Source organism: Biomphalaria glabrata, chromosome 2, assembly GCF_947242115.1.
Source record: "Biomphalaria glabrata chromosome 2, xgBioGlab47.1, whole genome shotgun sequence".
Lineage (NCBI taxonomy): Eukaryota > Metazoa > Mollusca > Gastropoda > Planorbidae > Biomphalaria > Biomphalaria glabrata.
This window is the reverse complement of record NC_074712.1, coordinates 54,493,518-54,715,142: the sequence shown is the minus strand read 5'-3', so window position 1 is coordinate 54,715,142 and position 221,625 is coordinate 54,493,518. Positions and strand designations below refer to the sequence as shown.

At 36.7% G+C, this 221,625-nt stretch overlaps 3 protein-coding genes and 1 long non-coding RNA gene across 4 annotated transcripts; 3 read left to right on the top strand and 1 right to left on the bottom strand.

Annotated features, from left to right (window-relative positions):
• The first annotated feature begins 30,064 nt into the window (after positions 1–30,064).
• On the top strand, positions 30,065–175,181 carry LOC106058466 (organic cation/carnitine transporter 2-like). Its single transcript, XM_056021473.1, has 10 exons — positions 30,065–31,305; positions 114,849–114,975; positions 121,496–122,332; positions 144,172–144,400; positions 153,743–153,935; positions 155,401–155,634; positions 167,344–167,478; positions 168,774–168,977; positions 173,585–173,657; positions 174,758–175,181. Exons 2-10 carry the CDS (start codon positions 114,871–114,873, stop codon positions 174,950–174,952), a joined length of 2,205 nt encoding a protein of 734 aa, XP_055877448.1. The 5' UTR covers positions 30,065–31,305; positions 114,849–114,870; the 3' UTR covers positions 174,953–175,181.
• On the top strand, positions 66,632–95,162 carry LOC129924725 (uncharacterized). Its single transcript, XM_056021226.1, has 2 exons — positions 66,632–66,710; positions 92,281–95,162. Exons 1-2 carry the CDS (start codon positions 66,632–66,634, stop codon positions 95,160–95,162), a joined length of 2,961 nt encoding a protein of 986 aa, XP_055877201.1.
• A 12,280-nt stretch (positions 175,182–187,461) lies between the features above and the next one.
• LOC129924772 (uncharacterized) lies at positions 187,462–189,918 on the top strand. The gene is made up of 2 exons (XR_008776693.1): positions 187,462–187,558; positions 189,653–189,918. It is a non-coding gene; the product is annotated as an uncharacterized LOC129924772 (long non-coding RNA).
• An 859-nt stretch (positions 189,919–190,777) lies between these two features.
• LOC106058464 (receptor-type guanylate cyclase Gyc76C-like) lies at positions 190,778–214,735 on the bottom strand. The gene is made up of 13 exons (XM_056021471.1): positions 214,625–214,735; positions 212,366–212,515; positions 208,471–208,575; positions 207,029–207,100; positions 205,143–205,308; positions 204,534–204,683; positions 200,130–200,310; positions 199,442–199,582; positions 197,553–197,676; positions 195,015–195,258; positions 193,897–193,995; positions 193,131–193,222; positions 190,778–192,384 (listed from the first exon to the last, which is right to left on the bottom strand). Exons 1-13 carry the CDS (start codon positions 214,688–214,690, stop codon positions 191,176–191,178), a joined length of 2,799 nt encoding a protein of 932 aa, XP_055877446.1. The 5' UTR covers positions 214,691–214,735; the 3' UTR covers positions 190,778–191,175.
• Between the last annotated feature and the right edge of the window lie 6,890 nt (positions 214,736–221,625).

Here is a 221,625-nt window from a genome sequence, read left to right as displayed (position 1 = left end):
TGCTGGCCTATTTAAAAATGTTGTCTGTTTACTTAAGCATTTCTAACTAAATTGATGGAGTTTGTTTACTTTGGCATTTCTAACTAAATTGATGGAGTATGTTTACTTTGGTATTTCTAACTAAATTGATGGAGTATGTTTACTTTGGCATTTCTAACTAAATTGGTGGAGTATGTTTACTTTGGCATTTCTAACTAAATTGGTGGAGTTTGTTTACTTTGGTATTTCTAACTAAATTGATGGAGTATGTTTACTTTGGCATTTCTAACTAAATTGGTGGAGTATGTTTACTTTGGCATTTCTAACTAAATTGATGGAGTATGTTTACTTTGGCATTTCTAAATAAATTGATGGACTTTGTTTACTTTGGCATTTCTAACTAAATTGGTGGAGTATGTTTACTTTGGCATTTCTAACTTAATTGGTGGAGTATGTTTACTTTGGCATTTCTAACTAAATTGGTGGAGTATGTTTACTTTGGCATTTCTAACTAAATTGGTGGAGTATGTTTACTTTGGCATTTCTAACTAAATTGGTGGAGTATGTTTACTTTGGCATTTCTAACTAGATTGATGGAGTTTGTTTACTTTGGCATTTCTAACTACATTGATGGAGTATGTTTACTTTGGCATTTCTAACTAAATTGATGGAGTATGTTTACTTTGGCATTTCTAACTAAATTGGTGGAATGTAATGTTTCCTTGTATTTGAAGGCACTTGTATTTGAAGGCAATGTTTACTTGTATTTGAAGGCAGTGTTTACTTGTATTTGAAGGCAGTGTTTACTTGTATTTGAAGGCAGTGTTTACTTGTATTTGAAGCCAGTGTTTACTTGTATTTGAAGGCAGTGTTTACTTGTATTTGAAGGCAGTGTTTACTTGTATTTGAAGGCAGTGTTTACTTGTATTTGAAGGCAGTGTTTACTTGTATTTGAAGGCAGTGTTTACTTGTATTTGAAGGCAGTGTTTACTTGTATTTGAAGGCAATGTTTCCTTGTATTTGAAGGCAGTGTTTACTTGTATTTGAAGGCAGTGTTTACTTGTATTTGAAGGCAGTGTTTACTTGTATTTGAAGGCAGTGTTTACTTGTATTTGAAGGCAGTGTTTCCTTGTATTTGAAGGCAGTGTTTACTTGTATTTGAAGGCAATGTTTCCTTGTATTTGAAGGCAGTGTTTACTTGTATTTGAAGGTAGTGTTTACTTGTATTTGAAGGCAGTGTTTACTTGTATTTGAAGGCAGTGTTTACTTGTATTTGAAGGCAGTGTTTACTTGTATTTGAAGGCAATGTTTCCTTGTATTTGAGGGCAGTGTTTTCTTGTTGGCAACGTCTTACTCATGACGACGCTTTGAATAATAAGATCAGTCTCTAGTCCACTCTTGGTTAGCCTCGAGTCAGTGAACTCATCAGACCAGACACAATTTGGTGCCAACATTTATTCAACCTTTCTTTCATTTTTCTTTCTTTAACTACCTCGTTCCTTCCTAATGTCAATACCCTCACACTCTCACACCCTCTCACACACTCAGCTACAATCACACTCAAACACGTTTATGTTTTTAAAAGTGGAAACTCAAACATGTTATATCTAAATAAAAACCAAACTATAACACTCTAACGACACACATAGACACACATCTAAAACACACACACACACACACACACATACGAAACACTCACATCGCCACCCACATACACACACTCACTAAATAAAACAAAAACATGGAATGACAAAAAAAAAATTAAAATACTTTAAAAAAAAAACAAGCAAAGCTTCTATTAATTGTAATTGTATAAATTTGTTTACATTCCTTTCATAATTGTGAAATCCTATATCCTAGATTAGAAATATTTTTACCAATTGTTTTTGGTTAGCTTTTAGCTTTCTCAATGCGCTGTGATCCTACCACCTGTCTGGACCAGTTCAGAAAGGTGGGTGGGGCATAACGGGGGTATCTTGGTGAATGTTTACATGATAGTTTTTAAATGCATAAAAATGTTCACTCATGGTTCTAGCGTCCTCAAGGGACTAATTCAACTACTACCACCAAATGTCAATTACGATTTCTTTCCCTTGTTCAAGATAGAAAAATACTTAATTACCAATAGTTAATTGTTGTTGTTGTTGTCAGGTAAAAGGAATAATTTAAAACTCGGCTCCCGTCTTTTAGAAGGGCTTTCCTCTGAGCCTCAAATTATAAAGGTCAACTGAGGCGCCATTTTGCCCTCACTGGCATAGAGGAAAATAGCTGGCAGCAGCCGAACTCTAACATAGACAATTGGAAAGTTGTCACGAAGGCCGCGTAGAACACATCAATGTATTAACCAGAGACATATGGTATTAATTCTCTTATATTAATGCTAGTTAGTTGCCCAGATATATAGTTGTTGTTTTTTCTGTACTGTATATTTATATTGCTTTTATATAGCGCTACTTTCATGCTTAAGCATGCTTATAGCGCTATGGTCCAATCTCATTTGTGGACCAGTGGGGGTGAGCCGTATCTGGGAGAAGGTTTTCCGTGCAGCCTTTAGGCGCTCAGTAAACAACTCTGTACTAGTCGGCTCTCGAACCTCGAGCCCCCTTTATAGCCAAGTTCAAACGTACTTAGCCTCTCGACCACGCATCCCACTGTAATAGAAATCTATCTATTTACAGATATTCATTCATTGTATATTCTTATACGGGCATGAACTTTGGCACGTAACCTGGTGTGTAGTATACTAAATAAAGAATAAGTTAAAATGTATATTTATTTTTATACTTTCTGACTAAGCCTCGTGTTCACCTTCTGCACTGACATTTCGATCTTCGGAAACTCCCGGAGTCCTTTCGTCATCACTTCTTAAAATAATCTCCCTCATCTCGCACTGAGACAACTGTAACACTTCCCCTCACATAAGCCTCTTTCATGTTAGGTTCAGGATCCACCTCATAGCGTACCACTCTTCCTGCCCGATGCCAGAGCTATAATCTGTCTGAACTAGATTTGAAAACCTTGGGTGCTTTGACTTGCTGAGACGACTGCCCTCCTAACACAAACACACTTTCCATTTCGGCGTGTCACTCGAAAGGGGAAACAACTGCGACTAAGCCGTAAGCTGCATCGAACAGGGGCACCTAACTCTTGAGAACGTAGAGTTGTGTATTAGAGGATAGAAGCAATTGAAATCACATTGATTTTCAATAAGCACACTAGGTCTGTGAGGTCTATTTGAACCATCTCTCTCTCTCTCTCTATTCTCACTTGGGCTATTTCCTCTTGAATAAAAAAGAAATTGGGACAAGAAATCGCCATCACTCTAAGTGTGTGTGTGTGTGGGGGGGGGGAAATGCAGAGAGAAAGAAGAAAGAAAATCCGAATCATTATTGAAGAGAGAGAGAGAGACAGCGAGAGAAACAGAGAGAGAGAGAGAGAGAGCGAGTCAGAGAGAGAGAGACAGAGAGAGACACAGAGAGAGAGACACATAGAGAGACAGAGAGAAAGACACAGAGAGAGACAGAGAGAGAGAAAGAAAAAAAATGAGGTGAGTAAATACAGTGAGTTTGACACACATTACCAGCCCCCCCCTTTTTTTTTTCCCCAAAAAAATAAAATAATTCACCTTTACTCTCAGATATTTTAAGATGCATTGAATTAAATACATGTCATAATTAAAGAGTTTGTGTTAAGTTTCTATAAGGTCATTCAGATGATATTTATATCGAGCCTATTTTTACAATATCTCTATTCTAGTCAGAACTTCATAGAACCTGGAGGGTAAAAGGTCGAGGGGGAAACCTGGACATGGATCTTAAAAAAAGGCTCTAACGATTTTTCTAAAACATTTAACAGTGTATGTAATTAGTTAAAAAAGAATACCTATCACTTGTCTAGACCAGTTGGGAAATGGGTTTGAAGAAAGAAGGAGTATCTCTTTAAATGTTACCGTGATCGCTTTATATATTTATATAAAAAATAGGTTTAAAGACCTAAATTCGAAATCGAGGACTAATGCCTCCTCAAGCCTACTCATTTCTTCTAAAGCCTACTCATTTCTTCTAAAGCCTACTCATTTCTTCTAAAGCCTAAAATTGCCTTCTAAAGCCTACTCATCCTTCTAAAGCCTCCTCATGCATTCTCATACCTTCTAAAGCCTCCTCATACCTTCTAAAGCCTCCTCATGCCTTCTAAAGCCTACTCATCCTTCTAAAGCCTCCTCATGCATTCTCATACCTTCTAAAGCCTCCTCATACCTTCTAAAGCCTCCTCATGCCTTCTAAAGCCTACTCATCCTTCTAAAGCCTCCTCATGCATTCTCATACCTTCTAAAGCCTCCTCATGCATTCTCATACCTTCTAAAGCCTCCTCATGCCTTCTAAAGCCTACTCATGCCTTCTAAAGCCTAAAATTGCCTTCTAAAGCCTACTCATCCTTCTAAAGCCTCCTCATGCATTCTCATACCTTCTAAAGCCTCCTCATGCCTTCTAAAGCCTCCTCATGCCTTCTAAAGCCTCCTCAAGCCTACTCATGCCTCCTCAAGCCTACTCATGCCTTCTAAAGCCTACTCATTCCTTCTAAAGCCTCCTCATGCCCTCTAAAGCCTACTCATCCTTCTAAAGCCTCCTCATGCATTCTCATACCTTCTAAAGCCTCCTCATGCCTTCTAAAGCCTCCTCATGCCTTCTAAAGCCTCCTCATGCCCTCTAAAGCCTACTCATGCCTTCTAAAGCCTCCTCAAGCCTTCTAAAGCCTCCTCAAGCCTTCTCATGCCTTCTAAAGCCTACTCATGCCTTCTAAAGCCTACTCATGCCTCAAGCCTACTCATGCCTCCAAAAGCCTACTCATGCCTTCTGAAGCCAACATACTAACCACTATGCCATTGGATAGTGTATGAAAATAAAAGATTTTTTAGCTATCTATTTATTGCTTCAAACTTTAAAGCGGTGACCTACAAAGTATAAAGGGGGCTAATTGCCTTCTAAAGCCTACTCATCCTTCTAAAGCCTCCTCATGCATTCTCATACCTTCTAAAGCCTCCTCATGCCTTCTAAAGCCTCCTCATGCCTTCTAAAGCCTCCTCAAGCCTACTCATGCCTCCTCAAGCCTACTCATACCTTCAAAAGCCTCCTCATGCCTTCTAAAGCCTCCTCATGCTTTCTAAAGCCTACTCATTCCTTCTAAAGCCTACTCATGTCTTCTAAAGCCTACTCATGCCCTCTAAAGCCTACTCATGCCTTCTAAAGCCTCCTCAAGCCTTCTAAAGCCTCCTCAAGCCTTCTCATGCCTTCTAAAGCCTACTCATGCCTTCTAAAGCCTACTCATGCCTCAAGCCTACTCATGCCTCCAAAAGCCTACTCATGCCTTCTGAAGCCAACATACTAACCACTATGCCATTGGATAGTGTATGAAAATAAAAGATTTTTTAGCTATCTATTTATTGCTTCAAACTTTAAAGCGGTGACCTACAAAGTATAAAGGGGGCTAATTGCCTTCTAAAGCCTACTCATCCTTCTAAAGCCTCCTCATGCATTCTCATACCTTCTAAAGCCTCCTCATGCCTTCTAAAGCCTCCTCATGCCTTCTAAAGCCTCCTCAAGCCTACTCATGCCTCCTCAAGCCTACTCATACCTTCAAAAGCCTCCTCATGCCTTCTAAAGCCTCCTCATGCTTTCTAAAGCCTACTCATTCCTTCTAAAGCCTACTCATGTCTTCTAAAGCCTACTCATGCCCTCTAAAGCCTACTCATGCCTTCTAAAGCCTCCTCAAGCCTTCTAAAGCCTCCTCAAGACTTCTCATGCCTTCTAAAGCCTTTTCATGCCTTCTAAAGCCTACTCATGTCTCAAGCCTACTCATGCCTCCAAAAGCCTACTCATGCCTTCTGAAGCCAACATACTAACCACTATGCCATTGGATCGTGTATGAAAATAAAAGATTTTTTAGCTATCTATTTATAGCTTCAAACTTTAAAGCGGTGACCTACAAAGTATAAAGGGGGCTAATTCAACTTGTGCTACTAAATTCAGTCAGGTACAATTTCTTGCCCTTGTTCGATATCCAACAAAAGATGTAATTATCAATAGCTAATTAGCTAATTGTTTTTTTTTTGTATTCTTGTATTGTCAGGTAAAAGAAATAATTTTGCAAAATTTCAGCTTGATCCGAGATTGGGTGTGGGAGAAATAACGTGTACAAACTTTTATCAGAGTGAGTTATTATAAGCTTTATAAAAAGAATGCAATGACACAATGTAGCTCTGGCTAAATGTGTAGTGTCGTTGGGACGTCATAGCATAGAACGATTTCGATACTAGGATTGATCAAAATTGTTTTTATTAATTGTTTTTTTTTTATTTTATTTTGAGATGTATAATAGAGGTATTGTCTTTTTAAGAAATGTATTTTTTAAAAATGTTATTCTTGTTTATTTTGAGAGTATTTCAATCCAGACTTATTTTTATTTTGAAGGTTTTTGAATCCAGCATTCTGGCTGTTTATTAAAAGTGGAATAGAAACAAGACTTTTTTTTTTTTCATTTTCAGACACATTGAAGTCATGCTCTAGTGAAAATGTGATATTGTAATATACAGTGTGTGTGTGTATGTGTGTGTGTGTATGTGTGTGTGTGTGTGAGAGAGAGAGAGAGAGTGAGAGAGAGGGCATGTAAGAAAGTCATCAAGATGAAGATGAAGACAAAATAGCAAGACAGAAACAAAATGTACGAAGGAGTGAGAGAGATTGAACAAAAAGAGAATGGGAGGTACAGTCAGTGAGCGAAAGAGACAAATACAGACAGAGAGAAAGAAAGAGATACAGAAAGAGAGAGAGAGAGAGAGATTGCGGTATATTGCCAGGGGAAATGAAAGATATTATAAAATCTAAGAATGCGATAAAAGGAGCAGAGAGAGAGAGAGAGAGAAGAGAAAGAGAGAGAAAGAAAGGAGAGAAGAGAAAGAGAGGAGAGATGAAGAAATTTTTTGGTGAAAAAAATGTAATACCGATTAAAATAGTTCTCTTACAAAGTGTATTTGTGAGATAAAACAAGAGATTTCTGCTACCGATAAACGAAGACAGGCACAGTTCACATTTTAGATGTTTAAACTATTCCTATGAGCACACTAACTCTACTCATCTCTTCTCCAGGCACTTCTTATAAACACAGGGCCATTACAGCATTCCAGTTTTTTTCCTTCAGCTTCTAAGCGTTTCGTTTGAAATCTTTGAAACTTCAATATATATATAATTCATTTATCAGTATTTCAAGACACATATGTTAGACCTATATCTCAGTCGACGTTTAAAATATTTACATTGACTTATAATTCAATCCACTTATATGTTCATATTCAAATCAAGTAGTGCATGTGTCAAGCATCATGTGCATGTTTGTCACATTTTTAAACTTGTCCTTTACTACACACAGCCTTTCGGGGGTAGCCGACTCTATCAAGTAAGAAAGTAGGTCACTGTGGTCATCACTTACATTTTTTTTTCTTACGGTTCAAACAGAATCAGGTCTCAATTAGTGCTTAAAAGTACCTAACCTCCCCCTTTTATTTAGTTTAATCTAAGGAAGATCAGTAGTACAGCTCTCGTCTGTGTCCCCTCTGTGACGTCATATTGGGCTATGTTGTAAGTCGAAATGGAAACTTTCCTCCCCTGGCTAGATCCTCAATCATTGTGTAACCTTGTTATGGTGTAACGAAGTGCCTGGTAAACACTTAAAAGGAAAGATCTAAGACAAAGACGTTCCTAACATTCTTCAAAATGCAGTTACCTCGTATAGTGGGCTCACTCTGTCTGCCTGGTCAAACGTTTGTACATGTTATTTCTCCCACACCTGATCTCGGAACCAGTTGAAATTTCGCATAATTATTTCTTTTACCTCACAGAACAAGAATCAATTTAAAAATAAACCAATTAATTATTTAACTATTGGTAATTAATTTTTTTTGTTTGGTATCGAACAAGGGAAAGAAATTGTTCTTGAGTAATATGGTGGTATAAAATGAATTAGTCCCCTTGATTGGGGCTTGAGCCTTGAGCTCGAATTCAGGTTGTACAAACTTTTAAAGCGATCACGTGACATTGACCGATATCCCAAACTTCCCACCCACCCCACCCCCTTTCCCAACGTGTCCAGACATGTGATTGGATCAGAGCGCATTGCGAAAGCTAAAAGCGTGGAAGTGCCCTAGACAAAAACAATTGGTAACAATATTTCTAATCGCACAAATGTATTGTTGTTAGTCTAGCTCTAGTACAAATGTAATCACATGACTGAGTTTTGAGATCTAAGCGTGAAATAAGGGACAGTCAGACAGACCATGTGAAACTGATTGCTGCTTTTCCCTTTTCGGGAGCCGTGAAAAAGACGAGATGGCATCTAGAATCGACATCTCAAAATTACCAAACCAGCCAAAAATAATAATAATAATAATGCAGCTTGTCTTCGAGTCCGAAGATTACCGAGGAATACAGTATTTTCCGTAGCTACGCAGCCCCAGCTGTGAACAGCATATTTTGCCACATCCAGGGCAAGCATAACCATTTTTGGTCTCAAATGTCTATCCCGCGACCTTTGTCTCCATTTGTCTCGTTCTGAGGCCGCATGCAACCAGGTGCTCTCTTTAATGTCATCTAAGCCAAGTTGGCAGCTAAAATATGCTCAAATTCCAATCAATGGCATATACCCCAGATACACATTGTAACACAGGGCTTTCTAGAACGGACATATCAAAGTCATAGGTACTACGTAATGATGGGCATATCAAGGTGGGTTTTTTTTCATCTAAATTGACAAACCGTGTCATATATGCAGTTTTAAAACGGAATATGATAAGGTAGAGCAGGACTGACTTCCGGTGGCTTACGTGCGCGTGATGTGATAGTGAGACAAAACATTACAATAAGAAACTCGGCTTTCTTCGGAAACTGTAAGAAGTTATGTCCCTTTGTCGAGATTGTCTGAACCAATAAGTTAATGGGCTGGAAGACACACACGCAGACTGATATCAAAGAGCGGGTAAGTGGGATAAATGGATGGCCAAAAGACTGGCTGACCGCTCTGGACACGTCCTAAACAGGTTATTGGCCTTTTGCAGACAATAAATAGCCAGGGGTGGGATTAAGAGGTGGAGAAGAAAGGGGGTGGGGGAGAAATCGGGTGAGGTCGGTGTCCAGTCGCTGGAATACAAGAGTAAGGAGATTTCCCGAGAGGCACAATGTTGAGGGAGGAGGGGGGGGGAGAGGAAGGAGTGAAAAAAGTGAGAGAAAGTGAGGGAGAGATTGAGCTAAAGAGAAAGAGAGACAGAGAGACAGAGACAGTGAGAAAGAAAAAAAAAGAGAGAATAATGAGAGAGAAAAAGAAAGAGAAGAAAAACAACACGAGAGACGGAATTATGTTTTATTTTTTTCTATTTTTATTTACATTTTAATTTTTTTTTAAATTTGTGCTTTGAGGTCAAGAGAGGAATTCCTCAAAATCTCCCATCTTTCATAAGGTACCTACATCTAGCATTAACTTTCTTGATGTGTTTATTTTCTTACTAACCACACACATTAATCCCAGGAAAACCTCACACAATTTATTACAACGTCACATTCTGAACAATAATTGAATTTAGTCCCCCCAAATAATGTTTGCAAGCTGATAAGAGGAATTGTAAAAAAAAAAGGGTCTGTATTGAAACTTGAGAAAAGCCTGGACCGAAATATTCTCCAACATGAAATAGAAAAAAGAATATTTTTATAAAAAAACAAAGCTTATCTAAGGGAAGGAACCGCTAAGTACTGCCATCAATCTGAAAATTACGGGAGTCTTTCTAGTGTATAAAACAAAATTAATCAATTTAGTAATTAATGATTAATAGATTAGTTATTTTATGGATTGATTCTTGTGTTGTTATCGACTATGAATAATTATGTAAAATTTCAAAATAATCCGAAAATGGGAAGTGGGATAAAAACGTGTCCAAAGTCATAAGGGGACTAAATCCACATTAAGTAGCATTCATTCCCTTTATTTCGAAACGAAACAATATAATTAATCACCAACAATTAATTAACTCATTGTATAATTTTTTAATTGATACTATATGAATAATTGTGCAAAGTTTGAACTTGGTCCGAGAATGAAAAATGGGAGACAAACAACATGTTCAAACTTTATACCAAACAGACAGACCAGACAGACAGACAGAGTTGATATAGGCTTTGTAAAAAAAAACCTGTCTTACTGTGTGAAAAATGTTAAGGTTAAAATGAAATCTAATGTACGGTGACTATGTTTCTTTAACATGTAAACACTAGATGCTTAATAAGTAATTGCAATGCCTTCGATTCCAAGGTCAAGGATGTAGAACAAGACATTACACAACATTTAACTGATGTTATTTTTAAATGTCACTTACTTGGTTTTTGGTTCAAACGTTAGGTCAAGACCTCGGGGTAAATGACCTCTCTCTGAACATTTCAAAACAAATGGATTGGAGGGAAGTCTAGACCCACTGGTCTAAATACTACTTGAGTATTTAAAAACATCAAGGAAAGCTAAAACCCAGCTGAAAGTTTCACTGTTGGCACCAAAGTCGTACTGACTATTTGGTGAACAAAAAAAAATAGACTAAATCCTCGTAAGGGGAAGCAACTACTCCCTCAAGTCTGATTGAATAATCTACTACGACCAGTTCTTGAATTAATGTTTTGTTTTTTTTTAAACTTCAGCCTAAATATTGTGGCTCAAGTAATTATGAAGTAAATCGTCTTGGACCCTCTTTGGAAAGTCAGACAGGGACGATAATAAAAAAAAAATAGGTTACGATCTTGGCTTCTGTTCTTTCTCCTGTCTGTACCAGTGCGTGTATGTACTTCTCAGAGTGCGTCTTTTAATATGTATGCGTCACAGACCTGGGGATCAATACATTTGCACGTCTAGCGTGGTCTCCCTTCGAATTCCTTACAGCTCTGACAAATTGACAAGCATCCATTCCCAGACTGTTGACAATCACTCCATTCTCAGATGCAAGGCATGGTAGCACACACTCACACAGGTTCTCTGCTCTCCTCACACCTTGCTTCACACAATCACACAATCAAAGTACACTTGCTACAATCACACAATCAATCTCCTCTTCTTACAATCACACATGCCTCTTCTATCAATCATACAATCAAACTACTCTTGTTACTCTCAATTAATTAACTCTTTCTCTCCTAACTGACGATACCATCGTTGATTTGACCAGAATGTGGTAAATAATTACGGAGAGAAAGAGTTAATCTCCTATTTTTCAAATAATTCAATCAATCCCCTCTTCTAATAATTACACAATCAAACTCCTCTTGTTACAATCACCTAATCAATATCCTCTTTTTACCATCAAACAATCATTATTTTCTTCTTACAATCACACAATCAAACTCCTCATCACATAATCACACACAAAAATCTATCATTCACATTTTGCATCACGCAATCATACAAGCATCGTAGCATAAGTATCAATAATTTTTAAGATGCAGTGTTTGCATACATTTTGAAGTTTAAACATAAATATTCTGAGATTGTCTCTGTCCTAATGTTTTTCAATTAAATTTTAACACACTGGTACAATTTATAAACCATGGCATTAAAATGTTCTTAAAAAGTTTATTTCAATAGCATATCATTGTGAACACCGTGTTCAACGTAACTGTGGAGTGTTGTGTTTAGATAATATATCTCTTGCGGCAACTGAACACTTTAATACAGAGCTTGAAATTATTGTCCTGGAGATACTACTCGAAATGTATTAATACAAGAAATGGATTACAAACATTATCACTTGAACTGAAAACGCCTGATTCTTGACAGTTCCAATTCAAATATATAGCTTTGCAGGAACTGATTAGTTTTGACAAGGAAGTTGGATTCCCCTCATGTTGACAAGTCCATGGCTCGGTAAAGAATTCTGACCGGTATGAGAGATGCAGAGAGCAGACAACTTTGTGCGTTACTTTCACGAACTGGTCTAGGTGGTCTGGTGGTAAGTGCTTCACTTAAAAAACGGTGAGTTTTTATGACTTTGACCCATTTTGAAGGCGCACTTAACAAAATAATGTAATGTTACACAATGGGCTATAACATCCGCAGGAGGAAATTCTATGCTCTATAACCACACAAAAAAGTTATACACGCCAAATCTTAAGTTTTATTAGTATCTTGACCGCTTTTAAACTTACTGGTAAGAGTGATCATTCCTGTTAGTTTCGCGGCTAGGAGGTATATAGGTTATAGACATTGGTATAGGTGGAGAGTATGAGGTCTTAATGAAACGTCACAAAGAGACTTTACTTACTATTAGTCACTTTGTCATAGATTTGTTGAATATTATCTGAGTGGAAATGTGCGGGTGTCGTGTTCTTGAGTTCATTCACAGCAAACGTTAAAAGATATGAAGATGAAATGTGATGGGTTTCTTCAGTCGTGAAACAGTTTGAATCATCTCATGGAAAGGAAAGCCTGGGCATTATGTAATGGCCGGAACGATGTCGCACACTCTCCACGGAGCTGATGTGTCCGAATAGCTGCAAATGTCCACTACAGTTCGGGATGAGTTATAACGTAAGCACTGCCAGTGTGTAGCCTAGTTCACTACAAGGAACCTAAGTAAGAGTGTAGCCTAGTGTACTACAAGGAACCTAAGTAAGAGTGTAGCCTAGTGTACTACAAGGAACCTAAGTAAGAGTGTAGCCTAGTGTACTACAAGGAACCTAAGTAAGAGTGTAGCCTAGTTCACTACAAGGAACCTAAGTAAGAGTGTAGCCTAGTGTACTACAAGGAACCTAAGTAAGAGTGTAGCCTAGTTCACTACAAGGAACCTAAGTAAGAGTGTAGCCTAGTGTACTACAAGGAACCTAAGTAAGAGTGTAGCCTAGTGTACTACAAGGAACCTAAGTAAGAGTGTAGCCTAGTGTACTACAAGGAACCTAAGTAAGAGTGTAGCCTAGTGTACTACAAGGAACCTAAGTAAGAGTGTAGCCTAGTGTACTACAAGGAACCTAAGTAAGAGTGTAGCCTAGTTCACTACAAGGAACCTAAGTAAGAGTGTAGCCTAGTGTACTACAAGGAACCTAAGTAAGAGTGTAGCCTAGTGTACTTCAAGGAACCTAAGTAAGAGTGTAGCCTAGTTCACTACAAGGAACCTAAGTAAGAGTGTAGCCTAGTTCACTACAAGGAACCTAAGTAAGAGTGTAGCCTAGTGTACTACAAGGAACCTAAGTAAGAGTGTAGCCTAGTTCACTACAAGGAACCTAAGTAAGAGTGTAGCCTAGTGTACTACAAGGAACCTAAGTAAGAGTGTAGCCTAGTTCACTACAAGGAACCTAAGTCAGAGTGTAGCCTAGTTCACTACAAGGAACCTAAGTAAGAGTGTAGCCTAGTGTACTACAAGGAACCTAAGTCAGAGTGTAGCCTAGTTCACTACAAGGAACCTAAGTAAGAGTGTAGCCTAGTTCACTACAAGGAACCTAAGTAAGAGTGTAGCCTAGTTCACTACAAGGAACCTAAGTCAGAGTGTAGCCTAGAGTACTACAAGGAACCTAAGTCAGAGTGTAGCCTAGTTCACTACAAGGAACCTAAGTCAGAGTGTAGCCTAGTTCACTACAAGGAACCTAAGTCAGAGTGTAGCCTAGTGTACTACAAGGAACCTAAGTAAGAGTGTAGCCTAGTTCACTACAAGGAACCTAAGTAAGAGTGTAGCCTAGTTCACTACAAGGAACCTAAGTAAGAGTGTAGCCTAGTGTACTACAAGGAACCTAAGTAAGAGTGTAGCCTAGTTCACTACAAGGAACCTAAGTCAGAGTGTAGCCTAGTTCACTACAAGGAACCTAAGTAAGAGTGTAGCCTAGTTCACTACAAGGAACCTAAGTAAGAGTGTAGCCTAGTTCACTACAAGGAACCTAAGTCAGAGTGTAGCCTAGAGTACTACAAGGAACCTAAGTCAGAGTGTAGCCTAGTTCACTACAAGGAACCTAAGTCAGAGTGTAGCCTAGTGTACTACAAGGAACCTAAGTAAGAGTGTAGCCTAGTTCACTACAAGGAACCTAAGTAAGAGTGTAGCCTAGTTCACTACAAGGAACCTAAGTAAGAGTGTAGCCTAGTTCACTACAAGGAACCTAAGTCAGAGTGTAGCCTAGTTCACTACAAGGAACCTAAGTAAGAGTGTAGCCTAGTTCACTACAAGGAACCTAAGTCAGAGTGTAGCCTAGAGTACTACAAGGAACCTAAGTCAGAGTGTAGCCTAGTTCACTACAAGGAACCTAAGTCAGAGTGTAGCCTAGTTCACTACAAGGAACCTAAGTCAGAGTGTAGCCTAGTGTACTACAAGGAACCTAAGTGTTACATACTCCATTTTCCTCAGTAACTCAAATTAATGAACATAAGAACAGCATGAGGTTAAATAAAATTGAGACTCCAACAGGATCAAGTCATTGTCTCCTGTCCGTAGCTAGATCTCAATAGTGTTAGTTCTTGGCGGTAACTTTCAGCTTATTCTATGTTTCTCGATGTTTCTCTATGTTTCTCTAGTTCCCTTTTCTAATCACTCCACATTTTCTGTCGCGCTCAAAATCTGTTCTTGTTGGTGCGTCGCCAAATTTTAATCACACTAAAACTTAAAAATCTATCTTTGTAATGAAAGTTGGAAACTAGATTCTTATTCTGCTTAACAATTTTCAAGTTTATAACCTTTTAAGTGTGCCAGATTGTTTTGTGTGGACACCTAGAGTGTTTAAGAGATAAGATAGATTATTTTGACATATTGTTTGAAATTTAAACAAACAAACCAAAAAAAAACATTTAAGAATTTCTTTTCGGTATACACTGACAGTCATGTGGTCATAAAAGAACATACCCCCTGTGGAGAACATTTTTTGTTCCAAGATCAGATAATGGTCCAAGATGTGTCAAAAGGATTTGTCAAGATAGCGTGTCAGGATGATATGTCAATATAATTTATCAAGATGATGTGCCAAGACGATGTGTCAAGATAATGCTCCTAGATGATGTTTCAAGATGTTTAGTAAAAATGGTTTGTCAAGATAATGTGTCAAGATAGTTTGTCGAGATGATGTTTCAAGATGGTTTGTCCAAATGATTTATCAAGATGATGTGTAAAGACGGTTTTCCAATAAGATTTGTCAATATGATTAATCAAGATGATATGACCAGATGATGTGTCAAGATGTGTGTCAAGAGAATCTGTCCAGATGTGTTTAAAATGCTCAATTCCATTTCACACATTATGTTCAGATTATGTTCAGGTTATTTTCAGTTCGACTGGCAGAGCTCGTGCTGTTTTATTCAGCAATCCAAACCCTGAGACAACACACGAGCTCACTATGAGATATAAATTAGTATCCTCATTGAGATCTTAATGATGTTTTTCTTGTCTGCCCCATTTATTTAACTCATTGGCCAAACTTAATAAAGGATCATAGTGACCTCGAGTTCATTATGAACTGGATCCATTGACTCCATTCATGTCATTTACATTAACGATAAAATGGAACCCAACTTGCAGAAGATAAATGTGTAAGTATATATGTATCTACGTATTAGAATAATATTGAATTCAAAAAAAAATTCTTCACAGTAAAAAAAAATACGTTTGAAAAATATCTTTCTGTTTGCCTATACATTTACATATACAATAAGACATATGTTGAGAAATGTTGAGAAATGTGAAGGAATTTTATGCAATTTCTCTTTTAAAATAAGTAAGATAAAAAAAAAGACCAACCCAAATACTCAGACGCAGACAACTTTAATCTTATAATCCATATCTGTTGATCATCAAATACCGCGCGCCGCCCGAAATCTGTCTCTATGGTCTCCCTTCAGGTTTTCAACCAGACATACATGAACATGTTAGAATTACGAATTTTTAAAGTTGATATTTGTTGCGTAGAATTATGGTTATAGTTTTTGAATCGGTTAATAATAAATAAGATACTATTATACCTAGATTCTCTAAATTTGATCGCTCTACTCGTGATGTTTTTAGATTTTTTCTTTTTATAAAAGTTAAAAAAACTAAAGTTCCTTCACATGTGACATCAAATATCAACCTACTGTGTACACATTTTACAATAGTTATCATATGTAAATCCCCACTGACAGTACAGGATTTACATGTAGACTATACAATATAAAAAACACATGTGTGAGTCTGATATGAATATAAATTATTTTAGCTAAAGATTCATCTCATCCAAATCACAGAAAGATGACGCTTACTATAAGCTATCCCGACAAGATCAACGTCTAATCATTCGACTCAGGACCGGACACAACAGAATGCGACAACACATGTGCCGGAAGCTCAAAATTGGAACCAGTGAAATCTGCCCATGTGGAGTGTCACCAGAGAATGCCGACCTCGTCCTCCTAAACTGCTCTCTTTACCAAGAGGCCCGTACAAGACACTGGCCACAAAACACCCAAAAAGAAAGAAAACTATATGGAGAGCTCCCTGATTTGGAAACCACTGCGCAGTTCATCTCATATATTGGTCTAGTCATCTGAACACTCCAACATAACAATGAGAACGAAGAAGAAGAAGAAGCTAACGATATACCATTTCACTATTTCTGTTTGCTTCTAAATATACATATATACTGAACATTTGTTAAACTCTTTAGACACTGACATTGCGAAAAAAAATTTTAAAGGGCCATATATCTAAGGGACGTTTCAAGCTTAAATCTGGCCCTGCCGACTGGTTGTGATTCGCTTACTCCAGTTAAATATTAGCGCTAAAATATATCAATTCTGATTCTCTAGAAACGTTTTATTTAAAAGGTTCTCTTTTCAAAGTTCACGTGGAAAGTCACAGCATATGTGGTGTAGTGTAGACTAGCAGATCTATCCAATCAAACCAGTTTTTTTCCTGTCGATCCAGAACTCTGACAAATGCTTGAAAACTTTTTTTTCCCCTCGGCCTCGCATGAAACCAGGGAGAGACGAAGATCTGCACGTCATCAGAAATGTGTCGCTGCACATGTGCAGACGTGATTGACGCGCAAGGCCTGGAGGCAAGGTTTTCTAATGAGTAAGAAAGTTTCTGACGGGAGTCGAGACCAAAAAAAAAAAAATTGCTGAGTTATTCGTGAGATTAATTCAAAATGAGATTTTTTAAAAAATATTATTTTTTATTTTGAAGAACTTCCAAATAGGGGCTATAACCTAGTTTTTATCACATGAGTTTTTTGTGTGTGAACATATCTATATATGGATATAATGGGTTGTCGCTTTTGATGTAGAGTAATAGCGAGTCAAATGTTTGGTTGGTTTTAAAAAAAGACTTGATCCTTTACCGCTCTGCATTTCTTAACGTTACATCGCCAGTAGCAATATATCATTTCACATTGACCGGCCAATACAATATATTTATGACAAGCTTAAAAGTCCAATGCTTTAACAAGCGCATCAAAATATAGAAACATTTCCAATTTAAAAAAAGCGAATATAAGGGAAAAAACTGCAAATACTAACCATATATCTCAGTACTGTAAGATTTATTTCATCTTTTCAATATCAAAGAAAATTAATTAATTACCGCTAATTAATTGATTGGTTACTTGATATATATGACTGTTACAAAGAGCAGGGTGCCAGGACATCCGCTCTGTTATCAGCAGCACACGCCTTGACTGGCTCGGCCACGTTCGTAGAATGCCAGTAGGTCGACTTCCACAGGACATCCTGTCTTGCGATCTAACAGAAGGCAGGAGAGCCGCCGATGGCCCACTTTTACGTTATACGGATGTATGCAAACGCGACATGAAGCTCTTCAAAATCGACACTGGCAACTGGGAAGAGGTGGCACTGGACAGATCCACATGGAGAGAGAACATAAAGGAAGGGTCACAGATTGCAGACGTCACACACAACAGAAGCAGAAAGAAGGGTGAAAATGCAACGGCGCCTGGTGATTATATATGCCTAACCTGCGATCGCAGCTGTGTATCAAGGATTGGCCTCTTTAGTCACACTAGAAGTTGCAAAGGGAAAAGATCGTCTCTCGAGACGTAAAATTACACAGAATGACTGTAAATGTGCAGTTTTTTCCCTTATATAAGCTTTTTAAAAACTTTTTTTTATATTTTGCTTTTTTTATTTGTCTAGTTATTTCAACATGGTTCGCCTTTATCTTTTTAGCGGCCCCCGAAAGGGCAATAGACGCTTAATTTTGTGTGGTCCGTCCGTCCGTCCTTCCATCCCGTTTAGATCTCGTCAACTAGAAAAGATAGGGAAAATCCGACATCATAATATTTTAGACCTTTCAAAGTTCATATGCAACGGTTTACTTTTTTCTTTCCTGAAAGAAAAATTTAAATTTTCAAATCAACTATGCAAGCAGTTTTTTCATAAAAAATACAACATTTCTATAACTATTCACTATTAAAGGTAACAAACAAGGGATGCTATTTAGTATAGGGAGATGGCTATTTACCATATTTATAACATATTTGTGCAAACGGTTTTAGATTTTTTGGCAAAAAAAAAATATGTACGAAAATAAATGCATTTTAAAGTAAGTTCTGCTATACTAACTACTACATTTACAAAAAATGTTTACTTTTTTTAAAAAAAAAAGAGAAACATTGTATTTAATATGCATATAAGTGGAACATAATTTAAAACAACAATTAATAAGACGTTTTCAATATTACTGCGCGAACTGCAGCGAGGCTAAACACAGATAATACACTTAACTACAGGAATTATTTTTTTTAACGGAAATGTTTTTTTTTCCTTGAGGCTTGGAATAAGAGATTGACCCTTTACAAAACAATGAGATAATCATTATTTGAAATCAGTTAGGCCAGGCTAACATCTAACTTCACCTTCACTTTCACCTATCCCTTGGTCTGCTGGACCGTTGGGTCACCACACAAGATCTGTCAACATTCTTTCTCCATTCTTCTCTCATGTCATTTGCCTTTGAAAGAATTTCCTTCTGATATTAAAAATATTGAAACCTGCTTTTTTACCTGCCTGGGTTGACCACTTCTGGGGCCGATTTTGAGTTTGTGTTTCAACACAAACTCACTTTGTAACCTTGTTCATTGTGTTTTACGTCTACAACTTTATTAGCAAAACAGAACGTAGAATAGGCATTAACAGGGTCATTAATAATACTGTTGTAAACCTGTTCCCCCCGACTGACCATAATTTCCCACGTAAGAACTTTTTGAATTTTGTTTATGTTTTGGAGGCAAAACTGACCTGAGCGAGTGTGTTGAGGTGTAAAGTAACTGGAGTTATGATCGCGGATTTTTTCAACGGAGGATTGTTTTTCTTGAGTCGGTTTTTGTGAATAGTTGTATGTACATTTAATTAGGAGAACTCTGAAATTATTTCTATTACTTGGATTATTGACTGTTCGTAGTGGATTGTGCTTCTGCAACCAGAAGGATATCGGCGACCTGACAATCGGTGAGTTAACTTTCTTTAGTCTACTTCAAAGTCGTAACAACAATAATAATAATAATAATCTTTATTATCCATCAGGGAATTCGTCTTAAAATTTGTACATCACACCAAACTGAAAACTGAAATATACATTCACACCAGCCTCACTTATAATTTACATGAGAAAAGTTTATATCAGATAGTTTCTATTTAAAGATTTCATTGCCATCGGAACAAAAGAGTTTTTTTCTTTGTTGTCGGTGTCTTGTATCTCTTTTGTGATGGTAAAATCACAGAATCCAGACCCAGTGATTTTCTTATTTTTAGAATCTTTTTAGGCATCCGGTCAAATGCTGGAGGGCTGGTATTCAAATGGGCCGGTGGGGTCAACGAATGGGCCTGTGGCGTAATCAAATGGGCCACTTTGAATGAATATAAGTACCGTAAATACACATACTCTCGTAATAATGGAATCATCTAGATCTATATCCATATACCATGCTAGTGGTGGTTTACAATTATCTCTACTCTATATACACTGATAAATAAAAAAAACAACAAAGTAAGACTTTGCGATTGTGTGAGAATTAGACTTTAAATAGATGATAAGTTATAAATTAGTAAAGAATTTCCCATTATAATGATGTAGTATTGTAAACAGTATCTTTAGTATCCTCTGTTACTAAAATTTTCTCGAAGAAAGCGTGTTCTGTAAGGGATGTGCATAAGATTATTCAGTTTGTTCGTCGCAAGATCCCAGGATTTCCATGCTATGAATTTTACGTAGTGAAGGAAAGAGAAAGGTGTGGAAGAGAAGGTGTGGAAGAGAAGGTGTGGATGAATTGACACAGATACAAATCACAAACTGCTGGAAACCTTGCTGAGAAATGCAGCAAAATTTCTGTTTCCTCATCAAGAACCTTAATGAATCTCATAATTAATGATAAGTAACAATAGATGTACGTCAATTTGTGGCACTGACGAATCGGGGGGGGGGGGCGGTATAGACGATCACCCCCCCCCGCTTGGCCGACCCCTCAAGGGAAAGGGGGGGGGGAAGAATTTTAGTAGAAATCACACAATTTGTATACGAATTTATTAGAAATGTTAATAATATATACTAATTATTTATATTTCAACCTATTTTTAGATTTTTTCGCGCACCCCCCCCCCCGGCAAGAATGTTGGCCGATTTGGTGGGATGGGAGGTGGCGATGACATCAATTCTGCATCCCCCACCATAAACTTTCGAGTGGGGAGGAGCGGTCCAATTTATTTCTAGAAATCACAGCTTGTCTAAAGAATCAATTAAATATCTATATGATTAAAACTTGTTATTGTATATGTTAGGAGAATGCGTTTCTGCAGTGAATAATGCAGGAAAACGCATTTGGCGTCTGGCCCACTGATGCAGCTTACAGCGCTCCCCCAGACCCACTAGCTGTTTTTTTTTTTTGTGTGTTCTTTTTTTTCGCCGAAGGTTTAGAAACACTGTTGTTTTTTTTTACAGCTTATATATATATATATATATATATACTCGCGTTCTCGCGTTTTTGCTTAGGGGTTAAGGTTTAAAGGGCGTTAGGGTAAGGGTTTGGAAAAAAATCAAACCCTCACTCCAAAGTTCTGGATCCGATAGTGATTTGTGGGCCGGATTGTATTGTAAAGTCAGGGCCGATTTTGACACCCAGTCCGCCACTGGTTGTACGTAAGTTTTACAGATGAAATATTACGTCAAGTAATGTATAGTTTGACTTTTAAATATCTAGAAATAGAGTTGTATTACCCATGCAACAATAAACTGCTCTTTCAAAAAAAGGTTGAGCTAATAATTTAATGGTAACAGTGGTACTATGAGACAAAATTCATAAAAAAAACAACAATAACAATAATAGGACATATTTATTTAGTCTTATCAACGTCGCCATGTTATAGATTACTTGTTACCAAATGGATATCTACCTTTCTTTACACGATAGGACGTTTCCTTCGACTCACCTGACGTGAGACTGTGTACTTTTGCAGAGATTTGTTGTGAAAACAAAACTGTCGGAAGTCTCCAGGTTTCCCAACAGATTGATATCATCTCTGACATATCTGGTTTCCTGCTCTCTCTAACGACATGCTTGACATGCTGGCAAGAGAAAGAAGCAAGTTTATTTTTTTGTCAGCGAGTTGATGTGTTCAGACATTGCCACACATTTATGTCAAGCTCAAAAGTAGTATAAATGATTAAACTGCAGTGTCACGTGATGTCAAACACCATAACAAGTGTCTACATCATTTTTAAAAACATCTTTGATAAAAAAAATAAATTATTCCATACAAATAGGGCAATGTTATGTCATTTTGTATAACTTAAAGTGAAGTTTCTTATGCACAACACTCTTTTATTCTGTAAAGTACAAGTTTTGCACAAGTTATTTCTCCCACACCCGATTTCGGATCAAGCTGAAAATGATTTCTTTTACCTGACAACACAGGAATCAATTTTTAAAAAACTATTAGTTTATTAATGATTGGCAATTAATTATTTTGTTTGATATCTAACGAGGGAGATGATGCAGAATAAGTTGAATTAGTCCCGTTTTATACTTTGTGTAGAGAATTAGCTCGTTGCTTAAAAGTTTCAAACTAACAACAGATCGCTATGAAACTTTAATTTTCATAAGCACTTCGCTAGCACAGTGGTTTGTGTGTGGGCTTGTGGAGGCTTGATCCCTCGAGTTCAAATTCAATTCGTCCAACTTTAAAAAAAATAAATACATTTAAAAAGCGATCACGGTAACATTGGCACAGATACTCCCCTTCTTTCTCCACCCCCCTTTCCCAACTTGTCCAGACAAGTGATAGACACATTGCGCATTGAGAAAGTTAAAAGTATGAAGTAGCAAAAACAAATGGTAAATTTATTATTGTTAGTTTAGATCTAGTGCACATTTTATTACATGACTGTTCCAAACTAATTGATACAATTACACGTCACATAAGCTTTGTTTCTGTAAAAAAAAAATAATAATTATCTTGTTAAGATTGGAGTCCGATAGCATAAAGGTCTATATAAATTTTTAGCCCGTCATGTGTTTTTTATTGTTCGTGTTTAGGATGTTCCTCCGGAACTGAAGATTATAACATCCTAGCACAAACCTTCCCAAGGATGGCAGCGGGCAATGTTTGAACCCTGGACAATCGAGATAATATTGTAGAACGCATACCACACGACCAGACATTCATGTTCTGAATTACTAATTGATCAGACTATAATTACATCCGGAAGTGATCACGTGACGAGGTTGGAAGGATGCACTTCTCTTGTTCCAGACGACGTCTGATTCAATCCCTGAGGTCGTACGCTAACCTACGCTGCTAGCACCTGACGTATTTACCTTGAAGTGTATCTAGCGTTGTTACCTGCTCGACTGTACAAGTGTCACAATGACATCTCGAGTACCTGTCATGAATTGCAACTATTCCCACTGCTATCTCTTCCCCCGGACAGATGGCGCTGTGTTTGACATTATGTGCGTTTTAAAAAAGTAACTTAATGGGTTAGGGTTAATTACACTTAACACTTGATGTTTTTCAAATGTATTTAACATCACATTGGATCTACGTCACAGCATGCCAGGGGCGCTGCCACTTAACTGTATTCTATAGTCTCGATGTTTAACACACACAATTTGGTGTATTGGAAATTTGTTACTTATTGTAACTTGAAACATATTCATTGGAAATAGTAGAGACTAATCCTATCAGATTCTGCGTTGCCATTACAATAACTAACACAGAATAGTTTCACACTGAATTAGGATTAGGGTTATTGAATTTGTTTTCCTGTCAAAATGATTTAGATTTGCGCTAATACAATTTGGAAAAATGTTCGGACATGTTGTGTACAAACTTGATCTGTGTCCAGTGTGTAGCGATTTAAGTATTTAGAGTGTTTTGCGAGTAATGTGTTTAGAGTGTGTCTACTGTTTGTATCACAAGTCTGTACGACATGGTAACGAGCTATTGGTCTAAACTGCCCATAGGCTGTGACGTTGCAGTTCAGTGTTCAGGCCTTCTATATGGTTGGTCTCGGAGTATGTCAGATGTTAATACTGTAATCCAGGATATGTTTACTACTGAATTAAGTATGAATAGTGTGTACATAAAATATTTTTTTAAAGCGTTCCACATCACATCTGTCTGTTGATAGTTAGATCTAGATCTACATCTTTTATGTGCAATTTAAAATGTAACTATCATTACACACATGTTAAGATACATCAAGGTGTATTGTGCAAATGTGCTATATAATCTTCCAAAATGCATTTCAGTGCACTAAAGATTCGTGCGTAATGAGTCATAGTGTGTAATTCTGTAATGAGTCATAGTGTGTAATTCTGTAATGAGTCATAGTGTGTAATTCTGTAATGGCGTTATTGTCCATTTAAGTCCACCCGTGAAACAAAGCATGAATTGATATAAATATAAATTGTGTTTAACATGCGATAGTATTTAGTTCAGTTGAAGGCTATTTGTATAGAGCTGGGGAAATGTTAGGTGTCTTAATGATAATTTGGTTTGAGGCTATTAGCCAATAAATTAGTTTCAGACTATTTGTCTATATATTATTTGGTTTAGGGCTATTTTACTGTATATTATATAGTTAGAGGCTATTTGTCTATAGAGTATTTGGTTAAATCCTATTTCTATATGACATTTTGGTTTGAGGATATTTGTATATAGGTGTTTTGCTTTGAGGTTATTTATCTATAGATTACTTGGTTTAAGGCTTTTTGTGTACAGATCTTTTGGTTTGAGGAAACACATCGACATATTTCCAATCTCGTTTATTCCTAGAAATTTTTTTTATTCGCTTGGTGTTTAAACCGATAAGAATTCACGCTAATTTTTTTTTTTCCATGCTTAGTTCTTCTTTCCTCTTTCAGTGTAACTTTTTTTTATATTCGAATAGCGTCATTGAGAGAATGATGAATGGGACATAACTCTTGTGAATGGGAGCACAACGCAGTGAATGGGACGTAACTCACTTAAGCGCTCCATTTGTTCCAGCGTTTCACGTGACGGACAAAAGAAACAGTAAAAGTTTTATCATTTCGTACCGACCTATGAGATTAAAGTGCATGTACTCTGTACTGAACTCGAGTGTACTCACTGATCTTGGGCCTGCGTACGTGTGTTAACAGAACATAATTATTTGTCAGTGTGATCGAGTATATACGTGTGTGTGTTTACATAGATATATATACGCTTGTGATTGTCATAGCTAACGCGCTCAGACAGCGTTCACTCCCTGCTAGAGATGCTATCAGTCTGATGGGCAAGGAATGTGGGAAGCTGACACTGAATGATGTTGCCCCAGCAAATAGAGCGAGGTGCCCTAGACAAATGAGAGATAAGTACACAAAGAAGTCAGGGGATAACACTCAAGCAGACCTGAAGGATATGTTGTTGTGTAATGGATATATCGAGAACGTCAAGAGAAACAAGAAATTATTTCAGATAAAAAAGTAGCGCGACACCGAATGATTGGCCTGAATACTATACAAATATACCTATTGATAGTATATGTGCATTAGTGTATGTGTGTGTATGTGGAGAAGGTGAGATTGAAGCAGTGCTGGATTTAGTAAGTAAAAGTAAAGTTCCCCTTTCAGACCTTGCAATTTATAGGGCAATTGATGTAATTGTAAAGGCCATCTGTTTCTGCAGCCCACCCACCTTTACCTTTCCCAACTAGTGTCAAGTATCCATTAGAGCTGGGTGGACTCAGAGGCGCCAAAAAATCCTGAAATTAAAAATCCCAGTCGTCACCAGGTTTCGAACCCGGGAGCCTCGGTTCGGAAGCCAATTGCGTTACCGTTCATCCACCTGGATTTACTTAAAGGCAGTATATCTCGGGGTAGCCCATAAAATGGCTACAGTGATCTATTTAATAATATTTTGTAAGAAAGAGCAAACTAAAAAATCTAGCGTTATGTTGATTCCAAGGGTTTCATACCAAAAAAGTTTACAACAATTCCGTCCCTGGGTTGAAAGATGAGAGCGTGTGCGACGTCAAACTATACATAAGCGTTGAATTGTTCGATTTTGTCGTGCCTTGAGCCTGCATTACGTTTGTTAACAGCGCTATATTAAATATATCATTAGTTATTGCCCTTTTTATAACCTCCCGGAGTTTAGAAATGGGCTGACAACTAATGAGGAGAATTTCAAGGGACAGTTTTGCTCGAGACCATTCGTCCTAGAAGGCCTGAGCACTGACCTACAACGTCACAAACCGGTGGATAGATTAGACCAATTTCTCCTTGCCACTTCAAAGGTATGTACGACGTGGCAACGCGCTATTGCTCCCCACTGCCCACAGGTTGTGTGACGTTGCAGGTCAGTCTTGAGGCCTTCTAGGACGAATGGTCTCAGTTTGCGTGAGGTAGATACTAACGTATAGATACTTCGGCCAGGACACTCTTTGTTTAGATCCATTGCATGACGTTGTATCTTATCCAGAACTAGGAAGACTTAAACGTTTTCATTATTCATACCGCCCCGAGTGGGTTTCGAGCCTAATACTTCAGTCTATGCAACATTTTAATCTAGCATCAAACTGAAATAAATATCTGCATTGTATTTCACGCTATATTTATGCTGTTCCAATTTCTATTTCTCTGATTCAACATTTTCACGATCAACTCAACAATGTCAAGGACACTAGATAGAACTTAAATATTGCTAACTAAATAAACGCTCCGCTTATAAAATGTTAATTATAGAGCTTAGAAAAAAGAATTGCTTCTCAACACTGCCATTATTCTGTACACCGAATACACCAAAAAAGTTGCTATTTATAGTTTTTTTTCCCGCCATGTATAAAAATCTCCAATTGACTGCTTTTAAAAATGGACTATAAGATATTCAATTCTGGGGTGAATATAGTATTTTAACAATTATTTTGTAATGTGATAATATAAAATAAGACCAGTGAAGGTGTAACTAACAATAAATCTGCTCACAAAAGAGAACTGCTCTGTTTGCGTAATTAAAAGACGTAATGGGCTCACTAAATGATTACAAACACGCTTGAATGCTAAGCTCATTTGTTAAAAGACATTCATACATAAACATGTATTTGTAAACGCACACAAAACACGCACATGAATTGACAACAACTAATTCTCACACACTGACAGACATGAACACATATACAAACTGAAAAGAAGCATCAAGAAAGCCACTTCCTGTAAACATTCTCCTAACTGTCCTTGACATTGGTAGGGAAGCTGACTTGAGAGTCGGTGATTTCTGTCAAAACCTATTGTCTTTGACACACGCCAACACACAAACAAACAGTATAGTTTTTAGGTTAGGCATACGTCACTTCCATCAACAATACTGAAAAGGAAACTAGATTTAACCAATCGTATCGCTTCATTCTTACAGGATCTTGGGCTTAGTGACGGTCTATTCCAAAGCTATGGTTCAGTTATATATACATTATACATGTATAGGTAGATCTAAAAGCATTAGGATAACCGACTCAAGAAAAAAAGTAACATTTTCATCTAAGCCTCTCCCTTTCCCAAGAAGTAAATAGATCGTGTGTCTGACTGATTCGAAAAAAACTGGTCAGTGTAAGGCTTGTCTAGACTACGTATAGTCGGTCATGACAAGACAACCAAGCGATAGTGTTTGTTGTGTATTGAATGGTCTGGCGAGAAAATACAGACTGCCGTGGTTAGTCAAGCATGTAAATCTACTTTTAATACGCATTTTTTCTTTGCTTACAAGATCCTAGATCTAACTGCATAGACAAAGATATATTTCTTTTACGAGAATGTAAACTTTGCTGTATGGTCTCCTGTTATATAATTAGTCAATAGATTAAATTAGTAGGCTAGTGTGACGTCACATGGAAACCCGGTGAATGTCTGACTGTTTTGGATGCGCAGGAAAATTACGTCAGAAAAACATCAATTACTAAGTTATTATTGCAAATTAAAAAAAGAAGAATATATTCATTATATGTAAATCAAAACACATATTATATCAAAAATTGTCAAAACCATCGAAGTTTCCCTTTAAGACCTGTTGGGGGTCTGAGGATCTGTTAGGGCCTGTGGATCAGTTAGGTTGTGGGGAATTTTGGGGTCTGCGGATCAGGTAGGTTGTGGGGAATTTTGGGGTCTGCGGATCAGGTAGGTTGTGGGGATCTGTTATGGCTTAGTATCTGTGGATCTTTTAGGTTGTGGGGTTCTGTTAAGGTCTGTGAACCAGTTAGATTGTGGGGATATGTAAAGGTCTGTGGATCAGTTTTATGTCGATCAGATTATTCCATTAAATTCATGTGTGACATGGTCCACTCTTGTTTCAATGTTAAGTTTAAAGAGCCTTGATGCATGTTCTTGTGATATTTCGAGGGCATAGTCATCGAGTTTATTTTCAGTCAACTATTTATGGCCACACTCGATCTTGAATATGTCAAGAAAAAGTAAAAAAAAAATCTGATTTAAGAGGTATTCGGTAATACATTTTTAGCACATTTACATTACCAGGAATCATCATCATCATCATCATTGGCCTCCTTCAGTCGTAGAACGACTATGGTTCATCTCAGAGCACACTTCCTCATGTGGCTGTGAAGCCCTATTTTGGAGAGACACTCCCGTCCACAGATAGCGCAGGTTAAGGTGCCTTTTGCTTCAGTGGTAGAGGAGCTGGCCGTTTTTCGGATTGTACGTTTTTCTTCCTGAGCTGAGACCCATGTACTTTCACTGTCCATTGAGTGTCCATATAGCTTTCTTGGTCACTGTCTCTCTCCATCTGGTGCGGTCTAGCGCTATGTCTTCCCAATTGTCAGTATTGATGTTCACTGATTTGAGGTCACGTTTTATTACATCTATGTAACGGAGGTGGGGGCGACCAGTTTTTCTTGTGCCAGTCGCAAGTTGACCATAGAGGATGAGTTTCGGGATGCGCTTGTCCTCCATCCGGCGAACATGCCCAAGCCAGCGCAACACGGCGTTGTCTGAGGGCTGTAAAGATGCTGGGAATACCTGATCGCGCAAGGATCTCAGTATTGCACACTTTTTCTTTCCATGTGACATTCAAGATCCTACGGAGACATCTCAAATGGAATGAGTTCAGTTTTCTCTCTTGCTTTGCGTAGGTGGTCCATGATTCACTGCCATACAGCAGTGTACTCATAACGCATGCCTTGTAGACTTCCATTTTGGTCACCGTAGTTAGCTTATGGTTTTCCCAAACTCTTGGTCTGAGTCAAGCGAAGGTCGGGGCAGCCTTCCCTAAGCGTTTTTTTTTATCTCCTCTTCTAGAGACAGGTCATATTTAATTGTGGATCCCAGATAGCCGAATTCGTTTATGGCGTCCAGCTTGTTATCGTCTATGAGGATGGAGGGTGGTGCTGTAGCAGGTGGTCCTATAACATTTGTTGTACCAGGAATACAGAAAGCTAAATGACTGTATGAAAAAAAAACATGAAAAAAGTAGCCATTACTGTTTAAACAAGATTTTACTAATATTTACTAGATTCTATTACAAAGACCTTCCTTCAGTACCTAGAAAAAGAAGAAAAGACAGACAGAAAATGCGATGAAAGAAAGAATGGACAGACCTGTAGAAGAATTTCTCTCACCAAATGAACGAAACGTTTCTGTCTTTGTGTCCACTTGTTCGTCGAGCAAAACTCTTGTGATGAGATCTATGTCATTAAATTCAACAACTGAAAGCCGGACATTGTCACATTTTAGGGCAATGTCTGCTAGATGGAGAACACTACTCCAAAAGGGCGGACATGCCCTCTTCTTTTGTCGGACGATTAAAATTACTAAATGAAAGCGTACGTTTCAATAGTGGCTGAATCTCAATGTATTCGATTTGACGTCAGCTCTGAAATCAGTTCCCCCCCCCCCCCCACCTCCCCTCAAGCCATTTAAAAAAAAATCTTTTGATTACCATCAGTGCGAACACTGAAAGATCTTTCCCAATTAAACTACAGACTCCACATAAGTCTTTACGCCCAGACAATCCTCAGAAGTGTAGAGCTTCAGTCTTGACAGACTTGGTACAGGAAGTTAAAAGCGCAGAGAAACTGTACAGTTCTTGATTTCCGAAACAATGCAACTTTGAAAAATGTCTCATTTGCCCTGAGGAAATAAGCAAAAGTTAAAGGCTTAAATCGCAAGAAACATTAGAGGAAAAAGTCTTTGTTCAATCTCATTTCCAGAGCTGAATCAGAACTCAACTAGTGATTTTAGGATTGAACGATTGTTTTCAACTTCATTTAGCTGGAATTGAGCTAGCGGTGATTCTATTACTTCCCTTTGAACTCTTAAAAGCTGTTCAAATGTATTTTTGACTTCACTTGCTATCAGAGTCCTGTCCTCAACCATCTACCTCAGCCACCTCCAGAGTAACCCCCCCTCCTCCCCCTCTCATGGAGACTTCCATGACGTCCTTTTTTTTTTCTCCCTCAGCCTCGTTTTCGACTCACAAACCCAGAATTCGCCCCAGCGAGTGTGTGTATGTAATGGGAGTAATGGGCAGCTGGTGAGTCTGGCGCTAGGGTGCATACCTCCACCAAGCAGGCGGGCGAGGAGAGCCCCGCGCTATTCACATCTTCCCTTATTAAAGACAAAAAAAAAAAAGATGCTGTAAAGATGCTGTGAAGGGGAAGAAAGGTGGGGTTTTGATACCATACAGAAAAAGAAAGAGTGAACATTAGGAAAAAACAAACAAACAAGCTACTGTACAGTTTACTGTAGACAAATCTCCGAGGATAGTAGAAATAATGGGACACCAAATATAAGATTTATCGTAAAAATCGCATACAATTGTTAAAGGAGAATATTCTAGAATTATGACTGTGCATTTAAAAAGTTCACACATTTTCTCCCTGTTGGACACTTATTTCAAAGGGAAGAACGATACATTTTTGTGGATTCTTGAAGTTTTGTAATTAATGTTCTTTTATTCTGCGGTGGATATCATCGATTCGTATTTTGTTCTGTAATTTTATTTTTTGAACATTTTTTGTTTACCCTAATTAAGTTATAACTTTGCATAACTAAAACTTTTGGAATCTAGCACTCATAAGTTGGATAATTCCAGTGTTTTCTACACCTAATAACCTTTGCTGATCAGATGTGTTGATTTTTTTTTCTGTAACAATTGAATTCCAAACCGATTACTCTCCCTTACAATAATCAGCGTCTTGAACACGTTGCCATGGAAACTAATAATGAACAAGACTGACAAATTTATTTCAATATTCGTTTCCTCTTTTTTTCCCCTTCGATTTTTATAATTCAAGCAAAATGTCTATTGACCTGTCCTTACCTTGATTTCTGCCAGTGGCCAGTTATCTCCCCTTCTCTTCGTCTGTATAGCCTGCTGCGTTTTGGTCTGTATAGCCTGCTGCGTTTTGAATCATCGCAGAAATGAATATTTAATCATTATGACCTGGTCATGAAGGTATGACATGAATGCTTAGTGTCCTAGATTTTGTTAGACATAGAGAAATTGTGAGGATAATAGATTCAGGAGAAATAGCTGACCTAAAGTTCTTAAAGAAAATATTTTTTGAAGGAGTAGAATTCTCAAAGTGTTTTGTTATTGATTATTTGACTGATAACTCGGTCGTACACTTATATTTGTACACATTTGCTTAGTGATCAAGTTTGTGTGACGACCTGGTGATTGAAAAGTTACGGATATTCTTACTTCTGCTGAAACTGAATTGACCTTGAATAAAATAAATTATGTGAGCTGGAGTTTGATGTAATAGATATTTGGAACTTTTTGGAGGAGACTTTTTGTTTTATTCATTCACTTTATTGCTAAGAGGTAAGTACAACATGTGTAGATATAATAATAATACAATTAAGAAGTTAATTACATTTAATTTGTATAGTGCTTAAAAAAATGTAAATTCAAAGTGCTGTGTCAGTATATTAGACTTAAACACGAGATAACATGATAAACAAATGTACACACAAGTGTGAAACATGTTTTAATGCTCCTGAATGTAGTGAAGCGTGTCGATTGTCTGCGATTAACGGGGAGTGAGAATATCCATTAAAATTTTTTAATGGCATTAGACAATGATTTATCACATGCTTCATACCAGAATACCAGACTATATTCATACCAGACTATGCTTCAAACCAGACTATGTTTCATACTAGACTATGTTTCATACCAGACTGTGTTTCATATCAGATTGTGTGTGTCATTGCTAGGGTATGAGATCTACTCGACTATGTGCTGTGAGCATACCCAATAACCATAAGTATAGGGCTATTTGACTATGTGATGTGAACATACCCAATAACCATAAGTATAGGGCTATTTGACTATGTGATGTGAACATACCCAATAACCATAAGTATAGGGCTATTTGACTATGTGATGTGAACATACCCAATAACCATAAGTATAGGGCTATTTGACTATGTGATGTGAACATACCCAATAACCATAAGTATAGGGCTATTTGACTATGTGATGTGAACATACCCAATAACCATAAGTATAGGGCTATTTGACTATGTGATGTGAACATACCCAATAACCATAAGTATAGGGCTATTTGACTATGTGATGTGAACATACCCAATAACCATAAGTATAGGGCTATTTGACTATGTGATGTGAACATACCCAATAACCATAAGTATAGGGCTATTTGACTATGTGATGTGAACATACCCAATAACCATAAGTATAGGGCTATTTGACTCTGTGATGTGAACATACCCAATAACCATAAGTATAGGGCTATTTGACTCTGTGATGTGAACATACCCAATAACCATAAGTATAGGGCTATTTGACTCTGTGATGTAAACATACCCAATAACCATAAGTATAGGGCTATTTGACTCTGTGATGTGAACATACCCAATAACCATAAGTATAGGGCTATTTGACTATGTGATGTGAACATACTCAATAAATATATATAGTATAATAAGTATAGATCTATTACTAAGAGATGGTATTTCTACTATTCTAATCTTTTTAAACGAATTGCACATGAAACAGAGCTAAAACGATGCAGCTCTAGTGACCCTGTGACCTCATCGCGTTGAGTATATCATAATAATTCACTCACTACTATTTGTGTCAGTCAAGATGACAATAATTAGAAAATTGAAATAAATCTAATAATTAATACACAGAAATATGCAAATAGAGACCACCATCAAAACACCATTCTTTCACATATAAATTTAATCCATGGTGAGAATTGCATATCGGCGCAAATTTTGCACTAGAAGATCCAATGCAAGGCAGTTATTACAATAAAATTGAAAACAAAGAACGTGTAAAGAGTATTTAAAGATGTCCTAATTCCATTGTTAGTGTCGATGAAAGCGAAAATTTAAGCAACATTTTAAATATTCAAACTCTTAAAAATCAACAGTCTTCTATTTATTTAAAAATAATTAAATGGCAAAATTTGTCATTACATTGGAGATTTTATACATGACTTTGAAGCTATAAATAGTAAGCCCTTTGGTGCATCCGGTTTACTAAAAGGAAGTGTTGGTAAGCTATATTTTTTTAAGAGGCATATTTCATTTTAGTGGGCATTTTAGTGGACATTTTTGTGGACATTTAAGTGCACATTTTAGTACACACTTTAGTGGATATTTTTAGAACTGCAGATTCAAAATTTATTAGCTCCTCGGTTTGTAGTAGAAAAAAAAATTAATATGGAGGAAATATTTGTCTTTCACGTTGACTTAAGAACTTATGCAAAAATAGAAAAGATAACTACTGTCAATTTAAGGAAGAGAACTAGATAAAAGCCAATGGCCCAATTTATCAAAAAGCGAAGATTGAGCTGGATAGGACACACCTAGCTACCAATGTTGCAAGGCAGGCACTTGATTAGAATCGTCGATGAAAGAAGAAAGTGGGCAGACCCAAGCAAATCTTGAAGAGGTCAGTCATCAGTGAAGCTGGGTATACTGGAATGACATGATAGCTGATGAAGAAAGCTGCTCAGAACCGAGTTCGGTGGAGAGGTGTGGTTGAGACCCTATGCCCCCTGGCAGTGCACAGGATTAAGTCAAGTCAACAACAAATAGTGTTAATATTCTAGCTCAATACTTTTTGTAAAACTTTAGTTGGCAACAAGGAAGTTCAAATAAGCGTCCTTGACATTGTGAACATCTCCAATCAAAACTGAAAAGCATTGAGGAGCGTTTTTATCGATATTTTTTTATTTTTTGAATCCCATGACAACAAACATTTATTGAGTAGTGGCTGAGTGACATACACTGTTTCTCTACCTGAGTGCCCTTAAGTTCGATTCCCGATGGAGCTTTTTTTTTATTTCGACATTAACATTGTGCTTGACCGCCTGAAGGCAGCAATGAAACCTTAGTGCAGTGTTACCAAACTGTGCTCCGCGGAACACTATTGTTCCGCGAGGTCTCAATAGCTGTTCCGCGAACTACTCGAATAATTAACTAGTAGGCCACCAAGTGTATTAATCTCTCTAAAAAAAATCAAGGTTACAAAGACAGTTACAAAGACAACATTTAATAAAAATTGTAAACCACAGAGTTAATACTTCTTAGTTATATTTTGTTATTCATATGTCTTAGTTATATTTCTTTATTAAAACAAACAAAAACCAACTCTAATAAAATACTCAGTAAGACACAAAGATAAAGGCACACTCCTCGTTCCATATGCTAGGACAAATTTGTACAAATACTCCTTCTTCCCTAGTGCTATTAGAGCACGGAATGGGTTGCCTGAACTAGCCAGGAAAACCAGTGACTTGTCAGAATTTAAGTCATTGGTTAACATGCATGACTAGATGTTTTTATTTTGAAGTAACGTATGTATTATATAAGATAAGATAATACAAAAGTACACTTTGTTTTTTTCGCTTTAAAGAAGGGTGATAATCACGTTTATATTTAACACATAAAAGGTTTAAACATTATATACATATATTTGCTCAAACACTTTTGCTCGGATATTTTCGCTCTACTGGATTGCTCGTCTATCTTCTACACCAAAAATAATGTGATAACAAGATTGTTAGATTTTCGCGCCTAAACGTGACATGTTCTTCGCTTTTGCCAAAACTCCATTTCTATGCATGAATTTTTGGGTGGTCAATTTATTCTGCGTCACTTACTTTCGGCCATGACGATGACTTGCCACGTTGGAATATCTTTCCATATTGATGAAATAGACCTTAAGCATATCTCGACTTCGAGTACCTGGCTAGTTATTACAGAGGCGACATCTTGCAAAATGGTTGCTGGTTATTGTGCCTTTTCTCTGTTTATGCCTAAGCCAGCAATGTTTTTACTAACATAATATATTATTATTATTATACCAACACTTCAACAAGACAACAAGAAGAAAAATCATGCCAGAATAACAATTAGCAAGTAGAACTATCATACAATAACAGCATAATAAAAACTATAGGTAAAGAAAAACATTCATACAATAATGGCAATCAAACACGAAGAAATATTATAAAATATGAGCTACAATACAAGAAGAAAAATCATACACGAAGAACTATTTTTGACTAACACATTGGGACTACTTTTTTCTCATGCAACCATCTCCCACGTGTCTATCTCCAGCCAATAGTTTCTCTTAGTTACTGCTAACGGAAGTAAACTGCCAGCAGACGAGATAACACGTCGGTTCGGACTTGTGTTAGCGCTAATCTGAAAGTTCTCTCCAGGGTTCTGTCCTTAAAGTGGTCCCTGGGCTGCTGTCTAGCAGTTCCAGGCTACTGACCGGAAGTGGTCAATTACGATGACCACAGGTTTGGTCGTAGTGAAGTGGAGAGCTCTCCGGAAATTTGACTGTGCTCTCGGAAATCACATTAATTGTGAGAGAGAAGCATCGTAAAGCTGACCATTAGATGACCATGTATCAATTTGCTGTCTCGTGATGGCCACGAGACGTTAAAGACTTGTTTTTATGTATAATAATCGATGCGATGTAAAAATGTTTGAAAATAGTTTTAACGTATCATTTTTTAACACATAATAGTAAAACAAAGCCACAATAGTCAGTATTGTTTATAACAATGTAACCATAGTCAGTATAGTTTATAACAATGTTACTATAGTCAGTAAAGTTTATAATAATGCTGCTATAGTCAGTATAATTTATAACAATGTTACTATAGTCAGTATAGTTCATGACACTATTAATATTGTCAGTATAGTTTAAATTAAAAGCAAACCTTTCAGAGTCCTAAAAGAGAGAAATTGAAATATGTTTTTTTGCATGATTGTTTTCAACAGGCTAAAGTACTCACAAATTGAAATATATTGTCATTAGTAGAACTCGGAAGATTAGGATACAATAAACTTGTTTAGAGTTATTTTTCTTAAAACATTGAAATTAAATAGAAATAGTTTCATTACAGAAGAGCAATTATTTTTGTTGGTTAGAATTACTGTAGAGTCGGTAGAGCAATTTGTTTCTGACATATTTTGCACTGCTTTCTAGCCTTACAAACTTAACTCAGTCTACGATGACTCAATTAAAAAAAAATGCATTATTGAAAGGGGAATAAATGCAAAATAAATAGATAGGCAGATACAATTGAAAAATAGCTAGTGCAAAGAAAAATAATTAAATTCAAATATAGATATTATATTAAAGTCTGTATGTATCAATTAAAAAAAAAAATTGTAATACATTCAGTAATAAACATTGTCTTATTCACCATTTTAATGTATTACTTTACCTTTTAAAAAAATCTAATTAATTAGATACTACACAAAGGATACACGCATAGAATTACAGGTCTACAGATGATCATAAACGGTGTTATTTTAAGTACAAAATAATGTTATAAAACATTGAATGACTAACTTTTATATTTTCTGTCCTACTCATACAAGTTTCTTTCATTTGAAATCAATTGTTTACTTTTATTGAAGAAAAGAAAGAATGCATCTAGTATGTATATAAGTCAAATAGAATCTGAAACAACATTTAATAAGCATCATGTAATAAAAGTAATGTGTAATTCTGCACTTATAATAAAAGGGAAAAGCTTCTAACTTGAGGCCCTGAATGAGAGATTGACCCTTTACTAAGCTAATAATCATTCAATAACATTAGTTAGGCCAGGTTCACATTGAACTATATTTAGATAAATATCATTTTATTGAATACATATGAATACTGACAATGTAATCATAATGACGTAAATAAATATCCATTCCCTTTGGTATCATGTTATGCTATTCGTGCTAAACAATACAATAGTATCGGCAACACTTTCGATTAGTACACGTCTTTTCTTATTCTATTGGTGAACATACACTGAGGTTGTTGATAGTTTGTAGTTCATAGTCTCTGATATTCTTGCTAAAAATATTGAGACCTGCCCTTTTACCTCCCTGAGTGGATCCCTTCTGTGCTTCCATATGTAATATTAAAGTAATATTGTTTTTATTTTTATTTTTTGCTAGTTTTTTTTTATTGTTTTGTTGTTTTGTTTTTAGTTGGTACTTCTTGTTTTTAAGTTCTAAGGCCTATGTGAAGTTGTAATAAAAACAAATTTGAGCTCCTCTCATTGGTTGGTTGCTGCGTCGTCTGCTTGAGCTTCAAGAACGGCCACTCGGTCTTTAAGTGATTTATCTTCCCTTGGCTCCACAATTCCGAAAAAGTCGATAGAAAATAAAATTGCCAGAAACTTAAGAATGTGTTTGTTTACTGAAACACTTTACACAAATTGTGTTTAAATAGTCCTTAGGTTGTTAAACACAAACTTTCTTTTCCTGGAAATAGACTACCTAGATCCACATTAGTTGTGTAGTGAAACATTATGTTTTTGAAACTTGAAGTATGTGTAATATTGGAGCTAAAACAAAAAGTCCGGACGAGTAGAATCTTCTAATATTATACTGAAGTGGCACTACAACTGATCAAGGTCGCGACCTCGACCTCCACCCGATAAGCATCTAGAACGCAATTCGTATCTTTTCTGACCCAATCAATCTGATTCCTGGACTCAATGTGCAGTCAAGCGTGACAGATCTCTCTCAATACAGTGGCAAACGTGTGTGTACATATTGCGAAAGCTCACAACTTCTGTGCACAAGATGGCGTGCTTAAGTCTTAGTATTAGATGACGTGCTCAGGTCTTGGTATTAGATGACGTGCTCAAGTCTTGGTATTAGATGACGTGCTCAAGTCTTGGTATTAGATGACCTGCTCAAGTCTTGGTATTAGATGACCTGCTCAAGTCTTGGTATTAGATGAACTGCTTAAGTCTTGGTATTAGATGAACTGCTCAAGTCTTGGTATTAGATGACCTGCTCAAGTCTTGGTATTAGATGACCTGCTCAAGTCTTGGTATTAGATGACCTGCTCAAGTCTTGGTATTAGATGACCTGCTCAAGTCTTGGTATTAGATGACCTGCTCAAGTCTTGGTATTAGAAGACGTGCTCAAGTCTTGGTATTAGATGACCTGCTCAAGTCTTGGTATTAGATGACCTGCTCAAGTCTTGGTATTAGATGACCTGCTCAAGTCTTGGTATTAGATGACCTGCTCAAGTCTTGGTATTAGATGACCTGCTCAAGTCTTGGTATTAGATGACCTGCTCAAGTCTTAGTATTACATGACCTGCTCAAGTCTTAGTATTAGATGACCTGCTCAAGTCTTGGTATTAGATGACCTGCTCAAGTCATTGTATTAGATGACCTGCTCAAGTCTTGGTATTAGATGACCTGCTCAAGTCTTATTATTAGATAAAGTAATGTCTGGAGTATTAAGTTTGTAAGAAGGATTACTAAATATTATCCAAGAGAGTTTTTTTTTTTTAACCAAGCTAAAAGTTTTTATCTCCCTTCCCAAGCCTTTATTTAGCTGTGTCTATAATGGTTTGTGTCTACGATGGTTTGTGTGTCTACAATGGTTTGTGTCTACAATGGTTTATGTGTCTACAATGGTTTGTGTCTACAATGGTTTGTGTGTCTACAATGGTTTGAGTCTACAATGGTTTGTGTCTACAATGGTTTGTGTCTACAATGGTTTGTGTCTACAATGGTTTGTAGTCTACAATGGTTTGTGTCTACAAGGTTTTGTGTGCCTACAATGGTTTGTGTCTACAATGGTTTGTGTCTAGATTGGTTTGTGTCTACAATGGTTTGTGTGTCTACAATGGTTTGTCTACAATGGTTTGTGTGTCTACTATGGTTTGTGTGTTTTTACGATGGTTTGTGTGTCTACAATGGTTTGTGTGTCTACGATGGTTTGTGTGTCTACAATGGTTTGTGTGTCTACGATGGTTTGTGTGTCTACGATGGTTTGTGTCTACGATGGTTTGTGTCTACGATAATTTGTGTCTACGATGGTTTGTGTGTCTACGATGGTTTGTGTGTCTACGATGGTTTGTGTGTCTACGATGGTATGTGTGTCTACGATGGTTTGTGTCTACAATGGTTTGTGTCTGCAATGGTTTGTGTCTACAATGGTTTGTGTGTCTACAATGGTTTGTGTGTCTACAATGGTTTGTGTCTACAATGGTTTGTGTCTACAATGGTTTGTGTCTACAATGGTTTGTAGTCTACAACGGTTTGTGTCTACAAGGTTTTGTGTGCCTACAATGGTTTGTGTCTACAATGGTTTGTGTCTAGATTGGTTTGTGTCTACAATGGTTTGTGTGTCTACAATGGTTTGTCTACAATGGTTTGTGTGTCTACTATGGTTTGTGTGTTTTTACGATGGTTTGTGTGTCTACAATGGTTTGTGTGTCTTTAATGGTTTGTGTGTCTACAATGGTTTGTGCGTCTACGATGGTTTGTGTGTCTACGATGGTTTGTGTCTACGATGGTTTGTGTCTACGATGGTTTGTGTCTACGATGGTTTGTGTGTCTACGATGGTGTCTACAATGGTTTGTGTCTACAATGGTTTGTGTCTTCAATTGTTTGTGTCAACAATGGTTTGTGTCTTCAATGGTTTGTGTCTTCAATGGTTTGTGTCTTCAATTGTTTGTGTCAACAAAAAAAAACTGACAAAAAGATACGTCTCTAAACAGAATAGACATCCTTTTCTAATCAAATTTAAACATCGGTAAAAAGCTGATTAACAATGTTTCGCAGTCCGAATTTTGTTGAAGTCACAATGTCGTCTGCTCGAGTCAACGGCAGAGAATGAATGTTCGTTCGTTACAAACATAATAATAAGAAAAAAAAATATGGGAACCTAAGCTCGGAGATTAAGCGTTTATGGAAGTTATGCAAAATAACAATATACTCCAATGTTATATCAACCGAGGGGATAATGACAACTGACCTCATAGATACCTTCAAGGCCCTTAACATTCCTAGGAACATTCGCGTTGCCCGTCAGAGGGCGGTACTGCTGTAGACCTGCCACATCACCAGAAAATTCCTCAGTGGAAAGTGATTATGGGACTACATTGAATTGTATTTCTCTTTAACAAAACTTGACCCTGGCAGCGCCACAGAATGAATACTCGTTCGTTTCTAACATAATAATAATAATAATCTTTATTATCCACGAGAAAATTTGTTTTACAATTGTGCATTATAAAAACAATGCATGATTAAAGCAAACAATTTATACGACAGCAGACAAAATATACGTCCGTACCCCACTTTCTCTTCAACATTACAGGCGCCATTTACAACAGTGAGTTACAGTTTGTTCAACGATGTAATTGCCAAAGAAACAAAAGAGTTCTTGTCTGTATTTGTTTTTGTGATCGGTGTCTTGTATCTTATGTTAAATTCATGGAAGAAGAGAGTGAATTTTTATACCTAAAATCTTTATAGCTTTCTTAGCAATGTTTTTCTCAAACAGGTGGCCAAGTTGCAGTTTGTTTAAATGCTGCTAGTAAGACAATAGGCTATTTTTTTTTTTATTTTTATGTTCAGATTGCCATACCAGGCAGTGATGTTGATACTTAAAATACTGCATATATGATTTAGTACTCTAAAGATCGAGTATAGATCTAGATCAGCTTCTAGGTCAAGACTCTAGATGTAATCTATATTAGATTTACATAAAAATCGCTTTACCCGGTTTCTCGTTGATTCTGTTCTCTACCATTTTCTTCCTTAGTCCGAATAGAGAGAAATGTTCGATTGTTTGTTCATTCTGCCATTCTTTAAGCAGCGTATCTGTATTTTCATTGCCTTCTAATTCAATGTGTGATACGATCCATTGAAGAACAGTTTCCTTGCTGTCATTGTTGAGGTTTTACTAGAGATGTCTTGAGTCGTTTGATATTGGAAGCATCGAAGTTTTCCAGGCTTTGAACAACAATCAACTTCAACATGACAATAATTAAATGAAGTTTTTGAAAAAAAATCATATATCTATATCTATCTCTATCTATCTATCTATCTATCTATCTATCTATCTATATATATATATATATATATATATATATATATATATATATATATATTTATATATATTCCTACACCATAATACGATAATGGCCACTTTTGTCATTCTGATGTACTGATAGTTATGCACTGCGGTTTTCTGCCTCCCCTTGTGACTAGTTAGACCTATATGTTCCGCTGCAAACTGGACGTGTTATCCCACCATGACATTGTGTGCATTTTGTTTCTTCATACTGTATATCACTGTGCTCTAAAATTGTTCCCTTTAATGTTTGTACCAGTTCTGAAACTATTTTATAGTTTTAAACAACATAGAGCATGTTAGAACAAATTATCTCCATTCTACAGCTAGTCTTCTCTCCGAGTTGACCACATGTTGTATCACTTGTTCAATGTACCCTATATGTTAACCTAAGTACCCTACATGACCTACGTCCCTTGATCAAAATACCCTACATGACCTATGTCTCTTAGCAAATAACCTACATGACCTATGTCACTTGATCAAAGTACCCTACATGACCTATGTCACTTGATCAAAGTACCCTACATGACCTATGTCACTTGATCAAAGTATTGTAAGGACTTAAATCACTTGATCAAAGTACCTTTCATGGCCTTACCAATTGATCAAAGTACCCTACATGACCTATATCGCTTGATCAAAGTATTCCTCGTGACCTGCTTCAGTTGATCAAATTATGATACATAACCCTATATCAAAGCATTCAGTGTATTCCAATGTTGAAGAATTGATGAGAAGACCCTGTCCTTAACATTCACCTTATACCTTATTTTTCTGTTTAGCCGTTGGTCCACCACACATGTTCTGTCGACCATCTTTCTAAGACAGTGAGGCTTACAATATAGAGTTATAGATTGTCCTTAGGATAAAATATGTATACCAGGTAGATGGCTTCGTGCTCTGTTAGAACTCAATGTAAATCATCTAATGAACGATAACTCCACTTATCAGAATCACATGCAGATACAATCATCTGCTGCATTATCTAAATAATGTCAGGTACCCATTATAGCTGGTTGGACTCAGTGGCGCCCAAAGATCCCGAAATTAAAAATCGCAGTCTTTACCATGATTCAAACCCAGGACCCCCGGTTTAGAAGCCAAGCGTTTTACAGCTCTGCCACCGATGGTATTTGATTAATAATTTTAGATATTTTAACACTAAAGATTATTATTTACAGTAATCTGGTATTTATTTACGTAAAAATGTTTAATTTTATCCAACAGTCTAAACTAGTGTACCCCAATTACTAGGCCACATATTTTAAAATAGTAATTGTATAATTTTACAAGAATTCTCATCACCGCATGCATCAATACAGATTTTATTTCATTATTTGCTTCCATGTTATGAACATCTTTAACAGATGAAACAGAGTTGATATCAGGAATACAAGCAAAACTATTTGAAATATTTAGTTCCAATGAAAGAAGAGAGTATCTTGTACAGTCAACTAGATCTGGGTCATGTTCAGCTGTCATGAAATAATACAGCAGATCTAGAGACTCCAAAGCAGAAGTTGTTCTGGAACAGACAAGGGAGATAATTGGTGTAATGAGAAATTAAGAGATAACTCGCTGCCCATTAGGTTGTAAGAGTCTGTCATGAAATAATAATAATAATAATCTTTTATTGTCCGTACGGAAATTAGTGCATTACACCAAACAAAAAACATTATAATTTAGAACTATAACAAACCAAAATGTACATTCACACCAGACTCATGGTTTACATGCGAAGAGCTTATAACAGTACATATACTCTCGTTAATACGAGGGCAATATAATTGATAAAGTGTAGAGCTCTAATACATATTTTCAATCGATAACTTGTATCTCTTTTGTGATGATAAAAATCACAAAATCTTGATCCAAAGGGTGATTTTCATCCCTAGAATCTTTTTAGCTTTATTATAGATGCTTGTCTCAAACAGCTGCCCAAATGATTTTTATTTTATTTTTATTATTTTTTATTAACAGAAATTTTGGATTGTTTTCTTGTCGCAAGTAATAAATATCATTTTTCACAACTTTACCAATGGTATCTGCAGAGAATAAATTAAAAAAATAAATCAATGTGGGAAATTAAAACAAATGTATTTGTAGAACTCATTTACGCTATTGTGAAGATAGATTACTACTACTACATTTATGTGCATCATGGACACGCCATTATATATTCCTTGTACGTGACTTGCTATTCTTTTTCAGTACTTTCTCTCTTTTTCCTTCTCTCCATCCCTAGCTATACCTCTTTCCCCTCTATCAGTTCAACTACATTCCTCTACCTCTCTTCATTCCTTCATCTCCTTTCCTCTTCCTCTCACCGCCTCTCTCACCTCTATTCTCCTCCCTCCATCTCCTCTATTACTCCCCCCACAAAAAAATAAAATTTAGGAAGTTCAAGAAATTTCTAGATCTGGGAATTTTTGGACAAAGTACATTGTATGCATACAACGCGGATAGTTATATACCACTTTTAAGAAGAACATTAAGACCTACTTGTTTAAAACTTTTTTAGATTTGGTTACTATTCGGATAAATATACTCGTGTTTGTAATGTTATTACAGCGCCTTGAGCCTACATTTTGTTTGTTAACAGCGCTTTATAAATAAAATTATTATTATTATTATTATTATAAAAAAATCGATTCTCTAGAATGGAGTTTGAAGGTTTACTGGTAACATATATGGAACATGATTTATTTTGATTAGAACTAGATTGAGAAATCCAGTCGTGAGAGCCTGGAAATTTAGCCATGTGATTTATGACCAACAAGTCAGCATGGATACAGGCTTAAACTTCCATTAGGAGAGTGAGATGAGAAGGATGCGTCCAATCCGCCTGATCTTCTGATGACGACATCTTGATTGAGAGAAGGAATGGGTGAAAACAGAAAGATGGACAGAATTGTATTAATAGGAAAGAGAAACTTCTCAAGAGAAGATAATTCGTAGTCTAGGATTGAGATCTAAATATAGTCAGTGGTCGGACATGACGTCACGGTTTCCCGCGTTGATGGGTTGATAAAATAACTTGTTTTCAAGGGAAACAACCATTCACATTCATAACCACCTAAGGTAGATGCCCTTGTTGTTATGCAATAGTTCCTTTAAAAAAAAACGTGGCACACTAAGAAAATATTTTAAAAACAAGATCTATGTCTTTGTAAATAAAAATAATCCTTCATTCTTAGGTACATATATCTTAAAGGTACCCACTCCACGTAATGTATTCATATCTTTTTATAATTATATAAAAAAAAAAAGGGAAAGCCAAGAAGAAATCTCCGACAATGCAGCCATTGTCTCATTTTTTCCCCCCTATTATACAGCAAAGATTGTATCTAATCATCGTGTTGCAAATATTCCGGAAACTCAGATGACGACATCATCAGAGAAGAAAATATCTTCACAAAAGCTGTGATAAATGGTCCATTCTTTCCACTCTGTTTACACGATTACTTTTGTCACCCGTGAAAAAAAAGTTCTTTTTTTTTTTACTTGGAGATGTCAGTAAATAATTCTACTGAAGACTTCTCTCGCCAATGCACTCAGTCGACTTAATTTACTCAGTCGACTTAATTTACTCAGTCGACTTAATTTACTCAGTCGACTTAATTTACTCAGTCGACTTAATTTATTCAGTCGACTTAATATACTCAGTCGACTTAATTTACTCAGTCGACTTAATTTACTCAGTCGACTTAATGCACTCAGTCGACTTAATGCACTCAGTCGACTTAATTTACTCAGTCGACTTAATTTACTCAGTCGACTTAATATACTCAGTCGACTTAATTTACTCAGTCGACTTAATGCACTCAGTCGACTTAATTTACTCAGTCGACTTAATGCACTCAGTCGACTTAATGCACTCAGTCGACTTAATTTACTCAGTCGACTTAATTTACTCAGTCGACTTAATATACTCAGTCGACTTAATTTACTCAGTCGACTTAATGCACTCAGTCGACTTAATTTACTCAGTCGACTTAATGCACTCAGTCGACTTAATTTACTCAGTCGACTTAATGCACTCAGTCGACTTAATTTACTCAGTCGACTTAATATACTCAGTCGACTTAATTTACTCAGTCGACTTAATTTACTCAGTCGACTTAATGCACTCAGTCGACTTAATTTACTCAGTCGACTTAATTTACTCAGTCGACTTAATGCACTCAGTCGACTTAATTTACTCAGTCGACTTAATTTACTCAGTCGACTTAATATACTCAGTCGACTTAATTTACTCAGTCGACTTAATTTACTCAGTCGACTTAATTTACTCAGTCGACTTAATTTACTCAGTCGACTTAATTTACTCAGTCGACTTAATTTACTCAGTCGACTTAATTTACTCAGTCGACTTAATGCACTCAGTCGACTTAATTTACTCAGTCGACTTAATATACTCAGTCGACTTAATTTACTCAGTCGACTTAATTTACTCAGTCGACTTAATTTACTCAGTCGACTTAATTTACTCAGTCGACTTAATTTACTCAGTCGACTTAATGCACTCAGTCGACTTAATGCACTCAGTCGACTTAATGCACTCTGGGCGTTCTATCAACGTCATAAATGCATTCTCCTCCTTTCATTCTCTGTCTCCATGTGCTCTTTTTTTCTCCGTAGCCCCCCCCCCTTCTCCTTCTCTCTGTCTCTGAAACACTTTGCTGACCTGTCTGGGATCAAGTATGAAATAGCCTGCATGCAGTGACGACGATATTTGGATAAAGTGACTATAAAACGTTTTAAAACTATAGACTTTGTCTATAATTATTGTGTTTATGTAAGGTTTCTTCACAGGATAGCATTTCTAAACACTTTTCTTTTGGTAATATTATGAACATGGAGGCATTATATATCTCTTTGCCGGTTGCACTTACAATGAAACTAGACACTAGCAACATTATGTGCTATTAAATTGAAAAACAGTAACATCCCCAATACTTCAAAACAGAGGAAATACGCTTTTAGTGCTATGTACAATATGCGACCGCATTTTTCATCTAAAAAGACTGGTTTTAACCACTCTTTAAGTGAAGAAACTATAGATCTTTACTAACAGGCTGAACCTTGGATTTTAGGCCTACATCCTACTTGGATGGGCATATTTCGACCTCCTGACCAGCTCTACACATGCCAGCTGAACTCTGGTCTCTAGATATACACTTTCCAGACCAGAAGCAATATGATTCCAGAATTCGACCACTAATTAAGAGTCTACATAATCCAGACCAGGAATAGGAATAGGATAACTTTTCAGAAAATGTGTATATTTTCATGTATTGAGGGGTCCCAAACAGAGGATGCATATTCTAATATTGGCCAAACTAAAAAAATGATATTTTAGATTTATGTTCTAATTTGATTTGTACAAATTTCGTTTAATAAACCCTAGACAGACAGACAGACCGACAGAGGAAGTTGATAAAAGCGCTGTAATAAAGTAAGACGGGGAGTAATATTGTAAGATTTCAACCATTAGCACTAACTGTATTCTTTACAACCGGATACACCACAAAACAAAAGTTATTCCTAATTATTCATTTATTATCAATGAAACTCTCCAATAGACAAATGAAAACTCTCCAATAGACAAATGAAATCTCTCCAATAGACAAATGAAATCTCTCCAATAGACAAATGAAATCTCTCCAATAGACAAATGAAATCTCTCCAATAGACAAATGAAATCTCTCCAATAGACAAATGAAATCTCTCCAATGGACAAATGAAATCTCTCCAATGGAAAACAAATGTTACAAAACATTTCGATGAAACAAATTAATGTCCGTTGAAATTCCCTAATGTGTGTACCCTCCATTGTGTAGGACCGGCTCAATGATATGTAACAGATTACGATTTGTAGCCACTTGAATTTTAGTGGCCCTTCAAGATAAAATACTTTGGTTTTGCTACACCTATCCGGGCCGCCTTTAGACAATGTATCCAGCTTATCTAAACACACACACACACCTGTAGCCGATAAAATATCTTCATTTCATCCTGTAGAACACTCTGTGAGGGAAACACACACACTCACACACACACCACAATTAGACCCATACAAATAAACACCTTTGATTTTCTGATTTGGAAACTTCATTGCCTCCCCTTTAACGTACTTTGTCGTTTGTTTAAGGATGGAAAAATTTTTTGATTTTCTTTATGTAATAGAGGAGTTACAGAGGACTAAAATGTTATTCAAAAAACCTCACAGGATTCTGCAAGATGACTTTTCACACACACCAAAACAAACACACACACACATATACATACATAGATAGAGATATAGTTATAGATATAGATAGATAGATAGATAGATAGATAGATAGATAGATAGATAGATAGATAGATAGATAGATAGATAGATAGATAGATTGAGACAGACAGACGGATATATTGATCGACACATAAGAGAGACAGAGAAATGTAGATGCAGGTTACTCTCGTAGAAATGTTTGGTTTCCTGGGAGATTTTCTCCAGCCAGTCAATATGATTACATGGGTCAAGTCTCGTCTGCTGATCACTAGATCTATACATTGACCAATCACTCCCTTTGGACTATCACCTCCTGACATCACCGGTCCTCGTTGGCTACACCACTGTACAATTTACTTAAGCAATAGGTCAAGTTAATGTCAACCACTTTAGTAGTCATGTTGCTACCAGAGGCATCGGTAGGGATGGTGTTACCTGGTGTGATGAGTTATTGGTGTCAGCCCCATATCCTATTCATTCTTACAATAGGTCAGTGATCTTGTGAATGTCAAATTCTTGAATAAAATGCTTGAAATGTGCATGGTCCATAATGGTGTCTTCAACACGTCTCACCCACTGTGCACCCTGGTGAGTCCATTAGTTGCAAGCTTACGGCAGATTGAAATATATTATATATAAAATGATGCTCTGCTATAAAACAAATAATGTCTAGATATATATAGCACTTGAAGCTAGACTTCAGTGCCTGAACAGGAAGCGTCACTAAGATCATCACTTCTAAGTGTCTGCGTCCAAGTTTGTAACCATGAATAAAAGAGAAGAATATATTTCATTCCAGATTGAGTTTATTAATTTAAAAATCAATTTTTCTCTATCTAGATGGTCAGTTTGTTTATTTTTGTAAATATCATATAAATTGCCTTAGAAAATAGAAGATGTAATAATAAAGCTTGATGTTCTCTTCTTATGGTTTACATGATTCTTTACACGAAAGATTAACTGCACATTCTAATGAGAACAATATAAATAAATAGGCTATTCATTTCGAAACAAGAAAACACTTTACCACCTGTAAGTTGCTTGACGTTTATATTTATGAGAGTATCAGTTTACGAGAATTGGTGCAGATTTTGCACACATGGAATTGTGTGTATTGGATACCATTTCAATTTATATTAATGTATTGTTATGTTTATGTTTTTCTCTATCATAAAATTGACAAACACAACAATTAATAAAATTATAATAATGATGCAGTACTCTGTTATTGTTTGTTAATACGTCACAGCCCACGGATACGACTATCAACATTTTAATTCAAGTTTCTTTTCCTTTTCTGAATATTTTTTAAGTATTAGAACTTAAACTGTATCTCTGTAGTGACTGCTTAAGCCACTCTGTAACCTCTCTCAACCCATGACATGTCACTACCTATGAGAAATAGTCTGAACGAGAAAGTGAGCCAAGCGAATCAACCATTGCCTATCCCAGTGGAGCCTTCCAGTGATGTAGGGCGCCGACCTGCGTGATAACCTCCTTCTACTTTGGGGCCTGTCTGGGGGATACTTGGCCACCACACGTTGACCCTGAGCTGTCTGAGCTTGGCCATCATATCGTCCATCAATCTCAGTTTACGCAGAGTTCCGTGCCACTAAAGATTCCCTCGTGTACACTGTCTATGTCGTTCAGTGATTCGTCATTCCCTTGGTACGGGGGCGAGTGCATATTCCCTTTGTACTTTTTGTTTTACCGTATCTTTGATTTTGGTCTTCTTCGGGATGGCTGACAGGCTCGTGATTGGTGGTAATTTGTAATCTGTCTTGTTATGTTCTCAGTGTTTACTAAGTTAAGTACTTTGGTCATTGTACTCTTGGAAGACCCTTGAACCGACGAGTTCCAAATTGCAAATCTGTCTATATTTCGTTCATTTTATTTGACAAGAATGGTTTTTGGTCTGAAGTTTTTTTTAAAAATGGCTTTGCTTTAAACTGTTACTGTGTTTTATTTCAAACATTATTTGTTACTGAATATCCAGAATCCAGAATATCGAATTTTATAAATTGCTATGAATCTAAACAAAAAACCAAAGAGGTATCATTGTATAAACTCCTTCTTCCCTAGTGTTATTAGAGCTTGCCTGAATCAGACCGGAAAACCAATAAGCTTAAGTCACTGATTCACATGCATGAATATTTGAACGCATGAATACGTGTAGGAAATAATTACCTTCTCTTTTGAAGTAACTGTAATTTATAATACAAGATAAATATAAGATTTCAAAACAAAATCGAATTTTCCCGTAATCATTAATGATCAAATCCAATAAGAATTCAAGTGCTGAATGTGCCATATGTCTATAAAACCACCTGAATAATGAATGTACATATCTCGACTCATCAGTCTTGCCTTTAAGCAAATATTGACCATCAAAATAATGAGGGAGAGTCGCTATGAGTTGCGCTATAAATATTTTATGATCTTGTAGCTAAATCTATATTTACCAAATATGTCTTCCAGCACCGCTTTGAACTAGGCCGCGATGTAAACTTAATTAAATAATAAGGACATTGGCTAACAGGTAGCTCTCTGAGAACGTCTTAATGAGATAGGATTATTCTGTTGCTTGAACATTCTTTGAATAAGCCCAAGTCTTAACTTAGTAGTTCTCCAACTGTATATCTTAAGGGATCCTAGAATTTAAATGTCCGAGAACTGCATTGTTAAAAAAGCCTGTTTTTTTTTTGTTCAGAGTGTAAATCCCTAAAAACACATGGAATCATTTGATATGAACCACAAAACAATAAAACAAATGAAAATAAACACCAGAACGCTTTTAGTTTGGGGAAGCTTCATTTTGATATTAGAGACTTAGCAAGACACAGACTTATTAGTCGAGTCATCCCCTCTAATACTTATTTAAAATGAATTTAAAAAGTTTATAGACTCTAATGTACTTTCAAACCATCATAATGTACTTCAGATCATTGGTGGGTGTCATGTGTTTTAAAATTTTGATAGAATCTAGTGAGAATGAATTAAGATACTCGTTGCAAGTCTGGTCATAATTCATGACTAGATGTTTTGAAGGGATGTTAGCACTAAGATATATAGCAGGTCCGGCCTTAGGCAAAGGCAAAACTAGGAAGCCGCCTTGGACTTCCGATTGGTGGGGGCCTCGCACAGGATTCAAAACACTTTTATTAGAGAAGAAATAGCAACACTTGTACTCAAAGTATTGTGGGAGTACACTCTGTATATTTGCAAATTACGTAATTTTAGTTTGTTCGCTGTTTATTATTTAATAATAATAATAATAATCTTTATTGTCCGTATGGAAATTTGTCTTACAATTTGTGCATTACACCAAACAAAATACATTATTTGTCTACATTGAAGAGAGCACCTGGTTACACGTGGATTCAGAACGAAACAGCTGGAGGTCACTCACAAAGGCGCAGGGTACTTATTTGAGATCAAAAGAAAATCAGCTGCCGTGGACAGACGCAGACGACGAAAAGAAAATCTTAATCGACCACCGGCGGACAATGGTTATGCTTGCCCTGGAAGTGGCAAAATATGTATGCCACAGAAAGAAAAAGAGAAACCAACAAAAACTGTTTTATAAAATTACGTCAGACGAATTTCGCAATGCAACACTAAACACTTGGTTTTGAGATGCCGGATGAATATGTTGGTATTGATACAAATAATTTACAATTTAAATCTCTCAAGCTTGATATATAAGTGTAACAAAGCACACAAAAATTGTACATCAGAAACTATTAATATAATTGATTTAAACCAATCGTGTAAGAACATTACAAGTGAGTTTATGCGTGCAGTGAAGATATTGATCTAGTATCATTCTAAACGGCTATTCATGAGAACATGTAAAACACATTCAGTTTTGTGAATAACTTCAGTAAACGTGTAAATGGAAGGTTACAGCCAAGCCTATCTAATGCTAATGTCTCTCTTATCTAGAGTTGTAGATTGAAGAGTTGTAAGAATGTTTAACAAGACTCTCTACGTTATTATTTTGGAAACTCTAAAAGTTTCCATCCCCCCCCCCTCCTTATCATTGTCAGAAGTAATGGAATTTAGATCTATAGTCCGTCTTGCTCACTTTGATTCGCTAACTGTTTTTGTATTTCTGTCTGTCTCTCTGTCTATATCTCGTTGTCTGTCTGTATCTTGCTGACTGTCTTGTTGTCTGTCTGTATCTTGCTGACTGTCTCGTTGTTTGTCTGTATCTTGCTGACTGTCTTGTTGTCTGTCTGTATCTTGCTGACTGTCTCGTTGTCTGTCTGTATCTTGCTGACTGTCTTGTTGTCTGTCTGCATCTTGCTGACTGTCTCGTTGTCTGTCTGTATCTTGCTGACTGTCTCGTTGTTTGTCTGTATCTTGCTGACTGTCTTGTTGTCTGTCTGTATCTTGCTGACTGTCTCGTTGTCTGTCTGTATCTTGCTGACTGTCTCGTTGTCTGTCTGTATCTTGCTGACTGTCTCGTTGTCTGTCTGCATCTTGCTGACTGTCTTTATCTCTTTGTCGTTATCTCTCTGCCTCTGTATTTATTTCGCTATATTTATTTATCTTCTTCTGTCTATATATCTCTCTCTGTATTTATCTCTCTGTATTTATCTCTCTGACTGTCTTGGCCTCTCTGTCTTTATCTCTGTGTCTTTATCTCTGTGTCTTTATCTCTGCTTCTATTTCTGTCTCTCTATAAGTTTTTGTTTTGTTCTATTTATGTTTCTATTTCTTCCTTCTCTTTATAGTTCAAGTTTTTTTTTCTGTTCTCGCTTGTAACTTTATTGATATTCAGGCAATACACAGTTCTTGTTTCTCTTATATTACACGTTTATCATCTAATCTGTCAAAGTTCTTTTTAGATTTATAAACATCATCTTGAGCATCAGCTCGAGCTCTCCAAAATCAATTACATTTTTGTTACTTCCATTTGCTACATCATTTGATTTTAGTGTCACGTTGAATTTAAAAAAAGCATAAAATCAACTGGATATGAAAATAACTGGATACGCCCCCTTCTCTTTTTTCATTTATGTTTCTTTCCGATACTAGATCTAGATCTAGATCTATTTTAGTATCTAGGACAATGTTTGAACTTATATAGTTGGTCAAAGCATTTGTTGGAACTCTTTTTCTTCTTCCATTCATATTTGAACTATCTTTATTTAATCAGTGAGGAAATAATGTCCACTTGTAACATTGGGTCAAATAGACTTATATTTACTATATCTAGACTGGCCATGGAGACTTTTTAAAACTACAAAAAATGTCGTGAAAATTTTTTAGAAAGTTGGATCAAGGCGTTGTTTTGTAAACTAGTAAAAAGAAGTAGTCTTTTTTTTTTCAACCCTAACCTATGTAACATATAATTTAATTTTTAGATCTAGATCTAGTAATTGAACATCCAAAATAAGAGTACTCTCGTCTCATAATTATTATTTTGCAATTTTAGATACATAATCTAGAAAGATATAGGTAATACATATATTTAAATGTACATAAGAAGATTTAAATTTACATGAATTATTTCGATCTAGGATTTTTGAAACATTATCTCAATGGAAACAAACAGGAAATGGCTTTGTTTCATATATTTGCGTGAATATCCGAGAAATGATTTTGCATTATTTCTAAACTTTGAAAACTAAAGATCATTACTTTTCTAAGATTGATTGGAGCGACTCCCATTAGCGCTTAAAAAAGAGTTAACGTACATAAAAATATCGCTCTATATATATATAGGTCTGTGAATAGATCAGTCGCGGATAAGGATTTATTTCCGGTTTCCAGTCTAGATATAATATATAAGTCTATGGTCAAAATGTTTTCTCCAAATGCTATTTCTTCTTTCGTTAAATTTAGAACATCCGACTTTTATAACTGACATGTGACTTTGATTACGAAGCATTTCATTGGTTGGCGTGTTATCACCTTTCTGCCCTTGGCCAGTTCAACTTATCAATGGCTTTCAGTGACATTCTGTAGAGTATCTTCCTCTCCCCTCCCTCCTCCAGTTCAACTTATCAATGGCTTTCAGTGACATTCTGTAGAGTATCTTCCTCTCCCCTCCCTCCTCCAGTTCAACTTATCAATGGCTTTCAGTTACATTCTGTAGAGTATCTTCCTCTCCCCTCCCTTCACCCGTTCAATTATTGTTGTTTATAGATTTTCCCCCCTTTTGTTACATTACAAAACTAATCTTGGCTGTCTTTGTTGACTCTGTGTTGACTCTGAGAGATTTGTATACAATCTACAAGTATTTTTTTTTCTTGCTACTCACAAAAAAATATTTCTTTTTCATTATTCTATAGTTTTTTGGGAAATTGTTTATGTTGAAAAAAAATCAACATTTCTTTGAAGGGGAATGCATAATAACATTTATGTTCATTATCAAATAAAGTCAATGATTTAGAAGGAATGGCAACTCTGGGCTACACTTACAGAGTTAAGCCCCTTCAATGGACTCTAACAGAAACTTTCATTGAAGCGTTAAATGTTTATCAACAAAAATGTTTGCTGTCCTGTCTCGTATTGTTTTTGTCAATCAGTTGTCAATATTATCAAAGATTAAAATCAATGCTGTACAAGAATATAAACACAGCCAGAATCCAGTGATACAGATCTAGACATGTTTTTTTTTTTTTTTTTTTTCATTTTTTTTTGGCATTGACTGGTTTTCAGATTTGATTTTCCCATCTCGCTGGAACATCCCCAGAAAATATTTGCACACACCGCCATGTTTCATTGGGTGTTATGTAAATAGTAAGAACCTAAACAGAAACTGTTTTCTGTGTTACACGTGCGTAAAAATAGAAGATTGGGGACAGGGAGTTTGGAAAGAAAGAAATTTAAAAAAATAGATGAGAATAGAGGTCTGAGTGAAAGAGTAGGAGAGAGAGAAAGAGAGAGAGAGAGAGAGAGAAAGAGAGAAAGAAAGAGAGAGAGAGTCTGTCAAAAAAGTGAGTTATCCATTACTTTCATTTTTTACGAGATTTACATACATGGGATCAAACCCCAAAAAATGGCAAACTTTAGGGTGTATCTGGTGTACTGATTACAGACGTATCAATAAGCGAAGTATTCTAATAAATCATATAATAATTTATTTTTTCTAATTTCCAAATTGTAAGCTCTTTCCCTGGCATTTGGTCGACAACAGGGATCTTTCAACGTGGAGTCCTTGACATTGTAAATGAATGTTTATTTGGTCTATTCATTTCAAAATCGCTCCCAATTTTGTTCTTTTCACTTTTTTTAGGTCACCACCCCATTTCTTCATATTGCTTCCTCTTCTTTTTCTCTTTTACTGAATTTTATTTCTCAAAAGAATCTTAAAACGGGATCTTAAATATCAAAGTGTAAAACAAGAGCTAATTACTGTGATAAGGTTTAAGTGTTCAAGTCCTCAAATCCAACACAGGAAGTAACTCTAGGACACTCACATTTCTCCTCTTCGCTCTAGGTGTCTTATATCTAAATGTTAAATAAAAGACTTTCACAAAAACATGTTTCAGTCCATAACACCAAGCACCTTAGAAAAACAAACTATTTTACTTAAGAGATCCCTGTGGTATTCTTTTCTTCGCCCTGCCTCCTAAGTATCCCCACTCCTTCCCACCCCCACCCCCTTTTCCACAGTGCTCTCTATCACGTTCTTAGACTTTCTCTCTTCCTTCTTCCCCTGAACATTGACCAGCACCAAGTCCAGTCACCAACAGATTCAGTTACGTCCCGTGTTTCTCGACCCGTGCTGCCACGTTCTTCAACTTATTGCCCCATCGACTGGTCGGCTAACGGGCTTTAATCCACCGTGCTGGGAAGAACTCACCCCCCCCAGCTCTCTACCTCCATCCTTCATCCTTGTTCACACTCCTGAGAGAGGGTAGATATCTCCCCCCCCCCCTTCCCACGCCTCACTCCACATCAACTCTCGCCCCCCCCCCCCAGGGAGTGCTGAGGAGTTGTGCGCGAGCATGAGCTTCCATGGCTGTAGCACCAATTCAAACTACGACCTGGTCAGCAGATTTTAAAAAGTCTCACAGGAAATCTACGAGCAAAGTTTAATGACTAAATGTTTATCAACGTGTTAAAAGAAAAATGTTAACTAATAACCTACTTTTTATAACTTGCACAAACACTGTCACACACACACACACTGTCACACAAGTTCACAAGTGTGTTAATGTGCAGAAAGTCAAAACAATGTTCTTGCATTTCGTAAAAAGCAGTTTTACGATTTCTGGATATTTCTTCGGGTATTGGGTTGATTTCCGTTGTATATTTTCACTATGAAAAAAGGCATTCAAATATTCTGGTAAATTGAGAAAAAAAGTCCATTCTATAAGACAGGTGAAGTCCACGTTGTTTACCAAGCTGGGGTACTCTTGGAACCTCATTGTATTTCGTCAATTTAGTAAGTGGCATTGGCGATTGATTACTCAAAATAGTGTAATGTTTTTGTGTGGAGTTTATGAAAATAAATCTCAGTACACATAGAATAGGAAAATCAAACGTCACCCGTTGAAGTCTTCTGGTAATACTGTGACTCTTCTCCAACATCTGAATAATGTCATTTCTATTACAATTACGTCAGCGAGGCATTGTTTAAACTATCGCGCAGTTCAGATCTGGTGAATAGAAGAATTACATCAATAAGGCTTTAGATTAACATAACACACCAACTGAGGTCCTTCTGGGACTAAAGCGCCTTTATACATTGTATCTATTTCAACAATGTTTTTTTACTATAAAGTTCCCCTTTCAGGCCTTTTGATCGTCCGTTTCATTGGTCCAACGACCAACCGCCTTTACTTTCCTCAACTTAATTCAAGTACCCATTAGAGCTGGGTAGACTCAGGGGTGCCTTAAAAATCCAAGTATTCAACCGAGATTCGAACCCAGGACCCCAGGTTCGGAAGCCAAGCGCCTAACCACTCAGCCAAAGCGCCAACTTTTGTAGCTGTGATTGAGATTAAGTTAATACGGGACAAATACAAAAATCAAAAGAAAATTAGTTCTTAAGGTTAGAACAGGATTATCCTTTGGTATGTTAACATAGGGATACACTTTGTGGATTTTCCTAAAACGGAGCGCCTATTCCTCTACTGCAATATTTTTTGTTTTTGTATCCCGTGTAGAGAATTTGAACGTCTTGATTTTAGAATCATGTAGAGTTCGATTAAAAAATCAAAATGTAAACAAGGGTAGATTATTGTGAATAAACTTTAGAATTGAAATCACCGATACTTTGTCTGACATTGGAAGACAATTATCTATTTTCATTCAACAAACATATACAATGCAAGCTTTTATTTCGGTAGATAGTGAAGGCGTCAGAGGTTAAATGTGATGAAAAAGATAAGAAATATTTTAGTTCTTAAAATCTCGAAGCTAACAAACAATCCAGGCTACAGAGAAGCGCTCAACACACACAAACACCCACACCCATTCACACACTTACATCCACACACTTCTGGATTCCAAATGAAGTTATTAGCCCAATATATCAATCTGAAATTGCTCGCAGACATGCAGCTACACCTGATCCAGTCTAGATTAGATCTGGACTAGAGTTGTTCTACAACTTACCTGTTTCAACAAACTTCTTGTTCAGTTTCATCGTTGTTAGCATGTCTCAGTAGATTTGAACGAGTTTCTTCTACACTGTCTTCATTTCTCTCTCTCTCTCTCTCTCTGTCCGTTTTTATTTTCTTCTTTCTTCTCTCTTTCTCTCTCTCTCTTTCTCTCTATTTCCCTTTCATCTATTATAGCTACCCTGTTTAATCAGACTACGAAGACTTATCCACTTCAGTGATGTAGTGGAAACTAATTTATGAAAGACTTAAGTGGAGTATAATGTTCGACGTTTTAATTAACATTCTTTAATTATGTAGTTAAGCAATAATAAAACAGTTTTATAGTAAGCACATCTATATTTCTTGGAATTTTTTGGGGGTCAGAATCCGAAATTAAAAGGTGCTATTGTAAGATAATACATAAAACTACACACAAAAAATCATGCAATAGAACAAATGACGTCATCATTCCCAGCATCTCTTAACACCAGCGATAAAATCAAGAGAGTTTGAAATAAAGGATTCAACCAATCGTATCCGTCTTGTGTAATTAAAACATTCACAAATAAAAAGTACTCAAATGGACACCTTTAATATTAACAAATAAAATTGTGAAATTACTATTGCTGCCTATAAATACTCTAAATCAGTGTTTCCCAAACCTTTTCCTTAACGGAACACTTTGCTTATTCTGAGTATTTAGCGGAACACTTTGATAATTTTTTGTTTAAGAGATTCATTTACAATAAATTTACATGGTGGCCTACTACTTAATTATTCCAGTAGTTCGTGGAACACCTATCCTGGTCTCGAGGACACTAGGGTTCCACGGAACACAGTTTTGGAAACACAGCTCTAAATGAAATGCTAAGTACTTTGAGAAACAGACGAGACTGGTCAGATAATCAGAGTCGGAATCTTAACGATCCTTAATACTTCAGAACATATATTTGACCTACTCAATATTCTTGTCTTTGACCTACTCTATATTTTTGCATTTGACCTACTCTATATTCTTGCATTTGACCTACTCTATATTCTTGTCTTTGACCTACTCTATATTCTCGTATTTGACCTACTCGATATTCTTGCATTTGACCTATTTAATGTTCTTGTCGTTGACCTACTCTATATTCTTGTCTTTGACCTACTCTATATTCTTGTATTTGACCTACTCGATATTCTTGCATTTGACCTATTTAATATTCTTGTCGTTGACCTACTACATCCGTTCTTTCATATTAACTAATTAACTTTGATGAAATAACAAGAAAAACAGTAAAAATACTTTTTAAAATAGATAATAACTCCTTTTTGCAACTTATTGAGAGATTGTTTTTCTCCTTAAAATTAATAAATGTTTGATTTAAAAACATTTTGTTACCCCACCCCCTTCTCCCGAAAAGAATCCTGGTGAAGTGAATGTCTAGATCTAGTACACCATTTAATATTCCAATGATGAAGACAATGCACATTAATTTATTAAACTCTTTGAATCTATAAAATCTTACATTCGGAAAATCCCAAATGCGACAGGACTTACAAGAATGCGATAGTCCTCTCAAAAGTGATGCTGGATCTACACCTAGATTTAGTCTCCAGACAAATTTACTTTTATTAATTTTTTACTTTGAAAAAATTATAACGGTCAAACTAGATTTTTCCTGGTGTGACCAACGAGCTAGCAAATCTTTTCTCCGCGATATACATCAGCTATTAAATTTCTAGGAAAATCGTTGGAGCTATTTTTCAGATAAACTGTCTGCCCACCCACCTAGGTTCCTCCAAGGAGTGACTTCAATCGAGAAATAAAAACAAAAAGTTTTACGCTTTACAGCTGTAGAATACATTGTTTCTAGCGAATGATATACACCTATACATATAAGTACAAGGAATACTAGATCTTAGGACTTAACTTTTTACTATTATAAATTGTATTTTAGAAGCTTACATTGATTTTGTTAGTATTAGAACTACTGTAGCAAGAAACATTGGACTGATGTAATGGACTGATGTAATGGACTGATGTAATGGACTGATGTAATGGACTGATGTATTGGACTGATGTAATGGACTGATGTAATGGGCTGATGTAATGGACTGATGTAATGGACTGATGTAATTTACTCTAAGTCTAAACTATTGTTTTTGTTTTTTAAAATTCTTTTTGTAATGACTAAAGATTTAATAATAAAATAGATCAGAGACGTCATTTCAAAAGAAGAGAGAGGCCAATTACGTCATCTGCATTTAAGATAAGATAGATAAGATAATTTTTATTGATCCTATCAAATGGAAATTCAGTTTGACTACAATTGACAACCTCAGCGTATTTACTGTACAATAACAATTTATATGAAAAATTCGAACAACATTCACACACGAAACACATACACATTCACATTTCATGTGTCAATCTAATCATGTATCTTAATAAGTGACTAAAACTCTGCTAAGTCTTTGATTTTCTGGCTGATTCAGGCAACCCATTCCATTCTCTAATTGTACAAGGGAAAAAGTCGCACTTGTATGAATTTGTCCTAGAATATGGATTAAGAAATGAGCCTCTGTCTTTGTGTCTTTCTAAGTTTTTGTATAAGGTTTAGTATTTCTAATTTTAATTATTGTTCAGTGTCTTATGTATTATTGCTGCTTAACCTTTTATTCATCTGTCCTTAAGTGTCTCTAAATTTACTGAATTTACTAAAGATGTTAACTCTAATCAAATACTCTATTTCGCGTTCTTGTTTCTTTATATTTTCTTGAGTTGAAGGGTCCCAAACCTAGGTTGCATATACTAATAAAGACCTAACTAAGGCTAAATGACATTTTAGACTTTAAAGTCTTTCATCATTGATTTTGTCTGCAGGAAGTTTCACATTTGATACAGTAGTTTATCATCCCACACAACGAACTTCAGCCATAGTTTTTAGTAGAAGTTTCGTTCAATCAATACTGTAAGAACTTTCAGACGTGTTCTCCCAGAAATAATTCATTTTCTTAATAGTTGTTCATCAGATGAAGACCTCCATATTTTTCCTTCTGGAAATTTAAATTAATGTCCAAGAAAAAAAAATGTCTTGATCTCCATCTCCGCTACTTCCCCCGGTCATTGATTTCTCGTTGACTTCTGTTGTCGGATTTACCGGACTTCAGTCTTGTCAACGCCGGCCACACTTGACCTGTAATTACCCCATTGTGACGTCATTTGCATTTTAATCCGGCCTGGCCCAGCTCAGGTCGATAACACTGTGCTCAGTATCTACAGGAGGATGAGGTTAGCATGACATAATGACCGAGAATCTCTACTGGGCACACATCGCAAAATAAAACGCTAAAATTGTTAGGTAGGCAATAAGGTTTCCTGTATTTTATTTTCAATGCTATATTTTTTTGTAATATATTTTATTAGTTTATTTAACTAGTGTGTTTAGCGGCTCCCGAAGTAAGGGTGGGGATTATATCCTTATAACAAATATGCAAACAGTTTCTCAATATCTATGGCGCGGGGGGGGGGATGAGATTGCGGCTGTGGATTGGTACTTCGTTCGTGCTGAAAATGTCATGCAATGATGACCAAACAGTTGACCTCGAGTGGACCTTCGTAATCCTGTATTATAGGCTGCAAGTTAGGGCGCAATGTTTTGTAAGCCCATTACTACATTTTTTTTCTATTAGGGAGAACATAGTGCAATCGACATGTAATGTCACAAACAGAGGCGTAGTGAGGGAGGATTGCAAGGGGTATACGATGCCCCTAGCGCTTCCACCAGGGGGGCGCTACACGCATCCTATATTTCTATGTGATGTTCTTGAAAAATGCGGTGGGGGGGGTGCAATAATAGAGTACACGTTTGGCTCGCTACGCTTCTGGTCACCAATAAAGTACACTTTTGGCTCGCTACGCCTCTGGTCACCAAGAAAGTACACGTTTGGCTCGCTACGCCTCTGGTCACCAATAAAGTACACGTTTGGCTCGCTACGCCTCTGGTCACCAATAAGGTGCACTTTTGTCTCGCTACGCCTCTGGTCACCAATAAAGTACACTTTTGGCTCGCTACACCTCTGGTCACCAATAAGGTACACGTTTGGCTCGCTACGCCTCTGGTCACCAATAAGGTACACGTTTGGCTCGCTACGCCTCTGGTCACCAATAAAGTGCACTTTTGGCTCGCTACGCCTCTGGTCACCAATAAAGTACACGTTTGGCTCGCTACGCCTCTGGTCACCAATAAGTTGCACTTTTGGCTCGCTACGCCTCTGGTCACCAATAAGGTACACTTTTGGCTCGCTACCCCTCTGGTCACCAATAAAGTACACTTTTGGCTCGCTACGCCTCTGGTCACCAATAAGGTACACGTTTGGCTCGCTACGCCTCTGGTCACCAATAAGGTACACGTTTGGCTCGCTACGCCTCTGGTCACCAATAAGGTACACGTTTGGCTCGCTACGCCTCTGGTCACCAATAAGGTACACTTTCGGCTCGCTACGCCTCTGGTCACCAATAAAGTACACGTTTGGCTCGCTACGCCTCTGGTTACCAATAAGGTGCACTTTTGGCTCGCTACGCCTCTGGTCACCAATAAAGTACACTTTTGGCTCGCTACGCCTCTGGTCACCAATAAAGTACACTTTTGGCTTGCTACGCCTCTGGTCACAAATAAAGTACACTTTTGGCTCGCTACGCCTCTGGTCACCAATAAGGTACACTTTTGGCTCGCTACGCCTCTGGTCACCAATAAAGTACACTTTTGGCTCGCTACGCCTCTGGTCACCAATAAGGTACACTTTTGGCTCGCTACGCCTCTGGTCCCTATAAAGTACACTTTTGGCTCGCTACGCCTCTGGTCACCAATAAGGTACACGTTTGGCTCGCTACGCCTCTGGTCACCAATAAGGTACACGTTTGGCTCGCTACGCCTCTGGTCACCAATAAAGTACACTTTTGGCTCGCTACGCCTCTGGTCACCAATAGAGTACACGTTTGGCTCGCTACGCCTCTGGTCACCAATAATATTGTGTTCATAAAATATGCCACACATGTCGGCTTTTGAAACTATCTAATATTGTCCATTATTATCATTATTATAAATAAATAAATATTTATAAAAAAAAAGAATATAACTAACTGGTGATTAGAATATCAGCTATATCTTATGTTACCTATCACAAAAATTTAAGTTTTTTTTAGTGTCTAAATAATCGTAATTTTTAAATTTTATTCTTGAAAACTGAACATGTTAAATTTTTTAAATGTTTTCACATTTTTTGTTTGTTTCTGAACTGAAGAGCTTCCTACCCTTCGTTACCACCTCACCTGTAAATGTTTTTATTATCTGGCTGCGTTCAGTTTTTATTATCTGGCTGCCTTCAGTTTTTATTATCTAGCTGCCTTCAGTTTTTATTATCTGGCTGCCTTCAGTTTTTATTATCTGGCTGCGTTCAGTTTTTATTATCTAGCTGCGTTCAGTTTTTATTATCTAGCTGCCTTCAGTTTTTATTATCTGGTTGCGTTCAGTTTTTATTATCTAGCTGCGTTCAGTTTTTATTATCTAGCTGCCTTCAGTTTTTATTATCTGGTTGCGTTCAGTTTTTATTATCTGGCTGCGTTCAGTTTTTATTATCTGGCTGCGTTCAGTTTTTATTCTCTCGCTGTGGTCAGTTTTTATTCTGTTAATTTTTTTTTCAATCCTTAGTTATGTAGAAGGTGCGGTAGATGAGTAGTAAAGCACTTAGCTTCCCAACCGGAGGTCCTGGGTTCGAATCCTGAAGAAATCAGGATTTTTAATTTTGGGATCTTTGGGCACCCCTGATTCCACCAGCTCTACCTGATATTTGTTGGGGAAAAGGCGGTTCGTCGTTGTGCTTGCCACGTGACACCCTGGTTAACTATGAGACGTAGACACATGGCAAGGTCTGAAAGGGGAACTTTAACTTTTACTCTACTTAATTATAGGTCAAAGGTTATAAAAACGTTCTCGAACTACATTTAATCAAGTAATACATTCTTTAAACCTAACTTTTTTGGCAGCAAATGATGACCCGAAATGTCCAATCCTTAGGCATTACCAATTTCACGCCAGTCAATCATTAAACGTACGCGATAATCATCTCTAAAAAAAAATATCAGGCAGGCCTAATTAATTGTATAAACACCGTCAGTCGTAGTGACGTAAATTCATCAAGACTTTGTTATGACAAGCTTTCACCGATTGGTGGCGTTCAGGACAACTGCTCTTGTACCACTTAACTTGCGTGTCAAGACTTTGTTCCTATTAGTACACAAATGATTGATACATTCACTTCAATCCTGACAATGACATGTAAACGTATTCATTCAGTCAGGTTTTTTTTTGTTGCTTTTTTTTTTTGTTTAGCGCAACGAACTCTCCTTGGCTAGAGTCCCGAAGAGAAATGAGGAAATGAGTTTTGTTGAGCTCAGCGTTATGTAGAGCGATGTGAATGTATTGAGTTTTTTAATCAAGAGACTGACTGATAACATTTTAGATTTTCTTGCATACAATCACATAGAAAAAACAAATAGAAAGAATGATGATAGTATTTAAAAAATATATGTTCTTTGATTTAACAACAAAAAAAAAAAAGATTAAAATGCACCAGGACATAAGTAACTGGAATTTCGTGCTGGCATTTAAATTATTAGCAGTCACTGGTTATAAATGTACGTTCATATTACAGCGCCAAAACACATGTCTACATTAATTATGCAATGTCATGTCAGGCTAATTTCTTTTTAAACTCTAAGCTGTACGACATTGCTTTCAACTAAATTTAAGTCATCCATTCTCCACATTAGACTTAATATGAGACTTCGTTAAGCATCAGACTTGGTTAAACATCAGACTATATTAAACATCAGACTATGTTAAACATCAGACTATGTTAAAGTCAGACAAGGTTAAACATCAGACTAGGTTAAACATCAGACTATGTTAAAGTCAGACAAGGTTAAACATCAGACTAGGTTAAACAACTGACTAGTTTAAACATCAGACTAGGTTAAACATCAGACAAGACTTAACATCGGACTAGACATAACATCAGTCATCTATCTTAGTCTGATGTATAGTCTAGACACACTAGTCTGATGTTTTTTACAATGGTATTGCTTTGAACATTAAAAGAAACATAAGTGATTCTCTTCCATCCTATATCAACCTTCTCCTGCACCTGAGTTATTCAGCCTTCAGATATTATGGTCTGTCCCTCAGCTTGACAAAGAAATACGTTTGAAAAGTTTGTTGAATTGATTTCGTCCAAGTTTACACAAAGGTGCAGTATGACTACCCAAACCTTTCTGGAGCTTGTATTTACTAATAGTCTAGTCATCATAGTCAAAAGGTCGCGCCGACCTGGTGAGAAGCACTTCATCATCACTATAACGTTTCAAGTCTGCCGTGACGTCACTGACCTTTTTTTTTTACATAAATTTTCTTTGCAGACAAAAATAGGAAATACTTAATAACAGGTGGGTTTGTGTTGGACGTAAAAATCTTCCTTCCTTATAAAAAAAAAACGTCTGTGAAAAATAAGATAAGAAGATAAGGCTAATGTAAATCAGTAGAACTTTTGTCTACTGTTTTGTTTATTCCGTGAAGCTGTTTGTTAGGCTATTTGTTTGATCTAGTGTCCCTCTGGTGGCCAAAACTGACATGAATGTATGTAAAGAATTTGAACCAGACGATAGAAAAACTGAAAGTCCTTGATGATAGCATTAAATTTATACAACCACTTCAATGGAGTTAATGTCTGTAAAAGGGAGATAAGGTGAGTCAGCACAATAACTGTGATAGTGAGGAGTGATGAAAGGGCGGGAAATGATAGAAGCAAACAAAATATAAAGTAGGTCAACGTATGTTACATACGGTTACACCGTTACATACATGTACATTTGTATATTACCTGTTCATTCTAAAGAATTAGATTAAAAAATCTGCTATATACGTTTTTAGTGCCAGCAGAACAAGAGAGTCGATGAGTCCCATTTTGAGTAGGCCTATTGCTTATTCTAGTTCTATACTGTTCCACTTTATTTCCGTAGACACCCTGTAGCTCTTGTGTTTGCTATAACTAAAAACTAATATCTCCCAATGAAGCCAAATTCTTAAATGACCACTCCGTCCCCTTCTATTATCCATTAGAACACGTTTTTAGCGAACACAGTTAAAGGGAAAAGCCGCTATTACTTACCGCTATTATGTCCGTCCGTCCGTCCGTCAGACCGCCTCGTTTAGATCACAAAAACTAGTAATGTTATTAAAGTTCCAACATCCAACTTTAGAGCCTGTAAAGTTCTGATGCAACAACTTGTTGTTTTCTGAAAGCGTAACGTTTTGGTTTTTAAATTAATATGTAAGCATTTATTTTTAGGGGAGGTAAATCATTAAAATAGGCTATTTATCATGAGGTCCAGAGCTCCAACTCCGACTTAAGCAGAAATAGTTTTGTTATTTTTAATTATAATTTTAAATTGATTTGTAAAGACATCAGTTTCACGTTTCCCTCAATGGTCCACAAAAAGAAAAAAAAGAAAGCTCGGACCATAACGCATTGAGCGTGCTATAAGCATGAAAGTTGCGCTAAACTAAATCAGTTCAAAACTTAACTGACTTACACAGACTCCAACTGTATAATGAGTTTATTAATAAAAAAAAAAAAAGGAGACACTGACCAGTAGCGGTTGAAAGTCTATTACAGAGAGGTTCGTGTAGTGGCGTGGCTATCTCCCTAAAAAGACTAAAGATTTTTTTTTTAAGGCCTCTATGAAAGGGAAAGCCGTTATTAGTCTTGCGTTGTCTATCGGTCAGTCAGGTTTAGATAAAAAAAAACTAGAAAAGCTATTGAAAAACTTATAGATTGCTCCTCTGACCTACCTTATTTTTAACCTCCTAGCCAAAATATCCAGAAGTCTTGTTATTGATAATAGATTGTTCAGTTTGTTTTCAAGAGAAAAAACAAAATCCTAAGATTCCTTGAACTTTTATAACATTAATATCTTTCTGAGTGACCCTGTATCTAGTTTATGTATGATCTCCTTTATTTTTCCACGCACACATAATGTGACCTAATAATTCTGACTGTTGACTTCCTGCAGGTCAGTCGTAATTGTGTGCTGTCAAGCGTAACGTTACAAACACACACACGCGTGAGAGCTAATAAGTGAAATAGCTCTGTGGTGTTTGCAGTGTAATGGCCAGGCATAGGCGTAGCTAGAAATTTGGGGCTGGGGGGGGCCTTGACCTCTTTCGGGGCTCCTGGATTTTGCGTAATACTTAATATTTAATGTAAAAAAAAATTCGAACACTCATTTTGGGGCCTCAAGTGGGGGCCCGGGGGGAATTTCAAAAATCTCCACCTCCCCCTCTCTCCACCATAGTTACGCCACTGATCTTTGCTTCGATTTTTTTCTTTGTCTGATTGGAAAGAAACACTCACACCCAGACACAATAACTGACTATTTGTAGTACTGAAAGCTTGCTAATAGTTCATGTTTGCTGATACCAGTGGCGTATCTCGATGGAAAGAAAAGTCGAGTAACTTGAAACCAACAGAGAGTGTTGTAGCAAAGTTAATGGACATCCGAACTAAAATAGCCTTGTCATTGCTTTCTTCAAACATCTGAATCCTCACGGAGTCACGGTGACTCTGACATCTCACGTCAGCAGCACAGACACCAGGGCTCGGAGACTTAGTCTGGCGGATGTTAGATGATGTGACATCACATGTTGAACAGACAGATAACAAACCTTCTTGTTACGCCGGGCGTTGGAACTTAGACCATTTGTTAAGTATCGAAAAAGCTTTGATTCGAACACCATTTGTATGTAAAACTAAGAGGTAACTGAAGAGAAATAAGATGAATGCCTGGGCATTAGCAAAGGTCGGAAAGATGTCACCCACGCATCAGTTCCACCCGCTCCAAGCAGTTGAAGTATCCAGAGGAATGGCAAGTGCCTATACACTTTGGGGTCAGCGGCTTTGCAGGCACTGACAGGGTGTACCACTGGGTGCTGCAAACTGCCTTAGGGTAGCCGTCTCCTGATTTTTCTCAGGGTTAACTCTGGAAGCCTTACCCATGTTTGTGTAAAGCTGCATTGTAGCACAGGTTTGAATTCAGTGTTTTCTTGCCCCTAGGTGGGTAGCCATCCTGGCCAACGAGTCCCTTAAGCCAGAAGCCTACTGGTTTAGACGCTAGTTTCTCGCCTTCGCCCCTTCTCCTGTTAGTGAAAACAGTTCCTCTGGACTCTGAGCCACACGTAAAGGCCAGGAGTTGGACTGATAGTCAGAGGCTATTTGAGATGCATGCCATTAGGAAGCATTTTATAGGTAGTGGAGTGCTTATATCCATTACCACTTCCGGCAACGACAACCTTGCGAAACATACCTTCATTATGAGTAGATATGTGTCCATTCTTTTGGCTAATGTCTATCGCATATTTAAATTTTGATAAGACAAAGTTTCTATATCTCCGTAAGTCGTGTAAACATGCCAGGCTGACCTATTTACTTTGATCACTTCTGAAACTTGAACTACAGTCACACCAAGGTTGCTTCCAACTAAAGGAGAAAGTCTTTAGAAGAAACTCGATCTTTGGATTTCTATCTGAATGAAATGTTAATATAAGATTAAAATCTTGCTCTGCTAATAAACTAAACTGTATAATGTTGCGTCAGATATTTTAGGGATGTGTATAAATAATGTCTATAATAGACGCCGTTCTATAAACAAAAACAAGTTGATCTTAAACTATTAGATTTGTAATTAACAGTGACCCTATTTACCTACTACATACTAAACGCAATTCACATTTCTAATAGTGAAAGTATACTTCTATGAAGATTCTAGTATTGCAGTCAACAAATGTCTCCCTTATCATATCAATCTTCAAAAAATAAAATCTGTCAAAAGAAAAAAAATTACTTTTAAGAATAAATTTTGAACAAAGTCTTATTATATGTATGTATATATATATGTTGTAAACTGTATCACTATATTGTCCATGAACGGAACAATAGATCAGAATATAGCGTGCGTCCAGACCGTTATACAATACAGGCAAGTGAGCCTCCAAGTGTTTCTTCCCTAGTAGATCATATCTAATTAATTATGGTTTTATTTTAAGAACTCTGACCTTGCGCTTAACTAATTCCGGGTCATCTGTTTAATTTATCGAACGTGTCACGTGACGAAATAAATCACCGCAACACTTTGAGGTGACAGACAATTTGTCAAGAGTAACAACTGACTAGTCCCTGGGCGTGTAGTCATTAAAGTTGAGGGAGTGAGGGGGGGTGGGGGCAGATACTTTCTTGGAGGGCGAGAAGTTCGTTCTCCTGGTCGAGAGACTTTCCGAAATGTTCTGGCTCCTGTAGCATTTATCTTGTCATAACGAATAAGTGACAGCAGAAAGGGTCAAGCATTTAGTGGGTTCTGTATAAATATAGTTACAGCACTGGTGTGTGTGAGTGTGTGTGTGTAAGTGTAAGTCTGTGTGTGTATGTGAGTGTGTGTGAGTTTTAAAAAAGCATAATGAGACCGAACGGAGGTTTAACTAGTAAACGAAAATGTGTGTGTATGAGTGTTTTGTGAGTGAGAGAAACTGGGATGCGAAGACATGGACTTAGTTACCCTTTCGTACGGTACGTTTTTATGGGGAGGGGAAGCCGAGTAGTAAAGCACTTAGCTTTCGAAATGAGGAGTGGCTGGTTCGAATCTTGGTGAAGACTGGAATTTTGAACTTCGGATATTTCACGATGTCCAACTCAAATGGGTCTAAAAATAAGTAAAACTATGAAACTAATATTGATTTTTTACACTAAATTGATATCAATTTCTTTAAATAATGCATATATAAAGTACTAGCCAGGCATTACCCGCGGCCTGCGGGACTAAGTTTGTGTTTACTAATTTAGTGGATTGGATTTAGATGTATGTTAAACTTAGCTAATGATCCTTTCACGTTATTTATCTTTCACTACGAAAATGGGTTTACCCGAAGCCGATACATAGTCTATATATCTATTAGAAACGAAAAGAGCGATAGCTTTGTTAAATGAATGGGATTATAAAGTAAACAACTAAACGAAATAATTTTTAGTACGCGATTCATGAATGAATCTAGGCCTATCTCAACTCGGCTTCGCAGCTTTCGTAAACGAATGTAGTCTAATAAAAATGCTTTAGAAAACCAAATTTGAATGTTAATTTGATCAAAATATGAAATGAATGGACTATGTATGTTCATGTGTTAAAGTATAAAACTATCTGTGCGAAAAGAAGTTTTATCATCCTAGAGATGAATTAGAGTTTTATATCTAGGGATGGAAAGAAACATTACGGAATTGTCTAATGAAAGAATGTTCGTCAGGAAATCTGTAGTCACAAATATAAGGAACTAATTTATGTAAAAAATGGTTTTGAAACACAAATTTGAAGGTTAATTTTATTATATAATGAAATCAATGGACCTTCTTTTGTATTTTCACGTGTCAAAGTAAAAAACTATCTGCGCAAAGTGTATTTCTTAAAATTAGATCTAGATCTAAATCCTTTCGATCTTTTCTCATGTCAACATTGTAAACATGGCCTAGATCCATAAATACTATAGCTTTAATAGAGTCGGTCAACTTTATTTTTTTAGGGTCTTAGGTTTGTTTTAGAGCTACAATACATACACTACGGTCTAAGTTAGTACCCAAGGAACATTCCTGCCAAGTTTTATCAAGATTGGTCAAGCGGTTTTGATGTCTATTCGTCACATACATACATACGCCAAATATTCTACTTTATAGTATAGATAATGTGTTTGTTCATTTATTTACTGTACATCGGTATTACTTATTAGTAGCTGTGTTATTATTTATAACTAACAGACCACTGAGGTGACATTTTGTCTAATGTTAGTATGAACATTACAGTACCCACGTTCGAGTAACGTAAAAATGAGGAAGGAGGGGGGGATTTAAAAACCCTTCATATAGTGGATACTTAAACAAATATACCGTTTCTATTTCACGTATTATTGGTTATCGCTGGTGGTTCTAGAAAAATCTACCAGGATAAACGAGCGATCACTGTATTCAGTGCACTAGATGCACCAAAAGAGCCAGCTGTTCAAATGTATCAACCAATAGATTGGAATCTCCAACGCAGCTACAAACATTGTAATCATCTTTGTGAAAACTAAAGTAAATAGTTTAAAGACAGTTGCTGAGAATGTTATACTCAGTTTCTTGACAAATTGATGTGTCATAAGCAGTTTACAAGTCTGTCACGTGAACTAATGGAGAGGATTACCACCTGGCAATTTTAAAACATTTTCTTTCGTTAGGCCACACACACACACATTCAATGGAATTATGACGTCATTAAAATATGCTTTAAAAAAATTGCTGCGTCTGATGTTTACACACATATGATGGAATAGCCCACTTCTGACACAGGAAGCTTTTTTTATTCTGCACTTGTTGCAAAATACAATAAGTTCTTGCTCACGCTTTGGCTTTTGCTGGGGTAGGTCACCTGGTAACATTTACAGCCAGTGTCCTGTTGCCAGGGATAACGTCTGCTGAAGAGTTCGATTGTCTTCAGGTTTTGTTGCTTTCCCCTTCTTCATCACCTGATTGTGATGAGTCTTGAATAGAATGACTTTTACTAATATTAATGTCCAAAGTAAGATCTGAGACAAGTATTTATAGTGTAGTCTACTTTTTCAGTTCTATGTCTTACATTTTGTAATTTTAGATATTTTTCTGAGAAAAAAAAAGTTGGCTGATACAATTGTGAAGTTTTTCACTAAGTTGGAATGGTTGGGAGATGACGTCATCTTCTCGAAGGAACATTATTAATAACAAATGTTATGTGATCAAACCATAACTATTTCCTCACCTCTAGACACTCTTCTGATCCCATTGTTTGTTGTTGTTTTTAAATCAGTAATTTCAAACTGCACTGAGAAAATGGTATTGGGACTTTGTAATTTTATAGACATTGACAAATTCGGACATTATGATATAATTACAATATATTAACTTTGCGTTTCTTTCCTGTTTTAAGTCCAGTTTAATGAAAAACTCACTTTTGTTCGGGTCAATGTGAACATTTCAAGCTGATCAAAGCTTGTGGTTATCTTCACATTTTTATGCTAGGGGAAGTTACCGGAAATAGTTCAAGATGATGGTGAACAAGTTTTAGGTAAAAAAAAAGGTACGAATAGATGGATGAAAGAGGGAGAAAGGGTAATCTATACGTCACCTTGAGGGAATAACTTGCGAATATTCAGGCTCTACGTTCGAGTTTATGTTTGAATTAGGTACAAACTGATTTCGCCTAGTGTTGTGTATGAGTGCTTGCGTGTATAACATGTTTTCAAGTGTGTGTTTGTATGCGCCTAGAACGTGAAATAATATTAAATGCTACATTCCACAAAAGCAGACCATTCCTAATGACCGCAATCACTCTTCTCGCTGTGGGGGTCAGTTTGTGCTGTAACGGTTCATCAATGTTGACCATTCTCTTGAGAGTCTGCCCAGCCCGTCAAACTACCGCTGAAGTGACAGACATTATTACCATTGTGTAATTCACTCTAGTCAAGTGGCCATTAAAACTAGGAATCAATTAGTCACTGGACGGGATGATTTTGTATAGTCGCCCTGTGCTCTGAATGATGAATTAAGACTAAGGACTTGGGCATTTTAATTTAAAGAAATACACTTTGTTTCTCTTATTGAAAATACTGTATCTTGCAGTGTTGTTCATATTTGTTATATATATTAAGTGATCTATATAAGAGTTCAGAGAGGGTAGGGTCGTCCAGAAGAACACTGATCTGAGCCTTCACTTACCGCATTAGTTGAATGTTTCTGACTCGTTTAATAAGCGTTTCAGATCAAAGATGGTCTCATGTTGGATTCTTTTACCGCTGTCAGCTGCCGTCCTGTAGAAGTTTTGGACTAGGAGATTAGGACTAGGAACTGCTTTCCTGCAAGAGGTTAGGACTAGGACCTGCTTTCCTGCAAGAGGTTAGGACTAGGACCTACTTTCCTGCAAGAGGTTAGGACAAGGACCTGCTTTCCTGCAAGAGGTTAGGACTAGGACCTGCTTTCCTGCAAGAGATTAGGAATAGGACAAGCTTTCCTGCAAAAGGTTAGGACTAGGAGCTGCAGTCCTGCAGACCAGGATCCAGTAGGATCTAATATTCTACTTTTCCGATCTGAACATTAATACCAACACTTTATTTTGTGTGCGGGTGTTTTTGTTATATAAAAAAGAATCAATTATGTCTTAATATTTAAATATAGTTTTTATTATATCCCCTCCAATACTCACTTCTGCTACGTCCTAATTGGTTCTTCCCTCCATCACGTGACTAACTGTTTCACTTACAAGTATTCTATTTACCTTGCCAGCTATAACACTGTGTGACCGAGGCGAAAAAAAAAAGTTTCTGAAATAATTCTTTGAAGCGAATTCTTTGTCTGTGATTTTTTTGTTTGTTTCATTATCTGTCCAAATGTTGGACACAAGGACACACAAAAACGGATCCAACTTTTTATTATTGTTGTTCAGAATTAGTTGCTTGGAAGAAAACGAGAAGTGAAAAAAAAAAGGAAATTCCGTGGCTTTTGTTACAATCATTTCCCATCTTTTGTTATTAGATCAATGACAACTCTTTCATCTTTGTGTCTTCTCAAGTGAGTGTGTGTGTGAGTGTCTGTGTATGTGTGTGCGTGTAAATATTTTTTTTCCTCTACAAAATGCTAGAGATTAGCGTTGCTGCACAAGGTCTACAATTATGACCGGAGGATTTATCTCTGTTTTTACTTTAAAGGCAATAAAAGACAAAAACAAAAAGTGCTACCCTGGTCAGTTTCCATTGAATATACTTGGTAATGAAGTGAGTGTCCTGTAGAACATTCTGGGCCGTAGTGTTTTATTTCCCCCAGACAGAGATCATGTAGACAAATTGTTAATTCATTAATCAGTTCATTTCTTTCGTTCTAGTTGAGAGGAAAGAGACTTTCTTCTGTAGACTCACTACATCCCCACCCCTATCCGGCACCGACTTTTACCCCCCCCCCTAACACTGACATATTTAGCAGAATCATAGGATAGATTAGTAAACCACCTACCCAATCCTACATATCTAACTGCATGTATTTATTGAGAATGGTAAACAAAACAAAAAATACTTTGTTAATAAGGCTTTTCAAGTTAGGGTGTTAATCTTGTTCTTGATTCTATGAATGCTGATTAGGCATCCAGTACTACCACCATCCCAAGGATGTTCCATAAATTTCTTTTCATTTACCCTGTCCATGACGTCATCCCTTACTGTTAGACATGCTTTTTGAGTCAGACAATATCCAGCATTACTTCACGTCAAATTATGTGCTCATAGAAATGTGTGCACTAACAATGATTCAAAGATCTCTATTATAAAAGACTGGAGAATCGGATTGGAGATTAACATCCTTGCAGAATATCTTTTTTTTTTTTTACAGGGAAGTTTTTCATTTAGTTTATATGGCATCCGATGGCCGTAGGATCCGCTTGAATCTCTACATAAAAGTGAGGTAAAAGATAAATACAACAAAAACGTTAGAAATGTAATGAGGTTATAAAGAGGCTCTCTTTGTTTGCATGTTGATTGTAACGTTATTGGACAGACAACTTATTGCTGTGAGTCTACTGAACAAAGAACTAATAGGAAGATCCGCCGTGGGCCTAGAGGATAACTCGCTTAACAAGATTGCTCACAACACAGGCATTGTATACTAGGATTTTGGTTGCTTACTTAATGTTTAAGCGAAATTCTGTATTTTGGCAATACCCATCAATGTACTAAAATTGTCAATGTCATCTCAAAGTGTAATAAAGAGAAAAAAAAAAGGAAAAATTGGTCAGTTTGGGGATTGAACCTACAACATTCGCGTAATTAGCGTTTACGTTTTTTGACAATGGTTAGCAGGTCATCGTAGGGTCCAATTGCTGCATTAATCCTGTTTCTAATCTTTTCTTTTATGATGAGGTCTTTCTAAGTGATATCTTAGATCTTTCTGTAGCGTATCAATTCCATTGCTAGGATCTTTCTGTAGCGTATCAATTCCATTGCGAGGATCTTTCTGTAGCGTATCAATTCCATTGCTAGGATCTTTCTGTAGCGTATCAATTCCATTGCTAGGATCTTTCTGTAGCGTATCAGTTCCATTGCTAGGATCCTCCTCTTGAGATGTGCAGTCAGCGTCCAGGATTCACAAACATATAAGAATGTGGACGTGACCAGGGTGCGCATCAGTCTGATTTTGGTGTCGAGGGCTACGCCCTTATCTTTTCCACGTCTCATGTGTACAAAGACAATAATAATAGTTGTAATAACAAATTCTTTTATTTTTAATAGCAGATCACAAGATGAAATCCAACATGAACTTAAAACTATAGACATAAACAGTGTACAGAAACATGATGCTGAGATATCCGTAGAGCTTCCAAATACTGGGCTTTTATAAAAGGAAAAAAAAAAACGAAATCATAATATAATCTTATTCTGTTATAGGCTGACATTTTCGCTGTCCAGTCAAAAGGAAATAGAGAAACAGACGAGAGGGACAATATTCGAATTTATAATCTCATTCCCAGACAGAAACAACAAATATGGCGCTGGGTTTGAAACCCTAAGAGCTACACGTAACGGATGCTGTTTTTCCAATTCCGCCATTTTGTCTTTAAAAAAAAAACTTAGTTGTCTCGTTTTTTTTTTGTTTTTTTTTTTAGTTTTGTTTTGCAGAAATAAAATGGTTTCACATAATGTTCTCGAGACATGTCTAGACTAGCATCAGTACAAAAAGTTTTATATTTACAATATAGACATGTGGTTGAGAGATTAATTATTAATGGGCGATAACTACAGGCAGACGGTTTGAAAATTGACCCGTCATTAGTTTTTTTTTTACTGCTGGGTATTTTAAGCTACACCTGGGTGTGTGTCAAGTAATGACTTCTTTTTTTTAGAGTTAAAATATAATTTCAGTTAATACTAGATTTGTAATACAGACTAAATTTTAGGTTTAGTTGAGAAATCAAATGAAAAAAAATAAAAAAATTTTCAACTATTTAAAACCAATATTTTTCCAACCTCATCTTCATTTACACATTTTTTTTTTAAATAATGATCTTTATTATCCATAAAGAAAATTGACATCCAATTTGTGCATTACACCAAAGGAAACATTTTAAATATCATCTATTTTGGACTCGGGAGGCGCGGGGGCTGAGTGATAGAGCGCTTGGATTCCGAACCGGGGGGTCCGGGTTCAAATCCTGGTGAAGATTGGGATTTTTAATTTCGGAATCTTTGGGCGCCTCTTAGTCCACCCAGCTTTAATGGGTACCTGACATTAGTTGGGGAAAAAAATAAAGACTTGATCGTTGTGCTGGCCACCCTTGTTAACCTTGGACTACAGATACAGATTATCTTTACATCATCTGCCCCACAGGTCGCAAGGTCTGAAAGAGCAACTTAATTTGCACTTGTATCCGGCATGGCAGATACACATTTAAATGTATTCAACTAATAAAACCAAAAGGCATGATAGCTATTCTTAATATACAGTACAAGACCAAATATAAGAACATTGATTTCAAATATTCCCAATAAACTTCAGTTTAAAAATCTGAAAAAAGAATAGGCTCATAAGAATCATTACTAACCAATGATCCTACTGCATACAGAGTTTGCATAGAGAAAGGGGACTTGCAAATATATTCAAAACATGCTCATATTAATGAAGAAAATAAAGCTTACAGCTTATGATATATTTGGTTGTTACTAAAAGTAATATTACAATCAAGGAAAATTTGATGACAAGGTGATATTTTAAAGTTGAGAGCATTACACTTTCTCGTGCATTCTTTGGACCAGTCGGAAACCACTTTTGAGGCAACTAAAACGTTTCAATAAAACGAATGAAACGAATGAAGGAAAATTCAGCATGCTTCAATTATAAAATATTGTGTTTTTTTTTTTCTTTAAATCACATAAGTATGCAACATAAAAATGGTAAATAAGATATAGAATAGTAAACAAATGCATGTCACCAAGTTACAATTCAGTATATTTATAATTTAATCATAATAAGAAATATTTATTTGAAGATTATAATAACAATTGTCTCGCTTAGGATTGTACGGTTGAGGGTCGCCGCATATTGGAAAATCATAAAAAAGAGGTCGCCGCCCTAAAAAGGTTGAGAACCGCTGGCCTAAGCAATAGAGGCCACCTTAAAAAACTTCATATCATAAGATTCACTTAATACTTTACAAGCACCTATGAGCCTTGGGATAATCTATCGTCAAATACTCGCACATGTTGAGCAGCGCATGTTTTTTCTGGTCGTGGTCAATATTGTAATATCTCGGCTATTGATTCGAAGCTTATGGTGCACACCGTCGCACTGTTCAGCATTGGCTATGAACGGAACGTATAGATGTGCAAGAAGAGACAGTTGAGATCTGATCAATGGTTCAAAAGCGAAAGTGAGAGACAGCTCGATTTAACCTGTTTGATGGTGATCTCTATCTGCCTTATTCTTGTAGTTAATAATTAAACTTGTTCAGAATTGTTATTTCCTTTCTTTGAGTTCTTGACTTAATTTTACTCATAGACTTATATTTACTATATCTAGACTGGACATGGAGATTTTTTTAACACTTCAAAAAATGTCGTGAAAATTTTTTAGAAAGTTGGACCAAGGCGTTGTTTTCTCAAGTAGTTGAAAGATGTAAAGTTGATTTTTTCAACCCTAACCTATTTAACATACAATTTAATTTTTAGATCTAGATCTAGTAATTGAACATCAAAATTTAGAATGCTCTTGTCTCATAATTATTATTTTGCAATTTTTAGATATATAATCTAGAAAGATCTAGGTAATCAATCTATTTAAATGTACATAAGATGATTTAAATCAAAATAGTTATTTCCTTCTATGATTTTTGAAACATCTCAGTGGAAACAAACAGGAAATGGCTTTGTTTCATATATTTGCGTGAATATCAGAGAAATGATTTTGCATTATTTCTAAACTTTGAAAATTAAAGATCATTACTTTTCTAAGACAGAAAAGATTGATTGGAGCGACTCCCCTTAGAGCCTGTAAAAAGAGTTTACGTACATAAAAATCTATATATGTATAGGTCTGTGAATCCATCAATCGCGGATAAGAATTTATTTCCGGTTTCCAGTCTAGATATAAAATATAAGTCTATGGTTTTAGTACAATAGAATTAGATCTATGTTAACAAAAAAAAATATCACGTGAACTATGAACATTCATTCTCTTTACAAACCTTTATTATACTAACTTCGAAAGACAAGATCTCTTATATAAGTGTTTTAGGGTTTTAGTGTTTAACATTGAACATCCTAGACATTTTGGAAACAAGAGAGCCAAGAAGCTTCCCAAGTAAGATCAATGTCTGACGTAAGGCTTAGCCCAATCAGTTTCTTCTCTGTTGAGGATTACTGGAAGGTTTTCGATTTTTTAAAAAAAATAAAAATGAGACTTATGAACCTCAGCGATTTAAACTATACCAGGACACTCCAGGCAGGCACACCTGCTTTCGTGCTTGTTTAGTTAAACTAATCAACGTGTTCAGATGAACTCTAAGAAAACAACATAACTAACATTTCAGATCATGAAAACATTTTTCTTTTATTTAATTAATTATTTTTTTTTTTTTTTTTTTTTGGGGGGGGGGGAGGGGTATATCTCGTTGCAAAAACAAATTTTTTTTTTTATTAAATAAGTAATATAGCCTTTTAAAACACAAAGCTAATATTAAGAGTAATCAGTTATGTTATTAAATTATAATAGGTCTAGACTAACACTAATATTCCTGTGCTATAGGAAATCGATTTCGTTTAGCATTATTTCTTGCTTTTAGCATGCTCCATGTGCTAAGGTCCAATTACTTGTGTGGACTGGGGTTTTGTTTTGTTAATAAACCTGAAGGCTTTGTTTGATTTGGTAATAAACCTGAAGGCTTTGTTTGATTTGGTAATAAACCTTAAGGCTTTGTTTGATTTGGTAATAAACCTGAAGGCTTTGTTTGATTTGGTAATAAACCTTAAGGCTTTGTTTGATTTGGTAATAAACCTGAAGGCTTTGTTTGATTTGGTAATAAACCTGAAGGCTTTGTTTGATTTGGTAATAAACCTGAAGGCTTTGTTTGATTTGGTAATAAACCTGAAGGCTTTGTTTGATTTGTTAATAAATCTGAAGGCTTTGTTTGATTTGGTAATAGATTCACCAATATGGGCATTCCATAGTAGTTTGTTTGTCATTTATTATAACTCCTAGGTATTTTGCGTTTTTAGTCTGTGTTACTGGTTTACCATGAATAAGAGAAGTGGAATTAATTTTTATTTTTATTGGTTTTCTTGTTACTCTTAACAACAAACATTTTTTCTGGGCGGAAATACATACTCTAACACACACACACAAACACACACATATACATACATACATACATACACACACACACACACACACACACACACACACATATATATATATATATATCATGGGCGTAGCCAGGATTTTTTTTTGGGGGGGTTTGGGGGTGGATTTTTTTTATCCAACCCCCCCGGCCCATCCCCCCCCCCCCCGGCGCGGGGCAATTTTTTTAATATGTATTTATAAGTGTGTGTGTGTGTGTGTGTGTGTACATAATCTTTATTACATTCTGACCCTTCATTCTTTCGGAAGACGTTTATTGTGCCCTAGAATAGGTTCTTCCTGGAGTTAGTGGAAAAATTGTAGAATTCCCGCCATTATTAGCAATGGGGTCTGGGGGAGCGCCTAGCGCGGGGCGAAGCACTATTTCTGAGATTCAAAGCCAACAAAATGCATATTCTGAGGTATCTAGAGTGCATTTTCTTGCTATTAAAAAGTTATATTTCAAAAACCTAATGTGCTATTCTTAATGACTTAGATCCTCCCTCGCCGTTCGGTGCATTTGCCGTCAAGCTGTTTCCATAAAATTGTAGACTCACCGACATTATTAGCAAGGTTGTCTGGGGGAGCGCTAGGAGCTAAGCACTATTTCTGGTATTGAAAGCTAACAAAATATATATTTTGAGGTATCTACACTGCATTTTCCTGCTATTAAAAAGTTTTATTTCAAAAACCTAATTTGCTATTCTTACTGACTTAGACCCTCCCGCGCCGTTCGGCGCATTTGCCGTCAAGCTGTTTCCATAAAAATCTGTCACTGGTAATGTCTGAAGCCTCTTCCCACCTGCCATAAGGACCTCCATAAATGAGTGGCGTCAAGTTGTACTAGGATATCATTGTAACTCTTATTATGCGTAATTCATATTGTCCGAGAACATGTCCCGCAAACCTCATGCGTCGCTCTCTCACAATCTTACTAAGGTTCGACTCCCAGTTCGGCATAGGATTTCCTTGATTTAGACCCGATCTCTATAACTGACTCCTAAAATCTGTCTTAGCCATCTTTGTTGAGCCACATTTAGTGATTTTTTTAAATTTCGGCAGATGACTATTCACTGCAGTTTATTAATGGAGCCCTGCCCCTGGTAAAAATGTGTAACCTCTCTTGAACACGCTCTTGGAATTAAGTGACTGTAGTTTGCTTTAGATTTTATATCGAAAAGAGAAGTTTTATCGTCAAAATCATCTGTTGGGGGTTTTCCACCTCAAAATGCTCTGTAGGGGGATCTTAAACTCAAAACCATCTGGAGGGGTTTTAAACTTTAAAAAAAGCCATCTGTAGAAGAGGGGTTTAAACTCAAAACCCCCGATTGGATTGGCTACGCTCAAATAATTTTAGTGTGTAATTTGCTTTTTTTTATATTGAAGAGGTATTTTTAGCATCAAACCCCTCTGAATGGGGGTTTAAACTCAAAACCCCTTTTGGCAACGCTCATAGCATTTTGAGTGCGTAATTTTCTTTTTTTCTTACACTGAAGATGTATTTTTTAGCCTCAAACTCCCCTGGCGGGGGTTTAAACTCAAAACCCCTTTTGGCAACGCTCATAGCATTTTGAGTGCGTAATTTTCTTTTTTTCTTACACTGAAGATGTATTTTTTAGCCTCAAACTCCCCTGGCGGGGATTTAAACTCAAAACACCTTTGGCTACGCTTATAGATTTTAGAGTGAGTAATTTGCTTTTATTTATATTGAAGAGGTACTTTTTAGCTTCAAACTCCACTGGAGGGGAGTTTAAACTCAAAACCCCCTTTGACTACACTCATAACATTTTGAGTGTATAATTTGCTTTGTTTTTATTATTAAAGAGGTATTTTTTACCTTCAAACCCCGCTGAAGTGGGATTTAAACTCAAAACTGAATCAAAACCCATTTAGCTACGCTCATAACATTTTGAGTGCGTAATTAGCTTTTTTTATGTTGAAGAGGGGGTTTATCGTAAATTTTAGAGGGGGTTTTAAAATCAAAATCTTCCTTAACTGTGCTCTTGGAAATAGGGGATTTTCGTTTGCATTTTTTTGTTTTATAGAAGAAGGGGAGTTAACTGCAAAAACCCCAGGTGGGGGTTTAAAACTCAAAACCCCTGGTAGGGGTTTTTAAAATCAAACCCCCTGGTAGGGGTTTTAAAACTCGAACCCCCCTGGTAGAGGTTTTTAAACTCAAACCCCCCTGGTAGGGGTTTTTAAACTCGAACCCCCCCTGGTAGGGGGTTTTAAACTCAAAACCCCCTTGGTTGTGATGGGGCAAGTGATGGATTAGTATTAAAATCTCACCTAAAATAAACAAAATCAAAGCAAAAAATCAGTCACTAAATTCCGATCCCCCCCCCCTTCGGGGGGGATTTCATTTCGGGGGGGGGGGGTTTGGGGTTCAAACCCCCCCCTGGCTACGCCCATGATATATATATATATATATATATATACATACATACATATACGCTCTCACACTTTTCGATTCTTTTTTCTTACAATGACAACCCTGAACATGTTTCTAAACATCCTCCATCAGATCGACCCCCTCACCAGACACTTTTCAGTATTCTTCGAAGCTCCAGTTGAGTTCCCCTTTCTCGTTCCCCACTCTACATTTAAATTGGCATTGTGTCCCTCTAAAAAAAAGGAAATATCAAATGCCAACAAAAGCAGTTTTCCCTCTAAGATGTGCTCCGAAAATTTAAACATAAAAGAGCTCACATTATGCTTAAAAACGGAAGTCATTTTAAAATCATATTCTTCGATACATCAGCTTAAAAAAACACAATATATTGGGTTTAAGATGAGAATAAAAAATAGCTCCAGGTAGATCCCACTGCTGCGGTTTCCATCAGGAAAATATTTTATTTGTCCAAGGTAAGTAATTACAGGTTACATTTTTTGTATTTTTCGTCCTAGTGATAGGTCATAATGAGGAAAAGATTTTGCGCTTGTGATACAGACTTTATTCCCAAGTTTAAAAACCAAGGATGCACGCTCGATTCACACTCCTCCTCTTTCCGTTTCTAATATTCAGATTATCGATCTGTCCATAAAATGCTGAGAGTCAGAGATATTGTTTTATTACCCAGACCTGGTTCGTTTCTCCTGCCTAACGTTCAAGTCCGATGCCTAAGTTGGCGCTGCCAACATGTGACTTTGAATGAGGACAAACAGTTTCACATGGTTTATAGAACAGAAAGTGCAAGTATAAGAGACCGGAAGAGTGCGCTAACAAACAATAGGTTGTACTAGTGCAAGACAAACAGATATATTGAATGAGACGTTTTGAAATCTATTGAAGACGTCCCCTTAACAAAAAGATGGATACGTCTTATCTTAGCGCGTCACTGTTTGGATGACGTCATTGAAAATTGAGCAGAACTGAAACAAATGTTGTTTTTTTTTAACTTTTATTTTTTTTTATTCATTATTTCATTCTAGATACTTCCACCTTTACCTCCCCCAGCTTAAATATACTCAGGGGCGTTCTACAAATCCCGAAATTCAATTTTCCAGTCTACAGCTGGATTTGAAACCCTTACCCCTTGGTGTGGAACCCAAGCGCTTTATCCTCACACTTTGTTTTATTTTTTTTAGAGGTATTTCCGAAGACAATAAGGCCAGGCGTAGTCTGACAAGTCAAAAAAGATCAATCTATTAGTAAAGTAAGCAACCGACTAGGAATTGCACAAGTCTTTATTACTATGTTATATCATAGTCTGACGCCTGTATCTGTTAAGTCTGATATACCAGACTCTGCAGTTTTCTTAAAATAGGTCACATACTTCCAGAATATACAAATAAAATGTGATTGGGCCATTGGTTGCTTAGCCAATGCTTAAATACATCATTTGAAACCAGTGACATGACAAGAAAAATAAAAACTCTACATCTTTGTATCTCTTCTCCAATCTTGTACTCCAGTGATTTAGGGCGGCACACAAACATAGACATCCTCTTCAAGCAAGGCCCTACCCTACGACGGCGGAGGCTAATTAACACTTGGTCATAAATCGTTCATTTTCTCTCCAGTATGTACAAACTAGGACATCGTGGTAGAGGAAGGGGAAGTGTGAAAAAAGGAAGTTTGCTAGAGGAAGAGTGAAGTGCTAGAAGAAAGAGTATTTGGTAAAGAGGGCGGCTGTTTGTAACGCTGCTTAAGAATCAGTTAAAAAACAGCTCAGCATTCTCCATGCTATGATGCATGTATGAGCAATAAAAACCTCGTTGAATTGACATTACTGTTAGAGTGATAGATCTACAGGTTTGCAGATTACGCGACTGATATGTTTTCCGTTCGAGTCAAGATATTATTAATGTTCCAGATAATTTCATTATGAAATGAATGGTGTCAGAAATTCTTCAACATTTTTATTGTTGCAATGTATCATAGGACCTTCTTTCAAACTAGGTGGCTGACACTTTTGGAGTGTCTCTAGCCACAAGTGCTTGTCTTATATTTTTCTTGTTTCATTCTCTTATCTTCTTTTTTGTTATGGTGTGTTGTATCTTCTCCTAGATTTCGCATCTCTAGACTGATGAAACGTTTTGTGGTAACCAGTTTAAGCTTTTATATAATAATCCGCTTAAATTGAAATATTCAGAAACACTATTTGATACTGATTCTCTGACCAATCAAGAGTGCCTTGTTTTAAAGCATTTCTTCTTCGGAACTCATACACGTGTTTTTTTTTAAAGAGCATATGATTGTTATTAGAGGACAAGAAGATGTAGTGAAGAGTTATATCTGTCTTGGTATGTATGAGTGAGTTATAGTCCATTTGTGTTCTCTCTTTGAGATTTGGCACATTTTACATAAGGCTTGCTACCCATAGAGTTTGTAATATCGTCAGCATAGTGATGCATGGGTAGCTGTGAGTAACAAGAGAGTCTAGGACTAGTCTATGGAGGATACATAACAACAAAACCATATTTAAAGAGGCTTTGTTAAAATGAGGTCTTGTTTATACTTATTAAGAAGTAGATTTATAACTTTGCATACTTTTCCTAATGTTTTTATTTTCTGAACAATCTTGTGTTGATACATCCATCTGGTCCATCTTCCAGATTTGTACAAAGTTTATATTACTCTGTCTGGTCAAAGGTTTGTACACGTAAGTTCTCCCACACCCAATCTCGGATCAAGCTGAAATGTTGCACAATTATTTCTATTGGTAATTAATAATTTTGTTTGGTATCTCGAACAAGGGAAAAAAGTGTACTTGAAACTAAAGGCAGAATAAGTCCACTTTATAGGTCGTTTCTTTTTTTTTTATTTTTAAAAATGCTTTTAAAAAACGATTGCGGACATATTCACCTAGCTATCCCTTTCTCAACCACCCCCTTTCCATTTTCCTAACTGGTTCGGATAAGTGATAGGCTCATAGCGTTTTGAGAAAGCTAAAACATGGTGGAAATATTTCTAATCGCACACATTTATTGTTGTTGGTCTAGATCTATTACAAATACAATTACATGACTGATTCGAACTAATTGATACAATGACACTTTTTTTTTAAAGTATTTTTTCAAGGTTTTCTTGTTTGAAGATTGCCCAGACTAATTATTCTAGAATGTTTTGTTTTCTTGAGATTGGGCATAGCGCCTTATAGCAAACTTTAAAAAAAAATATTTTCCATAACATACATGGTAACTTACTATTTCATCTACAATAACACGCAAGACAAGCATGCTAGCTGTTCCTGGACAAGACTACGTATTCAGACAGTAGAACATGGTGAATCCATTTTGAATCCATCATTATCACATAACGCATACACAAGTGACAGAACAGTTTGTAATGTTCATGACAAAATTTAGGGTTATGGTTTTTATACTTTTCAATTGTAATACCATACCCTTACAAAACTATTGTAAGTTTTCGAAACTTATACAACATGTAATTGTTTTAAAGTTGGTGTGTGATGTATTGCATGCCAGTGAACGCTGTCCAAAATCAATCCCAGTTATAAACTACAAAAACATATTCATCAATGTTTTTTGTGTTTGTTCACTGTGTGTTTGAGGCTAGCCGCTAGTGTAATAAGGCTGAAGATATCAATCATTTCAGACCCGTGCACATTTAAGTTGAGGTGTAAGGTAAATTTAAGATTAAACCTGATTTAAATAGCGAGCATCATTTTTTTTTGTAAAGTGATTTATTCAGATTTAACTTTCAATTAGAATAACAAAGAAGACAAAGTTGTTAACGGATCCCTACAACACTGTCGAGCAATCAAGGATATCTGGAAATTGAATATAATTCAGGATCATTTACATGTTTATTGTAATTTAACCAGCCGCAGTTCTAATTTTATCAATTCTACATCGCAAATATAGGAGCAATAGCGATTAGTCAGAAAGAGATCCGTTTTTAATGTTTATTGCATAGAAAAAGGATCTCAGAATTCTGACCACACTTAGCTCAGTACTAGCTCATAAGTCTAAATTGAGATTGGAATACTTCGGAAAGTCTAAGTTTTTGGTTATTGACAAGCCCAAATAGTACATTACACATTTCGGTGTTACCGTGTCGTGTTAACCATGATACAATGACCGAATAGCTTCTATTTATTGAGTGTACAACAATTTAAAAAGGCATCACAACATACATAAGTTATAATAATAGGCTTACATCAAATTTTATTAAAGTTGTACTAAACATTGAAAAGCTAGATTATCATAGTCTCAAAGTAGACATGAGCCAATGCATATTGAGAACCAAGAATGCCACTCCCCGATGTAAACTGTTTACCTTATACTGTAATAGTTTGTAACAACAAATAAAACAATGCAAACCTCCGTAAAATAAATTAGATATACAACAAATGAAATAAAAATGTTAAGAAACTAAAAATGTAAGAGCGATGAAGTATTAATAGAAACATCCTTACACAGTGTATGTTTCTTTTCTATGGATTTTAAACATGTACACTTATGAAAACCTCAACAAAGTTACAAGCTTTCAAGATTTCGTTTTCCATAAAAAGAATGTCTAGATCTGAAAGATGTGTCTCTAAATTGTGCCGATGTTCAAAAAACAAAACAAAATACAAATATTCTTTGAATTGTCAATCTCAAATAGTTCAGTTTTAATGTAATTTGATTTTTTAGAAGTGTTGCTTCATTCTGAATAGGGCTTACATCTACCAGTGCTTCATTCTGCATAGGGCTTATATCTACCAGTGCTTTATTCTGTATAGGGCTTACATCTACCAGTACTTTATTCTGAATAGGGCTTAGATCTACCAGTGCTTCATTCTGTATGGGCTTACATCTACCAGTGCTTCATTCTGAATAGGACTTACATCTACCAGCGCTTAGCTTCATTTTGAATAGGGCTTACATCTACCAGTGCTTTATTCTGTTTAGGGCTTACATCTACCAGTACTTCATTCTGTATAAGGCTTACATCTACCAGCGCTTAGCTTTATTTTGAATAGGGCTTACATCTACCAGTGCTTTATTCTGTATAGGGCTTACATCTACCAGCGCTTCATTCTGTATAAGGCTTACATCTACCAGCGCTTAGCTTCATTTTCAATAGGGCTTACATCTACCAGTGCTTTGCTTCATTCTGAAAACGGGTAGATTTTTTTCGACGCTATAATTTACTTGAGGCATGGCTATAATAAATAATTCAAGAAAAATAACACCATATTAATACTTAATTTAAAATTGTTTTTTACTTTTAAAAATTCATACCGTCTATTAAAACGAGTTTAACTTCATTTGTTTTTAATACATTAGAAATGAGAACTATTAGATATAACCCTAACTGGGTTTTAATTTAGTTAAGTCAGTAAAGTTCCCCTTTCAAAATCTTGCGTTCTATAGTGCAGATGATGTAAAGGTCATCGGTTTCTGTGGCCCACGGCTTTACAAGGGTGTCATGTGGCCAGCACAACGACCAACCGCCTTTACCTTTCCCCAACTAATGTCAGATACCCATTAGTGCTGAGTGGACTTAGAGGCGCCCAAAATCTTGGAAATAAAAACCCCAGTCTTCACCACGATTCGAGCCCGGGACCTCGGTTCGGAAGCCAAGCGCTTCACCGCTCATTCACCGGGATTTAATATAAGTAGTACAGTAAAATTCCCCTCCCAGACCTTGTAGTTTATAGGGCAGATGATGTAAAGGTCATCTATTTTTAATATAACAGAATAAAATAAATCCTTAATGAAGTGAGATGCCCACACTGAGGTTATGAAATAAAATCACGGATGTGAACATCAACATTTGTTATGAGCAGCACATGTTTTCCAACCCAAACCATTTCCTCTTCCCCAGTGCAATCCATCAAATTACTGCTTTGTTATTGTTGTCATAGCATTGTATTACAAATAGATTTCTTTTCAGCTGCTTTCCTAGCGCGATCATGAATTAAACAACAGCAGATGTGGCGCTGCAGTGCAAACGATAACACCCACTTGGTTAATGTTGTCATGACATTTACTAATTAACTCAAAATGACAAACGAAACTTTCTGCTGTAAGACCCGAGCCCAAGAAATTAATCGTGTATGAAATATTGTTTCACTCTGCTTCAATGTATGGGTACTATACAGAAAGCAGCTAAGACTATTTGAACACCAAAGATGCTTGCGCTCCATCATGGACATACGGTGGCAAGACCGCACTACAAACAGCGATGTCCTTGCGAACGCCGGTATATACAGAATAGAGAGACTTCTTATGGCAGTTACGTTGGGCAAGGCACGCATCCCGTATGGGAGACGAACGTATGCTAAAAGCAGTCTTTTTTTGGTGAGCTGAAAGGTGGTCGACGTTCGAGGTGCATCGCGGAAACGCTTTAAAGCCCAGCTTAGGCGCCAACTTGCTTTAACTGACATAGAAGAGAGCACCTGGTTGCATGCGGCCTCAGAACGAGAAAGCTGGAGGACACTCACAAAGGCTGCGGGATACACATTTGATACCAAAAGAAAATCCGCTGCCGAGGACAGATATAGACGCAAAAAGAAAATCTGAATCGACCACCGGCGGACAATGGTTATGTCTGCGCTTGATGTGGCAAAATATGTAGGCAGGTATCACATGACATTGTAGAAGTATTATCAATACACAGTCACACACACACACAATGAGAATGACCTTCTGACATGCTGGACACTCGTAGAAAATAAACAACTCAGGTACAAGAAACAAAGTTTAAAAATTTGATTTTACGCAGCTGCAAAGTGTATACTGTCACCGGCGTGTCTGAATACTTCTGACACCATAATGTCACTGGTACTTCTGACACCATGTCACAGTCACTTCTGACACCATAATGTCACTGGCATTTCTGACACCATAATGTCACTGGGGTTGTTTTAGATGTTGGTTTGGTGACATTGGCTTCATATTATGAACTTATGATGTAGGCGTTGTCAGGATGAATATTTCATACGTTCATACACCTCTAGTAAATGAGGAATTGGCTCCTTATGTATCAGACACAAATATTATGTATAATATATATAATAATGATAATATCAACACTTATGCTGCCTGTATCTAACTAACTGCCCTTACTGCCTGTATCTAACTAACTGCTCTTACTGACTGTATCTAACTAACTGCCCTTACTGCCATTATCTAACTGCCCTTACTGCCTGTATCTAACTAACTGCCCTTACTGCCTCTATCTAACTAACTGCCTTTACTGCCTGTATCTAACTAACTGCCCTTACTGCCTGTATCTAACTAACTGCCTTTATTGCCTCTATCTAACTAACTGCCTTTACTGCCTGTATCTAACTAACTGCCCTTACTGCCTGTATCTAACTAACTGCCCTTACTGCCTCTATCTAACTAACTGCCTTTACTGCCTGTATCTAACTAACTGCCCTTATTGACTATTTCTAACCCAATGCTCTTACTAGTTAACCCAAGGTTAAAGTGGTCACCTTCTAGGTTTATGGGTTGTGAATAATATTCATAATCAACTATTTGGCACCAACTTTGAGGTAGTGACAATACATACTATGTAAAAATACTTCACCTATCAATACTTCCGTATCTTATACACCACACTCACCAAACATTTCGTTAATTATGGATGCGCTCCCTAATATGAAAATCACCCTATGATATATAATAATAATATTTTTTAGTCTGAATTTCAGTTCTTCACTAAAATATAAGTTTAGTTAATCAAGCAATAATTAGATTTGATTGAAAAAGGATATCGATTTTTATCAATTAGTATCAACTGATATTACTTTTCAGAAATCGATTCTTATCTATTAGTATTAACAATTAAAAGTTTTTTTTAGAAATTGATCCCTATCTGTTAGTATCAACAATTGCTTGTCTTTCACAAAGTAACTTCAAAACCTACCAGTGATATTTATTTGTATTGGTCCATGGCCCCAACACGTCTAGTTGTAAAGTAAATTTTCCCTTTCAGACATTGCGATCCACATCTGGTTGTGATTAGACTTATTTGGCACTGACACAGTGTTAAATCTCGATCCTGTTCCAAATTACTCAATTGAAACGTAAAAGTCTTACAAACTATCTACACTGTTGAAGCCAAAACACATACATCCAAAGTTCACACAGACTTTGAAGACAATCACATCCAAACGGCTAGAAGGCAAGACTTCACCAAAACTAAAATAGCTTGGAAAGGGTACAGACGCTGACCAACGCTAGTCAGTACATTATCTTAGGAGTGACCGAGAAAAGGTTTCATGTCGACTAGTTGTAGATAGACCGACAGCAGCAATGAGAAATTGGATAGGGCTCAAGGACGAATCAAGAGAAACAATCACGATGATTGAAACAAGGGAAATAACTCAGCGGTAGATTAGTTTGCTCAGAAGCCAAAAGTACAAAGTGGAGTACGGAAGAAAGAAAGACAACCGAGATAAAGTAACTCCCGAGTCTGCCCTACAAACATTGCTAAGGAATGAAAGCAATACAGATGAAGGACAAAAAGGTCACAACTTAAATAGTACGTAGATCGATGATCAATATTCAATCATACATCAAGTTGTGTAATCCTTTAATAGTTAGCATAGTCATTAAATAATGTTTTAGAGCTGTAAGTCAATGGGTCGTACTTCGTGTATCTCATATACTATTACTGATATAGAATCAAGAGTAGGTCTCGTTAGTGAAACTTCTAGAGTATATATGTAGCTCCTCTTTCGTGGTCGAAGATGAGCACATTTCTCATTTCCCATGGACTCGAAGATGACTGTGAAGTCCAATCCTAACTTTAAAAGACCGGCCGCATACTTGGCATGGGTGGGTTAGGTCAGTTGCAGATAGGCCTGCTTCTTCTCTCAGCTTTTTTTTGGTTCGGTGCTCTTTCGCCCTGTCCACTCTTTTTGCTTCAAATCTTGAGACTCTGAGACTCACAGCTTCACGCCACGAGGAGCGATCGAGAGCTAGTGCTTCCCAGCCGTGAATGTCGATATCGCATTCCTTGAAGGAGCTCTTGAGAGTCTCTTTGTAGCGCTTGTATTGGCCTCCCTGGGAATGAAACATCAAGAGTATACAGTTCGTCTAATTGATCGTTTAATGTATTTAGATTTTAACATTCCACTTCCATCAAGAAACTAACCACAACCCATCTTGAATGAATTTAGGCAACCTAAACACTATCACCCCTCATTCACACACCCATTCTAAAATACCTACCATTACGAAAAAACAATCCATAAAGTAGGTTCTGGGTTATTCCACGCTTTCCTTAGTTTCAATTTCCACAACCAATAATTCTGAGAGTGAGGCTATTCACTGTAGCTAATAAATTAGCTGTGACGTATCACACGAACTGACCAGTACACACACTCAAGTCCTGATCTATACACATCCACAAAGTGAAGTTCTGGCCTACACACACTCAAGACCTGATCTATACACATCCACAAAGTGAAGTTCTGGCCTACACACACTCAAGACCAGATCTAAACACATCCACAAAGTGAGTTTCTGGTCTACACACACTCAAGACCTGATCTAAACACATCCACAAAGTGAAGTTCTGGCCTACACACGCTCACACAGACAACGAAACATCCAAACTTTCTGTGGAAAAAAAAAACTTAACAAGCGAATATGTGCCCAGTTCTGGTATGGAAATAATTGCCTCACAACTCAGTGCACTAGAGCTTAGAGAGATTTTGGTGTTTTGTTTTTTCTAGTTCATTTGAATAATGAACAAAATGTTTTAATGTTCATCAGATAGGGAGAAAGAGAAGGGTGAGCACAAAAGAGAAAATAAATGAAGCTCATTACATTTTTTTTTTGGTTGGGTTTCCTTATCAACTCTTGGTGGCTTCTTTTTGGGCTTCGGCCAGAGTTTTCAATTTCTCTAACACTGTTTAGGGTAGATGTAAATCCGTCTAGAATTTGGACTCCCCCCCCCTTTTTTTTTTTCAATCAATATGTGCTATCAGTCAGCACATCGCTATATAATCCTGAAGGTTCAAAGTGACCCAGGTTCTGGGCATTTGTAAAGAGATGAAGTCTTCTCAATCATAGTTCATCAGATTGGTTTATAAAGAACTAAAGTACATCGTGACCTCACTATGTGACGTAATATTAAATTAGAGTGAAGTTGAAATGTCTGATCCATTTAATCTTGAAAACCTGGAAGTTGAACTCCAAAATAAAAGTGCATACTTTATACAATATATGCTTACTTTTTTCGTTTTCTTTTTAGGTTTGGTCAGTTATGTTTAAGCGCTAATTAATTATGATGTTTCTTTTATGTCTTTTGGTTAGTCAACGATGAAAGGTTATAGGTGTTGAAAATGTGTTTCAATCTCGTTAGTCAACATGTAGAAATCACATTGGGACATTATGATGATTGGTACTTCGTGTATGGGGTGTATATAATTGAAGACGTAATAGTTTGTATGCACATTTTGTTTGAGGGAATATAAGATTGTGGTAAATGATTGTTGCATGACCTAGTTTTTATAAACACACATCCACTTTTCTACGGCATTTTGTTTTATTCAGAGGTATGTTAAATTCCTTATATTCACTAGTATTACTATACTAGGTCACTCCTATCAATTACCAAGGAAAGAAAAACTAACACGGTGTTGTAATCCTATTTAAACTTGCTTTCGTGGTGCTAAGAAATAAAAATAAAACATCGGACCCAGAGGGGACACCTAAGAGTTTGGGTTTAAAATAATTTAATACCAAACTCTTTCTTTGCAGAGGTAGCCGTGTGCCAAGTGGGCATTAGACAGTTAATGAGCTATCCCCCAGGAGTTATTCTAAGTAGTATAGACTTAATCTCCTCAAAAAGTATTTGTTCTACATGATACTGTTAAATGTTAGTTTTTGTTTCCTTGTTTATTGATAGGAGTGACCTAGTGTACTAGTGTAGTAATACTAGTTTAAATTGTTTCATCAAATATCCTCTTGGTGAGCTTCTTTGTCATGTTTTGTATAGATTTCAATAGGAAGACACACTGACTCGCTGACTGGCTTTGAAAACCTTATTTCTGTCACTTCATTGGCTCTTTCAGTTGTTGAACGATTATGGTTCATCTCCTGGTATATTTCTCCTGTCAGCTAATGTCTAAAAAATATATATTTTAGCCACTTTCGTTACTTTGTCCTTGGAATAGCCTTTTTTCTCGTTCCGGACTGACCATACTTTTACAATCGGTGTTTATTTGTATCTAGACATGTGAATATATCATATTTACCTATTAAAAATGCTTATTATCATGTTATAGAGGTTAAAAAAGGGCATACACCAGGTGCTTCATTTCGTCTGAAAAAAAAAAGCAACAAATAGTGTTTTTACATCGAAGCAGCTCACCGAAAACATTGTATTTTTTGTTGAGAGAAATAAATACTCTAATAGTTCATACTGTGAATTCTAGCATGCATAGTGAGACTGAATGTATTGCTTTTGTTATTTATGTATGAAAGAGTTATGTTCCTTTGTTTAAATATTAAAAAGGTATGAATGATAAACAGTAGGCATGTTATGTAAACTGGATGTTTGCATTTTCTTTATGGCAAGCTCTGAGTTGTGTGACTGATACGTTTTTGTTGTTTTTCTAGGAGTGAAAAAGAACGGGTTTCTTGGAGTGAAAAAGAACAGGTTTCTTGGAGTGAAAAAGAACAGGTTTCTTGGATTGAAAAAGAACAGGTTTCTTGGATTAAAAGAGAACAGGTTTCTTGGATTAAAAGAGAACATGTTTCTTGAATTAAAAAAGAACAGGTTTCTTGGAGTGAAAGAGAACAGGTTTCTTGGAGTGAAAGAGAGCGAATTTCTTGGAGTGAAAGAGAACAGGTTTCTTGGATTAAAAGAGAACAGGTTTCTTGGAGTAAAAAAGAACGGGTTTCTTGGAGTGAAAAAGAACAGGTTTCTTGGAGTAAAAAAGAACGGGTTTCTTGGAGTGAAAGAGAACATGTTTCTTGGAATGAAAGAGAACATGTTTCTTGGAGTGAAAGAGAGCGGGTTTCTTGGAGTGAAAGAGAACGGGTTTCTTGGAGTGAAAAAGAACAGGTTTCTTGGAGTAAAAAAGAACGGGTTTCTTGGAGTGAAAAAGAACATGTTTCTTGGAGTGAAAGAGAGCGGGTTTCTTGGAGTGAAAGAGAACAGGTTTCTTGGAGTGAAAGAGAACAGGTTTCTTGGAGTGAAAGAGAACAGGTTTCTTGGAGTGAAAGAGAACAGGTTTCTTGGATTAAAAGAGAACAGGTTTCTTGGATTAAAAGAGAACATGTTTCTTGAATTAAAAAAGAACAGGTTTCTTGGAGTGAAAGAGAACAGGTTTCTTGGAGTGAAAGAGAACAGGTTTCTTGGAGTGAAAGAGAACGGGTTTCTTGGAGGGAAAAAGAACAGGTTTCTTGGAGTAAAAAAGAACGGGTTTCTTGGAGTGAAAGAGAACATGTTTCTTGGAGTGAAAGAGAACATGTTTCTTGGAGTGAAAGAGAACATGTTTCTTGGAGTGAAAGAGAACATGTTTCTTGGAGTGAAAGAGAACATGTTTCTTGGAGTGAAAAAGAACATGTTTCTTGGACTGAAAGAGAGCGGGTTTCTTGGAGTGAAAGAGAACAGGTTTCTTGGAGTGAAAGAGAACAGGTTTCTTGGAGTGAAAGAGAACAGGTGTCTTGGAGTTAAAGAGAACAGGTTTCTTGAATTAAAAAAGAACAGGTTTCTTGGAGTGAAAGAGAACATGTTTCTTGAATTAAAAAAGAACAGGTTTCTTGGAGTGAAAGAGAACAGGTTTCTTGGATTAAAAGAGAACAGGTTTTTTGGAGTGAAAGAGAACATGTTTCTTGGAGTGAAAGAGAGCGGGTTTCTTGGAGTGAAAGAGAACAGGTTTCTTGGAGTGAAAAAGAACAGGTTTCTTGGAGTAAAAAAGAACGGGTTTCTTGGAGTAAAAGAGAACAGGTTTCTTGGAGTGAAAGAGAACATGTTTCTTGGAGTGAAAGAGAGCGGGTTTCTTGGAGTGAAAGAGAACAGGTTTCTTGGATTAAAAGAGAACAGGTTTCTTGGAGTGAAAGAGAACAGGTTTCTTGGATTAAAAGAGAACAGGTTTCTTGGAGTAAAAAAGAACGGGTTTCTTGGAGTGAAAAAGAACAGGTTTCTTGGAGTAAAAAAGAACGGGTTTCTTGGAGTGAAAGAGAACATGTTTCTTGGAATGAAAGAGAACATGTTTCTTGGAGTGAAAGAGAGCGGGTTTCTTGGAGTGAAAGAGAACGGGTTTCTTGGAGTGAAAAAGAACAGGTTTCTTGGAGTAAAAAAGAACGGGTTTCTTGGAGTGAAAAAGAACATGTTTCTTGGAGTGAAAGAGAGCGGGTTTCTTGGAGTGAAAGAGAACAGGTTTCTTGGAGTGAAAGAGAACAGGTTTCTTGGAGTGAAAGAGAACAGGTTTCTTGGAGTGAAAGAGAACAGGTTTCTTGGATTAAAAGAGAACAGGTTTCTTGGATTAAAAGAGAACATGTTTCTTGAATTAAAAAAGAACAGGTTTCTTGGAGTGAAAGAGAACAAGTTTCTTGGAGTGAAAGAGAACAGGTTTCTTGGAGTGAAAGAGAACGGGTTTCTTGGAGGGAAAAAGAACAGGTTTCTTGGAGTAAAAAAGAACGGGTTTCTTGGAGTGAAAGAGAACATGTTTCTTGGAGTGAAAGAGAACATGTTTCTTGGAGTGAAAGAGAACATGTTTCTTGGAGTGAAAGAGAACATGTTTCTTGGAGTGAAAGAGAACATGTTTCTTGGAGTGAAAAAGAACATGTTTCTTGGACTGAAAGAGAGCGGGTTTCTTGGAGTGAAAGAGAACAGGTTTCTTGGAGTGAAAGAGAACAGGTTTCTTGGAGTGAAAGAGAACAGGTGTCTTGGAGTTAAAGAGAACAGGTTTCTTGAATTAAAAAAGAACAGGTTTCTTGGAGTGAAAGAGAACATGTTTCTTGAATTAAAAAAGAACAGGTTTCTTGGAGTGAAAGAGAACAGGTTTCTTGGATTAAAAGAGAACAGGTTTTTTGGAGTGAAAGAGAACATGTTTCTTGGAGTGAAAGAGAGCGGGTTTCTTGGAGTGAAAGAGAACAGGTTTCTTGGAGTGAAAAAGAACAGGTTTCTTGGAGTAAAAAAGAACGGGTTTCTTGGAGTAAAAGAGAACAGGTTTCTTGGAGTGAAAGAGAACATGTTTCTTGGAGTGAAAGAGAGCGGGTTTCTTGGAGTGAAAGAGAACAGGTTTCTTGGATTAAAAGAGAACAGGTTTCTTGGAGTAATAAAGAACGGGTTTCTTGGAGTGAAAAAGAACAGGTTTCTTGGAGTAAAAAAGAACGGGTTTCTTGGAGTGAAAAAGAACAGGTTTCTTGGAGTAAAAAAGAACGGGTTTCTTGGAGTGAAAAAGAACATGTTTCTTGGAGTGAAAGAGAGCGGGTTTCTTGGAGTGAAAGAGAACGGGTTTCTTGGAGTGAAAAAGAACAGGTTTCTTTGAGTAAAAAAGAACGGGTTTCTTGGAGTGAAAGAGAACATGTTTCTTGAAGTGAAAGAGAACATGTTTCTTGGAGTGAAAGAGAACATCTTTCTTGGAGTGAAAGAGAACATGTTTCTTGGAGTGAAAAAGAACATGTTTCTTGGAGTGAAAGAGAGCGGGTTTCTTGGAGTGAAAGAGAAGGGTTTCTTGGAGGGAAAAAGAACAGGTTTCTTGGAGTAAAAAAGAACGGGTTTCTTGGAGTGAAAGAGAACATGTTTCTTGGAGTGAAAGAGAACAGGTTTCTTGGAGTGAAAGAGAGCGGGTTTCTTGGAGTGAAAGAGAACATGTTTCTTGGAGTGAAAAAGAACATGTTTCTTGGACTGAAAGAGAGCGGGTTTCTTGGAGTGAAAGAGAACAGGTTTCTTGGAGTGAAAGAGAACAGGTTTCTTGGAGTGAAAGAGAACAGGTGTCTTGGAGTTAAAGAGAACAGGTTTCTTGAATTAAAAAAGAACAGGTTTCTTGGAGTGAAAGAGAACATGTTTCTTGAATTAAAAAAGAACAGGTTTCTTGGAGTGAAAGAGAACAGGTTTCTTGGATTAAAAGAGAACAGGTTTTTTGGAGTGAAAGAGAACATGTTTCTTGGAGTGAAAGAGAGCGGGTTTCTTGGAGTGAAAGAGAACAGGTTTCTTGGAGTGAAAAAGAACAGGTTTCTTGGAGTAAAAAAGAACGGGTTTCTTGGAGTAAAAGAGAACAGGTTTCTTGGAGTGAAAGAGAACATGTTTCTTGGAGTGAAAGAGAGCGGGTTTCTTGGAGTGAAAGAGAACAGGTTTCTTGGATTAAAAGAGAACAGGTTTCTTGGAGTAATAAAGAACGGGTTTCTTGGAGTGAAAAAGAACAGGTTTCTTGGAGTAAAAAAGAACGGGTTTCTTGGAGTGAAAAAGAACAGGTTTCTTGGAGTAAAAAAGAACGGGTTTCTTGGAGTGAAAAAGAACATGTTTCTTGGAGTGAAAGAGAGCGGGTTTCTTGGAGTGAAAGAGAACGGGTTTCTTGGAGTGAAAAAGAACAGGTTTCTTTGAGTAAAAAAGAACGGGTTTCTTGGAGTGAAAGAGAACATGTTTCTTGAAGTGAAAGAGAACATGTTTCTTGGAGTGAAAGAGAACATCTTTCTTGGAGTGAAAGAGAACATGTTTCTTGGAGTGAAAAAGAACATGTTTCTTGGAGTGAAAGAGAGCGGGTTTCTTGGAGTGAAAGAGAAGGGTTTCTTGGAGGGAAAAAGAACAGGTTTCTTGGAGTAAAAAAGAACGGGTTTCTTGGAGTGAAAGAGAACATGTTTCTTGGAGTGAAAGAGAACAGGTTTCTTGGAGTGAAAGAGAGCGGGTTTCTTGGAGTGAAAGAGAACGGGTTTCTTGAATTAAAAGAGAATGGTTTTCTTTGAGTGAAAGAGAACGGTTGCTTTTGCTGTCATACTATTTTCATATTTATTGATAATGTTCTTTCTTGCAGTAGATAGTTTTTTATTCTACTTTATTTAATAATAATACTGCAGCTTGTCTTCGAGTCGAAAGATGAATGAGGAATGCAGTATTTCAAGTGTTTACTTTATTTAGTACTGTCGTCATATGTTCTTTACTGTTTAGCATTGATCTGCAGTGCTCCAGGTCGTAGTGCCCCAGTGAATCTAGTAAAGATATTGTCACTATACCGCCTCTACCAGTGCGATCCTCAGATCTGAGCTAGTGAGGTATATATATATATATATAAATATATAAAGAAAAAAGTGTTTACTGAAACAGAGTAATACTTTTTCCAGTTTGACTCGTTTTGAAAAAGTTCTACCTCTTGAGACTTTCTTGCCCAATGAAGATGACATATATATACGTCGTAGGACGTGATCATCTTCTTTTTTGAAGTATCGTCTGTATTATATAAGATAAGAAGAAATAGTCCACATCAGGAGAGAGAAATGGTTGAACTTAAGCTAGAACAGAGTTGGACTCAGTACACTATGAAAGAATTCAGCTTCAAATCAATGACCAGATTAACAAGCTTTGATGAACGATTTCATACTGAATGCCAAGATTACACGTTTCTTAATATTTGAAGTGCTTGCATGCAAATCATGTTATTATGTTCTCCGGATGCTGTTGTTTTTTTAAAGTTTGTATTTGATCGAGTTGCATCAATGAGGCTATTGATTCAGAGATATAGACTTAATCGAAATCAAACATTACAGACTGATTTGCGATCTGTTGCAAGCTTTAGTGATTTTTTTAACTTTAATTGTTAATCTTTACCTTCCCCTGTCCCTGAGTGTGTTTGACCGTTGAGGGGATAATGACCTAAAAACAAACAAGCCCATTAGTTCCTGTGTGTGTCACTCCCTCTTTCACCTGGTACTGTTCTTTACAGAAAACTCTTCGCGAGCCCTAAGGATCGTGTCATATGCTTGTATAGTTGTTAACTCTCCTTTTGGACAGCGGTCAGAGGGTCACCATGTTGACTAATCACCATTGTGATCCTGGTGCGTATTTACACGTTTGTAACGAGGTATTTTGTATGTGAAATTGTTAACTTGAAATGGAGTTGTTTTTTCTACAATAATCGAATGCCATATAAAAATTGAAGTCAAAGTTATTCAATCTTTCAAGTCGAACTGTTTCTAATTTGCCCTACCATCTATTTGTAAATTAGCAATGCGTTAGCAGCACCCGTATTAAGACCTATTTATTTATTACAGATTGTTAATGTTACATTTTTCTATTCTGATTCGGTTACATGCTACCGTAGTCATTGATTTTTAAACTTGGTACATTTTTGTTGTTGTATAAAACAGATGGCCTCAAACGTTTGCTTATATCAGGACCAATCATCAATGGCAATGTGTCGGATACAAATCACTTATTAAGACATGGAAACATTTAGCAACCCATTTCAAATCTTTAAAATTTAAGCTTTAAAAGTACCCCTATCGCTTTCTTTGATACCTCATTACTTTTTATGCAACATTTAAATTATACTGCCAAGCTCCCAAAATCCGCAACTATGACTTTTTAACTTTTTAATTGATAAACTCCATCGGGTATATTACAATGACAGTGTATTTGAACATGAACTATATAAAACTTCTCAACAACCTTGACTGCTCAACAGTATTTGGCCTGTATGGTCTGGTCGTGGATGCGTTAACCTGTTTGTCTTGTGTGTTAGTGTAAATCAGTGATTCCCAAAGTGGTCTATATAGACCCCCAGGGGTCTATGAAGACCTCCAAGGGGTCTACGAAAGTGAAAAAACAAATTGGGGGTCTATGAGATGTACACGGGGGTCTACGATAGTAGATTTCATCTAAGCAGGTCGTGACTTTAATTTTTAAATCCCATTAATGTAGTTCTTCACACTAAGATATAATTTGTACCTAAGTTAATTCTTAAAATATCTATCCTGCTATTCAAACGATAAATTGTTGTATTTAATTTCAATATTTATTTAAATAACTTAATTTTGTCTACATGTAAGTAATGTTTAGCAAAAACAATGTAAACTGTATAGCGTTGATTAGTCAAAATTGTTCATTCCTTCTTTGTCAAACAAGCCAATTGCCTTTTTTATGAATATATGAAACTAATTGCGCTGGAGGATCATCTGAGACAAGTGTCACACTGATAAAAAGATAAAGATTTTAAACACTTTCGAACATTCAACGATAAAGTTCAAAATGTCTCTTCAACATCATAAAGAGAAGATGATGGTTTGTGGACGTCTTACAATATCTTTTTACTTATAACAAAATAGGGAGCGCGGTGGTAGTGGTTAAGCGCTTGGCTTCCCAACCTGGTTTTCTGGGTTATTGAATTTTGAATTTCAGGATTTTAAGGGCTCCCGAGTCCACCCAACTCTAATGGGAACCTGACTTAAGTTAGGAAAAGTCAAGGCATTTGGTCGTTGTGCTGCCCGCATGACACCCAGCTAGTTAACCGTTGGCCACAAAAAAACAACAAAAAAAACAGATGACCTTAACATCATCACAAGGTCTGAAAGGGAAACTTTACTTTTTTTTTTTAAGCAAAATACGGATAACACCATAGATTGATTTTTACCAGCCGTTGTAGTTTTAAAAACTGTTTTGCACAAACCTACATCATTATGAAAAGAATTTCTTTAAGCAACAATACAGTTCAAGGTCACTTCGGTGGCATGAGTTATAAAATTAAAAGCTTCTTATGTAATTCTTTGCAAACGACATAAACAGTTTGGGATCAGCGGCGTCACAGGCTCTGACAGGATGTAGTGATGTGTAGTGCAAACTGCATTAAGGTCGCCGGCTCCTTATTTTTCCTCAGGGTTGACACACCTAACCTTTCCCATGTTTGAGTATATTTCTAAGGCAGATGAGTTTTGAATTCAGTTTTACTTCTGCTAGGGGGGTAGCCAGCCAAAGCTAATGAGCCCTTCATGTTTGAAGCTTCCTGGCTTAGGCGACAGTTACTCGCCTTTGCCCCTTCTCTTGTTAGTGAGAAAATCTTCGCGGACTCAATATTTGTGCCGGACGTGAAAGATCAAGAAATACACGAGAAACTGTTCTTTGCAAAAACTTTAACAATGATAATTAAGGCTAATTATTAATTAATTTATATTTAATGTTTGAAGCACTACTTCATAAAGCAACAAATTCCTATCTGAAACATAATATCCAAAGCAAACGAATGATAAACCTAAAAAAAAATGTATAGTGTGTTTGGAGATTCCATCAATAAATATTGTTATTTTATTGGCTTAAATTTGAATTTTGTCAATAAAAAAGATAGATCTCTATATCTTAATATGTAGCTTTCAATCACTTTTCCCCTTTTCAACTCACTACTGATAGAAATTAGTTTAAATAAAATGTTGATGAATTTGCAAGTTAAGCAGGGGGTCTACCGAATGCCAGAAAACATGGCAAGGGGTCTACGAGACAAAAAAGTTTGGGAACCACTGGTGTAAATGAAAGTATAATCTGAATAAACCATTTAAAAAAATATACCGCCATGAACAAAACAAAAAAGCCCAGTAAAAAGGCAGAGCCCATAAAAGAAGCAAAAGCCCAAAGGATTCCTAGGATGTAAATAGCTCGACAAGTGACGCCAAAAAACTAAAAAGCTGAGGTCTCCTAAATAATAAAAATAAAAAAACACCGCATTAAACAGCAAAACAAAGCTATAAGGCATAGAAGTGAACAAACATCATTTAATAATATAACGAAGAAAGAATAAAAAATACTTTTAAAAAAGACAATAACTCTTATCTTATTTACAGCATGGCGTAATTCTAGGAGACAGGTTATCGAGATCTGGTAACTCCAAGAGTTTTCTTACAGAAGCATGCAATCTTCCATGACTATCATAAACTTCAATCTTTTCTTGACCTTATTTTTATTGGGATCTGACAGCGATCATTTCCAGAGACTGATTCGTCGTCCACCCAAATCTGTCAGAAGGACATCATTGGAAACTAGCACGCAAACCTTTTTTTTTTCTCTCAGAAGTGTTTCAGGAGCTTGGTACTGGGGGGGGGGGAGGGGGGTGTGCCAGTGCTGAAGTCTTTCAACTTTTTTTTATGTTAGCATATCACGTTGAGAGAGTTTCGTTTTTTTCTGTCATTCTAAACTTTCTATCCTCACTTTCTTTCTTTCTTTCTTTTGTTTCTTTCTTTCTTTCTTTTGTTTCTTTCTTTCTTTTGTTTCTTTCTTTCTTTGTTTCTTTTCTTTCTTCTTTCTTTCTTTGTTTCTTTTCTTTCTTCTTTCTTTCTTTTCTTTCTTTCTTTGTTTCTTTTCTTTCTTCTTTCTTTCTTTTCTTTCTTTCTTTGTTTCTTTTCTTTCTTCTTTCTTTCTTTGTTTCTTTCTTTCTTCTTTCTTTCTTTCTTTTCTTTATTCTTTCTTTGTTTTTTTCTTTCTTCTTTCTTTCTTTCTTTCTTTTGTTTCTTCTTTCTTTGTTTCTTTTCTTTCTTCTTTCTTTCTTTGTTTCTTTCTTTCTTCTTTCTTTCTTTCTTCTTTCTTTGTTTCTTTTCTTTCTTCTTTCTTTCTTTGTTTCTTTCTTTCTTTTCTTTCTTTCTTTTTTTTGTTTCTTTTCTTTCTTTCTTTTTTTCTTTTTTTTTCTTTCTTTTTTTTCTTCTTGCTTTCTTTGTTTCTTTTCTTTCTTTCTTTCTTTTCTTTCTTTTCTTTCTTTTTTTTCTTTTTTTTTTCTTTCTTTTTTTCTTCTTTCTTTCTTTCTTTCTTTGTTTCTTTTCTTTCTTTCTTTTTTTCTTTCTGTCGTCTGTCTATGCTATTGTAGAGGGAGAGAGGGGAACAAAAGAATATTGATTCGTTTTTGTGCAAGAGTAGGATATCAGGGTTCATTTATATACTTGGGACCTGACTTTGTTCCTTTGGCTCGCTAGGGGGTTGCTGGATTGCTCGATTACAATTATTTAATGCTTGCTACACAAATAAGAACAATTAATACTCAATTAATACATTCAACGACGACTAAATCATTCAGTTCATAACACGTGCAAAACTGTTCACATTCATAACCTGGGAGTACATAAACAAGGGGATATCACTATCACACCAAAATATCAAAGTAACACATTCATTCTCGACATACCTCCCCCTGACATAGGAGTTGATGAATTTTAAACTTTGATCTGTAAGTTAGGTCCAATTATAGGATGTGTAAATAGGTGAGAGAGAGAGAAAGAGAGCCAAGTGTTATGAAATCAAGCAGAGATAGAAAGAAAGAAAAAAAAAATAAAGATAGTAAATGCACGAAAGAAAGAGAGACAGAGAGAGAGAAAGAGAGAAATCAAGACAAAAGGACAAATAAATTAATGATGAGAAGAAAAGGAAAGAATAAAGAAAGCGAGATAGAAAAAAAGAGAAAGAATTAACAAAGAGAGAGAAAGAGAAAATACAAGGGGGAAAGAGAGAAAGATTTAGTAAAAGAAAAAAAAAATATCTGTAAACAGAGTTCTAAAGTAAAGCTTCTTAGTAGTCTCGCATTCTTCGCCCCGAGAGAGTTTGATAGAGTCTCTGTCTCTCCGTCTGTCTCTCTCTCTCCCTCTCTCTCTCCCTCTCTCTCTCACTCACACACACACATATATTTTTTGGGGTAAGACGTTTTCTACAAATTCCGACATTGTGCTGATTTATTTCTCTTCATGGTCTTATGCACCACCCAGAAGCCGCGCTGCTGAGAATGGATCACAAGGTGACAAAGGTCACTTCCTGTCTGGGTTTTCATTCATAGCTCAAAAACAAAAGCAAAAACAAAAAAATACTCGTCTGATTAGAATGAAATGAAAAAAAATGTCCAAGACCAACAAACGAAGTTAGGGATTGTCCAGTACCAGGTCACTCTGGGGGGGGGGGAGGTGAGCAAGAGGTTCGATGAGGTCTGAACATATTTTATTAAATAGTTCGGTCCAAAACACAGACATTTGTGATTTTATTTAATAAGAAAACAAAATGTCGGCACCCAATGAACTAAGGATAACTAGACTACCGAATCAAAGTAACCGAATGTTAATGGTTACTGAAGTTGAAATACAAAGTGTAGTACTTTTACACTCATCAATATGCTGCGTGATACCAGGGTATTACCTTTATATTTAACACGATGCAGAAGTTAAACCAGGGTATTACCTTTATATTTAGTATTCAGCTGAAATTATACCATGGGATTATCTTTATCTTTAGCACTATGCTGAAGTAATACCATGGTATTGCCTTCATATTCCTCAATATAATGAGTGAAATGATAGCTGTGTATTACCTTTATATCCAACATTTTGCCAAAGTAATACATCTTTGTATTCAGCAGGATATTGCGCGTTGAATCCTTACAAACTAATCTGAATTGTATTTTAACCAATACATGCCACTAACACAACAAAGTTAATGACCAAGATGACAACTTTAAATCAGGCTAGCTAATGTCAGCTTCAAAGTTGAGCAGTTTCTCTTTAGTCCACATATCTTTTCGTTTTCATATTTTTAAAAAATGACTGACATTTAATCGCAGTTAGATCATTTAGAATCGGAAATTGGAAGCTAGGTGGAATAAGGGGGGGGGGGTCTCTTAGTGTTCGCCGCATAGACGAGAGGGGCCTGTTCCACACCAGGACCTCTGCAAAATCTTAATGACAGTCTAACACGAGATGGTCGCGTTTTGTAATTCGGAGAGAAGCAAGTGATAAGAGAGACAGAGAGAGAGAGAGAGAGAGACGGAGAGAACATGAGAAGTATAACAAAAGAAACTGGGGGAGAGAGAAAGTAGAACGAAAGAGCTAAAGAGATTGAGCACGCAACAGAATGACAGAGAGAGAGACATAGAGACAGAGAGAGGGAGACAGAGAGGGACAGAGAAAAAGACAAAGAGAGGAGCAAAAAGAGAGACAGAGACACAGAGTATGAAAGGAGGAAAGGACAGAGTGAAAAAAGCATAAAGAAGAGCAAAAACTAATGCAAGAAAGCGTGAAAGTGAAAGAAAGAGAGAGAGAGAAAGAGAGAATAGAATGGAGAGAGAAATGAAAAAAATAGAAGAGATAGAAAAAGAAAGACAGAGAACATAAGAGAAAGCTAAAGAGAGATAGAAAGAGAGACCAGCAGAGAGAGAGAGAGAAAAACAACGGAGAGAGAGAGAGAGAAGCAAAGTTGAAGAGAGTGAGACATAGACAGAGCAACAGAAAGAAATTAATAGAGAGAAAGAGAGAGAGAACAAAAGAAAGAGAGAGAAAGCTAGAGAGAGAGAGTGTGTGTGTGAGAAAGAACGAAAGAGAGACAGAAAGAGAGAGACTTAAAGAGAAAAATGTTCAGAAAGATTATTTTATTTTCTATAATTAAGTAATTACAAGCCTGTCGCCAGGCAGAGAGCAGCGGACGTGACCTGAGGTATAGAGAGTATTCCAGTCATGTCAAAGGGCAGAGACATCAGTGCCACCTAACGCGCATAACATTGTTACATTACTTTCAAATTGATTGTAGCAGAGCATCCTGGAGGATCTTTTGACTATCTCCTCTTTCAAAGAAACAAAATGGAAAGGGAGAGAGGGGGCAGCTGGAGAGGGAGGAGGCAATGGGAGAGAAAGAAGGAGGGGAGAGAGCATACTTCTTAATAACATTGAAAAGAAGAAATTTGTTTTTTTAAATTAAAAGATCGGAAACTCATAAGGAAACTTGAGCGTTCCCCATTGCTATGGAGATTTGGTGCTGTAATGAAGAGACGAAATACGAAACAAAAAGACCGCTGGACAATGCTGGACAATGCTGGACAATGATGGATAATGATGGACAATGATGGACAATGATGTATAATGATGGACAATGATGGACAATGATGGACAATGATGGATAATGCTGGACAATGATGGGCAATGATGGAAAATGCTGGACAATGCTGGACCTCAAGGAAGGCTAAGTGATTGTGAGCGCACGTTTCAACCAGTTCGCTCTTCGTGTTGATGCGCTAATCTGTTTGACTAAGGCCCCAAAGAATCTTCTTATTGATGCACCAATCTGATTAAGTAAGGCCCCAATATATTTTCATGATTTTTAGCGGCCCCCGTAAGGGGAAAAAGCCGCTATTAGGTTTGTGCAAAATGTCCGTCTGTCCGTCTGTCTGTCTGTCCGTCTGTCCGTCTGTCACACTTAGATCTCGAAAACTAGAAGAGATATGAAAAATATTATTTCATCATTAAATGCGGCTTGAAAAGTTTAGGTGCAACGGCTACTTTTTGGTTTTCTAAAAGCAAACCGTTTAATTTATAAAATTAATTATGCAAGCGATTTTTTCATAAAAATACAATTCTAAAACAATTACGTAAATGTAAGAGAGGCAATGTTACAATATGCTAACAAAGATGGACGATTTTTGTGTATTTTCAGTATCACTAAGTCAAATATATTTTTAAAATGTACAGGAAATGTTTACAACAAATATAAATAATAGTTAAAGACGTTTTTTCTGGTCAACTAGCTGCTAAAATTAAAAGAAAACAATTCTGTTTGTTTATAAAGGCTAATAATGCATTTTGTATGTAAATATCACGCACATTTTTTTTAAAATGGACTTTTTATGTAGCGATTTTCGTGCAATAGCGTAACGTCGCAACATGATCAGGTGCTAAACCAATTCCTTAAACTTTTTTTAAAAATCAGATTTTATTTATTTTTTGTTTAGTGCCCCCATCCGAATAAAAGAAGATTATTTTTGTGCCTTTTGTCTGTTGGTCGATCTGTCCTCACGATTAGATTAAAAAAACTAGAACTCTAAAAGCTATTGAAAATCTGATTTACCCTTTAATGTTCCTCCCGTAACATATCAATAGTTTAAAGTATTTAAAATTAATTGTTCCGGATTTTTTTTGTGCAAAACTAATGTTTGTTTGCTCTTCTAACTTATATTACATTCAGTTTCCATGCTTAAACGTTGTAAAAAACACATGATCAATAATATGTTGTTCCGTTTTTTATATAAATAACATATCGATGCTAAATCAAAATCTCTATACTGACTTATATTTCATTAAGTGTAAAAATGTTCCGGATATTGTTTTATAAAACATGAATTATGCCTAATCATTGTTTGAAATCGCATAATTTACTAATATTACACTTATATTATTTGACAATGTGTCACTGTAATTTGGTTATCAATATCAAATTGTTCCGTATTTTCATCTTTAAACAAATTTTTAAAATATCGACAATAGGTTGTTCAGGGCTTTTAAAAAAAAGTAATTTACTAGAATTGATTACTGAAAATTGCTTTTGAGACATTTAATTTTCTAGCTGAAACATAACAGTTTTGTAATCGATAAAGAATGTTCCGGATTTTGTCGCCAGAAATTTCCGAATTTATTTAAAAATCTACTAACACCAAATAATTGTTTGAATTCCCTTTTCTAATTAATAAACAAATAATCTTCTCGTTTACGAAATAATGTTGTTACGGATATTTATGAAAAATATTTTAACTCACTTCTCTCTTACAGTACATTTAACTTTCGACCTAAAACATTAAAAAATCTAATTATCGTTAATATTATGTTCCGAATTTTAAAGAAAAACAGAATCTAAACACCAAAGTAAGGTATGAAAATCTCTCCACATGGCTGTAGTACATCTAATTTTTATACGAGACCATCCAAAAAAATTAATTAACGGTATTACATTTATCTGAAATTCTCTTTTTCTTTTACTATTTATACAAACATCCGGAACAATCTATTATATGAACTTTTCAATTGTGTTCATACCTAAAAATTATTGTGATTTTTTGAAACGTAAAATAAGGTTAATCAATTTTTAATAACTTTCAGTTGTTTTTTTTATATCAAGATGACGGACAGACCGACTGACACACAAAACGCAAAAACAATGCGGCTTTGATCCTCTTTAAATAAATTGTATAAGAACTCAGTGCACCAATGTCTATGGACCCTCGTTAAATATCTCGTGTAAATAAAGACATTGACACATTGACTAGATTAAGATGTAGAATTTCAATTTCTAAACTTAAAATGTAAAAAAAAAAGTGTAGATTTTCATTTCCAAACGTTTTGATCAATATTGCAATGTTATAATATACTAAAACTAATCTACTATTTTTTATTTAATTTAAATTTAAATTTACGGCAAATGAATCTTTGAAACATTATTACTTTTGACCATCAAAATTAAATCATCTCTTGAATATTATTTGCGAATATGCAGATCCGACAGGGATCCGACTTCGACGGGGGCCGCCTCTGAGATTGTGCAACACAAACTCTCTTTGTAATCTTGTTTTGTTGTTGTTATTGATTTCATATTTCAGATTCTGAGGATAATTACATCTATGCCCAAATTTCTCCAAGAACCTTTCATTTATTATTTTTTGGGGTTACTTTAAATCATGCGGTGAACCCACAGCTGTTACTGCCAAACCCGGGGAGGGCCCTCTCCGTCTAGGTGATGACTATTTGTGCGTCATGGTCATTGTCTAGGAGCATGAAGTGCCTTCCTATAGTTCACTCAAAATGTATATTTCCTTCTGTCAAACGACAAGAATAAATGTAAAAAGTCGAACTGCTTCTCTAGATTGTTACTGGTCAACAAGTGCCTATGCTATTCAAAGTTTTCAGAGTTATATAAGGTTCACAGAATAACGAAAGCAGTTGAAAAGTTTAAAAAGCAAAAACTTGTTAGATCGATAGGATAACTTTGTCTAGATTATTCTATTTTTACATCTCTATCTATCGATCGATCTACTCCAAGACTTTATCTAGACTAGGACTGCTTGATGCTTCTATCCTAAGTCTCTGCTCCTATAAACTAAATTCCCTGGAACTAACGATTCTCACGAGTCTAAGTCAAGACGTCCTTCCCATATGTAGCCGTGGTTCGAAGAACAAAATGCGGAGCCTACACATGTAGGAGGTGTGGCCTGTAGTTACGTTTAAGTCCAGCTTCCTAATATAGGTTTGATCTTCAGGTAGAAGGAAAATAAAGCCTAATCCTGAGTGATCTGACCTCTGGCCAGTCTCCGCATGTTGTTTTCTTGTCTCCCAGTTTACTTCACGCATGACTGAATGTAAATAGAACAAAAGACAGGCTACGGAGACAGTTTCTTCGCGCTAGACACCCGTCTGGTTATTATCATAGATAAGGAATCAAACTTGTCAATTGCTATGCACTAAAGACAAAACACACAAACATAGGTCGAGACCGTGCAGAAAAATCAGAAATAAATGTACCCGCCAGTATTAGCGTTAGCTGAAGTTTGAGGAGATGCCAATTTACTGTATATTAAGAAAAAGATTATTTTTTAAATATTTAGAAATCTTAAAATATATATAATTCTACTGAAACTGAGTCTAAAATAATGTACTTTGTTTGCCCTGACCTATTTGAGTTTACTCCAAAGGTCACCACGCTCATAAAATCTATTTGACTGCAAAAATAAAATGATCATTTGATTGTGTTGCCATGAAAGTATCTTGTGAATAAAGCGGGAAAAGTTTTTTTAAAAAAAAGGGGGAATGGCGAGACGGTGAGCTTGTTCCTCGTCAAGCGATCCTGAAAGTTTGAGATTTACCAAGACTTTAAAAAAATGCAGTAGCTGTCTTCTTAGCGTTTACATTGTTAGGAAGAGACGTTGCTTTTTTTTTATGCTTTAAAAGCTAAATTAGAAAAAAAAAAAGAAACATTTCAAAAGTCATTAAATATTGATGTCTTTATTATGATTTGAACACTTTTAGCGGAAAGAAAGAGAAAAAAAAGCGACATCTTTAAATTGTAAGACGTAAAGAGCTAAAGTGATGGGTGATACAATGAGGAGGATGTGCAGTTAGTGATCAATGATGTAATATAAATAGAGACACTTCAGGACATAAGAATAAAAAGTAAATTAGCTATAATACATAAAACATTGAACCATAATTTGCAAATAGAAAAAAAATAATGACATACTCAGAAAGACACAAAGAAAGAGGCACATTTCTTATTCCCTAGTGCCATTAGAGAATGAAATGGGTTGCCTGAATCAGCCAGGAAAACCAACGACTTAGCAGAGTTTAAGTCATTGATTAACAAGCATGATTGATGATTGAACTAGATTGACACATGAAATGCGTAGGACTTAATTATCTTCTTTTTTTTTTGAAGTAATGTCTGTTAAATATAAGATAAAGATAAGAAATACAAAACACAATTCAAATTGTAATTTACTTATATCCTAAGTTATTATTTTGACGTCTTCACTTTTACGTTTGAATATTTGAAAGCTTTAGAAATGGTGGATAATGCCATGTTGTTACTTTAGTTACACATATTATATTATACATAGGACGATTGGAAGGTACCTATCAAACTATTGTGTAACTCACTACTAAAGAAATACAGCACTGAATATATTTGTCTTCAATTGAATGCTTTTAAACTCAGTTCAATCAAATAAGTGATTCAAAATATAAATCACTTGTACAATGAAAACTTGACTGATTTACTTGAGTTGAAATGAACCACAGATGATCAATAATCTATCAGTGAACAAACGCACTAAATAATCCACATGGAATTATAACTAATACCTTGCAACTGCGAACAATGACCAGTGACCTTGAACAATGACCAATGACCTTGAACAATGACCAATGGATAACCAACCCCGATAGCTAGCTCCACGTTCCTTTTATAGTTCCGTAAATTGATCTTTCGGGATTGTGTCCGTCACTGATAGTAAGTTCCATCAGCTTCCTAAATACCCCCTTGACCCTCTATCTAGTTTATGCATTATCTCCTTTATTTTCCCACGCACTTATAATGTGACCTAATAATACTGAATGTTGACTTTTTACAGTTATGTCGTTATTGTGGGCTGTGAAGTGTAACATTATACACACACACGTGACAGATAATAAGTGAAATAACTATATCTGTTATAGTGGTGTTTGCAGTGTTATTGCCAGGCAGTGGCGTAGCTAGGAATTTGTCATCATTTGGGGGCCCACGGGGATTGACCTCTTTGGGGCCCCGTGCATTTTACATAATATTTAATGTAAAAAAAATTCGAACTCTCATTAGGGGGCCTCCGTCAAGTTTATATCCCAGAGGGATGTTCAAATTCTCCCTTCCCCTTCCCACACACAAGCTACGCCACTTTTGCCAGGTCAGAGATTTTCTTTCTATCTGAAGTGATTATGTTTGCTAATGAAAGTTTGGTAGCAGTAAAATAAAAAAAAAGCTGACTTATTTTCTTGTACTTCATCTCTGAACCAACGTTGGTAAATAATCTAGGTCTTGATGATTTTTTTAAAAACAACTCAACCCTTTTCAGTTCTCCAAGACTGCCGTCTCATGAAGGTCTGCACATTGTTCATATTGACCGTGAAGTCCCAAGTCCCTTACGATTGCACGATTGCATGCTTGAAAATAGAGAAAAAAGTTGTAAAAGATGTTTCACAGTCTTTACCTAAGAGGTAGCTGCGTGCATCTTCCAAGGAAGTATTCCTAGTTTAGAAACGTATTCACTGAGCTCTTGAATGCGCTGGATGTCCTCTATAAGCAACACAAACTAAAAATTAGGGACTCCCCACCCCACCACACACACTCACTCACTCACTCAATTTCTGCAGAAGTCCCCCCAAAAAGATTCCAGGAATATTTTTAACCATTTTGTGGAAAGAACAAATTGTGAACAACAAAGGCGTAGCCATTGGGGGTGGGGCTTGATTTAGAAGGGGGTTCCATATCTGAAATAGCTTAGGGGTTTTATCATCTCTCCGGTCCTGGCCATTCATGTGTTATGTCTTGAATGTGACAGACCTTTGTCAATTTCGCTGATGGGATATTTCGTAGTTCCTTCTTCTACGTTGAATTTTCAGCTGTAACTACGACTTAGGGTATTCTTTATCAAAGAAGACAGCTATTACACATTTTTTTCTATCACTAGAGACACTCTAGATAACCTTATTCAAAGTTAAACGGGCAAAGTCCGCCCTAACCAGGCTACAACCTCATCTCACCCTCAGCTCTTTCATCCTGAACCAGCCGCCTCTAATTTCACTTCTATAATTTCACTGAAACTTAAAATTGATTTTTTGTGTGTGTCCAGCGAACATTAGTTTTTGAGAAATCAATAAACACCTTGAGGACTGAACGCTAAGAGGGAACCCTAAAGGCTAAACGAGAGAATAAGATTACACAACCAACGAGAATCTAAAGACTGGAACATTTCTTTGAACGAACTTTTAGTTTAGCCTAAAAAAATTTTACTTATCTGATTGTTGACACTGTTTTTTTTTTTTGTTGTTTTTTTTCTTTAAAAAAAAAAATTCTGATTGTTTTTAAAGGGAAAAAAACAATTTTGGTATTGTGCAGTTTGTATATCTGTCTGTCCGTGAACTCCGTTTATCTCTCTGTCTGTCACGTTTACATCTAATTAAAAAAATATATAAAAAATAAAACGCCACTGAACATCCAATTCCATCACCGCCTGTATTGTGTTCCAAAAGTTGAAACGCCAGTTTTGGAAACGTACCCTTTTGTATTGAAATTAAATGCGCAAACAGTGTCTTCATATACATAGGAGTCTAAACCATTTTTAAAATAACATGTTTGTCTTATATATTAATACTTAGTTTTAAAAGACCGCACATCGGATGCAGAAAATAGAGGCAGGGTTACTGCAACGATCGTAAAAAAACGCAAGCTAACATTTTATGGCCATATTAGAAGGTCTTCCCTTAGGGAAAAGGAAGAAGGGGCAGACAGAGAAAGCGATGGGAAGACAACATATAAGAATGGACGGGCCTGTCATTGAAAGAGGTGCTAACTAAGGCAAAAGACTAAGAGGAATGGAGAAAGACAGTCGACAAATCTAGCATGGTATCCCAACGGTCCAACAGACTAAGGGATAGGTAAAGGTAAATTTAAAAAGCACAGTGTCCGACGGTCATGTATTAAATTTATTTTTTTGACAGAAGTGCACAAACAAAGCACATGTCTACCGAAATACCCACATTATTATTTGTCTTGATCTAAACAATGAAAAAATAAATAATGAGTATTGGGGGCAGGATGGATAGCTTTCTATTCCAGCGAAAGTTTTATACAGAACACCTCCAAATATATAACATAATACAATATCTATCTAGAAGTGGTATATCATTGTTTAATGACACATCAGTCACATGAAAACTAAAAGTGAGTGGAATCATTTGATACTGTGGTGGATTCTCTCTCACATTAAGCCTGGAAAAATGTGTAGTTTTTTTCTCATCTCTTCCAAGTCAGAAAGTAAAGTATCAGAATTGAAAAGGAAGACATTTTCTTTTTACTTGGTTAAACGAAATGAAATTGAATAAGAAAAAAAAAGTGATTTTAAACTACAATCCTTTAAAACCTCCAAGCTTCTAGCAAGAAGAAATTTTTTTTGTGTTAGTCTAATCTTTTTTTTCCCCATCGTCTTAAGAGGAAGGAGGAATTTCGGACTCCGTCTGGCCATGTCCACAGAACGTGGACCTGATAAAGGCACAATTACTGCTGTAAATTGTTCCCCATTAATTTCGTTTACACAATAAGATGGCAGCCGAGGGGTTTGATAATGGAAGATTAAGGCAGGCTATTCTGGCTTCTTCTATTGCTTTCTTTTCTTCAAGTCTTTCCGTGATCTGGGTACAATGTTACAAACACGAAAAATATGTCAACACTGAAGTTCGCTATATAACAGTGGTGTTTTGTTATATCTGAAACTGTTATTAATTTATATATGTAACAGAAAAATGTGTTTTAATTGCTATCGTGGCTTAGCAAAGTCATTTTTATATAAGTATATTATAATAATGTGTAATATAATACAACACCAATTACATAACTTTTCTATTTATGACTTAAGTTGTAAACTTTCGGACATTATTTCAGGTATGAAGAGAATTACATTCTAACCCAGGACTCCTGCTTAAGAGCAAGGGATGGCAGCAGGCAGGGTTCAAACCCGGACATCGAGTTGACAATCATAAGTGCATACCACAAGACATGTGTAGCAGAAGTCATAATTGGGAAAATCATAAACGCATACCAGAAGACATGTGTAGCAGAAGTCATAATTGGGAAAAGTGTAGCAGAAGTCATAATTGGGAAAATCATAAACGCATACCAGAAGACATGTGTAGAAGAAGTAGTAATTGGGCCACGTTGTTCCATAAACAGTTGCATACAAAAGTACTGTAACAAAACAAAAGGTTGGCAAAACGTCAGCAAAAAAAAAAAATATTTCGGATATTTCGTAACACCGAAAAATTACGTTTATACCCTCCCCTTGTAAAATTGCCTTGTAAGATAGTCTTGTAATATAAGTCATAACGATACTTTTGCAAGATACCTCTGAAAAATGTCGTGAAAGAGAGTCTTAATGATACATGAGTAAAATACCTATGCAAGATAGTCTTGTCAAATTGCCTTAAATGATAGTCTTCAAGTCGTGTTTTTTTTACAAAGCGTATATCAAGTCATTGTGTCTGTCTATTATGACTTATACAGATTTTAAACACTCTATTTCTCTTCTTTCCCATGTTCGGATCAAGTTCAAACTTCACACAATTATTCATTGTCCCTAACAATACATGAATCAATACAAAAATTAACCAATTAGTTAATTAAATAGTGGTAATAAATTTATTTGGTTTAATAGCCGAAAGAGAGAAAATCCTACAGTATTTAGAAATATGGCTATAAATGTGGAGTTTGTACACTAAGTTAAGCTTTATTTTTTTATTTTGATTTTTTATTTAGAAAGTTCTGAGTAAGTTACCCTTGTAAAATAGTCTTGCTAGTTAATTGAGTAAGATAGTCTTGTAAGATAGTCTTGTAAGATAGTCTTGTAAGATAGTCTTGTAAGATAGTCTTGTAAGATAGTCTTGTAAGATAGTCTTGTAAGATAGTCTTGTAAGATAGTCTTGTAAGATAGTCTTGTAAGATAGTCTTGTAAGATAGTCTTGTAAGCTAGTCTTGTAAGATAGTCTTGTAAGATAGTCTTGTAAGATAGTCTTGTAAGATAGTCTTGTAAGATAGTCTTGTAAGAAAGCTTTGTGCATTTGTGTTTGAAGATAATTTTGGAAGTTGGTATTCAACTAAGTGTTGACATGTACACGATGACACACTGTGACGTCATAAATAACACATTGACACAATTTGACGTTACAAAACTAACACGATGACACACTGTGACGTCATAAATAACACATTGACACAATTTGACGTTACAAAACTAACACGATGACACACTGTGACGTCATAAATAACACATTGACACAATTTGACGTTACAAAACTAACACGATGACACACTGTGACGTCATAAATAACACATTGACACAATTTGACGTTACAAAACTAACACGATGACACACTGTGACGTCATAAATAACACATTGACACAATTTGACGTTACAAAACTAACACGATGACACACTGTGACGTCATAAATAACACATTGACACAATTTGACGTTACAAAACTAACACGATGACACACTGTGACGTCATAAATAACACATTGACACAATTTGACGTTACAAAACTAACACGATGACACACTGTGACGTCATAAATAACACATTGACACAATTTGACGTTACAAAACTAACACGATGACACACTGTGACGTCATAAATAACACATTGACACAATTTGACGTTACAAAACTAACACGATGACACACTGTGACGTCATAAATAACACATTGACACAATTTGACGTTACAAAACTAACACGATGACACACTGTGACGTCATAAATAACACATTGACACAATTTGACGTTACAAAACTAACACGATGACACACTGTGACGTCATAAATAACACATTGACACAATTTGACGTTACAAAACTAACACGATGACACACTGTGACGTCATAAATAACACATTGACACAATTTGACGTTACAAAACTAACACGATGACACACTGTGACGTCATAAATAACACATTGACACAATTTGACGTTACAAAACTAACACGATGACACACTGTGACGTCATAAATAACACATTGGCACAATTTGACGTTACAAAATAACACGATGACACAATATGACGTTACAACATATCAAGAAGTCACAATGTCACGTCCACGATAACAATTGTAAGTTGAAAAGATCTTTCTGTAGAGCATACACCTACATGTGGTCATTACATACCTCCTATGTCCCCAGAATGTTATGACCAAGGCTGACAATGGAAGAAGATGAGAGTGCTGCCAGTTTCGACACCATAGTTTGCCAAAGTGGACAGTTCGGATTCTTCCAGAAGAGACTCTTCTTCATCAACACCTTAATTCAGGTGATAGCCGATAGAAGCGTTATCATAGAAGCACGTGTTTGTGTTTCATTTTTATCCCGTCATGCATTTCAATGATCCTTATTCCTTATACGCCATGTATTTTGGTATAAAGTCATCCTTATTCCTTATACGCCATGTATTTTGGTATATAGTCATCCTTATTCCTAATACGCCATGTATTTAGGTATATAGTCATCCTTATTCCTTATACGCCATGTATTTTGGTATATAGTCATCCTTATACGCCATGTATTTTGGTATATAGTAATCCTTATTCCTTGTACGCCATGTATTTAGGTATATAGTCATCCTTATTCCTTATACGCCATGTATTTTGGTATATAGTCATCCTTATTCTTTATACGCCATGTATTTTGGTATATAGTCATCCTTATTCCTTATACGCCATGTATTTAGGTATATAGTCATCCTTATTCCTTATAGGCCATGTATTTTGGTATATAGTCATCCTTATTCCTTATACGCCATGTATTTTGGTATATAGTCATCCTTATTCCTTATACGCCATGTATTTTGGTATATAGTCATCCTTAATACGTCATACATTTCGATCAGTGGTTATCCCTATGCTATTAAAATTGATCAAGTTTTTTTTTAAACGTTGATGGGAAGTTAAGCCCTTTGATGAGCTAGAGGAAATTTCCCCCCCCCTCACCCTCTACCCCCAGCCTATCCTCAATCAGGACCCGTCAGCTGAAAGAGAGTTTTGTTTTCATGTCTATGATCTTCTTCTATGACATTGTAAGAGTTCCGTACACACAGTGTACACAGTCAACGCAGGCACAGTTTGCTCGGTACACAATGTACACAGTCAACACAGGCACAGTTTATTCGGTACACACAATGTACACAGTCAACGCAGGCACAGTTTGCTCGGTACACACAATGTACACAGTCAACGCAGGCACCGTTTGCTCGGTACACACAATGTACAAAGTCAACGCATGCACAGTTTGCTCGGTACACACAATGTACACAGTCAACGCAGGCACAGTTTGCTCGGTACACACAATGTACACAGTCAACGCAGGCACAGTTTGCTCGGTACACACAATGTACACAGTCAACGCAGGCACAGTTTGCTCGGTACACACAATGTACACAGTCAACGCAGGCACAGTTTGCTCGGTACACACAATGTACACAGTCAACGCAGGCACCGTTTGCTCGGTACACAATGTACACAGTCAACGCAGACACATTTTGCTCGGTACACACAATGTACACAGTCAACGCAGGCACAGTTTGCTCGGTACACACAATGTACACAGTCAACGCAGGCACCGTTTGCTCGGTACACACAATGTACAAAGTCAACGCATGCACAGTTTGCTCGGTACACACAATGTACACAGTCAACGCAGGCACAGTTTGCTCGGTACACACAATGTACACAGTCAACGCAGGCACAGTTTGCTCGGTACACACAATGTACACAGTCAACGCAGGCACAGTTTGCTCGGTACACAAAATGTACACAGTCAACGCAGGCACAGTTTGCTCGGTACACACAATGTACACAGTCAACGCAGGCACAGTTTGCTCGGTACACACAATGTACACAGTCAACGCAGGCACAGTTTGCTCGGTACACACAATGTACACAGTCAACGCAGGCACCGTTTGCTCGGTACACACAATGTACAAAGTCAACGCATGCACAGTTTGCTCGGTACACACAATGTACACAGTCAACGCAGGCACAGTTTGCTCGGTACACACAATGTACACAGTCAACGCAGGCACAGTTTGCTCGGTACACACAATGTACACAGTCAACGCAGGCACAGTTTGCTCGGTACACACAATGTACACAGTCAACGCAGGCACAGTTTGCTCGGTACACACAATGTACACAGTCAACGCCGGCACCGTTTGCTCGGTACACAATGTACACAGTCAACGCAGACACATTTTGCTCGGTACACACAATGTACACAGTCAACGCAGGCACAGTTTGCTCGGTACACACAATGTACACAGTCAACGCAGGCACCGTTTGCTCGGTACACACAATGTACAAAGTCAACGCATGCACAGTTTGCTCGGTACACACAATGTACACAGTCAACGCATGCACAGTTTGCTCGGTACACACAATGTACACAGTCAACGCAGGCACAGTTTGCTCGGTACACACAATGTACACAGTCAACGCAGGCACAGTTTGCTCGGTACACACAATGTACACAGTCAACGCAGGCACAGTTTGCTCGGTACACACAATGTACACAGTCAACGCAGGCACCGTTTGCTCGGTACACAATGTACACAGTCAACGCAGACACATTTTGCTCGGTACACACAATGTACACAGTCAACGCAGGCACAGTTTGCTCGGTACACACAATGTACACAGTCAACGCAGGCACAGTTTGCTCGGTACACACAATGTACACAGTCAACGCAGGCACCGTTTGCTCGGTACACACAATGTACACAATCAACGCGGATACAGTTTGTAGCATTTTTAGCCGCGAAAAAAAAAATTTTTTATAGTTGCCCAAAGTTGAATAACCATTTCATAAATATTTTTTGGGGTGAAGTTTTGATCTTACTGCTCCATTGTCCAAACATACCAATTGAACATAGTTCTCTAACGAACATATTGCTTTATTTCGTTGTTTGGATTTTCAGATTCTCAAACTCTTTTCACAGTCTTAGAAACTCAAAAAAAAAAGTTATTTTTTTTTCTCAAAACAATGTTATAAATTTAATCCGATCCGGTATTCCCAAACAAATGTTTTCAAGAAAAGGTAATTATCCTTCGAAAAACTGCCATCTATGATTGGTTCATTTTTTTGTGGGGGGCGCATTCAGCTTATGCAAATAACTCGATGCTAGACCGGAAACTGTCTTCTTTAATTAAAGAACTTAGAGAGGTTTTTTTTTCTTCTTTTCTTGACATAATCTTACTGATTGCTGTGCGACGCCCGTGGACAGACATGCTGAGAAGTTTCTTTTTTTTTTTTTTTTTCTAAATCCAATACTGTCTAGCAGAAGTGAAAAAACACGTCATCGTATAGAAATAGAAATGTAGATGAGTCATAAAATAGGAGGGAGGGGAGAGACCAGGGGACAGCTCGATGAATATCTACATTGAAGATTAGAAAAAAAAAAAGAAGATAGAATAAAGAGATAGCTATAAAGATACAAAGATGCTTGTAAAAAGGGAAAAGGAATATTAAAGGGAGACAAACGTGTTTCATTATATCTCTTTCTAATCAACACTAGGTGACAGGTCTACGATACGCCAGGGTAGACTGCCTGTAGGAATGGCACATTTTATGTCTGTAGCACAAATCTTTGTTTAAATTTCTATGCAAGTCTAAAAACAAAAAAACAAAAAAGGCGTTGTTTACATAAATTGGAAAGATCTGTTTTTATAGATAAAAAAGTTAAACCAGTTTCGTAGCTGGGGAGGAGGGAGAGAATGTGAAAATCCACCCGGGCCCCCACTTGAGGGGGGGGGGCCCAAAGGAGTGGTTTTTTTTACATTTAAAATTAAATATTACTCAAAATGCAGAATCTCCAAAGATGTCAAGCCCCCCCCCCCCAGGGTCCCCAAACGATGGGGAATTCCTAGCTACGCCCCTGCGTTAAACATACTTTATTTTTTTTAAAAAAAGTACCTCCTTTATGTAACTTAAATAGAGATTGTTTTTCTCTCTAAAAATGAATGAATGTTAAATTAAAAAACAATGGAACATTTTCGTACCTCGCCCTCTCCCCCCTTCTCCCCTAGAAACAATCCTGGAGAAGGGAATGTCTAGATCTAGTACACTTTCTAATGGTCCAATGATAAGCAGTTAGATCTAAGAGTACTCTACATTTAAAAAACGACGCGCAAATATTGTCCTGACATTAATTTATTAATCTCTTGAATCAATACTGCCTTACATTTGGCAATTCCCGAAAGCGATAGTCCTTTCAAAACCTATGTTGGATCTAGACCTAGAATTCGAAATAGGTCGATAGATCTCTAGCCAAATTTAAATTCCCTTCTTGTTTTAAATGATAACGTTCAGACTAAAGTTTTCCCCGTGTGTCTTTCCCTGTTCAATTTCTAGAAAAATCATTAGATTTGGTTTTGAAATCAGCTCTTTAGGTTCCAGGAGTGACTTTAATAGAGGTATTGTAATGATTTACAATGGATACAATAGAGAGTAATAGTTGCGATATATTTACTTTAAAAAAAACGTATAATGGATCTGAAAACGTACGTGCATAATTAATATTTTGGTTTAAAATAATTTCACTATTTAAAGCCTTTTTATTTACAAAATCTCATATATTAAGAAATAAAGTATGTATAATTTCACAGATTTATATATGAAGATATAGGTGCAGCCTTCAACGTAAGGTTATAAAGTCTAAAGCTAAGCAAGCGTAGATCAGAGTTGGTAATATCTAACAAGGACAGTTTCTTGGGCAGTTGAAATATTTTAGATTATCAAATGAAATATTTATGCTTTGGGTTTTCTTTCTTTATAAAAAAAAATACAATAATTTGTCTAATCCAAGTTTGTTTTTTTCATGATTCAGTTTTATTTTACATTGACACACAATCAAAAATCAGGTGGCGAAAAGGACATTGATCTCTTCTTGCTTGGCTTGTTCATTTGATCCCAGATTTTTTTTCTTCAGAAAATGATCTGACAATTCCCATTTTTCGTGTCTGATCTCGTCTGCTATTGATTATTTGCAATTATGTTTCCTTGACTACGTTTTTTTTTTTTTTTTTTTTTGGGTTGGGGGGGGTATATGAGATTTGTAATGAAGAAAAACTTGCACGACGGATTTTTCAGGTACTTAATTTCTGAAAAAACGTGCTCAACCTGTCAACTAGGTAAACTTATCATGTCAACTATATAAACCTATCTTAAAAACTATATAAACTTATCATGTGAACTATATATACTTATCTTGTAAACTATATAAACTTATCATGTAAACTATATAAACTTATCATCTAAACTATATAAACCTATCATGTCAACTATGTAAACTTATCATGTAAGCTATATAAACTTATCATGTAAGCTATGTAAACTAAGAAACATTGAGGATATATCAAATTAAAACATTTTTTTAAAGGAACACGTTTAGATTATATAAAAATATAATTTTAGAACTGTATTGAAAGAGGACCTTATGTCTATACAGCTACATAGTGAGGTACCTCTGGATTCAGGTTCAAGATATTATGATAGAACCTGTTCGAAACTCGAAATTTGAGTAAAAAAAATGAATCTCCCCCCCCCCACCCCATTATATTTTCAAATGACACAAAGAGTAGATCAAGGAAACCTTGGCAGACCAGGTGAACTTTTGGGCCATGAACAAAATGTTTGATTGAATCTTTTTTTTCTAGTACACAAATGTACATTTCGTAAACACTGGTATTTAAAAACGTATTAAACATTGACAGAAGACAAATGTCTGTGTCAAACAACTGAATACAACTACATTATTTTGTATCTAGTCCAATGTAATTATATCTAAATAAAAGCCAAGAGCAGTAGCAGTACAAAGACATTAGCACTGGGAGGCTAGTTAGAGGTTTTAATTTATTAATTAGCTTTAGCTGTTTGTGATACGTAAAACTTATAGTTGGACTAAAGATCCGGGAGGCCACAACTTATATCTTTAATTTTATTACATCGTATGTACAGAATTAGAATTTCTGATCTCACAGATCAATTTGTTTTAATTTATGGCATAGCTTCAAATTGAGTGTGTGTGTGTGTTGATTGTGTATTTGTGTGTATACGTGTGTCTGTTTTGATTGTGTATTTGTGTGTATACGTGTGTGGTGAAAAGTGTGTATGTTTTTATGTATGTTGTGCTTTGGCCAGATTTTTCCCCCGTGCTCATCTTTACACTTATTAGTTTCGTCTGAAGGCGTCTTAGCCTTTTCTGTCATTCAGCACTAATGTGCCAGATTGTCAAATGTTTGACTTTGCTCACCTGAAACCAGTTCAATTAATAGAGCTGTTCATCAAATCAGGCAACAGACATCTCAAAGTTTCTCCCAGCTTTGAATAAACTAAGGCAGAAGTGGGGTAAAATAATTATCAGCCAAAAAGCTATATGGAAGATAGACCCAACAATTCGATTCATTGGGCTCATTCTGAGAGTATTGGTCAGAAAGAAAGCTTTGGCCTATTTCCAAATGTTAAGGTTTTGCTGAATGGACATGATGATAGGTATACAACTAAATGTGGCCTACAACTCCCTACCACTGCTAAAAATAGTAACCTACAACTATTAAAACAAATGTAGCCTAAAACTCAATAAAAAATAGTAGCCTATTACTTTTAAAATTAAAGGTAGCCTACAACTACTAAAACGAAAAGTAACTTACAACTGATAAAATTAAAAGTAACCTACAACCGCCACAAAAAAATAGATAATAATAGAAAAACCAATCCACTATCATAGCGTGAAGTAAAAGATGAAGTCTCTTTGTAACTTTTCTCTTCTCTTCCCAAACCAGAGCGCCTGCATCTCCGTCATTGTCTACACGTGTACCTGCATGCCTGGCTTGGACGAAGATGGGGACAGCTGCGGAGATACTTTTGGTCCTGACCTCATTTTCGCCAACAACGGATACCACCACAACTTGACCACTCCAGACAAGGACGACCACCACAACATGACCTCTTCAGTTAATGCCTCAGTGGAGTATCTCATCCAGAACCTGACCGCACTCCTGCCGGGCCTTTCCACCACGCCCGCCGCACAACTTCTCCAGATTCTTACGGATATTACTATCGCCAAAAATGAGACTTTGGTCAGCGTGCTGGACATGATGACCAGCGTCGTCAACGACACAAGTCGCTTTTTGTCGAAATCTTCTCAGGATCTCTTTCCAGAGAGCTTATCCACCGCACTGTATCAAACAGACCCAGGGTCGTCGCCGATTTTGGACCCACCCCATACCAACAGGAGCTCTCCTGCTAGTGATATTTTAGATTGCTATTTAAATTCTATATTTCAAACAGCTGATAACTTGACTGACCATCGCAATGATACTGTTACCATGTCAACCAACAATGCCTTACCTTCCACCAGGTCGCCAAATAGTTCTTTCAACTCTTCGGCGCGGAATGACTCCGCAGTAAATAACAACGATTGGCCCCACCTAGTGGACGCGGTTCTAGTCAATCTGACCGAAAGGGTGTCGCTTCAGGATATGACTAGCAACACCCAGGGATATTATCCCGACTTGTCTGTGATCCTAGCCAATGAATCGTCCTCTGTGGTGCCAACTACACACAATGCGTGCCAGAAACCGTTTATTCTTCTCAGAACGGATTTAAAAAGGACGCAGGTAACAGTTTTAGCATTTTTAGAGATATTGAACAATGTATTCCATTTGAACTGACATACAAAACACACATCACATACAGGTGCATACAGTAAAAATAAAGGGTGCTTAATTGAAGGCGGGTGGCCAGTGACAGTAATCACAATGATGAAGAGAATCGAGTTGTTCGTTAAAAACTTTAAACTAACATTAAAGTACTAAAGTCTTCTATTTTTATAAGAACTTAAAAAGCTCAGTGGTAAAAGATGTCAGTTAGTCATCTTAAAGCCTAGAGTGGGAATTCAGTCTCGATCAGAATTTTTTTGAAAAATTGCTTTTGAAATTGCAGCACTGAAACCTTCCCCCCCCCCCCAAATGATTGATTGCATGATTTATCGAAAGTAATTGGTGCTATGTCACTACTTATAAACAAGTTTTTTTTTAATTTAACTTGCTCAAAGGTTATTTGTTCCATTAAATATGTTTGTAAAATGTTCGTTCAGAGTTGAAGTTAATCTACTTCCTAGTCTAAACCTCTCAAAGAACGACGGGGGATGGCAACGGGCAGGGTTTGAACCCGGGGTCATCGAGAAGTCCGAATGACAATACAGCGCCTATACCGCACGACCAAACAGCCTTCCTAACATGTGACAGGCTTTACATAGTTTTAAAGTTGTTTGTTTTTCTTGTCTGTGTCAATGCTGAGATGATTATATTTAGGATTTCTTCAGACATGTCTTTTTTTAAGCTAGGCTAGACCCAAACATGATAACATAAATATTAACAAAGAAAGATCTAATGATTACAAAGAACTGATAATTTAATTCATAGTATCATAAAATGCATTTCAGTTGATCAATCTAATGACGATATTTTTAAAACTTTTATTTTGAAGCAAGGCTTTAGTAAACTAAATCTAATCATCTTAGACAAAGTACTTTGCTTATCTAGATCTAGTCATTATAGGATTGTTCTTTTGTATGCAGATACTGTAAAAAGTAAAAACAAATGTTTCCACTTTCAGACCTTGCGATCCATGGGGGCGATTATGCTAAAGTCATCTGTTTCTTTGGCCAACGGTTAAAGAACAGGGTGTCATGTGACCAGCACAACGACCAACAACCTTTACTTTCCCCAACTAGGTACTTTCCCAGTCAGGTAACCATTAGAGTTGGGTGGATTCAGGGAGCCTTAAAAATCCCCGAATTCAAAATTCCAGTCTTTCGAACCCAGGACCCCAGGTTCGGAAGCCAATCGCTTAACCACTCAGCCACTGCGCCCCCAGATAATGTAAGAGTGTGATATATACAGACCCGATGATTTTGTTTCAAATCACTCTTGCATAACGATTCTTTCGTACTCTCGTCCGCTCACAAAGCTTCGGTCTAATTTGTTTAGTGGACACTAGGATACTGTGGATATCGTGAAGGTATACGCACTGCCTTTAGTTAGTCAGCAAACACAAATCCTAAATAAAAATGCTAGGTCTTCTTTATGATTCCAACTAGAATCCCTTGTTGGGTAGCCACTTAGCCAAATATACCACTCTATTTGGCTAACAAGAGACCAAGAGTCAGCCTTATTTTTCCAAGGTTACATACAAAAATGTACATTTTATAACATTCTGACAAAATTAACAAAACAACCAGAACATTAAAAAAATATAAAAAATATAGCTTTTAGAAAGTAATAACAGATGTATACAGGAGGTGGTTATGTGTATATTGTATTAGTATACATTTATAACAGGAGACCAATATGGCCTTATTCAGCTGTCTAGACATTTGTAAATAAACTAATTCAGTCAAGCTGACCTGATTATTAAGTTGGATGCATTAATAGATTAAGTTTATGGGCGGTTCAAAGGTTACATTTTTATAAATATTTTTTTTTCCTTCCTGTAGGGGAAATAAATCTCTCATTTCTAAATTGTGAAATAGGCATAAGTGATTCGTTTTCCTAATAGCGTCCCTTTTCTGAGTAAGTTTCACTGATAGAGCTAGCGATGCTAAGATGGAATGAAAAATCGGTCTGACATTCTCATTATGATTCGTAGGGCGAAGAAAAAGTTACTTGTTAAGGCTACGACCTACACTTAGTTTCTCGACTATGTCAGTCCCAAGTAGTCTCATTTGATCCTGTGAACAATGTGTCATGGTAGCTATTGACTGGACACCGAAATTATTACAAGTTGGGAGAATAAGAGAAAAAAAAACAACCTAAACCAAAACTAGCACTCGTAAAGTTAATATCATCTACATATGAAATTGACATTCTGGGCATAACCTAATGACATAAATTGTCCTAATTAGAAGACTAATAAATTAAAGTGCCCTTTTCAAACCCTTTCAAACCTTTCATCTGTTTCTGTACGAGGGTGTCATGTGCACAACGACCAACCGCCTTTACTTTCCCCAACTAATGTCAGGCACCCATTAGAGCCGAGTGGACCTCGAGGCGCCTAAAGATCGCTAAATTAAAAAATGCCAGTCTTCACCAGGATTCGAACCCGGGATCCCCGGTTTGGAAGCCAAGCGCTTCCAAATATAAGACTTATAATTAGAACAAATGTTGGTTTTATCAATGCATCATACAATCGGATACATAGTCAGTGGAATTCTGGGTATAATGTATAAATCATGTATGCAACAATACGCTTAATCAGTGGAACAATAACAAAACTGTCAATTATTGGACGTTTTAATATTTATCTTATCATACCTTAGCCAGATTTTAGTAAATGGAAGCCTTGGCCAAGATAGTTATGAAGTCTCCAACCCAATAGAAACTTTGATATCAGTGCACTTAATACTAGTAATGACTCTAAAAAGCAGGTCATATTTGTGAAGAAAGAGATATATTACCGTTGTATTTTCAACTCAATTAATTTTCTTACATTTGATATGTATATGTTACAAGTGTAAGGCTCCAGGTAGATACACAGTCTTGCATTGTCATTAATCCACTCTATATCTACATTATTGCCTTTTGAAACCAACTAGAAAATTGTAATAGCAGTGTTTGTTTACTTTAGTAGAGAGTTTCATCTACAGCGGATAAACTATAAATAGCTATGATTTTTTTGATGTATCCGGCGTACAGACCAAAGCAAGTGGTAATAGGCTTTTTTTTAAATATATGATAATTTTTGTGTACTTTTTAGAACTAAAGAATCACATTTTCTAAGCTCTTCCGTTAGTAGTTGAATTAGTCTTGGACAGTAGGCAACATTGGTGTTTAATTTAGTCTCCTTGACAATGGTTAATTATAAAGTGAAGATCCCCACTACAATCACAGTGCCTAATGCTATGGGATTTTTTTAAGATTTCTAATTAAATTAATTTCCATATATTTATGTTATTCTTGCTAGTAAACACAATGAGAAATTTCACAAAATTATATATGCAAGTGTATGTGAGTTCTATATTTACATTTTGTGTGCGCTTGTTATTGATAGAATGGGATATATGAAATATTTATAGTTAAGTGCATTATTTATTGATAAGAGCAGAAATGTCAACCTTTAGTGAAACTTGAGTAGCTGTTTGAAGTTTAAAAAGGGCACATCAAAGAAGAGTCGGCTTATCTTATCTTATCTTATTTATTACAGACGTTACTTCAAACAAGAAGATAATTACGTCCTACGCATTTCATAAGTCAATCTAGTCATGCATGTTAACCAACGACTTAAACTGCCAAGTCGTTGGTTTTCCTGGCCGATTCAGTCAACACATTCCATTCTCACTAGGGAAGAAGGAGCACTTGCACGAATTTGTTCTAGTGTATTGAATAAGAAATGTGCCTTTATCTTTGTGTCAATTCATAAATGGGGAAGAGAGTAATAAGAAATACAATGTAATAAGCGATGGACTAAAGGTTTCATAAATATACACATAGTAATAAAAACGATGGAGTCTTGGTGGCTGTCTGGTAAGCGCTTGGCTTTCGAACCTAGGGGTCCCGGGCTCGAATCCTGGTTAGTAGGCCTACTTGTTTTGTTTTTTTTTTCAATTTCGGGATCCTTAGTCAACCTAGCTCTAACGAGTACCTGACATTATTTTGGGAAAAGTAAAGGGGGTTGCTCGTTGTGCTGGTCCCATGACACCCTCGTTAACCGTGGGCCACAGAAACAGATGGCCTTTACACCACCTGCCCCTATAGATCGCAAGGTCTGAACGGGGAACTTTTAATTAAAACGTCAAGAAAATTAGGAATGCTGTTCATATGAAGAGAAATCTGAACGTTGTTGTGCGTGTGTGTGTGTGCGCGCGTGTGTGTGTGTGCCTGCGTGTGTGTGTGTGTTGGGGGATACGTGCTGAAACCAGCAAGGAGGTAGCGAGTTCATTGTCTAAGCCTGTCTAGACTCTACCACTGTACTTACCCGGTGACCCTAAAAATCGTCTAACATGTAATCATGCCAGAGGTTAACAGAAGTTTTATCCTTGTTGTTTTTTTGTATCCATCAATTATTTTGCATCCGTTTAATTCTTTGTGTATAAAGTCTCAATTAATTTTATCCATTGAACACACAACATCGTCATTAGATAGATGTTACAAACGTCTCATTATAATATCTTATCTTATAAAATACAGACGTCACTTCAAAAAAGAATATGGCTACGTCCTACGCGTGTCCCTAGATCAATCTAGTCATGCAGGTCTATCTAGTCATATTAATTAATAAAGGATAATGTAATTAGAAAGCTATATGGTTAGATAATACCTTGTCTACTCCTCTGGTCTGCTAAGGGCCAAGGACTATAACTTGTTCGCCTACTTAATTAGTACATAGAAGTTAAATTCAGTGCAATGATATTTCAACTAGGTGAATGAAACAGTGTCACGTGACTTTAGATCGCCAGAAACCTATAGAGAAAAAACTATATAAAGGACGACAACAGACATATTATAAATATATTATAAATATAGAAAGGTCAGCGAAACAGTTTTTATTGGTTCCGTTTAATTTCCCAGCTTAATTGATTGTACGAAAACAAAAGTACAATGACCATGAAGAGTTAATTGAATTTTCTCTTAACCCAAAATAAAACAGGTATTTTTTTTAGTAAATAACTATCTAAATACAACACTATGCCCATACTCCCAATCCATGCATAAAAATCTGTTGGCTATTGTATTATTATAGAAATTATTTTAGGCTAGAATTACACTGTACAGTTTTTACAAGATCTCTTCAATAAGGCAAGACGAGGACGTGACCAATGCTCCTCTTCTCTATAAGAATATTGCAAAATCTTTTAAGGTTTAGGCCCTAACCTTACTATCATTAAAAGCAGTCAATGGATTGCCGACCCACAAGGCATTAGCCGGAATGCCCGCAGGGCCGTTCTTAGGAAATTGGAGGCCCAAGTCGAAGTGAATTAGGTTAAAAAAATGACTGAAAAAATGGATTAAAACCTTTCTGTATCTATATTTAAATCAACTATTCTCCTAGCGTTCCGCGTGGCATCCTTGAATCATTGAATAGACATAGAGCTAGGCTAGAAGACGAATCATAGAGTTATATGCTATATTTGAGAATTTATCCAAGTTTCGCAATTTTGTGACCTAAAATGTTTTTAAAGATCTTTCAATGCCCCTAACAATCGAAGGCCCTAGATGGCTGCCTAGTTTGCCTATACCTAAAGCTGGCCCTAATGCTTATAAACCTAATCGGCTCCTGCTGTTTTCATGTTTCATCTTCCACCCCCACACCAACATCAGGCTCACCTCTGTTAGCCATCACTCTGTGGTCAATATATTTCCATTATTTTGAACCCAATTACCTTAGAAACACACACACACACACATAAACTCTACATGTAACAAGTACATAAGAAGCGATGCCCAGTAAACATTCTCTTTAGCGAAGCCAGAAGACGCAAAACAAATTGACTTCCCGTCAAATTTGGCAGAGACGCAGAGAGAAGTGTAAAAGCACAGACAAGTACAGACGCCCCCTACCGAGAGGAATGTCAAAGATAAGTCTGAAATAATGACAATGCACTAGAGACGGACAGTAGGGAAGACATAAAGGAGGGCTCTGTCGGTCATTCTATCCGCTGAGAAAATGAACTTCAATAAGGTCATCGACTAGTCTACTCATCAAAACAGATTAATGAAGGGTCTATCTTGATGGTGAGAAAAGTGTTTATTTTGCTGGATACTGCTTCTCAATATTTAAAACTAAATAGGAAAGTGTCAAAGCAAGAAGCTCATACAAAGTACAAGTGAATTATGAACTTTTCATTGTGCAAATGTAAATTATACATACATACTTTCTACAATTCATCTGTTCAGGTCTCACACTCATGGAAACTGTCACCACTTTATTTTGGATGGACATTGGGCTCATATTATGATATTGCATGTAGGCATTGTTCACACCTCTCTCTCGTAAATGAGGAAATAACACTTGACGTAGCAGACACAAATAATATGTTTAATACATAGGAAATCCGATACACAATATACGAATAATCAATAATAACTTGTTCACTGGTACAAATAACTACTTTATAATAACTTTCTCAAGTGACTACCTTCAATGACTGCCCCTACTGACTGCTCTGACTGACTGCTATCAACTAACTTGTTAGCTCAATGTAAAAAGTGCTCACCTTCCTAAACATGATTTATCAATCACACTCATAATATCAAAATGGGATATTTACAATATGGCATCAATTTTGAGCTGGAGACAGAAACAAATGGAACCTGGACATGGTTCTCGAAAATGGCTCTAACGATTTTTCCTAGAAATTAGTTGATGTATATCGTTGGGAAAAGAATTACTAGCTCATTGGCCACAACGGGGGAAAACTCTAGCTTGACCGTTGTAATGTCGCAGTATAATTGTTTGTTGCATTGAATGTTACATTTCAGATGTTTGTATAGTCACACAGATACTATTACTACTATTATACTGTTCAGTGTCAACTCTTTATACTGATAAGAAAACGAATTGGTCATTCAGTAGTCATTCAGTGCTTGACCCTAAGGAATGTTTTATGAAGACTGAAGTTTTCAACAGCAATTCTAAATTTTATATTATCTCAAAATGGCTACTTGGCTGTTTGTAGTGGTGCTGGCAATCTTTGACTTTTAAGTAACGTCTATATTCTATAAGATAAGATAAACCGGTGGCTACATCTTTTACGCTTAGCTTCGTTTGACGTGTAATATCCCTGTTGAGCTATCCATAAAGACCTATCTCTGAGGACTTAGCTCTATTGAACAAGTCTTTTAGACCTATCTATGTAGACCCATCTCAGAGGATTTAGTTCTGTGGACCAAAACCTATTGACCTATACCTGTAGACATATCCCAAAGCACCAAGCCTTTCTGACCCACCCATGTAGACTTCAAAGTTTAAACCAAAAATTTGCTGCATTGGAATATTTGAAATCAACAAAAAAGTTTTGATTTCAATGTTTGATATTTCATTTCAACCTAGTGGATGGAACAACAAATCACTACATTAGGTAGTGGCAGAAAGGTTAAGCGCTTGGTTTACGAACCTGGGGTCCTGGGTTCGAATCTTGGTGAAGACTATCTTTTGAACTTCTGGATTTTTAGGACACCCCTAACGGGTACTTGACTTTATTTGGGGTGAGTAAAGGCGGTTGGTCGTTGTACCAGCCAAATGACACCCTGCTTGTTAGCCCTTGGTTTAGGAAACAGATCACAAGGTCTGAAAGCGGGAAACAACTTAAACTGGGCTCAAGAAAGATTCATGTGTCAAAGTGTTTATCGTCTTCAAAGATCAAGTTCAAGCGTCCATCTTGCTACGTGTGTTGTTTCAAATGTGAAGAATGGCAATAAATACAATTTGTTTAGAAATCTTAAGAAAACCAAATCCAAAAGCACGCAGTAGACATAAACAAAGACGAGCAATTATTTAATTAAAGTCTCGACTGAGAATCTAAATGAATGACAGTTCTAATAGTCAAGTCTTCAGGACAAAAATAAAAAAGGAACTATTCTGGGAGCCGGACCAGTGGGGAGAAGTTGACTGCTCTCTGGAGAGACTAGTCGGAGTGACGCGACTCTTTAACAAATACTTGTTGTCTTGTCTCTTAAGTCTCATTTATTTTAAAGACAGACGAATAGTGAGAGAGAGATAGAGAGAGAGAGAGAGAGAAAACTGAAAGAAAAATAAAGAGAGATAAAGAGACAGAGAGAGAGAGTGGTAGAGAGACAGATAGATAGAAAGATACAGACGAAGTAATGAAAAGAGAACAAATAAGTCTGAAGTCTTCATCAGCAGACGTAAACATAACCGAACAGAAACGGCGCTAATAAAAATTTGTTTTCAATTGGAAGTTATTAGTGGAAAACCTTTGGGAGCGATGTGACACACACACACGCCAATACAAACACGATCAAACACATACACACATAAACAAAAACACATTTTTAAAAAATCTAAATTAATCCCCCCAAAAAAGGAGAAAAGAAGCAAGAAAGTACTTACAAGGAATTTGAAATCATCTTCAACATCTCATCTTCAACATCTCATCTTCAACATGTCATCTTCAACACCTCATCTTCAACACCTCATCTTCAACATCTCATCTTCAACATCTCATCTTCAACATCTCATCTTCAACATGCCATCTTCAACATCTCATCTTCAACACCTCATCTTCAACATCTCATCTTCAACATCTCATCTTCAACATCTCATCTTCAACATCTCATCTTCAACATCTCATCTTCAACATGTCATCTTCAACACCTCATCTTCAACACCTCATCTTCAACATCTCATCTTCAATACCTCATCTTCAACATCTCATCTTCAACATCTCATCTTCAACATGCCATCTTTAACATGTCATCTTCAACACCTCATCTTCAATACCTCATCTTCAACATCTCATCTTCAACATCTCATCTTCAACATCTCATCTTCAACATGCCATCTTTAACATGTCATCTTCAACACCTCATCTTCAACACCTCATCTTCAACATCTCATCTTCAACATCTCATCTTTAACATGTCATCTTCAACATGCCATCTTTAACATGTCATCTTCAACACCTCATCTTCAACACCTCATCTTCAACACCTCATCTTCAACATCTCATCTTCAACATCTCATCTTCAACATCTCATCTTCAACATGCCATCTTTAACATGTCATCTTCAACACCTCATCTTCAACACCTCATCTTCAACACCTCATCTTCAACATCTCATCTTCAACATCTCATCTTCAACATCTCATCTTCAACACCTCATCTTCAACATCTCATCTTCAACATCTCATCTTCAACACCTCATCTTCAACATCTCATCTTCAACATGCCATCTTTAACATGTCATCTTCAACACCTCATCTTCAACACCTCATCTTCAATACCTCATCTTCAACATGCCATCTTTAACATGTCATCTTCAACACCTCATCTTCAACATGCCATCTTTAACATGTCATCTTCAACACCTCATCTTCAACATGCCATCTTTAACATCTCATCTTCAACACCTCATCTTCAACATCTCATCTTCAAAATGTCATCTTCAACATCTCATCTTCTACATGTCATCTTCAACATGTCCACTTCAACATGACATCTTCAACATGTCATCCTCAACATGTCATCTTCAACATCTCATCTTCAAAAAATCATCTTCACCATGTCATCTTCAACATCACATCTTCAACATGTCATCTTCAACATGTCATCTTCAACATGTCATCTTCAACATGTCATCTTCAACACCTCATCTTCAACATGTCATCTTCAACATGTCATCTTCAACATGTCAACTTTAACATGTCATCTTCAATATGTCATCTTCAACATCTTGACTTACAGACACTCCTTCAAAAGAGAAGATAATTACGTACTATGCGTATCCTTGTGTCAATCGAGTGATGCATGTTGGTTTAACTGACTTATTAAAGCAACCGGTCCGATGCTCTAATGAAACTAGGGAAGAATGAGCACTTGTATGGATTTATCCTAGAATATGGAATAAGAAATATGCTTTTATCTATGTGTCTTTCTGAGTATTTTATTAGGTTGTGTTTTGTATATTAATTATTGGCCCCCCCTTTTTTTTTGTATTATTACTACTTTACTTTTGCGTCTTTTGCTTTGAAGTATCTGTAGTGATATTACCGATAATGTAGATGCAGTCAAATATTTGTTTGTTGTATTAATAATGAAGTATTTTTTGGTCACTTCTCTTAGACATGGCGGTCATCTTTAAAACACATATATAGGCAAGTGAAGTCTATTATTACTCTTCTGGAAGAAGTAAAATAATTTTGTTATTAATCTACGTTAGTCAATTATTGGAAAAAGTGCGTAACATAAAATTTTTCAAATCAATTCTCTCCTTTATGAATCTGACGGTGTAATTTCTCATTCAATTTTTTGTTTCAAAGTTTCATTGTTGCAAAGAGTCTTTCCAGTGAGCTCCGGACAATCAAGTTCTTCTTTTAACAGACTTACTTAAAATCTCCCGCGCCGTTCGGCACATTGGGCGGCAAGCTGTCTCCATAAAGATCTGTCACTGGCAATGTATGAAGCCTCTTTCCACCTGGTGTCCACTGCTCTGAGGTCCACCATGAAAGTATGGCGCCAAGTTATACGTCCCTGTTTACGCTTTCCTCGTATTGGTCTCCGTGTCATTGCAACTCTTGATATGCGTAATTTATTCTGTCGAAGGACATGTCCCGCAAACCTCATGTAACTCTCGGTCACAGCCTCATTTATTTGAACAGTTCATTATTTCTATGTAAGGCAGTGCGCAAAATGTTCATATATATGAATTTATTCTCCTCTCTTTTGAATACAAAGAAACTACTGAGGTGAGTTAGGTCATTTCCGCTGAAAGCGTGTTCACAATAAAAGCTAAACATAAACGTCTAGAAAACTCTTAAAATCCGTTTTCTAAATACTTTACAAATATTGCCCTTTTGTTTGCAGATAACAAAACAAAATCAATAAAAGCCCCAGAAATCTAAAACATTTTTTTTCTCCTTTCAACGTTAAAAAAAAAACGCGAAAAAAAAGGCAACAAACTTTCCAACCTGAGGTCCTGTGTACGTACTCTTTGCTCTGAAGTAGAAAACTCCAGTGACGGATTAATTTTCAAAACGACTTGTACATCAAAGAGAATTAAGAAAAATGATCAAATCTTCCCTCCCGAGCACTATTAGCAACAAATTTCCGATGGTTGCTAATGACTGTCTGGGTAAATTGTCAGTTCACATAAAAGTCGTAGCAGACATTTTTCTTGTTTAGTTAATCTGATATTTTTTTTATGCGATATGATAGAGTTAGTGCCCTTGTCTTACTGCTCGTGCTTAATGAAGGCTACCTAAAAATGATTGGTTAAATGTCTATCACAATCGACATAAATCCATCAACAAATCTAGTATGGTTAATATTTTATTTTTGTACATTTGAAATCGTTAAAATCCTGGCAAATTTTCAAGTTACGTGAATGATTATTTTTCTTTGCTATAGTTTTGTCAGTCAATAAAAGCTGAACTAATACCTTGAAGTATAAAGAAACAAACTAGCAACCTATAAAAAATATGCTTTGTATTTAAACTAAAACATATATAAAGGGGAGAATCGCAAAAATTACTACTATATCTTTCAATACTGCAAGGTTTAATTCACTTGTTCTATATAGAAGAAAAAAAATTAATAACAACTAAATAATAAGTGTTTTGTTTTCGTCTATTGACAAAGACTAGGAGTAAGTGTGCAGAATTTCAACTTGAATGGGAAGTTGGAGACAAAACGTGTGCAAAATGTGTGACAGACAGACAGACGTTGTGCGTTTATAATATAAATATTAGCTTTGTAAAAAAAATGGTATGAGGATTCAAAATAGTTCACTTCACATTTTCATATGCAGTTATTTTTGTTTAATTCTTTAAACATTTAAATTAGGACTATAAGGCGAAAAAAACGATATTGAGGTTTTTTTTTAACCAGTACAGAAAAAGACATGAATTTTTGGGAACTTCTAAATAAAAGCACGCCTGTGTATTAGGTGTGGGAGAAAAGAATGGACAATTAAATTATGATGACAGGAATTGGGTTCATTACCATAACATTTCCCACATTTCTGTCTTGAAGAGTCAACATTTGTGTTATATACAGAGAGAAAGAGAGATAGAGAGAGAAAGAGCAAATTTCAGAGTGGCAGAGATCTAAGAAAGAGAAATAAGGAACAAGAGAGAGAGAGAGAGTGAAGTCAAGTTCCAGATGTATTATGACAAAGATATATGCAGAAAACACTGGTCTTACTTGTAGCAATAAGCTGGTGGGTCATGTCACATCAATGCTACGCCCGTTAATTTTTTCCCAGGCTATATATTGTTTATTGTTTCAACAAAAGTTCAGCTTGATCCGAGATTGGGTGTGGGAGAAATAACGTGTACAAACTTTTGACCAGATAGACAGAGTGAGTTGAAAAAAGCTTTGTTAAAGAAAGGTCTCTATCATCTTTTGAAAACAAGGCTAATAGGAACAATATTTTTTTCAATAAATGTTAGGTTCACCTTTAGTCTGTTGGACCGTTGGGGCACCACACAAATTCTGTTGACCGTCTTTCTCCATTTCTCTCTGTCTTTAGCCTTTGGTAGAATCTTTTTCAATGGCAAGTCCTCCATTGTTCTATTTTGTCTTCCCAATGCTTCCTATGTCTACCTCTTCTTCTTTTCCTGGTACTGTTCCATGAAAGAAGGAGTTTGCGAGCCCCGAGGACCTTGTGATATGGCCATATAATTTTAGTTTGCGTTTTTTTTTACACTAGTTAGCAGGTCATCGTTGGGTCCAAGCGCTAAAGTAATTCTGTCTCTTTTCTTTGGATATGGTGTTTGTAAGTGATATCTGTGATTCTTTCTTGAGCATCTCAATGCCTTAGTTAGGATCCTTCTCTCTAGCTCTGCAGTCAGCATATAAGAATATGGTCATAACCAGGGAGCGCATCAGTCTGACTGTGTTGAGGGTAATGTTAAATTGAAATTCAAACCAAAATTTTTTCTTTTTTATTATTTTCTTCTTTTTACTGCATTTTAATAGAATCGTTTTTTTTTTACTTTTTAATATTTCCATTAGAAAATTCATATAAAGCCATGATAATAATTATGAGTACATCATTAGGTTTGTATAAAAAATGTACACCCGTTTAAGAGTGCCAACGATGTACAAGCGCATATAAGCTGATACACGCTTAACAAAGAAGAAAATATTGGAGTCCGATTTTTTAACTTAAAGCTTTTTGTTGAATTCGTTATACAGAAAACGGATGTATTAATACGCGAAGTATTTAAACAAGCCATGCAATAGTTTGTGTCTGCATTTCAGTACTGTAGATTTTAAGTTCTTTCACTTGTAGCAAAAAGTTTTTTTTAACTATTTAGTTAACAAGTGTCTATTTGTTCATGAGGCGGGGGTGGCTGAATCGTAAGGTGCTTGGCTTCCGAACCAAGGGTCCCATATTCAAATGATGGTGTGAGCAGTGGGATTTTATATTTCGGGTTCTTTATGGTGCCTTTGAGTCCAACCATTTCTAATGGGGAACCTGACATTAGTAAAGGCGCTTGTTCATTGTGCAGGCCACATGACACCCTCGTTAACTTTGGCCACAGGAACAGATGACCATTACATATTCTGGCCTAGAGATCGCAAAGTTTGAAGTCTTATTTGCTTATGTTTTTCTTTCGGACAACTATAGCACCGGAGGATTTCTCTATCTTGCTTTATCTTTTATTCCTCCTCTTGGTTTCTCTCTTTTGATGTACTTAATTACTTAGACAGGATGTTACATATTTAAAGTGTGAACAAAGAAAAAACATATAACTATGATAAACTTTAGGTGAGAAAATCTCCAAGAATCCATGACAACTAAATTGTAATATCTTAAAAAACTAATACAGAATACACGAACGAATTAAAATAGTGTTTTTATGGTTTGTAAATGTTAAAATGTAAATTTTTTTTTTAGTTTAAGCAATACAATGTTTCCAGTTAGAACATTGCTCAATACATTCACAACGGTCGTGCTGAGAGTTACTGTTCCTTCTTCTCCACTTATAGAGTTATGTTCTTCTTCCTTTCTGAAGTAGCAGCCCTACTAGGACCATGTAAAAACAAAATAGGATGAGACATTCTTACTACAAAATGTTTATGTTTGAAGGTAGTCTCCGTGACTTGGAAACCAAATGTTTTTGCCGTTTTGTTTTTGTTTTAATTATTATTTGCTTTCATTTTTGGTTTTTATTTTGAAAAAAAAAGGAATACGGGAATTTGAATAAAAAGTAAAATTGCTTACATTAATTTATTGGAAAATTAATCAACTAGTTTTAGTAAACACATTTTGTTTGTTTGTTGGTTAGTTGTTTTTTGTATTTGTGTGTGAGGGAGACAGAGAGACAGTTTGCAGCTTTCGACATTTTAACTGCAGTTTAAAACATGCTTTAAAAAAAAAAACTTTGTACATTCTGATACAAAATATAGTCTTTCTAGTTAGAAACATTAAATCCTTATTTATATAGGTTAGTTATTTAGCGACGCACCATAGAAGACGCATATTGAACGGGACTAGTGACGTTTGGGATATGTTGGGTTAGAGACCGGAAAATCAGTTAGCGATAGAACACTCCAGGGTAACGACGTGTTTAGTGACAGAGACTTCTACTGTGGCCTTTTCTTGGAATAAATACATGGTACATTGTTCTTCAGCGTTGACTACATCTCTTTACTTGTTAAATAGATGTTTATTGTTTTGTCTGGATTGTTGATCAAACTACACGGAATACACCCGAACAATATCACCCAAACGCTTGCAGAGTAATTAGTTGAAATTCAACAGTCATCTATAGTTGACCTCAAGACAGCCTGAACAAGCAACATCACAATCCATTGTTCCTTCTGTATTTTTACTTGGAAGTCGATACTTCAGTAAGTCAAAAACAACTAACGAATACTTGTTCAATATCGGCTCTTTATATAAACTGTTAAAAAGTCCCCTCGAATATAGCTGTGACTTACATAAAGACTAGTTGCTGGACCACTCAATTTGACTTAAAAGCTAAGCTGTCAAGAGAACTTGCACAAACCAAGAGAAGACTTAGGGCCCATAAAATAGATTTCTCCCAATCTTTTTTTTTTCTTTTTAGGTCATGACTTTTGTATTGCTCGTCAGGGACTCTTACTCGCCTTAATGGAAGAATAGATTGAGAAAGGGGAAGCCAAAAAATGGAGGGGAAAAAATAGAAAGAACGAGAGACAAACGTAGAATTCCCCGATCCAGAACTGAATGCACACACAAATATTGTAATAAGCCTCGAATGAATTTCAAGCCGGGTAATCCCCTTGCGCGATCTTATCACGCTCAGGGCTATTGATCCGAGAGCTCTTCCCGGGCCAATAGTGAAGACAAAGCTCGCATTACTTTTTACGGAACTCTGGCCACTTGTGAAAGCGAACTCTCCAGGAAAGGGAAACAAAAATGTCTGTCTTAAGTAGCTGATTAGCACTGAACATGGCTAAGAATGGAATGGCCGTTGGGTGGGGAGGGAAAAAAAACACTCTGATAGCGTTTCGTAGTAGTAGCAGACTTGACAAAATCTTAGACAAATTTTGAATGAGATTGAAAATTAGGCTAGTTAAATGTGTAGATGTAGATTTATATGATAATAAACTAGATATATGTGGCAAGGAACACGGTGGATACTATAGTTTGGCCGTTATAGTGTTTCAAAAGTCAACCAAAAGAAATTTAAATATGCGTAAAGAATGAGAAAATAGTTCTCTTCAACTACACGTCTGCGGGTATTCCCGCATTTTTTGGAAGAGTTTTTAATGTTCCGACAATTTGACGGGCGATACAAAGAGAAAGATAATCGCTCTACAAGTTGGATTAAGGAGGTATTTAAAAACAAAAATATGTTTTTCTTATTTATCTGTTGTTGTTGTTTTTATTTTTATTTTTCTCTTGTTTGAATTTTAAACAGCTATTAATGAATGATTATTCGAAGCTAAATTTCGTTAAGGATTATGTTAAAGTTTTAGACACTCTCTTTCCAATCACACACACACACACTCACACAACCACTATCCACCCCACACATGGAGTAACCTGGCATTGAAATATGATCAGCGTACTGACATTGAAGACGCCTGGCTTATAATTGTATAATAAATAGCTAATAAAAATTGCACTAAATGCACTTTCAATTCTCACTAGTGTTTGAGAAAGTTTTGCAATAGAAACTTCTGAATCAATTTCAATTCTGGTTATTTCGAAAACTTTAGTGTAAAGCCTTTGCTGACAATCTATTTTGGAAACAAAAAGTCAACTGGGTTGTTGCAGCATACTAAAGTTTGAACCCTCAGACTTCAGAAATTGCTATGTTGCAGTGGAAGCATTAATCTTCTTTAGATAGACAATTTTCTGGCTACATTTTCATTCATTCTGTGGCTTTCTTCAGTCGTGAAGCGGCTATTGATCATTTCATAGAAATGAGATGAAAGCCAAAGCCTGTGCATTAGCTATGGTAGGAACGATGTCGCCCACACAGTCTCTCCCCCCCCCCCCCCCGGTTTTGATTAATCCAAAGGAAAGGCTACTGCCGATATAGTTTGGGATCAGTGACTCGCAGGCTCTTTCAGGATTTAGCAGTCTGTGATGCAAGCTGCTTAAGGGAAACCGGCTCCTGAGTTTTCCTCAGAATTAACTCCCATGTTTGGGTATAACTGCAAGGCTACATAGGTTTGAATGAAAAGTTTTCCTTCATCAAAGCATACGATGCCCAAAGCTTACTGGTCTGGGAGCGAGTTACTCGCCTTTACACCTTTTCCTGTGAGTGATAGCTTGATTAATTCAACTTCCCAACCCCTGATCATATTTTTACAAAATCTTACTTCACAATATTTAGACCTAAACATTGTCAACTAACTATGGGGGAAAAAACCTAGTACGTTGTTACAAATGTGGCTGAAAGGCCCAATCATGGGCTTTATAGGTCGTGTTGATAAAGCAGACGATTCTCCTGGACTAATATAATGTCTTCGAGTCATCAATACCGACAACCCCCACCCTTAGACTGCCGTCAGAGAATGGAAACTCACGGTTCTCTATCGACTCGCCACCAACAGATCACTAACACCTTAGTCAACATGGACATGGCACGTGACCTGGGTAGCCAATCGTTTGTTGTTAGGAGAGTCTGAATGTCGTCGAGAACAAAAAGAAACACACACACACACACACACAAGATTAGAAAAGTCGCCGTGACCTTAAAGAGAGTGCGCCACACATTAAACTATGCGGCTCCAATAAAAAATCATCTCGTAGAATTAATTATGCATGTTGGAGCCGAAATCCAGTGGCGTAGTAACCATGGTGCGGAAGTGTTCATTTACACACTATTACAGTCAAGAAGTCATAACTGCATTAAGACTATAGAGACTATTACTTATAAAATGTGGCACATTCATTGGAAAACAATGCGATGTGAGGCTGCAAAGCATAGACAACTTGGCTTGAGTTCAAAACCCTTCAATTAAGCTGAGTTGTGCTTGCTGAGCGCTTGAAGGCAGCTCAAAAATCTTCTCCAGATAGACCATCCCCCCACAAGTTCGCCAAAAGAGATTTAACCAGAACACAATGAGAACACTATAGCATGAAAGATTAGGGTTAAAAAAAACAACAAAAGTATGAAAATGTCATTTTGTATATGTACTGATGCGTACCGGATGACTCTCAAATTAGTTTTTTTTTATTCTTAACCTACTTTTTTTCGGTGCGGGGGAGCATCATCAAAGTATTGAACCCAAAAATTGTAGGGGGTCTCCACAAAAATCTTGCCCAGGGGTCTCCAAGACTTAAATCCGGCCTTGCCAGGACTTATGGGTGCGCCACTGTTGAAAACTATTATATTTGGCAACAAACAAAAAATCAACTTGACAATTCTAATTGTATTAATGTCCAAAGAATTTCCAAACACTATTTGTAAGGTAAAAGAAAACTAGTCGAATGCTTTACTTTTTTATATTTAAAGCAACACAATTCTAAACCTGTTTTTTTAAAGCTAAAATAATAAAAAATCTAGTTGCAAAGTTAAGGATTTTTTGTTCCGTTGAATGCTCCAATTTCCTAATTTGATTCCAAGTTCAAGGTTGTATGCCAGTGCTCCGTTGTCCTCATTGACAACTTCTATTAAGCACATGATTGAATTGTGTTCGATTCTTTTTTTTTTCACTTTCTGCGAACGTTCTGAAAAGAAAGTTTGAAGCCCAACAGAACTCGTACAGTGCAGTCACTGTGTTCTACAATAGCACTACATTTAAATGCATGTTTTAAAAGGTTTCAACATTATAAACTTTTTCTTTCTATAGTGATATAAGTTTCGAATCCATGCGGAGACTTGGAGTTTTAATTTCGGGAATAAAGGACGTACATTTGAGTCCGAATAGCACTAATGGGTAACTGACTTTAGTTGGGGAAAGTTGGTCCTTGTGCTGGCCATAGGACACCCTGCTCATTAACCGTCTGCCAAAGATAGAGATAATCTTTACATCATCTGCCCTATAGACCGCAAGGTCTGAAAGGGAATACTTTACTTTGCTTTAACGAGGGGCTGATGAGTAAGTAGTGATAGTTATATATACGCTACTGATAACAACTGTGTGTGTTTTCATTTGTTGTTCAATGATTTGTTTTTCTTGCAGTAAGAGTTAATTGCATAATTTGTGGCCTGTAAAAATATAAAAACACAGGAACACAGTAAGCAAACACTGACATACAATTGAACTACAGCATCAACCAGGACCGGCCAAACAATTGCGGGGTCCTATGCGAAACGGATCGCGCCTGGCCCAGTCAGGGTAGGGATAAAGAAAATAAGTGAAAATTAAGATTTTGTATTACACAATAAATTCGTCTTTGCATTACATTGTATTAAATGAAAGTTGACAGTGCGTTTTTTTTAACGTGCGTAGTATTGTCGACTACCAAATAGAATGACACCCCAAAATGACAAGTTTGTCTATTTTTCTGGAGATTTTTATGATTTTTTCAGAAGATTTTTATGATTTTTCACATTTGTATGATTTTTCAGGAGATTTTTATGATTTTTAAGGAGATTATTAATAATTTCAGGAGATTTCCAGGACTTTTTCGTACATTTTGCAATTTCAGGAGATTCTAAGATCTCCTGGAAAATCAAGAAGTGTGAAAGCCCTAAATTATAAGTTATAATGGTTTAATTTAATAATTTACTACTATGAAGGTGCGGGGCCCAATGCGGCTGCATAGGTTGCAGTGGCCTAAGGCTGTCCCTGGCATCAACACATTAGCTTTTGAGATTCTAAACAATACATGATATATAAACTTAACATATGCAAAACACTTGACATATTATACACTCATTTAAAACTCAATACATGCACATTGATTGATTCATACCACTCATGTGTAAGCACACACCAAGGCACAGCTTACAAAACACACACACCACAAACACATCACAAGCACATGCACATTGATTGATTCATACCACTCATGTGTAAGCACATACCAGGCACAGCTTACAAACACACACACCACAAACACATCACAAACACACTACTCCATCAATCACATACCGAGAACTCCACATAAAAAACACTAGAAGCACTAGATTTATTACAAAGCTTATATCAACTCACTCTGGCTGGTTAAAGGTCTGTACACGTGATTTCTCCACACATCGAATCTCGGTTCAAGCTGAAATTTTGTACAATTAATTCTTTTACCTGACAACACAAGAATCAATAAAAACAAATAACAAATTAGTTGATTAATTATTGGTAATAATTTTTGTTTTGTTTAGTATCTGGAACAAGGGAAAGAAATTGTAAATGACTGAACAGGTGGTACAAGCTAAAGTAGTCCCTTTATAGGTCATCGTCTGTGTCTTAATGTAATGAACACAAACCTGAAAAATAGGTCGAGACTATAGAAACAATAGCTAACTATACAATCTTCCATATTCATAAACTATTCACTAGTACAGTGGTTACCGTGTTACATTTAGGATGTTTGAAGTAATTCTTGCGTTAGTTTAATTGTTTATATTTTAGTTAAATACATTTTTATTTAGGGTCTAAATCTATTACAAATTTAATTAAATGACTGATCCAAATTAATTGATACAAGTAGTCAAGTACGCTTAATATAAGCTTTTTTTCCAACGTTTTTTTTTTTTTTTAAATATTTTCTTGTGTTCATAGCTGATACATGGCGTGTCTAGTACGTGCTAGAACAATATATCAAAACTAAAGTTATCTCTCTTCACATAGAATCATAGATCTAGGGCTAGAGCGAAATATTTCTTTGTGTTAAGGGAGATCCAACGTATTGTATTTAGTGGATACACCGTCAAGCCTGGAAATATTGATAGTCTGTTGAGATGTTTCATTGGGTTATAGCTCTAGATTGCAAGTCTAACTGGCTCTTGTTGGGGCAGTACTTCTACTAATCCATTAATCTTCAATGAACTCGAAAACATTTTTTTTAAATAAAATAATAAATCTGACTTCTTTGAACAAATATATATATTCCATGGGCGTAGACATGGATGGGTTGAGTGCTTTTTTTTTAAAGTTGAAAACCGCTCCTGATGATTTTGAGTTTAAATACCCCCACACAGAGAGTTTTGAGGTTGAAAACCTCTCTTTGCAATTTTTTTCTAAATCAAACTACAGTCACCAAATTCTATGAGCGTAGCTAAGGGGGTTTTGAATTTTTAAAAATACTCCACAGACGTTTTAGTTTGTAGCCCCGATATAAAATCTAAAGCAAACTTACAGTCACCTAATTCCAAGAGTGTAGGCAAGTGAGGTTAAACATTTCTACCAGTGGCTGGGCTCCATTAATAAAATGCAGTGAATAGTCATCTGCCGAAATTGAAAAAGACTAAATGAGGCTAAACAAAGATGGCTTAGACGGATTTTAGGAGTCAGTTATAGATTTTTGTGGAAGCAGCTTGCCGCCCAATGCGCCGAACGACTTGGGAGGATCTAAGTCAGATTTAAGTCAGTAAGAATAGTACATAAGGTTTTTGAAATACAACTTTTTGATAGTAGGATAATGCACTGTAGATACCTCAGAATATGTATTTTATTGGTTTTTAAAACCGGAAATACTGCTTGGCGGCGGGGCTCCAACCCGTGCTGGCAATGGCGGGGAGTCTACACTCCAGGAAGAACTTATTCTAGGGTACAATAAACGTCTTTCAAAAGAATGAAGGATCAGAATGTGATAAAGATTAATTATGTACACACACACACGCACACACATACATTTTTTTTTTTGCGGGGTGGGAGATAAAATTCCCCCCCCCCCACACCGCCGAAAAAATTCCTGGCTGCTCCTATGCAGTCAATGAAGATCTAAGCAGAAACACAAAGTAAACAAGGTGTCGAGCGTTATAAAATATACTTGATCTTATTTCAAACTTACTTTGTTCAACAGGCCAAAACACATCCTCCCTAAGTTCAAGTGACTTTCATGAACAGTTCAGCATTTGTGTCCACTACACTGTAGCAAAGGTTACATCAGAAGTTTTTAGCCAGTACAAACACGCACACACTCCATAGCACAGGCTCACCTGTTACTAATATTTTATATTTGACTCATTTAAAATCCATCAAGTTTAAAAAAAAAGCAATTGATATCTTTATGACAAGTCTCGATATTTTTTTCAAGTTCTTTTCATCTTTTGTTTCTACTTTCAAATCTACTTCTGATGTTTAGGGTTCTCAAAACTGCAGGACACCAGGTGCACGAATTTGTCAAAATTATGTACAGGCGTGTTTGTCTCGTTCCAACAGATACTTGACAGCATGGGTCTTGATGACCTTATACAGCTGACCTTCTACGGCCAGGGTGTAGGAGTCATCCTGGGCTCCGCTGTGGGAAGCATGACTGCTGACATTCTGGGCAGACGGCGCCTCCTGTACATCGCACTGACTGGGATGCTGACCATGCAGTGTTTACTGGCCGTGTCCATCTCATGGGTCATGTTCATCTTTATGAGAACCCTGGCAGTAGCGTTTGCAGGTCAGTGACTTTAATATACCTTTATACTATGTATGTCTTATGAGCGAAGCTAAAGTGCGCAAAAGCTGTTACAAAGTGTTCAATAGTAGTGTGACTAAAGGGCACACAGATAGTCGTCTTCTTCATGAGCCATATTTTTTGTCGTGCTGAGCTGCTGGCTATTTACATTTTGTGCCAAAGAAATATATGCACACATGTCAAAACCATTAGTATATATTCTATAATATACAAAAGCCGATTGTGAGAGTTTCAGGTGCGGCTGTTTGCAATAGCTACATGTTGAATCTAATCGCCGTTTGTTATAACAAATTTATGGTCTAGCTTCTAGCATTTAATGAATATTGTAGCATACTTTTTTAAATAAAATAAAGTACATTTATTTTATTAATATTGTTACAGCATAATGATATCCGAAATAAAACCGTAAGCCATGATTTTACAGTAGTAACAGTCCAGATAATACATGTATACAATTTAAAAGGAATTCAATGTATTTTCAGAATTTTTCGTAATATTACATTCACTATAATTGATATTAGCTCCCCGTAACTCCATGGTTTGATAGCTTAATAATAAAGATTAATTAATCCTTATTAAGGAAACTTCCGACTCTGTATCACTATCAATGGTGCAAATTTATAGGATATTTGTATGATAAATTGTGGTAAAGAAATAGGTTATGCAAATTTGTATAATGAACATGACTAGGATGTAAGTAATTGATAGGAATAGAAAGAAAGCACAATGTTTCGTTCCCATTCTTCAAATAGTACATTCTCAATTATTCTATGGCTTCCATTCTATAAAGTATATAGCAAAGACTTTCCATCAAAATAAACATCCTTCCTCATATAAAATCGCTGGTAGGATACTAAAAGTTTCTTCAGAGTTGAAGATAGTTACAGCCTTGCCCTTCCGCAAGACTTCTCTTTGACTTCCTGACGTCAATACAGTCTATACATTTTATAACATTACTTTGTGAGGGTTATTTCTGTATATGATCTCAGGAAAGGAAATATTGATTACAAACAAACCAAGAAGTATCAGAAGGAAATTAACTCCCTCTGTTTCAACATCGTGTGTCTGGTAACGTGAAAATTTGATTGTTTCATTGATTTGCGTTCAATGTGAATGAAATTTAAGGAAATTTTTTTTTTTTATTTAAGAAAAAATGTCATGGAATAATAGAATGTAAGATATGACTTGAAAGAAACGGACACAGAAAAACAACACAAGACTGAAGTTACTTTGGAACTTAAATACCAAAACTTACTAAGACTCATTTTAATCAGCATAAAGCATTACTATCACGTTCTATCAATGGTGCCTGATGTCACAATCTATCAATTGTGGATGTCAGATGTCAAGATCTATGAAGATGCTATAATGGATGTCACGTTGTAGATTATCTTGATCTGTATCACACCATCAATGATCGTGATTGCCGAGGATCTTGAAATAATCTTTCAATAAGATGATCGTATAGAAGTAGCTAGATCTATGTTGATAATACGATCATTCAGAATTTGTCAGTTGATAAGAGGATCATCTAGATCTAGGAGTTACCATTTGACAATACAATCTAAGTATGTTCTATATTCAATAAAGAAACTTCTCTTCGTCTAAAAACAATTACTTTAATTCAGAACTTGAAAACGCTATTCACAAATAATTACAATGGTTAAATGTACTTGAATATAATAACTGATCTACACAATAATATAACTGAGTTCTAATACAAAAGGTACATGTTCTCTATCTCACGTTTCATACAAGCTGATGTTATCACTAACACGTTCCAAAACAAGACTGATAAAAAAATATAGAAATTTACAGAGCTTTGGGCGTTTTGCAATGTGACTCGTATCTCATTGCCGCTTGGTTGAAATCTGACATTAAATGCAGCAACAATCAACACCTCAAACCAATCACTTTTATTCTGACACATAGCTCTCCGCGTGATAGAGCGTGATGGAATTACCCGAGGTCCTTGACGAGCTAAATATAGATACTGTGTACGTGACAATTACAATACCTATATTTCTATTTGAACTATTTTACTCCATCTCCACGTAATATAGATTAAGATGTATTCTAATAATGACTAATATGGCCTTTACCTCGCTAGATTAAGGAAGAAGGCATTATACTGTTACGGTTCTCTTCTACTCCGGCCTTCTATATACACTGCTAAACACAACACAACACATCAACACATCAAGAACCTGCCAACAAGAGCTCCACAATAATCTGGTACTTTAATAATGAGTGAATAAGTAGAAGACAGACAATACGACACAATTGGCAACACAATAAGCTACTACGAATGTTAAACTGTACATCACCGTATACAACTCTACTGTCTCTATTTCTTCCTAGACTCGTACATAACACTTGAGGACTCGACAAGGACCGACTTCATGGCCAACTAACAGTCCTAGTCTCAACGCTCTCCGGTCTTGAACTGCCGCTTTCTTACACACTGTGTCACTCGTACCGCAGGCTTTCGATCACATGACCATAACATTGGTCATATTTGCGTGTAATCGTAGTACTGTCCCTTGTCCATGGCCCCGCTGACCTGAGTGATTCACGGGTGTGTCAGCTGAGCCTATAGTTAACCCTTTTGCGCCGCCAATAGGGTCGTAACACTGCCCCCTTCTCAGATTTGTCCGTCCCGGACAAAATCTATCACACGACATGGGCAGTGGAGGTGAATCGATGCAGGAGGAGGTCTATCGGTGGGGGCGACAATGGGCTTATATTGCCATCTCGATGGAGCCATCTGCGTTGTATTCGGCGTATGTCTCTTTCTCCTACTCCAAGTGACCTTCACCTGGCTGCACTGACGTCGTGGTTGCATCGCCATGCACTTTGGACTGAGCAAACGTCGCCTTCTTCGGTCGCTCACTTCTGAGGGCAGCCACTTAACACGCGGGGAGGGATAGGATGTCAGGACTGGGGTCACCAAGATCGCTGGCCTATCAGGTTGTTTCATAGGGTTTTCAAGAGACGGGTTTTTTGGGAATGGGTGTCAGGTCCACAGGAGGGGAGATAGTGGCACACATCATCTTCAGGCTGTCCGGAGGGCAAACTAGCGGAGCAAGTTGGCAGCACTCCACTTGCGAAGGACCCTCATCTTCAGCATCAGGCTCCAGTTCACTTACTTGACCATCACCAGGTCTCGTCAGCTGGACAAACGTCTGTTGGGTGCAGACCTTGCCGATGGGTTTCTTGGAGTTGGCGTTCTCCCTGCAAAGCTCGACACACAAAGTTCTCGCCAAACATCTGAGTGCAGCCATCAGGATTCGGGTCCCTCTCATCAGCACTGACAGAAAGACAGATGTCTTTAATGTCCCCAGCTACAGGCTTGATGTAAGACACAACGTTGTCTGGTTCTGTCTGGCTGTAACACAACGTTGTCTGGCTCTGTCTGGCTGACGGAGGCACTCATTTCTGCAGCAAAGCGACGGCTGACTACACACACCACTACCCCCATCTGTGCCATCACCTTAGATCTGTCCGTCCCGGGCAGATCCAGCTTCACCATGGTACTTGTTGAGTCTGTCGATGTGGACGACCTTCAGTTTGGATCTTGGGCTCTTCTGTATTCGATACAAGACATCGTTGATTCTTTTTATCACGCGGTAGGGTCCTTCCCAGTCTGTTTGAAGCTTTGGGGACTTGCCTTTTCGTCTTTGTGGGTTGTACAGCCACACCAGATCGTTCTCATGAAACCCAGCGGCATTGGCCCGTTTGTCGTACCTTGTCTTCATGTGGTCACTGTTGATCTTGATGTTTCTGCGGGCTAGAGCGTGAGTTTTCTCCATCCGTTTTCGGAGATTTGCGACATAGTCTGTCGAAGAGGCTGGCTCATCTCCCTGGATCCCGAATAGCAAGTCACAAGGTAGTTGCAGCTCTCGGCCGAACAACATCTTTGCTGGAGTGTAACCGGTGGTGCTGTGAATCGATCCTCTATATGCCATAAGGAACATTGGGATATAGGTGTCCCAGTCCTCTTGACGTTCATCGACGACTTTCGACAGATGTTGTTCCAATGTTCGGTTAAATCGTTCCACCATTCCATCTGACTGGGGGTGAAGAGGGGTTGTGCGTGTCTTTTCGATGCCGAGTACCTGGCACATCTCTTGAAAGATCTTGGATTCGAAGTTTCGACCTTGGTCGGAGTGTAACTCCCTGGGAGGACCGAATCGGCTAATCCAATTCTCCACAAGTGTTTCCGCTATGGTGGTGGCTTCTTGGTTTGGTATCGCATACGCTTCAGGCCACTTAGTAAAATAGTCTATCACTACTAGAACGTACTTGTTTCCTCTCTGGGATTCAGGAAATGGTCCGGCTACATCGAGCGCTATTCTTTCAAAGGGGTTACCGACGTTGTATTGCTGCATACGTCCCCTCGTTCTCCTGTGCGGGCCCTTTGCTGCTGAACATGCGTCGCATCTTCGGCACCATTCTTCTACATCATCCCGGTAGCCGAACCAGTAAAATCGCTGGCGTACTTTTTCAAAGGTCTTGTTGACACCTAAATGTGACCCACTGGAATTATTATGGATTTCTTGCAGCACCTCAGCAACTCTCACTTTAGGCAACAACAGCTGTAAGCGATTGCATGTCCCATCTGCCGTTTCCCAGACCCTCTTGAGAACTCCATTGTCGATTGTCAGTGAGTCCCATTGTGCCCAATATGCCTTGGTAGCAGCTCCTTTATCAGAAAGGTGATGCCATTCTGGTCTTTGTCCGTCTTCCTTCATAAGCAGAATGGGAGCCAGGTCTTCATCTTTTAACTGGTCTTCTCGGATTCTTTCGTCGGACCATGACCCGGAAGCTTGTACCCCAAGATGTCGACAATCAACGATAACTTCCTTCTCTTCAACCTTGCTGCAGTGTTTACATTCCATTCTGCAAGGTCGTCGAGACAGCGCGTCAGCATTCTGGTGAGTTTGTCCTTTTCGGTGTTGTGTCTCGAAGTCATAGGTTTGCAAACGTTCAATCCACCTGGCGACTTGTCCTTCCGGACTTTTAAATGACAACAGCCATTGTAGAACAGCGTGGTCTGTCCTAATGATAAATTTTTGCCCATATAAGTATTTGTGAAAATGTTGTATGGCATCAACAACTGCCAGTAGCTCACGTCTTGTGACACAGTAGTTTCTCTCGGCTTTGGACAAGCTCCGACTAAAGTAAGCTATGACTCTCTCAGTTCCATCTACCTTTTGGGATAAGACAGCACCTATTCCGGTATTGCTCGCATCAGTGTCAAGTACGAACGTCTCTGCTGGTATCGGGTAGGCCAGAATGGGCGATGAAACAAGAGCCTTTTTAAGTCTCTCAAAGGCCTCATGACATTCCGTTGTCCAAATAAACGGCCGCTTCGGTTCTGTCAATTGATGAAGGGCACTACAGAGGCTAGAGAAATTAGGCACAAAACGTCTGTAATACGTGCAGAGTCCAAGAAAGCTTCTTAACTCCTGGATATTAGCGGGGATCGGCCATCCATTTACGGCTTCAACTTTATCCGGGTCTGTGCTGACTCCCTCCTTTGACACGATGTGCCCAAGGTACTTGACAGTCCTTCTGAACAAGGAGCACTTCTTTGGATTCAATTTCATTCCAGCGTTTCTAATTCGTTCAAACACTTCCTTCAGGTTTGCAATATGTTCCTCGAAGGTTCTGCCTATGACGATAATGTCATCTAAGTAAACAAGACACGTGGTCCAGTTGAGTCCTCTTAGCACATGCTCCATTAGTCTTTCAAAGGTGGCTGGGGCGTTACAGAGGCCAAAAGGCATCACGGTGAATTGCCAGAGACCATTACCAGCAGAGAAGGCTGTTTTATCTCTGTCCTCGGGGTGTAGTCCCACTTGCCAGTAACCGCTCTTTAGGTCAAGGGTGGAAAAGATCTGTGACCCAGCAAGTGTGTCCAATGTGTCGTCAATCCTAGGAAGCGGATAGCTGTCCTTGTGTGTGGCGTCATTTAGTAATCTATAGTCGACACAAAATCGAGTGGATCCATCTTTCTTCTTTACCAAGACTATGGGTGAACACCACGGACTGTTGGATGGTTCAACAACCCCTTGCTGCCTCATTCGTTCTATCATGTCCATAGCTTCTTGATGTTTTGCTAGCGGCAGGCGACGTGGTTGCTGTCGGATGGGCCTAGTGTTTCCTGTGTCTATTCGATGCTGGATCAGGTTTGTTCGCCCAACGTCCATTTCATCAGATGGCAATATGTCAGAGAACTCTCTTAGGAATCGTTCTGCTTTGGTGTACTGTTCTTTTGACAAGATCGTTTTGGCTTCTGCCAGAAGTTTAGTAACCTGGGGTTCACTGGGCTTGAGTATTCCGTCGGGATTTTCACTGCTGCAGTTTCTTATCATCTCTAAAGCATGGCAACCAGCGATGAGGCTTCCTTCCCGTAAATGTTTCTCCTCTGTGCCGAGGTTCATAATTCTTACGGGTACCTTTTGGTCTTTCCCAATCGTGACTAGTGTCTTTCCTACTGCTATCCCGTTGTAGTTGGTGTTCAAGCTTTCTACCAGCGCGGTTTTTGTCGTGGGATAGTCGTCCTCAATCTTCCCCCAAATGATCATTTCCGACTTAGCAGGCAAGGTTGTATTTTCCACCAACGTAACCCTTCTGGCTCGGCCATCTTCTTCATTTTCGTCGCCAAGCAAGGGTACTTCGAGGTCCCCACATTGTAAAGTGCCTCCGCCGATATTCAAAGAAAAGCCATATTTCAGCATGAAGTCGAGTCCTATTATGCAGTCATCTGTGACGTCAGCAATCAGGAATTCGTGTTTGAATGACTGATTTCCGATCTCGACTGTTATGTCGATCAGGCCTTTTATGGGCATCAGTTCTCCACTGGCTGTTTTCAACGAGTAGGCCCTAACTGGCGTTTTCTTGCTATTGTCCACTTTATCCGTCCGGATGACTGATCGTGAGGCACCAGTATCAAGGAGGAAGTGATAGTTTTGACATCCAATTTTCCCGATGACCTTTAGACTCTTACTTTGCCCTAGCACGGCGACCGGGATGATGGTTGCAGGGGCTCTCATTCTCTGTGTCGCCGGGTTCCGCCCCTCGAAGCCGGCGCGTGCTAGTTTCCCTGGTAGCCCCGAGAATTTGGTCGTGCATACCTTTCTGATCTGTAATGGGTTCCAGTTTGTGCAAATTTTCTAGTGCAGCTTCTTTGTATATGACCGAGTTCACCACAATTCCAGCATCGTACAGGAACCCTAGGTTGACTTTCTGGTACTTGGTTTGTTCGTCGTTCATCTATTGCCTCTGTCACCCTTCTCACAAGTTGTGTAAATTCTTCCTCTTTGACTTCTAACCTTCGGCCTTGAAGAGTGCTCCCTGATGCGTCTTTGGCGGCTTCATATGAGAGAGCATATACGAGGGCTTCACTGGCCTTACGTTTACCACTAACTCTGGTGGCTTTCTTTAACTCGGGGTCTCGAAGGGCATCAATGAAAGTGTCTGTAATAATGACTTCCAGAAAATCTTGTGCGGCGGTTGGGTAGGCCAGATGTGCGAGGCGTTCGATGTCTGTCTCTAGTTCCTGTAGTGTTTCATCGGGGCGCTGTTGTCTGGTCTTTAGTTGCACACGATATACTTCTTGCAGATGTTCATCCCCGTATCGGAGTTCCATAGCCTGGACTAGGGCGGCGAAGTCATGCTGGTTCGGTAGAGACTGTAGCAATTCGGAGGCTTTTCCTCTTAGGGATAACACAAGGGCTGTTGCTTTCTCCTCCTCACTGATCCATTTGTTAACTTTGGCTGCTGCGTCAAATTGCTTCTTGTATACTGACCAGGACACGGAACCATCAAATACGGGGGGCTTCATTTTCCCGGAGACTTCAGGTACAAATGACGTCATATCTGCTTCTGGTACATTTGTGTGCTTGCGTTGGACTTGTATCTTCATTTCGTCGATGGCCTTCTCCACTGCGTCGACCCTCTGATTCATCTGCTCGTCAATGTTGGTGATTCTCACCTCCACAGCATGTATGCGTTGGTTCATTGCCAATAACTCCGTTTTGATTCCCGAGTCCATCGTGTCTATCTTGGTGTCCATGGCGTCTATCTTGTAATTGATCTGTTCCAGCAAGTCCGGTTCGACCTCAAAAAGATATGTGTCCGGATCTTCTTTTTCCTTCACCAGTTCTTCCCGAAGGCGTGCTTGTAAGGTTTCTTTGTTGCCGCTCGTCTTCAGGCCTCGATCACGGAGCTCTTCCTTCAGTTCCTTCACACGGAGTTGGTCTAACGTTTTCATAGTAGCCATAGCGGATCCGTTCCTATCCGATACGATCCGATCCCACTTCTGACAACAGTGTTACGGTTCTCTTCTACTCCGGCCTTCTATAAACACTGCTAAACACAACACAACACAACACATCAACACATCAAGAACCTGCCAACAAGAGCTCCACAATAATCTGGTACTTTAATAATGAGTGAATAAGTATAAGACAGACAATACGACACAATTGGCAACACAATAAGCTACTACGAATGTTAAACTGTACATCACCGTATACAACTCTACTGTCTCTATTTCTTCCTAGACTCGTACATAACACTTGAGGACTCGACAAGGACCGACTTCATGGCCAACTAACAGTCCTAGTCTCAACGCTCTCCGGTCTTGAACTGCCGCTTTCTTACACACTGTGTCACTCGTACCGCAGGCTTTCGATCACATGACCATAACATTGGTCATATTTGCGTGTAATCGTAGTACTGTCCCTTGTCCATGGCCCCGCTGACCTGAGTGATTCACGGGTGTGTCAGCTGAGCCTATAGTTAACCCTTTTGCGCCGCCAATAGGGTCGTAACAATACTGACGTGCCCATGCAAACCCTGCTGTGACCTACATATTATTTCACATTGAAGTAGACAAAGCTGATATCTTTTTAAATTCTCTTTTGCAATATTTACGATGAGTAACACTGGCAACGCCAGATCATATTATAATCCCCCCCTCAACTATTCCGAGGCTCCTACCTTAAAGACACTAAGAAAAGCTGATAGACAAATATAGGCCCCAGACGAGCTATCAAACTCTCAGGCGATGATTGCATTCACTTCAGAATATATAAAGTACAGCTGAGTATCCCGAGACTGGTGAAATGTATCAACTATCCCAAGACTGGTCAAATGTATATCAACTTTTCTTTCTTTCATCTTCAACGTTCGTAGCTTTCGTTTTATTTTTGTCAAAGATGAGAATTATAAAATCGTTCACATCATTTAAACAACTGAATAGTATTGTTGACTTACACGTTTAGTTTGTCTCTCTCTCTCTTGTGTTGTCAGGTGCCACCATGGTTGTGAGTTCTGTGCTGGTCATAGAGTTCCTGGGCCCAGACTGGAGGGATGCGTGCACGTGCTCCTGTTTCTGGACTTTTGGGGCCATCGTTATGGCCATGGAGACCTTGGTCACGTTAAACTGGAGATGGCTGGCGCTCTTGTCTGGAGGAGTTTGTTTTCCTTTAATTGGTACATATTTGTAAGTAAACAATCTTTATGCTTAAGGTTACTTTGTTACTAAGCGCCTTTAATTTAGACAACCGTCCACTTCAAGGGACCCCTCCAGCCACACAATTCAGTTATAATTTGTTGTTTTGGGGAATCAATATTTTTGTTATGCGACACGTTTTCTTCTTCAATTCAAACTGTTTGTTTTTGTTTATTTTCAATACATACAAGTGACCTAGATTATTTTAAAACTGAAATGCATTTCTGCACCTTTCTTTTACCTTAAACTTCAATGTCTTTCAAATTTCCCGCCAAGAATTTCATATTCCAATTATTAGAGCCAACGTAACAACGAGGTTTTTAAACTCTCTGAAACTATTAGATATAAATAGCCGAAAAGAAGAAAGGATCTTAAAAACTGCATGACTGGTATAATATAAAATGAAACTTCTTGTTTGACCAGTGTGTTATGTCTACTCAATACACAACATTGTAAGTGCTCGTCAGAGACCAATTTGGAATATGGTTCTCCTTTAGCATTCTAGTTTATTATAAACAATAGGTATACTCTGTGGATGTAGATCACTAAAACTGCTCATTCAGATCAATAAACCAGACTTTCTTAGTTTCCAAACAATTTACAAAGTCCTGCCAAGATGCTAACTACACAGGTCTATTAAAATCAGTATTGATACGCAGCCTGATAGACACACTCACTATTACAACGCTTCTAGTGGTGCCACGTTTCTCCCTCAAAAGCTAAGGTCTGCGGGCTTTTTCAGTGCACGGACCAAAGGTTGCTCTCGGACAACATGCTACACTTCTTTCAAGAAAAGCATTAAGACCTACCGGTGTAAAACTTTTTTTGAGATTAGTTTGTCATTTTAATTCTCGTGTTTGTGTTTGTTATGTTATTACAGCGCCTTGAGCCTACATTTTGTTTGTTAACAGTGCTTTATAAATACAATTTTTTTATTATTATTGCAGCTTGAAGCATATTTAGGGGAACAGCCTAACATCAACTGACTTAGTAGAGTAATCTGTACTTGAGTTTGAGTTAGTACAGCAAAATTGAGTCCACCCCACGAGTTGAAACCATTTCTTAGATCTAAACTAACAATATATATCAATCTGCTATCTCCGGGTTCATCTGGAGGAATTCAAACCAGCCACTCTTGTCCATGCTTTCCTAGTGAAAGCGCGAAATCTAGTCAGAGAAACACGGAAGTAAAACTCTCAACACCCCTGACTCCAATGTCTCCCTAATTTAATACCAAAGTTAATATCCCTTCTTTACAATTGTATATTACTGTTATTTTCTTTCACTATTACATACATTAACTTTCTGACTATTGTACATTATATTAATAATACGTTCCTTACAAGTGTTTGCATCGATATTTTGTTTTCTTACCATGATCAAGTTTTTCTATAGCTTCTAATGACGTAATAACGTTATTTTTTCCTAACACTGGCATATGTATTTGTTGTACCAGTACGTCCACTGAGTCCGTCAGGTGGTTGCAGTGTCAGCACCGGTTCACCGAGGCGGAGGCTTGTTTCCGAGAGGTGGTATCCGTCAACGCCTCTGCTGTGCCTGACATCATGTCTCTGCTGGACGAGTCAAGGGCCTGCATCATCCACAACATGCACCAGAAGAGATTCACCTTCCTGGACTTGTTTCACTCCCTAGACTCAGCCAAGTGGACGGTCACACTTATATACACCAGGTGAGTTGGATCATAAGAGAAAGTAGATTAACTCTTTCTCTCCGTAATTATTTACCACATTCTGGTGGAGTCAACGCTGGTATCGTCAGTTAGGAGAGAAGGAGTTAATGAACAGAAGCATGGCCGGCCTTACAAATTGCGGGGCCCAATTTAATGGATGCTTGCGAGGCTCCGCTTTTAATTTTCTTTTACAATAGCAGCGATTGTTTATTATTAGATTATTATATCAACATTAGCTATACAACATGCATAGGAAGCATCTCAAAAGCAATAGGCACCAGTGGTTTAATTAAAGTAACGTCAATAGTACAATACATTAAATATGTTAACCCTTTAAGTTCTACATATTTACAAATCTGTGAAAAAGAGTCATAACTGATAGTAATATGCAGAATAGAAAGGAGAAAGTCATAGAACTAGAGAGTGAGTGCAATTGTGGTATTGCTTGTGTGTGTGAATGAAAGAAAGAAGAGGGAGAGAGAGAGGGAGAGAGAGAGGGGGAGAGAGGGGGGGGAGAACGAGGGAAAGAAAGACAGTAAGAGGGAGGTAACATAAATATTGCTATAAATCTAAGGGAAGCAACTTGACTAAAGAGAAACAAAGTGGATGTTGGGATTTATTTACAAGATAAACATGAAAGGAAAAACAATTACATCTAATAATTTGTTTCGGTTACTTCGATGTAGCTCCATTGATACACAAAACATTCTGTGTTAGTCCAGTCTTGTATAGTGTACTAGATAGTGTGTACCTTCAGCACGATGGGGAAGGCGGTGTGCTGGGTGGAGCTCTAACAATAGTTGACATGACAGCTATAGAATATGGGGAAATGAAACAAAGAATGTGAGATGTATTATACGTTTGATGGGAAAGTGACAGTGAGAGCGTTGAACTGTCATAGTGAGAAGGTTATACTGTAATTGTGAGAGCGTTATACTGCCATAGTGAGAAGGGTATACTGCCATAGTGAGAAGGTTATACTGTCATAGTGAGAAGGTTATACTGTCATAGTGATAAGGTTATACTGTCATAGTGAGAATGTTATACTGTCATAGTGAGAACGTTATACTGTCATAGTGAGAACGTTATACTGTCATAGCGAGAAGGTTATACTGTCATAGTGAGAACATTGGTGGCTAACTAATGAGCCTAAACAGTGGTGATGAAAGCAATCAGCCAATCGAGAAAGAATCAGAGAAAAACAGAGAATTGAGTAAGTAAAAAGAAACAGTAAATAGGAAGAGACAGAATTAATCTCTCTGTATGACGATAGACAGCTCTATAATACATCGAACCTCAGTTCTTGTTACGGACTATTTCAATCAAAAAGCCGCCATGTAAAGAAGACTTTTAAAGATTGTATGCGTGGAAGGGAAGAGTAGAAGGGTGGATGAAGTGGGGGAGGTAAAGGTTGCACCAGGGTATATTTGCTTCAAGCTGTGTGTGATTCCTGCCAAGCAGGCCCCCTAATTGAATTGAGACCCACGCTACCAAATTGCTAAACACTGGCCTCCAGCTGGTTGTTAAACATCATTTTGAAATATCGGGAGCTTGCTGTGCCTGTGTGCGGGTAAGTGTGTGTGTGTGTGTGAGAGAGAGAGAGTTATGTTGGGTAATGTATAAAAATCGAAATCCTATTAGCAGATAATCTTGAAACTGTCAGATAATTGGGATAATTCCAGAATTAACCAAATGCAGTTTCTAACATCATTACACTCGGATCAAGTGCTACATCAAATTGAATTGTACAGCAGCAGTCGGCACTGAACCATATATAAAACTTATAGACTATAGTTTGTTACGTCAGAGGGAGAATCCATCGTTGACATGAGCAAGCAGCCTATTTGACGAGTCTATCAATTAATAAAGTTAAATCTACTTGACTGTCCATATTTTAGTTATCGCTATGCTCGGTACGGTTTAAATTGAAGTGACATTTTTCACATCCAATCCAAGAAGAGAGCTATAAGGGACTGTACTCCTCTTCTGTATGATATAGACGTGACTTCAGGGGAAGTAAGAAGAACGAAAGGGGAAATGACTGACAAAGTTGCTTCTTACCTTATCGTCCTATGGTAATGTTAAATCTGGTATAACGTGCGTTCTGTTACATGCTAAGCAATCTACTTTCCTATATTATATGTATTTATTAAATTTGGGATTTTTTTCCTTTCTGTGGGTGGAGATAAATTAAGTTTATCGCTAATGGAAAGACAAATCTCATTAGTTTCAGCAGGTTATCTCTCTTATTCGGAGTGCATTTCCTGTAGGGATACCAGTTTAAACTGTTTCAATCTTATTGATTTACTCATTGTGTGTATTTTCATTAGTTTCAGTAAACCAAGTCAAAACTAGGACTGCCATAGAAAATACCTTTTCTGTTTTGAACGTAACCTGATAATAGCGCATGTCCTTGTGACTATAGTTCTGCATTTATTTTAAAGAAAACCTAATTGGATGAATTTAAACTACGATTAGAAACAGGACCGCAAGTGATGTTTGAGTCTTTGTAGATGAAATGCGAATCTCCTGTACAAGAGAATCACCATCTGATGTGGCCAACCAAAATCTAGGTCAGTGTAGTCTACTTGATCAGATCTGGGGACCAATACAGAATATTTAAGACGTTTATACTTTAAAAAAAAAAGCCGATCGAAAAGTTGGAACGTCAGTCTTGAGAAACACAAGACATAATTACTGATGGAAATTAATTGTTGCTTGGATCGGATTCATTGGATTCATTTAGATAATAAAACGAACATTTAATATATCGAATTGCATTTGTTAACCAGTGTTTTAAAATAGTTCGGTTCATTTTCTAGATTTGTAAATTTGTGATTTTACACAGCGTGATATGTTTTATTTCCACTTGCAACTTCACCCAGTGTGATATCTACCATTGACTCTTACACCGACGCCCTGAGTGATATTTATGAATGACACTTGCAATGTAGTAATGACTTAAATTCATATTGCTTTACCTCTAGGCCGTAATAAAGCTAGTGGGGAGGGTGGGGGGCGATGGCACGTCAGAACCTCGCAGGAAGATGTATGGTCTTTCACAGTGGTACATTGAGCGAACACCGAACGCAATAGTATGACCTATATATTATACAATAGATTCACTTCTCGGCATTTCTCGTATGCTAAAAACAAAACGTGATTGGTCTAGATTTCTTTTTTTAGATTCGTCTCTATGTTGTAGTAAAATAGTATCCACTCTTTGACCGCTCCCTTTATGGACGCGGGACAATATTGATCATTCCGTTGTGTTGTAGAGATTGAAACTATCCTTCATTAGATTGACCTGACATGTGTGAACATATTGACATTGACACTATTATTAAGAGTTTTAAAAACGATCAGAGAGATTAACAATAAAATATAAAAAAGATAATTATAATTTAAATGAAACGAACTCAATTAAAGTTCCCTTTCAGAGCCGTTCGGTCCAAGGAACTAAGGACGTAATGATCATGTTCCATGGCCGACGGGTAAAGAAGGTGCCATATACAAAAAACTAATAAGATTAGATTACACTGAAATAAAGATTAAACTAGGTCTTTTTTTTTTAATCTGAAATTTCAAGAATATCAAATTTAATAAAAATATAATACATATATTTTTGTTAATTTTTCCAATTTTCTTTGTACTGAAATTTAAAAAAATAATAGACATTTGAATAGCAGAGACAACGCTGACCGATTCTATTTCCTAAGGTAACTAAAAGGCTTTACTTAAGACAGTCTTAGATCCTCCCGCGCCGCTCTGCGAATTGAGCAATAAACTCTCCCCATAGAGATCGGTCCTCGGTGATGTTTGCAGACTCTGACCAACTGATGTCCAGTGTTCTGAGATCTTCCATGAAGATGCGACAACTTGCTATCTGAGTACATCCCTGTCTGCGTTTTCCTCACATATCTCTCCTTGGGGGTGCGCGAGTTTTTCTGAAAGAGTCTCACAAAACCTCGTTCTGCGCTTGGTTAAAACCTCGATTAAAAAGTCGAGTGCCCTTTCGGCATAGGATTTCTCTGTCAGTGTTTTTTTTTAATCCTTATGAGCCACTTCTGCTGACCCACTTTTAGCCTCCTCGGTACCCGCAGTTGACGTCTGTATCTCGCATGCATAAGTAGACTATTGATCGACGATTATGTTGATTATGTGAATTTTTATCTTACGACTAATTCCTTGGTTTGTCCAAATAGAACAAAGAAAAACATTAAAGTACTCTCGGTTCCGAAGCTAGTACAATAAAAAAAATAGCATTAATTTTAGTGTGTATGTCTCTGTGTGTCTCTGTGAATGTCTTTGTGCGTCCGTGTGTTCAAATCCCAAATATAGATCTGGTGACAGAGTCATCTAACTATTTTTATTTTTAAAAGTCTTAAAAAACTCAGAATGTACTTCCTAAGGAAATGTTTGAGATGAGAATCGCTGCTGCTTGTATTGAGATGTCAGTGACGTACCGGTATCACCTCTGCCTTGTATCCTACTCGAAATAGGCGCATCGGCTAAGTTACTTAGCAGAGAGACGCATCTTAGTAGACGGACTTGTAGTCCTATACGTAGTGACGTCACGGATAGTGGGGTTTAGTTTGTTTATGTTAGTATTATTCAGTGGGTGTTAGGACTTCAAAGTGGTAACATCTTATTACAGACAGAGAGGCGACTGTAGCCTTTACGAACTCAATGTATCTAGCGGTCTGGACTTCGTCTTGGTATTGTGATAGGATTTGATCTTCTGAGTTATTGAACACATTGAGTACACCTGTGTAGGAAACTCAAACAAAAGTGCTACATTTCCATTTGTACATCCGAAAACTTTCAATGTTGTTTTTAATTATAGAACTTTAAATATCATTAACAAATTAAAACAACACTTTATACTACTGTTTGTGCTACGTAATTTATGAGTACCACTGACCCGTGGTGGCCCAAAAAAGTTTGTGAGTAACACTAACTCCCTTTATTACTTTGTTGTTTTTTGTTTTGTGTAGATTCTTTTGTACAGTGTTTGTGTTGTTCAAATGACTCCAATTTTTCATTCCGCTTGTGACAACATCACATTATCTCTGAAAGGAACATGTCTCAGTCTGAAACCGTTTGGTTGGGAGAGACACATTATCAAAGCCTGTGGTGACCACGCCGGAACTAATCCTCGTAGCGAAGACATAACCCAGCACCGTTTGCCAATTCGTCTCGGTCTCTGTCGTACTAAAAGCATTGATGGCGTTCATACTTCATACAAGCACAGCCTCACATATACAATAACACACTATTTCTCATACAAACCAAGCGCACACATTCTCACACTAAAGCAACCCACACATACACGCAGAAATACACTCTGTTTTTTTAGGGTTCAGACTATAAGATGCACATTTTTTGTTTCTTGTATGTGACCGCTCTCGTCTCGAGGGGCCGGTGAGTTCAAACTTGTTAACGGGCTTCCGGTAATGACTGCTGCAGATCCAAGATGGCGCAGACAGAAGTGTCATTACGGTGTCAGACTTGCAGGATCATTTCTAGAAGAGAATGAAAGTCAAGGGGAGACGATAGATATGAATGAGATTGTCACTTCTGTGAAGTTGTCTGCGCTTGTAGTGTACATGAAGTGACAATCTCAACTTGTAGTCTTTTAGTAAGGAATGTGTAGTATGTCTTTTAGTAAGGAATGTGTAGTATGTCTTTTAGTAAGGAATGTGTAGTATGTCTTTTAGTAAGGAATGTGTAGTATGTCTTTTAGAGATGTTCTTGGTCAACATATCACATTTGAACACGTTTTGGTTCTCACATCGAGGCCGGGGGGTGCAAAACGAAAGTTTCTTATAGTTTCTGTTACAATGGACGGAAGGAGTCAGTAATGACCTGTAGTAAAGAAGTAGCCTATAATGACGAATAGCCTACTGAATGTCAGAGTTGATTAAATGTGGAAATTACAGAATTCCTGAATACGAAATAAACTAATTACAAAGTCTATATCAACTAACTTTGTCTGTCTTCTCACATTTTAACCTACATCATCTTATCTTATCTTATATAATACAGACGTTACTTCAAAAAAGAAGATGATTACGTCCTACGCGTCATGCATTCAGTCATGCATATTAACCAATGACTTAAATTCTACCAAGTCACTGTTTTTCCTGGCTAGCTCAGGCAACTATTCCATGCTCTAATAGCACTAGGGAATATTTGTACAAATTTGTCCTAGCATATGGGACGAGGAATGTGCCTTTATCTTTGTGTCTTTCTGAGTTTTTTACTAAATTTTGTTTTTGTATTTGAAGATTATGGTTCAGTGTTTTATGTATAATTGCTACTTTACTTTTGAGTCTTCTGTCCTGAAGGCTTTCTAAATTTAGTGATTTTACTAAAGGTGTTACTCTAGTCAAATGTGAATATTCGTTTGTTATGAATCGCACTGCTCTATTTTGTGTCTGTTCCAGTTTCTTAATGATTTCTTGAGTTAAGGGGGTCCCAAACAGAGGATGCATATTCTATTATTGGCCTAACCAAGGTTAAATAACATTTTAGATACAATTTTGAGATGTAACAAAAATCAAGCTCCTTATACATTACCTACAAGTCTTCATTGTTTCATTGGAGAAATGAGAGGTTGGGGGGGGGGGGGGTCTTTGTTCCAAGAAAATAAAAGCATTGACGTCACAATCTCGCTTGGTTAGTCTTTATAAACAAATTTAGGATATTGCCTTTCAGCGTTAGATCATATCTCAAATAATGTTTATCCGTGGCGTTTTTTTTTCTTCTTCTTCCGGGAACCAGTAAACTTGGTTAAGTACCGAGACGCTAGTACTTCTATTCTGTTATGGAACAATCGACCTTTTATTCAATTAGTGGGAATATATTATCTACTTACTTCTAGATGTTACGTGGGATCATGAGTTTTATATTGACTATCGGATCGGGTATGGTCGGGTTGTAAAGTACCGGTACGATTAGAAATATTTCTAAACAAGACAACTGCTCCCTTATGCAGCTGAACAGCCTTTGTAAGAGCGATTAGTTTTCTCTGAGTAACTAACGAATGATAGATTTTAAAAAATATAACATTTTGACCCCTCCCCTATTCCCCTCCACCCCACCCCCACCCAATCATGAACAAAATTCTGGTCAAGTAAATGTATAAGTCTACTCAAAGTTTATAAATGTCTTATGATAGGTACATAAATTCAAACCTAGAAGAGGTTCTTGAATGTCTATTTATTAATTTAAATTCCTAAATGAATAGAGACTTGCAACACCTGTAACAATGTGACTACATGCCGAAACAGATACAGCTGACGTGTCTAGTCAAGATAAACTTTTTGTAGACATAATTTAATTTTAGAAGATAATTATTCAAAAAATTATAATTATATTATGTGTGAGAGCCGCTTTCAAGAACCCTGCTCAACCATGTTCTATTGGCATGAATTTGTGAGCTGGAAAGAGCAAAACAAAAAATGAAAGTCATACAGAACAAGATATAAAAAAAAGACAATATGCCGCCTTTAAACAACTTATAGAGTGACAAATTGTTCTCTTAATAAATGAATGCATTTTAAACAATGGAAAAGAATGTTACCCCGCTCCATTCCCCCCACTTCCAGGTAATGAATGAATTTTGGTTAAGCGAATGTATTAATCTACTAGACTATATAATATTTCAATGATTGGCCTTTAGATTTAGACCAGGAGACCAGAAGACGGTGCGTCAAATGTTTCTGAACCTTTATTTAATCTAAACTCTTTAATGCTTGAATACGGAAATCCAAAGACGCAAAGTTCGTTCCTGATAAATGTTTTTGTCTTCTCTGGCCAAAATTAAATGTATTTCTTGTTATACTTTGAATAAAGGTCAAACTCGTGTATTCCCAGTGTTGTCAAAGAACTAGTTATTCTTATCCTAGCGATAGCCATCAAACTATCAAATTTCTAGGAAAATTGTAAGAGCCGTTTTTTGTCCACCCTTGAGGTTCCAGTGGGGATCAAGGATTCAGTTTCCGTGAATTTACTACCTGGATAGAGGTATTGTAAAAAGGAAATCTTCTTCTAGACAGCTTAAGCTGTAAAGCTGTAAGTTCCTTTAAAGTCTGTACCAAGGAAAAAATGAGCTTGCTGTAAATATTTTACGCTATTCGTAGTGCCATACAGTGTGTAGGAGGTTGTTTTTTTTTGTTTGAGGTCATTGGGTTGGCTTAAGAGAGAGGGTCTGTGCCCGATGTGGCGACATATTTGAGAGAGCCAGATGACAACGATGTTTTGATGTTACGAAGAGAATATGTTCATCAGACAATGCGTTTCTAATGTTATAATTTATAATACATACCTCACTATAGACAGGTTCTGAGATGCTACTTTACAATATAAAGTTCAAACTGCAATCTTCTTTAAAATAATTACAGATTTTGAACAAAGAATCACTTAAATAATATACATACTGCATACTTATACAATACAATTTAAATTGTCTTACTCTAGTCATCGCTCTTCTTCCACTGAATATATCCGCCCTTTAAATGTAACCTATTCTCCCTTCCTTAGTAACATCCAAACTATTTCAGAGCTTATGGAAAAAAAAAACATCATCGTTTTAAATGAACTTTTTATTAGTTGTTAACAACATGCAAACATGACCTTGCGCTAGAAAGTATTCAATCTAAAAATAAACTCAATGCAACAGCTGCTTTGTGCTACGTTACTGTTACGTAATAGTTGGCATATGTTTACACAGGGATGGGTGTGTGGGATTTATTCTGTTGAATTGCTAAATGAAACAAATAGAACAAACTAATGATCATTGTGTATTTCTGTTTATTATTCTTACTTTTCAATTTGATTAAACCTGTATTAGTCACAATGGCATAGCAAGAAACCCGTGGACCCGGGTTCAATAAAACGACATTCGTTATGTGTGAATGAGCCCCAATGGAGCACTACTGTATATAATGTGAGAATAAAATCCATTAAAGCAGCACATACGACAGACAACACATAAACTATAGATGTTTCTCATGGAAAGACATAAGCATGGCCCTCAGCACCAAAATCAGAAAGATGCACTCGGGCACATTCTTATATACTTGCGTGTCTTGGACGCTGACTGCAGAGCTAGAGAGGAGGATCCTAGCAATGGAATTGGAATGCTACAGAGGGATCGTAGGTATCACATTCAAGGACAGCATCACAAACCAAGAGACAGGGTTACTGCAGCAATCGGACCCAACGATGACCTGCTAACTACCGTAAAAGGGCGAAGCTAAAACTCTATGGTGGGACTTGCAAGGACCTTCCTTCAGGGAACAGTACCAGGAGGGAGAGAAAGAGGCAGACATAGAAAGCGGTAGGAAGACAACATTAGAAAATGGACGGCCTGACCTTGAAATGGGTTCTATGTAAAGCAAAGGACAGTGAGGAATGAAAAAGACGGTCGACAAATTTGGCCTGGTACCTCAACGGTTCAATAGACTAAGGAATAGGTAAGGGTAACAGGTATGGGTCGTCACAAGTATGGGAACCTGAAGACGCCCCACAGTGCTATTGCCCTGAATATTTCACATCCATTTGAAGCACCTTTGTTTAGAAATTAAGTTTTATCCTCCTCTGTACAAAGTAAATTGTGACATGGATCTCTGGGTTTTGAAATAACATAAGGTTGTTTGTATGTTCTTTAGTATCTACACCACATAAAATAACTAAACTACAAACATTTTGTTTATTGTTTCCTTATACTAAGAATTCATGTACAACAAACGGTAATATTAAATAAAAAATACAGACATCACTTTATCTAAAATATCACTTTCACATTATTTACACATTTTTAATGTTATTATTTAAAAATCCAACAAGTTACAATTTAATGAAATGTGGTAATGACAATTTAAGAGTTACCTTCCTATAATATATTTCATATTACGGTAATAAGAGTTTATTGATTTGTGATTTGCTGTGACACTAATTACATAATTTAAGAACAGTAAACATACAATGATTTAAGTATAATAATGAAAGACTTTGATATATTGACATTGTTATAATCACCACGTCTTCCCTTACAACAGGGGTTCTCAACCTGTGGCTCGCGACCTCTTGGGGGGGGGGGGTCGCCATAGACCATTGAAAATATGGATCCATGTATATTTCCTGCTACGTCATGCTTTTTTTTTTTTAAATAGTCACATAAGTACACAACATAAACGGTGAATAAAAATAGAATAGTAAATAGTGAACTGTTTTCTAACGTTGCTAAAAGTACAGAGTTACTTAGGCTTAAGATTTTTACGTTTGGCGGACGCCGCATATTGTAGAATCGTAAAAAGGGGTCGCCTACCTAAAAAGGTTGAGAACCTCTGCCTTACAAGATTCCGTTTGGACTCCTTTTCATAGTGGACTTGGATGCAATAAAAACCTTTGCGCCTTAGTTACTACGCCACTGATTAGACAAGAGATTAGTTAAGACTAATGCATTATGTTAATAGATTTCTCCAGCCTGGATTTAGGTACGTGGAGGCGGAGGTCCTGGGCAGTATGTTACTTGTAGCCCCAACTGGCCCCAACCCTCTTTATGCTCTAACCAGACACTTCGTCATCTTTTGTATTTGCGTGTAGACCCAGCAGTGCCACGTCGCGTGTAAAATATTTACATGTAAACTATTGACCCCTTCATTTTCATCAATGCTAGAAACATGACCAATGGAGTATTTGACATTTCATGCATTTTTATTACATTGCTTATATCAGCTCTGTCTGTCTCTCTGTGTGCACAAGTTATTCTCCATTCAAGTTGAAACGTTGCACGATTATTCATTGACATAGACTAGACATGAATCAATAAAAACTAAAACCAATTAGACAATTAATTACTGGTAATTGATTGTCTTGTTTGATACCAACAAGAAAATAAACCCTTCAGTATAATAATTATAATTATAGCCTTTATATAGCGCTACTTTCATGCTTATAGCATGCTCAGAGCGCTTTGGTCCAACCTCAATTGTGGACCAGTGGGGGGGGGAGTGGGCATCTAGGAGTTGGTTTTCCGTGCTGCCTTTAGGCGCTCAGTAAACGCAACTTTGCCCGAATCGGGTGTCGAACCTCGAGCCCCCTTCTAGGTAGCCAAGACAAGCCAAGTTAAAGCGCACTTAGCCTATCGACCACGCTTCCCACAGGTATTCAGTGATATGGCTAAATTTGTAAGGTTTAGTCCCCTGAAATAATTGTTAATGCTATTTCTCCCAAACGCTTTCTCTGATCAAGTTGATACTTTCAAAAATACTAATTGTACCTAACATGACATGAATCAATTTTTAAAATTAACCAATTAGTTAATTAATTATTAGTAATTAATTATTTTGTTTGATAACGAATAAGAAATATAACTTCTACTTTATTGAGATGTGTAGCAATAAATGTGGAGTTTTCCCTTAGTTAAACATGTGTTTAAAAAAAAAGAATTTTTAAAATATTTGTCTTGTTCCTTAATTTTGTTTTTGTATTAAGTATGCATATTTTTTAAAGTTTTGAAATTTATTAGTTTTTGTGACGCCCACTTTTGAAAGTGAGGCCTTGAGTGGATGTATTGTCACCACTACTCTGGGTTTACTTATCTACAACAGAACAGTAGCTTCCTAATGTCGGGTATGGAACTCCAAATCATTAAGTTCTTTTCCTGTATATTACATAGAAAATGTTATCTCTCCACAGCATGGTCTCAGCCTGCGTCTACTTTTGTCTTTTGCTGAGAGTGAAGCAGATCACGGGGCTAGTTCACTTTGATGTCTTCTTGCCATTTATACTGGACCTGCCCTTGACTTGGTCCGTTATAGTGGTCAACAGATGGTAAGGCTTTTCTATACACAATGTTATATCATTTACTTTTAGCTTATAGTGGTGAATAGAAAAAAACTAGTTGTTTTTTTCTTAGACAATTATCTACATTATGTTGTTCAATGGTTCCATCAAAAACTTGTAGCTCTGAGTATGAGGTCGTCTAAAGTACTATGAAGACAATTGATTTTTGTTTAGAAAGGTAGATCATGTAGAGCATGTAGAGCATGTAGCCTTCGACACCGGGATCTCCCTGGTCATGGCCAGAGTCTTGAATGCTTGAAAGTCTTGGAAGTTGACTGCAGAGCTGTAAAGAAGGATCCTGGTGGTGGAATAGAGATGCTGTGGGGGATCCTGGTGGTGGAATAGAGATGCTGTGGGGGATCCTGGTGGTGGAATAGAGATGCTGTGGGGGATTCTGGTGGTGGAATAGAGATCCTGCGGAGGGGCCCTGGGTGTCACATGCAGGGGCCGCATCATAAACGAAGAGATTAGACACTTGATTAGTTCAGAGATTGGACCCCACGATGACCTGCTTATTACTGTCATAAAAGGCAAACTAAAACTCTATGGCCATATTACAAGGCCTTGATGGGTTGCAGAGACCTTCTATCAGGGACAGGGAACAGTACCAGGAAAAAGAAGAAGAGGCAGACAGAGAAAGCGATGGGAAGACAACGTAAAACAGTGGACGGCCCTACCATTGAAAGAGGTTCTATCCAAGACAAAAGACAGAGAGGAGTGGAGAAAGACGGTTGAAAGATCTTGTGTGGTGTCCCAACAGTCTGACGACTGTGGGTAGATGTGCGTTTAGAGCAGAAATAATCCAAGAACTTGTGTAACTTTTTGTTGTTGATGATATGGTTGCGGATTCGTTCATAAGTTATGTATTTGTAGCTATATAATAATTGTGCAATATTTCGCGCTGCAAATTTACAATCTCTAGCGTTTGTATCCCCAAACACTATCACCATGGAGGTCTTAGAGGTTCACTTTATGATAGTGGCTCAAGTTAAAACATATGTAAAAACCAATCGACAACAAATAAAGATTTAATATGAAGATCAAAGAGATATTGGATTGACAAGAGTTTGCTTTAGCGTCCTTGACATTGCATATTTTATCTTTTTTTTAATAATGCTAATTTTATTTTTCATACTTATTGTTTAGGTTTCCTTATTATTATTTCATATTCTTTCACTTACACTAATTAACATAAATGTCGAAAACCCGCCATAGTGACCTATTTATAAACTCCTCAAAAAATGTTGTACATTTCTAACCTAACGCCATTCTTTCTCTTGCAGTCTGGGACGACGCTGGTGCCTATTCCTTTATTCTGTGGCTTCCGGTTTTGCTCTTCTGTCCGTGCTCATCCTGCACGTGACCGGAAATGTTGGTCAGATGCCATCACTGGTCACTGGACTGGCGTTGTTTGGAAAGATCGGAGTGACCGCATCATTGTCCCTCATTTTCCTTATCGCAATCGAGACTTTTCCAACAGTGACCAGGTAGGACTCCTCTTATTGTTCACTTTCTGGTGGGGGTGTTTGCTGTTCTGAATAAAAATTAAGTTTTTTAATTAATTAATTAAACACGGCTAAGATGCCTTTCGAAATCACACACACACTTCTCAAGGACAACTTGCATCCCTTTAACCAAGTTACATTAGATCTGGACGAAGTGGTCGACTCCTCTACATTAGATCTGGACGAATTGGTCGACTCCTCTACATTAGATCTGGACGAATTGGTCGACTCCTCTACATTGGATCTGAACGAATTGGTCGACTCCTCTACATTGGATCTGGACGAAGTGGTCGACTCCTCTCCATTAAGACTCGAACAGAAGGATACAAAAGCCTCTTTATTCCACTCTCAGTTCAAGTGTTTCAATGTCACGTGCCCTCGCGGAGGGGTACATAGTAGTCTAATTCATAAGGCGCTTGTTTCGCCCTTTTTTTTTTAAAGTATTTTTTGTTTAGATTCTCCATGTTTAACACTAAGGTTGCTTTACTTACCCTTATTGCAAATTGGTTGTGATTACAAGGACTCTTTTTTTTAATTAAAAGCAACTAATCTTATTAATATTATGTCTTATCTTGTGTTATAAATTAGGGACATTACTTCAAAGGAGAAAATCATGGCGTCCTACACTTATTCATGTGTCAATCTAACCATGCATATTGATGAGTGACTTTGACTCTGCTAAATCGTTGGTTTTCCTGGTCGATTCGGGAAGCCCAAATGTTTTGCTTGATTTTTAAATAATTTTGTCATTATGTGAACTGTGCAATAACTTTTCATTTATTATAACACCAAGATATGGTGGATTCATGCTCTGTGTAACATGTTTATCATGAGCGAGATAAGCAGATTGCCTATATATATGGGAAGATGCGTTTTCGTTAAGCCTTTCCACTTTATGTAGATACGATGCCTATTATTTTATTTTAAAGAACTCTATTATTTACAAAATTAGCGTTATAAAAAAGGTAAATATAATGCCTCTAATGTACCCCACCGAAGACCGACACAACTGGCATTTATAATAAAGTTTAGTTTTAGAAAAGGAAGCTTAGTAATAAAAAAAATATATAAATAATAAATATATATATGGGGCGACTGTGTATTTTTAGCGGCCCCCGTAAGGGGAAAAAGCCGCTATTAGGTTTGTGCAAAATGTCCGTCTGTCCGTCTGTCCGTCTGTCACACTCAGATCTCGAAAACTAGAAGAGATATGAAAAATATTATTTCATCATTAAATCCGGCTTGAAAAGTTTAGGTGCAACGGCTACTTTTGGTTTTCTAAAAGCAAACCGTTTAATTTATAAAATTAATTATGCAAGCGATTTTTTCATAAAAATACACCAATTCTAAAACAATTACGTAAATGTAAGGGAGGCAATGTTACAATATGCTAACAAAGATTAACAATTTTTGTGTATTTTCAGTATCACTAAGTCAAATATATTTTTAAAATGTACAGGAAATGTTTACAACAAATACAAATAATAGTTAAAGACGTTTTTTCTGGTCAACTAGCTGCTAAAATTAAAAGAAAACATTTCTGTTTGTTTATAAAGGCTAATAATGCACTTTGTATGTAAATATCACGCACATTTTTTTAAATGGACTTTTTATTCAGCGATTTTCGTGCAGTAGCGTAACGTCGCAACATGATCAGGTGCTAAACCAATTCCTTAAACTTTTTTTTAAAATCAGATTTTATTTATTTTTTGTTTAGTGCCCCCATCCGAATAAAAGAAGCTTATTTTTGTGCGTTTTGTCTGTTGGTCGGTCTGTCCGTCACGATTAGATTTAAAAAACTAGAACTCTAAAAGCTATTGAAAATCTGATTTACCCTTTAATGTTCCTCCCATAACATCTCAATAGTTTTAAGTATCTAAAATTGATTGTTCCGGATTTTTTTGTGCAAAACTAATCAACGCCAACAAATGTTTGTTTGCTCTTCTAACTTATATTACATTCAATTTCCATGCTTAAACGTTGCAAAAACACATTATCAATAATATGTTGTTCCGTTTTTTTTATGTAAATAGCATATTAATGCTAAATCATAATCTCTATACTGACTTATATTTCATTAAGTGTAAAAATGTTCCGGATATTGTTTTATAAAACATGAATTATGCCTAATCATTGTTTGAAATCGCATAAGGCTTTTAAAAAAAGTAATTTACTAGAATTGATTACTGAAAATTACTTTTTAGACATTTAATTTTCTTGTAAAACATAACATAGAAGTTTTGTAATCGATAAAGAAAGTTCCGGATTTTTTTTCTTACAAATCGTCGCCAGAAATTTCCGAATTTATTTAAAAATCTACTAACGCCAAATAATTGTTTGAACTCCCTTTTCTAATTAATAAACAAATAATCTTCTCATTTACGAAATAATGTTTTTACGGATTTTTATGAAAAATATTTTAACTCACTACTCTCTTACAGTACATTTAACTTTCTACCTAAAACATTAAAAAATCTAATTATCGTTAATATTATGTTCCGATTTTTAAGGAAAACAGAATCCAAACACCAAAGTAAGGTATGAAAATCTTTCCACATGGCTGTAGTACATCTAATTTTTATACGACACCATCCAAAAAATTTAATTAACGGTATTACATTTATCTGAAATTCTCTTTTTCTTTTACTATTTATACAAACATCCGGAACAATCTATTATATAAACTTTTCAATTGTGTTCATACCTAAAAATTATTGCGATGTTTCGAAACGTAAAATAAAGGTTAATCAATTTTTAATAACTTTAAGTTGTTTTTTTTTTATATCAAGATAACGGACAGACCGACTGACAGACAAAACGCAAAAACAATGTGGCTTTGATCCTTTTTAAATAATATCTATTAGAACTCAGTGCACCAATGTCTATGAACCCTCGTTAAATATCTCGTGTAAATAAAGACATTTTTTTTATGGTACCGGTACTAGCCTATTGTGAGGTAATGGAATTTTTTTTCTTTGACGTCATATGAATGGACTCTTTAAATGTAATGTTAAAAGAACGCACTCGGTGCACCAATGTCTATTAACCCTCGAAAAAATTGCTTGTATTAATGAAAACATATTTTAGTCTAACTAAGCCGTGTGACGTAGTGTTTTTTTTTCTTTGACGTCACTTGGAATGAATTCTTTAAATGAAATGCTAAAAGAACGCACTCGGTGCACCAATGTCTATGAACACTCGATAAAAGGCTCGTAATGATGAAGGCGATTTTTATTCTAGCTAGGCCGTGTGACGTAGTGTTTTTTTCCTTTGACGTCATATGGAATGAATTCTTTAAATGAAATGCTTAAAGAACGCACTCGGTGCACCAATGTCTATGAACACTCGATAAAAGGCTCGTAATGATGAAGGCGATTTTTATTCTAGCTAGGCCGTGTGACGTAGTGTTTTTTTTCCTTTGACGTCATATGGAATGAATTCTTTAAATGAAATGCTTAAAGAACGCACTCTGTGGACCAAAGTCTATGAACACTCGATAAAAGGCTCGTAATGATGAAGGCGATTTTTAGTCTAGCTAGACCGTGTGACGTAGTGTTTTTTTTCCCTCTGACGTTATATGGAATTAATTCTTCAAATGAAATGAAAAAAGAACTCGGTATTGTAATGTTTATTAAGCCTCGTTATGTGACTCGCGTTTAAAAAAGGAATGATATCTTGATTTAGATCTAATCTAGATTTTTTAAACTAGATCTAGATTTTTATTACAGTATATCTAGATCTGGATTTATATTCTAATTAAAATTATTTTAGAGTCTAGATCTAGAATTTCTAGATCTAGTTTAGACTAAAATAGACTAGATTAAGATGTAGAATTTCAATTTCTAAACTTAAAGTGTAAAAAAAAAGTGTAGATTTTCATTTCCAAACGTTTTGATCAATATTGTAATGTTTTAACATACTAAAACTAATCTACTATTTTTTTATTAAATTTAAATTTAAATTTACGGCAAATGAATCTTTGAAACATTATTACTTTTGATCATCGGATGGCTGCCTGGTCGTGCGGTTTGCGCGTTGGACTGTCGTTCAGATTTATGGATGGCCCAGGGTTCAAACCCTGCCCGCTCCCATCCCCCGTCGTCCTGCGGGAGGTTTGGACTAGGAAGTAATTATCTTCAACTCTGAAGGAACATCCGAAACGTGTAAAACATTTTACATCAAAATTAAATCACCTCTTGAATATTATTTGCGAATATGCAGATCCGACAGGGATCCGACTTCGACGGGGGCCGCCTCTGAGTTTGTGTAACACAAACTCTCTTTGTAATCTTGTTTTTTTATTTTCTGACGTCGATACAATTTAGTAATTATCTACTTTTGCCGTCATTAAACTCTAATGCCTAGCCTGAAAGAAACTGTAGAATAGGAAGTTTTATATCTACACATTTCTATTCTATTACATTTACATTGAAACAATTCTGTTCTATTACATTTTCAATCCAGTATTAAATATTTCGTTAGTCTCTTTTAAAGCCTACTGAATTATTGGTTACTAGCTTTCCATAGTGTAGAGAGCGACAGTCTTGATTGTTCTTAAATTTCAAATTTCCTTTTACAATTGTTAACAGATGCATGGGATTGGCTGTAGCGTTGGCTTCCGCTTCCGGTGGAACGATGCTGTCAACTGCATTAATTTTTCTGGTAAGTTTTGAAAACCAAATATAAACCATAGACATTGCCTTTTCATTTTGTATTTATTTAATTTGTTTATTATTGCGTATTCAAAATTAAGTCTATGATTTTTTTCCCGGGATTTATCTGGCAAAATAAAGACACACACAAACACGCGAATAAAGATTTCAAAGGGAAATAAAAATAGACATTTCTAGCTACTTTCGTAATGGTGAATTTTTATTTTTTGTCAGGGTTCTATTCTTGCTTTGCTTGACTTGGCTCATTAATAGTTATACAAATAAGAACAATTATTACTTGATACACTTTAACTCCAACTATAGATGTCCATGAAAATGCTTTAGTCCAATAAGCACACAATGACATCGACTCTCAATAAATATGTAATAGGCCTACACAAACCACCAGTCCATCCCCTCTATAAAACCTATATACATAACACCAGTCCAGGAAGCAACGTCCAATGTTCCTGGACCGGGAACAAGACCTCACTAACTAACACACTCTCTCGCGCATTCAACGAAGATTTAACCATTCAGTTCATAACACGTGCAAGACTATTCACATAACAAAGGGATATAACTAACATATCAAAATATCAAAGTAACATTCATTCTCGCCTTACCTCCCCCTGACACCCTAAAACAATATTATTTATAATATCATGTACCCAGTATTCATAAAAAATAAATCTAATAATCATATTATCTTACAACTGAATGGAAAGACAAGTATGTGATTGTGACTTGTCTTATGTTTCTCCTTTCGAGCTAAGATCCAGTTCGTTTTTCAAAAAGGCTTGTATAACAATAGCAACGTACCAGTAAATAAATGTATCAATAAATATGCTGGTCACTTTAATGACTGAATGAATCTATCGAAATACACTTTTTTAGTTACAGTATGGTTGCGGGGGGCTGGGTAAAGGTAATCCTAGGCGATACAAGAGGTTAAACCTGGTACAGATAGTATCATATAGATATTTGTCATTTATATTTGTGACTGTTTCCTCAGTTCCCCGCCAAGGACATTAACGTATCAACTGTTTTAATTTTTTTTTTCTAATTAAAGCCTTTGAATTTTAAACTTATTCATATTTCTATTTCCAGGAGCGACAACACTATACTGTGCCTTACCTTGTTTATGGAGCCATGATGGCCAGCGTCGGAGCCGTGGGGCTCCTGTTTCCAGAGACCATCAGGCAACCCTTGAAGAACGTGCAACAGTGTCGCCACCGCAAGATTCCTTTGATGGAGGGCGCCCGGCTGGTTGGACGACCACCAACCATGTGGGACGCCGTCTAATTCAATCATTAACTCCATTAAAATTTTTTAGTATTTATTGAGGATGGCTTTGAGTGTTGGGCTTGGAGTGTAGGTCATGGAGTGTGGGGCTTGGAGTGTAGGGCTTGGAGTGTGGGGCTTGGGGTGTAGGGCTTGGAGTTGGGGATAGAAGTGTAGGGTTTGGAGTGTGGGGCTTGGGATGTAGGGCTTGGAGTGTTGGGCTTGGAGTGTAGGACTTGTAGTGTGGGGCTTGGGGAGTAGGGCTTAGAGTGTGGGGTTTGGGGTGTAGGGCTTGGAGTGTAGGACTTGTAGTGTGGGGCTTGGGGTGTAGGGCTTAGAGTGTGGGGTTTGGGGTGTAGGGCTTGGAGTGTGGGGCTCGCAGTGTAGGACTTGAAGTGTATAGCTTGGAGAGTAGGGAATATGTCGAACTTGTTATTGTTATGATGTATTTACATTTTAATTAAACTGATAAAAACACTTTGTTAAATTAATTTTCTGGTCGGGGGGGGGGGGGGGGAGTAGAGTCAAACACACTAAGTGATAAGACTGTAATGAAGCTGTGTTAAGTTTGAATCTTAGTCTGTCATATCTTGGTCTTAAACCAGGGGTTCTCAACCTATGGGTCGCGACCCTCTTGGCAATTTGTCAGGAGTCGCTTACGTTCATCTAAAATATGGATTTTTGTTTCCATGGTAAAACGTAAAACTTGTCACATACTAATGTTTTCCATTGGAAAAAAAATAATTAAAAAATATAATGTTATTAGAGGATAGATGTTGAAGACAACTGAAACAGAATTGATTTCGAACATGTTAATTGTCCAGCAGATATATTTATATACGTTTAATTATATACAGATTAATGGATAATGTATCGATACTTCTTGACTTTTGTCTGAAATCTTTGGAATCATTTATCAAAGTAAGATGAAAATACAACTTTTTTTTTTCTTAGGATACCTCAGCTTTTTGGCTTTTGACTTCAGTTGTCGAGCTGTTTACATCCTAGGAATCCTTGGGCCTTTGCCTCTTTTTTGTGTTTTTTTTTTTATTAACAAAAAGATGCATATTTCAATAGTAAGCGTACAAATTTAGTAGTTACATTTTAAAGTACAATGTTTGTTAAGAATATATTGTAATGTCAATATTGAACCAACCTTTCAACCAAAAATTGTGAACATTCGTAATGTATGAGCTAAACAATATACGTTTTAAAAAAGGTTGAATATGGCATCCATAAATTTTTAATTTTAATTCGTAAACTTTGTTTAGAAATGCATATCGCATTGTATAACATAATACTTGGATGAACTCCCGGTAGTAGCAGGGGAGGAAAGCATGGGCCTCCCGTAGTTCTCTGGTAAGAGACTTGTTTAACGTGGTGTCTCATTGCTCCCCCATGCATTTCAAGTGACACTTCAGTTCTCTCCCCGCCGCTATTGGAGACACGTGTAAGACATGCACCAAGTTCTCTCCCCGCAGCTCTTGGAGGCACGTGTAAGACATGCACCAAGTTCTCTCCCCGCAGCTCTTGGAGGCACGTGTAAGACATGCACCAAGTTCTCTCCCCGCAGCTCTTGGAGGCACGTGTAAGACATGCACCAAGTTCTCTCCCCGCAGCTCTTGGAGGCACGTGTAAGACATGCACCAAGTTCTCTCCCCGCAGCTCTTGGAGGCACGTGTAAGACATGCACCAAGTTCTCTCCCCGCAGCTCTTGGAGGCACGTGTAAGACATACACCACTCTTTCCTCTGCCTGCCCCATTAGTTGAAGCAGGAATTTAAAACAAAACGTATGCCAATTGTAACGACAACAATATTTTCATGCTTCCAACCTTATTCTGCTCTCTAGGAGGGAAATGACTTTGAACCAGGCAAACAGATCAAATGATCATTTCGGTGAAAGAATATTTGCGCATTTATGTGGACAAAATGTCCTCCTACTTTCCAAATCTACTTCACATCCCATTTGCACTGGCCAGAAATACAATAAAAGTCGAAGTTCAAGATGGAGACAGAAATAGTGGAACAGTGAAACATTTCTCTGTAATGACACATTTCTGGATCAAGCGTTTGCAGTCATGTTCAGATTTGTGTGTGTTGCAGCTTCTTCTTCCGTTTGCAATAATATATTTATTTCTGGAAACAGCCTGTAAGTTATCAAGTTTAAAAACAGACAATTGTCTCATGTGTAGAATGTGAACATGAAATACAAATGTTAATAGATGCACGTCATAAAAAAAATTATTTCATTTATTTGTAATTGGATAATGAGGAGAAATACATCATAGTTGTATATAATAATATATTGTGCTGTAATTAAACATTAAGCTTCGTGTTTAAACATTAAACTTTGTCAATGCAAATCACATAGTTACATTCGGCCTCCAATTATAATTGTGTTACATCAGAGTTATACACGAAAATAATTTAATGTTGGGGGTCGCGAATAAGTGAGGAATTGTAAAAAGGGGGTCGCCGAGCTAAAAAGTTTGAGAACCGCTGGTCTAAATATTTATGGCTGTTCCAATGGTTAAATAGACACTTTGAGTTGCAAGCTACGGGAAGGGTTGAAAAAGTAGTTTTGTTTATTTTATTGGACACACAACTTCCTCGTAGCTGATGTGCACAAACTACTGAAGTCTTATTTGTACTGCACACACACACACAAAAAACACTTCCCCAGTTTTATTCAAAATTATTGCCACCTGTTTTACGTTCTTTCCAGTATGGAGACCTCTTTCACCAAGACGAATGTATAGCAACGTACCCAACACTAGACAAATGTCTCCGAAATGTATTGATAATATAGCCAGATTTCAAATGATGTTTTCCTGTAGTAGGAGCTTTGTAATAGAAAAAAAAATCTACAGGCCTCTTTTTGATTCTGAAGTGTTGGAATGAAATTGTGACACATTCATTACAGTCGTTAACAATCGCAATGGTATCTGCCAATGTATTATTATGAGTTGTTTCTTATTGTTGAATTCATGTATGCAATAATATATTTATATTACACTGGACAGTGATTTTATTGCAGGAAAGGGGAAGTAACTATCTATATGCTATCCATACTACGTATTTTTTATTGACAGGCAAAATGTGTAGATGTCAATTTTTAACATGTCTGTAATGTTGTTTTAATATTGAGCAATGAATCGTATGAAGTATGCAAGAATGGTCAACTATAAATATAACTATGAAATTGTACGTAAAACACTTCAATTATAAGCTTCTTTATTTGTAAGCCACTTAAACCAGAAAATCGACTGTTTTTTATTGAACTAAAATGCCAAAGTAAATTCTAGTTTAAAAGGTAGTCTATAAGAAGCAAGACTGTTGGATGTAATCTGGACTTATTCTTGGCAAATATAGATTAGGATATTGCTATTATCACAATTGCGTCTCTACACGTATGGTAGATAGAGATATATGGTGGAATGATATCTAAAGCATTAAATGTATACCTAATTGAATGTTCTCTTGTCCTCTAACAACTCGAAAGATTTAAGACACTCAGAGAATGAAACACTTTTCAGGCTAAGTACGAACTGGATAAAGACTTAAAGAGAGAACATTTCCCCAGACATACACGTTTTGAGGTTTGATCAACAAAATCATTTCAGCCACATACCTCTGATTATATACATACCAGTGATTTTATTGTACAAGCCCCTTAATGATTTCTTTAAGAAATCCAATTATCTCTGGCCCAAGTATCTGGTTAATTGAGTGCTTGTGTCACTTTCTAATCATTTTAAATGTGTTTAGTGAATACCTTGCAGATTTAAAGCAAGTTCCACTCTCCAACCACCAAGTTTAGGAATGAAAGCTCAGTGCTACCATCGCATCATTCACTATTTATATCACATCTACTCACAATCTGATGACGTCATTGTACTTTGTTTTGTAATTATCTTTTACCTTACAATGCAAACAAAAAAAAGTCAATTTTTTTAAACATTTAATTTGAATTAAAATGAAATGAATACAAAGCCTGCGAGTGAGATATGTGACTTTCTTTTTTTCACTACTATAAGAATCTATGTGTACGTTCTGTTGGTGGTAAGAATCTGTATGTACAAGTTTTGTCACTGCTTTGTTAAAATACAGAGAAAAACAGATGTCAGTTAATATTCTGTTATCTTCCAAACCTGTGTCATTTCTTCGCTCTCTCCAAAAACACACACAAAAAAATATAATTTTTGTTATTAAAAAAAAAACATTTTATTTGTTCTTGAAATCAAAAGTCTACAAAAAAAAATTATAACATCACATTATATTTTGACATCCACAAATGTCAGTGAGACAGAGGCTGGAGTGAAGTGTTACAACGTAACTTCATAATGTAATGACACAAGATGCGTAGAAGTTGATGTGAATCGGGTTTTTCCTAAGTAATGTGACGAGTAAGAACAGAGTAGGATAATGAACAAGAAGAATAACGGACAAGACGCCTAAGAGGACGACGCTAGGCTAGCGACGACAGAGGACTGTGCCCTTTTTATTGTTTATTAAATTGTTGAAGTTATCAGCCTGCGTTATTAAGTATATTCTTGATTCATTCTGTTGTTGTGTCATATGGACTCGCATGCACCAGTAACATATATATACTCATCAACAAAATAGACCATCAACAGATGTGGCGACCCACGACGGCCAGGGCGTCATTTTGATCTACAATCTAGTTAACTTCGTGTTCTGGATATATCTATCTACAATTCTACACTTGGCGAAGTACACTGGAGAAGTACTGGATTAACATTCGTTTATTTCTACTAGATCTACCCTACGTCTGTGCTAATTATCTGGACTGCAGCTGGATTTTGGCATCTTTGTTCCAGTGGATCTAGACTTTCTATTAGAGAAAATTCGAAACCGTTACCAGCGTCTAGCTTTGTCAGCCATGTTGGATATTTTTAGATTGAACTTGGATCTATATTGACTAGATCTATATTTATTGTGTCTGAATCCAGAACTATTTCGTCCGTTGAAGTGATTTAGGGCAGTCCGTCGTCAGTATACCTCTACCTATATACCTCAAGAGTGAAGATACCTCATTTTGTCAGGTTTATCTGTTTATTGTGAGTACGGAAAGTCATCTGAGTCTACATATCTAGTATCTACAAGCTGACCGTTGGATCGAGTCACCTTGTCAGGTTTGTTTTTCAAGCTATTAATTGACTGTTGCAGTGTTGCTGAGCTTACAATCTAATCTACACACGAGTGATGGTATACCCTACTACCACACTGCGTGACCATCTAATCAACTTGTAAAGTTGACTCATTTATATTCATCAAAAGAGAGAGTTGGACTTTGTCATTTTTTTTTACCTCTCTTGAGACAGCACCACCAGCTTGTCTCAGTATTGACTTATGTTCCTGACCTGAAGACAGAAGCCAGCACCAACAGATCATCAAGTGGAACCGGAACCTTGGAACCTGACCAGAGGACTTTATCTGAGAACCGTACCATACCGTGGCAGCACCAGGAGAGATTGGCCTAACTCAGTACTGCCTGTCGAGTAGCCATTGTGGGAACACACCTTGCCTTGCCTAAGACAAAGACAGTGGGGAACTTGTGTGGAACTGACCGTGGTAGCTCCGTGGACTGAACAAAGGGGATCTAACTAAAGATAAGTTTATTTTTTCTCTCCATTATTATTAAATTAAGTCTATTAGGGACAGTAGATCTTTGTTAAGAGCAGGTTGCCTGATAAGGGCGTCATTATAGGACACATTAGAAAGTGGACCTGCTCCATTTAATAAAGTCTCGATGATTGTTTAGATTGTCTTGTTTTGTTCGTATCCACGTACATTTTATTTTTTTTTAGAAGTCAAGTGAAGTTATCTTTATTTGTCTCTTTCAGTGTATACTTCCTCTAAAAAGTCTCATCTCATTAGAATAGATTTATTTTTTTTGTGTCTTATTACGTTTATTTTACACTATTCTTATTATATATTAGTAATTTTATCTTAAGTAGATAAGGTAAGCCACGTTTAATCTAGATTATAAATTCTAGATTGTTTCCAGGTATTAACTAAATTGTTATACCTATGAGAGCCTTAGATCTATTTTATCCTGAGGACAACTGAGTCTAAGGAGTAATTATTTATATATAGATCTTTTGTCCCGATTAATCGGTTGACATTATTTTATAGATGTGTTTAAACACAGTCTAATTGGTCAGAATAAAATTTTTTGTCAGTATCACTGGATTGTGATTTACTGTTGGAGGTATAATATTGATTTATCTATTTGAAGTTGTATTGAAGTTGTATTGAATCTAGACTAGTGACTAGAATAGTCCTAGGGGTATTTATTGGCAAGAAGTAAGTCCATTGAATTAAGTATTGAGGTATTGATATTTGTTTATGTGGTCTAAAGTAAGTCCACTGAATTAAGGTGATATAAAATTTTGAGTTGTATTCAAGTATTGTGGTTGTGAGTAAGTCCACTGAGGTAATATTTGTTAATATAACATTGAGCAAAGGTATTTAAATATATATATATTACAAGAAGTATTTGAAAGTGAGTTTTTGTGAAAACTAAATTGTGATATTTAGGCCAATAGGGAGGCTATATCAAAACTATATTGAGACATTGTTTAAAATAAAATAAGCATAATGGCAACAGCTCCAAACTTTGATTATATGGAGACTTTTCGCCAGCAAATTATTGCTGAGGCTAAACAGCTAGAACTTAAAGGAAAGGACCTAACTAGCTATGTACAGCAAATGGTGACAATAGAGAGAGATAGAATAGATAAGATAGAAATGGAAAAGAATAAACTAGAAACAGAGCGTAGAGAGAAAGAAAAGGATAGGGAAGCACAATTAATAAAAGAAGAAGCAGATAGGAAATTACAATATGATTTAGAGAAATTGAGAATTGAAGCTAAACAAAATAAACAAAAAGTTAATAGCAATAATACTAATGATAGATCTAATACTAATACTACCAATGCCCCAGACAATCACATTGAAACCAATAATAGTAATAATCACACAAACAACACTAATATTTCAAGTGATAACAACCATTGGTTGAGGAAAAAACTACAACCCTTTCAGGAGGCTAGAGATTGTATTTCAGACTACCTAAAGAGATATGAAATTAAAATGGTTAATTGCAATATAAGGGAGGAAGAGTGGTCTCAAATTTTGTTAGACTTTGTACAAGGGCAAGCTCTTACAATTTGTCAAAACCATAATCATACTGTACAAAATAGCTACCAAATTTTAAAAAAGGAATTGCTGAATGCATATGGACACAATGCCAGCACATTCAGAAAAAAATATTTTGAAAACACACCTTCCAATCAGATAGAACCACAAACCACTATAAATTTGGAAAAAGACTATTTTAATAAATGGCTGGGATTTGAGAAGATTGACAGTACCTTTGAGGGATTAAAAAATTTTATATTGCTTGATAATTTTATAGCTAAGTGTGACCCTCAATTACAATCATTTATCAAAGAAAGGAATCCCAAAGTTTTGGATGATGTTACTGAGATAATAAGAACATATAAAAATGCCTATCCCAACAACCTTTTTTCATGTAAAGATAAAAAGAATATTGATCTAGTGGGATATACACAGGAAAACAATGAAAGAAGTAGAAATAGAAGTAGGGATAGCCAACATTTTAGATATAGCAATAGTAGAGATAGGTCAAACAACAGGGAGGTTACATGTTATAGATGTGGGAAAAAAGGACATATGGCTATGAGATGCAGGGGAACACAAAACAGGTCAAACAGTAGGAATAATTATAATAGATCAGGTAGTACACATAATTACAATAGGACAGATAGTAGAAATAATTACAGAGCAGACAGTAGGAATAGGTACAGCAATTACAACAACAATTACAATAATAACACATACAATAGGAGTAAAAGCAGGGAATATAAAAATAGAGATTCTGACAGAGTGTTTTTTGTTAGGGAAAATAAAAACAATTTTGCTTTCTACCCAGCTTTTATTAACAATGTTCCAATAAAGGCAATCCGAGATAGTGGCTGTAACACACTCGTGGTTCGGGCTGATCTCATTGAGGCGCAATATTATAGGGGATATACAAGGAAAGTGGAGTTGGCAGATGGCAGTATAAAGGAATTTAAAGTATTTAAAGTGTTTATTGAGACACCTTTTTACACTGGCCATTGTGAGGGAGTAGCCATGCCTAACATGAGACATGATATGTTGATTGGAAACTTAACAGGTTTGAAGGAATGTTCAAGACAGGAAATTGAAGCATGGGAAAAGAAATATGAAAGGTTACAGCAGAATAGGAATACTGAAACAGATAATTACATTAGTAATATGGTAATAACCAGATCTAAGAACAAGCCAAAACAAGAAACTCAGGAACTTATTGATATGAATGATGAAATAGTTAATGGTGAAGAAGATAAAGAGAAAGAGGTTGAAATACAAGGTCAAAAACAAGACGAAACGCAAGCAGAAAAACAGAAAGATGGAACTGAAGAAATGAAAACAGAAAAATTGAAAGGAATAAACAAATTGGCTCAAGAACAAAAACAAGATAACATCATTGGGAAAACATATGACAGAATTAGTGACAGGAGAAATAATAACCCAATGGAGAAATATGTCATAGAAGAAGGAATACTATTTAGGAAAACAAAAATAAATGATAGAGAAATAAAACAATTAGTCTTACCACAAAAGTATTGGAAGGATGTCATGATTTTGTCACATGACAGTAATTTAAGTGGACATAGAGGTATAAAGAAATGTTTTAGAAATTTAGCAACTCAAGTATTTTGGCCTAAAATGAAAGGAACCATATCAAAATACATAAGATCATGTGATATGTGTCAAAGAAGGGGACTTAAGGGTAAATTAGGTAAAGCTCCATTACAGTCAATGGATGAACCAAATAAACCATTTCAAAAAATAGCAATAGACATCATAGGACCTTTAACTAAAACAGAACATAATAATAAGTACATATTGACAATAGTAGACATGTTCAGTAGATATCCTGAAGCAGTGGTATTATCCAATATAGACACAGAAAATATTATTAATGCTTTAGATCAAAAGTTCATAGTCAGACATGGGATACCAAAAACATTACTATCAGACAATGCTTCTATGTTTACATCTGAGTTATTTAAAAGATGGATATTAAAATATGGTATAGAACACATTAAATCATCGCCATTCCACCCGGAAGCCAACGGGCTTTGTGAACGCCTTAACGGTGTTATAAAAAGATCCTTAGCTAAAATTGTAGAAAATAATCAGAAAAACTGGGATCAATATATTAATTTTGTTCTATTTTCTATTAGAAATAATATTCATGAGGCAACTCAATTTTCACCATATGAGTTAATACATGGAAGGAAACCTAGGGATGAAATACAAATTTTTAAAGAAAGTTTGATCTTAAATAAAATAGAAAAGGAAAATGACAATGAAACAGCTTTAGATTTAAAACAAATATGGGCGGAAGCTTTTGAGAATAACATGAAATATAAAGAAACAGTACATGAGAACTTAAATGAAAAAAGAAAATTAAGAACATTGGAGGTAGGAGACAAGGTATTACTTTTGGTAATTGACTTAAAAAACAAATTAGGAAAACAGTGGAAGGGTCCATTTGTTGTTACAAATAAAACAAGTGAAGTAAACTATAAGATTAATATGAATGGAAAAATAAAAACATATCATATAAATAATTTGAAGTTATACAATGAGAGAAATGAAAATCAATTTCAAAATTTGGATACAGAAGTAAACAATGAAAATCAAACTCAAAAGTTAGATACAGAAACTGTGGAAAATGAAAATCAAGTAGATAAATGTTTAATTGTTTTAATCAATGAGGAAACTAATGAAAATGATATTAAAAATATTCCTATACTAGAAACTAAAGATAATCAAACATGGGAAAAACTGAATTTAGAAAATTTATCTCCAGAAAAAACAAAAGACATAATAAATGTAATCAATGATTTTAAAGAAATTTTTTCCAGTTTGCCAGGAAAAACAAATATCATAAAGCATGACATAAAGTTAACTAGTGACAAACCTATTTTCATGAAGCCTTATAGGATTCCATTACACTTACAGGGAAAAGTTAAAGATGAAATAGACAACTTATTAAAACTAGGAATAATAGAACCATCCAATTCAGCTTATGCTTCACCAATAGTTATAGCAAAGAAAAAGAATGGGGATATAAGGTTATGCATAGATTATAGACAGCATAGAAAAAATGTAATCTGTTACTTAGATGATATATGCATTTTTCATGAGGATTGGAAAGAACATTTAAAAGGAATTAGGGAGATTTTTGAGTTAATTAAACAAAATGGTCTAACAGTTCAAGCAGAAAAGGTAGAGATAGGCTTAGAAGAAATCACATTTTTAGGACATAGAGTTAAAAATAATACTATCAGTCCCATTGAAGATAATGTAAAGAAGATATTAGAAATAGAAATACCAACAACACAAAAACAGATTAAATCAATACTAGGGATGATAAACTATTATAGAAAATACATACCAAATTTAGCAGAGTTAGTTAATCCATTAAACCAGTTATTAAAGAAAGGACAGCCTAGAAAAGTGACTTGTAATAGAAAGTGTGTAGAAGCTATAGAGAAAGTTAAGCATATTTTTTCTACAAATTTGATATTGAGATTACCGGATGTTTCTAAAATATTCTATGTCACTACTGATGCTTCTGGTAGTGCTATAGGAGGTTGTTTGATGCAACAGTATGATAAATTACACCCAATAATTTATGTAAGTAGGAAATTATCTGATACTGAGAAGAGATACAGTGTCATAGAGAAGGAGGCTTTAGCTGTTGTTTGGGTTGTAACTAAGTTGGAAAGCTATTTACTGGGAAACAAATTCATATTGTTATCTGATCACAGGCCTCTTAAGTTTATGCAAGAAAAAAGTATTAAAAATGGTAGATTATACAGGTGGTTTCTAATTTTACAAGAATATAATTTTCAATTGGAGGCTATTAGGGGAGAAATTAATATTGTAGCTGACATGTTGTCAAGAGTTACAGTGAGATAAACTGTTGTAAATAATGATTATTCATTTTGATTTGTTTATGCTTGTATATATATGTATATGTTCTAGTCAATGGGTATGAATAGGTTGTTTATATATGGACTATATATATTTTATTTCCTTTAAAGGAAGATAACTCAGTAAAATATAAATTGGGAATTTTATTAAATCAAGGGAGATAATTATAAAATTTCAATAATTGAAGTCAAAAGTGTAAATTAAAGTAAGTATGATCATCTACAGTCATTATTTTTTTATATAATCATTATCATCCATTAGTAAAAGGCTAGGTCAGTTTGGAAATGGTAAGTGGAGAGAAAATATACTTATTGGTACCCAACAAAAAAGTTAGGTAGAATAATTTGGAAAGTTGTTTTGACACAAATATTACATTTTGTCTGACAGGAGGGGTTTGGTGTGATATGAGACAACCATCAACGTACATATAGCCAATAACAGTATTTACTCTGAAAAACTCTGTTTTATGCCTATGGAGTCAGCCAAGGCATCTTCGTATGTGGACTATATACATGTGTATTTACTCTGAAAAACTGTTTTATGTCTGTGGAATCGACAAAGGCATCGTCGTATGGGGACTGTATACATGTCTTGATGGACTTAGTACTATTAGTTGGTGAAACTATTACACTGTACTATACTATTTCATCGTCAATGACATGAGTGATGATTAGAACACCGCATACCAGATATTTTCTTACTAATAACTGTATTGTTTTCTTGGTGTCAACATTCAACTACAGTGTGAACTTTGTGACATAGGAACATGGACAATTTTTGTCTTTCCCCAAAATTTTGGCCATATATATTGTACAGACATGACAGTAGGGATAGTGTTTTAGACTGAAAAAAAAAAAATTGACAAATTTTTTTTTTTTTTTTGATAAAGGGGGGAGGAAATATGTAATGACACAAGATGCGTAGAAGTTGATGTGAATCGGGTTTTTCCTAAGTAATGTGACGAGTAAGAACAGAGTAGGATAATGAACAAGAAGAATAACGGACAAGACGCCTAAGAGGACGACGCTAGGCTAGCGACGACAGAGGACTGTGCCCTTTTTATTGTTTATTAAATTGTTGAAGTTATCAGCCTGCGTTATTAAGTATATTCTTGATTCATTCTGTTGTTGTGTCATATGGACTCGCATGCACCAGTAACATATATATACTCATCAACAAAATAGACCATCAACAATAATTTAAAACAAAACACAAAAAAACGAAAACAAAAACTTTACAGCTTCGCAAACCAACAACTAACAAAAAAAATAAATACAGAAAAAGTTTAAAATCTTAGACTTAATTTTCAGAAGTTAATGGATTTTTTTTTTAAATCACAAAATATTAGTTTATACAAATTAGGAATATAAAAGTCAGAAGGACTTTGAAATCAAAATGTGTTTGCATGTAGAGATGACAAAATGGTCATGAAATATTTATTGCAGGCATGTCCGGTAGATGTCCAAGGGGTCGTATGTGGCAATTTCTTTTCATCGATGCAGCCCGACAAGAAAATCTTTCAATTGAATTAACGAATACAGGTAATTGCAGTTTTAATATATTAAAATAGATTAAAAGTCAACTTTAATTAATAAACAAACACTATTAATCTCAATTGATTTTAAGGTGACGTGCTATTCCAGATAGAGAGAATTGAATCTGAACTGAGTACTGTGAACAAGAAAATATTAAAAAACGATTGTGTAGTAAAAAAGTGAAACTGGGAATTATTTCACTTAGTTACGACAGTAGTTTTGCGACATTCAAGGATTACTAAAGAGACAAATCTTCGACCATATGATACATAGTAAGGTTCATTATACGCAAGATGTGAACATCAGAAATCTGTACTTGTTAAGGAATGACTATCAAAAGTCATTTTGATTGAAGAATTCAAAGACATCCTCAACTTAAAATTCAGAGAAGAATTCGGAGACATCCTCAACTTAAAATTCAGAGAAGAATTCGGAGACATCCTCACCTTAAAATTTAGAGAAGAATTTGAAGTGCTATCATTCTTTTCTTTATAAAGAGGCTGCTAGAACTAGAAGAATGAATTTTTTTTACATCTAACTCTGCGAGTTTCTACTATTAAAAAAAGCACAGACGAGGCCGCCATTGAAAGCAAAAGTTTGATCAAATGGTTGAGCGTGAAGATGTATAGATTACAGATTGACACTTTTAATAACAGAGATTATATCCTGAACGACAGTGATTAAACGCATGTTAATTACAACATGTTCTTGTTTATTATATTAGTTGAAAAGTAAACATAAAGTATTAATGTAAGCCTAGCTTTTAAAAAATAGTTTTAAAAACCAATCCCTGACCCATTCCTAAAAAAATATTGTTCGTGACCCCAAAAACATGTTGACACAGGCACCCCACACATTGTTTATTGCCTCTAGCACAGCGGTTCTCAACCTTTTAAGCTCGGCGACCCCTTTTTACAATCCCCCACTCTGCCGCCACCCCCCCCCCCATACACAAATACAGAATTGTAGGGTAGACAATAACATATAATCCATATTTTCGATGGTCTTAGGCGACCCCTGGCAAATGGTCAATCGACCCCCAAAGGGGTCGCGACCCACAGGTTGAGAATCCCTGCTCTAGCAGCTTATCCAGCCACGTTCTGCATTAGAAAGTACATTTGAAAGTTGGCAACACATTTTTGTATGTTTTCCTAAAACACATGTCATACCAATTTGATTTGAATGTTGTCTATAAAGTTTGTGTTGAGATGTTCAACTCAGATCGCACTGAAAGTAATATTTCATAACTCGTGAGAGCGCTAAAAAAACATGTTACAATTCAAGCTTTTCATAATTAATAAAACCGTTAATTTGATTCCATGAGCAGATCTTCCAGAATGATCTTTTATTGTTCACAGACATCGTGTGTAGACTACAAAAAAACTAAATTCTGGCCATCTTGTCCGCTCTTCCTCCACCAATCAGTTTGATCTGGCCATCTTGTTCTCTCTTCCTCCACCAATCAGTTCGATCTGGCCATCTTGTCCTCTCTTCCTCCACCAATCAGTGATTGTCTGGCCATCTTGTTCTCTCTTCCTCCACCAATCAGTTCGATCTGGCCATCTTGTTCTCTCTTCCTCCACCAATCAGTTCGATCTGGCCATCTTGTCCTCTCTTCCTCCACCAATCAGTTCGATCTGGCCATCTTGTCCTCTCTTCCTCCACCAATCAGTTCGATCTGGCCATCTTGTCCTCTCTTCCTCCACCAATCAGTTCGATCTGGCCATCTTGTCCTCTCTTCCTCCACCAATCAGTTCGATCTGGCCATCTTGTTCTCTCTTCCTCCCCCAATCAGTTCGATCTGGCCATCTTGTCCTCTCTTCCTCCACCAATCAGTTCGATCTTATCAGATGTGATAAATACAGCTGTGCCGTTGATGACTTCAAAGACTGAAAGATAGTGTATCCTTTACAGCACTTGCATTTTGTTAACTTACATTTTTTCGTGAAAATATTCATTTTTGTTTTATAATGATTACATAGTCAAAGTCATTACATTATAAATGCTTACATACAACACAAAGTTTGCATCGCTTACAAGAATTAGTCATTGAAAACAATTACATTATTTCCGTTCATTGTTATTATCACATCGTTACAGGTGATGAGATTCAATGACCTACTTACATGTACTTGAAACCATAGAGGCTACACACGATGTCTGAGATTACCATCCTCAATATGTATTATATTTACAATGATTTGCACAAGAAAGAATGAAAATATTGATCACATATTTCTTATCAGTATTATTTCGACTCACCGTACTGATTCATTGTCATTAAAAAAAAACAACCTAAGTCGCATGTATTAAATACAAATGATAGAAATCTTTAAATCACTCAGAGATCTCATCACATTGAATAGGTTAGTAAAAAAAAGTGTCAAAATAAAAATTAGATATGGGATTATATAAACAACTTTCATATATTTCAATCTTTATTAAAGTACGCGGGTCTTTTGAATTATATAAATTTCGATGCTGTCTACACTATTTATTGACTTGGCGAGATAACACAAAACTTAGGCTTAGTTCCAGCACTATCTTCTTCTTCTTATTCCATCTAGACCTTTCTCTCAGTAGATAAAAGACATAGATCAGTGAAAGGAAGAGGGAAGGGGTATGTGGGAGAAGGTTACCGTGCTGTCTTTAGGCACTCGGTAAGTACAGTTTTGCTCAAGTGGGGTGTCGAACTCTTTGTTCGAACTTAAAGTACTGAAAGCCTTCTACGCTATCAAACGAGTTGAGGGTTATAGTAAATGTATATTATTAACATCGGTATCAAGACATTTGAGGAAGTTTCTTACATATGGATAGTATAAACTATGGGGTGATATATATTTACTTACTTCAATATTTATCGGTATGAATGTACCGTTATCAACATGTTGTCAAGAGAAAATTTTATTTTTCGAAATCATTTCATAATCAAGTTTTAAAATAAAGTATTTTTATAGGCCCAATAAAACTACAATATGTAGTGTAGTATACTTATAATACTAATGATAAAAATGCTTTCAAATAACAGGAAAGTGTCAATAAACGACTTTCACTGTTTTCACCGGAACTATTCGAGTAAAGCTTCAATCGAAGGGAGATAACCAAATAATTAACATTTTGAAAACCAATGAGAGCAGCCTGTGGCTAGAGTTACTCTCCTTTATTGGGAATAAAACAGAAAGTACTATACATTGTAAATATCTCAAGAAATACAGCATATAAATTATAATAAAACAAAAACAAAATAATAAGTATTGTAATGAGGTAAACCAAGAATATGTTAAAATGTTTGCTAACACATTGGGCAAATGTTTTCATTCAAAAGTGCATTATATAGTACATATTACGATTAAGATATACTGTTTGTGTTATTGGCAATCACTGGGTTGTAGAGTTGTAAAATATGCAAATTGACGAATCCTTTTCGTCTTTATAACAAATTGTGTATATTTGTGCCTTTACATATCAACTGAAACCATTCCGATATGAAATCAAAATCAGCTCTGCTTGTTAACAATGAATCATTGGATTGCTGTTCAAGCTGGTCAGTGGAATTCTGAATAGAAATATCTTCCACCAGAAGAGTATCTTCAATTTCGAATTATGTATTTTTTTTTTATATCTTAGACAATGGAGCTGGTGAATTCTACCAAACTGCTGGATTGTATACCAGACGGCACTTCATCGTCCTGTAGCAGTAGGCAGTAATTCTCGTAGCAGTTGCTTAGCGATTCCAAAGCCATGGGGTGGATTTTGTTGCTCTTGATTTGAATGCCAGAATCTGAGGCTGTGCTTGGTGACTCGCCTCTAGGGCTGTCTTGCACGGCGAACCCGTTCGTATATTTGTGATCAAGGAGCTTTGGGAATGTGTCCTGGGACGAAACGTGGACCGAGCCACGACCTTCGAAAGCAAACTGTTCAATTGTAGGCGTGAGATCGATATATTTGTCAAGCACATGAGGTAACACTAAAGTGTCTTGAGATTTCTCAAAGGGTTGGTTCAAATTGGAAACGGAATCAGAGGAAGGCGTATCTCTGGGCGTATCTCTAGGGGTATCTCTATGTTTTGTTGCAGGGGAATGGGTAGAGAATATTCTCTCTTCAAATTCTTTTGTGGTTCCCTTTTTAAGGTTCTTTGACTTGCACTTGTGTTTCTTTTTTCCCTTAAGCCTTGGGGCTCCACAAGTCTTGCATGGAGAGAGCGAGTTCTCATTCCCCGAGGACAATGCTTTGTTCATAGAGTAATTGGACGCCTGGTCCAGGTTTGACCAGTGTAACTCTGCGTGTTTGTCAACCCACTCTCCAGTTGTCATTTCTTGGTTTCCAATAAATCCCGAGTCGCGGGCTAGAAGATTCGGTACCATGCCATTGTTTACAGAATTGTTCAATTCGGACGGATTCAAAGTTATAAGATCACCATGGGAAATGTCTGGTGTTTTCTGAGCCTGTGAAGCTGGTTCCATATTATCAACGTTCACAGCGCTAGTTAATTCAGAGAAATTGTCGCCGTTCAAGCTGTCTCTGAGAGTTTGGGAGACAGATCGCCCTCCAGCGAAAGATTCTTTGCAGAACCTCGCGCTTCTAGATTTTTTCGGGGTCCGTGTGGGACTACAGTTTTCATGGCCGGCGCCACTGTGAACTAGCGAGGATCGTAAAATGGGTAAGCGGGCGCTACCATTGGCCTCCCGTTGCTTCCCGAAAAAAATGTCATTGTGAGTCAAATCTGTGGCTGGATCCATATGCACGCCACTGTCGTCTGATATTCTGGCACGTCTCTCCCGAACTAGAGGATCCTCATCTAGTAGCCAGTAGGTGACTTGTTCACCTTTGCCCTAGAGGAATTGAATAATTGAAAAGTATCTTTACAAAATATATTAGAAAATATTTATTATTAATCTTATTCTTAATTTCTGTAAAAGTTTTTTATCGAAAGCTAGTCAATTAAAAGCATAACATTAAAAAGTACTATAGATCGTAAATTTCTATATTTTGTGAATATTTTAGAATGAATTAAAGTTCTTTAGTATAGAAATATACATTTTATAAAAAACTGTGGCAATTTTCTGGCTAAGAATATGATAAATATTTTGTTCTCATCTGACTTTAACCAAAACACCTTGAAGAGAAACAGAAATGCAATCTCGAATAATTTCCAGTTACCAAGTTCTAATGGTATGATCCCCGATAGTTGAAAACAAATGGCGACGTTTGGAAGCAATTATATTTTATTACAACATTTATGGAAATGCTGTAGCTCAGTGGTAAAGCGCTTGGTTTCCAAACCAGTGTCCAGGCCTCGAATCCTGGTGAAGTCTAGGATTTTTACTTTCGGGATCTTTAGGACACTTATGGGTCCACCCAGCACCAATGGGTACCTGACATTAGTTTTAGAAAAAGTAAAGACGGTTGGTCGTTGTGCTGGCTACATGACACGTTCGTAAACCGTGGGCCACAGAATCAGATGATCTTTACATCATCTGCCCCATAGATCGCAAGGTCTAAAAGGGGAACTTTTTTTTTCTTTTATAACAATTATACTTTAAAAAAGAGTTGTCCAGTTTTCAAGTACTCAACTGACCTTCATGGACACTGTGCCGCGCTCTATTAGGGTGTAGCCTCCAAGCTCATCCAACAGATTTTTACAGCTTTCACTGACATGAATCTTTAAGGCTGTTTAGAGAGTAAGACACATTACGTCATTGTAGAACTATTTCAAATATACACACACATATTCTCTCTCAATCACAGACACCAACCGTAACAACAATGTTAACCCTTTAAACGCGTGTGGTGGATTAGCCTCTAAACATCAGAATTGTAATTCCATTTTGTAAAACAGCTCAGCACTTTAAGGGTTAAACAAAATTTTAGACCTAATGCAACTAATAGGTCAGAAGGCTCGGCTGCTCTAGATCTTATAAATTACAAACTTTCCTTAAAAAAAAAAGGAAGGAAGTCCTTCGCGTATTCATGTGCTACTGAATATTCATGGGTTAATCTAGATGTGCATGTTAATTATAGACCTATTCTCTACTGACATTGGTGTTCCTGCCTGATACATACAAAACATTGCACGCTCTATAGACACAATAAGAAAAAAGAGCACTTCTACTCCACACACATGGACGCACACACACACACATATGGACGCACACACACACACACAAATGGACGCACGCGCACACACACACACACACAGACTGAGTCATTTTACTTTTCTACCTCTAGGTCACACATCCTTATATTCTATAAAAATGATGGGGGGGGGGGGGGGAGGGGGTTCACAAAATGGGGTAGATTTAAAAACAAAAGAGGAGGCGGGGTGAGGGGTATACGTTTCTTACCTTCACCGTTAGACTCCATTCGTGACGCAGTATTGACCGTATCACCGAACAAACAATATCTGGGCATAGTCTGGCCTACGACCCCAGCCACACAGGAACCTGGACATGGTGAAAAAAATAGTGAAGTATTAGAGGTATTTTGTTTAAAACTATAATACGAACGTAAGTTTGTGTGATTGAGCATAATTGTAAATATTATGAATACTAAAATTTTAGACACAATATCAACTATATTGCACTTCACCTATGTTGTAATAGCCATTGAGCAGTTTAGATTGAATTATCTAAAGAAAACAGATGAAAACAATCGCTAGACAGTGACTATATAGTGACGTTTGGTATTTCTAATGCAAATATCAATGGTTCCCTAACTAATACTCTGTGTTTCTTCATTGTCTCGCGTTCTTTCATTCCGTTCATTTGTTCAGCCACTGTGTACAGTTTTCACAATCAGTTCTTTCAGTTCGAAGACATTCTATGTCCTACAGAAGTGCATACATATGAATTCAAGTTTTTAATGTCGTTACTATTCCATTCCGTCGGTTTTCGTCTTTTAACCAAAAAACAAAAGATATACAAGATCTGAGCTAAATATGTCTGAAGAAAGCCCGGCACATAGATCTATTTCTACATGTGAGACCCAAGAAAATGTTATAGTCGAAAAAAAAATGTGTAGACGAATTTTTTTTTTTTGTAAGTTAAATTGACCAACAGTGGCTTCGCCTAAAAGGATGTTACAAGACATGTATATCTAGGTCTGCAGGGCCCAGCATTTTTCGACTGCGAAAAGAATACAAATATGTCACTGGCCGCATCACTGCATAAAAACGCCGAGGAGTCCCACGCAATAGCACCGATCCATTGCTGCTTCATTAGGCCTTGCTTAAAGTTTCGTAGGGCATCAGTGATCAAGGAGGAATTATGTAGGACACAAACGGATCTTTGTTGCCTTTACAAAAATAAAGACAGTAGTCTATTTTCTCATCGTATTGTTCTATCACATTGTGTTTTTAAACTATTTAGATTCTTAGTTTTCTATCACTACTTTATACCATAGCGTTAATTAATATCCTACGAATGCATATCTTTCTACAATTGAGTTTAATGTATTATCCTACCGCTGTGAATCCCTATCCTTAACATCAGGATGTCGTTGGGCCGGTGGCGTATCCTAAATTGCTTAATGGCGGTCAGAAGGGCCAGAGACATGGAAGCTATCTCCCCTGCGTGATGATTGCCATTCCTCCTGGGCAGTCCGCTGACCACCATGTAGGCATCACCAATGGTCTCCACCTTGTACACGTCATAGTCTTTGATGATGTTGTCAAACAGGGTGTACAGGTCATTCAGTAGGTCCACCACCTGGTCACACAACATGGAAACAATGAAATTTATTGCACAGGTTAATCATTAGAATCAACTTATGGTACCATCCACTTTAACATATTCAGTTGTATCAGCTCTATCATGACATTAGTCGACACTACTGTGAGGTGTGTTCTGTTTTTCAAGGTAATGAACATTCAAGATTATGTTTTATTGCCAGAGTCTTCTTTAAGCCCTCTTTCATATTTAAGTTATAAACCATAAGTCACTCTTTGGCACCAGCTCAGCTAAAGGTGTGAAAAATTGTCGCTTATGTTCATTAGTACGCCAACATAACAAGAAATGTCTTTGTACAAGTAAAGTTTCAAAACTTGTCTGAATGACAGAGGCGTAGCTATGAATTTGCCATCATTTGGGGGCCTGGAGGTGAGGGGGGCTTGACCTCTTTGTGGGGACTCTGCATTTTGCGTAATATTTAATATTTATTGTAAAAAAACACCCATTCGATGCTCCCCCTTTTTTTTTCGAGTGTAAGCTTGGGGGGGGGGATTTTCAATTTCTCCCCTTACCCCCCTCCCCAACCCAACCTAGCTACGCCTCTGCTTAATGAACAAAGGGCTGAGAGAGAGAGAGAGAGAGAGAGAGAGAGAGAGAGAGAGAGAGAGAGAGAAAGTGATAACAGTGACAAACATGACAAGACAAACAATCATGAAGATTTTAATACACGAATATTACAAACTTGTCACTGGCATCGTTAGAATTATATCCTGAATAATTATGTAATCATATATAATTATTTTATTTTAATCCCAAAATTTAAAAAGCCTGCTAATAGCTGAATTTATTTAAAATTAGTCATACTTGCACAAAAATTGTCTACACTAGGCAGAGGTTTTTTGTTTTTTTTTTAAGATTATTTAGAGGCTACTATGAACCAGTATAACAGATGTTCAGCCCAATGCATAATATGAGTGAATCCAGAATATTTCAAACTTCGTAATGTATATTAAAATAAATATTTGCATAAAATTGTTAGTAAATGCAAAAGCAGTAAATTCTTTAATTTAAAAAAAAAGGAATACAATTAATGGGACGAGAGGGTCAACATTTAAAAACGAGGTTATTTAAAGTGAAATTCAAGCATTGTGAATCAGACTCAAAGAAAAGTTCGACAATCGTTTATTTCTCGGATACAATCGTACTTAGTACTTATTTAACTCCCTTAGAAGTACTATCAATATCATTGTAATCAATTTAATCAATGACGTCATACAAATTTGAATTATTTATTTTATGAAATGAGATCAGAGGACTATTTAACATCTGCAATCTTTCTGATCAGTGAATTTGACTTTGTAATGTTAAAGTATATAATATAATACATGTAATCTACTTTCCTATCTATATACGCAATATGGAAATAGAGAAACATTCTAACACACCGATTACCCACATTGAAATAGACCCGGGGTCGGCAACCTGCGGCTCGCGAGCCACATGCGGCTCTTTGGGTGTGAAGCTGTGGCTCTTTAGTTCCATACGCAAATATTATTTATTTTATCGAAACATTTTTAAAAATATTTCTGAATCGTTTAACGAAAATTAGACGCCGATTCTATCTCTGAGCCACTTGTACTCGCCTGTCACCACACCCCTCCCCCTTGAATTTGTTTGCTCAATTGTTTGTTAGTGAAGCACAAGTTAGTATTGTAAGTAAATGTTTAACTTCTTTAGGTACTACCGAAATAAAAAAAAATAATTATCTAATAATGCCATATGTATATTATATAATTTGTTGTGAAAACACTAATTATATATGAATAAATATATTCGTTTTTTTTTCATTAAATATTGTGTGAGTACTATTTATTGTTGGTAAGAAAAAATGTAAATGTTGTGGCTCTTTAAAAACTTTAAAATTTTGTAAATTCTAATTTTTGGCTCTTCCGACTCAAAAGGTTGCCGACCCCTGAAATAGACCACTGTTTTAATATTTAGTGTTGATAAGCTCATTACATCAATACACTTTGAGGCATCCTCAAAGTCTATGTCATCAAAGATAAGAGAATTAGCAGCTGTTGTTTAGTATTTATATTGACTTCAAAATATCCTGAATAGTAGAAGCGTTGTAACCCGTCGGAAAGGCTTAAAAGTCAAAGAGTCCCTGTATCTGTGTAAAACCTTCGGTTGGACCATCCTATTCCTGTTGAAACCCGAGTAATTTGTTGAGTACCCATAAAAATAATTAATAACCATGTGAAATCAGCCTTAACGATGCTTCTAATGGTATCAGTACCAAAGGTATACAAACACAGATCTGTGTGGCTCACCTGTAGCGGCGTACTCTCAGAGGACATAGCAGTGAAACCACAGATGTCACTAAAATAAATTGTCACACTATCAAAGGCTTCTGGGACGACTGGCTGACCACGTACCAACTGAGCAGCGACACTCCTGCACACAGTCAAATTGAAATTTTGTTTTTAAATGGATTGGGTCTCAAACAAACACAAAAAATACAAAGATGCTAGCACAATTTTCTCGTGAGGTCGTTGGTTATGTCATATTTATGTCAATTTTGTCATATTTAATGTCAATTCTGTCATGTTTTATGTCAATTCTGTCATATTTTATGTCAATTCTGTCATATTTCATGTCAATTCTGTCAACTGTTTAAACATGTCTGCTGATTCGGAACTGTTAAACTCAAGATATTAGACTAGAAGAAAGTGAACACTTCCTTCTTGGTCACTTTGATCATTTCAAATAAGACTTTATCCTCCTCATTGAGTTTCATTTTGAATTGTCAAGAAAAACAACTTTTACCCCAAGGTTTCTCGTGTCTGTTTATAAACCCCACTGAAGAATTCTTTTTAATTTCATGGGGATAGAGAGAGGGGAAGAGGGAGGAGGTAGAGGGAAAGGTGAAGGCCACTCATACTTTACTCAATCACTGTTGTTCACATGTCTGGGAAGCTCATCTGTAAGTAGTAATTACACGGCGGACCATTCTAGTGAATGTTGAATATAATTGGTGTCTTAACTGTGTCACTTTCATTGACGTCATTTGTTTCTGCTAAAAGTCTACGAGTGTTACACATTTGTCCACGGTTTAAAAAAAATAAAAATTAAAAAAATATCAGTCTCCTCCGTAGTTAGTCAAGAAAAAATTGCATATAACTTAAGTTTAGAAATAGTTGTGGTTGCATAGAAGTGTCTTATTACATTTGGCATGAAAAAACAAAATCTAAATAAATTATTCAGCAGAACATGCCTAGGGTCTCTTTTTGTATTTACATTGTACATCTATTGTTCAATAAATCTAGTAAATAAATGAGGAGAAAAGGGAGATAACATTCTCTTTCTAAACGAAAGTTTTAGAGTAAATGTACTTGAGAACATTAAATTAAACAAGATTGAAGATCTGTTCTCGTATGTGAACTAGGGTAGATAACTCTTCCTTGTTTCTGAAAGATATAGATCAAAAGTGCATCTGCTAGAGTTGAGTTACCGTCCGTGAGATTATCTCATCTAAGTACAGCCTGTCATTGCACAGTGCTACTAGTAGGCTTCATCCTTTTAGGGCCTACATACTTAGCGATTAAAAAGTAACATAAAGCCTGTATTTCTAATAAAGATGTAGAGTTCAGTGTATACATGCATATTAATACATTATCAAACTTAACACAATGACTTAGAGGACACCTAGAAATGGATGCCCATCATATGATATAGAATTTGTGGGCCAAATAGCATAGAAATGCCCGGGCCGATTTTGACACTCAGTCCGCCCCTGACCTCATGTAACTACATGTAGACTGCTTAGATTTTGTCGACATTGACCTCATGTATACTACATGTAGACTGCTTAGATTTTGTCGACATTGACCTCATGTAACTACATGTAGACTGCTTAGATTCTGTCGACATTGACCTCATGTATACTACATGTAGACTGCTTAGATTCTGTCGACATTGACCTCAAATTTATACTACATGTAGACTGCTTAGATTTTGTCGACATTGAGCTCATGTAAACTACATGTAGACTGCTTAGATTTTGTCGACATTGACCTCATGTATACTACATGTAGACTGCTTAGATTTTGTCGACATTGACCTCATGTATACTACATGTAGACTGCTTAGATTTTGTCGACAGATCGCAGTTTGCTTCTAACAAGTGGGGTACCAAATGTTAACTCCAAGAGACACTCACGAAGGCAACATTCGATGCAGAAGCGTCTCTGTCTTCTTCTTCTCCTCATGCAGCTCCACTGTCCTCTCCGCCACCACAGACTCCAAGTTGTTGGCGTATTTCTCCATCATCATCATCATGTTGTCAAATATGTTGGACCGCCTGGAAAAGTTAAAGTTCAAATGTATAGTTTTAAACATCTATGACCTCAATGTGTAAAGAATGTAATGTATCAATAATCTTTCACAACGTAGCTGTCCGAGCAGAGACATTCCAATTAGAGAGTTGTACACAATTAATAATAATTATTTAATTTACATAGCGCTGTTAACAAACATTATAAAGGTTACGTGTTCTTTGACTATGAGGACATAGCAAATAGAGATAAGAAAGTAAGAACTCTTATTCAAAACATTGATTTAGCGATATATTTCAAATACTCATCTCTATGTTTACGGTTATTCTTCATTTAATAACAAAAAAGTACACATAAAGCTGTATTATGTAAATGTGAAAATAGTAGAATATTTAACCAGTGGATGTTTGTGTTTGTGTGTTTGTTTCCGTTGATTTAGTTGAGGACAAAACTCTCATGTTTGTGTGTTTGTTTCCGTTGATTTAGTTGAGGACAAAACTCTCATGTTTGTGTGTTTGTGTCTGTCATTTCATTATTCCTATTCACATCCGTTTAAAGAAGACCATTACTTACATTCCTTTCTGCATAAATCTCAAATTTTTCCTGCAAGTCTTGAAGTCCGGCCTCAGGTCTGGTTCTTCATCCCAGCAAGCGACTAGAGTGGTCAGTATTGCACTATCACAGTTTAGCTCAGAGATGCTTGGCCTGAAGGGTACCCCATTGATTGGGCCATCTTTTACACGCTGGACTATCTCTGCCGAAAAAGAGAAAAAAGTTCTTATTTTTTTCAAAAGCTTCGGAAAAGCTTCTTTGAAAAGAGAAGTAGGATAATACTAGCTGATTAACTTTTTTCATGTAAAGATCTTCCATTCCATGTAAATATTTTAAAATTTTTGTTTAAAATGACACAAAAATGTTTTTAGCGGCCCCCGAAAGGGGAAAAGACGCTATTAGTTTTGTGCGAAATGTCTGTCCGTCTGTCCGTCTGTCCCGTTTAGATCTCGTAAACTAGAAGAGATAATGAAAATCCGACTTTCCAATATTTTAGACCATTCAAAGTTCTGATGCAACGGCTACTTTTTTTTTCCTGAAAGCGAAAATTCTAATTTTTAAAATCAATTATGCAAGCAGTTTTTTTATAAGAAAAAGCTAATTAGTATGCATTATATGTTAGACCTAATTTAGGACGAATAGTAATCTTATAAATATCATTTTCGTAAACATTTAGCGAATTTTTTTTTTTTTTTTTTTTTTTTTTTTTTTTTTTTTTTTTTTTTTAGGATTAGAATATGAGATTCAAAACAATTAACTTATTTAGTTCGAACCGAGGGTCCCGGGTTCGAATCCTGGTGAAGACTGGGATTTTCAACTTCTGAGTCTACCCAGCTCTAATGGGTACCTGACATTAGTTGGGGAAAAGCAAAGGCGGTTGGTCGTTGTGCTGGCTACATGACACCCTCGTTAACCGTAGGCCACAAAAACAGATGAACTTTACATCATCTGCCCTATAGACCACAAACTAGTTAGGCCAGGTTCACATGTAACTTTACATTCACTTTCACGTATCCTTTGATCTGCGGGACGGTTGGGGCACTACACAAGATCTGTTAACCTTCTTTCTCCATTCTTATCTCTCATTTGTCTTTGATATAATTTCATTCGGATGTTCTTTCTGAAAATATTGAAGCCTACTTGGGTGGACCACTGGTCGTGCGGTTTGCGCGCTGGACTGTCGTTTGGATTTATCGACGATCGAAGGTTCAAACCCTGCCTGCTCCCATCCCCCGTCGACCTCCTGCTGGAGGTTTGGACTAGGAAGTAAACTATCTAAAACATTTTACTTCGGGGGCCGATTTTGAGTTTGTGTTTCCACACAAACTGTCTTTTGTAACCTTGTTTAAATATATTTTACTGTTTCTATATTTTTTATAATAAAATCTATTTGCCAATTAACAAAGGGGTTAGGGTTCAAATCCCGACTCCAGCAGAGTTGTGTTTGCTAAAGACAGCCCAGAAGCCTTCTCCCAAATACCCCTCTCCCTCCAAATGTTCTACAAAAGAGATTAGAACGCACTGAACATGCTGTAAGCAGAAAGATTCGCTAAACAAAATCAATTTTATAACGGCTTTGTCTGCATTAGACGTGACATAATATATATGTCGCGTATATTAGTCATGTGACACATTGCGCTAATCTGTAGCATTCAGAATCTAAGTTGTTACCATGACTTTATATTCCTGGTTTTAATGTATTTGTATGTAACTATTTACTTACAGTCTTACATTAGGAAACAAGAAATTAAACTCAAATACTGGTTTGTTTTTTATAAGGATATTAAACCTAGATTCAATTCTAAAAAGAATCTGGGCCAAATCTTTGTCTTAAAGGGGAGATTTCTTGTGTTATTTTAAATCTTAATCTCGAAGTACGAATTTTACCACTAATGAAAAAAAAAATATTTTCAGGAATGTGTCTGAAGCTCAACGTCTGCTGGTCATGTACAGTTTTTGTTTTGTCAGGCAGAAACGTGATGTATACAGACTTCGTGTAAAGTGACATGTGCTGAGAGAGTGTGTGATTAACTCTATCCAATTAGTCTATTGTTTGTATTGTTGTGAAGGCAAAGGTAAGGGTCAGAGGTCATGAACGTTTTCAAATCAGGAAGTCAATGTTACCAAACATTTCTCTATCTTTAATATTGGTCTTTAATGTAGGCCAAATAATGTAACTGTTATAATCATTTCGGAATAGATCGACTGCAGGATTCAAACTCATGATCTTGACTCGGAATCAAGGTGGCCTGCTATAAAAGGCATGGTAATTGCTTGTTTTCAAAGCATCCACCCCATATTTTTTACTACGCATGGTCATGTGGTAATGGTCCTGAATTAGAAACCTTACCGCTACCGTAACCATCTCCTGCCGTCCTACAGGTGATCTGGACAAGACGTACTATGTTTCAGTTCTGAACGAACCTTGGAACCCGACAAACAAACAAACACTCTCTAGTGGAGCATATCAATACATTGCAAACAAATACCAGAAATGAAGTGCTCTTGACTAGTGGCCCTGGTGGAGTGTTTATGTGTTCAGCACTAGAATCTTGAGACGTGAACACGTGGACATTGGACATTTGCATATTTCGAGTGCTCATAGTCTCTCTGTCTCCCGGGGGAAGAAATCGGAGATATTCATTGGGTGCACCTGTACATATATTACATATGTACAGAAACAATCGTCCGTTAGTATTTTCTTTGTACACCTGCATATGTTCTCTTCACTCGGTTCTGTAATGATTTGCTTAGATGTAGCCACAACATTCCCTATTGACTATTAGAATGTCAAAGTACGAAGGGTTTTGTTGTGTTCCCTGACCCCGAATTGACTCGAATTTACCAGTGCGTAATTCAAACAGAGCTGAGATGACTAATAAAATACCAACAAGACCTAGAAGACAGTTGACCAGGAAATATAATCGAGATCTTCAGACAGTCTGAAGCGCGCTCTGGTGTTCCACCATTACGATTGTTTTATGTTTTACAAAATAGTAAAATTTTAAATTTTAAATAGTTAATTAATAATAATCCACAAATACAACGGATGACCGTTTCAAATACGGACGTAATTTAATTGAAATTGTATGTAATTGTAGCGGCCCCTTAGGCTTTCATGCTGCTCGAGCGTCGACCGTCTGTCACGTTTCGATCTTGAAAACAAAAAAGCGCTACGGGAAATCCGATGTCACCATCGCCTGAACCGTGATTGAGATAGCTATCACTTCTACTTCTGATGTTTTCAAAATAAGTTGTATTTTAAATAAAATATACAATAAACCTGGTACAGTAATACTATTTTTAGCTGTCCAAATAACTTAATATTTTTGTCATTTGTTAGAATATAATTTAATATATATAATATTTTCATGTTTCTCAAAAGAATGTCGTTCCTATGAAGTTAAATATCTCTTTTTAAGACTGAACATCCCATGAAGCCCAAATTTGAATGTAGTCAAAAGTTACATATACTCATTGAATGTTTAAAATGCAATAATATCATGTATTCTTTGTAAGGATATACGTTGAATTTTTTTAACAGAATTTATAGAATAGCTGGAATTAAATTGCAGTCATAAGCAGGCGTTAATGCATTTAAAATTATTTTTAAAAAAATGTGTGAGAATAAGAGATACCAATGAGTTTTTAAAACAATACTTCCTTTATTTCGCTTTGTTGTTGTTTTAACATAAGATAAGAGATAAGATAAGATAATTTTGTTGGCCCATTCAAATGGAAATTTAGTTTGACTACAATAGTCTGCTGTTCTTTTAATAAGAGTTCTACTCGTTCGATATTTTATGATTTTTTAAACATTAACACCCTTGTGAAACGTGCATGAGTTTCAGTTTATTTGTACAAGTTATACAAGGTAGGGAAACAGGGCCGGTCCTACATGTTGCGGTGGCCTAAGACCGGTCCTGTAGGGAAACCTGCTTACTGTCCAAGCGTCAAAAGTCATATTTATAAATGAAAAAATAGTTCATGGATGCATGTGTCTACACTCTTGCCTATGTGCCATCCATGTAATAAAGGAATACTTCTGTTTTGACACAGAAACCTATGTCTGTTAGAAAGAGAGAATGAGAGAGAGAGAGAATGAGAGTATGAGATAGAAAGTATTTTAATAAAATTCTTGTTTTAATAAATAACTACACACAATGAAGCGATCATTTTTATAACATCCCCACCCTACACCCACCCTACTCCCACCCTACACCCGATTATACCTCAAGAGAATGGGGCAAAAGAGGAGTCTAAGAGGGAGTTAGAGTAAGGCACAGAGAGGGAGCTAGGAAAGAGGAAGAGAGCTAAACTTGACTAGACATATATTTTCTACTTTCACTTTCAGTAACAGAACAGAAGAATTCAACTGAATCTTGTTTGTACACGTACACATTGTATCTGTAGTAACATACATACCTTTAGGGGTTAAGTGACAATCTCCATAGCAACCGTTTCTGTTTAGAATTTCGTGCAGGACTATGCCAAAAGAGTAAACGTCCCCTTTTTGTGTCCCTTGTGGGGGTGGTTTGTACAGTCGAAGCAGCTCAGGGGCAGTCCACAAGAATCCTGTTTTGTAAATAAAAACAACTTCTAAATATTTACCTGCTTAGAAAAAATGATTTGAAAATCTTGATTGTCCAAACACATGGTCTTACAGTGCAAGCTTTTTATTTTAAAGTCCTCCTGACATTATTTGGGGAAAAAGTTCACCCATCTCTAATGAGTAAATGAATTTTAATTGGGGAAAGTTAAAGTCGTTGTTCTGGCTACACAACACCCTTGTTAATCATGGGCCACATAAAGAGATGACCCTTACATCATCTGCCTAATAGATTGCTAGGCCTGGAAAGAGGAACCTTACTTTGACAAACAAACTACGAGCATAACAAGCTAGTTAAGTTTGTTTTTTTTTTTTTGTTGCTGTTGTAGTTTTTTTTACTAGATCATGTTTGGACCTACAGACAAACACTTTGTTCCTTTCCTATACAATGAAAACAACCTTGACATTGACCCCACGCGACTCACTTTTGTAATTGGCGTGCTCGCCGTGGTAGGGCAGCTCTTGTTTGGACTTGAACTTGCACAGCCCGAAGTCTGAGATTTTGATGACCCATCGGCTGTCCACCAGACAATTTGAAGACTTGAGGTTACCGTGAGACACCACTGCTGAACTGTGTATGTAGATCATCCCCTAAAACAGGAAATGTCTATATTAGGACCAGACTATAATTATCAGGGTGAACTATTTAGCAATAGACAATCACATTTCTACTCACTTCTGTTTGTAGCAAAACAGGGGACAGGAAAATTTACTTTGTTTTTTTAGTTGGCAGTAATACAGCGTCCTTGACATTATATATTTTGTCTATTTCTAAATCTTTACCAATCTTTATTCTTTTCAACATTTTTCATTTTGTGCCTTTACTTCTCCCCACACATTTCCCTATATCGCTTTCTTTTCTTTTCTCTCTCACTATATCTTATTGCTTCAAGAAAAAATGTTTTTTGAATGTAAAGCAGATACAAAATGTAAACAAAGAACAACCCTCAAGTTCTGAAAAGAGGTTCCTCTATTAACAATTTGTACATGGCTCCAACATTCCTAAGTCTGGGCCTGAGAGGGTCCTCTATTAACAATTTGTACAGGGCTCCAACATTCCTAAGTCCGGCCCTGAGCAAACATACAATGTCATTAAGTTAACTTAACGTCTCCAGGTCATGTCAAGCAGATCTCACAGCAAGTCAACGACAAGAACGACCAACAGAAATATCTTATCTTATAAAATGTTGACGTTACTTCCAAAAAGATTATAATTACGTCCTACACGTGTTACTTGATCAATCTAGTCATATAGGTCAATCAATGACCCATACTCTGCAAAGTCGTTGGTTTTGCTCGCTGATACAGAATTAATTTTGTCCCGCCGGAAAAAAATTTACAACCAAAAGTCAGAAGTCATACTTTTCAACCAGGCTACTTTTCTAGACATAGTCTTCCAACCCATGACACGCAATTTAAATATCGCACTCCAGCCCTGAATGCTGCAAATTATATTTCTTCTTAATAAAAGCTATTTTTAAATATTTCAGAAAACACTTGGATATATTCAATAATCTTTTTTTGCTATCCTGCTATACACTTCATATGTTTTTAAACATAAACATAAACAAAATAGTCACTAGATTTCATGGACACATTTCCCAAACAGACTTTTCATAATTTATAAATTCTATTTTATACTCAGTAATCACTTTGTTACTGTTTCGATACACTCTGTCTGTGATATCCTCAATCATGTGTGTTCTCAAGTCATGTTAGCTACTGGTGGTATACACTGTCTAATACACATAACAATCAAAAGTATGCTTTCGTCCTTTCTTTACCCTCTCTCTCTCTCTCTCTCTCTCTCTCTCTCTCTCCCCACACACACTCGCGCACACACACAAACACACACACACACAAAGACCAATAAAGGAATTCATTGTTTAAGAAAGCCAAGAACCAAAACTCTTGTAGTGTCTTAATGAAAATCAAAGTGCACATTCATTCCCCTTGATACGAGTCTACATACTGCTGAGTTTAATTCTAGATCAATACACTAGTCAGACAGAGCCTTAGCGGATACCCAAAGTACATCGTTTGAGCTACATAAACTTGTTTTCTCCCGCCACAGTATCAAAGTAATTAATTAGTCTTATATTTGCATGGCCAGACACTGACCAGTACTTTCTGGCCATAATAGAACAATAGCACCGGTCAGAGACCACCCAGTCAAGATTGATGTGACCCGAGGCACGTACAGACGTGAACCTATCCCCCGCCGTGTCAGTATTACACAACAATATGTGCATCTAGCACGTCCTCTCTAAGACCTGCTTTGTCTTGTGTTACCAGTGGGTCTGTGACTTACCTTGAGAATGTCCGAGACAATGGACGCAATGAACATTTCGTCCAGTTTTAAGTCACTGTTCTCTAGAATGTCCTGAGGGAAAAAAAAAGGGGGGAGGTGCGGGAAGAGGTTTATTAATAGAAATGAAAGAAGAACTTTGATAGCAGAAACGTCCGAAATTTAGATCTTTATTTTTGACTGAGTTCTTGGTGACCACTGAGACGCCAATACAAACGAGAACCCGGGCTCCTCCGCTGTGATAGCGTCCACCTTCTCATTATATTTAGGTTTTAATTGCAAAGACTCGTCAATGACGGGACATTGTCGGGAGTCGGGACATAGATGGGACAATGACGGGGCAATGTCGGGACATGGACTGGGCAAACACTGGACAATGAAAGGACCAGTCTGGCCAATGACTGTGCATTGACTGGACAATGACAATACAACGACGTAACGTAGATTGGACAATGACTGGACAAGAAATGGGCAGCACTGTGTGTCTGTACATATTTAAACTGTAGATTTTCGAAATTTCGGCTAATTTTGTTAAAACCATCAACAGAAACATAAGAAGTTATTTTTTTAGAACTTTTCCTTTTGTGTCTAACCTCTCTGTACTTATTTTATTTATTGATCCAACATCTTTTAGATGTACTTTGTAACGAATTTGGAAGTACTTTTAATTGTGAGCATTGTAATGTGCTTTGTAGTCTGTAACATTATTTATTATGTTGTACTCTGTATTGTACTTTGTTATGTACTTTTTATGTACTTTGTTATGTACTTTGTATTGTACTTTGTTATGTACTTTTTTTATGTACTTTGTTATGTACTTTGTATTGTACTTTGTAATGTACTTTTTATGTACTTTGTTATGTACTTTGTTATGTACTTTTTTATGTACTTTTTTATGTACTTTGTATTGTGCTTTGTTATGTACTTTTTATGTACTTTTTAATGTACTTTGTTATGTACTTTTGTATGTACTTTGTTATGTACTTTGTTATGTAATGCACTTCGTTGTGTACTTCGGCATACCCCAGCATTGAATTTATTTCCATTTTGTTTCCAACAAAGCAGCCACAGACTTCACAAGTAAGTCAGTAACATACCAATAGAGTGAGGACTGTTAATTACAGTAAACACGCTAAAATGACGCAACGCAGTAAGTCATCTAACGCTTAATTAAACAATTGAACAGTGTGCTGTGGACACATCTATAGATGCTGGTACAGTACCCGCATTTATAGACGTTGTCTGTCTGTAGATGGGACGTCAATTAGATAAGACCAATAGTATAAGTAACATCTAGAGATGTAACATTGCCTATAGATGAGAAGTCTTTTACAGTACAATGGACGCAGTCTACAAATGTTTCGCCTTAAAGAGTTATAAATAAATTCAAATATTCATTAAAAAAATTACCTGTCTAAACAGGTAACTTAATTATATTTCCTTACCTCTAGACTGCCCTTTGAGCAGTACTCAGTCACAATGTGTGTCATACCTGGCTCGATGGTGGCCCCAATAAACTGGACAATGTTATCGTGACGTAGGTCTCGCATCTTAATAAAAGAAACATTTCATATTAAACCCAAAATTTAAATTGTTTTAATTTTATAACTTGTTAGTTTAACAAAAAAAAATTTATATTTCATTAAATATTCTTTGTCAAGATGTTAAGATGTCAGGAGATGTCAGGAGATGTAGGAGATGTCAGAAGATGTCAGGCGATGTCAGGCTCTTTGCCAAATAAAGGTTTTTTTTAACACAGGTTATTTGTGGATATCAACTTCAAGGTTTTCTAGACCATGACACACCGAAGCAGATATCATTTTTTTTCGTTAATCATTTTTGACAAATCTTTTCCATTGATTAAGTCGAACATCTTTATCCCATTCCTTCTTGGTTCAGCTTTTGTTAATCCAGCAATTAATTGAACAATAAATAGGAAACACGATATTACATTCCATATCAGCACCGATCACCATCTTTTATCAGCACCAATAGACATCTTTTATCAGCAGCGATCACCATCTTATTACAGCACCGATCACCATCTTATATCAGCACCGATCACCATCTTATTACAGCACCGATCACCATCTTATTACAGCACCGATCACCATCTTATATCAGCACGATCACCATCTTATTACAGCACCGATCACCATCTTATATAAGCACCGATCACCATCTTATATCAGCACCGATCACCATCTTATTACAGCACCGATCACCATCTTATATCAGCACCGATCACCATCTTATTACAGCACCGATCACCATCTTATTACAGCACCGATCACCATCTTATATCAGCACGATCACCATCTTATTACAGCACCAATCACCATCTTATATCAGCACGATCACCATCTTATATTAGCACCAATCACCATCTTATTAGCACGATCACCATCTTATATCAGCACGATCACCATCTTATATCAGCACCGATCACCATCTTATTACAGCACCGATCACCATCTTATATCAGCACGATCACCATCTTATATCAGCACCAATCACCATCTTATTCAGCACCAATCACCATCTTATATCAGCACGATCACCATCTTATATCAGCAACAATCACCATCTTATTCAGCACCAATCACCATCTTATATCAGCACGATCACCATCTTATATCAGCACCAATCACCATCTTATATCAGCACGATCACCATCTTATATCAGCACGATCACCATCTTATATCAGCACCAATCACCATCTTATATCAGCACAATCACCATCTTATATCAGCACGATCACCATCTTATATCAGCACCAATCACCATCTTATTCAGCACCAATCACCATCTTATATCAGCACGATCACCATCTTATTACAGCACCGATCACCATCTTATATCAGCACGATCACCATCTTATATCAGCACCAATCACCATCTTATTCAGCACCAATCACCATCTTATATCAGCACGATCACCATCTTATATCAGCACGATCACCATCTTATATCAGAACAAATCGCCATCTTATATCAGCACCAATCACCATCTTATTCAGCACCAATCACCATCTTATTCAGCACCAATCACCATCTTATATCAGCACGATCAACATCTTATTCAGCACCAATCACCATCTTATATCAGCACGATCACCATCTTATATCAGCACGATCACCATCTTATATCAGCACCAATCACCATCTTATTCAGCAGCAATCACCATCTTATATCAGCACGATCACCATCTTATATCAGCACGATCACCATCTTATATCAGCACCAATCACCATCTTATTCAGCAGCAATCACCATCTTATATCAGCACGATCACCATCTTATATCAGCACGATCACCATCTTATATCAGCACCAATCACCATCTTATTCAGCACCAATCACCATCTTATATCAGCACGATCACCATCTTATATCAGCACCAATCACCATCTTATTACAGCACCGATCACTATCTTATATCAGCACCAATCACCATCTTATATCAGCACCAATCACCATCTTATTCAGCAACAATCACCATCTTATATCAGCACCAATCACCATCTTATATCAGCACGATCACCATCTTATATCAGCACCAATCACCATCTTATTCAGCACCAATCACCATCTTATATCAGCACCAATCACCATCTTATATCAGCACCGATCACCATCTTATATCAGCACGATCACCATCTTATATCAGAACAAATCGCCATCTTATATCAGCACCAATCACCATCTTATATCAGCACCGATCACCATCTTATATCAGCACGATCACCATCTTATATCAGCACCGATCACCATCTTATATCAGCACCGATCACCATCTTATATCAGCACCGATTACCACCAGCATCCATGGCCATTTATTATCAGTGTCAATTGCAATCTATAGTCAGCATCGATCTTTATCTATTATGAGCATCGATTTCCATCTATTAAACGCATCGATATCCTTTTTATATAAGCTTCGATTTCCATCTGTTATACGCATCGATCAATTGACTGCTGTAGCTGTTTGGTGAATTCTAGTTTGTCTCTAGCACGACGCAATATCTCTGTACGATGTTATGAATAAAACTTCACATAGAAAATATTTCCTTTTTTAAAATAGTGTTTTTTATAAAAAGACTGAATCTCCAAGTCTGTTACGTAAAAACTCTATACATACGTTATGTTAATGTATTTAAAGCTCGGGTTTCTAAAAAAAAAAAGAAAAAAAAAGATAAAGTTATCAACAAAACAGCAACTCTAAACTACAAGCCTATTTCTTTCTGGTATTTACTTTGTATTCATCAATACGTTTTTCTCGTTCTTTAAAGATAATGATTTAAAATGTTCTTATTTAGTAGAAAACAAAAACTTACTTCTTGGTGTTAAACTTAACATTAGTTGTTTTTTTTCAATTCAATGTTGACAACTCTTCAAAATTAGAACATTCGTTTCTCCATGACAAAAGCTGCGGTCAGAGGTCTACTGACATGGCCAACACGGTGAACAATGGTGACATATGGCCAACACGGTGAACAATGGTGACATATGGCCAACACGGTGAACAATGGTGACATATGGCCAACACGGTGAACAATGGTGACATATGGCCAACACGGTGAACAACGGTGACATATGGCCAACACGGTGAACAACGGTGACATATGGCCAACACGGTGAACAACGGTGACATATGGCCAACACGGTGAACAACGGTGACATATGGCCAACACGGTGAACAACGGTGACATATGGCCAACACGGTGAACAACGGTGACATATGGCCAACACGGTGAACAACGGTGACATATGGCCAACACGGTGAACAACGGTGACATATGGCCAACACGGTGAACAACGGTGACATATGGCCAACACGGTGAACAACGGTGACATATGGCCAACACGGTGAACAACGGTGACATATGGCCAACACAACGATAATCGGCCATTACTTCTTTCAACGTATTTCAGATACCCATTACAGTTAGCTTGACTCAGGAAGACTTGAAAATCAGCCAGGCGTTCGATCCTCACGATTTGTAGACCATAATTTTATAGTTATCCTTTTAGACATCCTACAACTTATCAGACTATAACTTCAGTACTATCATTGCCGACATGCTAGTAGGAAACTTCCGCAGCCAGGCACACATCGAGATAGTCAGACAAAAAGTAACTTTCTTAAGTCACTACCACACACACACACACACACACACATGCACAAACAAAAAAGAAAAAATCCTGTAGTCACAAACCACCACCCCAATACAAGAGAGAGAGAGAGAGAGAGAGAGAGAGAGACAGACAGAGGAAGAGAGAGAGAGAGAGAGAAAGAGGGAGGGGAAGAGAGAGAGAGAGACATTCTGCCTACTCACCACTTTCAGCTCCAATTTGATCTCCCTTGATGACGTATCGATGGTCTTCTTTTTGACTGGCTTCAGGGCCACCAACGTCCCTTTGTAAACGCCCATCTTGGTGAAGCGTTGCTCTTGATCAGGTCCCAAACTTAAACTGCTGCTCTGAGGCTGTGTGCATGTGGAATAAAGGTCAAGGTAAACACAGACAGCAGACGATCAGCAAACAAGTGGGGGGGGGGGAGAGAGAAAATAATTATATTTTCAAAAACGTTTTCGAGTGGTATCCGAATTGAGAACTGATCCGACGGAAAATCGTTTAGAAATGTATCAAATAAACGCCCAGTCTTGGTATTTATGTTGGAGTTGGGTGTTTTTTTTAACAGCGTTTGTTGTTTTTAGAATGAAATTTGGAAGGTGTTCACTGAAATTTTAAAGGATTTGTTTTTTAAGTTTTAAATTGTAAACTTATGTTTTAGAACTGGTATTTAATAATATTTTTTTAACTTATATCAGCAAAAATATTGATGCATTCATTTAGTTTCTAGTGGTGCAACAGTCGGGTCTCTGTCGAGAACCAATTATAGTGAATGCATTCCATTCAAGACATCAATCTAGCTCTGTCGGCATCTAGCGAAGAGCACCCACTTGTACCACTCCGCCAGGAAACTTGTCTCTTGGCTTGTAGATCTAGATCTATTTAAAGTATAAGCAGTGAAATGTACACAAGATCTCAAGTCTCATAAGTTTAGATTTCACTGATTGGCTGGGACAGTAGACAGAGTTGAGTGGGTTGAGTTGCAGTTTCCTAACGAGGCCAGTCTTTGTACATATTCAAAGTACATACATAAAGCAAGAGAAATAGAGCTAGAACAATCTTGTAATGAAACTCTCCCAGTGTCTGTAAAAAAAAACCCGTAAAGTATCCTCTTTCAGACCTTGCGATGTTTGCCTGGTCGTGCGGTATGCGCTCTGATGGTCCCGGGTTCATATTGTGCCCTCTCCCCTGTTGTCCTGCGTAAAGTTTAGACTAGGAAGTAGATTATCTTCAACTCTGAAGGAACATCCGAAACATGTAAATGAAACATTTTTCGCTATATGGGGCAGATGATGTTAAGGTCATTTGTTTCTTAGGCCGATGGTTTACTAACGAGAGTGTCATGTGGTAAGCACAACGACTAACCTCCTCTTCTTTCCCGACCTAATGTCAATAATGTTGGGTGGACTAAAGCATGATGTAAAATCCCGAAATTAAAAATCACAGCTTTCACGAGATTCGAACCAGAAACTTCTCGGCCACCACGCCAAATGTCTGTGGGTGTAGTTAGTTTTGAAATAGTTCTTCCCGTGTGGTGCCATGTGAAGTGCACATTTTCAAACTAGTAACTTGATCGTTGGTTGGTTATTAGTGGATAGACCACGTTAAAGAAATATAAAACAGCTAACGTAGCAACTTGATCTCAGGATGTTAGTAAATTTGAGAACCCCGTTTATAGACATTTCCTCTAGAATACCAAATGTATTACAAAATAGTATTTCCTTTAATTCAAACCTAACACAGTGTGAATTGAACCCACACATTAGTGAACTTAGCGCAAACCAAATGCAGCAATTTTTTTTGTTGGATAATAAATGGCGATAAAAGAAAGGGGGGTATAACTCAGCACAGACTAGCCGAAGTACAGGTCTAGGGAGTCCCATGTTTGTAACCTGCACAGTCAGTGATGGATTTACCAATAGGCAATATTAGCTACAGCTTAGGACCCTTACTTGATTGGGTACCTCCCAAAATGGTTCCAGGGTTGTTTTAATCAATATCAAGAAAGAGCTACGGACAAAGTGCATTATATTGATAACGTGAGGCCTCATTTCTAAAATAGCATAGGGTCTTGTCAGGACTAAATCCGGCTCTGTGAATGGTAACGTACGCACATTACGCACAACAGCAGGGGTTCTGTCCAGGGCTTTTGCAAGAGAAGAGTTGAGCCCCAACAAACCCTCCCTCTAATGAAGCATCATGGTGATGACACAGCTCACAATGTGAATTGGGAATTTTTGTTTAAAAAATAAAAAAAAAATAAAACAAAATTCATTGGTACCAATACATTAGTAAAAAGTAAAAGCAAAATCATTTTCGCTCCGAAAAAAGAAAATCATCTTCAAACAAATATTGTTTAGTCAGTGTCCTATTTGAATCACAAACATCAGACTATTGGCTATATTTGCATTGGAAAGAACAGCTTGTTAACAAACTTGGTCAAACACAACGTCTCTACTTACCCCGGTTGTGCCCAGCATCGAGAGGGCAGATATGGCTGCTTCCGGTTGTAGATGAATGTCCTTCATATCAATTTTCCAAATAAGACTAGCCAGGGCCTGCTCATAGCGCCAGTTCCTGTTTGTTGAAGTCAACAAAATCAAACTTTATCAATAGCTTTCAAATACATTTTAGACATGATTTTGTAGGGCGAGTCTCTAATGTATAAAATACGTAGAGCACTCTGGTTCAATCTTTTTTAACAAAGCTTTATATCAACTCACTCTGTCTGTCTGGTAAAAAGTTTGTACACGTTATTTCTCCCACATCCAATCTCAGATTAAGCTGAAATTTTGCACAATTATTTCTTTTACCTGACAACAGAAGAATCAATTTTTAAAAATTATTTTTAGTATCTCGAACAAGGGAAAAAATTGAACTAGACAAATGTGGTGGTATAAGTTAAATTAGTTCCCTTGAGGAGTTTTGAGACCTGAGTGAACATTTTTTATGCATTTAAAAAACATTCTTATAAACATTCCTTAAGGTACCCCTTTCTCACCCCCCCACACACTTTCCCAACTGATCCAGACAAGTGATAGGATCACAGTACATTGAGAAAGTGATAGGATCACAGTACATTGAGAAAGTGATAGGATCACAGTACATTGAGAAAGTGATAGGATCACAGTACATTGAGAAAGTGATAGGATCACAGTACATTGAGAAATTGATAGGATCACAGTACATTGAGAAAGTGATAGGATCACAGTACATTGAGAAAGTGATAGGATCACAGTACATTGAGAAAGTGATAGGATCACAGTACATTGAGAAAGTGATAGGATCACAGTACATTGAGAAAGTGATAGGATCACAGTACATTGAGAAAGTGATAGGATCACAGTACATTGAGAAAGTGATAGGATCACAGTACATTGAGAAAGTAATAGGATCACAGTACATTGAGAAAGTGATAGGATCACAGTACATTGAGAAAGTGATAGGATCACAGTACATTGAGAAAGCTAGAAGCTAAACAAAAACAATTGGTAAAAATATGTTTATCACACAAGTGTGTATGTCTAAGTTTATCTGGTATGTATTACATGACTGATCCAAACTGATATCTATAATTACACTTAATATAAGCTTGGTTTTCTTTATAAGTATTTTTTGTGACTTTCTAGTTGAGGATATATTTGTGAGGGGGCGGGTATCGGGGATAAGGATTTTGTTGGGCGAAGCTAATATTTTTTAAATAAAATGTTTCTTTCAAATTAAGTTTTGCCCTCATGTGTTGGATAAATAGAGATTAAGAGAGAGAGAGAGAGAGAGAGAGACAGAGAGAGAGACAGAGAGTAAAAGTTACAAAGACAGACAGAGACACAGAGAAAGACCATTGACACCTCTGCCTGTAGTATTTTAAGAAGTCTTTGCTACTCGGTTACAGTGACCTTGACATTTTTTCTTGATTCGGCCTGTAACATACCTAAAGTAAATTAATGTGGCAACACAGACTTGAGAGTTTAAAAATGAGATACAAAAGCGACAGGTCGGACCTATATACGATTGATTTAGCACCCATTAGACAATAGCATTAGTCCGATTCCAAGCAGAAAGGAAGGGTATACACATATGTTATACATTCTGACTAATACTATTCTGTATTAGTTACACAGTAACATTATGTGAAACTTAAGTTTAACTTAATCTAAATAAGAATAGTTTTTATACATTTTTTGCATAGAATGATAAGGAAAAAAAGATACGTTTCCAAAACACTTATCATTTTGAGCAAACTTAATTCTTTTATTAGCAAAGAGAGTTTCCAAGAACCTGGAGATCAAATCGTAAGGGAACAGCTTTGTTACTTTTTTAAAAAGTTTATATCTACGTCATAATAATAGGCCAACTTTAGTTTCAATGTAGAATAGAACCCGTTTGAAAGACAAAAAAAGACCATTGCACAAAATGTTTATTAATAGAACTACTCAATTAGGATTCCCATGACGTGATTATAACTTCTGAGAAAAAAAAACTATACAGAGATACAGCCAGCATATAGCCAGCATACAGCCAACATACAGCTAACATACAGCCAGCATACATCCAACATACAGCCAACATACAGCCAGCATACAGCCAACATACAGCCAGCTTACAGCCAGCATACAGCCAACATACAGCCAGCATACAGCCAACATACAGCCAGCTTACAGCCAGCATACAGCCAACATACAGCCAGCATACAGCCAACATACAGCCCAGCTGCAACAGGTAAAAATAAATATATTTTGAGAGGAAAATTAGTAAAATTAAAAAATTTTAATCAGAAAGTAAAGTCTATTTACTTTTTTCAATTTTGAATTTTAAAAAAAATAGTTCGTTTAGGTAAATGGCATTTGTAACTTCTGACAAATGTTTGCACGTCACAATTTTTTTTTAAAGTGTGAATATGTCATTTTGTTGTGTTTTAGACGTGTGAATAGCTTCTTTAGACTGTTTTGAACTATTCTCTTTCAAACATTGCTTTCCATTGCCCTACAAGTGACCGATTTCTTTTGAAAAGCCATCTAGCGGAAACGTCATTACCGATAACTCGACCGATGGTTTGTGACTCTGAGATTAGAAACACGAGATTATCGTTACTGGTTGTTACGTGCAAATAGTATTTTCAAAGTATGTTACTGCGTTTGATAGATTTCGTGAGTTTTAAATGTAGAGCCCTATAAATCACAAACAAATCAGAAGAAATAGATACAGACTGGCACTTTCAAGTACATATAAGTGAAGTTACTCTACATTGTCAATTTCAGTTTAGTCACACAAAAAAACAATTAAAGGTCATCTACTTTTCTAAAATTGTTATTTGTGTGTATGTGTTTGGTGTGTGGTATGTGTGTGTTTATGTCTCAATAGAATCGCTCATCTGTTATTAGAAACTAAATACTGAGACTATATTTGAACTGATGTTGCACACTGCAAAAGCTGACCCAATATGACATTAGCCCATATTGGACATGCTTGCCCGTTCCAGCGATAGAAGGGACATCACTCGAGTTTAGAAAAATGACAAGTAAAAAATGTCGATTGTGGTAAGTTTTAAAGAAAAGAAAGTGAGAGATCCTGGGTTCGAACGCTACCCACCGCCATTACGTGCGGTCCTACTGGAGGTAGTAATTATCTTTAATTCTGAAGGAAGATAGGAATCTCTGAATGCTGTTGCTGTGTATTTGAAATACAGAACTGTAACTTGATTGTAACAAACTCTAGTAATAAAATAACAATAATTCAGTACTTTCAATTTAGCCATGTCCTTAAGTCATATAAATCTCTCGTTTGTCAGTCATATAACATCTAACATTTGAACAAAGTAATATAATTATGTACCTAAGTCATTTAAGTCACACGGATCACTCATTTGTCAGTGATATAACAATGATTCTACATTTGAACATGGTAATATAATCATGTCCTTAAGTCAACAAGTGATTGGTCATAACCTAATGTAGACAGGCCAGACCAAGGGACAAGACATGCAGAAAAAAAAACAGAATCTGATCAATAAAGCATGCTCTCTCAAAAACACACGCACACACACACACACACACACACACACACATAAGCACAGACTTTGATGAAGGGTGTTTGTTGCCTAAGGAAACTGCGGTCAGTGGATTTATTGGAGCTACCGGGGAAAGGTCAAGATGACTGCCGTTTATCTTCTAAACAAGACTTCCTTCCTGTCTTCAGACCTGTCGTCAGTGGAACTATTCAAGACAAAGTCTACCATTCATCTTGAATGTAAACACTTTACTCGCCTTTACAGCTGTTAAACGCAATCAATTTACACAAAGAACTCTTTGTTTTGTTGAGTTTTTTTAGTGTTTGTTTGATTTTCCCGTAATAAGATTATAGATTGAAATCTCAACGCTGGGACTGATTGGCCTAAATCGTTTGGCTACTTCTAAAAAATGGGGAGGGGGGCTTGAGTTCAAATTCAGATTGACACTAGATCTTCACTCTGTACTTTGACATTTTAACTCTCTCTCTCTTTGCTTAGCTTCCTTTTTTTTACTTTATTACACAAACACTACGCGTCTTTTAACGTTCAGACATCTTAATTTCATAATCTACAACATCTTAGACACTTCGATGACACTTCAATACTAACAATAATCAAAGCTGGAAATTTGACAATACAAAAACGAAGAGACGTGACTGTATCGAAAGTGTTACCAACTACTATTGCATTGTAAAGCGAATGGCTACATGATATCACTTGATACGCAGATTTATTAATGTAATGTATCTAATGTAAGGGGCCAATTTCAATGCCTTAGGGATGTTTTGTTTTATTTTGGATTAGAAGTGTAATATCGGTAGTGTATTGTACATCGCTAATATCGGATGAAACACTGCTCATTCCTTGTTGTTTTAAGTTGTGCTTGACATATTTACAATACAAAATGCATTCTTTCTTTTGTTTAAAAAAAAAAAAAATTTAATTAAAATGTAAGTAGAAAACACTTAATTTAGTAATACAATTTTTAAAAGCATTTTAGCAAAATAAAATCCATCAGCATTACTATACCAGAAAATATACGGGAGTCTTCTCTCTTATAGATAGATAGTCTTCTCTCTTTTAGATATATAGTCTTCTCTCTTATAGATAGATAGTCTTCTCTCTTTTAGATATACAGTCTTCTCTCTTTTAGATATATAGTCTTCTCTCTTATAGTCTTCTCTGTTTGCTTGTTTCTTACTATTAATAGTGAATAGTTGTAAAAATATAACCGCTTCCATAATTCACTTTAAAAAAAACAAAGAGCTGCTGCATCAGAACTTTGCAAGATCTAAAATACCATATCCCTTTTTCAATATCATTTCTAGATTTTGAGATCTAAACGAGACGGACGGACAGACAAACCATAATACTAATAGCGGCTATTCCCGTTATAGGAGCCTCTAAAAAGAAAAATGAATAAAATAGAATAGAAATAGAATAAAAATGAGCTTCTATTGAGGTAGCGAGCGCCGCCACATACTGATTTTTCCTTTAACATTTAAAATTCTATTGAGAATATGTGATATAATGTTAGATAAATACTTATGAGTTCTCTACTTCTTTTTTTTAACCTAATGAAAAAAACGGCATGTGTAGCAATATACTCGATTCCGAAGATTAAGGCTGAATGCAGCATTAAACGTGACTACGCAGACCCAGTTGCGACCTGCATATTTTGTCTCATTTGATTCAGACATAGCCGTCGTCTTCCGTGGGGTGTATTTAAGATACTGTCTTCTACGCTTCTTTTAGGCTAGGTCTTTTCTTTGGGTCTCAAATGTGTGTCCCTCGACCTTCGATAGAGCTCTCAAGCTGTCTCTTTCAGGGGCCCTAGGCTCCCAGTGAAGGGTAAGTAGCCCTTGAATTGATCTTTATGGCGCTTCCTAGGCTACTGTTACGCCATCCTCTTTTAATTAAGCTTTCTTAAAAGAATTTAAAAAGAATCGCCTTTGGTACGTAGCTATCTGACAGATGGAATAGGTGTCCCACCCAAAGCTGCTATAGTGCTGCTGGCTATAGAGTCCTCACCGTCTTCCAGCAGAACATGTTTTTTGTTTGTTGTTTTTCCCCTAAGGTAGTCTTGTCCCGTTTGCTCATTGCGAAGCGCAGGCGCACCCTTAGATTTTATCTTACAGCGTACAGACGTTACTTGAAAAAAGAAAAGTATTCAGGCCTCAGAGACAAACTAAAAAAGTGTTGAGAACCACTGCTTAATAGTATAGCCATTTAATGTTGGTGTGTGGGGAGGGGGGAGAAGGATCTTTTAACAATGATGTGAGTCTTGAACTAATATCTTGTAATATATGCAAAAGATGAAGGTCAAATGTGTTTCCTAAATCACGCTCTCTTTACGGCTAAAACCTTCCAGATTTGGCTATTTTTTTATTGCCTTTGACTTAAGCTGTTAAGTGGGGTTCAGTGGGGTTCAGTGGGGTTCAGTTTAAGGCGAAAATTTGTTTTCGGGCATTGAGAGTAATCAATGTTCCTGTACAAAAAGAAACGCATTTAGTTTTTGTTGTTCTACAAGTCCATAGTCTGTTGGTTTCACTGAGTCGGACAGGGCGCCCCGATTCCGTGTACTGTTATTTTATGATCATGTCCAAAGATCGAACATTGAAATCTGTTTGCTTAATGCTCACGTTCCAGCCTCCATTTCATTGTTTTACCCCTCCGACATCGGTCCCCTCCCACCGAATGAATTGAGTTCACCCAATGAAATCTGCGATTACAATATGGCGCGTGACCGATATTCAACAGCTACGGAATCTTATTGATGGCTTTATATGAGGGTATTATCGTCTGATATTTCCTTTGAAACACCACATTACAAAACGGGTTTATTTTCTATCACAAATAATTCATCTTTATTGCATGCTTGTTGTTCCTGTTAATTGTTTAAAAAGCTAGGCCTAGTACAAAAAAGGATTGTTGTTTTTTCTTTATTTATAGTCTTCTTTTTGTCTCTTGGCGTGCTTCAAGTCTCGTAGCTGTCAACAGGGCTATGAAAAAAAAACTGGAAATGGACCACAATCACCAAAACAACAAAAATACCGTCACGTGATATCCATGTTTGATTCGAAATAGGTCGTAAGTTTTATAGAATAGATATGGAAGCACGTGACCCAATGGGGTTCGTTTATGACTGGTGAATGAGATCCACGCTTCTAAACCGATGAGCACAAAATTCACATTTTATGGAATTACTTGAAACCGAAAGAATGCGATGATTTCAAGAAAACACATCAACCCTTAAAATGTCGAATTTATCCGAGGAGGAGCAATAAAACATTTCCTAAGTTTAAAACACGAGATAGATAAAGACAGAACAAGTAACATCTTTTGGTTACATTACTTCTATAGAACTCGTACCTTTATGGAAACTAAATTCTTTTCACTGGGTGGACTCAAAAACCTGGACAGGGATCTCGAAAACGGCTCTAAAGATTTTCCCGA

Excerpts from the sequence above, each read along its gene's own strand:
- LOC106058466 (XM_056021473.1), top strand. The coding sequence starts at position 114,871 with ATGGAAGAAGATGAGAGTGCTGCCAGTTTCGACACCATAGTTTGCCAA. Across the intron at positions 167,479-168,773 it reads GTTATAGTGGTCAACAGATG|TCTGGGACGACGCTGGTGCC; the intron begins GTAAGGCTTTTC and ends TTTCTCTTGCAG. Across the intron at positions 168,978-173,584 it reads ACTTTTCCAACAGTGACCAG|ATGCATGGGATTGGCTGTAG; the intron begins GTAGGACTCCTC and ends AATTGTTAACAG.
- LOC106058464 (XM_056021471.1), bottom strand. The coding sequence starts at position 214,690 with ATGAAGGACATTCATCTACAACCGGAAGCAGCCATATCTGCCCTCTCG. Across the intron at positions 205,309-207,028 it reads TTGTCTCGGACATTCTCAAG|GGGATGATCTACATACACAG; the intron begins GTAAGTCACAGA and ends TTCCTGTTTTAG. Across the intron at positions 193,996-195,014 it reads AAGGATAGGGATTCACAGCG|GTTCCTGTGTGGCTGGGGTC; the intron begins GTAGGATAATAC and ends CACCATGTCCAG.
- LOC129924725 (XM_056021226.1), top strand. The coding sequence starts at position 66,632 with ATGTCACCCACGCATCAGTTCCACCCGCTCCAAGCAGTTGAAGTATCC. Across the intron at positions 66,711-92,280 it reads AAGTGCCTATACACTTTGGG|GAGTGAAAAAGAACGGGTTT; the intron begins GTCAGCGGCTTT and ends TTGTTTTTCTAG.